Raw genomic sequence first — 288,358 nt, forward strand, 5'->3', positions numbered from 1 at the left:
CAAAAATTAAGAAAAGCTACAATTCAACACTGTCATGTTTCACACAGATTCTCTGCCTCAGTATCCTTTTGTATTGTGATAAATTGGGAGGGGAGGGGGATGCAAATAAACAGGGGATGAACACCATAGTCCAGTGACAGAGCCCATGCTCTGTACGCACAAGATCTCAGGTCGATTCCCTGCTGTCACCTGTTAGGGGTGTCAAACAGTAGGACCGGGCCTGGCCCAAGACATTTTGCCCGAGGCAAAGGACAAAATGGCCGCTTCTTTCATTCCACAATACTTCAACTCTGCATCAAACCTGTGGGCTGAGGGTCAACTTAGGGGGGGCACAGGGCAGCTCATGTGGCACACCAGCTCTATCCTCCTAAGAACACAATAAGTGCCCACTGTTCAGTTGCGTTAATGGCCTCAACCCACCTGCCAGTTACCACCATGTTGAAGCGCACCCCTGGCCTCCCCAGACCTAGTGAAGCTCTCTAACCACCACATCATGGTTAGTCTCCAGTGGCCATCTAGGAACATGGATGTAAAATCACATCTGAGATATTCTCAACTGTTCCACAGTTTTCTGCAGACCACCTGAACACAGCTTGAGGACTGCTAGTGGTCTGTGGGTAGACCACAGTTTGAGGATCTCTGCCCTAAGGCACAGTGTGTGCCTGCAAAACTCTGAACTTAACAATGTAAACAAGCAAAATGGTTGGCAGCTTAACCCAATGAAGGAGATGAAAACACACACTGAACAAAGCTGCTGAGCTGTAATCCATTTAAACAAGCAAGCAAGCTTTAAAAACCAAGGGGGATTTACTAGAAACGGGTTTATTTGTTTTTTAATAATGACGCTTTTCAGCTCTGCAACAACCTGAATCTGAGGATCCAATCCTCCTTTTCAAAAACCGATTTACCTCCCCACTTAAATACCCAGAAGACAAGTTAACCCAGAGGAATGAGAAGTGATTTGCTGAGTCTTCACAGCATAGCAATAATCCCTCCCCAACCATTTAAGAAGAACAAGGCAGAATTGCTTAGCTAAAATGTTGTTATATTTGCATCTTACCACTTTCATGGGAAGATCTGAAACCTGACTCTAGAGAAATCACTCTGAGAAAGTTCAAAGGTATATGTAACCGGAACACACATCCTAAGTTCACACATATGTTTTGATGTGTTTTAAATAAAGTATCGCTTCCTAGAAACTGGGGGTGGGGAGGGAAGCACCCTTGAGCATAACAGAAAACTTACTGGAAAAATAAGCTAAATGTGTAGGGCACATGTGTGTGTGTCAAATTCAGTGGGCTAGATTCAACTACCCCATTCTGCTAGACCAGGCATAGGCAACCTTCGGCTCTCCAGATGTTTTGGACTACATTTCCCATCATCCATGACCACTGGTCCTGTTAGCTAGGGATCATGGGAGTTGTAGGTCAAAACATCTGGAGAGCCGAAGGTTGCCTATGCCTGTGCTAGACGAAGCCAGTCCTAGCACAATAGAGCTTCCCCCAACCTTTCCTCCCTCTGCTCCCTCCATGCACCCCGAAACCCACCCTGGAGGGTCTGGAGAAACCCCCAGTGCAGTGGGTGGAAAGGGGAGATTGTTTTGTCTGGCAAGCAAAAATGCTTGCAGTGATGGAATGCTCTCCTTAGCGCTACGTTGAATTCCTCCCAGTGTTAAGAATTATAAGTGGAACGTGCTAGAAAATGTTTCAGGGCTCCTGGTTAGGCTTCCAGCCAACCGGTCATGCCCTGTTCCAGGATACTCCATTCCATCCCCCTCCCACCTGGCTCTTCTGTCCTATTCCTGCCAAACAGTCAGCCATCATTCCATACTCACTTCGTATCCTCTGTTTCATGTTTTTGGATTCCCTGCCCACTTGGGGTTTTTCCACCTAGATGTTTTTTGTACCTCTACAACTCTCAGGGTTCCCTGAGCCTACTTATACTTGCCACTTGTGAATGTGTGGTAGCTACATAAGGATACACACACAAGAGAATGGTTTTATGACGAGTCTATATAGAGTTAGGAGAGTTATAAAACAACATATTACAATGCTGTGAAAATGCTTTTTAAAAAAACGTTTTGAAAAATACATTGAATTTTGCATAGCTTGCTGTCACCATCTAGTGCCACATTTGTATGCACTTTACCACACATTTAAAATGTTTTATTTGCAGCTGTGTAGCTGAGCCCGTCTGTCTGTCTGTCTGTCTGTCTGTCTGTCTGTCTGTCTGTCTCAAATCAACTATCATCAAGGATCACCAACAAGTTATTCTGTACTTTGGATCTAGCATAATCTCATGTGTTGTGAGAAAAAGTTGCATGTCGGGGGAACCTCGTGTCCGGTTCATTACACCTGCCTCTAGAGTCCTTGCACATTGTCTCCTTCTGCCAATTCAAGGATAGCCAAATGATTTGTGTCACTCTCGTGTGCTGCCAGAGATTGCCTCATGTTGGGATGTCATATTCTGCGCACAATCTCCGCCTATCAAAATACGATAGCTGCTTCCATCCCCACCCCAGCCCCCTGCCACCATATTTACACAAAACAGGTATTACGGACTCACTGTAAAGACTGTTCATGGAAGACAACCATACTCGGCTACGAGTGATCGCCAAAGAAGAAAGAAGCTATGTGAGCGCATAAAAGAATTTTGCCCTCGAGTTATTCGTTGAAAATCTAGACTCTGGCCAGTTTGGCTGATTTCCCCCTCTGTCACAATGTATGTCCAGAGACAGCTGTTTTCATGGTCTTTGAAACTTGAGGCCTCTCGGTCCCAAATCTGATGTGGGGCCCAACTTCTTTGCCTTATATAGTCAGAGAAGTGGGTCTCCAGGAGGTCACGTTCAAAATGACAGTGAAAAAACGCAGTTGGGTGGGAAAACAAACAAGCTGTGGCTTATTGCCAGTGGCTTTATGAGTTTCCCTTTTGTTCTTCTCTGATGAGAACCATACTGCCTTGCGTGGAGAGGTGGACCTGTATATGGTGAGAGCCCTGATATATAAAGAGAAAGAGATAGGCTTGTGGAGGTTTCAAGCATGCCGAGAGGCCCACAGCACATGCCCTAGAACCCCCAGCTCCTCAAGTCCTGTATCCCTTCCTGCTCCAGTCTGATGGGACAGCTGCCACCAGATATTCACCAATGCTTCTAACCCACATCTCCCTTCTACACTTTGTGATGGCCTGTGGCCATACAGTAACCTGATTCTGTGATCTGCTTTGCATGCAGAAGATTCCCAAATTGAAATTCCTGGCATCTCCAGGTAGGCCTGGGAGAGACACACCTGTCTGGAAGCCACTGCCAGTCAAGGCAAGCAACCAGTGGCCTGACTTGGTAAATGCCAGCTTCCTGCACACAAAATAATATGGCCAAGTATACAAGCCATTCCCACCATGTTCACCTTTGCCCTTCCTCCAATTTAGAAACTCCCATGGATGCTATTCATTACAAAAAAAACTGGGACAAGAAAGTAAATAGGCAGCTGTGTGTACTGTTTGTGGTCAGGCCCTTCAATAAAAATTCTGTGGTGGCGGGAGAGGGAGGAGGGGTAAGCAAATTTGTGTCTCAACCCAAAAGGAACCCAGAAGCAAAACCCAGCCTGCAATTTTGAGGGCTCGGACCAGCCCAAGCTGTTTATGGACAGGGGCAGATTCAGGATTGAAGATCACAAAGAAGTCAAACTGCTTCAGAAATATACACTATTTCCCTCTCTCTCTCTCTCTCTCTCTCTCTCTCTCTCTCTCTCTCTCTCTCTCTCTCTCTTCTAAAGGGGCCTTTTATGTAGCAGGCTGTCAGCTTAGCTTTTTGTCAACCACCTAAGCGCTCCAGGGATTACTGCTTTTTTTAAAAAAGAAAGAAAGAAAGAAGGAAAAAGAATACAGGTAAAACTAGATTCCTGCAGTTTCAAGTGACTTGCATTTTCTAGGCCACATCTTCAAGACAGCTCACACCTGCTCCTTAGGGTATTTAATTAGAAAATAAAAATGTTATCCAGTTTGGTGTGGAAAGAGTGTTTTCTGTTAATTTTAATTTGTCACACCCACTATGTGCTTTTTGGAATTTTTGCACACCACTTAGAAACTGCAGTAATGAAGTGGTATAAATAGCTTAAATTAGTAAGAGACTTGGCTCAGGAGTCCTGGATTCAAATTCCTGCTCAACCATGAATCCCACTGTACAATCTTGGGCTAGCTGCTCTTTCTTTGTTAAGTCTACCTTACAGGATTGTTGTGAAGGCTGAATGGAGCTTAGAAGTGGGGGGGGGCGCTGGTTAGGAAAAAATGTAAACAATAAATAAGAATAAAATAAGAATGGAGATTCAGGTCTGTACAAATTCACTCATACAGGATGTAGGCTCCTTTATTTAAATCTAAGTATCGGAGTCCTAAAAAACATACTAGGAACTGTAATTTGCTGAGAAGGTCCAAATTGGTCAGGACTTTCAAATGGAATGTGGCTTTCAAAAATATTGATGGAGAGTATACATTGTTATAGGATTGGGGAGGGGGTTGGCCTGGATGATATTGTCTGTGGTTCCCTTCCAAGCATATGTTTCTGAATCTCCGAGGTTAGAATCTGTAAGAGCTGCTGTCGAATGAGCCAAACCAGCTTCTTTGTTAAATGGCTTGAGTTGGCCAGTTAAATACTGTGGCTTACCTGTCCCCAAACATTGCCCAAGTGCCATATAAACAAATAGATGGGCCCATTCCCACATCACCTGGCTGGTTGCCAGGCCATCCTAGGAGGGAGAACCATAGGCTAAAGGTGAGCTGTGTGTGAGAGAGTTTTGGTGGATGCTGGAAGCTGGAGACACAGAGGCTTGCCTTGCTCTGTGCTGGAACCAAACCTTAGGCTTCCCTGGAAACTTAATAGGGAAGCAAAATCTATTGTAGTGTTCGTGTCTGTACTGGGGGGGCTGAATTAAAGGGGAAACCACTTACTTGATCTGCTCATGCCTTGCGTAGCTGTCGTTCCTCAGAAGCTCTTCAGTTTTATTGTAGTTTTCTTTAGTGATTATACCCCCCTTTTTTGCTCTGAAACATGTATCTAGCTAGATATACCGTATTTTTCACTCCATAAGACACACCTGAACATAAGACGCACCTAGTTTTTAGAAGAGGAAAGGGGAAAGCCCTGTTTTTTTGAGGATCAGCTCACAGTTGTGCAGCTTCTTTTGCAAAGGGAAAAGCCCTGTTTTTTGAGGATAAGCTCACAGCTGTGCAGCTTCTTTTGCAAAGGGGGAAAAGCCCCGTTTTTATGAGGTTCAACTCACAGTTCTGCAGCTTCTTTAGGAAAGGAAAGGGAGTTTCCAGACAGATAATCTAATCAGCCAGTAACATGTCGCTGGGGAAACAAACAGCCTCCGTCTGCAGAACATTCAACAATGGAGGCCTGGGCAAGGGGCCGGAAAGGGAGCCAGTGATCGACCACACATTCCTTGCAAGTTCACTGTCTTTCCCTCCCCCCTACCAGGCAGCCTCCTTTATTGCTAGCGTCCCTTATCTCTCTTTCCCGATCGCTTGCTGATCACCTGCTCAGCGGCTTCCTTTCAACACCCCCTTCTCTCTCTGTAAAAAATTAAAAAGCACTATCTGCTTTTGGCCCCTGGGCAATTCGGCTCCAGGGACCACGCATTCGCTCCATAAGACGCACAGACATTTCCCCTTACTTTTTAGGAGGAAAAAAGTGCATCTTATGGAGCAAAAAATACGGTAAAATAAATCAACAAACCGCATCAGGGCCACATTTCTCTCCCCTGCTCCTCCAAATATATCATGAGTGGCGAATCTATGGCACAATTATCAAGCCTTGTGACAGTATCATACTACAGCAAAAATAAGTGACGGGCATGCTTAAATGGGCAAAAGTGCCATTTGGATGCTATTCTAAGCGTATGTTCTCTTGCCAGCAAGTCCTGCTGATATCAGTGGGGCTTACTTCTGAATAAATATGGAGAAGATCAGGCTTAGCCCTTCTAACCTCTGCTATTTCGCTTGGTCCCTCAGCCTAAGATGCATTTGGGGTGGGGGGTGGGGTGGGGTGGGGGGGAGAGGTTGGAAAGAGAAGCTTAGAAGACATTTTTGTTTTTTTACTTCACTGGCGTTCCAGCCTGTGTTCAAGTTCCATAATCCTATTTAATCACAGCAAATAGCTTTAAACCTTCATCCTTCTTGAATTGTATGCTCCTAACTCAGGCCCTGCTTCTGTAAGAGCTTAGGGGCAGCTCCGTTGAGCAAAGTGTGCAAAAGGGCCCAACAACATGGTTTTGATTTCTTGCAGACTCTTTTCGTTCAGTACAGTGGCACCTCGGTTTAAGAACAGACCTGTTTACAAACGATTCGGTTTACGAACCCCTCAAAACCGGAAGTAGTGCCCGGGTTTCTGAAATTTACCTCAGTCTAAGAACGGAATCCGAACGGCGGAAGGCCACCGGTGGCAGGAGGCCTCATTAGGGAAAGCGCGCCTCGGTTTAAGAACGGTTTTGGTTTAAGAACGGACTTCCAGAACGGATTAAGTTCGTAAACTGAGGTACCACTGTACTGGCCATCTATTAATCTACTACACAACAACGATGCACTCAGATTTTGTGTGTGTGTGTGTGTCCCTAGAGTGTGTCACCTTTCAAAACCAAGGCTGAACATCCTTGGGGATGGCGGGGTGCTCTTCTGACACCCTGAATCCTGTTGGCCTGACGGCACTGGCTGCCAATTAGCTCCCAGACCCAATTCAAAGTGTTGGTTTTGACCTATAAAGCCTTAAATGGAGGTAGTTGCACCAGAGGAACCAATCTGAGGGTCCTGTTGGTGAGCCCATACTGCTCCAACTTCCCTGCTGCCTTGCATCTCCTCTCTCCTGGAAAAGTGGCAGAGACACAGGTCTGCTGGGATGCTACAGTGCTGCTGCTCCACCCCACGGAGCAAGTTGCTACTGCCAGGTGATAAGCACATCCCTTGGGAGAGTGCACTCTTTGTAAGCCCATGCCTGACTTTGGTCCTGCAGGAAGGGTCTAGGAGTTTGTTTCTAGGAAGGGTCCTCGGAGTGTGCCTGCAATTCCTTGTTTTTCTTGAGCAGGGAGTCAGTGTTGTGGACTGCGAGGGCCATTAACGTGGGCCCAAGCAAATGCTCGGCTTGGCACCTTTTCCGAACAGACAACAAGACGGCAGGTTGCATGGCTGATTTCCCAGCAAAGGGCAGAACACAAGCGCGACAACAGGAAAACCACACAGCGCAGGAGTGTGCAAAGAAGCCTCAAAGGCAGCCAGCCTGAGGATTTTGCAGAGAAGGCCGGCTTCATCAGGACAAACCAGTAGCCCACATAGCCTTGAATTCTTCTCTTTTGTATTTATAAATAGTTTTAATTCTATAAAATGTTTAATTGTTTTTTTAATTGTTGGTTTTTTAAATGTTTTTAGTTGTTCCTGTTTTATCTGTAAACCACCTTGAGTCCCTGTCAGGGAAAAAGGTGGGATATTAACAACAACAACAGCAGCAGCAGCAGCAACAACAACAACAGTTTTTTATAATTTATTTATAATTTTCATTTACAACAATTATTCAACAAACCTTTTAACATTTCAGATTTCTACTTCGTTCCCCCCTTTTCTGTGGTTCTTTACATTCCCCCCCATCATTTCCTGCATACTCCAAATTATCTTAACTTATTCTTTTATTCATCTATTCCCATTTGTATCTCATATACGTTTTTGAAACTGCAGGCTTTTACAATAACCATGCCCATGTCTTCATCTGTTTACAATTTGTTTGTAAAAACTCAAGAAAACATTTGCATTCCTTTCTAAAAAGTTTGTTGATTTCTTAATCTTCTAGTTAAGTTTCGCCACTTCTGCGTACTCCTTTACTTCCTGTATCCATTCTTCCCTCTTCAGAACTTCTTTTTCTTTCCATTTTTGGGCAAATAACATTCTTGCAACCACAATAATAATACTTCTAGACCAGAAAACATGATCAGACAAGCAGGGCCCTTGCGGAACACTGAGTTTGCTTGTATGTGAATATACACCAGATGCGGGTTGGATAAGGATTGGAAGGAGTGTTGCTCAAATAAACAAGGACCGCCCCGAGCTCAGATTCTTGTTTATGAAATCAAGGCAAGCAACACCTACTGTGAGCAGACCCCACCCTCAATTCAGCTCGCCATTCAGGGGTTATGTTACAATTTCCACCTCTACCGCACAAGCAAGTGGCACATCCACCCCCCTCCCCCGGTTCAAACGTTTTCTTACCAAATGAAAAACAGCAGGGAAGGGGAAATGGGAAATGAGAAAAGAAGGGAAGAAAAATTACAAAGAAAGAGAGACGGGAATGTTGGGAATAAATGAGCCAGCAAGGAAGGGTGCCTTGGAAAAAAATGGGAGATGTCATTGGATACTGTCCCTTCTCATATTATTTTGGGGTGAGATTATTATGACTATATATTTAATTTCTATACCAGCCTACATATAAAGATCACAGGGCGGTTACAATTTAAAAGCACAGAAACACAAGTGTGTGTGTGTGTGTGTGTGTGTGTGTGTGTGTGTGTGTGTGTGTATGGGTTTATCCTGCTTTCTTTTAACCCAGTAGCTTCAGTTACTAATCCTTTGTACAGCCTTTCTGCCTAAAATATAATTTTTGCCATTTACAGCTGGGCTCTCATTCATGCCTGCTTGTTGTTGTTTAGTCGTTTAGTCGTATCCGCCTCTTCGGGACCCCATGGATCAGAGCACGCCAGGCACTCCTGTCTTCTACTGCCTCCCGCAGTTTGGTCAGACTCATGTTAGTAGCTTCGAGAACACTGTCCAACCATCTCGTCCTCTGTCGTCCCCTTCTCCTTGTGCCCTCCATCTTTCCCAACATCAGGGTCTTTTCCAGGGAGTCTTCTCTTCTCACGAGGTGGCCAAAATGTTGGAGCCTCAGCTTCAGGATCTGTCCTTCCAGTGAGCACTCAGGCCTGATTTCCTTAAGAATGGATAGGTTTGATCTTCTTGCAGTCCACGGGACTCTCAAGAGTCTCCTCCAGCACCATAATTCAAAAGCATCAATTCTTTGGCGATCAGCCTTCTTGATGGTCCAGTTCTCACTTCCATACATTACTACTGGGAAAACCATAGCTTAACTATACGGACCTTTGTTGGCAAGTTGATGTCTCTGCTTTTTAAGATGCTGTCGGTTTGTCATTGCTTTTCTCCCAAGAAGCAGGCATCTTCTAATTTCGTGTCACCATCTGCAAAACCCAAGAAAGCAAAATCTCTCACTGCCTCCATTTCTTCCCCTTCTATTTGCCAGGAGGTGGTGGGACCAGTGGCCATGATCTTAGTTTTTTTATGTTGAGCTTCAGACCATATTTTGCACTCTCCTCTTTCACCCTCATTAAAAGGTTCTTTAATTCCTCCTCACTTTCTGCCATCAAGGTTGTGTCACCAGCATATCTGAGGTTGTTGATATTTCTTCTGGCAATCTTAATTCCGGTTTGGGATTCATCCAGTCCAGCCTTTCGCATGATGAATTCTGCATATAAGTTAAATAAGCAGCAAGACAATATACAGCCTTGTCGTACTCCTTTCCCAATTTTGAACCAATAATGAACCTCAAGTATCTGCCAAGGAGCATCAAGAGCCTGCTTCTGCTGCTCAACGCTCTCCTATGTGCCTGTCTTCTCCGATAATCAGAAGTCCAGGAAACTCGCCCTTACTGGTGGAGACACTGAAAAACTCTACATCTAATCCAACCATATCTGGTTGGAGTGTCAAGCATTTTACCAGCTTCCAAGGTCATTGAACATGATCTGAAAGATGACTTTGAACAATTTCGTAAGAATAACAGGCACTATGTGAGATGTAATGTTTCAAGCCTCCAGAAACTAAAACTAAAACAACACTGTTTTACAGCTGCTGCTAAAGTGTCCCCCAGCCTAAAAGAATTCTGAACTATTTTACAAAAATGAGGCATTCGTAATGCTGTACATGATCCTATGTCTGCCTTGCAAAATATTTGCAGTACATCTTACCAATGTTTTGCCCTTGCAGATTTTGTAAATGAGAAGTTTTGCAGGGTCTACACCTGGGTTGGGAAGTTCAGTGGGGCTTACTCCAAAGTAAGTGACTTTAGGGTTACACTTCTGATTCTTTGAGATACTATTCTGTGTTTCCGTACCTGTGGGCATTGTATTGGGAACACAACAAGAATTAGACATGGAGAAGGAATTAGACTTGAGGAAGGCCATCTGTCGTGGATGCTTAGCTGAGATTCCTCAGCGTTCCAACTCCACAATTCCATGATTCTAAGGAGGCACCATAACAGTGCAATCCTATACTTCTCTACTCAGAAGTAAGCTCCATTAAGTTCAAGGATACATACTCTCAGTTAAGTGGTTACTAGGATGGTAGCCAACGTCTTATCATCATCTGTTAAGTCGTCTCACTAACCCACCTTTGCCCCTGCACTTCAGCTCCAGCTCTTGCTGTTTACAGCCTGTACCACCCCACCCCCCTTATATTAAAAATTCCATCTCAGTAATTTTCAGACCTTGACAGCAAAAAAATAAATGGGGGGTGGGGGGGGTGGAGAGAGAGAGAGAAGCTGCAGTATGAAAGATGGTTTAAATAAGAGGCTGCTTCAATGACTAACTGTTGTTGAGCTGTAAACATTTAGCCCACTCAAGATGTTCCCAAAAAGACTTGCTCAGCACGATAACAGGGCTGCGAGCCAAGGATGAGGTAATGTCATAATTACTTTAGCAACACGCTGGCTGAGCCAGAAGCGAAGCAAAACCCTCCGCTCTCTGCATGGGAAGCTCTTGCTGGAGTTTGCAGGACTGTGGCTCCATTCCCCTTCTACTTCATTTGCAACCGTGTGACCTACGCTGCAGGCAGTTATCTGAATCTTTTGGGCCAAAGTAGCCGCGACGTTTCTCACAAGTGCTTTGCCGTGGCGTAGATTTTTCTTTGACGAAGCCACAACAGAACCGCGACACCCCCAGAACCAACTAGTTACAATCCAGTTCACTGCCTCCTCATATAGGCAATTTGTTAAAAGCATGGGTGGGAATCCTGTGGCCTTGCAGGTATCACTAGACTCCAACTCCCAAGCATGGCCAGTGGTCAAGGAAGAAGGGCGTTGGAGCCCATAACATCTGTTTTGCTAGCGGTCCCCCAGAAGCAGTCAGCCTTCAAATTACGACTTTTGCTTCACAATGATCAGACAGCTAAGCTGCCTGTCTTTCTTCTCTAATGTTTCTAAATTTTATTTTTAGGTTGTCCATTTCTTTATTATTCCTCTCAGGCAGGGGGTTTATTTTGCTATGATTTTTCTTTGCGATTCCGAGACGATGCCAAAATCAACAGATAAGTTGAGTATTTGCATAGATTCTTCAGAATACGAAGGAAAAAGGCCCTGCATCTTAACGCAACATTACTCCTATTATTTTAAGAAACAACCGTGCACGCGCGCGTTTAAAACGAACAAGTTAAATGCAGTCGATTGGTTGTTTATAACCAGAAGTCGCTGTCAGCAAATAGTCCTGTATACAGTTTGCAAAAACATGAAGTGGGGCCCCGGGTTGGTTGTTTCCTGTTTCTTTTCTTGACATTAATGTAGCACCTCTCCTGAGTCTACCCACGCCCCCAGGCAAAAAAAAGAGAGTTTCAGCAGCATTCAGCATGGAAAGAACCACTTCTCATGCAACTGTTTATTCTAACAGAATTGTGTATCTGGGTGGGTGGGGCTTGCACAGGTCTGGATGGGTGCCAGAACTGGCCTGGCTCCACGCCTGAGATGTTAAGCAGAGGTAACCATGAATTATATTTTCTCCCAGGCCTCAGGACTGGGTCTGTTCTGCTCTGAACAAATTGGCACCGACAAGTATGCATCAAAAAATAAGAAAGAAAAGGGTGTGTGTGTGGAAGCAGCTTGTTACCCGCACCTCTCCCCTAGCCTAGATGAATAATGCAGATTAAGTAAATGCACATATGTACATGTATATTGCATAAGACAAAGGTTAGGACCCTTTTCTTTGTAGAGGGCTACTTTAGGGGGTGGTGGGCGTGGCAGTCAGTGGCATAGGAAGGCGGGGGCGATGGGGGTGGGCCGCCCCATGTTCCAGTCTGGAGGGGGTAACACTCGGTGAGCCCCCCACCCCGCCCCACAACTCCCAAGCTGAGCCCCGCCGCCCAGCACCCCGTCCGTGCGGCGGTGGCTCGTGCATGGCAGCCCGGATGGACTGCACACGCGCAGCAGCCCTGACAGAGTGCACATACGCGGAATTTCGCACATGTGCACTCCGTCCGGGCCGGCGCTGCTGCTCCCGCGGTGACCTTGGGAGCCGCTGAGCGAGTGGAAACTCGCAAGGCTGCCGTGTGCAAAAAGCAGCACGGACAGGGCAGCCCCATGAGCTCGGCAGCTTGCAAGGTCGCCGCGGGAGCAGCAGCGCAGGCCCGGATGGAGTGCGCATGCGGTGCTTTTCCATGCATGTGCATCGTAATGTCACGACGCATGCATCAGGATGCGTGCACGTGCAGAGCGACACCCTGCCCCCAGGGGGTGCCTCTGCGTTTGTCACTGTGGGCAGCCAAGCGGCTTGCTCCGCTGCCGATGGCAATATGGAAAGTAGGTCCACAGTCGAAAGCAGGAAAACACCGGCTTGTTAATACTAACTGTGGTGAATGTCAACCAGTTCCTAGTTTGGACAATGTGGGAAACTGCTGTTAAGGAAAAAGTGGCAGAGACAATTCAGGACTTTCTCAGCCCACAAGAGCCTGGGTTGATGCTAGGGCTCCATCAGCACTATCAATTAAAAGCAGTATTGTGCCAAATTTAAACAGTTATGGCTTCCTCTGAAGAATCATGGGAAGTGTAGTTTGTCAAGAGAGCTGTTAGGAGGTACCTGTTCCCCTCACAGAGCCACCATTCCCAGAGTTCCCTGGAAAGAGGGAACAACTGCGAAACCGTTCCGAGAACTCTGCGAGGGAATCAGGGGGCCTCCTAACGACTCTAAGCGCCCTGAACAAACTACAGTTCCCAGTATTCTTTGAGGGAAGCCCTGATGGTTTAAAGTGGTATGGTTGTATGGTATAGCGGTTAAGAGTGTTGGACCAGGACTTGGGGAGACCAGGGTTCAAATCCCCACTCGGCCATGAAGCTTATTGGGAGACCTCAGGCCACTCGCTGCCTCTCTCAGTCCAACAGGGTTGTTGCTGCAATTAAACAAGGAGCCGGGGGTGGGGGTGGGGCGAACAATGTATGCCACCTTGAGCGCCTTGGAGGAAAAAGTGGGATATAAATTGCAATCAATGAATGAATGAATGAATGAATGAATGATGCTGATTTGACTGTATGGGGCCCTAATGCCTATTGCCCCTGCAAACCATATTGAAGGTTTTGCTTATATTTACTGTTAGGGGTATCATAGAATCGTTAGTTGTCTAGTCGAACCCCCTGCAATGTAAGAATATGGAGCTGTCCCACACGAGGATCGAACCTGCAACCTTGACGTTATCAGCAGCACATGCTAACCGGCCGAGCTAAGCTGCAATGGAGCCATCAGGACTGTTTAAAGTGGTGTCATGATATTTAAATGGATAGCGCAGAAGGGGCCTAAGTTTGTTTACGTGGCACACAGCCGCGGTTTAGTGTGACATCCAGATGTGGCCAAAGGGAGTTGGCGCTCGAGGGTTGGCTGCTGTGGGGGCCTCTCCTCCTCCTCCTCCTCCTAATGACTCCTGGGATTCCAGTGCCATGCAGATGTTTATGAGGCAGGAGCGAAGGCCTGCGCCCGCAACTCAAAGCTATGTGAGCCATTAGCTCCTTTCTGGAAAGGCGTGCCGTCCTCTTAATTGAAGTGCAGCCGTTTTCCAGGGGCTTGGTGTCCATTTAATGACAGCATTTACAGGGCGTGTTTGTTGTCCCTGCAAATATGGGAAGGTGCCTCTGCAAGTTAGGACACTACCAACTCATTGCTCAATGCTTTATCCCGAAAAAACAGCCATGGAAATAATATTCCCCAAGGTCATTTAGCTCCTCCTGGGAGGGAAACAAAACAAAACACAAACCTTTCATATATTTTTTTAATTCAAAAAGGCAAGACCTTTCCCTAAATATCCTTCTGTTAACTTCATCAAAACTGGCAGATTGAGGCTGGGGAGAAGGAGGGGAAGGTTGGTCACCTGCCAGGTAAATGTCTGCAGAGAAACATAATTAGAAAGCCCGCTTTGTGGCTGTTCACGATCAGTCTAAAATAGGCAGCTTCCCGATGGTCTGTCTCTTGGTCACACCCTTGACGTCACACTCTACCCTAGCATGACACGCAAAAGAAAGTGGTAGGAAAGCCTGCACCGCTCCCAAGCTACAGACGGGGGAATCCTGCGGCCAAATGTTCCTTCAACGTTAAATCCAAAGCACAAGAAACTTCCTGCAAATAGAAAGCCGGGAGAGCAAGGGAGGGGGGAAGGTACTAGGCCCCAGAACTCGGCCTGCTCTGTTGGTTTTCTGTTTGCGGGGAGGTATTAACCTCAAGGGAACATTCAAAAGACGTCACGCTCCATCCACATTCTCAAGCGCCGCCAGTCCATTTGGACATCCTATTCTGCTGCATGCCTGTTGCCAGTTCTCGTTTCTTGGGCCGGGGAGCCGACGAATGGGATCACTTGTTTATCAGCGGTGCCCGGGAGCCATTTCGATTTCCCACAATGCTCCAGAGTGCAGAGCGTTGCTCCTAACACTGTGTGGGAAATTAAAATGGCCACCAGACCATTATTTATTTTCCACAGCGCCCCTGAGATAGTGGCGCTCTTAAGAGTCCGTCCTGCCTGAGGTCATGCTTCTTCACCCAGAATGCCTCGCCCTAAGGAAGACCCCCCCCCTTGGAGTGGGAAGGAGGAGACCCCTGCAGAAGCTTCTCCCTACCTGCCTGGGGTTGGCAGTGAGCAGGTGCCCCAGAGACTGCCGCCCCTGTGCCTCTGCCGCCTGAGGCGATTATCTCAGATTGTTGGCTCTGGTTGCTCTGGGCTGCCTTCTGTTGCCCTGAGATTAGCTGCATGTGAAAAAGATGGCGTGGAAAAAAACCATAACATAGGGCAGGGCAAGTTCTAGTTCTTACAAAACTAGCAAACCTGTTTCTAGGACATGGCACAAGATTGGGAGAGATGAAAGGAGTCATCCCCCCCCCCATGCCCACCTTTTTTATTTACTTAATCGTGTCTATATTATTTTAACATGCCAAGGAATAAAAACTGTTCACAGCAGAATCAAAGCTAAGCATAAAAAGCAAACACTATTTAAAAAACCACGCACGTCACAAATGCAGTTAACCCAAGTGTGACACCATTAAAATCCACTTAGGCTGCATTCCTAACCACATTTACGTGGAAGTAAGCCCTATTGAATTCAGCAGGACTTACTTCTGAGCAGACACAGCTAGGATCAAACTGTTAATCTGGGAGTAAATCTAAGTTTGTCACGAATAGGATTGCAGTTAAGAGCTGCTCCTTGGATCCGTGTTGGTGGAATAGAAATGAATGAGTAAAAATAAAACAAACTTCCTTAACTTTAAGGTGGCCTTTTCATTCATTTTGTTTTTCTTATAAAATAGCAGATATATATTTTGGGGACAAGTATTTACACAAGGCCCAGCCTATCTTTTTAAAAAGTAAACTATGAACTCCTTGGGACTGAACATATAAACTCCATTTCCTTTCATTGTCCAGTTCTAGAAACAAACAGACTTTGGAAAAGGTCTCCTGTGAAATTGTTTTCTTTTTGACATTTTCCTCCTGTGTTGGACTCTGATGGGCCTCAATCCAAGCTACCTTCTTCCATACTAGGCTGGGTCGCTGGGTGTCCCCCCCCCCAAGCATTTCAACAAGTAGCTTTCAGTCAAACACCCCCCACAATTAGGGATTCAGGTAGCAGACCCTCCAAGTGTCCCTATTTTCCAGGGACAGTCCCAGATTTACAGAAGCTGTCCCAGTTTCTGATCTGATCCCCGCTTTTCCTTAGGACATCCTTCCAACTCCACTTTCATTTATAACTTGTAGCAGCACCATGAGAAAGACTTGGTGTGCATGGCTCAAGGTTAGTAGATCTGCCCCGCTTTTTGCTTAGTTGTGGTCTTTGTAGACAGAGTCAAGAAGAGGTTATGTACCGTTGACTAAATTAGGCTTTTGGTCCACAACAAGGAAAATGTGTTCTTTTGTTGTTGTAGGACAAGGAGAAAAAAGTAGCAATCTATGTTCACCCAGCTCTAACTATGATTTGCAAAGACTTCCTAAGAGCAACGCTTGTTGTTGTTGTTCAGTCGTTCAGTCGTGTCCGACTCTTCGTGACCCCATGGACCTGAGCACGCCAGGCACACCTATCCTTCACTGCCTCTCGCAGTTTGGCCAAACTCATGTTAGTAGCTTCGAGAACGCTGTCCAACCATCTCATCCTCTGTCGTCCCCTTCTCCTTGTGCCCTCCATCTTTCCCTACATCAGGGTCTTTTTTAATATCAACGCTACTGGTTGATATTAAAAAGGTTTTTCTGTGTTATGTTTTCAGAACTGCTGTGTCCTTTAAAATATTTTTAGGGGCTGTAATATAATTGTGACAGCAGCCAGATTGATTATCTATCTATCTATCTATCCATCTATCTATCTATCTATCTATCTATCTATCTATCTATCTATCTATCTATCTATCTATCTATCTATCTATCTACTTTTTCACCTGTGTAAGAATGTTGAATTGGGAAGCAGCCCTTATGTTTTTATTCATATGGTTTTAAGAAGCAATCCTTGAATGTGAAAGTCCAATCCGATCAAAACAGAATAAGCAGCTGATACAAAATTCTGCATAGAGCATGAGACTCTTAATATCAGGGTCATGGGTTTGAGCCTCCCGGTGTTGGATACAACCCACGATGTCTATCAGTCTCATATGTCTATGTGCATTCGTCCTCTGGTCGCATACAAAGTTCAGTGGAGTAGACGGGAGGTGGGAGGCATTATAGGAATATAGAAAGAGGCAGGCAAATAAATAAATGCTCCCCTCCAGACTGGCCACTTATGCTTTGCCAAAAAGAGAAAAGACCTTCCTCCCTTTCCGCCCCCCATGAAAGGGACAGATTTGCATGAAGTTTGCATATGCTGATTTATATGAAGAGATGCAATTTTATAAATAATTACTAGTTTTAAAGAGAAATGCAATACATCTCACCATTGTAGGGAAGATATGTTCATCAAGCAAGATATTCATACAGCCTGCCCCCAAACGTTCCTGAATCCCAAGAGAAAATAAATAATTCAACCTAATTGTTGTAGCTGCCTCCTTTGGGCTCCTGTTGGCAGTAAATCCAGATTAGCAGACCCTTGCTGCTGCCAGCGGAGGCTTTGAAGAATCCTTCGCTGCTACAAAGCTAATGAGCTTTATGAGCAGAGAACCACCTTCTAAAGTTCAGCAGAAGGTATGTTTGTGTGCTCTGATTAAGCGAGCGCGAGTGGGAGGCAATGCAGATGGCTGAGAATATGCTACTGGCGAAACACAGATGATGCTTTCACCAGAAACGATCTAACATTCTGCCTAATAGTGAATAGGTAGATACTGATGGGCCATGGGCTCAAAGAAAAATTATTCTCATACAGGGCCGGACACCCGCACAACCAAACACCCTTGGGTAGCTGCTGCAGTTCAAACCCCCTGGGACTCCCCACCCTAAAACTTAGCAATTTGGAACTACCATTTGAGTTCTCCACGGTGCACCAGAATGATGCATTGTCAAAGGCATTGTGGGAAATTTAAGATGGCAGTTTGGGTAAGCCTGCTGGAAGTGACCTGTGCAGGACAGGGCTCACCACTCCGCCTCACTCCCTTTGCCCTCGACAATCCTCTTTTGATAGAAACATTTAATTGATTATTCTTCTTTTTTAAATCTTCCAGGCGATGAACTATGCTCCAGATCAGTCCATTCAGGAGACTAAAAGCTCTATGGCTTCCCAAAGCTTGGAAATAATACTGCCGTTGATACGAGTTATAAACTTCTGAATTCTCCCTTTCAAGGCGAGAGGCGCATAATGGCCTTTTTGTGGGCAGAGATGGCGGAGGTTGGAGAGTCTGGTTTCAGTTCCTTTGGCTTGAACTTGGTTTTGTCTTCCACAATTAGGTCAGAAGAGGAGCAAAATTCATTTAAGTGAAGCTGAATCCTGAGCGGGCAGAAACTCCCAATATTAACCGTGTTCTTATTTCAGCTGCAGCTGAGCTGAGGTGGAAGGGGCCACTACTGGGCTGAGGAGAGAAAGGGCTCCCATTTGCAGGCACTGTGTGTGGGGTCTCTCCCCAGCTCGGAAGAGGAGGCCCTTTTCCCATAATGGCAGTCTTCAGTTGGCTCCCTCTGTGAAGCTGAATGATGCTGATTGGAGCTCTGACATGTCAAGCAGGCATATCAACGGGGTGAACCTCCTCCTGTGATACAGGCAGGAATTTGGGGGGGGGGTGGCTTAATGCAGTTTTCAACATTATGGGCTATGAGTGGATGCATGCTGTGGGTCCAAACAGAGCCACTTCGGAACAGCTTCTTGGGTGTGGGTACTTGTGAGATACTAGGGCATGGAAATTGGCAGCAAAATTGCAGAGGACTCCCTTCGGAAGTATGAGTTACAATCAATGAACGCCACAGAATTTTGCATCGTGTACAAGGGATTTGATTATTTGGTAATCTGGAATATTTTTTCTTGCGTGACCTCAGGAAGAGAAGGAAGCCACTGCTCAGATCCCCAAGCAATCAATTCCTATGTCACAATCATACAGAGGAAAAAGAATATTAGGCTGGATACAGACTAAGGGAGTGTAGTTCCAATTAAAATCTAAGGACCATAAGACAAGTCATGACTAACTCTATCCCATTGATTTCAATGGGAACCAGGTTATTAGTCTGTGGGAAGTTGGGTGCCCCCCAAATTTTTTTTATTATGCTGTTATTATTATGTGGCGAACTGCCCTATGGATGAAGGGCAGTATACAAATTTAATGAAGAAAATAATAAAACTAACAGACTGCAATCCTGTATCTGCTTACCTGGGAGTCAGCATGGTTAGGATTGCTACTGTTGCCTGCAGCTGAACCACTGGAATTGCCACCTAACATATTTGTGCTGTGTCTGGTCTGCGGCTATAAATTTAAAAGTAAACCTTGGAGCTGCTCTGCCCCACACCTCAAATGTACAAAACTGACTACCCCACAATTCAAGGCTTGGCACACTGAGCCCCTGGGTGATCATGCTGGGCAAAGCAAACCACTAATTTTTAGTCATCCATTTACAAAGTAGTTGTTCTCGTCCTTCAGGCTTGCTTGGGACTTGTTGGCTAGAACATGGTAATTTTAGAGATTACATCCAAATGATGTTCACTGTGTGTATGTGTGCTTTTCCAAGCACAATACAAGGTGCAGTGTTGAGATTCACAGTGCAATACTAGCTTCGACTCTGTGGCTCCTTTTCTCATGCCATTTCTTTTTTATTGGCGACTGCCCAATGGCAATTTTGAACAGAAATCACTCCCGCGAACTTCCCCCGATTACCAGCTCTCAGTTTCAGAACTGCATTCCCGTCGGAACCCCATCAAAAGTTCAGTCCCAACCCCAAAAGCAAACTCACAAAAAGGGACCAAACTTTAAACAGGAAAAGGCACGTGTGACGCCATCAGTTCACATATGCTTAAATGGCAATGTTTCTGTACAGTACACAGAGGAGCAATAGCAGCAAAGTGACCTCAATTGTTCGTTGTTCATTGCAAGTAAACCTGGACACTTAAAACAGATATGCACCGTTCACAATTAAGCACGAGTGTCACATAAACTCTTGAATAAGTAGCAGCTCACCTGCCTACCACAAGCTGCCACTTGGCACAGAGATCTCCTCATAGTTAAAGCACTACTGGGTTCCTCACCAAGAGGCCACCTATCCACCAATCCTCTAGCTGTTACGATGTGGTACTACCTGAAAATGAAAATGTTTCAAACAGCTGCCCTAGAAACACACACTTTTGGGTCAGAAGACACTTTACATAGGAATGCTTCTAATATTGTACGTGGGACTAAAGCAGCATCTGGTGGCCAACTGGGTAAAGGCAGTTATTTGTAAATAGTTGGTGGTGAATACTAAAAATTAGACATACCGTGTGAAACATCTGTGCCAATTTTTCGTACACCAACATACAGTATGTTCATTCTAGAGTGTGCATAAATTAAGGCCACATAATATTTCCATGTTTTTTTTTCTAATTAAGAATTTCAGAACATTCGAATCCCTGCGACAGGGAGCTCCTGTTGCTCAGTCCCTGCTCCTGTCAACCTAGCAGTTTGAAAGCACCATGTGAAAGTAGATAAATAGGTACCTCTCCGACGGGAAGATAAACGGCGTTTCTGTGCGCTGCTCTGGTTCATCAGAAGCGGCTTAGTCATGCTGGCCACATGACCCGGAAACTGCCTGCGGACAAACGCCGGCTCCCGCTGCCAGTAAAGCGAGATGAGCGTCGCAACCCCAGAGTCATCTGCGACTGGACTTAATGGTCAGGGGTCCCTTTACCTTCGTTTTTGAATTCTGTTGCTCTGTATTTTACTGATAAGTTACTCTATCGTTTTATGTAGAGAAGTTTAAGAGAATGTTTTGGTTAAGTAGTTTACACAATTTCTTACAAGTACCAATGGGGCTTCCCCTTTCGCCTCATTGTAACAACTGACACAACACAGCACACAGCCACTGACATACCTGAAGCCCTGCAACGACTGGAGAACCTCAGACTTAACCCTCCACCAGAATGGCAACCATCACCCACCAAACAACCAAGACGAAAATATAGCAAACGATTGGACGACAGTCAACAAGAGAAAGATCAAACAACAGAAACGACATGACAAAGCAAACACAGTCAAGTCCCACTCACAGAACAGCCCCACAGAACACACAAGACTATGAACCAACCTCAGCTAAACCCACACACCAGAGATTGACAACCTTGCAACAACAACTACTGCCAAATGAAGCACCCAGAAACCACCTCAAATCAATGGACTGGTGAATAATGTTGTTAACAAAACCTCCAGATAAAAACCTGGCAAGCCAAAGGCCTACACTGTCTAAAATACTTCTACAAAAACAACGAACCCATAGCAACACAAGAAATACAAGACAAACTAGGGGACACCCAAATACATTGGGCTAACACACCATCAGCTACATGCCTTCTTAAACAACCCAGCAGTAAAATCAGCAGTCACTAGGCCCATGACCATCTTCAAAAACCTTCTCCAGACAGCAGAGGGACACTGCAAAGCAATGGTATCCACAATATAAAAAATACTGCTCCAAAATCCCACAAACCTGCTTGACGCCATCAAAGAACAATGGGAGCACGACATAGGCTATGAGATTAACCCCACCCAATGGAATAGAATGTGGTCTAAACCTCCCTTTAAGTCCTTATCAGCCAAAAGAAGGGAACTCACTCTGAAACTCAGCTACAGGTGGTACTTAACATCATGGAAACTGGCACTGATACGCCCAGGAACCTCACCAAGATGTTGGAGAGGCTGCACTTCCACAGGCACATACCTCCACATGTGGTGGGAATGCCCTAAAATCCAACCCTTCTCGACAGCAGTCCTACAAGAGATATGCAAAATAACTAAACAGGTATTAGACCTCACCCCAGAACTGGCCCTACTGAACACCATCCAATATCATAATGACCACTCACGTTATACAGAGCTCACAACCCACCTACTCTCAGCAGCCAGAATCCTCCTAGCCAGACATTGGAGAGACCTGTCAGCAGTAAACATGGACCAATGGTATCAAACTGTATGGGAAACGGCCTTACTAGAAAAGCTAACCAATAAACTTGAAACTGACACGGGAACAAATATAAGAGGATGCCAGTATGGCTCCCGTCTCACATACACAGCCCAACAAGAAGAATCCACTGATAGCATACGCATCATTCTGGCTTACCTGATCCAAGGAGGCCTCACCCCCTCACAAATGCAAACAAACCCCACTGCAGCCAACCAACCACACCCTGCCCCACAATACCTCTCACTACCAAGGAAATGTAATAAATTAATAGAAAGAGAACTGACCCAGTTGACGCCCAAACCCCACATGTACACTATATAAACACCCCCACCTCTCCTGTCCCCCAACCTTATACTGTACTCAACACTAATGCCTCACAACAAATCTAACTGATCTGTAAGAGAATGTACAATCTGAAAAAGAGACAAGGCATGTACTTTTGTAAACCAAGAAAATCTTTAATAAAAATAAATAATAATAAAAAATAGCAGAGGTGCATAATGTTTTAACAAGCTTTTATTGTGAAATATTGGATTTAGAAAAAAGTACAAAAATGTCAACTGTCAAATGTGTGCCAGTACAGAATTTCAATAGTATATACACATGTAGCAAGCTGAACAGCTTCACCTCAGAATGGACATACTTTCTAACTAAAAAGAAACTGCAATATTCACAGGCTTAAAATACATAAATAACTGAAGCCCAAGTGAAAGGTTTTGTTCAATGCTAATTAACAATTGGAAAACTGACTTAAATGCACATTATAGTACAATGTATCACCCTCAAAATCTACATTAAAAAGTTCATTGTGAAGATAGCTACAACTCCAGGATTTCCTTTGCTAGTTCCTAGCCTTAAAAACTCTCAAGTGAAGAGAGGGTATGAAACAAAACCAGAGTGATTTCTCTTCAAACACTGTAAAGTCCCTACATGGGTCCATACTAGGATTTGTACAGCTCTGGCAGTTAAAAATTAAAATGCTGGGTCTCTTTTTCTAGAATGTTCCTGTTGCAGCATAAGCAGGTTTCAATGAGAATGATTTGATCAGAAAGTGAATCAGAATCATGGTAAAAGTTCTGGCAGGTTTTTGTATTTAAAAAAACACCACCCAAATCTACCAGTGACAGGTAGATTGACTGGAAAAAGTATCAAAATACTCTGAAATGCAAGTCAGTAATGAAAAAAAAAAACATTCTCAATTATTAAACAGTCCAATAGGATAGCAGCAGTATATTCTACCCTAGCTGTTTTATCATGTTAAGATCATCAAATAGTATTTATAAATTTACAAAGTTTGTCTAGTATACAAAAAATTAAAAATAATCCTCAATATTGTAGAAAGCAGCTTTTTTTTTCTTTCAAATTACATTATTCAGTAGTCTGTTGGGAACAAATCCTCCCAATCTTCAGGTAGCTGGAGGTCCAAAAACAACACATTAACGCTAGCTGAAGCGCAAGTTATTCCTTTAAGTAACTTGATAGTAACTTGAGCACCTTTGAATCAAATAGGATTTCCATTTTATGGAAAAGCAGCTTTATTTTTAAGCTGATGAGACCATGCCTTCTGGAATGAACTTTCGAGTTTCTAATAATTCATATCATAACCCCCAAAGGGAACATTTAAAAAAATGAAGAAATGTAAGACAGGGACCTCAAACTTCCTACCTTTGGGTATTGCTTTCCATGTTCTGCTGAGGGATGTCTGCCTATCTATTACTGAACTCTCATGGTTTATTCAGAATCCTGGGACTTGTTCTAGGGATGCACAGTTGGGTTTGTGCAATGCTGACCAGACTTCGCTATCCCTCGGAACAAATTGGGAGTACATGTAGAGCACATGTAATACACTCCTGCAGCTTCATATTGCAGTTTGAGATCAGTAGTGATGGGCAAGCTGTCCGCCCTTCAGAGAACTTTGTATGCTATTATTTATGTTTCCATGGAATCCTGCAGCTTCCCAGGGGACTTTCTGAATGCCAGCATCTGGCTCTTTATTGAGGAATGAGATACTTGTCTTAAGAGATTTATCCAATTCCTGCTGGGTACATGATGCTTCATCATGTACTGATCCCACCTGACTACATGGCTGGCCCACAGACAGCGAAGACAGTGAGGGTCCATGGGTCTGGCGGTTTTTGTCTTATGTGAGAGCTTCTCCGGGGCCATATTTTTTTTTGGCTCCTGGGTAACCTGTCCTAGAACAGTGTGACTGCACCCTTAGCAATGTGAAGCTTTTGCTGTGGGGATGTTTGTTTCACTCTTTAGAAATAAAAGGGCATATTCTCCTAGCAGTTTAAAAAGGCATAGTATGATGAAATGTTATTAAAAGAAATTGCCAAAGAGTTACATTAGCTCAAATACTGTTCCTGCGTCATTCCATTTAGAAAATGCCACAGGGAATATTATGCAAATTAGCACTGAGATAAAAGGTGAAATATATTTTAGAAGCCCTACAGTTTAGTGTGTGTGGTGGTGGTGGTGGGGAAATTAAGTTAGGCACAACATGAGTTAAGACAAACACCTTCTACACAGACCAATCTGTTACAATTATGTACAGCCAATATTCATTTCCTGCCAGATCTTAACACCTTCTCTAGCACCCTAACAACTCTGGTCTTAACATCTGATTATTCTGTACATACATTTATTTATATACATCCACAAAGGAACATTTAAACATGATTATTATTATTTTTAAAAAGAAAAACTTTATATACAAAATACCAACATTCCTATAAATAATAAACAGGAGAAAAGGCACTTGCAAGAGAAAAAGTCTACAGTAAATTTTCAAAAAACACATTTTGTTCAGATACTTACAATAGGGAATCTCTCTTTAAATTTCTATCACAAGAAATGTAAAACACCAGTTATCACTAAGAATAGAACTGTTAAAATTCTTTTACATATTTATAGGTAATAAGCTTCTTGTCATAAAAGCACCATGATTTTAGACTTTCAACGTACTCTTATTTTGACCAAAAGATAATGCACAATTGTCAGGCATTCAGTGCTCCAGTTTCTGTTTCCAAGCTAGTTGTTGCTGGAATACTGATATGGTTGACTATTTTTTTTCTTGATGTGACTCTGCCCAGCTCCTGGGCAAGTTCTGCTTTTGCCTAGGTGTCCTGCATAAATCCAATTTAGATTAATGATTCTGCACAATAGCCATACTTGATGGATTGCTCCCTCAAACCGCTGCCTTGCATATGTTATTGCATGATGTGGTTAAAAATAAGAGCACTCTTACTGATTACCAGTAACTGTCAAGAAGTCCTCTCCTGTATAAATTCTTTTTAAAAAGCATTCTTCAAGCCAGCTGAAGTATTTTAATCCAAATGGCTTAAACTTAAAAAGAAAAAAAGTTCCACTGCATTATCAGTTACAAAAAGGTGTAGGAAACATGCCAACTACTCTGGGTGCAAAAATATTCCTTTTTTCCACTACACAGGCTTCTAAGGAGTTTCCACAGAGTCATTTACCTTTTGAATATTAACACCCATGCAAACAGCCAGCACTTCATGGAGATGTGAGCATGCTCCCACTCTTGTCAAACTTCTTGCCCTTTGATAAAGCCGCAACTTGTTTGAGCAGCTCTCTGTTTTTTGCCTGCAAAAAAACAAAACACCCCTTATAATTTTGTTGGTTGTATTTTACAAACGTTGCCATGCAATGCTGGAAAATGCTCCACTTCCCTCTTTGCACCATTCCCATGGTAGCTGCAGAAATGTCTAACAAATGTAGGGGAATGCCTGTGCTGCTGAAAAGGGCTCAAAGCCACGGATCCAAAGAGCTATGTAAAGTTCGGCCCAAGGGTTTTGGTACTCCAGTTCCTCCCCTGCCCCAATCCTATTGCAAACTGTTTGGTATGACAAGGTGATGCTTGAGAAATAAATGTCTGGAGTTCTTTTTGGAACCCTGTCAGAGCATTCATTAGATCTTGAAGTAAAAATACTGTATTATTTGATAGCTTTCATTTTGATATTTTTAAAGAAGGGCCTTAAAACACATTTTCAGACAGAAGGATGCTTAAATGGAAAGCTGTCTCAACATGACACTGTCCAAAGCTCCCCCCACAGCCTAGTTTAATAATCTGGCTAATTTGTGATTCTTTGGGCGTTAGCTGGAGCTTTACACTGTGTGAAGAAATTGGAATGTTGATGTCACCTAAAGAAACACATTAAAAAGCAGAGGCTATTTCAATTTCAACACTAGCAGCCTAGGAAGTTATCCAGGCACACATGACCACCATTCATCACAACCAAGTCCCTCTCTATAACACACAGACACAGCTGTGTACAACACTTAAGGTGCAGGTGAAAGAGAGTTGCACCAAAACAGCTCTCCTAGCTAGCTAGCTTTAAGCCAATTTCTTTAGTTGCTATAGCTGAAAACAAAAATGGGGAATAACAACTTTAGTACAACTGCTAAAACATATCAAAATCTCATGATGAATCCTGTTCAAGTTAGACCCCTGTTACTGAAAGTCAATCAATGGGACCTAACTGATGTAAGCCTTGCTAATTATTTCACTGCTGAGTGTTTATGGATAAAAAATTGCAAACATTGTTACGAACATCAATTACAATCTACTCTTCATCAATGCTGGGATGACTAGAGATCCAGCTTGTGAAGTTCAATATCTGCAGAGGCCTACTATGGGTTCCTCTTCTTGGTGTGATGCCAGAATTCAGTATTATATTGGGGTATGATATTGATAGTTCAAGAAGAGTGAACTGGATTCAAAAGGTTGTCTATCTCATGACCATTTGTTCTTATATAAATTATATAACAGAACTATTGCAAGCATAGGAAGCCGACTAAACTGACACCAGCTTAAGTTAAACTTGCATAAATTACCCCAATTCCATGAGCTTGTTTGGAGGTTCTAGCAGGGGAGTGCAGCTATCGTATACCCTTGACCGAAGAACGGTACACTCCTTCTATCTGGGATGGTCGTCCTCTTCCACCGAGCGCGCAGCTTCGGGAGGGACGCACATGGAGCGGTGAGGGAGGAAGGGGACACCCGCCTAGCCAGCCAGATCAGCTGAATCAACCCTGGCGATCAATGGGGTGACAGATGTCACAGCCAGATCGCCCTCACATCCTAAATTACCCCAATTCCAAACTCTGTTCAGCAGTGCTACTACCCACTGAGCCGGCCTAAGCCTCAAAGAGGGAAAAACAAGTCATAAAAAGAGTGTTTGAATTGCACCTCCCTTTTTGCCAGCATAAGCTCTGCCAGGTCATGTGATCAAGCTAAACAGAGTTGGGATCCTTCATGTCTCCCCTGCCTGGCAGCGCCCCCATCACTCCCCATTTTTCAGGGCTTACGCCAGTGTAAAAACCACGTGGCTCAGTCAGCTGAGCCCCAGCTGAGGGAATTATGCCAGCGTGTCTCCAGCTAAGCTTGGATATGGTGCTTACACTGGCATAGTTCAGCTGTGCTGGGAACTGGCCAAGAGGGAGAGCAACTGGATCCTAACTCACTCATCCCAGTAGATCCTGGGTTTTGATTGCTCCCCAGGTCCTTAGCCAAATAATGTTGTCTGTGAACGACTGTGGTGTTTACCTGTAGCTGTTCCACAGTTTCCTTATGAGCTCTCTCCATGCTGTTCATCTTTGTTCTCAAGTTGGATTCTTGGTACTGAAAGTCTGCTTTCAGCTCTGTCAACTAGGAAAAAGAATGGAGATCTTTAAAATACTGTTCCAGGCCTCCTTTAAAGCGATAACTCTCACACCAACCAGATAGATTCCTGGTGTCGTGTCAGATGAACATTTTAAAAGACGAAAAAGCAATTTCTTCCACTGATTTGAAGACTAGTAATGAAAATGATGCATAGCATTAAATATTGTATCTGCTTGGAGCTGGTCTGAGACCCTTTTAATAAATTATTATTATTATATCATATCTGCACAAACAAAATGAGCTGAGTATATCTGTAAGACGCAATGTTGTCTAAACATTTTTACTTGGTATAGTCCAGGAGGTTATTGTCCTTACGTACACAGTTAAGAAAAAATAAACAAACTGCACAGCGGTTATTCCCAGAAGTGCAAGTAAGAGGTCACTTCTTGCTTCCCATATTCTCTTCACCTCCTTCACAACACACTCGTAAGCCAGGCACTACGCTTCTCTCTTGGGAAGAGAGCAAAATACAATGAAGCTGTGTGGGAGTTAAGATGCCCCCAAATGGTGGAAACTATGGATTTGGAATGTAAACTCCAACCTTTACCTCTTAACAAACGCAAGCTCAGTATGGGGAAAGGTTTGAGAGAAGACCTTCCAAAGCATCTAGAGTCACCCATATAAACTACAAATATGTTATAATGTATAATGTACTTGGGAAAATATTATCTCTGGCTAATACCAAAACAACTCACCCTCCCTTTCCCCCAAAAGTAAGAGTTTGATGAGCAGAAATGATGAGGATACAGTATTATGTGTGCGAATTTAGTCAATTATTATTATTATTATTTATTGAATTTATATACCGTCCTATACCTAGACGCCTCCAGCATCAAACCTTAGCCAGGGTAGGTTCTGGCCAGCTAGGGAGAAGGGCTTACTGTGAAGGAAGAAGATAAAATTGGCTCCTCGGAGACAAAAAAGTTCTTCTAAATATAATTATTTTGAGCAACATATGACCAAAAAGCATTCCAAATAAACCCTGGGTTTGGGTTGTTTAATTCATATTTGTAATGCTGATTTCATTTGGAACTAGAACATTTACAAAATAGCTACTTGTGAGTTGAGGCTTTTTACCTTTTTATCTTTTTCCAGAATTGTTTGATCTCTTTGCTGCAAGAGGCGTTTCAGTGACATCACTTCTTCTTTCAGCTGACTAATGAGGACAAAGTTGTCAGTACCTCCGCTGTCTGCTGACTGATTTATAGAACTACTGTAAAACGAAAAGTGTGGGCTGTGATTAAAGGAGGGGGGGAAACTGTATGTATTTGAATCAGTTTCACAAATGTCCTAATGAAAAAAAAAGTACTTGACAGAAATAGATGAAACTGGCAAATTAGCTTACTAATGACACACATTATCAATACCTGCAGAAACATAGTCAAAACAAAATAAAAAATAAAAAAATTCCTTCCAGTAGCACCTTAGAGACCAACTAAGTTTGTTCTTGGTATGAACTTTTGTGTGCATGCACACTTCTTCAGATACACTGAAAAAGAAGTCACCAGACCCTTATATATAGTGAGAGAGTGGGGAGTGGTATTACTCAGAAGGGTGGTGGGAATGGGTGATTGGCTGATAGGTGTTCAGAAAGATGTCGGTCTGCACATGTGCAAGTTTCTTGGTGAGGTTGATGGATTAAGCATTAGCTTCCGACTTTCTAAATGAAGCACATTACACAAATTCCAACTGTTTGTCAGAGACTGTCGTATAGAAACTCTCTCACCTAACAAGATGCATATGGAACAAAGTTTGTCCATAAGAACCAAATCAAAGCAGGTTTATAGCTACAAATAACTGAACTGTTGCTCCTAGGTGCATTGCATGTTGGGATGTTCTCCTTCTGCTATATTTTAGTTGATTACCACCCCCCAACCTCCAGAATAGGACTGTAGAGCCATCATTTTCCACTAAAGTTTACACCAAGGCATATGGCCAAAATATGAAGTCATGTTGACTTTTTCAGAATAAAATGAAAAAGAAAAGAAAAATGAACAATAATTTCAATGGGAAAAACTGTAAGGAAGGCCATATTTTTACCTATCTCCATTAGATGGCTTGGATTCCATTTTGGGCTTTTTCTTTGGAGTTTCATTCTGAATAGCTGCAGAGGATTTATGGCTGAAAAGATGCCAACACAATCTGTATGACTATACATCTACATTTACACAAAACAGCATGTACACAGATTTCTAAATAATTTGACAAAGTAAGGAACAGGCTGGACTTACAAATTAATTATATTTTTAATAGTCAGCATTTACCTCTGTTTCCACAATCCCTGATCTTGCTCTGGACTCAGACTGCTGATTCTGAAATGCAGAATGTGCAATAGGCTTAAGAAGGGCGACCTCAATCATGGTTTGCAAAACGAAAAAAGAAAGAAAAAAGCCCTATTTTATGTACGGCTACCAGTTCTGAATATTCTTCAGAGACAGCCACAAATATAATAGCACACTGCAATCCTATATGGATGCAACCAAAGCATGCCTAACACTGGGCAGACTTGTCTTTTCCAGGGAAGTTCTGCAAGCAGAACTCCAGGCACAGCTATGTAAAAGTACTGCTGGCCACAATCACTTGACCTTTCAAGAGCAGCAGCAGGTCCAGAAGTACTCCCAGACTATGAGTCTGGTCTTTTAGTTACTTCTGTCTTGTCTGGATTAATGATCATACTGTGATGGGCTGAATGTGGATTAACAACCTCCATAAAACAATTCGGGATCTTCACTGACTTTTGAGGAAGCAGAAGGAGAGTTGGGGTGGCACCCATATACTGATGGCCCCATACTTCACTCATCCAGATAACCTTTTCAAGCAATTTCATGCAGCTGAAGAATAGCATGAAGACTCCACAGGCCAAAGGAAGTACACTAATTTCCCAAAAGCCTTTGAACAGGAACATTTTCTGAAACCCTAAATCAGGGAAGGCTAACCCCTGATCTGGTCCCAAAGAGAGCCAGTGTGGTGTAGTGGTTAAGAGCGGTAGACTCGTAATCTGGGGAACCAGGTTCGCGTCTCCACTCCTCCACATGCAGCTGCTGGGTGACCTTGGGCTAGTCACACTTCTTTGAAGTCTCTCAGCCCCACTCACCTCACAGAGTGTTTGTTGTGGGGGAGGAAGGGAAAGGAGAATGTTAGCCGCTTTGAGACTCCTTCGGGTAGTGAAAAGCGGGATATCAAATCCAAACTCTTCTCTTCTTCTTCTTCAAAGAAATCTGTTTGCCACCCCCTCCCCTCTGATGGCGGCAACAAAAATAAAAACACTGACGTAGTCACTGCACTGTGGTGATGCAAATCACCTTCTCCCTGGTCATGAGACTGCTCATCTGACGAGTGGAGAGAGGGTGATTACCTGGAAATGGGGGCTATATGCCTGTGTGCTATGGGTGTGTATTGGGCCCTTGGGAGGGTTGCGGAAGGGTGAGTGCTGCTTTTGGGCCAAAAAGGGTAAGCCACCCCTGCTCTAGAGATTGATTTAGTTTAGCATGTTTATTTCACTTGGGTTTAATAAACAAAGCTAAAAGCTTTGGAATTACCAAGCTTGCCTAATATTGTATTTTCAGTTTGCATCCATTCATTGCTGCTAACTTAAGAAAAGCTTCTGTGGAATATTCTCTGCTTCACATAACTGGGCCAGAAGTTAAAGACCCCTATCCAAAGTAACCCACCAGCACCATGTAGGACCAGCGTGAACTGTGTGCCTCCATCCCAACTTGACCAGGAGGTTCAAAAGGAAGTCCCAGGATATGCCTGAAAACACAAGACCGCCAGCCTGGCTGAAGCCAAGAAGGTCTGAGTCTGGGTCAGTTCCATGATGAGATAAAAGTATAATAAAATAAAAAATAAAATACTGATGGTATTGAAAGCAGCTGATGTACAGCAGAACGAACATGGAAGCCGTTGGGCAACGTCTATTAACACAATTAACTAGCATTTTCATTTTCTCATGACAAGTGCAATCTCCCTTCAACCACAATGTGTCTTATTTGGAATGTGCAGAGATTGGATGGCCATCTGTCATTGATGCTTTAACTGATATTGCTGCACTGCAGGAGGCTGGACTAAGCAAACCTTGGAATCCTTTCCAACTCTACGATTCTGGTGCACATTTATGCATCTCTTCTTCATTCAGAAAGGAGCCATGCCTAGCTATGTGCATTAGCAACAGCATTAGAACTGAGAGTTCAACTTGCATCTCAAATGTTTCTAAACTGTTACTGTTTCATATAGTTTTTGTGTTCTACAAAAACAACACAGACTCCCAGCTATACACATAAACGATCTCTAAAAGTTATGGCAGGATGTTGCGCAATAGGAAATGTGACTTTCTTTGAACAACAGGCCCTGCTATTTTGAAACCTCTCTCAGATTTGCAAAACAATTTGCTATGTGGGAAACTTCTTTTTCAAGAAAACAAACCCAAAGCTTCCTTGGACAATTGGAACCAGTTGGGCAGATCCTTGGATCCTAGCCTATATAAAGAAACATTCTTAGACCCAAGTCCCTATCTGCCATATCACACTTTCAACCTAAGGACATATTAATAGCAGAAATAGGTTTTGAGTGCAATAGATTAAATATACCAATTTAGCAGCAAAATTCTTATTGTATCTTGATTTAGTTTCAGAGAATACAGGTACCACCTCTATTCCACAAGTTTCACACAACTTACTTGTGATGGCCGCTGCTGTGACGGTGGTGGTGATGGCGATGGCGCTGGTGTTTCAAATGATGCTGGTCTTTTTCAGTAAGAGATGCGGAGGAGGAATTAGAATGTGAAGACCCTAAGCTCTTCCTCTGTTCCTTGGTCTTCTGCAGTACTCTCTTGTAGGACAGTGTACAGAGCCAACACAACAGCTTCCCATCAACCTTTTGGGAAATCATTCGCAGCAAGTTATGTTACACGTACTCAGTGCTAAAAAGACATACAACAGCCAAAATAAAATTATCAAATACTTCTGCTGTCATTCTTTGTGCACACATCTTAATACAAACAAGTTAAAAATACATAGTACAGAACAGCAGCATGAAAAATTAAACATACTGGACTTTCTGCTGAAAACTGGGTGAAAAATATTGCAACATATTTCCTTTAGGTGAGCACACCTGTCAAGATATAAAAGGCCTGTTCCATGGACAGAAGGGCTCTTGATCCAGCAGAGGCCCCCAATAAAGGAAGGGAAGAGAATATTTTTGCCAAAACTCCCATAACCTTTATCGAGCAGTGCCATGTCCCACACTATTCTCAAGGTTTCTATTTTCAGAGGCTGGAGGGAAAAGAGGAATCTGTAAAAATTACCTTGCCTCTTCCGTTAAGAGAGTGTCAGGAGTGGAACCCCTCTCAAGGGGTATTAGGATCCAACATACACATTTCGTACTCAAATGGTAGACCCACTGAAATCAATGAACTTTCAGTGGATCTAGACTATAACTAGCATTGGATGTATCTCCCCTGTATCATTTAGTCTTTCACCCAATTTCCAGGATACACCACAGCTCTCCTTAGACTTGGCCAATGATTTATCTAGGATCCACCATCCCAACTGGTTGCTAACTAGCATCTTGGAGGAAAAGGTTCTCAGTAGGCTTTATCCAAGAGTCTACTCTAAACTCTCATATGTAAATACTCATCATACTGTAACAAAATAAATGCAATCTAAGGGACCACTTGGAGCGACAATGGGGCATTGTCCGAATGTGGATGACAAGCAACCATGCTGAACTAGCTAGGTCTGAGACTGGTCAGTGCCTAAGCTAGGACACTGTCTGATAATCTACAAGCTCTATGAAAGAATGGTGAAGTAAAAATGATAATATATTATATTCCATCAATAACAACTGGGCAGACTAGATGCCAGTGTTTTATAGCCTCTGAAAACAACTATCAAAAAGGCATACTTTCAATTATCTTGTTTAACTGTTTTGTGAGTTCGAATTTTTTCATGGGTCAGCAGTAACACAAATCCATAATATAAATTCTATTTCTCCATAATTATTTGGAAGCCTTAAAACTGACTAAAGGTTTCTTCTAGAACACCTCATGCCAGAAGTGCAGGGAGCATCCAGTTACATGACTTAAGTAAACATGGACCCTAGGTAAGTGTGCCTGGAACCCCTGGACTCTCACACCACTCAAATTCTGACACCGACACTGGTGTCAGAAGTGGGATCTGTGTTTCCTGGAGGAAAGGCTCATAAGCAAGGTGTGCCTGAGTTGGGGAACCCCATTCTCCACATGTAGTTTACAGTTTCAAGGATCAGTGAACAGCATTCTGATAGACCATTAGTGAGATTCAAAACACAACAATACGATGTTGTTCATCATTCAGTTACCACTTTGAGACCAAGTATGAGCAGCAGCAAGACAAAGCTATACCTTTCTTCTACCTTCCTCTTTGCGATCAAAAGCACATTGTTGCTTGCATTGTTCACATGTTTGAGGGGGTCCATATTTCTTCTCAGAGTTTGTGCAGCGCTGACATTTTGTGCCAATAAACGCTGCAATGATGTTACAGTATTGACAAGGTTTCGGCTGAAGAAAAAGAACAACAAATTAAGAATGCCATTCCTTGCTTCAATATGTCAACATTTTATGCAAAAATGACCTAGAGTCACTGAAGAAAAGTAAAAGTAAAACTGCTGCTTTTATACAAGCTCATTTAGACAGACTTCACTTAGTAGTTACATGCTTGATGCTGAAACAATGTTATATTTTATCAACTGGTTCAAAGTTTCTTTAAACTTTCCTAACATCAGCTGCAGGAAAAACATTATTTTGCTAACTGAAATTTCTTTTTATTTAGGAAAATGTATAAACTGCTTAATAAAAGAATAAACAGTAACACAAAGCATTTCTGTTGTAACTATGGAACTGCAACTATGGAGTCAATGTATTTTCATGGTGAATTAGGCTATCAATTGCTATTAAGCACAATGACTGTGCTCTGCCTCTATGGTCAGAGGCAGAATGCTTATGAATACTAGTTACTGAACACTGCTAGAGGGGAGAGTGCTACTGCGTTCAATTCCTGCTTGTGGTCTTTCCACAAGCATCTGGTTGGCTTTTGTGAAAACAGGATACTGGAGAAGATGGGTCGTTGTCCTGATCCAACAGGCTCTTCTTGTGTGGACACTTCTACAGTGAAAGTAAGCAATCTCTAGACTATCAAAAAAACTATTACAGCCTGCTACTTAAAGATACAATGGAGACTGCAAAGTGCATCTTCCTGGCTGCCCATACTGCCACATGTTAGGTACAATTACCGGTATATGTCATAACCAGTGTTCAGTCAACCTTAGAACAAGACCTGTGCTCAAGTCTGGTTTGCTTCGCAGCCTGTAGCTCTCCAGAATACCGGGGATCAACTCTTCAGCATGTACATGTTTAAAACTATATGCACAGCCAAAGGCAACTTCAACCAGTGTGGAATAAAATGTCATAGTTGTTCTTATTTTCTTAAATCCAAATTTGAATAAGTCTCTGTAGGCCTGACTATGAATTAAGGTATGATATTCTTATTTCTATTAATATTATTTTGGACTATTTCGACTCTTGTTTATGCTGGTCACTGTCCTTCATACGATTAGTCATATATATATATATATATATATAGAGAGAGAGAGAGAGAGAGAGAGAGAGTTATTCTTTATAGCTATATACTGAAGAAGACCACGTCGAAACAGTGTATTTATCCGGAACGCTGTCTCACCGGATGTATTCAGTTACTCAGATTGTACAGCTATTATTACTTCGCTGCAAATTATAAAGCTATAATTGTGCCCATTATTCATCAGTCTACGTGTTGCCTCTTTCATACTATACCTATGAATTTAGCAGCCCAGTCACAAAAAAGATCCAGAATTTAACTCACCGTTCCAAATTGCTTTACATTTTGGGCACACTTCTTGCATATTGTGTTGGTTTTGCTAAAAGAAAAGGAAATAAAATTCAGTCTTTCAAATATTTAGTAACACAGGAGAAGTACTCATATTCAGGACAGATGGCTGGCCCTTAAAAGGACTCTAGTTCTCCAAAAAGGTGGCACAAGTTGCTCACCAGTGGCTCTTCCTTATTCTGCCTTGCTCTTTTGCCTCCTTCAAGGGACCAGGGTAGGCAGACAACATTTTCCCCAAGACATGAATGACTTTTAGCCATATAATTCAAGGTAAACTGCATATGAAATGTGGCTGACAAGCATTACATTATGGGGCATATAGCAGTTTTCAAGTAATAGCTGATAGTTCACAAGTGTGAAATAACATGAAAAAGACTTACCTCTCTTGTTGAAACTCTGATCGACAGTAAGTACATTTTACCATGGGATGTGCAATGCGACATTCCTAGACAAAAAAAAAGTCAAAATTGTTTTGTTACAGAGAAACTACGGACACTAGAAATTCATCTCATTTTATCTTATTTGCTCTGTGGACATTCCATGGTGCTCCCATGTATAAGTTACAGTTGTTCTAAGTCACTTTGGCTTTCCATGTGTGGCTGCAAACTACAGGGCAAGAGAATTCCTGATCTGACTTACTATACAGTCTATGTCACCATCATAAGATTGCAATATAAACCGGGTTTAAGAGATGGAATTTAAGATAACTAATTAAAAGCCCACTGACTGCTAATGCTGCAAAACCAAGTATCTTTTTGATACTGTGGACTCCTGCAAGTAGAATCTGTCACATAGCTGCTGTAACAAGCAATGGGCTATGATGACTTTGATTGCCTATGAAAGCTTGTGCCACAACAGACTAGCTAGCTGCCAGAGCATTATAGCCTGTTTTAAAAAGAAAACCAAAACAGGTGTTTCTTCATTACTGCAAGCAAGGGATGAAGTAGCATTTAGGTTTTTTTAAAATGTGTGCCAAAGATGCATTGAATCAGTGGTGGAAAACCTGAGACCCTCCAGATGCTGTTAAGTCTCCACGTATCATGGACAAAAACTATGGGAATTACAGCCCAACCATTATTTGGAGGGCTGCAGGTTCTGCCCTGTTTAAAATGAACAAGTCAAAATGTAAGATCAAAATTTTCCAATATGTATAATAAATTAAGGACAGAACTACCCTGAGGGATTGTCACTGAAAATGGTAAATCCACAGCTGTCAACTTTCCCTTTTTTGCGGGAAATTCCCTAATTCCAGCGCCAGTTTCCCATTGCAAAAAAAGAAAAAAAAGAAAGGTTGACAGCTCTGGACCCCATCCCATCACCATGTAGTGATAGCTGCATACTGTCTGACAGTGGGAGGGAAATCCACTATGGTTAAGAATGGGGTTGGAGTAAATGCAAAATATGATGACACGATAGAGGGAAGAATCTCATACAGTGATGACATTCTGGGTGGCACCATCATGCCAGGCATAACAAATGGGCCACAACACCTACGCCACAGGGCAGTTTTGGTGGCAGACTGGCACCTCCCACTGAGTAATCTGAAAAGAACTGATCAACCTGGAATTTGTCACTAAGGCTGCAATCCTATAGGCCCCTGGAGAGCAAGTATTACTGAACTCAAATGAGACTTACTTTTGGGGTTGTCACATATATAACCTCTCATCCCTTTTTCGTTGTGTATAAAACTATCAGTTTGTAACCCTGAAAATGAGGCCTGTTTTGCAACTGATCTAGGTCAGCTTCTCTGAACATCTAAAGAGCCTGCTGGGACAAGCCGGTTGCCCATCCAGGCCAGCATCTTGTTCTCACAGTGGCCAGCCAGGTGTCTGTGGGAAACTAGGCAAGCAGGATCCAAGCGCAAGAGCACCTGACCCATCCTCAACTTGTATTCAGAAGCACTGCTGCTGCTTCCAAGTGTGGAAGCACAGGCGAGCCATTATGGCTAGTAGTCTTCAATAGTGCTCTCCTCTTCTGAAGTCATGCAAGTTGGTGGTCATCACTGTATCCCTGATGGAGAATGCCCCATAATTTTAACTATGCGCTACATGGAAGAGAAGTGCTTCCTGTTATCCGTCCTGAGCTTTCCAAAGTTCAGCTTCACTAGATACTAGCAGGGACGTATCCTTTGCTTTAAAAAGTGCATAATAAATGCTCCAAGTGAAAAAGAAACTGCACAGCAGTAGCGTTGCTTTCCTGAAGCTAAACCCTTCCCTTGCCTTCACTCCTCTGCTTGGTCAGCTCCCTTGTAATTCCAAGGCTGCTGCTTCGTTAACTACAAACCCCAAAATCTGGGGCCCATCCCAAACCTTTCCTAGGGTTTTTGTAGACGTTTTGTAGGGTCAAAATGCAGGGTTTCCCCTTACAATACCCTACGAAAGGTTTAGAGGGCGGTCTCAAATTTAAGGGTTCCTAGTTAGTTGTTGTTGGGAGGGAAAGAACCTACCTAACGCTGGATTTGCACTACTAGGCTCTACAGAACTTTGGAGTGGATGGGACGTTGGTTTTCTCGGTGTTAACCGCGACTCCCCGTTTGATGTATCACTTACTCAGTTTGGGAGCCCCACTAAAAGCTTTAGAGGGGACCCGATATTTCGGGGTTCGTGGTTAACGAAGCTCCAGGCCGCCCCGTCCCTTCAAACTCCCTTCAGCCCCGGAAGCGGGCACGTCCCGCCGAGCAGCCGGATATCCTCTCGCCGCCCGCCCTGCCGCCCCCACCCCACGCAGCTTCCCTCCCTCCTTCGGCGTCCCCTCCCGGCCTACCCCCGCAGCCCCCCGGCCGGCCTTCGGGGAGCGGCACCTTGCAGAGCTGCTGTCCCTGGGAGAGCTCCTCGAACGGGTAGCGCTGGTTGCACTTGGTGCAGGCGTAGAGAGCCGGGGCGGCGGCGGCGACGGACCCACCTCCGACGACGACGGCCGCCGCTGCCGCCGCGACCGCCACCCCGGAGGCCCCGGATGTTGCCGCCATCCACCTTCCCTTCACAGCGCCGAAGGAGCCGGGAAGGAACCAACCACCGGCGGGAGGGCGGGAGGGCAGGAGCGAACGAACGACTGGGAGAGAAAGAGAGAGGAGAGATTCTCCCCTCCCCCGCGCGCCTGTTGGTTTCTTCGGCTCCTTCGCCGCTTCTTCCTCCGCTTAGGCCCGGTTTCCTCCTTGTGTCGGCATCCGCGTCAAGAGGCCCTTCCGTTCCCCCCTCCTCCTCTTCCTTTCTCCTCACGCAAACAGAGGCCGAGCGCGAGCGAGGGAGCAAACCGACGGAGCGCGAACCTCGGCGCCCTCGGCCAATCAGCGCGGCGCGGCAAGGCCGCCTTCAAACCTCGCCGCCCAATGAGGAGGCGGGGGAAGCCGCGCGACGTCTCTCACCCCCCACGCCCGCCGTCATTGCGTCACGTTTCTTATAAGGCCAGACCAATTAGAAAAATAAAATAAAATAAGGCGGAACCCGCTCTCCGCCCCCTTCTCTCATTGGACGGGCGCCGGTTCCCTTTTTTCCATACGGGACGTTCGGGCCAACGAGAGTCGCAGTAATAACCGCCTTCGCGAGGCTGCGCCTGCGCAGAAGGGAGACAAGCGCGGTTCGCTTCCTTCCTCCTTCCACCCACCGAAAGCTCCACAAACAAATCCGGAGCGTAGCTTAGCCGTGGCTTCTGATTCGCTTGCTCTTGAAACCCCAAGGCGGCTGCTGTGGCTGCTTTCCCCCCCTTCTTCTTCCTCAACTTTGGTTGGTTAATCCGGGCGTCCATCACCGCCGCGGCTCTGTGACGCAAACGTGCCGTAAAAGGCAACGCGGGAGGGGCAGGGAAATGTTGCTCTTGGGCGGGGCAAGGCGAGGCTCCGTTGGCTGCTTCACATGCCACTCAACAGAGTGGCCTTGTTGGCGCGGCCGCGGTGTTTGTGGAGCAGCTGGAGGAGGCGGGAGGCGGCAGTAGCCTCCGCTCTCCGGGCCCCGCCGGCCTTAAAGGGACAGGCGCTCTCCGCGGGCGCCCTTTTACGACATGGCGGTGGCGGGGGACCCGGAGAACACGGTGAGCCCGGAGGGGAGCCTGATGGAGCGGCAGGCCCTGAAACCACCTCTGGTTTCCCCTTACGTCTGTGCGGGAGGTTGGGCCGGGCTGCTCAGGGCGGGGGAGGGGGATTCTCGGCGCTGACACAGCAGACCCTGAGCCTTTTCAGCTCTCAACGGTATTCATTTTGTTGCACTTGTACCCCGCCTTTCTCCCCGCGAGCTCAAGGCGGCGGGCGAGTTTCTTTTCTTCCCCGTTTTATGCCTGCAACAACCCCGTGAGGTAGGGTAGGCTGAGAGAGAAAGTGTGACTGGCGCAGTGGCTGGAGTGGGGGATTTAAACCCTGGTCGCAATATTTGCCGGAGGTCAATAGTCGGGGTTCTGCAGGGCATTAAGCACCCACTTCCACTGGCCTGGTATTTGAGATCTCTCCCCCCCCCCCAATATCAGTTTCTGCAGCTTTCTGCAGCTTCTTCCACAGCATCTCACATCGCGTTTTGGATATCTTCCAAGTTCTCTCCATCACTCTCTGCAGTTAGCTTCCTGGCTTGCTCAGAAGCCCGCACTGTTAGTTTAGAATTGTAGAGTTGGGTTATCTGGTCCAACCCCCTGCAATGCAGGACTCCTGCCCACAGCCATCCCTGGGTTTGCTGGAACCACCAACCTTCTGCTTAACAGCATTGACCCCATTTCACCACAGAGGGCCATCCCCTGGTCTTTCAAAATTGCAGGGTCCCCCGTGCTGATGCTGCTTTACTCTCCCATCATCTCTTTGCCAAATGCCCTACAAATGTCCCTAAGAATATAGGAAGAATCTGCTGGGTCAGGCCAGCGGCCCTTATAAATGCAAGGAGCCGCAGAAAGAGGGAGGAGGGAGTTGAAATAGAAAATGTTTAAACTATGGTTACCTCCGGGTAAAAGGTGGTATATAAATTCGATAAATGAATGAAAAATAAAAATTAAAAGAAAAAGGCCAGTGGCTCGTTTAGTCCAGCATCCTCTTATCACAGTCGGCAACCAGATAGATGTCTATGGGAAACCAGTGAGCAGAACATTAGCACAAGAGTGTTTTCATCTCCTTTGGTTTCCAGTAACTAGAATTCAGGGCCATGCCTGTAGACTCCTGGTGTTTAATTTTTGCAGTCAGTGAGAATGACTACAATTCCTATCAGACTTAACCATGGGCCATGCTATGCTGTGTCTGATGGAAACTGGAGTCCAACAACATCTGGAGAGCCACATGATAGCCACTGTAGCTCTTCTAAGTTAAGTGTGCATAGGGTTGGCCCATGGATTCATGCCCAAAATATATTAGCTGGGAGCTATGCTCCCTTTGACTCCTTTCTGGAATCTCTGAGATTGTGCGGTCAGACTACTAAAAATCCTCAGCCTCCTACCTCTTTCTTTGTATTGTCTCCATGCTTTCAGGGGCTCGCTTGAGTGCTTTTGCAGAATGAATAATTCTGATTAGTTTCTCTCATCTACTCCCTGTCTTTTAAGTCTCCAGTTTCGTATTCCAGGAGAGAAGCTTGGTGACAGTGTTGCATAGGGACCAGCTCAGCAGCATATGGAAACTAAGCATTTATCACTTAAATCGGACTCAGGTTATGGGTGTGCACAATAAGCCACAAAAGATTCATGTGCTGCCCTCTGCCATGTGGACTAAGCCATTCACTGAGGGTGTGTAGGAGGCAGGCAAAGGAGTTGAAAAATAGCTACAATGAAAGAGTGATCATGGCAGCTCACTTGTAAAGGTAATGGGACCCCTGACCATTAGGTCCAGTAATTTCTGACTCTGGGGTTGCAGTGCTCATCTCGCGTTACTGGCCGAGGGAGCCAGCGTACAGCTTCCGGGTCATGTGGCCAGCATGACAAAGCCGCTTCTGGCGAACCAGAGCAACGCACAGAAACGCCGTTTACCTTCCCGCCAGAGCGGTACCTGTTTATCTACTTGCACTTGGATGTGGTTTCGAACTACTAGGTTGGCAGGAGCAGGGACTGAGCAACGGGAGCACACCCCCGTCGCGGGGATTTGAACTGCCAACCTTCTGATCAGCAAGCCCTAGGCTCTGTGGTTTAACCCACAGCGCCACCTGCGTCCCCTAGCTCACTTGTAGCCATGCCCAATTTGACATCACAATCCTTTTAATGTTTAATTGCAACCATACTTCCAAATGAGACAAAGAGGGGCTTAGTAGCCTGTTCATCCACATGTACCTCATTGGTAGTCCAAAAGAAAGAACTACCAGCTTTTTGTAACTCTTCTGTGCCTGATCACTTAGACTAGACACTTACTTATCAGAGGCGATCAGATTTGGCTACCTACAAGCTGACTTGGAATCAATCTGAAGTTGTTTGGACACTTCTGAGCAAGCAGGGCTGAGGGACACAGTCATAGCACGGGTCGAGTTTGTTGATTGTATCGGGGAACTCAGGATAATGTTCCTGGCCAGGTCTTATCTCTGATTACCTTTCTATCTTTCCTTTCCTCCAAGGGACACCTGTAGAATCCTGCATTGCAGAGGTTTGACTAGGTGGTCCTCTGGGTCCCTTCCAACTCTATGATGCTAAATATTCTCCATTACCCTAGTCTGCCACTGAAACCACTGTGCCATACTTGTTTGTTGTTTTCTGTCATGCTGCTCCTGTTGGCTATGTGGTGAACTCTTTCTTAGGTTTTCCTAAATACCATCAAGCTTTTTGGACACTCATTCTAATTTCACTCTGAAAACTCAGATTGGTCTTTCTGGACTGGTGAGGCATCTTCTGTGTCTATTAGACAGCTTAACTGATCATTTCCACCTCTTTCCAGGGTGCTGCTTTCCGTACAAGTCACAGGTCCTCATCCTTCACAGATGGGCTTTCAGCAGCATCGTTTACGGAGTACCCTAGGCACAAACCTTTCATTAACTCTGACTTGCGACGACCTCCTGCCAAGCCAGTAATTGCATATCCAGAGAGTAACAGCAGAGGTAATGATTTGACTTGGAGGAATTGGGATAGCGTTGGGAATAAGTTTGCAGAAGAAGAAGTGTGCATGCACACGAAAGCTCATACCAAGAACAAACTTAGTTGGTCTCTAAGGTGCTACTGGAAGGATTTTTTTTTTTTGACTATGGCAGACCAACACGGCTACCTACCTGTAACTTAAAAAAGCATAGAATATACACAGTGTTTCTGAAACTTGGGTCCCCAGCTGTTGTGGGGCTACAATTCCCATCATCCTTGACCACTGGCTTTGCTAGCTAGGGATGATGGGAGTTGTAGTCCCACAACAGCTGGGGACCCAAGTTTCAGAAACACTGCCGTAACAAAACTTCCAGGGAAGGAGAAATAGCAATATAATATCAGGAAGGTCTTGCTCAGGGCAAGCTTTAGTGCCAAAAGTCCAGCGGTCACATTTCAAATGTAAGGCTGTGCCAATATCCATCCAATTTATTGAAAAAATTCTTTCATCTGTGAAAGCAGCTCTCCTTTTTTCTGCCTCGTTTTCAAAGTACTTTATCATTCCTTTAGAATTTGGGTGGGTGGGTGTTGTGTTTTGAGCTTACCTGGTTGCTGGAAGGTGGCCAAGGGGGGTATGTATGCTTTCCTTTCCAGTAACCATTTCTCCAGCACTCCTTAAGCCTCCCTCACTGCCCGCACATCCTGTTTGACAAAAGCGCAACGGGAGGAGCCACCTTGAATTGGAGAGCGGACACCCAGGGAGGCTGCAGAGTACTGGGGAGATGATTTGGAGAATGAAATAAGGGGTATTCATAAGCACCTCACAACCACCACACCAATCAGGTAAGCATAATGAAACACACCACACTCCACCCATGAGAATTTCACTGCGATTTTCTCTTCCCCATCCCACTTTGGATTATTTTTATTGCTTTTTTCTTTTTTAGTGGTGGAAAATGGCTGGGGGAGAGGGAGGGAAGAACATGGGGCAGATTTTCAGCATAGTGCTAATTAAAATATCTAAGATTCACAGAAAACTGGATTTTGTTGTAACTTCATCAGATGTATAGCCTACCCCTCTGTCCAAGGAACTCGAAACAACATATATCACCATATCCCATCTGGGCTTCAACAACCAGCCTTGTGAAATAGCTTGGGACTTGCTCAGGTCCACACATTAAGCTTCACAGCTGAACAGTCTTTGAATGCCGCTTTACGCAGTCTTAAATCCAACCCTGTATCTGCTGCGTCACGCTAGCTCATTAATAGCTGGTTCTAATTGTATTTAGCTTTGTTGTTGTTGTTGTTAGCAATATTCTCAGCTCTGAAGAACCTGCAAGAGAAAATACGGCGGCTGGAGCTGGAACGGATTCAAGCAGAGGAGAGTGTGAAATCTCTGGCCAAGGAAACCTCAGACTATAAGAAAGTGCTGGGCGAACAGCTGATGGAAAAAGAAGCGACAAAGTCTGAGGTGTCCAGGAAAAATGAAGGTGTGCAAATGTCTCCTTTGCTCAACTACAAATTAATAATCCTAAGGGTGTTTGGATGAGCCCCCTTAAGTTATCCAGTGAGGTCACTTCCCATCACCCAGTATGTATGCTGGCCAAAGTGTACACCCGCCCCCCCCCCCAAATCTGTGCATCTGGACAGCATGTGAGCCTATCAGGATCCTCTATAGTTGTGGAGGTACCCTATGGCATGCGTGTAAGAGGGAGAAGCAAGAAGCAAAGGGGTAGAAGAAACAGGTTAATGTCCAAAAATTTACAGTCCAAAGCATTTTGGTGCATTGAAGAGGATTCTGGCAGTGGAAGTGTTTTCCAACAATCCAACGCCCGGTCTATCTGGGGCAGATGTATGCTATGTGATGCCTAAAGCCAAGATGCTCTGAAAGAGGTGGGGGAAACCATTTATTTTTGCACATTGCCTTCTTCAGATCCAAAAAGATCATTATTCTGCAAGTAGCAGCTGTTCACTTAGAATAAGGGTAGGCAGCCAAGTGCCATTGAGACCTTCTGGGTTATAAATTCCCATTGGCCAGCATAACCAGTGGCCAGGGACGAAGAGAGGTGTAGCCCAGGACTTCTGAGGGGCACCAGGATGCCTAACCCAACTCAGCATGCTGAGCTCGTCCTACACAACCACACGGATGTACATTTGAGGGGAGGATCAGTTGTGATGAGCAAGCTGCCTTTCAGGGGAGCTTGCCTGCTGTTTGAGATCTCCTCCTTCAGGAGAAGCTTCCAAGGAACCCTGGATCACCCTGAAATACAGTTTGAAAACCCCTGTGTTGGAGAATCTGTGTCGTTAAGTCAAGGTTGAAGAGATCTATCCAGGAGCCTTTACTGTATTGGTAGCCTGATGGAATTAGAATGCACAGCCTAGTTCCAAAAAAAATAGTCCAGTTACCATGATACCTGATTGTTCTTACTTGTTGTGGAACTGACAGATAGATGTCTTTGTATGGCTCCCATTGTCAGCGTACGGCTGAAGTTGGGAGTATGGCTGCGCTTCAGCTGCTGCTCGTTCTCCGCTCGCCTCTTCTGTGTTGAGGCACATCTGTAGGTGGTTTGAGTATCTCAGCTTTGGGCTCTGCATAGTATATATCTGACGCACGTATGTATGGCATTTTATCTGCCCCATTGGTGTTCAGATGCATGCTTCCTCCACTCCATTTCTTGGGGCATTTAGAATTTTGAAGAGCCCGTCCTTGCTTATTGTAGGGCTGGGCAATATCTGCTTCCCAGCATCATAATATACTGCCGATATGGCGGTATATTATGACGTCAGAAAGGAGGCGCGGAGGAAGAAGGTAGTTGCTGGCCACGGAGACAATTGGCATCACCGTGCGCAGTTTCTGCCTCTTCCTGGCGAGGTCAGATAGGCGGCGCTGCCCTGGGCAGAGCACATCAGCTGTGCTGTTGCATGGTATGACACCGCAGAGCCACCAGCCTCCCGGGAACTTCTAGCCACGGCTCACCCTAATGATAATCTCTCACCGCGCAAGCGATGGCTACTGGAAGCCGCTGTTTGGTTCGGTGCGAGGAAGAACGGAGGAAGGAGGCAGCCTGCCAGCGCTTGTGCAGCCAGAGAAAGAAAACGAAGATGTTGGCTGGCAGGCAGGCAAACCCCACTCCCGAGGTCGGTGGCTAGGCTGTGGAGGGAGGGAGGGAGGGAGTGGGCGAGCATCAGGTGCCTGAGGGAAGTGCGCTGTGCTGGCTGTGAGTACATTGCCTGATCGGAAATTCTGAAATCGCTTTTGTGATTTTAACTTCAAACAGGCTTCAAGCAGCATATCAATACATTGCCTAGGCCTAGTCTACTAGTTGCTTAGGGCTGTAGCCAACTAAATTCTTCATGGAGCAAACCCATTGAAATTAATGGACCTAGGTTGGACTTTTCTGAAATTTTAGTGATTTACTCTGAGCGGTAGGGTTGTATCCATTGTTAGTCCCACTTCGACCCATTGAAATTGATGGACACGACAAACGTAGGCCCACCAATGAGTCTACCCTGAATACAGCTGGCAATGCCCCATAGCTTGTAACCTGTATAGTCCTCACAGGGTCCATTATTAGCATTGGGACTGTAGTGTACACACCTTCATATTCCTAGGTCTGGAAAGGACTGGAAATTTACAGATGTGATAGCCATCTCTCATTGACCTCCCTACAGAGTTGGCAGCTCAGCTGGCAGGTGCAGAGACTCGCTGCAGACTTCTGGAAAAGCAGCTGGAATACATGAAACAAATGATTGCACAGGCGGAACTTGAAAAGACCACTGTCTTGCAGAAGCAGGTACGTTGTCTGCCTTGGTGTCCTCTGGCTGCCTTTTTAAAAAAATCATTTTTATTAATTTCCCAATAAAAACAGCCAATTAACAAATCCATCAAATCATGATCATAATCCAATTAAAAATAAACTAAAAAAAAAAAAACCAAATTAAAATCCTAATTATTAATTTTTCCGGGCTTCCCATAGTCTGGACCTCTGAAGTATATCTCCAATATTTTCGTTCCTGCCTCCTTCTTCTTGTTCTCATATTTTCCACATTCCGATCTTGATGCTTTAAAGTTCTCCGTCCCTGGCTATGCGATTCTCAGTCATGTCAGAAATCATATATCCTTTCATCCACCGGGTACAGCTTTATTTGTGTATATATATTTTTTCAACTGTCTATTTGCCAGCGCAGCTTTTCCTGACTTTCCTGACTTCCAATCTTCCAGTCTGGGCTGTTGTCCAAGTCTATCATTTGAAGTTTAAAGTTTAATGATGCAGCAACTCCCGAGTTGTTAAAATATTCCAGTCCAGGCTGTTGTCCAAGCCTGTCGTTTGAAATTTAATAACACAGTAACTTCCATGTTGTTAAGTTATTACTGTTCATAATGATTTCCTATCGTTAAATTGTTGAGCATACTGTTTGCAATATTTCAGTGTAAATGAACTGTATTCCACAGATATAAGTCATTTGGTGATCAATCAGCTTTCCTGGAGACCACACAAATCCCCCCTCTGGGCCCTAGAAGGGGGGTTGCTAGACATCCATTTAGCCTTCTCTCTTGATCATAATGAAGAAATTCTGAAAACAGATGCACTGTATGTTATCCCAGATTGTTGTCTCAAGTCATTATAAAGTCAGCTAGCAAGTATTTCCCACTTCCCTCAAAAAAGGGAGAAATTCTCATTTTCCCATGCTGTATCATATTAAGTGCCATCTTGTTTCTTCTTTCATCTTTATCAAGTCTTTCAAGTCTAAATAAAGCTGCGCAATTGAATACTTAATTATAAATAGAAGTCCATCTGTACTTTTTTTTTTTAAAGGTTTCTTAATGAGGCTTGGCATAGAAAAACAATTGTTGGTATTGAGAAGAAAAAAAAGAACATGCCAATCACCTCTATAAATCCAAACATCATGATGAGAATTTCTTTGAAGTCTGAGCTTAAACACCAGGGACTGTGCAGTTCTGCAGGTTTTTTACTCAGGGGCGGAGCAAGGGTGTGTGTTGGGGGCGGTCCACCCCGGGTGCCACCCTGGAGGGGGTGACACTTTGGACGCCCCCCCTGCAACGCCCAAGCTGAGCCCCGCCAGCCAGTAAAAAGCCTCGCTCCGCGGCTTGCTCATGGTTTGCTGCTGCTCTGTAGCACACATGTGCTGTGTCGCTACATAGCGGCGCATGCGTTGTATGTAGCAACGCTGCGCATGCGCGCTACGGAGTGACACCCTGCCCCCAGGTGCCCCCAGGTTTGCCGCTCCGCGTGGCCAAGTGGCTTCTTTCGCCACTGCCATGAATAACTTTCCTCCTTCACTTTCCAGGCCACATTAGAAAGAGAGAGAATCCTTGATCAATCGCATGTGACATCTAAATTGGAAAGGTTGGATCTGCTTGAGAAAGAATATGAAAGGCTTACATCAATGCAGTCTCATGCAGAGGTAGGTTGTGTTCATTTGGATGCCCGAGACCAGGTTTGTGCTCATTGTGTATGCTCAGCATTCTTGTAATGTAGCGATGTGACCTTCCAGATGTTTCTGGGCTACAAATCCCATCATCCCTGACCATTGGCCATGCTAGCTGGGGTGGATGGGAGAGTCACAACTTGCTAAATTCCTGTCGTCACCATGCCCCACTAATGGCTGGCCATTATTGGTCTGATATGAAAAGGGCTTCCTTAGTGTTTGAATCCACTCAGTTTCTATACTGGAACTTGGAGCAGAGATACATAAATGAACTCAGTGAGACTTACTCCCAGAAAACCGTGTCTAGGGTTAGCAGTCTGAAAGCTACAGTATTGTGTTTCTGCCATTTTAAAGGTAATAATGGCACGTTTTGAGTTCTAAACACTAGGATACGTTTTATCCTTCCTTTTATTCATATGCAAATGAAATCAATTAAATTCATTTGATGAGTTGATATATTTCTTCAATCAGTTGGCAGCCGTACTAAATAGGGTAATGTTTAGATTTCTTCTGCTGCTGTAGTTTTCTGCATGAGAACCTCTGAATCCCAAATTCTGCTGCAAGAAAACATGAATTCTGCTCACAAGAAATCCAGGATGCTAAGCCCCAAAATGAAGCTATGCCACATTTATTTAGCTTAATATGGTGTGTCTTACACTCGTATTTAGATTCCACTCCCCCCATCATGCCACCTATTTTGATTTTTGTAAATTTAGTTCTATTCTAGATCCCCCTAGTGGTTGAATATAACTGCAGAGATAGCCATGCCTCCTACTTTTGTGAGCTGTGGCTTTTTATTGTGTATTTGTTGCCTTTGTATCCTACTCCGGGAAGGTCAGAGCAGAGCTTACTCCCCAGCAACCCTGAAAGGAGGCTAGATCATTTCTTCCCCTTAAAAGAAAGAGGGTGGGCTTAGAACCAGGCTAACCCCAGACAGAACTTTGCCTACAGGACACCCCACTGGAGGCAGGAGGCGAGACTAAATTGGCTGTTGGGTGATTTTAGGTTTTGCTTTTGTTTAAACTAGAAAAAAATGAAAGAGCTGGAAGAGAAGCTCCTGGAGGAAGAACAAGCGCGGAAACGGGTGCAGGAAAAAGCGGCAGAGGCAAGTCCTTCCAATTTCTGGCCTGAATTTCTCTGCAGAGGAAAGAACTCCTGAGGGCATGTGGGATTTGTAATGCATTTGAGGCCTCCTTGCAGAAACATGGAATGATCAGAAACTTCACTCTGTGCGTAGGCTACAGTCATGGTAGAATTTTTTTCAGAAGATTGCAAGGATATGTCCAGACACAAGGTACTGGGTAGCATAAGGTCTTGTCTGCAGGCCTGCTAGTGGGCCAGTTATTGTGGCCTGCAGATTATTATTATTAATTTTAGGACACTGCAGCCATTTTTAATTGAAAACCTGCATCCAGTTTGTTGGGATAGAACTCCCCATCTCCGGCCTTTAATGTAAATGCCTCCAATTACATGCAAGATATACATATAGATATTTGTGTATCAGTTCCATGCAGGCTTCTCCAGCCTAGTGCCTGAATTTGTGCTACAATTCCCACCATTCCTGACTCTTGCCCATGCTGGCTTGAGTTGCTGGGAGCTGGAGTCCCAACAACATCTGGAGGGCAGCAGGTTGGGAGAAGTTTGATATAGAAGCAGTGGAACAGGAGTTTGGATAGCACATCTGGGTTCCCATATAAGGTTCTGGTACCATTCAAGGGCAGGCTAGACTTTTGATGGGAAAAAACCAGGGCTGGGATGAATATCTAATAATATTGCTTTGCACAGTAAAAACAAGACACACTATATACACCCTATAAACAGTTGCCTTAAGAAGTCCTCTCTCTGAGCCCAGAGAGGGTTTTAGCTTTCAGAATCCTTGCTTGGACAAATTCCACAAAGCAAGAATGAAGTCCGGTTGCCAAAGTCCTGCAACTACAGTTCTTCGTCCAGTTTTCCAACAGTCTTTGGAGCTTCAGATTCTCTCCCAACAGTTTCAATGTGTCTCCGCACATCTCCACGATTTGTCTCCCCTATTCGTCTCCATGCAGGAATGCTGAAAAGTGGGCCTCTTAACATAGGCCGGCTCTGCATGCCAGGTTGCATAGCAGCAGAGATAAGGAATCACAAGCCCTCTGCAGCTGCATTTTAGGAAGGAACATTCTTCCCAGCTTATGGAAGAATTAACACTTTCATCAACAAATTGATGCCTGTGGCTGAATGTTTAGCAGTTCTGGACTGTGTCAGGGATGAGGAGCTTCCAGCCCTTGAAATATTGTTGGACTACGGTTCCTATCCCCCGACCATTGTTATACTGGCTGGGGCTAATGGGACTTGGGAGTCCTGCAACTTTTTTGGGGTGACCTATCTGTGGGCTGTGCCTTAGCTGGCAAACCAACCCCCCCCAACTTCATCTTCTATTATTTTGAATTAAAGAAAATAATAATAATAATCCCCAGGTTTATCTTGGCAGCTTCAGACTGGTTTGGAGAAGAACAGACAGTTGCTGGAAAAACAAACACAGCCTCCTGTGCTGATGGTAGAGCCTTTGAAGCCAAAGAAGATCAAGAAGAAAGCAAAGCAGATGGAAAAGGTACATCACTGGCGCTAAAACAGCTTAGATCGCATCCCTGTTTACTGTGGAACCCTCCAGTGCTGTAGACTCTGCTCTTTATTGGCTGTAGTTTCGCCCATCATCAGTTCTGGCTCCTCCCACCATTTGCTGCCACCCTTGATTGAATTAATTTCTTCTAATGTGAGAGTTTCTCTTCTCTCTTTAGAATGACCCTGGAATGGTTCACTGCCACGCACAGCCTCACTATAGGCTGCGGCTGGGGGATGTGCCTTTTGTCGCTGGAAAGGTAAGGAATCAATGACTTCCCAAGCCCTGATAACTGAATGGAGGGCTCTGTGTTCAGAGACAATACTAGGAAATGGGGTTTCAAGGTACCCTAGAAGCCACCTGGTCCAACCTTCTGCTCGGGGCAGAGAATTTTGCAGCCACGGCATCCCTGAGAGTTGGCTGCTCAACCTGTGCCTCATCTCCAGCAAAGGAGAGCCTGCCACCCCCAGAGGCTGTCTCTTCCATAAGCAAACAGCTGTTTCTCCTAATGTTCAGCTGAAATCGGCTGTCCTTTCCACCCACTGGTTCTTCTCCACTTTCTGGGCAACATGTTGCTGGCATTCATCTGTCTCGGGAGATGGAGGAGGAGTGTGCCTTTGGAGGCGAGGTCAAGCTGTTGGATGGTTGCAGCTCCTGCTGTGGCTGTAGAGGCTGATGTGGGAGAGACATGTTTTGCTGCAGCTGGGGCAGATGAAGGCGCCCAGCTGTGGGTCTCAAACCCTCCGTGAGTTAGGCTCTGCACAAAGGTGTTGGAAGGCTGCTATTGCAGCTCCCTTTAATTTCCTGCCCCAAAGTCCTAACTCCGTATAAGCCAGTGTTGTATGTACTGATGCACATCCGTGGTACATTTTGCTCAGCGTTCAATTCCCCAGGTCGCCTTTATCCTCTTCACCTTTCCCCTCCCTTTACTTTCAGTCCACAAGCCCCAGCCACTCCGTGGGAGCCAACGTTCAGCATGTGCTGCACCTGATGAAGCATCATTCGAAAGCCCTTTGCAATGAGCGCGTGGTCAGCAGTGTCCCCTTGAGCAAGACGATGGGCAGAGGAAGGAGGAATTCCAGCTCTTCCATTTCTTCCACGTCCCAGGGAGACCTCTCCGAGGTGCTGTTGACGTTGCAAGACGAACTCGGGCAGATGAGCTTGTGAGTCAAAACACTTGCGCACCTTGCGGATCTTCTGAGTCTGTTCTGCTGTGTGACTCTCGATTCCGGTAGCCACCCCAAAGACCCCCCTAAGCAGAAGCGCAGGTCATCCTTCACAATTCTATCTGTATGTAGTTGGAAGTAAAGTCTATGTTACTTGCTCTCAGGGAGAGGAGCATTGGATCACAGCCTTGGAGTGTCAAAGGAAAACTGCTAGGGCCATTTTGACAGCTGGGTTGGGCAACCCACCTGCCAATCGCCAGGCATCACAATGATCCCAGATGACCCAAAATAATGTATTTCCTTTGTGAGCAGGCTGGATTGGAAGAGCCTTGCATTGCCGACTTGAAATCAAGCTTGGCAATGCAAAGGAATATTTGTGCACACAGCAAGCCTTGCTTGGGGAACTCCAAAGCATCAGCAGTTCTCCCGGGGCTTGCTGTCGCTGCTGATAGTGAGCCCCACTTGGCAAGGAATAACGGGAGCACACTTCAAGACATCCGGTTGTTTCTTTGCAGATGCGTCCCTACCTGTTACGACATCACAGATGATGTCACATGTAGGGCAAGTGGGCATGGTTTGGGGAAAAGGGCCTCTATATGATGATGAAGAAAAGGCACTCTGCACATACCCAGAGACACTCTTTATTGGGTTCCTGGAACTGGAGAGGGGGCAAAGCAAATAAAGTGACGTCCAGAAGAAGAAAAAGCATGTCCCAAGTGACGTGCTACTGCAAGAAAGTTGACTAAAATCATAGAATAGGACCATCCTGCCCCTGACAAGAACCCGTTAAAATGTAGCATGGTAGCTTTGCTACGGTAAAGCATCAGTTTGGGGTTTTGCCTCCCCACCCCATGCAAATGCACTAAAAGACAGACTTCTTGGCCTCATTGTAGCCACCTCTCTTTCCCTGCCATTCCTAACGATGATGGATAACCCACAATTTAATCCACCAATTCTGTTTTCCTCCAATCTATTGCAAACACCCTTTTTATCTAAACGTTGGTAAATGTGCTTATTCACCTGCCTGGTAACCAGTCGAAAAAATAATATTTTTTTGTCACTGGTTTAACAGCCCTAGATTTTGAAGTTGGATTGTTTCCTCTACTTGCAAAGTGACTCTAATAATGTATATGAAACATGTTCTTAGCAAGCAAAAAACAAGTTTAACCCCTCCCCCCGCCACCCTGAATCTTTCTATTACATGTAAGTGATCACCAGCAGCTAGTAAAACTCATCCATGAGGCTCCAACGATTGCCGTAAGGGAAGACCTGGAGAGGGAGCTGGAAGTGTTGGTGAAGAAGATGGAAGCCAAGGCAGAACAGATCTGTAAAATCCAGAGGCATCGGGCGCGGGTGAGTTGCCCTTCTGCCTGAGTTCAGGCACCTGGAAAGAAGGAATCATTACACACACACACCCAGATGATGCTGGACTACAACTCCCACCATCCCTGACCATTGGGGCTGATGGGAGTTGAGCAGCTCGATTGTTTTGTATAATAGGCGGCAGCACAATGCAGTGCCCTATTGGCCATCCTGGCACGAGAATACAGCAGATAAAGGAGGTGCATCTGAGCTTGTTCTCTCTCCTCCAGGGAAGGAGGAAGCTGTGGCTTTCCAGATATTGGACTGCCAAGAACAGCAGCCAGCAAGGTCTGGGGTGCTGGAAGTTTTACTCCAGCAACATCTGGAGGGCCACAGGTGCCCCAACCCTACTCTGCTCTGACCGGGCAGCAGCTCCAGATGTTTTTGGACTCCCATTGTCTGGCCATGCTGGCTGGGTCCAAGTTCAGCATTGGTGGGCTGCAGGTTCCCCTTTTTCGATTTAATGCACTTATATCCCACCTTTCAAAGTGTGAATTGGTCCATTGATGAGTATTTTCTACTAATATGCACTGCTTAAGAGATTTGTTTTTCCATTAAGCCATATATAATTTTTTGCTAAATAAATAAAAACCTAACAATGAATTTAAAAATTGTCCAGTAGCACCTTAAGAGACCAACTAAGTTTGTTCTGGCTATAAGCTTTTGTGTGCATGCACACTTCTTCAGATATGAATCTACGAGTGGTATCTGAAGAAGTGTGCATGCACACGAAAGCTTATACCCAGAACAAACTTAGTTGGTCTCTAAGGTGCTACTGGACAATTTTTTATTTCGACTGCGTCAGACCAACATGGCTGCCTACCTGAATCTAAAAATGAATGTCAGGGTGGCTTAGAGCCATAACTCAACGGTAGAACATCTGCTTTGCTTGTACAAGGTCCAGTCTCCAGGTAGGACAGCTGGGATAGCTCATTTTGTACAGCATGAGACTCTTAATCTCAGGTTTGTGGGTTTGAGCCCCACATTGGGCAAAAGATTCCTGCATTGCAGGGGATTAGACTAAAAGACTCTTGTGGTCCCTTCCAACTCTACAATTCTATGACCACTGAAATGTTGAAGAGCTGCATGGACCAATGGGTCCAACTCTGTATAAGGCAGCTTCCTATTAAAATAACATCTAGAACAACCTATGGTGGAGGGAGGAACATGTTATGGTAGAATAGCTGTGGAACATAACAGGTGTGTAGAATATAGTTTTCTCAATGAGAAGAAGAAAAATCTCTCTCCCCGCAGAGTTGGTGAAGGGGACTGGAGGGAAGGAAGAATATTCCTGAGGTTAAAAAGCAGGCCATTCTGAAATGCCCTCTCCCCACCTCCTTTTTTGACCTCGCAGCTGGCGAAGCAGAAGAGGGAAGGCAGGCTCTCTTGTCCTCAGCAGCCAAGTAGAGGCTGTGAAGCGAAAACGAAGGTCAACCGGGTGAAAGACGCCGGCCTGAAGAGGAGACCCGGAGAGCAGGGCAAGAAGAGCCTGCAGTTGCTGAGGGAAATGCAAAGCATACAGACCTCCCTTCAGAAAGATGACAACAGTTGGGACTACTGAGAGGCGCCTTGCGTGTGTGATTGTTGTTGTGTTTTTTGCACCTTTTCCGGCTTGCTGGCTCCAATCTCAGCTGCCTTCCTTGCCGGGCAAGACTCCGGCTTTGCTGCACTTTCTAAACAAAAGCCCCTCGTTCCCCACCTGTGGGCCCGATCACATTACACCCCCTAATCCTGATGCAGATTGGGGGGGGGGAAGGGAAGAAATAAGATAACCCTTATTATTCTTGTAGCACGTTACCAATCCTTTTGCTGTGAACCATTGTATTCTCCTTACCCTACAACTCATGCAATGGCGATTTTCTCTCTCTCTCTCTCTCTCTCTCTCTCTCTCTCCCCCCCCCCCCCCGCCACTCCACAGAAGAGGGTATGATGGAGGCATATTTGTCTCTGGTATGCAGTTTTTGCAGGCCTTTGCCCTGCTTCAAAAATGTCCACTGCTGTCTTGACCAGTGGAGTGAAAGACACACAAAGGTGTTACTACATTACCTTTCAACTCTCCTAAAGTGCATTGTTTTGTCTTCAGCCTTGAACTGCTCCCTCCCCTGCATTTCCCCCCAAAATTGTTTTATGTGTGGTGTTGGGTATTTTCCACTTCAGATGTTCAAACGTTCTCAGTAAGACGTTCTCATTTTGAAACATGGAAGTTTTGTAAAGAGCGACCTCTTCAATATTTAGTTGACTACCTAAAAGCTTTTACCTCAGCTTATAATTAAGGACGCTTCCTTCAGAGTTTTTCCATCCATGGAATCTTAATAATGTGGTTTCAGAGAGGAACTGAACAGCTGCTTGTATCTTCTCTCTTGGTTTTTTCCTCCTTGCAAAAGAGTGAAGTCAATGTGTTTCTTTTTAAAAAAAAACACACACACACACACAACAGCACCTCTGATCATGGCTGTTCTGGTATTGGCAGCTGGTTTTTAACTTGGCTTTTAATAATTTTATCCTCCACTGGACTAGGAGATCTGGTGGCTGTCATGGTACTATGGATTTTTATAAACACACATGCGCGCAGAGATATATTATTTATTACATTAATAATGTAAAGTCTTTCCAATGATTGGAATGTAATGACGACTCAAAAATTGTGCCTTTTGAGGTTTGACTGGGATCCAATAAAGGCAACTTGCCAATTGAATAAATTAGGCGGAAAACAGCTTCTCTTGAACGCTTCCACTTTACAAGTACTAGTGCAACGCAGGGGTGCATATGCTCTAAATCAGGGGTCAGCTCACTTTTTCAGCAGGGGGGCGGTCCACTGTCCTTCAAACCTTGTGGGGGGCCAGACTATTTTTTTGGGGGGTGGGGTGGGGGAATGAACGAATTCCTATGCACCACAAATAACCCAGAAGTGCATTTTAAATAAAAGGACACATTCTACTCATGTAAAAACACACTGATTCCCGGACCGTCCGCTGGCCGGATTTAGAAGGCGACTAGGCTGGATCCGGCCCCCAGGCCTTAGTTTGCCTACCCATGCTCTAAACAAATATGGAAAGCCGGTTGCATTCAGAGGTTGATGCTTTTACGTATGTTAAGTATAGCTAGCCTGTGCTTCCTGCAGTGAGACTTGCCACCATGCAACCTGGACAATACGTGTGAAATCCTCATCAGCTGCTAAAGCGAAAACAAGGTAGCAAGGGCTCTCCTGGCTGTTTTTTTCTGTGGACTGGCTACAAGCTCCCCTCCCTTGCCCTCCTTTGTGAGCAGACAGCAAGGCGATGTTGTCTTTGCCATCTCTGCTCAGATGCCCTGAGGAATAGCAGCAGGACCCACGTCCCCCTGAGCAGTTTTCTGCGTCATGGCAGGACTGCCTTTGCATGAACTGGAACGAGGCCACAGCAAATCGAAAGCATTTGAATATGCCCTTCCTTTTGTCAAGAGTTGTGTCCCAATCCCTTCTTGGCCTTAAGCAAGCCAGTCTCTATTTGGCAACGCAAGTGGAATGCAAAATGTTAAACCAGATGTGCCAACTTTGAGATACATTTGCAATTCAGTTGCTTCCACCTTACCTTAGTTTCCCCACCAATTGAGCTCAGGTACAGAAAGTACCTACCTTAAGCAAATTTCCACGTGTCCAGAACAAGTGACAGCTGTACTGTACAGTCATGTCAGTGGTGACATCAAATGGTCACTTGTCCTTGAGCGACTTGGAAGCAGCTGGGCATCGATTGCTCCCTTGGAAAGGAGGCCACAAGCAGCCCCATGGAAGACTGATGCATAAATAAATATAAGGCGCTATTTTAAAGCTAAAGAATAAAAAATCTAAATCATACATCAAAGTCTTAAATGTGCAACTGCTGGTTAGTTCCTTGGGAGAGCTGGAACCCTGCAAATATGCTTGTTCTTGTGCGTTCCAAGTTTGACCATATAAACTGTTGAAACACTACCAAGAAACGGCAAGAAAACATTTTGGTACTTTGTTTATCATAGCTCTTTCCGTTTGAGACAATACATAGTCGATAATCATGTTAAAAATAGTAATACACAGCAAAGCTGCCACCCAGGGCAAGCTAATACAGTCAACGGGCCTGCAGAGTAGGTTTTGGTCTACACAAGGGTTGGAAACCCGTGGCCTCCAGATACTGCTTGGCTACAGCTTCCATCACCCTCGATCAGTGGCCGTGCTGGCAGGGGGATGATGGGAATTGGAGTCCAGGAAGATTTGAACTGGCATAGAGTTCCCCCCCCCCCACTACCACCATTGGTCCGAATAGAGAACAGAATGGTAGATTGTACCACTTCAGACTGCAGGTGAGGCAAATGGCATGTTTTAAATGCCCTGTTGCATGGAAAAGCAACCAGAGTTTAAAAACAAAACCCTAGCACAGCATGGGCTGAGCTAGGCCCATTCCCCCCACATTTTGCTAGTTTGTTGGGAGCTTTTTATAGGGAAGAAAATATACTCCATTCCACCCCCCCCCACCCTGCGGTCTGAAGTGGGACAATCCACTCTCCTCCTTCAGCTGCAGGTATGCACCAACCCTAGGTAAACTGCAGTGCCCCGAGTTGTCATAATCAGTTCACAAAGAAATAATTGCACCCTTTTGCTTCCAAATAACAAAAACCGATGCTGGCAGGTAACAAAAAGGAACAGGATTACGTTACACTGTAAAGTCGGAGCGATGCCATCCTTTGCTGAAGGAAAGATCCTGAAAACATGTTTGGGTTACAGGCGGGGTTTGTTTTTCGGCATGTAAACTGTGCACTTGGGAACAGTCTTCTTGCCTCAAATGAGATGCTGCAATCCAGGAAAAGTAGAGGCACGATGGCCAAGAAAGTCTAGAATGGGGACCTGGGGACCTTGAGATGTTGAGCTCCCAGTTCCCATCAGCTTCAGCCAGCAGGGAGGAGGGGCATTAAAGTCCAGCAATAGCTAGAAGGCTAGAGGTTGGACACCTGGGGCCTAAAGAGAAAAGAAAGAGCCTTGCTTTCAGCAGATCCAGGTTGGGCCTAGTCTCATAACATGGGGGTTACATCAGTTTGGCCTACCATCCCTGCTCCCCCTTCTCCTGAGCCTTTTAATCCCAGGCAAACACTTCTACCACTTACAGGTAGGTAGCCGTGTTGGTCTGCCATAGTCAAAACAAAATAAAAAATTCCTTCCAGTAGCACCTTAGAGACCAACTAAGTTTGTTCTTGGTATGAGCTTTCATGTGCATGCACACTTCTTCAGTATCTGAAGAACTTAGTTGGTCTCTAAGGTGCTACTGGAAGGATTTATTTTTTATTTTGCTTCTACCACTGATGATGAAGACACTGCCAGAAATATAAATGTGGTTTCCCCTCCATAATTTCTGCCATATCCATCCTGGGAAAGGCAGAACGCTGGTTTAGAACATGAAATAACAACCAGCTAGTCACAGGTACAGTGGTACCTCGGTTTACGAACTTAATCCACTCCGGAAGTCCGTTCATAAACTGAAACTGTTCTTAAACCGAGGCGCGCTTTCTTTAACGAGGCCTCCCACCGCCGGTGCCCTCTTTCACCGTTCGGCTTCCGTTCTTAGACCGAGGTAAAAGTTCTCAAACCAGGACGCTACCGGTTTTGCGGAGTTCGTAAACCGAATAGTTTGTAAACAGGGCTGTTCTTAAACCGAGGTGCCCCTGCACTTGGAAACACACCACAGTCTTGCTTGAACCTGAAGATGTGGACATGCCCAACTCCTGCTGTTGCTTAGGGGTGGGGAACCCATGGCTCCCCAAATGTTGCTGGACTACAACGCCCACCATCCCTGCCCATTGGCCATGCTGGCTGGGGAGGATGTGGGGCCCAAGCTTGGTGAAACTTGATTTATGGCAAGCCAGGGGCATCGGCAAAGATGGGGGAACCTGCGGCCGATGATTGAGCTGTCAGACCAACATCGGAAAGGCTGTGGGCTCCTCACCCTGGCACAACAGCAAGAGTTGGACACACCAGCTTCTTCAATTGCATGCAGGATAAAAAAAAAAAGCTAACTGGCTTGGCAGAACTCACCTGTTTATAAGGCATTAGACAGGTGAGAGGAAAAGTAAGGAAACAAAATGGGTCCAAGATGGGTTGGGGGTTTAGGCAGCAAGCATCCGCCCATCACAATGCAATCATTTGTTTTCTTGCTCACAGCACCATTGGCGGAGAGGCATATGGTGACCCTTTAGTGCTTTTAGCAGAATGTCCAGCATTATGCGCAGTCAAGGGGGCAGAGGGAGCAGGTTTGTACGCTGCACCGACCCGGGGGAGCCGCAATGGGTCTTTGTGTAGGCCGAGAAAGACACCCTGCATGCATACATGGAATTCTTAAGAGAGCAAGACTCCAATCCCCACCGTCTTGAACCTTTGGTTGGGACAGCTGGGGCTGAAGATCACAGCAACTGGAGGACCACACATTCCCCATCCTTGTTTTAAAGGCCAAGGTGTCCAGAGTTGGGGAGTGCACACTGCCATGGCGTCTCTAAGTGAAGCACTTAAGTTTTGCCCCCAACCCCCAAATTAGTAAAGATGAGGCTCAGCTTTCACAGAGTTGAGTTTGGGGATTGGGTACCAAGACACTGGCACAATAACGGCAAGCGGCGTCTCTCTCACACAGCAGAGAAACCACGCTGGAAATCTGTGGCTACTTTGGTGCAGGAGGTGGGACTTCACGATCCTCCGGTCTGTCGTCCTGAAACGCCCGTGTTTGCACGCACACCACTGAACACGAGGAGGCTACTGCAGTACGACTGGGATGTGCCAGCACATACACACACACACAAATACACACCAATCCCTTTTCAAGTCACTGGAACAACGCAACAGAACCCAAGCAACAGAGACCACCATCAGAAAGCAACGTCACATCACCCACAGGCTAACACTTCACAATGCGATTCCCACTACGTTTCCCCCGCAACTCAACCCATGCAGAAAGGAGACCTTATCCAACACCACTGCCGTAGTTCCAGTTACAGGTAGGTAGCCGTGTTGGTCTGCCATAGTCAAAACAAAATAAAAAATAAGAAATTTCCTCCCAGTAGCACCTTAGAGACCAACTAAGTTTGTTCTTGGTATGAGCTTTCGTGTGCATGCACACTTCTTCAGATACACTGAATCAGAAGTCACCAGACCCTTATATATAGTGAGAGAGTGGGGAGGGGTATTACTCAGAAGGGTGGTGGGAATGGGTGATTGGCTGATGGGTGTGGAAAACCTGTTGACGACTGTTAACGACTGCAATTAGTCCTAAAGGAAAAAGCAAGGGGTGAGATGGCTAAAGATAGCTTTAGTTACAGGTAGGTAGCCGTGTTGGTCTGCCATAGTCAAAACAAAATAAAAAAAATAAAAAATCCCTCCAGCAGCACCCCAGAGACCAACCAAGCTCACTCCCGGCACAAGCCCCCGTGTGCACGCACCCCCCCCCCCAGACACACCGAAATAGAAGTCACCAGACCCCCATACACAGTGAGAGAGTGAGGAGGGGCACCACCCAGAAGGGTGGTGGGAATGGGTGATGGGCTGATCAACAGGTTTTCCACACCCATCAGCCCATCACCCATTCCCACCACCCCTCCGAGCAACACCCCTCCCCATTCTCTCACCACACGTAAGGGTCTGGTGACCTCTACCCCAGTACACCCGAAGAAGTGTGCACGCACATGAAAGCTCACACCAAGAACAAACCCAGCTGGTCTCCAAGATGCTACTGGAAGGATTCCTCCATTTTAAATTTTGTTTTAAAGATAGCTTTGTCATGTATAATGAGATAAGAATCCAATGTCTTTGTTCAGACCAGGTCTCTCCGTGGTTTTGAGTTTGGTAATGAGTTGCAATTCAGCAACTTCTCTTTCCAGTCTATTTCTGAAATTCCATTGTATTGCCATAGTGTGCGTGTCAGTGTGTGGGTGCAATTCTTTCCCCAAAGTATATGATTTATTCTCTTTTGTCAGGAAAGACAAAACACGTACTCTTGGCAAGCTTCATAGCTCCCCATGTCCCCTTTGCCAATAGCAATGGAAACCAGAGGAGAACTGGAAGACTCTGGGTCGTTGGCACCCCTTACTTCAAGAATGGGGCACCCGTAGCCCTCCAGATGTCGTTGGACTCCCATCAGCCCCAGCTGGCATGGCCAGTGCTCAGACCATGAGAATTGTGGTCCAACAACATCTGAACGCCACAGGTTCCCCCATCCCTGCCTTAGGACAGTGTTGACATTTGTGTGGTAGGGAATGATGGTTTTCTTGCTGCTGCAACTTATGGGGCTGGAGAATGTCCCATCTAAAAGAGAGAGGGACATTGGGTGCAACATAGAAACGCTTTTCAAAGGAACTTTCAAATAACATGACATTTCTACTCCAAGTAAGGCATTGCTTTAGCACTGGAACATGATTAACTATATTTAACAGCAAATTGCTAGCAAGTAGTACCCAGATATTAACGAATGTAAAGCTCTAAAGCCTCGTGACGATGCTCCCTTGTTTTGTTTTGTTTTAACCCAAATGGTGAGAATTAAACTGTTTATAGCGAGCCATTCTTCGTTTTTCCAAATCTAGAGAGAGTTTAATTTTCAGGTGACAACCCCCAACGGATAAATTTTGCTAGCTGTTGATGTTGCCTCTTGAAGCGGGGGCAAGCAAACTGTTGTTCATGGTCCACCCGTGCCTGCAGTGTTGTTTTTTGTGGGCTACAAAATCCCTCAGCAAATATGGTGGCCGTGCAGGAGCAGAACCTGCCATAAAAAGCTGGCACAGAAACTGAGTTCTGCTTCATGCCTATACAAAGATGGCACTCCGTGAGTCAGATGGATTGCTGTCACCTTTGCTTGGGGAATCCACTGGCAGCACAAAAAGGTTGCAAAGGATGCAAAGAACTGCCTTAAGAACACGATGAGATTGGGATTTCCTCCCAAATAATGGGACAAGCTCCTTTGTTGACAGTGTCCAGAAACCAAATGAGCACAACTGCTTCTTTGCACAGACCAAGATTTCCTAATTGTTCCCTTTTCTGGAATGAAGTTCTTTGTCGCTGCCATTTGCTTAGGTTCCTCTGAGTTTTGGGGAGCAGCTCATCAGGTGGCCAAGGAGGGGGCAGGATGGTGCAAGCTGCACTGTGCTCATACCACTGTTTGAAGTCTGCAGCTTCCAGCGTGAGAGCAACGTTCTCCGGCTCAAAGCAACAAAACCGCTTCCACAACTTGAGCTCAATGAACAAGTGTCCTGGTTTCGTCTCGGGAGGCTGTGCCAGCAAGCTTCCTTGTAACTAGTGTCCCGAGTAAGATAATTATATATGACGCCTTTAAACGACAATAAGCAGAACAAAAAAGAAAGAAAGAAAGGCTTTCTCTTCCTGTAGCGTTACATCCTTAAAAATAATAATAATAATAAACCCTGGTGCAGGGACGTAGCAAAATAAATAGTGTGTCTGACCTGCTTTCTAAGTTCGCAAAGTTTTCTCTTTTTGAAGTTTCCATTTCCGGACAAGCTGCCATGATCGCGTGATTCTGGAGAGATGACGAATCGAAGAGTCTTGCAAGCTGCGTCATACCACAGTCTGGACTGGGGTGGCACACTGGGCAGGAGAGCTGCCTCTCTCAGAGGAGGAAGTGGAACGGTTGGTGATCTCTCGCTGGAGCTCTTCCACCTTCTTCTGGAGCTCGGCTCGTTTGGCCAGGAGTTCCTTGTAGCGGTTGTGCAACGGCTCCTACAGCAAGACAGAAGCATCACACTCAAGTCTTGGGAGATGGAAGATAACCACAAGTAGGAGCTTCATTTGGACCAGAGATCAGCTATTTTTTTTAGCCCCGAAGCTATTTTTAACGCCAGAACTAAGGCCCAGAACCCAGCAAAGTACATAGCTTGAAAGTTTTAAACAATAGTATTTTGCTTTTTTTAATGTAAACAGCGAATGGAAAATTTTCTACTCGTTCATCTTTTTAATTTTGTTTCCCTCATTCTCTCTTCTCCCTTTCTTTTTTTTTTTTTTTAAAAAACCTCTTTCCATCCCTCTATTATTTCTATCTTTCTGTTATTTTTGCTTCTTCTTCTTTTTACTTTGCTCTTGCTTTTATAAGCCAGTCTGGGTTAGCAAGGAGACTACACACAGATGAAGCAGAGCAGTCAACCTTCCTTTTTTTTTTTTGCATTGGGAAACGGCCATAGCTGTCAACTTTCCCTTTTTTGGCAATGGGAAACGGCGCTGGAATAAGGGAATTTCCCGCAAAAAAAGGGAAAGTTGACAGCTATGAGATGGTTGGATGGTTGGCAAACGACCCTGTGTGAGAGACAGGGAAGGTAAGACCTCCCAGGGTAAGAGACTGGGATAAGAAAGGAAAGCTCCCTCTTTCTCTGTGGGATAAGAGTTTAGATTTACCTGGGAGAGAAGACTTTGTGTTTTTAAGATTTTCTTTTTGCTTAGGTTTTTTTTTATTGCAATGCAGTATGAAAAGTCTCAATAAAACTTTTCAACACAAAGAAAAGAAGAAGAAAAAAGAGAGAACACAGCAAAGCAATAACATGTAAAACAGTTAAAAAAAAAAAGATAAGGACCTCTGGACGGTTAAGTCCAGTCAAAGGCGACTATGGGGTTGTGGCGCTCATCTCGCTTTCAGGCAGAGGGAGCCAGCGTTTGTCCACAGACAGCTTTCCGGGTCATGTGTCCAGCATGACTAAACCGCTTGTGGCGCAACAGGACACCGTGATGGAAACCAGAGTGCACGGAAACCCCGTCTACCTTCCCGCCACAGCAGTATCATAGAATCATATGAATCCTATTTATCATAGAATCATAGAATCCTATTTATCTACTTGCACTGGTGTGCTTTTGAACTGCTAGGTTGGCAGGAGCTGGGACTGAGCAACAGGAGCTCACCCCGTCATGGGGATTCGAACCACCAACCTTCTGATTGGGAAGCCCAAGAGGCTCAGTGGTTTAGAGCACAGCGCCACCCACCCACGTCCCATAGTTAATCATGTCTGGCAAGGGTGCGAGCCTTTGGATTAAGCCAGATTCTTTTCCAGCGGCTCTCAGCCCGAGCATGGGCTCAGGCTCCGAGGAGCATGCAATGCAGAGAAACTTTGACCTCCCCGGTTTTCACCCCTTTCCTCCTCCCAGTCACCTTACCTGTGGCTTCATCCGCGGGTTCCACCTGATGTAGTAGCCTACCCAGAGTTCCAGGTGGCGCATGCTGGCCACGGGATACAAAACGTGGTTGGTGTAGCTGGCATAGAGGGGATTGGTGAAGTCTTCGAGCTGGCTGTTTATATAAGACCACAGCGAAACCGTCTTTTTGGGAAGGCCCTGAAAAACAGGAGGGAAGAGGGATACTTTACTGTATTTGTGGAACGTTAGGAGAATACCTTAGCACAGTTCTGGGGAGCTTGAGCAACCTGCAGAGTTAGGACTACTACTTCCATTATTCTTGACCAGGAGTCGCTGGAGGGCACCATATACCGGTAGTCTACTGCCTGCTTTGTAGAAGAGGCGTGGATCTTCTATTTATTTCTCCCCCCCCCCTTAAGATTTTATTACAGCCTTTACCCATGGATTCACATGTGGTGGAAGTGTAAAAAGATCAGACAGTTTTGGGAAATGATTTATAATTAAGTTAAGAACATGTTTAAATGCTCTTTTCCCCTAAAAAGCCTGAAGCCTTCCTGCTAGGAATTATGGGTAATGAAATTTCAGAAAGGTTCAGGAGTGTCTTTACGTATGCTATAAGTAGCTGCCAGAATTCTAATCGCAAAAGGTTGGAAGGGAGAGGCTACCCCATCCAAATCAGACTGGCAAAAAGTACGCTCAACCAGCGAGACTATAAGCAAGGTTACGAGAAGTTACAGATGAAAAATTTACCAGAGAGTGGGGACATCTGCAGAGTTTATGTAAAGGAATACTGTCAAAATATCAATCCGTTGGCAGGTTTCGATTGAGTTTCTGCCTGTAATTATTTTGTGCGCTGATTATTTCTGTTATACGGTTTTAAAACCAATAAGGCATTAATACAAAAATAAAAAATAAAGAAGATTTCCATGATACAATAAGATAAAAGGAAACAATCTAAATAAAATCCAAAGCAGGGAAAGAAAGAGAAAAGAAAACGCAGAGTCCTCTCTCAAAAGGAGCTCTCAAATCTTGTCTCACCCAGAAGGTGGTGGAACCTCCCAGATCTCAGCTGGGAGCATCCCTTTCCTCCCTCTGTTTCTTACCTTGGGAGGACTTCCCTGCCTCTCACTCGGGGTCCTTTCACCCACCCTCATGTGTGTGTAATCCTTGGACCCCAACAACGGTAGGTAGGAAAGCAAAATGTTTTTTTGTTTTTCTTTTCAAGCAGCCCATGGGGTTTGGGGGTGGTTTTTTGTTGTGTTTTACCTCTTTGACTCTCTGTTGCTCGCTGTTACACAGGAATGTCCCAAACAAGCAGCTGTACAGGTGGTCCAGGACGGTGATCAAGAAGCACTCGTTGAATTCAAACGCGGTGGGAAACTTCAAAAGATAAGCAGTTGCGATTTTGTTTTCACCGGGCACTTCCCCAACGGAACATGAAAACATTATCCCTGCAAAATGTTTATACTGGAGAGAATATGGGGCTGGGGGTGGGGTATCGATGAGAGGAGAGGGGTGGGAGGGAAGGGAGAAATGGACCACCCCTATTTTGACACCCAGTTAAGAATTAATTTTATTTACAGGATTTATTGACCGGTTTCCACCGGAAGATCTCAAATCTATTTTATTTAAAAAAGCTATTTATACATCTTTATGATCTCTCTCTCTCTCTCTTACCTATATGGAATGGTCATTATCACATCTTGTGGTAGTGAGTTCCACAAGTTAAATTACACATGCGTACTTTGTGCTTTAAAAAGCAATAATCCCCAAACACCACCCTTGTACCTAAGTAACTTGAATCCTCTCCCAATAAAATCCCCTTATTTAAAAAACCCCAATAGAAAAACCCCAACAAAAGCCCCGTATGTACCCCTAGAAATCTACCTGTCTTGTCATCTGCCAGACACAGTCAACAAACTGGAGGAAAACAGGAGATCGGTCTGCATCTGCATGGTTCCTGTCTCCGTGACCGACTCTCTAAAACAAAACGAGGGGTCACAGGAAGCACATCTGAAAACCAGTATTGTTTATAGAAATAGGAGTCGTACAGATTAAATCGGGCAAATTGCCAGTGTGCCGAGTCTACTCTGAGGATGACTTACCTGGATCAAGCCCTAAATGTGAGCGGAGAGAGTAAACAGACCCACTGAACACAAAATGACGCACAAACTCATTTGACAGGCATGTATGTACACTTTCCTACCATTTCTGTTCCATAATGTATTTTTATTCTCTCTTTGTTATAATGTTAAATGTACTGGACTTTTCCGTGTATGAGACAAGGTTTTTTTTTTAATTCAAAAATCATGTTAAAAATTGGGGGTTGTCTTACACATGGATAGTGCATTGTGGGAACGTGGGATTGGTTGCTGCCGCGAGTTGGAGATTGTTATTGGTGGCTGCGGCAAGGGCTGGCATTGATTGGCTGTCAATTGAGTGGGTGATTTGTTGCTTTTGTCAGTGAGGGGACAGAGGTGAATTTTCTGATGCGTGCAAGCGGCACTGTCTGTCTGGCAGGTGAGCGATTTTCGGCAGTGCCCCCTTAAAGAAGGTCAACAACTCTGGGCAATTCTCCCCCCCCCCCCAGCTCAACAATCTCTCCCCCCCTTTTCTTAATTCTGAGTCCCCCAAAATAGGAGGCGTCTTATACATGTATATAAAAATATGGCAAGTTGTTTGGAGAATAAATTGTTGTTGTTGTTTTCTCCAGTCCTTGAGAAAAGTGGGCATATAGTATTAAGCTCATAACCCAAACTTCCTTGCCTTGTTTCCCTTTCTTAGACATTTTTGGAACTCCACCAATTCCTTGCCAACAGCCCTGGAGCAGGTCCCACTTGTCTGCCCTCCTAAACCACCTCTTAAATCATTTAAGACAGTGGTTTCCCAATGGGTGGTCTGTGGATCTCAGGGGGTCCGCATAACCCACCCAGGGGGTCTGTGGCACAATTCACACAACAAAAACTACCATAAAGATACCAAAAGTTTCAAAAGTAGGGGGGGGGTCCATGGCTTGGCTTTTGAAAAACAGGGGGCCTGAATTATTTAGCTAATTGGGAACCATTGATTTAAGATATGGCAGAGAGGCATGTAATTTCAGGGGGTGAAACTTAATTTTTGCACATGTCTTCAATGAGGGGGCCTTAAAAATATGTTTTTGGGTGTGAGGAATTCAAATCTGCTACTATTTTTGTGTCTGGGGAACATTTAGCTTGGCAAGTCTTTGTCTGATGAAGAAGCACGTAAACTTCTTTTGGGAAACCAAAGAATTTTAGTTTTACCTTCTGAAAGTGTCAGATAATGTTAAACACTACCACCACCACCACCACTACTACTACTACTACTACTGATAGTTGCCGTTACACCATTAGTATTATTAGTATTTGGCAATCATTTTTAATTATTTCCATGCAATTTTTACACACGTTCCATTTACCAAGCAAAACAAAATTACAGTGGTGCCCCGCTAGACGAAAATAATTCATTCTGCGAGTATTTTCGTCTAGCGGGCTTTTCGTCTAGCGAAGCGGCAATGCAAACCGCGGTTTTCGCTAGACGAAAAAAAAATTCGTCTTGTGAGGCAGCCCCATAGACAAATTCGTCTTGCGGGGCAGCCTTCCGCTAGACGAATGCCTTCATCTAGCGAGTTTTTCGTCTAGCGAGGCATTCGTCTAGCGGGGCACCACTGTATATTAATTTAACCAAAATATCTTTTGGATTCCCTGGTCACGTTACAACTTTTTTTAGCGCCCATCATTCCTGGGATGCGAACGCTGAAAAATCCCACACACACCCTAAATTACAGCAGTCGGTTTGTTAACTCCAGGGGTTGGCAACTCACCAGCTGGAATCTGTGCCCGAAACTCAGCCATTCCTTCTCCACCAGCACTTGAAAGCCCTGGATTGTCCGGTAGTAGCCGTCTAGCATAAGCATGGCAAGAGAGGTGAGCTGCGCCGTCCGGTCCCAACCGTCGCTGCAATGCACGACCACGGAAGTCTTCCCCGATTCCACTTTGTCGGCAATACGAAGAGCGCCGGCGAGAATCAACTGGGGAGAAAAGGGGGGCTTGCAGCTGCGATATCCATTATAAACAGAGAATTGCGTGACATAAGACAACATGAAACCTCCCCCCCCACACACACATGACAATTAAAATTGAGAATGGGAACAAAGTCTTGGGTTTTGATCTTCATAGCCAGGTTGCAGAGAAGGCGAGGAGCAAACAAACGACAAAGGGTGCTCCAGAAGGAGCGATCAAACGGTTTTTTGTTTTGTTTTACAATTTTGCAACCTGCACAATGATGCATGTTGTGTTAGAAACTCAGGTACATAAGCTAGGCACCCAGTGTTAGGATTTTTGTGTATCCTCTGCTGCAACCAAAATGGTCAAAGGCCTGGAAACGATGCCTTATGAGGAACGGCTTAGGGAGCTGGGTATATTTAGCCTGGAGAAGAAAAGGTTAAGGGGTGATATGATAGCCATGTTCAAATATATCAAAGGATGTCATATAGAGGAGGGAGAAAGGTTGTTTTCTGCTGCTCCAGAGAAGCGGACACGGGGCAATGGATTCAAACGACAAGAAAGAAGATTCCACCTAAACATTAGGAAGAACTTCCTGACAGTAAGAGCTGTTAGACAGTGGAATTTGTTGCCAAGGAGTGTGGTGGAGTCTCCTTCTTTGGAGGTCTTTAAGCGGAGGCTTGACAGCCATCTGTCAGGAATGCTTTGATGGTGTTTCCTGCTTGGCAGGGGGTTAGACTGGGTGGCCCTTGTGGTCTCTTCCAACTCTATGATTCTATGATTCAGCAGGACTATTATGGTTAGTATAAATCACATGAGTGTCTGAGAGAATGTGGGAACGGAAGACCGTCTTATCTCTTCTGTAGTAAGAGTGCTATTGTAATTTAGTTTCACTTTTGTCAGTGTCGCAGTTCGTTTTCTTGTTCTGCCAGAGTTCGGAGAACACAGACGTAGAAATGGAGTCTCTGTACATAGACTGTAAATAAACGTAGTTTAGAGCTACGGATGTCTCTTTCTTCTTGCTGTGTGATGTTAGAAGACTTGTGTGCTCTTCTCCTATGAGGAGGGTCGCATATTATCGGCACTCTGGACTGAAGGGGCATGCCAGCCAGAGAAGGCCACCTGGGAGCTTGGAGTTTGCCAGTCCAAGTGAGCGTCACTTCCAACACCCAGTGGCTCCTTAAACCATGGTTACAGTTGCCAAAGCAGAATGCCTGGTTCCATTTCTGGGACCGGATAATACGTCTTTTGGGTTCCTGAAATTCCTTCTGATTGTGAAGATGGAATATAATGGATAGAATTCTATAGAATGTGCTGCATCCAGGGACGCACCTGCAGACGGCTGGAGGCATCAGGTGTCATGCTGGTGCAGGGACATCTTCACTTGGTCACAAGTGGACAGTAGCAAGGTGCAAAATGCGCCTGGCACCTGGCGGATTTCGAATGCTGGATGTGTGCATTCAGCAGTATATAAAAGCATACAGATGGCCCCGCTATATTCAGGCCATCGGCCCATCTGGCCCAGCTCTCTGTGCTCACAGTGGTCAACCGGAAGCCCACAAGCACAACCTGAGGGCAATAGCACTCTCCCTCACCTGCAGTTCCCTCCAACAGGTACTCAGAGACACACTGCCTCCGAAAATGGAGGTAGAACACAGCCACTGATAGCCTGATCTTGCATGAATTTCTCTAGTTCTTTCCGAAAGCTGTTGGCCATTGCGACCTCTTGTGGGAGCGGGTTCCACAGTTCCAGCTAGGGGCAGCTGCTTTCTACGTCTCAAAAGGGACAACTTGTGAGCATTTCAAGACTTCCTGCTCCTAAGGCTCATCAACTACACACTCCTTTAACAAACCACACATTTTGCAGTTTTGCCTTCTCCCCTCCCTCTTTCAAAAAGCAATGAGGGGGGGGGGCTGGGGGAGAGAATTATTTTGAAGAGGCAGCCAGGTTCCTACACGAAACACTCAGACGAATTAAGCTTCTGCTTTCGATGGTCTCTTAGCTGCAACGTTGCAGCAGCTTCAGCAAGGTAAGTCACAGAACATCTAGGCTTCTGCATCTCGGACGCTGCAATCTGCAGCCACGCTGGTGCTGCAACCTGCCAAGGATGGGGGGAAGTTGCCGAAACCACACCGATAGGAGGACCCACACAGAGTCACACACACACACACACACACACACACACAAATGTACCTTGATGTGTTCCAGCCAATGGGTGGATTCCAAATTAGACAGCCAGTGTGTCTCTTCTATGTTGGGATATACAATCTCTTTCAGCTTCCTCAACGACTCTCTCATAACGTGGATATTATGGATGTCCAGGAAAACCAACTCTGCATTCTGATAGGCATCCTCACTTTCATATCCTCCTCCTTTGGCCTGAAGAAGAAAACGAAGGTTGGATCGCCTTTGTCCCAAGTAAGACCCTAAGCCTGCAGGTTGAACTTTTGCCAAGTGTGTTGCCCTAGGCCAGGGACAGGGAATCTGTGGTGCTCAACAGACACGGCTTATGGGATGGGACTCCAATGCCCACCACCCTTTATCCAACTTTTTAGAATGCCTTTTGGGGATTGAGTGCTGCATTTTCTTTAGGAAACACTGCTTTAATTTACGGTTACAGGTAGGTAGCCGTGTTGGTCTGCCATAGTCAAAACAAAATAAAAAATAAAAAAAATCCTTCCAGTAGCACCTCAGAGACCAACTAAGTTTGTTCTTGGTATGGTTTCGTAAGGTGCTACTTAGTTGGTCTCGTAAGGTGCTACTGGAAGGATTTTTTTTTTTTTTTTGCTTTAATTTACCTCTCTCTTAATTCCGTTGCCCCTTTCTAATTGCATTTTTAATCAAGTGTTCTGTAGGACTGGATCCAAGCCTGCCCTTCTTGGCTCAAGACCCTGGCTGCATACACACAGAGCACATGGCTTCTCCCCAAATAATCCTGGTAACTGTAGTTTGTTAAGGGTACTAGGAATTGCGGCACGGTGAGGGGTAAACTACAGCTCCCAGGATTCTTTGCAGCCCCAGCGAAGGCACCTGCTAGAGGAAGGACAATTATCGATTAATTCCTCCTCCTTTCCTTTCTTCAAGTTCTAGAACCATCTCCCACACATTTCCGGAGCCTCCTCCAGAGAACATTTTTGGGAGGAAACAGGCAAGGGCTTCTATTCCCTTTTTGGCACAACATTTCAAGGGCCACATACCAGTGGCAGGCAGGGCCAGTGCCAAAAGAGGGTGGAGAAACCAAGGAAAACCTTACTTCTGTGCACCAGGTGAGTTTTTGCACACACTTATGGACCCTGGCATTATCAGAGTTCAGGCAAACCAAAACAGGGCCAGTGAGTGGGTTGGGAAGAGTACCGAGGGCCAGACAGAGGGGCTCTGAGGGCCACATTTGGCATGAGGCTCCTGACTCCTGCTGTTGGGAAAGGCACGATTATCCAACCTTGTTGGCTACAGCGTTCACACTTGGCCTGGCATCGAAGATGAATATCTTGTGGGACTGAGCGTTGGAGTCCATGATGGACTGCAAATACTTCTCATCCTCTTTGCTTCGTTTCCCACTCACGCCAACCATCGGCTGGCTGCAGCGCGTGACCGTGGCTTGGCTTTCCGGGTGAATCCAGGACAAAACCTTTTGAGAAGAAGAAAAAGAAGAAGAGTTTGGATTTTATATCCCGCTTTATCACTACCCGAAGGAGTCTCAAAGCGGCTAACAATCTCCTTTCCCTTCCTCCCCCACAACAAACACTCTGTGAGGTGAGTGGGGCTGAGAGACTTCAGAGAAGTGTGACTAGCCCAAGGTCACCCAGCAGCTGCATGTGGAGGAGCGGAGACGCGAACCCGGTTCCCCAGATTACAAGTCTACCACTCTTAACCACTACACCACACTGGCTCTCCTTTTGAGGAGAAGGAGGGCTTTATTTATTCCAAAAGAAAAATAAACACAAGGCCGAAGAAACAGACCACATCTGCACCATACATTTAAAGCACTATGACGCCGCTTTAAACAGCCATGGCTTCCCCCAGAGAGATCTGGGAGCTGTAGGTTAAGGATGCTGAGAGTTGTTAGGAGGCCCCAGAGAATTTTTCAAGGGTTTTTTAAGGATACCCCTAGTCCCCTTCCTCAGAGTTACAATCCCCCAGAATGGTTCAGCAATCAATCTCTCTTCACAGGGAACTCTGGGTACTGAAGCTCCAGGAGGGGAATACGGGCCTTTAACTACAACTCCCAGAATTCTTTGGAGGAAGCTGTTTAAAGCGGTACCGCGGTGCTTTAAAGGCACTGGTGTGGCTGTGGCTACAGTAAGAGACAACGTTAAGCTTACAGGTATGCGTCCCCTGGATCGGAATGCAGCCACCCGCTTCAGCTCCTCGTCCGAGATGTTGGCAGGAACCACCAGGAGGGCAGGGTAGGTGTCGCACAGTTCGTACTGCTCGTTCACCTTGGTCATTCTCCAGCTTTCGTTAGGAATCCCCTGTTTTGGAAAGAGATAGAGCTGTTTGGGCTTCCCATTCCCATCATTCAAATGGAAGCGCTTACATCAATAGGCTACCTGCCTAAAATGTAACAGGAGACAAAGGGAGTCAACTATACTAGAAGAATGCCGGTTGTTGGGGAACAACAGCAAAAGAAGGTTTAGTGCTTATGTTCCAGCTGATCCAATAGGGCTCTGATAGTAGTACTAATAATCTTTATATGCTGCCTATCCGATTAGTTTGCCCCAGCCACTCTGAATGGCTCCCAAGAATATATTTAAAAAAAACCACAATAAAACATCAAACATTAAAAACTTTCCTATACAGGGCTGCCTCCAGATGCCTACAGAAAGTTGTGTAGTTATTTATCTCCTTGACATCCGGTGGGAGGGTGTTCCACAGGTTGGGTGCCACTACTGAGAAGGCCCTCTGCCTGGTTCCCTGCAACCTTCGCTTCTTGCAGTGAGGGAACTGCCAGAAGACCCTCGGAACTGGATCTCAGTGTCCGGGCTGAACGATGGGGATGGAGAAGCTCCTTCAGGGTATACTGGGCCAAGGCCATTTAGGGCTTAAAAAGTTCAATGAAGTTATTTAGTATTTCTACCACCACCTGTCTCTCCCCCCCAAAAAACCGGCAATCCAAAAATTGTTCCAGAGCTGGGGACATGGGAAGCTGCCTTACACAGAGTCAAACCATTGTTTCATCCAGCCTATTACTGCTTACACTGACTGGCAGCAGTGCTCCAGGGTTTCAGACAGGGGTCTCTGCCTGGAAATACCAGGGACTGAACTTTCCACATGCAATGCAGATGTTCTGCCACTGAGCTATGGCCCTTCCTGAAGGCATATGCTGTTGCTCCTTGCTTCTGTGATAAGAGCACAGCCATCAAATACGAACTGTAGCACAATTCAGGCATCAAGATGCTCACATGCTTGGTATCTAATAGGCACACACACACACGATAGCTGGTGTCTCCTGATAAAGGTCCTCATGTAGCCACAAAGACCTTGAACTGAGACCTCGTGCAGCTGATGTACACCAAGACACTAGCTTAAATGGACCAATATAAACTCCATATAAATCCCTTTATGAATAACCTATCAGCAAGATTGTCATAGGTCGCAGTACAGAATGCAAGAAGAGAGCTTTCTCCTGGCGAGACAGAGCCCATTTGGGTGTTTTTGGTTCCCTGAGCCTGGGAGATCATAGGTTAAAAAAAAAGGTAAAGGAACCCTGAATGGTTAAGTCCAGTCAAAGGCGACTATGGGGTTGCGGCGCTCATCTAGCTTTCAGGCTGAGGGAGCAAGCGTTTGTCCACAGACAGCTTTCTGGGTCATGTGGCCAGTATGACTAAATCACTTCTGGTGCAACGGAATACCATGACGGAAACCAGAATGCACGGAAACGCTGTTTACCTTCCTGCCGCAGCAGTACCTATTTATCTACTTATACTGGCGTGCTTTCGAACTGCTAGGTTGGCAGGAGCTGGGACAGAGCAACGGGAGATCACCCCATAGCGAACCGCCGACCTTCTGATCGGCAAGTCCAAGAGGCTCAGTGGTTTATACCACAGCACCACCTGCGTCCCTGTTAGAAATGATCATATAGACAATACCACAGGTTTGTTGCTTTTTTTAATTATTCGCCATTGGCCTGCCTTCCACAATCTGTTGCTCTTCAAATGTTTTGGACTACAACTGGCCGTGCTGACTGGAGATGATAAGGAGTTGGAACCCCAAACATCTGGAGGGCCCAGTTGGGGAAGGCTGCAGTCCAGGAGTGCCAGAATTCCTCCTTTCTCCTGCCACTCATAGTGACTCCAGAGCCAGAATTTGACCAACTAAGTTAAAAATTATTTAGCGCAATGCTTGATCTGGGCCCAGCTTGGACTTGGGTTAAGTTCGCCTACAGATCAGAGGCTCCACCACCTTAAATCAATAATATACAATTGTATAGGATGCATTTTGACATACAGGAAGGAGTGTAAATCAGAGGTAGAATGGAGGTGCCTACCTGCCTCCTATACTCCACAACAGGATCATAAACCTTCCAGCCATTTTCTGGGAAAACCTCTTTGTATTCAAATGCAAAGAGAGACTTAAAAAACGAGAGAGAGAGAGAGAGAGAGAGAGAGAGAGAGAGAGAATCAGTTCTTTTCAGCTCATTTTCCATTTTATTTGGCATCTCAAATAACAATTTCTGGTCAGCTTTTTTGTTTCTATAACACTGAGGCATAAACGAAAAGAAACTGTCTTTGTACGTTTAAATTAACACATCAGCGCACACTTCTTCATATTCCTTTGTATTATGATCTATTACCTACAAAATCTCCAAGGGAGTGAAAAAGGGGGCAGCGGAGAAATGGGACTTTGTGTGAAAAGAATTATTTTTTCTGGCAGTGTAAATACAGAGCAGTCTTTCAAGGCAACATCCTATGGCTGACACCTATTCCTTTTTTGTGTGATGGTTGCTTATGGCAGCCATTTTGTGCCAGCACCCAAAGCACAATTATAATTATAGAATGATAGAATTACAGAGTTGTAGAATTGGGAGGGACACCGAGGGTCATCTAGTCCAACCCCCTTCAATGCAGGAATCTCAGCTAAAGCATCCGTGACAGATGGCCATCCAAACTCTGCTTAAAAATCTCCAAGGAAGGAGAGTCCACAACCTCCCAAGGGAAACCATTCCACTGTTGAACAGCTCTTACTGTCAGAAAGTTCTTCCTGATGTGTAATAATAATAATAATAATAATAATAATAATAATTTATTTATACCCTGCCCATCTGGCTGGGTTTCCCCCAGCCACTCTGGGCGGCTTCCAACTGAATATTAAAAACACAATACAGCATCAAAATCTCCTTTCTTTTAATTTGAAGCCATTGGTTTGAGTCCTAAAAACTTTAATTATCATTAAAGTTATAACCTGCCCTTCACCAGCCAGTCTCAGGGCAGTTTACAACAATTTAAAACTCAAAATTAATTCACCTCACGAGCATCCTGGCTTTTTAAAACCAAAAACAGCCATGGGATGTTCATGTTTTGTGGTGCGCTATGAGGAGGTTACAATCAGTGGTGGTACCAATATTTTTCACCACAGGAATGGCGAGGGTGTCAGGATCTCAACTGCCTCAATTTGGATTACAGTGTGAAGTTATAGGGTAAGCTAAACCAGCGATGATTTGGAGGGTTTCTGCCCGAGTCTAAGGCTGCAAGCACCAGTAGATTTCCCCCAAAATGCTCCAAATTGCTGCTGGGAAGCTTGGGGAATAAAAGTTCCCAGATTATAAAAGCTCAAGATTAAGCAGGAGTCACTAGGAATTCTTTTTAGGTGTACCAGATTTAACATATAGCCTAAGAGAGCAAGAAGAATATATGTTTAAAGATGACTGGAAAATGTTTATTGAGTATGTGGAAAATAACGGTGTGCATCTGAAAACGCTGGCAGCATTAAGTTAATTCAACAGGGTAAATAATTCTTGATGGATGTAGAAGTAGAAACCCAGTTGGAATGGTTATTGTAAAATATGCAGGGATGCAAGATATGCAAAATGAACCAAGGAAAGAGAATAAGGGAAGTTGCTGGATATTTTAAAGTTTGTAAAGGTTTATTTGAAATTGTAAAACAGAAAGTATAATAAAAATTATATATTATTATTATTATTATTTTTTACTTATGTAAGATTGTCACCCACCACGACCCGAGGTAATTTATCTCTTAAGAATGGTTAAATTCATGTCAATTCTACCATGTGCGCTGCAAGAGCAACAGAAAAGCACTTACCAAATGATTTGACACGGGAAACGCGTATTTTGTCAAGTTCTCAAATATGGACCTTCTCGTGCGGCCCTCGGGGCGATGCGCAAACCGGAGGTTCCGGACATCCTGAAAAATGTTAGGCCAAACTCAGCAGACCAGCCTTCTGCAATCGGGTGCCCTCCAAATGTCATTGGACTACAAATCCCATCATCCCTGACCACTAGCTACGCTGGTGGGGGCTCTTTCTTAGCCCCAAGTAGAACTGCAATATCTTGATGGGGGCAGGAGTAGCAGAAGGGGAAAGTTAGGACACAGCAAGAAGAGCCCCTACATGACTGCAAGGATCACACATCTCACACTTGACTTTGCGGTGCAGAGTAGAGGCATATTTGGAATCCCAAGGACCTCATGTTTCAGTTCAAAGAAGAACGGCATGCCAACTACAGAAACAGACGAGCCGTTCCCATGATGGGCTGAAGGTTTAAAAGGGTTGGGATTGGTTTCTGTGCATCTTCTGAAACCTCAGCACTGTTGTTGTTGGCCTCTATCTGCCTCGAGAGACAATGGAGTGTGCCTCCATGGGTGAAGGCAAACCAATGTGTTAGCACAGGGGTAGGCTACCTAAGGCCTGCGGGCCGGATGCGGCCCAATCGCCTTCTCAATCCGGCCCGCGGACGGTCCAGGAATCAGCATGTTTTTACATGAGTAGAATATGTCCTTTTATTTAAAATGCATCTCTGGGTTATTTGTGGGGCATAGGAATTCGTTCATCCCCCCCCCCAAAAAAATATAGTCCGGCCTACCACATGGTCTGAGAGACGGTGGAATGGCCCACGGCTGAAAAAGGTTGCTGACCCCTGTGTTAGCAGCACTGAAGTGACCTCCCAAAGGCACAAGCCTGGGCAGTGCGTATGGAGGTCCTGGGCTGCCCAGATGACAGGACTCCCCCTCTCGGGGGGGAAATATACCATGTTTTTCCGTGTATAAGACGCCCCCATGTATAAGACGACCTCTATTTTTTTTTGAGCCCAAAATTAAGAAATAAATAATTGCAGCATTCCTTGTATAAGACGACTCCCAATTTTAAACTTTAATTTTTTTGGGGGGAAATATACAGTCATACCTCGGGTTACGGCTGCTTCAGGTTGCGCACCGCACCAAACCCAGAAGTACCAGAACGGGTTACTTCTGGGTTTTGGTGCTTTGCACATAAGCACCGAGTCGTGACCTGCGGGTTGCGAACACTGCGGGTTGCGAACTTGCCTCCCGCACGGATCACATTCGCAACCCGAGCGTCCACTGTAGTCTTATACACGTAAAAATACAGTATTTTCTTCTTGGTTTAGCCAACTCAGCTTCAAGTCCTACATGGCAACTTTCTGCAGGGCTGCTGTATTTAAAGTCAGCGAAGAGGAATTTAAAAACATGTGATTTTTAGGAAAAATAACAGACCCCTGCTGTTGGGCAAGAACCCACCCATAATTCACCAACCATAGATGGATCCGCTTTACCTTACACACAATCTCCAGGCCATATGAATTTTCGCCGCGGCTAGAAGCGCCTCCAATTTTCTCCACTCTGTTGATCACGCCCAGAGGACCGTCAAGAACAAACGGAGGGTCCTGGGGAGGAAACGAAGCGTGTCAGTGAAAAGTCTAAAACCTCCTAAAACAAAGTACAATCGTAACTTGGAAGTCTGTTCAACTTCCAAAACTTTCGGAAACCAAAGCGTGGCTCCTGATTGGCTGCAGAAAGCTCCAATCGAAAGCCACGGAAGCCCCATCAGATGTTCGGCTTCCAAAAATAGTTCGCAAACAGGAACAGTCACTTCCGGGTTTGCGGTGTTCGGGAGCCAAAACGTTCGAGAACTCAGCTGTTTGAAAACCAAGGGGCGACTGTATTACTGTTAGACAGAACTTGGAGCACCCAAAAGCTGAATGTCTTGGTGATGAGGCTACAGATCCACTGATACATTCATTTATTTTCTTACAGTCACATCCCACTTTTCTTTCCCCATGGAACATGGGACTCCCAGGTGGTTGCCCATCCAGGCACAGACCAGACTACTTGGTTACAGCACAGCGGTGGTATCAGTGCCTTGAGACAATTCCACAGGACCAATAAACTCACAAGCGTGTAAAAGTAACTCGTACCAAGTCAGAAACTGGTCCACCTAAGCCAGTATTGTCTGCTATGACAGTATATCCTAGGCTCGGCAGCCACATACAAATTGCCAAAGAAAGAAAGAAAGAAAGAAAAGCAAATGCATACTCAAGAAAAGACTCTGATTTGCCTAGAAATGCATATGATAATTCATAAAGATAGATGCAAATTTAGAAATCGCGTGTGGTACCCAACTGAATAGATCTCCTAGAGCAAGGGCTTCGGGCTTCGCAAAGGGACTTGCCCTCTCCTTATGCTCCTCATGGAGCTCTCCATTAGAGCTGGGAGACATGTGGTTTTCAACATGGCAATAAATGACCAGCTAAACATTGAGACATACTGATATGACACGAGGCATCGGGTGGCTTCACGTCCCCACCCATCCCACATTGTGATTTTTGCATAGCGTGTACACACACACATACACACACACACATCATGATCTGCAATATATGGCCAGTTCAAAAATTATGAAACCAGTATCACAATATGGACTTGAAACCAGTTTTGGGCAACACACCTATCGCCCAGCCCCAACACACATAATGATTCGTGATATATTGCCAGGTCAAAAACTATGAAACCGATTATCACGATATGGACATTGAACTGGTTTTGGGTGATATATTGTCCAACCCTACTCTCAATCTATTTTGGGGGGTGGGGGAGGTGTTCCCCCTAACTCTTCAGAGCAAGGCCATGCATGGGGAGAAGGGGGGAGAAGTTCAATGGAGCAAGTGGAAATCCTTGCACTAGGGCAGGCATGTCCAACACCTCAAGAGACTGCGATCTACTCCCATTATAAAAAAACTGGCAGTGATTTACCCATTGTCATTGGAGGGAGGAGGGGTGGGTGGATTGCCCAGAGTTGTTGAGCTTTTTTTGAGGAGGATTGCACTGAGTTTTTCAGCTTCCTCCCCATAACTTTTTGTACACGATAAGGACCCTGCGATCTACCAGGATCAGCCAGGGATCTACCGGTAGATCGTGATCTACTGGTTGGACACCCCTGCACTGCGGGATATATTTAGTTGGATACTGCTCAATGACTACGGTTGGACTTCACTCCAAAGGCACACTCCTCAATTTTCTCCCAAGGCAAATGGATGCATGCATGCATGCCAACCAACCAACCAACCAACAAGACTCCACACAAACATTGGGGAATACTATGGCCAGGGCACTTACTTAGTGTCCTGTCTAGGTGGCTAAGTGCTGATGAGCCCCTCCTCTTCTCCCTTCTTAGGGTTCTTTCTCTTTAAACCAGACTTGGATGAGACAGCAGCACAAAGAACGGGATGCTTCCAAAAGAGGACCATCCTCTGTAAAGCAGGACGCAGAGGTTGTTCCCCAACACCGGCTACCCAATCCTTTCAAAGCACGCACTCTCTACCACTGAGCTCTGCTCCTTCTCAGCTTGCGCTTGAAATAAATAAGGTAACCCCCCCAAAAAAAAAACCCAGTGAAAAGTTGCTCAATTTGAGCCTTACCCTTTCCATGCTTTTAAAATATAGCCTGTAATTTGTAACTGTCAGAGTTCCTCTAATGGCGCCGGTGAATGGGCAGATGTGCGTAACATCTTTTGCTAGGAGAAAGAAAGAAATAGGTTATATATACATATGATACGTATTTCCACATGGAGGTGCTGCAACGAGGCTTGGAACCCCTTTCCATGTCTCTCAAAGCAGTTTTTTGGGGGGCTTTCAAGAGATGGTGCTGAACAAACAGCCTCTGTCCCAGTGGTTCTCAAAGGCAGGAGAGGATGGTTAAGTGTTGTGGGAAGATTCAAGGGCAACCAAATAAGCATTTAAACATTTCAGCGTAGTATAGTATCATTTACTTTTTAAAAATCTGCAGAATACGGAAAGATACATTTTCAAAATCAAACACAGCTAGGAGTTGCTTCTTTTTGCTTTCCAGAGTTATTTCTTATATATATATATAAAATTTCAGTGTGGTGCAAGCAAATTTTTATTCCGAAAATGTGGCCCAGAGAAAAAAGTTTGAGAACCACTGCTATCCTTTTAAATGTGTTGTGGGATGGGTGTGGGTGGGAAGGTTCTTGTTTTGTTCTTGTTTTCATTAAGTATAATAATAATAATAATTTATTATTTATACCCCGCCCATCTGGCCGGGTCTCCGGCCAGATGGGCGGGGTATAAATAATATTTTGTATTTTTATCTTGTAGTTTAATGCCATGAACTGCCTTGAGATCTTCGGAGGAAAGGCAACATACAAATTTAATAAATGGAACAACAACAACAAGAAGAAGAACAACAATAACAACAACGACTGAAAGTCCCACAATTCCTGGCCGTTGGTCCTGTTTGCTGGGCCTGATGGGATTTGTAGTCCAGCAACACCTGGAGGGCCAAAGGGTTCCCTGCTCTAAGGTGAAATCAGCTCAACTTGTGCTTTTTCTTCCCACTGAAAAAAAAACTTTTAAAGCCTCTTCTCAGTGGCTCTCCTTCAGTTTCACCAAGAGAAGTGGATGCGGTAATGTAAATCCTGACTGAAGAATGGGAATTTCACACTTTATACCCACGCTCAGGCATATGGGAGTAGCATCACAGAACACTGTTCACATCTATCCAGCCTAAGAGTACTGTTTTATGGATAGATAAGGAAAATGCCGGCCCTTTCTGGCTTTCCTTGAACATCTTGGCCAAATGTGCTTTGCGCTTGTCCCTTCCACCCAGAAAAAAACCCCTCTGAAGTTATTTAACAACTAACCCATCCACAGTCACAGATACACGAGGGTTTTACATAACTATTTACAGGTGAAACTGGAAAAATTAGAATATCGTGGAAAGGTTCATTTCTTTCAGTAATTCAACTTAAAAGGTGAAACTAATATATGAGATAGACTCATGACATGCAAAGCGAGATATGTCAAGCCTTTATTTGTTATAATTGCGATGATTATGGCATACAGCTGATGAGAACCCCAAATTAACCATTTCAACTTTGGGGTTTTCATCAGCTGTACGCCGTAATCATCACAATTATAACAAATAAAGGCTTGACATATCTCGCTTTGCATGTCATGAGTCTATCTCATACATTAAACTCCAGTAGCGAATGAAAACAATTGCTTACATAAATGGACTTTTCCACGATATTCTAATTTTATGAGTTTCACCTGTACTAGCTGGTATCGTTCCTGAACACAGAAGGAATTTCAACAAAGATGCTTTCTGTTCGATCTTAATAAAAGAAACAGTGCGTTACGTTCCGAGAAATGACTTCACGTTTTCTTTCTCTCTCTTTAAAAGGGGAAAAAAATGGTATCATCCCATTTCTTCTATTCCTTTTGAATAAATAAATGGTTTTTATTATTATTGATTTTTCAACAAAAGCAACAGATAAACGGAGTACAATTAAGGTTGGGGTACGGAGGCCAGTTGAAGTACAAACGATAGGAGCTCAGTCTTGATTTAACATACAGTATGTTGAAAAATAAAGGAATATCTGATATTAAACCATTGTGTCTGCTTGTCACACATATGTATGTATGTATGTGCAACCCAGTGCTATCTACCCAGGAAACAAACGTCAAAGAGAAATATCTGCACATACCCATGTCTTTAATGGTTTCTCCTGGTAGCAACGGGGGCTCCTCCATTTCAGCCAATTTATTAGATTCCCTGAGAACCTAAGACAGAAATCAGCTACATCAATGTTAAATACTTTTTAAAAAGAAGAAGATTATTTTATTTTTTTCCAGGTAATGGCAAGATGAACAAGTCTCTGCTCAAAAAAGTACAGCACTGATTTTCATAATAAAACAGTACAAACGATATTGCCCATCACACAGAAGTATCTTTATATAAGTCTGCACGTGAATCGGGAGTTCTACATTCATGTTCTTTTTCAAAAACAGTATATAAAATAAAACTAAGTCAAGCTGAATCATATACTGTAAGTTATTGGCCTTCTGGTTGCTCCTTTGTTTGTGCAGTTCGTTAGTTCTTAGTGGGGGTAGGAATGACTAAATCCCACAGTTGCAAAATCCCAGGCTTGTTCATAAACCAACCATCTTCAGTTTTACTCTTTGCCTTAGTGAAAAAATAATAATAATTATCCACTGATAACTGGATGCACGATAAATGAAATCATGGACAGTCTGCTGCCATCCTATCAACATGCCCAAAATCAGTCACACAAGGCAGCTGCTTCGCTCCAATTGCCACACGATTCCTGTCTGAAAGTTGCTTCTCTGTAGGACATGCATAGCAAATTGCACATGTAGATTGCAATCTGTGACAAACCTGTCTCCATAAGGGCAAAGGTGCGGAGCCTATGACCCTCCAAATGTTGTTCCAGATTGCCCAGCCAGCATTGACAATGCCCTGGGTTAAAGTGTGTGTGTGTGTGTGTGTGTGTGTGTGTGTGTGTTTTAAAAACAAGATACCAACAACAAGGACATCTTGCACCAATTGCTGGAGTTACTCCTTTTGCACTTTTTCATTTACCTACGTGTAAACTGCTGCGTATTTGGACCTGCACAGAATTATCACACTGCACCACTGCAGGATTCTCACAACTTTCTGCACAATAGATCCGCTGCAGGGAAGAAGAAAAAAACCACACACACAACCACAACAACAACAACAACAGAACAAAAAGCCAACCGCCTTGCTTTATTATGGTGGCGAAGGGGCTTTTTCTGGGGATTAAATAAACAGATGTGGGGTGGGGAGAATAACTCAAGTCAGAACGATCAAAGCAGCCAGCAAAATCACTAATCCCATGGAAAAGCCTTGTCTCTTAATCTTTTGGCTTTTTACAAGGGCGGGGGGAGAAGGGGGGAAATAAAATTAATGCAGAAACACCGTATGCAGATGGGTTGTTTTATGACGATGCACACGGAAGAATTCTGGAGGCATGCCGTGCACCAGGCAGCCAATCAAGCAGCAGGCCGTAGGCTTGCCAGCCAATCCGATTCTGCAGATCATCTCACAGCATCCCATTTTGCTTACAAACGGGACACAAAGAATTAAGTTGGCACCTTGCTTTGAAGTAGCAGAAATACAGAAAGTCGTCACTCATAGAATCTTGCGTTGTTGCTGCTTTTTTTTTTGCAAAGTGCTGCAACGTGGACTGAAAAATAAATAAATAGTGCAAGCGCCTAATAGGGTGGACACAGTATTTCTTACTTGAATGTTTTCAAAGTTTCCTAAGATCATCTGCAGACAGCTAGGGGTGTGTGTGTGTGTGTGTGTGTGTACGTACAGCCATCATTACCCAGCACACAAATGACCGGCATCTTCGTGCAATTGCGCCATTCATTTTACTAAAACCCCAAACTCCAGTTTGGCATAAACACAAGAGTAAAGGGGGGGGGGAATTACGCACCTCAGTTCACCACATTTCATGGATACAGGAACCCCAACATTCCTGCAGTGACTTAGGGTGCTTAGCCTACAGACTACAGTAGCGTACCAGCAAATTTGTGTGGCATCATTAAAACTGATGCAGTGCTCTTGCACAACAAGCCCGCTTATAAAAATGACAACAACAATTGACTTTTTGCAGCAAGGAAAGTGGTGGGGAATTGCAGGCAAAAGTATGGGATAACAGTTGGTCCACAACATCGCACGAACGAATCGGCATGAATGCTCAGCGAATAGCATTTAATTTTCCCCATAAATTTTGCGCAAGCAAATCTGGCCAAATGCTCAATAAACAGGTTGCCTAGAAGCATCCTTAGTTTTATCTGTTTTGGTTGCTTTGCCAAAGCTACCTCCGCCATATTTTCTCAGACTCCACCTTCCCCTGGGCAACACCTAGACCTTTCTTTGAAGGTGAGAAGAGATGTGACTTAAAAGTTACATTTCTTCAAGTTACAGCTGATGTCAATGGCAATTCTGTCTGCCTTTGAGCAGCTTCTCCCTTGCAGCATTTCCTCCTAAATCAGATCCAGGAACATAGTGGCAACGTCTAGCCCAGGAGGACGGAAAAGCTCACGTCACCTGCAGTTCTTCCCTCAGATAGGTGACTTTTGCCCCGGTACAGATCTTCGCCCATTTCCCATTCATTCTAACATTATCCTCATAGAACGGCATACATTTTCTTCCTCCGAAAACATCCCCAAAATTGTCCAATCTGCACCCAAATACCCACCTCTCCTGCCACTGTTAAATTAACTTCAGCGTGCCAATAAGTGGGAATGAAAATCCTTGTTTTCAGCTGTCAGTTAAAGCAGAAGGGAAGTGCCAAGGGTGCAATAGCATTAATTCATCAGAACCAACCCCCCCAACCACAAAAAAAGGAAGTGGAGTGGAAGGAAAGTAAAGTGTCTTTGCCATTGTGTCGAATGATGGAGCATTGGGCTTCATCACCCAGGGATGAATTTCACGCGGGGATTTTGTTCGCTGACACAAACCTGGAGCCGCAAATGTGAAAGGTAGCAGTAGCATCAATTTTAAAAATTCAAAGATAAAAACCGGGCTTCCACCAGAGGCTGCCTTACACCTAGTCACTTGGTCCGAGGATTGTCAGAACTAGCTAGCAGTAGCTCTCCAGTGTTTCAGAAGGGGAGTCTAACCCCAACCAGTTTGGAGGTGCCAGGAATTCAGTCTTTGCGTGCAAAATGTGCACTCCAACAGAGAGCCGCAAACCTCCTCTACAAGAAGAACGATAAACTTTCTTGATCAAAAAGGCACACAAAACCCACATATATTTGGCAATAATAATAATAATAATAATAATAAACCTATAATAAACAATAAATCTACTTTTGTTCAGATGCTCGGCAGGGCTACCTAAGCTAAAGCACAGCCCAGACTGCTTCCCTTTCGAACTCGGAACGTTAAAGAGAGAAGAAGAAAATCCCTTACCCCGTTGTACATTGCAAAAAAGGAAAGGAAAGAAGTCCGCAGAAGGGTTCGCGGTGGGAAGGAAGGCAGACGCCTCAGAGGAAACAACGGATCACATCCCAAGAGGACATCCCAAGGCCATGGGTGAACTCCCTTAAGCGCTCAGCTCCTCGCGAATGACAATCATAAATAGTTTCAGGGCGGCTTCCGCACGGCACATTTAGTGCCTATGCAAACATCTAGGGGACCTTGAACATTATTAAGATCACCTTCTTTTTGGCTGTCTCTTGAAACATGAACATGCTCCGGAGACACTTCCTTTCCCCCTTGCCTCAGAGACAGAAGATTGACCGAGTCTGGCTCTCCCTGATCTCATTTGCACTAAATCAATATACTGTAACCTGGGCCTTGACAGGTCTATGACGAGAGAGCTATAAATAGAGGGCAGGGGGGGAAAGGACACTTGGTATTAAAAAGCGAATCCTGCTCAAATAAGCAGAATTCCTCCATGTCAGGAGACAATTGGGGTGGGGGGTGGGGTTTCCAGACGGGTGGAGAAACGGCAATGCTGAGCTGTCTTTGGAAAAGAAAGTGCACAGAAAGAAGGCAGAATCAGTGGGTGAGCTATGCTTGCCAAGCTCCAAGAAAAGAAGGATGAGTTAAAAAGAAATTGCTTCACGACCTTCCTTCCTGTCAGGGACATTTCAGACAATGCAGAAAAGAGAAGCTCTTGCATTGCCAACACAGGTTCCTGCGGTTCCTGAAGGGCATTTCCATGTTTGGAAATATGACGCAGCACACACGTGTGTACACATGCACCCACGCCAGTATTGTAAAACCCCACCCCACCCCACCCCAACCCGTTCCTTGGCCTTCAGAAACTGAGGTGAGACAAAAACACGAACGACAGGGCCTTGTTAGCTGTGGCATCAACAGCCATGGAATGCCCTTTCAAGAAGGGAGGTATGCAGTGAAAATAATGGTGGGTGCTTTTTTGTTTTAGGTTTTTGCAGGTGTATTCTGCAACATGCCTTTGGCATAATAACAGTGTGTTAGCGATGGATTTGTTCTACTTTGCTAGTTGTTCCGCGATGTTTTCCCAATGACATTATTACTGTCTGGAGGGGGCTATAGTGCAACAAAAGTGAGACAAAAAAGACCATTTGCAGCATGAAAAGTTACTGGATTTCAGCGGGAAAATTACAGGACACGAACCAATTGGAAATGAGCAGTATATCATCACCCAAAGAGTCCTGGGAACCATAGTATGCTAAGGGAGCTGAGAGTTGCTCCCCCCTCCCAGAACCTACAGTTCCCAAAGTAATTCAACCATCAGCCCCTCTTCCCAAGGAGCTCTGGTATGTGTGAGGAGAATAGAGAGTCCCCCTAACAACTGCCAGCACACTTAATGAACTACAGCTCCCAGAATTCTTTGGGGGAAGCCATGTCCGTTTCAAGCGCTTTCAGTGTATGGAGTGAGTGTGGCCAGAGTCTCAGCCCGTTTCAGATGCCATTGGGAGGAACATCGCTGCCACTAGAAAGCTGAAGCACGGCTGGTCTGAAGTGAAGCCCACATTTTGGGGGACAGCACCATCGTTGGATTGTGTGGGGCTGGGAAGGGTGTCGGTGAGGTCAGAGCTGCGTGGGAGCACCTATGGGTGCAGCCGTGATCTTGCCGCTGCCCTGCCCCAGTAAGTGGCAGTGACCCTATTCCTCCACACCTGCCGCTCCTGCGACGTTATCAGGACAGATCCAAGAAAGCACTTCTTGCGCAGCGCCTAGTTAAACTGTGGAACTCCCTCCCACAGGAGCAAGTAACAGCCACCAACCTGGATGGCCTTTCAAAGAGGATTGAAGCCTGCCAGCAATCTAGAATGCAGATCAATCTCCTGAGCGCATTTTGCGGAAGCACTCAGGAACACAGGAATCTCCATTATGCAGAGTCAGACCATCGATCTGCCTAGCTCAATATTGTCTACACTGACTGGCAGCAGCTCTCCAAGGTTTCAAGCAGGCATCTCTTGCAGAGATATCTTGAGATGGCAATACTAGATGAACAGCCATTCTACACATGCAGCAAATCCAGTTGCTTCTCCTCTCCCACTTCCAGACTATGGCATTCAGAACTTGTCTGGGGAAATATATAGGGCTGTCATACATCTGGATTTTGCCGAACACAGCCAGGAAACGAGCTTGAAAATGGCGTCCGGGCGGATTTTTGCTGAATTGCCAAATTGTCCGGGAAAACATAGACATATGGCAAGTAGGGTGTTGTTTTTTTAAATAAACAAACAGATAGATAGATAGATAGATAGATAGATAGATAGATAATGCATTGTTTTAGAATCCCAGAAAAGCCCTGAAATAGGTTTTTTGGGGGGAGGGGGGAGAGATGTTCTCAACAACTGAGACAACCCCCCCCCCAAAAAAAACTCCTCAATAACTTTTCTCTGGAATTTCACTTTTGGGAATATGGCAATCCTATCACATGCTTGAATGCCTTCTCATTTATTAATCAACAAACACCAGGAAAGAAGTAATCTAATTGTAGCCTCCTCTTCAGTGGTGGAGGAAGCCGCTCGGGCACCCGGAGCGGCAAACACGAGGTGCACCCGGGGGCGGGGCGTCGCTATGCAGCGTGCATGCGCAGCGTCGCTACGCACGATGCATGCGGCGCTACGTAGCGACGCTAAGCATGCGTGCTACATAGCGGGTTGCTGGTTCCGCCACCAGCAAACCGCGAGCAAACAGCAAGGGGTGGGCCAGGGAGGGGCGTCAGTGACCCAAGAGAAGCGTGCCCTCCTGCCCCTCCCCTCTGCCCACAGCTCAAGCGGGAAGGAAGCAAAGTGCTGAGCAGGTGAGCGAGCAAGCCGCGGAGAGAGGCTTTTTATGGGGCGGTGGGGCAACAGCACCCCCCGCCTCCCAAGCCTACAGTGAGCTTTGCCGGCAGCCCGGACGGGCCGTCATGGCCGTCGCTCGCTGTAGGCTTGGGGGTCACGCCGAGTGTCACCCCCGGGTGGTACCTGGGGCAGGCCGCCCCCATCGCACCCCCCTTGCTGCACCCCTGCTCCTCTTCGCACTACTTGTTTTCTACGTATAGAAAGTTTTTCTTCAAGGAGGAGCCCTGAAACTCACGGCTCTCTTGTCTAAAGTTTAACATAACAGCACTACAAATTCAATAAAAAAGAAAGAATGAATGACCACGTGACTCTGTCGCTGCACATGCAGACTGTCTTACCCTTAGATCCGGAGAAAAATTTTCTGTGGAAGTGGAGACGGAATCCGATGAGACGACGGAAGCAGATTTTGTTCGCGCCGAATGATCTGAATGAGAGGTGGAGGCACTAAAGGAGGAGGAATAAGGGGGAGAAGGATGGGAAAAGACAGTGGTTTGGTGTTGCAGTATTGTACATTCTGGAGAAATTTCTTCACAGGCTCGCTGTGATGAAGAGGTCCGAGGTGCTTAGTCTTTAACTATTCTGAGGTGGAGAAAGTAACAAAGATCAGCAGGCCGTAACATGAGGGTATGGTTAAGGAGCAAACATTACGATTCATTTGGACGTCACAATAAACCATAGGCTATCAGAACTGGAATTAGCCTACCCTCCAACCAGGCTTGTGGATATCTCCTCTGGTGCAGTCTAGAGGAAATTAATCACATTTTAGTACTACATCCGAGCTATGTAAACAATGAAATAAGCCAGCTTCGCAAACCGCAGTTTGAAGTTGGCTCGTTTCAAACAAACCACAGTTAAGAGATCAATCAGTTTGTTGGGGGTCATACGACACAACAAGCTGCGGCTAATCGAAAATGGAGGCAAAAGTTTCTAGGAGGTAAAGTGGGTAGGAAGGAGCCTGTCAGGATAAACCATGGTTTGTTATAATGACACCTGAATGCAGGCAGGGTAGTGGAACTCTAGAGCAGCCTTTCTCAACTCTAGGTCCCCATACATCATTGGACTACAACTCCCATCATCCATGACCTGCTAGCTATGGATGATGGGAGTTGTAGTCCAACAACTTGAGAAAGGCTGCTCTAGAGGTAGAAATCAATCCTTTTGTTCGGAATCAGCAATGCCACTCCTGGGGTCGGGGGGGGGGCAGAGGAGTGCCTTCCCTCCGTGCCAGCCAGCCTTCCATACCAGCCCCTCCTGTTTGGGGTTACTTAGTTTAGAATAAAGGTGGGTAACAGCAGACGGGGTGTGTGTGTGTGTGTGTACAAAATTATATACGCTGCAGAGAACATGGATAGGGAGGCATTTTTCTCCCTCTCTCATATTAGAACCATCGGATGAAGCTGGACGGGCGGCGAATGAGGAGAACAGACAAAAGAAAGCACTTCTTTCTTACCCATGCTGATGGTTAGCCTATATGTTGCATCCATCGAAATCATCATCTCACACAACTGCGATTCCTGACCGTGTGGGGAATGCCTACACAGGAAGCCTTTTAAACGGCTGCTTTTCAAACATCCTGTCGAATGTCGAAATTAGAGGGAGGGCCAGAGGGGCATGACGACACCGGGGGTGGGTGGGAGAAGGCCAATATTTGCAGAGCCCCTCCCCACATTTAGCCTCTGAGTGGAGGGGACAGCAGAGGGGCTGCGGATATGAATCCACGGTTTACAGCTACATCTTAGCACGGATACCTGCCAATGGAAGGTATTTTTATATTGTAAACCACCCTGTGGTCCTTGGAGAACTGAACATGCGGCAGAGACTGTGGTAGCCTTAAGAAATATGATTTATTCACCTATTGACACCTTCAGTTTGCATGGAGGGAGTTCAGATCTTCCAGCATGCCTCTATCTTAGGTGAGGCCCTGCCTTGGAAAGGAAGCTTAAACCTGTATTTTGCCACTGGCCTGCAATATTCTCTTCACAAATCCTACCATTTTATTAATTTCACAAATCCTACCATTTTATTGAGGATGAGATGGTTGGACAGTGTTCTTGAAGCAACTAGCATGAGTTTGGGCAAACTGCGGGAGGCAGTGGAGGATAGGGGTGCCTGGCGTGCTCTGGTCCATGGGGTCACGAAGAGTCGGACACGACTGAATGACTGAACAACAACAACCATTTTATTAATTTCACAAATCCTACCATTTTATTAATTTCTAGGGTTTAGGGGGACCTGCCCCCCAAAATCTATAACAATAATAGAATCACAGTTGGAGGGGCTCCTGACGGTCATCTAGACCGACCCCCTGCAATGCAGGAATATGCAGTTGTCCCTTGCAGGGATAGAAACTGTAACCTTGTCACTATGGGCATCACGGTGTAACCAGCTGAGCTATAACAATATACGAAGCTTCCCTTTACCGAGTCAGACTATTGGCCCATCTAGTTCCATATTGTCTATACCACCTGGCAGCAGCTCTCCATGTTCCCAGTCCTACCTGAAGAGGCTGGGGGTTGGGCCTTTTGCAAAACAGATGTCCCAACCCAGTAACAACTCCCAGGTTCAGATGAAGTGGTCTTCAGTCCACAAAAGCTTCGTGTTAAGCTACCACAATGCTCTTTCCTCGCGCTTGCTCTAGCCGCGTATGAACACTCTTCCCCTGGCGGAATTAGTCCTAAAGGAACATAAACCGCTGGGCTCTGAAATATTTTAACTTCTCCCACGCAACTGGCCTGAATGAGGTTTGCTGCCACTTTGAATATTTGAATCTGGTTTCAGCACTCAAAGGCTAGAAAATGTTGATTTCTGAAGGAGGCCACACCAACATCTCCACCCAAAGTGCATTTATTTATCTGTAGGATAAATGTTCTGCCCGGACACTGAGCTCCAGCGCCGAGGGCCTTCTGGTGGTCTCCTCACTGTGAGAAATGAAGTTACAGGGAACCAGGCAGAGGGCCTTCTCAGTAGTGGCGCCCGCCCTGTGGAACACCCTCCCTTCAGATGTCAAAGAGATAAACAACTACCTGACATTTAGAAGACATCTGAAGGCAGCCCTGTTTAGGGAAGTTCTTAATGTGTGACACTTTAATGTATTTTTAATCTCTGTTGGAAGCTGCCCAGAGTGGCTGGGGAAATCCAGCCTGATGGACGGGGTACAAATAAATAATAATAATAATAATAATAATAATAATAATAATAATAATAATAATATATTTTCCCAGAAGCAAACTGAGAAAGGTACCCTATACTCTGACCATGGGTGAGCTTCTTTCTGGCTGCATCCATTTGATGATCACACAATAGCCTACACTATTAGACTTTTAAAAATACTGGATTTTGTTGGGTGGGGTGGGGAAGCTAAATTACAGAATTCCTGCAGCCTGTGTAAGGCGCTTGGTAAACAAAGCCTGAATTGTTTGGTCCTTTTTTGCTGCACTCCAAGAACAGAAAGCCAATCATGCATTGAAATGCAATACAGTGTTCCTATGGAACAATCCTCAGGCTCGAGTGAATCAGGCCATTCATGAGCCAAAAGGCCTCTAGGAGTGCAATCCTTTGGTTCTGGCTACAGAACCCAGCTTCCTGAGGATCTTTTGTTCACCCTTTCTTTTTCTTTTTTAAAATAGCATGTTTCTAGACCTTGAAAAGCAGAGACATCACCTTGCCGACAAAAGTCCGTATAGTTAAAGCCATGGTTTTCCCACTAGTGATGTATGGAAGTGAGAGCTGGACCACAAAGAAGGCTAATCGCCGAAGAATCGATGCTTTTGAATTATGGTGCTGGAGGAGACTCTTGAGAGTCCCATGGACTGCAAGAATATCAGACCTATCTATTCTGAAGGAAATCAGCCCTGAGTGCTCACTGGAAGGACTGATCCTGAAGCAGAGATTCCAATACTTTGGCCACCTCATGAGAAGAGAAGACTCCCTGGAAAAGACCCTGATGCTGGGAAATATTGAGGGCACAAGGAGAAAGAGACGACAGAAGACGAGATGGTTGGACGGTGTTCTCGAAGCTACCAACATGAGTCTGACCAAACTGCGGGAGACAGTGGCGTGTTCTGGTCCATGGGGTCACGAAGAGTCGGACACGACTGTACGACTGAACAACAACAAGACCTTAAGACTATGGAAGGCAACCTTGAAAGTCGATGAAGGGGGTAGAACCTCAAGACTAAACTACACACTATGTAGTGACGTGATTTAAGCCGCTTGCAACGGCTTTGTATTCAAAAACGGGGGAAAGTCAGGAAAAACAGGTGGAGTTTAGCATTTTCCAAGATAGCAGTGTGCACTCAGAATCGCCTCCCACACCACCTGCTTTCCCAGCCATTGGGGGAAAAGATACTGGAGGTTCAGCGTCCCACCCCTCTTGAGAGAAAAGCAGCTAGCTAGAAGCATTTTGAACAAACATCTGAAGTCAGAGTAAATAAAACCTGCCTCCTTTCTCCCTTTCCCCATTCCCAGCCATCATGTGGCACAACTTTTAAACTGCTTGTCAAGCTTATGGAGGTAATTAAGAACACATTTTTCCGTTAACGGTTAGCCAATTTCTGATTCTAACATTTTCACATGGGTTCTATTGTACTGTTTTTTTTTTTTTTTTAAAAAAAACAACTTTATTTTTTTTAATTAGATTTATATACTGCTCTTTTCATCAAAAGATCTCAGGGTGGTTTGCAGAATAATTTTATGTATACTTGATGTACACCGCGCTTATATTTTTTAAAATGAATAGCAGAATATAAATACATTGTTTGTTTATCTATTTATAAAGAAAAATGAAGTCACCTCCCATGCGCGCGCGCACACACACGCGCGCACACACACACACAATAATTGAGGGGGAAATGGGAAAACCATTTCGTTGTCCGGCATCAGTCTGTCTCAGGGGAGGCAATGGAGGACTGTGCCTTTGCGGGGTTATGCGACCAACATTGAGCACACTGGTCCGCGGCTATGTGCACATTTGTGGCTTAAAAGGCAGTGAAGCTGCTCACACACTGTGTTTCAAGTCACATTTTAATGTTGCTGTACAGCAGGTCCACAATGTATACAGGAGTTACGTTCTGGGGATCTCGCCTAAAGCCAAAATCGCATGTAGTCAAAAGCCATTGGCTGGGTAGGATTGGCAAAGTCATTTCCCCCGGAACTCCACCCCCTTTATTTTCCTTCTTCTCCCCCCACCCCAAATAAAGCTGACGTCTTCGCCAAATAAGCATTATTTATCTGTTTTGTCATGTTGAACTCCTATCAGTGAAATTGCCAGTCAGTGCTGGATTTACGTATAAGCTAAACAAGCTATAGCTTAGGGCCCCACTCTCTTGGGGGGGCCCAAATTTTTTTTAAAGGAAAAACAACAACTGGATGTACATTTCCAAAATATAAGATAAAAAACAAATAAAATAAAGCCTACATAGAGCAACAGTGACAAGTGGCATTAGATACCTATTAGGTCCATAAATTGTTGTTCAGTCGTTCAGTCGTGTCCGACTCTTCGTGACCCCATGGACCAGAGCACGCCAGGCACGCCTATCCTTCACTGCCTCCCGCAGTTTGGCCAAACTCATGCCAGTCGCTTTGAGAACACTGTCCAACCATCTCATCCTCTGTCGTCCCCTTCTCCTTGTGCCCTCCATCTTTCCCAACATCAGGGTCTTTTCCAGGGAGCCATAAATTACCATATAGCATATATTCAACACAAAAAGTGACAATTTGTTGTTGACAAAGAAAGGGCCCCATTACTTCCAATAGCATATATATATAATCAAACCTAAATCCGGCCCTGCTGCCAGTGAAACTCTGTGTGCACTGCCACCCAGGCACGTGCTGCTGTGGTCTTAGATGTACACACCTCAGGTTAGAAGCTGGTTTGAGGTAAAATGCATCAAACAGCAGCATTTCTCAAGAAGCTGTAGAACACATAGGGATTGTGGCTAACATCATTCGTACTCAGCTTCAAACACCTGTGGTGGGAGAACACGGGAGCGAGAGTATACCGTAATGTGTACACAGCCTCAGAGTCAGGTAGGAGTACCCTGCAGAACTATTTGCCTTTCTACACCACTATGCCGAATCTGTTCAATTTGGTTGTATTTTTTTTAATGCTTTATTTATCGTTGATGACGACTTTTGCCTTGTTACAATTATGGGCTTTTGTCATGTTGCGAGCTGCCTGAGCATGGTTTGAACAATGGCATAAAAAATAAAATTACGTATGCATGGAAATAAGGACATAAACCATCAATTTAAAGCACATTGACACCCCTTTAACGGACATCGTTTCCTCCCCAAATCAACTGGACTGAATCATCCATGGGTCCTTTACCTTTCTTACCATGGAAACTGTAGTTTACCCCCCACATAGCTACAATTCCCAGCACCCTTAACAAACCAGAGTCCCCAAGATTTTGGGGGAGAAAGGGGACACTGCGTTTACAATGTTTGGTGTGTTTGCAACCAAGGTTTATGGGGAAAGGATCGTGACTCGGTGGTGGAGGACCCAATCTGCACGCAAAGGGTCAAAGCTTCAATTCCTGGCATCTCCAGGTTTTGAAAAAGTAGGTAATAGATCCTCTGCCTGGAGTCCCTGTCAGGTTACCCAAGTACCTGAAGGAGCATCTCTGCTCCTCTTCCAAGAGATTTTGTTGAGGCCCTTCTCCAGGTGTCTTTTTAAATCAGTTCCCAGAAATCCCTGGGAAGAGACACTGGTAAGCCACTCTAGAAATTGCAGCTGGGGTGGGTGGGTCGGAATAGGGGTCTGCTAACAACACTCTGCGGGTGGCACTGTGGGTGGGACGCGGGTGGTGCTGTGGGTTAAACCACAGAGCCTAGGGCTTGCTGATCAGAAGGTCGGTGGTTCGAATCCCCGCAGCAGGGTGAGCTCCCATTGCTCGGTCCCAGCGGGAAGGTAAATGGCGTTTCCATGTGCTGCTCTGGTTCGCCAGAAGTGGCTTAGTCACACGACTGGACCTAAGGGTCAGGGATCCCTTTACCTTTTTAACAACAAACTACAGTTCCCAGGATTCTTTGGGGAAGCCACAACTGCTTAAAGTGGTACGATGCTGCTTTAAATGTCTGGTGCAGATGGGGCGACAATCAAGAAGGATCGCCAGTTCACCCACAACCCTGCCTTAAAATCTGATAGGTGGAAATCAAGGATGTGGTCCACCTTGCAAGGTAGTCGGTTCAGAAAAAAACGAGGCAATATAAAGTGAGAAATAAAATAAACAAAACAAAACAAGAAAATGTCCTCTGATGGAATAAATTAAAAGAAATAAAGAAAAATAAAGATATACAAACACTTCCATTAAGAGTGAAATAAAAATAAAGCAAACACACAGATAGAAGAAAAAAAAAACCACACACATACAATCCTACAAGCATTGTCCTCTATTTTCCACCAAGAGCACAGCGCAGCACGGTGAATGGCCCAAGTATCCAAAACCTCACAGCGCGCAACCCTCTCCGCATTTACTCGGAAACAAGCCCCACTGTGTTCAGTGGCACTTACTCCCAGGTAAATACTCATGGGACTGCAGCATTAAAATGTATGGAAGCCGCCCCACGCCCTGTTCCATTAAGCGCTCGATCCTCTGCGTGTTTACTCAGAAGCCAGCCTCGCCGAGGGAGGGGTGGGGAAACAGGGCGCGCTCCTGAGCGCAGGACCTAAGCCGGCGCTTCCTCCGCGGGATGGGCTCCTGTGCAAAGCGCGCTGAGGATCCGGTGCCCTGGAACCACCCGGAACGCCCGTGCGGGCGGGGGGGGGGATGCGAGAGGCGCTTACCAAGAAGAGTGCCTCTGAGCATGTGCAGTTCTCTGATCACACCCAGCCCTGCCCTTCCCTTCCCTTCCCCTGGTTTTAACTACACAGGCCACCCAGGTGCAACGGGCGCAGCGTGTGCGGAATTAGGGCACCTCCCCCCCCCCCGCAGTGACCTGAGCCAGTTAGACGCGCAGGTTATGAAAAGGGGAGGGATGGAATACGGGCGGTCCCCTTACTCCCCCGCAGAACAAACAAACAAAACAAAACCCAGAGATACGAAAGCGCCAAACAACAACTCCCCCCCCCCAACTCCTCCAGGGCTTTCCCAAGGTGGAGGGTGAAGGGCGGTTTTACCTGGAGAGGGAATCCGGGCTGGGCTGGCCGGTGGCGGGCGGAGCCTCCTTAGAGGCTATGCTCTCGCAGCTGGAGCTCCTCTCCATGCTGGATCCCGTTAAGGGTGTGCAGAGATTGTGGTCTGTGTGTGTGTGTGTTGCCGGGGGGGGGCGGCGGCGGCGGGAAAGCAATCCCCTCCCCGGGAAATCAAAGGGCAGAGCGGATTGTCAAAGGAGTGGGAAGCCGAGAGTGGCGAAGGAAGCTGCCATGTTAGCCCACAGTGCTGTGCGCACGGCCGGGGTTGGATGATGCTCCGTCCCTCCACCCCCTAAGGGAGGAGGAAGCTGCATCTCTCCTGCGCCCGGGAGGAGAAGCGGGAGGGAGGGCGGGGAAAGGAGGAGGCGGAGAGGCTCGCAGGACCCGCTTCTCATCATCATCATCTTCTTCATTTTGGTCCCAAACGGCTGCCTCTGGTTTTTGTGTGTCTTGGAATTAAGGAATTAAGCTCTGTTCGGCGTGGGCTGCCCCCCTCCGCCCCCCACAAATCAAGTAAATAAATAAAAAATACTCGTAGAAATATTTTGACACACCGTTCTGAGCACTTGGGGGCATAGAATCAAATAATTGGAAGGGATCTTGAGGATTATTTTAAGTCCAAACCCCTTGTTAGGCAGGAATATTCAGCTGATCGCACCTGCAGCCTTGGCGTTATCAGCACCACGCTCCAACCAACTGAGCTGTGTCCGGGGTCAAAAGAAATTAATTGAAGACAACTGTCTTTGAGACTACTGTATTTCGTTCCGAATCTGCTAGACAGAGCCAGACAGAGGATGAGGACAACAGTTGGGTGTCCTGCCCCCACCCAGAATAAATCCTGGCTATGCCCATGCCCACAGGGGCACCATTTGGTTGCTAGTTACAGGTAGGTAGCCATGTTGGTCTGCCATAGTCGAAACAAAAATAATAATAATTAAAAAATTCTTCCAGTAGCACCTTAGAGACCAACTAAGTTTGCTATTGGTATGAGCTTTCGTGTGCATGCACACTTCTTCAGAAAGCTCATACCGATAACGTTTGGTTGCTGTTGGTGCTTGAAGAACTGGGAGTCCAAAATCCTCACTGATCTATGGTAAATGGCGCAGTGTTAAACTATGGAACTCATCGCCACAAGATGCGGTGATGGCCACCAATTTGGACAGCTTTAATGGGTTCTGGAAAGCTTTGTGGAGGATAAGGCTGCCAATGGCTGTGTCCTGGCTTGTGTCAGTGGTGATAAGACTCCGAGTACCAGTTGTTGGGAATCACAAGGAAGAGGAGCTGGTGTGGCGGCGCTGGCCTCCTGGCAGCAGGATTGCTTCAGCTTACTTGGCTGACTAGAGGGCAGGGCGGGGTGGGCATGCCAGTGGAACCAGTCTAATGTGCCTATGGTGCCCAGACCTACCCATCACTGCCACCTCCAAGCAGGTCTCTATCTTGCTAGCTGCTTCTGAGCAAAAACTGGGGAAAGCAGGCATGATGTGCTTCTGATTGGTTGCTATGAGAACAGGATGCCGGCCTAGAATGGGCCTTTGGATAAAGGGAGGGAGTTTAGTATGGAAGCTGATGGGACAAGAGGGTTTAAATGCACAGTTCAGGGTCCCAAACCCGGCAGCGAGTTTTCTAGGAGCTCCTGTGTCCCTAGGGCATTTTAGTGCCAACAGATTAACAACAACAACAACAACAACAACAACAACAACAACAACAACAATAAATAATTTATACCCGCCTATCTGGCTTGGTTCCCCCAGCCATTCTGGGCGACTCCCAACAGAATATTAATAATAAAAATAAAAATGATAAAACATCAAACATTAAAGATGTCCCTAAACAGGGCTGCCTTCAGATGTCTTCTAAAAGTCAGGTAGTTGTTTATTTCCTTGACATCTGATGGGAGGGCGTTCTTCAGGGCGGGCGCCACTACTGAGAAGGCCCTCTGCCTGGTTCCCTGTAACTTCACTTCTCACAGTGAGGGAACTGCCAGAAGGTCCTCGGAGCTGGACCTCAGTGTCCAGGCTGAACGATGAGGGTGGAGACGCTCCTTCAGGTATGCTGGGTATAAAGAGCCTGAACTCTGGAGAGCCATGGCATAGGAAGGAAGCTTCCTTCTGTGGTGTTCTGGCCAATTGGCACTGAGAAAGTGGGTTAAATCGTAAGGACTAGGAACTTGCGTACAAACTGATTCTTTAAAATGTTTCGTATGGTTCAATCGCTTTGATGGATATTAGCTTTCCCCCCTCCCCATGCTCCACAATTCTGTGTACGCCTGGAAAATCTCACTGCCACACAGCTGGCCCTCTTCAGAATGCTGATGGCTGTGGAATAGCGGGATGAGACCTGCCGTTGTAACATTTGAACAATTCCCTTCCATGGAGAATTGTCAGGAAACGAAAGGGAGAAGTGGAAAGGAGGAGGGAAACCGGGCATTGTGAATAAAGGATGCAGGCATTGAAGGGGAAGCCGCTGTTTGCCTGTCAATACCAGTTTCTGGGTGGGAACTGCAAGCAGGGAGAGAGCTGTTGAACTCAGACCCTCCTTGCAGGTGGCTACTCAGAGGCACCTGTTTGGCCGCTGTGAGAATAGGATGCTGGAGTTAGATGCCCTTTGTTCTTAGGCACCTGTTGGTCATCTCTGCCCCTTGTGAAGTATTTCTGAAGGATGAGGAGAGGTGGGGGGGAAACGAGACAGAATTCGGTTTGTCCCCCGAGGACTTAAAATCACAAGACTTCCTATTGGGTGCTGTGTGCCACGAATGTAATTTACACTATTGATACCTTGAACTCATTCTGGGGAGACCACTCATCGGGGTCACCAGAAAGGAGACACATTTTTGCATCCCATTTGCACGTATGCTAATATAGTCCCCAAAATGCATCACAAATTTGCACATATTAATTTGTATGTGTAGATGCAAATGTAGAAATAGCTGCAATCAGTTAAATGGGACACCCAGTACCTCTTGGGGGACAAGACTTTGACCAGGTGGTTTCTGGGTAGCTTCTCAGCGTGCTGTCCAGGTCCTCAGTGTTGATGGGCGACAGAAAGCCACCTTACCTGGTTTTGCACCCAGCCCCAGCTCAGAATGGTTTGATTTGAACTAGGGATCCAGTACAACTTTATTTTTTTTAATCTGTTCACTGTTGGGTTTTTCAGAGTCTTCCGGTTTTCTGGCAGTTGTGCACACTTTCCTTCTCACCGTCAGATTTCCCAAATATTAATTTCATTATCCTGGTGCCCTAAATTATTAGATGCTCTGAGGATATCTTCATGCATGATGCTAAAAGTAGGGCTGGATTATAACGGTACAATTGGAGCAATTGTACCTGGGGTTGACACCTGCAAAGAGGCCTTATTGCCTGTTGTTTTGCTCCTCGTGCGCCTCAGCCCTTCATCTCCATGTGTTGTAATATACTAATATGCATAATTCATTCATTTATTCAGTTTTAAAATAAAATAAGGTTTATTTAGTTCATGCATTCCTTTAGGGAGAAGGGGGCCCTTTTTATAGGTGGGGGGGGGAAGGTCAATTGCACCAGGCCCTGAACCATCTTGGCTAAAATACATGTCTTTGGAGCCTCTCATGTTTGCGCACCCAAATGAACATTGTTGATTTTATTCCCACAAAAATGTGTGTGTTTAAGTGCAGAAACACTGCCTTAAGAAAAGAGAAAAACCGAAATACTCAAGGCAGCTTTCATCAAAATCAGTCAAACTACAAAGCAACAATATGACAAAGCTTAAGCAGCAGGAGAAAGGACGGATTTTTTTTTTTTTTAAGCATTTCTGATGTGATCAAGGTTTGAAAAAGTCCCGGTTAAATAAATGAAAGGCAGCTTGCAACAAGGGTTTAAAAATATACATAAAATGAGAACCAGAAATAACTGACGATAAGCTGGAAGCTAATCAAGCAGTGTTACAAATGACAGGAAAAACAGTTGCAGCCAGGACAAATTGCTGATAGATTGCAACGGATTTGAATTGCTGTTAAAAGGCTCAGGTGAAAAGGTCGGACTTGGCTGGCATCTAAAAGATGGTAATTTGGCCTTGCAAGCCTGGCACTGCTGCGTGGTACTACCACCCTCAATTTCAGGGGCACAGTGCAGCTGGTATTCGACTGGACTGCAGTACCTCAAGGACCGCCTCTGCTCATATGAACCTACGCAGGCCCTGAGATCATCCTCCGAGGCCCTTTGTGTGCCTCCTCCACAAGAGGTTGAGGGTGGCAACACAAGAACGGGTCTTATCTGTAGCGGCTCCCCATTTGTGGGAAGTTCTCCCCAACGGGGCTCGCCTGGCTCCTTCATTATACACCTTTATGCACCAGGCAAAAACGTTCCTCTTCAAACAGGCCTTTGGCTGATTGACATCAGAGGCCTTTTAAATGTGTCGTGTGTGCTGGGGGCTATTACGAGTCTGTTTTCGTTCCTTGTTTTTATTATGTATACAGTATTGTAATTTTATGTTGTGAACTGCCCTGAGATCTACGGATAAAGGGCGGCATACGACTTTAACGAAGAATAATAAGAAAACGACACATGTATAAACTCCAAGCAGATCTTCAGCTGAACATATTTAGATCCTGCTCAGGTGCATTCATTCAGCACAGCTGTATGCTTGTAGGACTACTAGGACTTTGGCATCCCAGTTGGTGGTAGAATTAAACCAAGGTGTTGGGAGCAGCTGGTACAGGAGTTCTCCACTCGACAGTCAGCTATGGAGACTGACAGACCGCAAGAGACTGGCCAGGTAAAAGTAAAGGTAAAGGACTCCTGGACGGTTAAGTCCAGTCAAAGGCGACTTTGGGGTTGTGGCGCTCATCTCGCTTTCAGGCCGAGGGAGCCGGCGTTTGTCCACAGACAAGCTTTCCAGGTCATGTGGCCCGTATGACTAAACCGCTTCTGGCGCAAGGGAACACCGTGGCGGAAACCAGAGCGCACGGAAATGCTGTTTACCTTCCCACCGCAGTGGTACCTATTTATCTACTTGCACTGGTGTGCTTTCGACCTGCTAGGTTGGCAGTAGCTGGGACAGAGCAACGGAAGCTCACTCTGTTGCAGGGATTCGAACTGCCAACCTTCTGATCTGCAAACCCAAGAGGCTCAGTGGTTTAGACCACAGCACCACCTGCATCCCACTAGCCAGGGCAGCCCCACTAGAGAAGATGCTCAGTTAGCCAGAGGGTAAGGGCATGGTGGGTGGCGCATTTAGAGTGGGGTTCTACATAAGGAGGGAGCAGGAGTAGCGGGAAAAGGGGGGGGAGTGCTAGGCTAGGGTCAATCTTTACCATAGCGGCTTAGAACACAGCATGGGAGGAAGGATATAGCAGCAACTCTGGGCCAAGCCATCCAAGTGGAGAGTCACAGAGGGAAAAGCTTAACATATTTGCACACCTGGTGATTGAGGGATTAATGGGGGAAGATCTGAAGATGAGAAAGGCTCTAAACTTATTTGAGTGAAGAGCTCACTCAAGTGTTTTCTGAACCCCTGGGGCCCCGAAGACCCCTGGAATCCACTGTGGGAGGGTGGAAGCTCTCTCCCCCCCCCCGGTTATTCCAGTGTAACAGTTTGTGCGAAGAGGCCCTAATTCAGCTCCAGGAAAGATGGTCAAGTGCTGCAAAGAGGAAACAGGTCTCGAGGAAGCAGCCTGATGCAAATTTGATCTGGAACACCAAATCAAATTCCCCAGAGATTTCTACAGCGTTATTTGCTTTCTCATAATGAGCTGTGTACTTAAAGGAATTTGCCAAGTGTTCGAGGTGCCATTACAAAGCCGGAGATCAAATCCTCAACTTTTATTTTGAGATTCTCCTCCTGCCTCCTTTTAAGCCATTTCTTAAGTCTCAGAATGAAAATAAAACAATTACCGGAATATCATACAAAAAGAAAAAAATAATAATCCACCAACAACATTGTATATTAAGATACAAAAGGTAACCATTTTTTCCCCTTTTCTGTATAAAATACAAAGTTTGGACAGTACACTTTTATTCCACATGTGTATAAATATAACCCAAAGAATATGATTTCAGTATTCCTACCAAAATATTACATTTTGTTTTGTACAAAAGTTTACAAAAAGTTTCTATATATTTACAACCCAATACTGAGAGAAGAGTTCCTGATTCAATAATGCAAAATATAAGGGTAGTGCATTTTTACCGTAATGATACAAAGAAGATATATAACGGTATAAAAAAACTGCAGGGTTTGCCTTTGTTTTCAATTCATTAAAAAAACAACAACAACCCAGTGTTTCCCTGTTTTGATCACGAAGGTGACATCGGCGGGTAACTTTTCTTGCACGTGTCATTCTGAATAAGTGGAAAGAGGCACAAGCCCGTGGCAGTTCCACAACTCTGGTTACCGGTAATTTCAGAAGCAGATGCTCAGAATCGGTGTCTAGCGTCTTTGAGCTGCTATGGGTCTGCAGCAGGAGCGGCTCATCATTTTGATCACCCACGATACCGCAAAATGATGCTACGTTGGGAGCATTGTCGATAGTCAATATGGTGGGTGGCTCACTGCCGCAGCATCCCAACTGTCTTTTGTTGGATATAGTCTCAAACTATTGTCACAGTCATGGCTTCCCGCCAAAAGGCCGTGGGAAATTTAGTCTGCTAAGAGTGCTGGGAACTGTCTCTCTATGAAGGGTGTCTCAACAACTCTCAGCATCCTGAAGTTCCCAGGATTCTTTGGGGGAAGGAACAAATTGAATTCCCCCCTTTCTCTCAAGATAAGGCATGGGTAGGCAAACTAAAGCCCAGGGGCCGGATCCGACCCAATCGCCACCTAGCCTTTCGGTTGGTTTCAGTTTAACCCTGATGTTTCGTTCTTTTGGGGTGATTGGTGGGCTACTTAAAAATGAGGCTGAAGTTTAGATTTAGTTTTAAATTGTATTTTAATCTGTATTTTAATGAACTGTTTTATGTTTTTGTTGTGATTTTATTGGTGTTAGCCGCCCTGAGCCCGGTTTGGCGGGGAAGGGCGGGGGGTATAAATAAAAATTGATTATTAGTATATTATTAAATCCGGCCTGGGAATCAGCGTGTTTTTACATGAGCAGAATGTGTTCTTTTACTTAAAACGCATCTCTGGGTTATTTGTGGGGCCTGCCTGGTGTTTTTAGATGAGTAGAATGTGTGCTTTTATTTAAAATGCATGTCTGGGTTATTTGTGGGGCATAGGAATTTGTTCAACCCCCCCCCCCAATATAGTCCGACCCCCCCCCCACAAGGTCTGAGGGACAATGGACCGGGGCCGCCTGCTGAAAAAAATTGCTGACCCCTGATATAAGGGCACTGACATTTTGTGTGTGTGTTTGTAAAGAGACACCGGGATTCCCTTATGCAGAGGACACCCACTGGAAAATCCTAGCGGCATTTGGATTACCCCAAAAGAACAGCCCCACACCTGAGCCCTGATTGGCTGGATAAAGTGGGGAGATATGAGAAAATGGCTCATGGTCTAGGACTGTGAGAGAGGATGCTTTTGGAGGTGGAAGGTAACGTAGCCAGGTGTTTGTGTTGGGATGGAGAGGCCGAATATTACACATTTCCCTGGAGCTAACTAGTTAAATCTTAGGCTCAATTTCTCTAATCCTCAATCAATTTGGTACTCGGTATTCATTCTGCTCTATAAGGAAGAGTCTGGGCAGGCAGCAAAGCCACTTGGTAGACAGCTGCCTTGGATGGAGGCACTAATATTTCAATAATCTGGCACAGGGAGCTGCCTCCTTCCAAGGCCACATCTGCACTATACATCTATGGTGCCACTTTAGCACCAGAGGATCCTGGGAAATGCGGTTTCTTAAGGGTGCTGAGAGTTGTTAGGAGACCCTCTTCTCCCAAAGAGCTGCAATTTCCAGAGTTCCCAGGGAAGAAGGTTTGGTTGTTAAACCAACTGGACAACTGTAGCTCCGGGGTGGTGGTGGTGTCTCCTAATGTTTCCCAGAACCCCCCCCCCTTTAAAAAACCTTAATACTTTTCAAGTTTATACATTTCACTAATATTACAATCGTTTTGACATTTCATAGCTTGACTTCCTTCCTTCTCTTTTTGTGGTTCCTTAAATTTATTTTTAATATCTTCTGCTTATCTCAATTAACTTAATTTGCTCATTTATTCACCTTCTTTAAATATACACTCTTATGACGCTGCAGGTTATTACAACAATCCAGCCAATGTTCTTATCTGTTTACAATTTATCTGTAAATATTCAATAAACCTTTTCCATTCTTTAATATATATATAAAAATGTTATCTTGATTTCTTAATTCTTCCGGCAAGTTTCGTCACGGCGAATCTCCCAGAACCCTTAACAAATTACACTTCCCAAGATTCCTGGGGGCAGGGGGGGAAGCCATGACTGTTAAAGTGGTATCATAGCCCATTCGACTTCCAAAAGGTTCAAAAACCAAAGCGCGGCTTCTGATTGGCTGCAGGAAGCCAATCCTGCAGCTAATCAGAAGCCGCGGAAGCCCCATCCAATGTTTGGCTTCCAAACCGGAACAGTCACTTCCTGATTTGCAACGTTCGGGAGCCAAAACGTTCGGGAACTAAGCTGTTCGAAAACCAAGGTATTGCCTTTGTCTACATAGGCAATCTGTGGCCTTCCAGGGTTTCAGGCAGGTCATTCTGACCTTACCGTGCAGCGCCAGGAATAAAAGCTGTGACCCTCTCTATAAAAAGTATGCACTCGATCAATGCACTTTCCCGATTCCTCACAACTGCTCCTGATAAATTAACTTAACAGTCTCAGGCTGGACGTTATCTGGGGTATACCTTTTCTTCTCTGTTCAAGATTTGTGGTTGCGTGTCCGCATGCCCAAGCGAACACCTACACAAGCTGTAGCCGTCACAGGAGCAGGACAAGCAACCAACGTCTCCTCCTGTGCTCGTGGCTTAGCTCTCTAGGTACGAAGATCGGCCTACACATCTTGAACGGGCGCAGACACTTCTTTTGCTCCTCATTGCCGACCACGAGGAACCCCTTTAACCATTGGGAGAGCAAAGTTTGGTTTTCTTGAAAACACTCCAAAGACACGTTCCCTCTGAAAAACTTTTGTGGAGTGCAATCCTGGCTTTTGGGCCTTAAAAGAACCAAAAACCACAGCTGCCGCCACCCGCTCCGTGAGTTTGCAACCGCCTGCTGCTCCACCTCAGGAGTGGCCACCTAGGATTTCATCAAGGTTGATGTCCTTCATCCAGTCGTCGTTACCCGGCTCTGTTTTTAACAAAGAATCGATGAAGTCTGGATCGCTGTTGAGGGCAGGCCCAATGCTGTCACCTTGCTGGTTCAGAAAATCAAACGCCAGGTCGCTGGCGTGGTCGGTTCCCTGGTAGGCCCTGGCAGAAGCCTGGCTACTACTAGATGGGAAATGGTTTGACGGCAATGAGTTCGGCGCTGCCATGCTCACCCCGGGTGCATTTAAGTGTGGCACTGTCTGAGCCCGTACCTGGCCAGGCCTTGCCCCCAGGGATTTTTGCGCCCCAGCCGCTTGCCCATTTAGAGTTTGGTTCATTTGGCTCGTGGGTGTTCTCATCTGGGGGGCGGCCAGCTGGTTAGGAGCAGGCCCCATGGCGCGCTGGGGAAACTGCTGGTGGGCAGATGTGCGCTGCAGCGGCTGGTTTGTATAGGGGCTGCCCACGGGGAAAGGGGACCCCACGGCCTTGCGTGTTTCCTGCTGCTTCGCTCCTGTTTCTTGTGAGGCCCAGGTCTGAGCTGCCGAATTTGAGTTGACCATGACGTTCGGAGGCCTTGGTGCAGAAGAAGTCCCTTGGTTCAAGCTGAGTTTGCCTTGCTGAGAGCTGATCCCGGGCCCACCATCATATGCCGACAGGTTATTATTACTGCCTTGCCCCGGCGGCCCTTGCCGAGACGCTGCGGAATTGCTTTGCTGGCTGGAGATCATTTGGTTCGGGTTCCTGTGCTGCGACACTTGGTTCGCGCCCGATGCAGCCACGCTGTACGCGCTCGGTTGGCTGCAAGGAATGTTCCCGTAGCAGACCATGTGGCGCGTCGTCGGGAGAGAAGGCATTCTGGCTCCGTGAGTGGTGGTCAAAAGACCGGATGCCTGTGGCGAGAGGCTTGAAGTTGAAATAGAGTTGGAAAAGCAGAGGTTGGAGCCGACGCTCACGGCTGGCGATCCACCTGGGGAAAAGGTGGCGGGAGGAGAAAGAAAAATCTCTTATCGATCATCTAGTTCTAGGTTCTGAACAGGACCCATGGACCAGAGCATCCATGGGAAACCCTCCCACCAGAATCCCATCAAAACCCTACAGGAGGAAAAGGAGCACGACTCTCTGGACTTTTCTCTTAGCCCTGCCAGGTCCTTGGAACATGAGAGAATTATGTGTTGGTCCCTAAGCATCATCATCATCATCATCATCATCATCATCATCATCATCATCATCTTTAAACCCCAGCTACTCTGGGCGGCTCCCAACAGAATATTAAAAACACAATAAAACACCAGACATTAAAAACTTCCCTAAACAGGGCTGCCTTCAGATGTCTTCTAAAAGTCAGTTAGTTGTTTATTTCCTTGATATCTGATACAAGGGCGTTCCACAGGGTGGGCACCACTACCGAGAAGGCCCTCTGCCTGGTTCCCTGTAACCTCACTTCTCGCAGTGAGGGAACCGCCAGAAGGCCCTCGTTGCTGGACCTCAGTGGGGGTGGAGATGCTCCTTCAGGTATACTGGGCCAAGGCAGTTTATGGCTTTAAAGGTTAGCACCAACACTTTGAATTGTGCTCGGAAACACACTGGGAGCCAATGAAGATCCTTTAGAACCGGTGTTATATGGTCCTGGCGGCCACTCCCAGTCACCAGTCTAGCTGCTGCATTCTGGATTAGTTGTAGTTTCCAGTTCACCTTCAAAAGTAGCTCCACGTGGAGCGCATTGCAGTAGTCCAAGCGGGAGATAACCAGGGCATGCACCACTCTGGTGAGACACTCTGCAGGCAGGTAGTGTCTCAGCCTGCTTACCAGACGGAGCTGTTAGACAGCTGCCCTGGACACAGAATTGACAGTCCCATTAGGAAATGAGAGCACTCGTCTTCCGCTGCTGGGTAGGGACCCACTACCAGGTCGTGGCCTGATCTAAGGTGGGCTGCAACTGCACCACCACCACCATATAAATATATGGTAAAAGGTTAAGAAATGGGCCTGCAATATAAGAATGTAGTAAAAGCCTGCTGGGTCAGGTCAATTTCCCATCTAGTCCAGCATCCTGCTCTCACTGTGGCCGACTGGATGCCTGTGGGAAGCTCACAAACAGGACCTGAGCACAAGAGTCCTCTCCCCTCCAGCAGTTTCCAGGGGCCGAGGTCCCTTCGGGGCCCCCAATAAAATATTTGAGGGGGACGGCCTCCCCAAAGCTGATGGGTATTGCCGTTCAAATGGCATGTGTGTGCTACGTCACGTGATCCATTATGTATGATGGGGCTTACCTGGTCCCTCCCCAATATTTTATTCAAGTTGGCACCCTTGGTTTAACTTTTATCTGAGCTGAATCCCTCAAAGTTCAGCTTCGGTGGATGTCCAATGACGGGCACAAGGTCACCCAGTGAGCTTCATGACTTGAGTGGGGACTTGAACCCTGGTCTCCAAACTTCTAGCCTGGCACCCTAACCTTCCAGACATAGCTGCCCGTGACAGTCGGTTGCAAGCAAAAGATGCCGAAGAGTTTTAGAGTCTCTTGAAGACTAGCAAAGCTGGAACATGTTGACTCGCATGCGCTGTCTTCTTTGAGTTGCCTAAAAGGGCACCGCGGTTGGGACACTGTTTTCTATCTCACTCCAAAGACAAAGTTTCCTTTCCCCCCTCTGAACTGCTTGCTATTTTTAGCACCCTCCCCCCCCCTTTTTTGGCCACACTGATTTAGACCAGATGGGAAGAATTTTCATTCCAATTAGCATCGAGCAGAAAATATAACCAGACCTTCGATACCAAGAGGAGTGAGTCAGTGATACTGGGGGATGTGTCGGTTTTTTAATTCACGCCCAGGAATGACAATCGACGCAAGGGGTGAGGCATACAGCCCCTCGGGCCCCCACTCTGAGGTAGGGATGGCAGAGGATTTAGTTCAGTCTGCATGTCCAAGTGCACTGACCTTATTCGCTACTCCCAGACTTACACATGAGAGTGGAACACAGCTAACAATCCGACTGCACGCGTCTGTTGATTTTGCAATACGGTTTCAGTTAAAATAAAAAATGCACATATGCATATTTGGGTGGAAAAGGCGTACAAAACCAAAGCAGAGAGGCCAGGGGGTGGAGCCAGTGCAAACATTCCTGCACATTTTAATAAGGTCTGAGTAGGGTTTACCAGTCCTGGTCTCCAGACAAGCACCCTTAGTTTGCAAATAGATGCACCCTTCGTAACTGGGGCAGGGAAACATCTTCCGCTTGAGGGCTACATGCCCTTCTCAGGGCCAAATGCCAGTGGTGGATGGAGCGAGAGGCAAAAGCAAGCCGAGCAATGGATGTAAATTTTACCTTTGCATGGCAGCATAATTTCTACACATGCATGTACATCCCTCTCTATTCTCTAGCCAGACCATTAAGAGGTGGGGAATACTTCCAGCCTAGGAACCCGTTTTAAATTTCCCCAACACCACCTCCATTTTCAGAGGGGGCATGTTTGTCAAATACACGCCACCCCTGAAACCGCAGGAGGGGAAAGTGTTGTCCCACTCAAGTGCTGCTTGTGGACTTCTTGCGGGAATCTGGTTGGCCACTGTGAGAGCAGGATGCTGGTCTAGACAGGTCACTGGCCTGAACTCGGGGGGGGGGGGGGGTTTGCAAACTGTCGGTGGGGCAGAGGGCTACATTTCCCATACAATGGAACCTCGGAAGCCTTTGAACTCAAACGTTTTGGCTCACGAACAATGACTCTAATGAGTCGAACAGACTCCCGGAACGGATTAAATTTGAAAACCAAGGTATGACTGCAGTCAAAACCGGTCGAATCATTGGCCGCTGTCCTCTCATTTACTGCTGCCATCAAGCGTGTTTACCTGAATACTGATGTGTTTGCTGCATGTTGACCTGGTTCCTTCTTTGGTCTTTATAATCTGGCGGGGGCCTCGTCAAGTGCCGGTTCAGCTGATCTTGCGGAGTCATTTTCTCCTATGAGGATTAGAAAGAAAAGAGAAGGTGAACCCATTCTCTCGGTTAGCCAAAAGGCGAGCGATCTGAACGCGAACGCAACTCAGAACGGGTTTTGTATTCGGGAGGAGACTCCTGCGATGCCGGTTTCAAGACCATGACACAGAAGGAAGCATGGGGAGGTTTTGCAGATTTTCCTGACATGCAGATTCTGCCGCCTTCCCATATGACATCAGGCGGGGTGTCAGGGAACTGGTTGGGTAAGCAAAGAGAGGATGAGGGTTGTGTATAGGGAATCTTTAAATGTTTGGTTGTGCTTTTTATATTTTGCTAGAAGCCACCCAGAGTGGCCGGGGCACCCCAGTCAGATGAGAGGCATTTAACTAATAAAACTACTACTACTACTACTACTACTGGCTGTATGCTTCAAATCTAGGGAAAATGCTAGGGATTGGGAATACAAAACTTGAGACAAAACTAAATGTGATTCTAAGGGCATAGTTAGCAAACACCTCAGGTTTTTAAAGTTTTAATTATAAATGCAGTGGGCCTCCTTATTTTCATCAAGACATAGGGAGAGAGAGGGGTGGGGGAAAGGAAATTTTTAACCCTTCCACCCCCAGTCACAGTTCTAATGAAAACTGCATCCCCAGTGCCATTATTAGCCTTAGAAAAATGCTCCCCTTGCAGCCAAACCTGGACAGAATAATAAACCTATACCTAGCAATTGTGTTCTGAACACTACACACAGTTATTTCAGTAGCCTTTGCAACAGGGATTATGGTAATGTAGAGTTGGAAGGGACCCTTAGGGTCATCTAGTCCAACCCCCTGCAATGAAGGAAACTAAAGCATCCATGACGAGGCATGACCACCCAACCGCTGCTTAAAAACCTCCCACCTCCCAAGGGAGTCCGTTCCACTGTCTAACCCGAGGCTCTCCAAATGGTGTTGAGACTCCATCTCCCGGCCATCATGCCCAATGACAACAACAGCTGGTTCCCTCCCCCATGCTTTACAACAACCTTACAAGGTAGACCAGCCTTATTATCACCATACTGCTCACAGATGGGGTACAAAAAAAGAGAGGGTGCCTTGCAGAAAGCCAGCTGGATCTGGGACTTTGGTCCTCTGGCTGCCAAGATCCATGCCTACATTTGACATACTTGGCAAGGCTTCCCTGCTAATGCCCCCCCCCCAAAAAAAGGGGAGGGGAGAATTCAGCAGCATGAATTGGCTAAAAATTGGTTTTTTCAAATGCTGTAACTCTCCCTCTTTTTCCCCTCTCAGCAGATTGTCAAAAGGAGCTCTCTCTTCCTACAGAAGGAAGGGGTTTTCGGCCCAGCTCTGCAGTCTGCGAGAGGCTTCCAGTAAGCAGAGAAAGTGTCGCCTGAAGGTATGCAGGCACTGAGCATGGGTGGTCCCCGTGCGCTGCCAGCATCTGCTGAGGGAGGAAATGGAACTTGCTGCTGTGCGCCAGCAGCTTGGCTGCCCTGTAACCTGCTTTCCTTGTGGCTGAACGCAAAAAAGCCTTCCCAACCGCCCTGTGTCAGGCTGCTAACTTGCGCTGAGGAATCACTGCAAGGTTGGAAAGGGGGGAAGGGACCAACGCTGGGTGGCAAAAAACAAACAAACACAGGCTCCACGTGCAAAAGGTGTGGCAGGTTTAATTCCTTTGCACCCCCCAGTTCAAAGGACATCAAGGCAACTCCACAAGGCACCAGGAACCAAAGGAGCAATAAAGACTTTCTATTTATGCAGCGACAGGCGCAAGGATGCTACTAGCCCAGAGATGGAAAGAAGACATAGTCCCTACCAGGGAAGAATGGCAAACTAAGATCTTGGATTGTGCCAAAATGGCAAAACTGACCCGAAAGCTCAGGAACCAAGAAGACCAAAACCTCAGTGAAGAATGGGGAAAGTTTATAATTTACTTGAGAGACCACTGTAAGCAGATGAAAAAATTAGCAGGATTGCAATAACACTTGCAGTGTAGACGATATTAAGGATCAACTGGAGAGATATAAAATTTGGATGAGGAAATAATACGCAGTCGAAAAGGTTTATAACAGGACCCATGGAGGGGAAGGTGGGAAGTCGAGAGATTCAGAGAAATCTCCAAATATGGATATGTATTTTGTATTGTTATAACTCTGTACTTGTAAAATCAAATAAAAATTATTTCAAAAATAAGAATAAAAATACAAGACCCCAGGAAGTGTAGAGAGGACAAAGCAGAGGTCTGACTCAGCGTACAACAGCTTTGCATTACACATTAAGTTTAATCTAGACAGCACACTCCAATCTCCACACACTCACTGGCTGTGGTTTTGCACTACTCTAAATCCACCGGAGGGTCTGCTGTGGGAACTGTTCCCATGTGCAATTGGTGCAGGGAATGTATTTGCACTTTAACAGTCTGGATTGGTACCCTAGCATAGGGCATGTGGGGGGTTGGCCTTCAACCCTCTGCCACCCACTGTGTTCCTGATCAAGAAATGGCACCCCACGCTTGCAATCTGCATTGGGGAAAAAAGCTCCCATTGGAGAAAAAGCTCCCATGGGGGGGGGAGCTCTCATTTGCTCCTGTGGGAGCTTCCCACACCCTCCAAATACAAGCAGAGCAGGTGAAATGGGCAGACTAAGAATGACCCAGTAGCTGTTTTCACAATACAGTAGTACCTCTGGATGCGAACGGGATCCATTCTGGAGCCCCGTTTGCATCATGAGCAGTCCGCAACCCGCAGCGCCGCTTCTGTGCACGTACGGGTCACGATTCGGTGCTTCTGCGCATGATGTCATCTGACAGATCTGTGCATGCGCGGACCGCTGAACCCGGAAGTAACTCGTTCCGGTACTTACGGGTTCGGCGCGTTCGCAACCCACAGCGAACGCAACACAAGGTACGACTGTACCAGCTTTTGAATTCTACATGACACCGATTTACATAGAAAATAAAATAGGGAATCTGAAAATTTACTGCTTCAGTTAGTATCTTTTGTTGCTGCTGCTGGTGCTGCAGAAGGAGTTGCTGCTTCAGCTGCTGATTCAGCAGAGCTTGCTGAGGTGAGTTCATGTAGCTGCTCGCAGCATTTGGATTCGTGCAGGCGTTTGACGTTGGATTGGGGCCTGCGCTTTGGCTCAGCACGGAGTGTTGATCCTGCAAAAGAAAGAAGAAGAAGAAAAGAGGAAGATAAACACTCGCAAAGACGCCCATGGGCAAAAATGGAAAACCAGCGCTTCCTCAGGCTTTGGGAGGCTGATTAAAATATGGGGCCTTCTTCGTTCAGCCGTGGGAAGGCTGCAGCAGAAGCTCGGATGAGGAAATTAAGAGAAGCACAGGGAAAATTACAGGACTACTCCTGTGGTTGCAGCAGAAAACCTTGGCTTTCTAACAGGAGCTCAAAGGAGAGCCGCCATAGCTGTTTGTAGAAATAAGTGTGATTATATACCAATGGCTACATCAACAGAAACCATCAACAGTTACTGCAGCATGACCCACTTCTGAAACTTTCTTCGGGGTGGAGAACTTATTTGTCTATTTGCTATCCTTTCGCTCTCTCATTATTTGTCTCAAGCCAGTTCCCAATATTCCTCCCAGCTCTGCCGACACCCCATTACACTCTAGCATGGCCTACAGACAGAGCTCAAAGCTAGGTTGTGCCTGATGGTCACCAACAAGGATGTGAAATTAGGGTGCAATGTGTATCTGTGCCCAGAGACTGTAACACATCCTGAAAGTACTAGAATTATAGAGTCGGAAGGGATTGTGTAAGTCATCCTGTCTAGTTGCCTGATCAATGCAGGATCTACTATGTAAGATGCAACTTTGGTTTCCCCAACAGATAATCCCAGAGCTTCGCTAGGCAACCTGTACCATTGCTTGTTTGTGTTAATTAATTACCCTGCCTTCACCCTAAGATCCCAGGGCAGGTAGCAACAATTTAAAAAACAACAACATTATAAGCCATTTAAAAATCACAAAAATTAAACCACAAATATATATTCTCTCTCTCTCTCTCTCTCTCTCTCTCTCTCTCTCTCAAAAAAAAGTTTCTACAGGTATCTCTGTCACACTCTACCATGACCAAGAAACAGAACCATGGACAGGGCTAGGCTGTTAACAAGGCAGCTCACTCAAGTCAAGGGACTTTTAGTTCTCTGTGGCTTCCACTCAATTCAATGGGACAAACTAAGGGCTCATCCACACTTCCTCGGGTCCTGCTGATCCCCCCCCCTGGAGAAAACTGCTCTTTTGCACTCAGCTGGAACAAATAGCAATTCAGGGTTTTTCCAGATTGACATTTGCTCCAATTTAGCACTAAAGAGTGGGTTTTCCATGGGAAAGGAGCACGGCGGGGGGGGACCGACAGACCTGTGCTTTATAGTTATGGGACAAGCAGAAGTGTGGATGAGCCCTAAATGTCTCACAGTTGGGGAAACCGATGGAACGGGACAAAACTGGCCTCCTGGTCCAAGCAGTGACCGGCAGTGGGCTCCTTTTGCCTCCATCTAATGGTGCCCCTGAATCAGATTTGAAAAGTCCATTTTCAAAGAGGAACCGGTACAGCTGGGTACACAGCAGGGGTGAGAGCAATTGGTTAAATAGACATTTTAAAAAGTGGGTGACTGACCCAAGTTAATCTTAGGTTGCAAGATATTTTAAGGTTGCTGTTTGCTAAGGTCTTGTGCAAACTATTGTCCTCCTTAGAAAATTATGGCTAAACAGATTGGCTTTGCATTCCATTTCCAAGCTATGCTCTTCCTTTAATATTGTTGTCTTTTTATATCCGGTAATGGGATTCATCTGGTTTCACTTTGCACAGACAGTGCAGATATCCCCCACTAACTGCTCTGAAGTTTATGGCAAAACTAAGGAATAAACATTATTTCATTTCTCCAGAAACTACCGCACTTTGCTTTTTTCATATAAGCTGGGCAGCACACACACACACACACACACACACACACACAGGTCTCTGGCCCTGCTCCGCCCCATGGCTCAGATGCTCAGCTCATAACCACCAGAAGCCATATACCATATTCGGTATTGTTGGTCTGACTTGGTGGAGCTCCCTCCCGGCTAAGATTGAACCAGCCCCCAACTCCCTGCTGAATTTTAGGTGTTTGACAAAGAACTTTCTATTCCAGTAGGCATTCAAGGTCCTTTTCTCTCTTTATGATAATTGATCTTATCAGTTGCATATGCTTTTTTGTATTTTTTTTTTTATGTACACCACTTAGAAACTTTGGTGATTAAGACATATATCGAAGGCTGTGGAATAGATGGCAGATAGATAATTGGGACCCCAGAGAGAGTTGTGTCCTTCATAATAATAATAATAATAATAATAATAATAATAATAAATTATTTATACCCCGTCCTTCCCAATTTAAAAACTGGGCTCAAGGCAGCTAACAGCAAATATAAAACACTGATTAAAAGCGACTTAAAAAACAGCTGAAAACAGCATAAAATACAACACAAATGTAGCATCCATGTCAATAAAATTCAAAAAATTCAGGGTCATTTTTTGGGGGGGAAACACAGTTCAGTAAATACCAAGTGATCGCCAGGGCTAACTGGCCAAGTTGGTCCTGCTAGGGTCAGCAAGGAGACCAGGGATGAGTTTAAATGTGGGGTCCCAGAAGGGTTTCTTCATAGAAAAAGGAAAGGGAAAAGGGAATGGAGGATCAGGTTAATTCATATTGAAGGCCAGGCGGAATAGCTCCAGATTTGCTCTTGCGATCACGTAGCAACAGCAAAGCAGCCCTTCGTCACCAGCCTTGTGAAGCCTTGAAAGGCGGACAAAGGTTGGCCGTGATGAATCATGAAGTGGTGTCTTGTTCCCTTCTGCACGTGCTCAGTGCAGCCTCCCGCCGGGGCAGTCTGACATATTTCCTGTCTGGGCTACAGGGTGCCCATGCGCGATCAAACAGTGCTGCATTTATTTTATTTTATAAAATGACCGCAATGCACAACGACACACACTTTTGAATTCCCGTGGACCAACATTTCATCACTTTCTCTGGGTAAAAGTGTCTGAAAGCATGAATCATAGGAATACAGGAAGTTGCCTTGTACCAAGTCAAACCACTGGTCCATCTACCTCAGTATTTCCTACACTGACTGGCAGCAGAGCCAGGGAGTCTCTCCTAGCCCTACTTGGAGGTGCCAGAGATTTAACTTGGGAGCTTCTGTATGCAATGCAGAGGCTCTGCCAGTGAGCTACCACCTGCCCCTAAATCTTAAAAAACAAAACATGTGCTTTGCTTAGTGTCTTCTTCAATACACGGGCTTATAAACTGGCGATGTTCTGTTTTACTTTCTTACCAAACTGGGGTGCAGCGAGGAAGGAGGGTTTTAACTGCTTTGCCAACAAAAATCCCCCATCCCTGACGCTACTACTTCCTGAAAGACAGTGGGTGGAAATGGTGGCATCAGAGAGCAATTTCTGATTGGAAAATTAAAATCTCCCTCCTCACTGAGACATGCACCCTATCTGGGTTGCGGGGTTCGTGGCTGACTTTGAGATACAGAACTACAGTGGAACCTCAGTTCCCAAACGCCTCCGTTGTCGTACGTTTCAGTTCTCGAACGCCAAAAACCCGGAAGTAAATGCTTCCTTTTTCGAACGTTTTTCGGAAGCCGAACGTGCTACGCAGCTTCTGCTGAGGGCAAGAAGCTCTTGCAACCAATCAATTTTTCGAACGTTTTGGAAGCTGAATGGGCTTCCGGAACAGATTTTGTTTGAGAACCGAGATACCACTGTATATATCTTTATCTCAGGGGCAGAGCAAGGGGGGCGGGCTGCCCTGGGTACTGCCCTGGGGGGTGACACTCGGGGCAGCGCCCCACCCCCATGATCGGCGCCGCTGGCGCATGGCAAGTTTTAAGGCTGCAGTGCGTGAACAGCAGCACAGAAGGGGTGCCGGCCACTTGTGCCCGCCATCTTGGGTGGACATGCGCAGTCCACCCAAGATGGCGGGCGCGAGCGGCTGGCACCCCTTCCGACTGTGCGGCGGTGGCGTGGCAAGTTTTAAGGCTGCAGTCCACCCGGGATACTGCATGCGTGCACCGTGACATCACTTTATCTATAAACACATACTTACCTTCTAGGGGCTGATGCCCCTGCAAATTTTGCTTGCCAACCCCTCTCCAACTTCCACCACCCCTCTCCCACCAAAGCCCCCTACCCTTAGTCCCTGCCCAAGCTTTTTCCCTCCCAAACCTCTCCCTTTTCTCACCAAACCTCTGCAGCTCACCTGTGCCACTCCTTGCTCAACCTGTTATACCACTGCAAGCCCAGATACCTCATTGACTCTGCCCGCCTGTGCTGCTCCACCACACCCCTTGCTCGACCTGCCCATCCACTGCAAACCCATCTTGCTTGCTGCCTCCACCTGCATTGCCACACTGTCCCCCTGCTCAGCTCCCACACACTGCCACAATCTCAGCTCCCTTGCCATTCCTCTTGCTCGCCCATGCCATACCCCTGCTATGATTCTACGGGTCTATTGGTCACAGGGTTGCGGCCAATGTCGGTCTTACTCACCACAGGCCCCATGAAAAACAATCGACACAAATAACTTAGATCCTTTACCTTATACGTTGAGTATAACACAGCTGGCCGTGACCCACAGATCTGCATGATATTTGCGTTTGCTGGTGATGCACAATTTAATCGCAAGGTATATAATGGAAACACATTTGTGACTGCTTACCAAGGCAGGATTCTAAGCAGTTTACAAGGATGGAATTCAATGAGCCAAGCATTAAAAAAACAAACATCCCTAATTAAAATATGCAGTAGGAAGAACCCCACTGAAACCGTGCGGTAATTAAAGCAAAAACTCAGGACGAGACTTTGACTGACCTAAATGTCATTTTAGGTAGGATCTGGGGGCTGCGAAACCTCAGACAACGTTCCCAAAAGGTTCCTTGTCTGAGGTTTGGGCAGGCCTCCAAGAGGCGCAGATCCAACCATGATCCCCACAAAGTCACCCCTCCGACTTGGCAGACGCTTCCTCATGGAGGCTGCCAGAGATTGGCTGTGTCGTCTGTTGCAGCCCCTTGCAAATTGAGGTGTGTTCCTTCCACCAACTCAGGAGAAGGAAAGACCCACTGCGCTGGGAGGTGTGGTGGGGGAGAGCCCAGCTTTCTGGGTACCCCTCTCCGTGGGAAGTCAATGTCCCAATTCCACCTTCCTAGAGATTTTTTTTTTTTTGCAAGATGCCTTTTCTTTATCTATCTCAAATATTTTAAAGCTGCCCCTCACCAGAGAGTGATATCAGGACAGGGTACCATAAGATGAGTTAAAACCAAGGGGTCTCATGGGAATATGGAAAGCTGAGTCGGAACACTGGTCCTTTGCTGAGCCAGGCCAAAGGTCCTTCTTGTTCCACAGTTTGCACCAGCGATGGAGAATCACAAGCCCAGGAGCCAAAAGAAACCCTGTAAGTATTTTGATCTGGACCTTGCTACCTCTCAGGCCACACTTTCCCCAGCCTTGCTTCAAAATCCCCGAGAGTATATTTGCCTGGCTGGAATGTGTCCTTGATAATGATTCTAATATCCCAAGGGCTGTCCCACGGAGGATGGAGCAAGCTTGTTTTCTCCTGCTCTGGAGGGAAGGACTTGAACCAATGGCTTCAGCTTCAAGTTACAGGAAAGGAGATTCCGACTAAACACTTTCTGATGGTAAGAGCAGTTCGACAGTGCTTCCCTCGCGAGGTTGTGGACTCTCCTTCCTTGGAGGTTTTAAAGCAGAGGCTGGATGGCCATCTGTCTTGGATGCTTTAGCTGGGATACCTGCAGTGCAAGGGGGTCAGACTAGATGACCCCCAGGTCCCTTCCAAACTTTGCCATTCTATGGTTCTGTTTTCGGTTGTTAGTTTGTTAATGTCGCTAATATTGTTTTGTGGATTATGAGTGCTGTAGTGCTCTGTGAACCTTAAAGGTAAAGGGACCCCTGACCGTTAGGTCCAGTCGCGAACGACTCTGGTTGCGGCGCTCATCTCACTTTACTGGCCGAGGGAGCCAGCGTACAGCTTCCGGCTCATGTGGCCAGCATATCTAAGCCACTTCTGGTGAACCAGAGCAGCACACGGAAACGCCGTTTACCTTCCCGCCGGAGCGGTACCTATTTATCTACTTGCACTTTGATGTGCTTTCAAACTGCTAGGTTGGCAGGAGCAGGGACCGAGCAACGGGAGCTCACCCCGTCGCGAGGATTTGAACTGCTGACCTTCTGATCGGCAAGCCCTAGGCTCAGTGGTTTACACCATAGCGCCACCTGCGTCCTTTGTGAACCTTACAGCATTACTTTTGTTGTGGTTGTGCTGCTTAGCTTATTTTTTTTTAGTTGTTTTGTTAATAGTGTTTTATAGAAGGGGGTTGTTTTGCTGACGACTTGTAATTACTACCGATGGTTAGTTGATTATTCTATATGATTCATGTTGCAACTGTGGTGTTCTCATTATTGTTATTGCATGTGAGCAGCTTTGTGATTTGTGTCAGTGAAAAGCAGCACAGAAATGTAATGAAATGATACTGTGTGTGTGTGTGTGTGTGTGTGTGTGTAGGTGAACAAGAAAGGAGCTGAGAGAGAAAGAAAATATTCTGACACTGTCATGTTCTTAAGAGATTAAAGTAATCTTTTATACGGCACGGAGGAACTGAGATAGAGAAGGAAAGATTACTCGAGCCAAGAGTAATGTGTATTTGCATGACTCAGTTGCTTCATTTACGGTGCCTCTTTGCCATAATCATGCACAATTTCTTCCAGGGAAGGGAGAAAATGTGGCTTGAAGGAATTGTCTTTTAAAAAGCGGTGGGGGGGGGGGGTGGAGGAGAAAAGCGGGACGTAAAATTATCTTTCCCACCTTACAGTAAATAAAAAGATATTTGAGGCCTGATATAATACATGCCTGACTGGTGATTGTCTTCTTTTGCAGAGTTTGGAAATTAACAACAGAAAAAGTTGTTCGCTTCCCTCTCTCCTTTCAGTCACCCCAACCACAGGTATGCGTGCCAGCGTTTCATTACACATTCTTCTCATGCTCAAGGCCTGACAGTGAGATCATATCTACATTTTGTCCTGCTGAGGCCATCCCCGGTTTGTTCCAGCAATCCAAAAAGAGGGGTGGGTGGGAGGGAGGAAAAAAAAGACAACACGGGGCAACAGTTATTCTTAGGAACTGTGTAACTGTCGGGCACCCAGAGGTTTTACGTTGTGCCATCTTTCCCCTCACATTGTGAGGGAAGAGCAATCATTCAGTGGGAGAGTACAGTGGCAGTACCTCGGTCTCAGAACAGCCCTGTTTACGAACTATTCGGTTTACGAGCTCCGCAAAACCGGAAGTAGTGTCCCGGTTTGTGAACTTTACCTTGGTTTAAGAACGGTAGTCGAACGGCGGAAGGGCACTGGCAGCGGGAGGCCTCATTAGGGAAAGCGTGCCTCAGTTTAAGAACAGACTTCTGGAACGGATTAAGTTCGTAAACCGAGGTACCACTGCACATGCTTTCAAACGCAGAAGATACCAGGTTCAATACTTGGGCTTTCCGCGTAGGACTCTGGATCTGAATCGTCAGAAGCCCAGTGGTAGGGAATCTCAGGATCTGGGTCAGGGCCAGCCCTACGATGAGGCAGAGTGAGGCAGCTGCCTCAGGCGGCAGTTGCTGAGGAGCGGGGAGTGGACAGAGCTATGAGAGCCCCATACCACCTGCAATAGCCTGCTGCCCTTAAGTGCAGTGGAAGACATTGTCCTTTCACTAGTATTGCAGTAAGGTTCAACTACCAGTCCAATTGGCTTCTGTGTGTGCCTTGGGGAAGGGCGCCATCTTGTCCATTGCCTCAGGCAGCGAAATGCCTTGGGCCGGCCCTAATCAGGGGGCTAATGTAGCCCTCCAGGCTTCTCTGCCTGGTTCTTGGGACTCTCCTGTCAAAGAGCCTAAATCACACCGTTCAAAGTTGGAGTTAACTCTTTATTAGCAAAAAACATGATCTTCCCTTGGCTGTGTGTCAGGCAAGCTCATCTCCGCTAGGTCTTACAACATGAATCAGTTGCCGAGAATGAAAGTCCCCTCCTCCCCAGGGCTTTCCCCTAGCAATCAGGAGACTGAGTCTACATGCAGACTTCTGCGTTGCTGAACTATAGCTCAGTTGGTAGAGCATTTGCAGGGGGTTGGACTAGGTCGGGGGTCAGCAACCCGCGGCTCCGGAGCCGCATGCGGCTCTTTGACAGCTTTAGCTGCTGGCCCGCCTGCGCCCACCCACTTGCCGCGCTGCTGGCCCGCCTGCGCTGCAGGAGAAAGCGGTGCCAGCAAAGCCCACTGCCGGGAATCAGCTGAGCAGCAGCCGCTGAATCAGCTGTGAGGCGGCTCCACGTGGCGCGGGGGGAGGTAAAAGCTCCCGGCACGTCGCTGGAGCCTCTCCCCTGAATGCGGCAGCAACTCCCTGTAATGCAGCAGCACTGGAAACAAGAAAAAGGGGAAAGGTTTTTTGGCGTTTAAAAACGCCGTTCGTGATTCAGCCTTAGTCGAAAACAGCCCCAGAGGCAGCGCGGATGAAACCGGATGTAAGGCAGCAGCCCTCGCAGCGGGAGGAACAGCTGAGCGGCGGCTTGCCGATTAGCTGGAAAGCGGAATAGCGTGCACGGGGAGCCTTGAGGTGGCCAGTGGATCTGCTCCCGTGATCCTGGGTCCAGGAAGCGCCCCAGCAAGCAGGAGTTGTGGTGTTTAAAAACGCCGTTAGTGATTCAGCAAGGTAAGCAAGGCAGGAGAGTAGCGCCGGCCGATGCTGGAAGCCAAAGAGCCTCCCAAAGCCTTTTGTCCCGCAGTGCTCGATCCGAAGCGCTTCTTCCAGAGCAGAGCTTGATCTGCAGGCGGGTCTTTATCCGAGGATGATCCGACGAGTCCAAAACGCGTCGAAGGGAGCAGGAAGGGCAAGAGGCCGAGCCCTGGAAGCGTCCTGCTGCATTCATAATCATTGGGGAGAAGTGCGAGTGGAGCAGGCCCCAGGTGTAGCGATGAAACAAGCCTGCGCTCCTCTGAATTTGGGAGTCGGTTCCATTTAATTCAGCGGCTCTTACTCCTGAGTAGATGCGCCTAGCATTTTTCACTTCCGAGGGTGTTGCATCTTGAAGTGGCACCTTCACAGCGCAGCCCCGTGTTTGTCTACTCAGAAGTAAGTCCCATTGCGCTCCATGGGACTTCCGGGTAAGTTTGCAGCCTTTCAAAGACTTTAACCAGCGCACTTAGCAAATCCCCGCTGAGGTCCACCGGGATTTAGGTCCTGGTAAAACGAGCCTAGACAGGACTGCAGCATAACCAATTATGCAACCTGCAAAGGACTAAAGGTGTGTAATAGAATAAATCTTCATTGTCATTGTCCCCTTGCGTGAAACAACGAAATTGCTGTATTAAGCACCATAGTGGGATTTGATGGTGTGTTGTTGTTGTTGTTTTTAAGGGGGCATGCACTGGCCTTGAGTGAAGCACTCACCCTTTTGCTTATATTGTTAGAATCATAGAACTGTGGAGTTGGAAGGGACACCCAAGGGTCCTCTAGCCCAACCCCCGGCAATACAAGTATCTCAACACGTGCTCTCCCATCCAGTTTGAAACCATACCGAGCCCTGCTTAGTTGTTTTAAATGTCGCAATGGTTTTGCGGCTCCCAGGTTCCCCCCCCCTTCGGAAACGGGTCCAAGTGGCTCTTTTTGTCTTAAAGGTTGCAGACCCCTGGACTAGGTTGACCCTCGTGGTCCCTTCCAATTCTACAACCTAGTAGACAAAGGTAGGAGTCGTATCTGTTGCTCCATCCACATTTTCATCTGTCCGTGCCCACCACTGGAACTTGGCCCCTGGAAAGCTGCCTATGACAAAATGCGCCCCTTGGGCTGGAAATTTTCCTCATCAAACAGGGGCTTGGACTACAAGGTCTTCAATATCCCAATCCACACTGCAGTTCTATAGGTAGTTTAAAACCCATTTATCTCAATGAGTTTTATCAAAGGACAGATCCTGAAGTTGAGGCTCCAGTACTTTGGCCACCTCATGAGAAGAGAAGACTCCCTGGAAAAGACCCTGGTGTTGGGAAAGATGGAGGGCACAAGGAGAAGGGGACGACAGAGGATGAGATGGTTGGACAGTGTTCTCGAAGCGGCCAACATGAGTCTGACCAAACTGTGGGAGGCAGTGGAAGACAGGAGTGCCTGGCGTGCTCTGGTCCATGGGGTCACGAAGAGACGGACACGACTGAACAACTGAACAACAACAACAACAAAATCATGGCTAAGCCTGTATACAACCAGTGCTTTTCAACAACATGCCTGGGATCCCTGGACAGTTAACAGCTCCCCGACTTGTGCTTTCGGGGCCCTTCCCCATGCAAAACATATGTTCTGCACCACATGACCCCCTTCCCAGCTTGTACAACAACTCAACAGAAAAGATAGCATCAGTATGCAGCTAAAAGCAACAAATGACTCTAGTAGCCTTCAGGTGACAAAGCATTAAGTCCAAAAGATCTCAGCAATGAGTTTAACCTTCTCCCCGCTCTCTAATCTCTGTTTCTGCAATTCATGATGCCTAACATAGTCTAGATATAAGGGAAGAAGACTCCTGCTTTAAGGGGCTCCTTGCAAGAAGCAACTGAAAAAGGACGGCTGCCTCCGCCCCCCTCCCCCCCAAGCAATCAAGGAAAGATTCCTAATCTCCTCCAACTGAAAGCTTTCGCCCTTGAGCTCTGCTTGGCAGTTTCCTCAAAGTATCTCTTGGATATCGCTGTTGGAATCGTGGTGCTTCTTGACTGGGTGGATCTCAATTCTGATCCAGCAGGTATCTTCCTATGTCAGGCTGCATTTGGAATACTGTGTCCAGGTCTGATGTGTACGTGTCACATTTTAAGAAGGGCATTGATAAACGAAGGGGAAGGGGCTTTGCATTCAGGAGGTCCCAAGTCTAATCCCTGGCATCTGCAGGTAGGGCTGGAAAACTGTCCTGCCTGAAACCTTGTATTTTCTAGCTGAAAATACAGCTAGAAGGACTAAAGTGGAAAGCACCCAGACCCTCCAAGTGCCCCTATTTTCCAGGGCTGTCCCTGATTTAGAGAAGCTGTCCCAGTTTCTGATTTGATCCTGGAATGTCCCACTTTTCCTTAGGATGTCCCTATTTTCATTGAAGAAATGTCGGAGGGTATGGCAGGATGTCCCAGTTTTCATCAGAGAAATGTTGGAGGGTGTAGTGTTATCTCACCCCCGAGCTGTCTGAAGGCAATCCTGTATAGGGAAGTTTTTTATTTTTAAAAAAGTAACGTTTAATGTTTTATTATGGTTTTATATATGTTGGAAGCTGCCCAGAGTGGCTGGGGCAACCCAGTAAGATGTGTGGGGTATAAATAGTAAAATTATGATCATGGAATGGGACGTCCCTATTTCCATCAGAGAAATGTTGGAGGGTATGGCTTCCTATGTTCTGCAGCGCAGCATTTGGGCTGCATAAACACGACACATTAATAGAATCATAGAAACATAGAGTTGGAAGAGACCACAAGGGCCATCCAGTCCAACCCCCTGCCAAGCAGGAAACACCATCAAAGCATTCCTGACAGATGGCTGTCAAGCCTCCGCTTAAAGACCTCCAAAGAAGGAGACTCCACCACACTCCTTGGTAGCAAATTCCACTGCCGAACAGCTCTCACTGTCAGGAAGTTCTTCCTAATGTTTAGGTGGAATCTTCTTTCTTGTAGTTTGAATCTATTGCCCCGTGTCCGCTTCTCTGGAGCAGCAGAAAACAACCTTTCACCCTCCTCTATATGACATCCTTTTATATATTTGAACATGGCTATCGTATCACTCCTTAACCTTCTCTTCTCCAGGCTAAACATACCCAGCTCCCTAAGCCGTTCCTCATAAGGCATCGTTTCCAGGCCTTCGACCATTTTGGTTGCCCTCCTCTGGACACGTTCCAGATTGTCAGTATCCTTCTTGAACTGTGGTGCCCAGAACTGGACACAGTATTCCAGGTGAGGTCTGACCAGAGCGGAATACAGTGGTACTATTACCTCCCTTGATCTAGATGCTATGCTCCTATTGATGCAGCCCAGAATTGCATTCAAAGCACATTTCCACACTTGCAAAGAACCCTGGGAACGGTATAGTTCATTAAGGGCTGCTGGGAACTGTAGCTCTGTGAGGAGTAAACTGCATGTCCCAGGATTCCTTGGGGAGCATGTGCACTTTAAATGCACAGCATCTGCCCAGCTCAAACACTGGTTGTCCAACTTTCCTTTCAATTCTGTTCCTGATGTTTTCCGAAAATGCCCCTCACGACCGGCAGGTGGCGTCTGCCTCCAACATCTAGCAGAGCTCTTACTTTGTGCCAGAGGCAATTAAGACATCTCTTACTATAATTGTTCCGTGTTCATTTTTCTCCTGCCGTCTTGTTTATTTTTTTCCTCCCACTTAATCTATGGGAAAAAGACTCTCTCTTTCTCTCCCTCCTCTCTCTCTCTCTCTCTCTCTCTCTGTGCGCGCGGAAACAATAATACGCCGGTTGCCATCCCTCTTCTTCGCTGCCTGCTAACAAACAGTTTTCTCTCCCTGGGCCTAAGCTGACATCATAGGCACGCAGGTATTCAGGAAGGCCAACCGCAAGTTTAAAAATAGCTGGGAGCTGACTTAACCGTTCGGATCAGGGCACTTCACCTTTTCACTCTATTTGTTGAAGCAAATTGCTGAGTTTCCCTGGAAGCGGGTTATGTAACCGGATCGTAGTAGAAGAAGGAAACACAAAGCAGAATTGGAATAAGCAGCCCCTGCTCCCCAAAACACCCACCACGAAAGCAGGCGGTACAGACAGCAAGAAAAGGGGCAGCTTTGAAGAGAGCCACCTTTCTCCACGCCTAGTTGTACGGAGACTCTCCCTCTCCCCTTTTTTTCTTCAGTCAATGAAGACATGGGTGTGATTGAATGACTTCTAATGTTTAATGACACGTTTGCTCCCGTGCCTTGCAAACTTTACACATGGCTGCACTGATCTCTTCCCAGCCAATCCCAGAGGCCAAATTCTTTTGTGCCGACACAAAGGAAACAGGGAGGAGATGGGGTGTGTGAGCACCATGAGGTCCTTCTTGGGTGGGGTGGAGAAAGCTTCTCAAAAGTGGATTCAGTATTATTTTTTTAATGGACTTGGGGAGTGAATCCGGTTTGGAATAGATTTCAGCCACTCCAGTCTGGTCTGAAAGAATCTGAATCAGGCATCTTGGATGCCCCAAGGACCTGATTTTATTTAGTGCTTTTTCCCACGCCAGGGTGGTTGCCTACTACACCACGCTCCCCCGAAAAGAGGACACCGGCTGGCATGCAATTTGCAAATGTGCCTGCGTATAAGCACAGATGTTTACACAGAGATGTGCATTCAAACGGGAGTGGGCTGCGGACTGAGCGCTGTCTCCCCACTCCTGCAAAGTTGCTGCTTTGTGTGTTGTCAAAAATAAAACTGCATGGACTATATTGAGCCTGTTGGTTTCAGCGGGTCTCCTCTAAGCACGATGCAAATTGGAAGCAGACCAACAGAGATGCAACACTACTACATCTGATTGAGGTTATGGCTTCCAGCCATGACAACTATGTTCTACCACCGCTGGTAGAAGCATCATGCCTCTGAATGCCACTTGCCAGCAGACATAAGTGGGGAGACTGCTACATTTGGGAGAGGTGCTGAAGCCTGCATTGTCACCTCCACACCATCGATGTTGTGTCTAATAGGCAAAGGTCTCCTGGATGGTTAAGTCCAGGGGAATTCGACTTTGGGGTGCAGCGCTCATCTCCGATTTCAGGCAGAGGGAGCCAGCGTTTGTTTGCAGACAGCCTTTCCTGGTCAAGTGTCCAGCATGACTAAACCGCTTCTGGCGCAACGGGACACAGTGACAAGTGCCAGAGCTCACAGAAACACCGTTTACCTTCCTGTAACAGTGGTACCTATTTATCTACTCGTGCTGGTATGCTAACAAACTGCTAGGTTGGCAGGAGCTGGGACAGAGCAATGGGAGCTCACTCCGTCGTGGGGATTCGAACCTCCAACCTTATGATCAGCAAGCCCAAGAAGCTCGATGGTTTTAGACCATGGGTAGGAAAACTAAAACCCGGGGTCCAGATCCGGCCCAATCGCCTTCTAAATCCAGCCCGCGGACGGTCCAGGACATCAGCGTGTTTTTACATGAGTAGAATGTGTTATTTAAAATGCATCTCTGGGTTATTTGTGGGGGATAGGAATTCATTCATTATTATTATTTTTCAAAATATAGTCCAGCCTCCCACAAAGGCTGAGGGACAGTGGACCGCCCCCCTGCTGTAAAAGTTTGCTGACCCCTGGTTTAGACCACAGCGCCACCTGCATCTCTATGGGGGAATACTTCACCCCCTTTTCTCAAATGAGAGGGCAGACCAATTTTTTGTTGAAACCAACACACTCCTTGGATGTCAGATGCAAAGTCTGAACGACTGTTAAAAAAAGATGTCTTGGTTTCGGCAGGCCAGCAAGTCTATTATGTTAGCAACCGTCTCGCCACAATCACTGTGAACACAAAAGCTATCACATAATCCCCTTGCTCTGTGTGAGATAAGTACGGTTGCGATAAATGAAGTACTTCTTTTTCTCGAGGATTAAATCTCTTTTTAGAGGTAGCTTTTGTTTCTGTTTCTGATCATCCTTTTTAATCAGCACAGATTGGGAATCAAAACAGACCCATAAAAGGCTTTAAACACACATACACGCGCACAAACATTTTACACACATTTCTCTTAAGATATCAATAGATACCTTCTCCTGTTGGCCACACAGAGCTTTTGCCAAACCATATAAAACATGTCATGGTTTTGTGCCACAGGTTTTGAAACAGAGTCTTTAAGCACCTGTTGGCATTTGTATAATAAACGAAACAATTCTTCCTTCCCCCGTTTCCTACTTTAGGGTGGTGATGGGAATTAGCAGAATCAACAGGAGACGGATGACTTCAAATCATTACTGAACAAGGGGCGATTCCTGTCACCCTGCCATTTTTTGAGGAGAGTGGCCAAGAGACAGGGTTTCCCTTCAGACTGCAGAACACGGAGGAAGACGACATGATCTTCCAGATGTTGTTGGACTAACAACCTCCGTCAGCTCTAGGCCACCAGCCACCATGGCCAATGGTCAAGGAGCTGTAGTCCAGAAACTTCTCTGTCTATGGTGTGGAATGAAATGGATTCGAAGTTACAAGAAAGGCAATTCTGACTCAACCTCAGGAAGAACTTTCTGACGGTAAGAGCTGTTCCGATGGTGGAATGGACTCCCTCTTGGGAGACGGTGGACTCTCCTTCACAGGATGTTTTTAAGCAGAGGTTGGGTGGCCATTATGTCATGGTTGCTTGAGTTGAGTTGAGATTTCTGTGTTGCAAGAGGTTGGACTAGGTTGGGTCCCTTCCAACTCTACAATTCTACGATTCTAAATAGAGTGGGCTTGATACAGTGATCCCATGTGGTAAGGTTGCATTAAAAGTCTGCTCACGCATACCCTTCAACATTCCTCTGGTGAAAATAGGGACGTCCCAAGGAAAAGCAGGACATTCTGGGATCAAATCAGACACTGGAATTCTGGCTTCTGGAAATCTGAGACTGTTCCTGGAAAATAGGGACACTGGGAAAGTTTGCTTATGTTCTCCAGGACTATTTATTGATTTCATTACATCACCAATCAATCCTATGGTCCATCAGGCCATAGGAAGATACACAGGAAGATGCTGAATCAGAGCCCCTTGATGAATCTAGCTCAGAAGAAGAAGAAGAAGAGTTTGGATTTGATATCCCGCTTTATCACTACCCGAAGGAGTCTCAAGGCGGCTAACATTCTCCTTTCCCTTCCTCCCCCACCACAAACGGTCTGTGAGGTGTGGGGCTGAGAGACTTCAGAGAAGCGTGACTAGCCCAAGGTCACCCAGCAGCTGCATGTGGAGGAGCGGGGACGCGAACCCAGTTCATCAGATTACGAGTCTACTGCTCTTAACCACTACACCACACAGGCTTGTCTACATTGACTGGCAGCTGGTCTCCAGGATCTTGGGTAAGGAATCCTGCCCAGCTCTTCCTGAAGATGTTGGGATTTGATCCCGGGGCCTTCTGCATGCTTCTGAGATACGCCCCTTCCCCTAAGAGGGTGGGGCGGGGGAGAAACAGACAGACATGGAAGAAAGCTGCATTCCAGTTACAGCAGTCTTGCCATGTGAGACATATCTTCCCTGTAGGGTTCCAGCTTAGGATGTGGTCTTGGCAGCGTTTATCAATGCTGGGGGGGGGGGGTGTGTGAGACAGGAGAGGGTTCATTCTCCGATTTAGTGGCAAGCCTGGACTTCAGCAGCCTTGGCCAGAAGCCAAGGTGGAGGAGTGAAGCGAACGTTGCTTCGTCGACCTTCCTTTGTCCCAGAAAGAAAACGATTTCAGGCAACTTTTCAGACCCAAGTACGCTCACTTCATGCGAAGTAAAAGCAAGAAAAGGAAAGGAACGGCGGGGGGTGGGGGGTGGGAAAAGAAAAGGTGGAGGCAGAAATTGCCAGGCAAACCAGTGATTCAGGTTTACAAGAAGTAGTGTTGCTCACGAATGAGTAAGTGATATTCTGAGTCGGAATGATTTATAGCTAAAGACATTTCTCAAGGTGAAGTTCAATATGGATGGGCCACGTTTGATTGCCTCTATAGTAGACAAGAGGTTGGGAACCTCCGCCCCCCCCCCCCAAATCAGGAACCACAGAGCAATATTATCCTCGCTCCAGCAGAGCCACTTGTTCCATGGGTCGCACTGGGAAATCTGGCAAACGAGATGTTTGGAAGCGTGCACCTTTCACTCTAGAAAGCAGCTGAAAAAATTCTGAGTCAGCCCTGGTTCCCATTACGATGGTGGCAATGCCAACTCTTGGAATAAATAAGTCTGCTACTCGGGTGGAGTGCAGGCGTCTCCCAGCATTAGAGGCACCCAAGTCTCATTTCTGATATTAATTTTTTTGGCAAATACAGGAATTGCGACTCATTGCTGCTTCCAGGATATACACACGTCATTAATGCCGGTAACCTCATGCCCATCTTTAACCAAGAGCAGCTGTTAATTCTTAAGAGTGACCGCTTATCCCCACAAAAAGGCAACGAAAGAGGTCACAGTTCTGCATAGAATTTGCATTTGCTGATTTATAGGCAGAGAAGCAATTTTTGTTCGTAATTACAGTCATTTAAATAGCAATGCAGGGCCTCTCACCACTGAGAGCCGGTCATAGCAGGCCCATTCTGCTGTCCGGGTGCTAAGTATCTGAGGGCAATTCCAAGGCCTCTCCTCTCTCTTCTTAGGGCTGTTTTATCTTTAAAGCAGACTTGGACTGGACAGCCCTTCAAATAGAGGACACTGCAGAGGAGTCAGGGCTTAGCTTCTTCCCTTTCCTGTAGGAGATTAGGTCTTCAAACTTTCTTCCAGATTTTATTACTATTTTCCAGCTGGGATTCAATCACACGCTGGCAAATTCAGGTTGCGCGTTTACGGTCGATTCTGAGGTTTTGCGCAACAAACTTGTTACGATGGGAATAGCACTTAGCTGCTTCATCTACCCTCCCCTCAAACTAATCAGAACGAATGCTCAATAAATAGCACCCACATCCTCATCATACAATTAAGGTACAGTTGTACCACTTACGGCGTTTCCGTGCGCTGCTCTGGTTCGCCAGAAGCGGCTTTGTCATGCTGGCCACATGACCTGGAAGCTGTCTGCGGACAAACGCCGGCTCCCTAGGCCTATAGAGCGAGATGAGCGCCGCAACCCCAGAGTCGGACACGACTGGAGCTGATGGTCAGGGGTCCCTTTACCTTTATACCACTTACAGAATCCTAGGAGAATTGCTCAATAAACAGGCTGCCTGGAAGCAACCCAAGACATAGCGTTATCCTAAACCTCATCCCCAAATTTAACCATGTGTAACTGTTACCCTTGGCCCTCTGAGCTGCTATAGTGATGGTTTAGAAGCATCTTCTTGAGCAGTAAAAGCATTTTCAGTCTACGATTGGTCCTGTCAACCCAGGATGGCTCCCCAGAGAGGAAGGCTAGAAAAAAATTCCCTGAATGAGCTGGGAATTTGTCTGGGCAACACCAACTTTCCTGGTTCTCCTGTATTTCTGTTTTGGGTACCATTTGCACCTTGACAACAAGAGACCCAGTGTGGGGCCGTGGTTAGGTGCAGTGAGTTTCTATGGACACGGCAGAGTGCAAAAATAGAGCCTAGGAGATCAGGGTTCAAATCTCCCCTTAGCCGAGGAGTTCACTGGGCAATCTTGGCCCAGTCTCAGTCTCTCAGCCTCTTCTACCTCACAGGGCTGCTGTGAGGAAGAAAACCATGAACCCCATACTGAGCTCCTTGGAGGAAAGTGGGGATTCTAAATGTAATCATGAATAAAAGAATAACAATCCATTGGAAATAGAACATGTGTTTATACCAAGCAATGACCAGATATGCCTTTCATCTCAAGTGCGCGCACACGCACACACACACACACAAAATAGTTAATGAGTTTCTACTTTTCGGCTGTGAGAGAAATTCCACGGTTACACCTCCCAAGGGATTTGTGAAAGTGTTACCTCAAAACATCAAACATACATATCTGAAGGATCGCTTTTTTTAGTTTGTTATTAAGTCTTCTAAAACTGCCGTGTTAATGAGCCTTTTTTCTCTGATGAAGGAAAATGATACTTTCTCCCTCAAGGCTTGAAGCAACATTCAGAGAATGGAAAGACAATAGCTGTGCAATGGCTAAGAGCCTGTGCTTTATGAAAGTGTAACACCCCAGATTTTATTTTTCTATTCTTTAGTTGGAGGAGAAGAACTACAAAAGGCCTTTGTCACACACCTTGGACTTGGAGGAAACCCGCCAATCAGAGTATGGCCCTTTCTCTTCCTCTGTGATACCAATCTGGTGCCTCCAGACCAGGGATTTGGTACATTTTTGATCCAGTTTTCCTTTCAAAGCAGATCGATCAAATTCACACACACACCCCAAAAATAGGAGAAGCAAAACATAGGGGCCCCCCCATGCACATTTATCCAAATGCTGGGATTCAGTTCGTCAACCAACCACTGTTGTTTTTTTTAAATGCATATATTAGGTAAAAGTGTGTAAATGTATGACAATATTAGTGAAAAAACATACAAAGATACTGAGAGAAACTGCTTGCAGAAATGCGTACGTTAGTCAAAATTGCACGCAACAAGGTGTTTGCTAGAAATTGAGAAGAATTTTCATGAGTGTTAAATAAAAAATCATAGAATTGTAGAGTGAGAAGAGGAGCTTAAGTGGTGGAAATTTGGGGATGATGAGGAACGATTAATTACCATTTTTAATCAGTGATCAAGCCATTCAGTAATGGATATTACCAATTATGATTTTTTAAAAAATATATATAAAAAGTGGATTTAGAACTCTGTCTATCCTTGGACTTGCTAGGCTGTCTTAGGCAAATTCCCATCCTTAAAATGATACTCAGACCTCCTAGAGCTGTCATGGAAGTGAGAAAAATACCAAAACATGTTAGAAGTATAATTCATTCAGCCAAGGAACAAACAGCTCGATCCTGTAAGCTGGTTGCTGAAACAACAGCTCACAATGAAGTGCAGCGTAGTAGCTTGAAGACCGGATGATGAATCAGAAAATCCCTGGGTCAAGTATCACCTCAGCAATGAGCTCACTATGAGGCCTTTGGCAATCCTCTCCGAACGTCAGTGACCCTCTCCATTTCAAAACAACTCCCTCCAATACCAAACTCTGGGGATGAGTGCCAACAGCGCTGGAGCAAAAATAGGGTGACTGTGTTTGTGGGGGGGGGGGGAAATCAGCATGTTCGGGGTATGTGTGCATGTGGATGCTGAAGGCCTGCAGAAGCACAGTACCCAAAGTACCGGTAGTTTTAATAGTCAGTCCCTCTTTTCCTGAGGGACTCTGGGAATTGTAACTCTGTGGAGGGGAACTTGGGGGGGGGTCTACTAACAACACCCAGGACCCTCTAACAAACAAGACTTCCCAGAATTATTTGGGGGAAGCCATGAGCGTTGAAAGTCGTGTCGCAGTGCTTTAAACGCAGCCACAATCAAACCAGTGGTAAGCCTTGCAAGAGCAAACCAGGTTGAATGCTGAACATTATCAGGTTTTCATGAGGAGTCCTTCGTTCGGCACGTCCTCTTCTCGGCCGCTTTTGAGTGTTTTCAAAGCAGAAAAAGGAACGAAATCCCATAGCATACCTCCTACCATGCAGGACTATTGTGGTTTAACCACAACGGCTGAAAAAGATTGCGAGGTTAACAGGGAAACGTGTCTGGGTTTATGTTTTGTTTTGCAGATGCTAGCTCCTGGATCCGGGCCTTGGGTATATAAACACTCTTCTCCTCCCTCTCCGTACTGAATCTCAGCGAGATGCATGTTAGAAGGGGCTGCCCTCCTGTTTCACATACTGACACAGATCCACATCTTTCCTAGCCGCCTGCTCGGACTTCTCACAGTCGTCTCGACCAATCAGGGTCGGGATCCGGTCCCTAGGGACGGCTCAGGCATCCCACTTTGGCAGGGGCTCTCATTCCCATGGAGGGAAGCGCAGTTTTTACACCCTCCGCAGCATTCGACATTAGATGGCCACATTCTCATACTTCTTGCTCATTTCCTCACAAACGTTCCTCCTCAGCAAGAGGAGGCAAACCATCCTGCGCAGAGCAAAGGAATGTCCATGGCGGTCCACCCCCCACCCCACCCCATTTCGCTGAAAAGTAAATCAATGACAAGAGAGCATTAAAGCTGCCTTCAGCTACATTGTACTGCACTGGAAAAACCTGGGCTTGCATAGCCTTTTCACATTTTTCACTCGCCAGAGTGTGGTGAGGTTACCTAGTCCCAGCCCCCTGACGATGCAGGAAAACCCGCGATTACAACATCCCTGACAGATAGCCCATCCAAGCTCTGCTTACAGACCTTGAGCGAAGGAGCTCTTGCCATCTCCTGTGGTAGGTCTGCCTCAAAAGACCATCCAGCTCCGAAGTGTCCTAATATTTGGCAAATGTGCCCTTTGTTATCATTTGAACTCGTTGGCCCTACCCTCCGGAACAACCGTAAAACAAATCATTTTTGAGGCAACCCTCCGAATAAAGGATGAAGTAAATGTGGCTCCAGGAGAGGGGACCCATACTAGTCGCTTCAGATTTTTTTTTTCAATTTTCACCATCAGCTTGGGCTGATCTTCGTACTCTCCAAGGGGCTCTGCTTATGAGGGACCCCCACCTCCTTTCCTGCTTCTCAGCCCTCTTAAAACTGCTCAGATGGGCATTCGCTTTGTTGCAATTTCGCGGCATCCCATTATTTAAGTCAAATAAACATTTAAGGCAGGAATGAGCACAAAGGCTACACAAAGCAGTGAGGGGGGGGCAGGCTGCCCTGAAAGTGGGCAGCGTCAGAGGCAGCACCCCTCCCTCATCCACACAGACATACAACTTCCCCCACACCCTCTGATTCACACCCAAGAGATCACGACTTTTCCTGCTCTCTCTCTCTGTGACACACAACCTTTCCTTCCTCGTCTGTCTCCCCCATTCTCTCCTCCCCCTCCCACACTATAAACCTCCCTCCCTAACTGCATCAACGGGGAGTGAACTCCTGAGGAATAAGTCCCTCAATGCTTGAGCAGAGATCTTGGAAGAACATGTTGAAGTCCCCAATGATCTATTCCCGGGGCAGTTAAAATTTTCGTCCCCGGTGTTCTCCCCCACCATACGGAGTTGTTGTTGCAACAACTACAAATCCCATCATCCCTGGCCACTGGACCTGCTAGCTAAGGATGATGGGAGTCGCAGTCCAATGTCTGGGGGCGCAAGGCTGATGCAGAGGATGGGTGATGAGCTAGGTAGCTGGGGGAAGTGGGCCACACTGAGAGTGACTGCAGGTTGCATGATGACCAGACCATGTGAAATCTAATTCTACTCCAGCCTGGCCAACGGCAAGGGATGATAGGAGCTGGAGTTGAATTGCACCCTGAGAGCTACAGGTTTTGGTTGTTTATTTATTTATTTATTTTTAAAAAGGAATTCACGTGGAACGTCATTTACAGCACAGTGGAGTTCTCTCAAGGGATGGTACCTATCAGCTTCAGCTGAATCGCCAGCTGTGTCCTTATCTGGAGAAAGCGGACCTTGCCATAGGCACTCATGACCTGGTTACAGCCAGGCTAGACTACTGAAACGCATTGTTTCCGGGGCTGCCTTTGAAGATAGCTTGGAGGCTACAGAAGACCATCTTCTTTCAAGCCTTTTCAATAAATTTAATTTAATTTTAATAAAATAAAATAAAAAGTGGAGATCTTTATCCACCAATTTATCTGTATTGAAACTACGTTTAATTGCTTGCATACATACGTTTGTTTTTTTAAAAAAAGTTTGCATTGTTTTAAATACATGGAATCGTTTTCACTTTTCTTTTACACATGTTTTATGGGTATATCTGCTTTATTTCTTTTTGTGATTGCGTATTTCATTGTTGTAAGCCACCCTGGGACTTTGGGGTGAAGGGCAGGTGAGAATCTAAACAAGCAAACAAACTTCACCTGGCGCAGAATACAGCTTCTAGGTTGCTTGTGGCGGCTGGGCAATCTGAGAATACAGCACTGATTCTGTACTAGGTGTGCTGATGGGCCCAATTTATGGTGGTGGTGATTATCTTTCAAGAGGTAAACAATTTGGGACAATGCTGTTTGAAGGATCAACTGCTTCAACTTGCCTGAGCCCGCAGACTTGCCACAGTAGTCCTGCTCACTGGTCAGGGCACAACAAACAGGGTCTTTTCTGTGCTGGCCCCATACTTATAAACTGTGCCCCCCAAGGGAAGGTACACTTGGCTCCCTTCCTGTCTATTTGCAAATGGGCCTTTAACACCTGGATGTTTCAGCTTCGCTTACAATTTGATGTTAGTTTCACATTGTTTTAATGGTTATTATTTCTCACAAACCACTTAGATGTTTCGCTACAATCAAGAGGTATTATCAGACCCTCCTAGTGTCCCTATTTTCCATGGACAGTCCTGGATTTACAGAAGCTGGGCCAGTTTCTGAACTGATCCCAGAATGTCCCACTTTTCCTTAGGATGTCCCTATTTTCATTGGAGAAATGTTGGAGGTTGTGGAGTTATGCGACCCCTGAGCCAAGGAGATAAATAACTATACAACCTTTAAAAGACACCTGAAGTCAGCCCTTTACAGGGAAGTTTTTAAATGTTTAATTATGTTTTTAATATGTTGGAAGCCGCCCAAAGTGGCTGGGGTAACCCAGTAAGACGGGTGGAGTATAAACAATAAAATTATTCTCATTATTATGGAATAGGACGTCCCTATTTTCACCATAGAAATATTGGAGGGTATGGTATATAAATGTTATTAAAATAAATATTTTGATTTTGATTTGGGAAGATTATTTGAATGCTGTGTGACTTATCTGGACTATTATTTCACGTTGTTGTTTTTTTAAAAATAATAATGTAAAAAGCCGTCAAGGTCCCTTTAAGGACAGTATAATATCTATATATAAAATAAATGCTCCTCTTGAACACCCTTAGGTGACATAGACTCCAGACTCCTGTGGCTTCATCATCAGCTCTCGCTGTCCTCCAGCGTCAATAGTTCGTAGTCCCTTTCGCTCATGCGGTATTTGAGATGAACAAATTTATAATTTACGGGCCTTTTTACGGACTTGCTATTTCCACACAGAGGGCCTATTCATCAATCTCTCAGGAAGTCTCAACAAAGAAAGTGATTGATGGATATATATGGTTTCTTTAGTGCTCCTGTTCTTGATGCAGTAAATGATTCTGGGCTCGCCCTCCCCTCTCCGTGGCCCACTCACACACACACACACCCGCTTCAATGCACACAGCATAATTTCCATGAACAACATGACCCATTTACTCTGATGTGGCAGAAGACAGAGGCCTTAAAGTGGGCCTGCAGGTCTCGAGGCTGCAACACGGACATGCCTTCTGAAGCCCTTGTTGCACAACTAGCATTTTTGATTCCAGGGGAAGCTCTGCTGTAGTAGAGACACGTCCTTGTGAACTAGAGAATTGGCGAATACGTCAATTCTGGCTTCTCTCGGTTTCTCGTTCCATTCCTCCCCCCAACTTAAATTCAGTTCTAAGAACCTAAGAAGAGTCTGCTGGATCAGGCCAATGGCCCTTTGGCCAAGGGTGGACTTTGGTCTTTCAGATTTCAGCAGCAAGGCCAAAATTCTGCTCAATGGAAGGGCACTGCCGCTTACCCTAAAGAGGCCAGGATTGTGACCCACCTGCATGGGGGAGGCCCGTAGCTCAGGGGCAGAACATTTGCTTTGTATGCGGAAGGTTCCAAGCAACAGAGGCTGGTCCATTTAGGCAGATGGGGAACTGCACCACCAGGCTCAGGCTGCGCTCAGCCAGGCAGCCCTTGGGTGCCTCTCTTGTTACTTACAATCAGTCAGATCTGCCTGTCACTGGCTCTGAATCTGCCCTCTATTGACCACCCTGCCGTGCCCAGTGGATCCCAGCTGCCGCTGGTTCCAAGTTCAATCCCTGGCATCTCTAGGTAGGGGTGGGAGAGGTCTCTGTCTGAAACCTTGGAAGGCTGCTGCCAGCCAGTGTAGAGAAACAATGAACTAGATGGACTGATGGGGGGGTCCGACTCAGCATAAATCATCTTCCTGCTTTCCTCTGAGCACCATCCCGGAGAAGCCATGTGCGAAGAAACCTGCCGTGTGTTTGACCCCGTATGCTTAATTTCACTTTTCCCGAGAACAGAAGGGCCATGTTATTATTGTTCAGGCTCAGTGCACTGCATTGCTGGTGGGTTCACTAATTGGGAGATGGATACAGACCTGGCCATGGTTTGCTTTGTTTTCCTTTAAAGAGAGGTCCCCGCCCCAATGGACGAGGCACAGCGCACTGGAGACGAATGAAGTGACTTATTAGCTCCAGTCTTATTTTGATCAAAGCACTGCAAGCGCTGAGGACTGCTGCCCTCCCTGGAATCTATGGGTCCTCAGAGCAAACATTCCAGCCTCCCTAATCCCCCCCCCCCCGCCTTCCTTTCACATATGACTTTAATGAACTATTAATGTGCAAATCCATTGGTTAATGGGTCACTAATAGCTTCTAACTTGTTTTGAGCTCCTTTGAGGAGGGGAGAGAACCATCTGGGGATAATGAGAACATGAGAATGACTAAAGGGTGTGTTCACAGGTGACGCTAATAATAGGGTTCGTCTCCAAAGCTGTGTTCTGTTTTGTTTTTGAACTTGCCAATATGGTAAGTGCATCGCGCAGCGTAGAGAAAACGACCATTTTGCAAAACAGAAATCATACGACGTTTTAACTACGGCTGTTTTAATTCAGATTGAGCATATCCCTTCCTGAGATCGGGGTGGGGGATCCAGATGTCGTTGAACAACACCTAACAGCCAGCTTCGCCAGTGAAGGGAGTTGTAATCCACAAACATGTGGAAGGCGACAGGTTCTTAAAAGCTGGGACACTAGACTGCCACAATTGATTATACCTTTGGGATATAGAGCTCATAGAGCCCTGGATGTTCTGCAGGAAAAACATGCACTCTGGATAAAAATCGACAGCAGAGCAAAACCTGCACCAAAAATCAATTGTTCTGCACATGTGCAAGTCTCCCTCTCTGCAAGGAATTCTATGCAGGCAACTGCACTTTTCACAATGCATATTTTTAAAGGATGACCGCTATGCTGCTTCCTTCCCATAATAAACATTTGATAAAGCCAATGTGTTTTGGGTTACTCTCCCATAGCTCACTGCAACATCAGAGAAGCTCAGTCAATAGCATAGGGTAGGGTGTGTTTGTTTGTCTCAGAGGTCAAGAACGACCCCACAAGCAAGTTTCCAAAGGTGCTTGAACACGTGATTTATATGTTATTGTAAGATACCACACAGATTTTTTAATATGTGGTCTTAATCTCTCTCCCTTTCCCACCCCGACTTCAGTCACTTTGGAAAGGGGAGCAGGGATAAGATGACTGAAATTTCATGTGCATGTATGAATGTGTGTGTGCGCACACAGCTGCACATTCATGCACGTACAACACTACCAAATCTCACCTAAATTGATATTCAAGGGAAATGTGGAAGATCACAGAGAATATAGAAATTTGAGAAAGGAAGAACAAACTTCTGGAAAGTCTCTCCTGCAAAGCAACACAGGAGAAGCGGGGTGGGTAAGTGGGTGGGAACCCTGCACGGTGGCACAAACTACTGCGTTCATTTCCCCATTTCTCGGGAAACCAAGCAGTTCTCTTTCAATCATATGCTCAGTCCCTAAAGGCAGAAAATCCCCTCCTCCCCCACCCGTGGCCTGACACAAAGCGCCAGTGACAGGCAGAGAAATAAGCCTTGTGCTTTCACTTAGCAAGCTTTAGCTTGATAAAGACATGTCTCAAAGTGCTTTTTCGAGACTTTAGAGCCAGAAAACTACAGAGGGTTATCAGCTGTGGATAAAAACAATGTATACATTTAGGAAGAGTTCCAATTGCAGCACCCTTCTTTGACAGGAGAGCTACAACTGTTTTTCAAGACCTGCATGCTTACGTTTTCCTGCTTTTTAAATAACGGTGGCCTCAATTCAGCCTCTGTAGCAATGCTTATTAAGAAAGCGCTCTGCTCAGTAAGCACTGGTGGCTGAGAAATAATCGTCTGCCACAACGTTTCAGATGCCTGTTAGCGAACAAGTTTGTCACGAACAACCTCCTTCTGCTGAATGGATACAGACTTGGCTCAGATGTAATAGCAAACCATGGTTATGTATTTGCTTCTATGTGTACAAGCAAAGATGAGCATCGAACCTGCATGCTGGCTCATACCGTGCCATCCTCCTTTACAACTGAGGGGGTGGAGATTTAAAATATCTTCTCGTGGTTTGTGGCAAACTGCAATTTCCTGCTTTTTTCTGAATATAGGAAACTGTGGTTTGTACAAAAGACAGTTAACAAACCAGGAAATGAACCAAGATTAGACTGTGGTTTGGTATCCTAGTTTGTTAGTAAAATATGGTTTGTACAAACCACAGTTTCCTCTATTCGGATTAAACAGGAAACTGTGGTTTGATACAAACCATGAACATATGAGAACAAGGGAGGGAGGGAGGAGCAGCATATAAACTTGAGGCTTATTCATATAATGTCAGACAATGGTTTGTTATTATGACTGAGTGGGAACTCCTGAGTGTTTTATGTGCTCTGTTTTTTTCCTACCTACTCTACTGGTTATTGACTGAAATAAATATAAATACATTACAACCCTGTCAGAAAGCTGAGATTGACAGGAAGATTTCAGACTGAGTTTGTGCAGACATTTCACACATCCCACCAAGTGCAACATCACCCTCAGAGTACAGAGGAACATTTCTGAATGCACAGTTAAAAGCCATTGAGGCACCAGCAGCCAGGAGACAGTCCTTGCCTTGTGCCACCTCTCTGTTTACATGTCTGAAAATTCTGAGCTCGAGGGGGGGGGGAAACCCTGACACAAACCCACAGGCGTCTGATTGGTGGGAAATAAAGTACTGGACTATATAGGCCCTTGGTCAGTTCCATCTGGACTCATATGTTCTTATGTTTGTGCAGCTATCATTTTGCTATCGGCCTCGCCATATTTAGGAACCTAAGGAAGTGCCTTATACTGAGTCATACTGCTGGTGCGTCTAACTTAAGGCTGTCAACACTGACTGGCAGTGTCAAACACGTCAGATTCCCAGCCCTACAGATGTCAGAGATTGAATCTGGGACCTTTTGCATGCAAAACAGATTCTCAACCACTGAGTGGCGAATCTGCCCACCTTGGTTTCTCTCAGTATCTCATTTTTTCAACCCTTTGTTCATTTCTCCACGTAAGTTTGAGGCTGGGTTTTTTAAAAAGCCATAATAATAATAATAATAATAATAATAATAATAATAGATTATTTATAGCCCGCCCATCTAGCTGGGTTTCCCCAGCCACTCTGGGCAGCTCCCAACAGAGTATTAAAAACATAATAAAACATCAAACATTAAGAACTTTCTTAAACAGGGCTGCCTTCAGATGTCTTATAAAAGTCAGTTAGTTGCTTATTTCCTTGACATCTGATGGGAGGGTGCCACTACCAAGAAGGCCCTCTGCCTGGTTCCCTGTAACCTCACTTCTCGCAGGGAGGGAACTTCCAGCAGGCCCTTGGAGCTGGACCTCAGTGTCTGGGCTGAATGATGGGGCTGGAGATGCTCTTTCATGTATACTGGGCCGAGGCCGTTTAGGGCTTTAAATGTCACCACCAACACTTTGAATTGTGCTCGGAAATGTACTAGGAGCCACCAGCAATTTCTCCTAATTTTGTCTGCTACAGATGCATTCAAGCTCCCAGCAAAATCTCAGTGCAGGCCTGGCGCCAGGATGCAGGATCCTCAGGCAAATTCTAGGGCCCTTTGGTCCCAGCAGGGCACCATTGGTGCAGCTGCTACCATCTCTGCAGCTGATGTGTGACTCAAAATTTGAGTGGTGATGAAGCCTTAGGGAATGGCCCCGCCTGAGCAAAACACCTGTACTCGCTGGCGCCACCATCTGGATTACACCGGCCTTGGCCCTGGCGCGCGCGCACACACACACTGGGAACAATACAATTCAGATGGCAACCCAATGTGGGTGCTTTCTGTTGAATGGTAGGAGAAATATCTTGCTGGCCAGAGCGGTCCAACAGTGGAACTGATTACCTTGAAGGGTAGTGGGCTCTCCCTTGCTGAATATCTTCAAGAAGATGGCTTAAAGGCCCTCTTAACTCTGGATTTCCTGCGTTGAGCAGGAGGGGAGGGGTTGGGCTACATCCAGGGTGGGGACCCTCTGGCCCTCCAACTCCTATCACCCCTGTTCATTGGGCACGTTTTCTGGGGCTTGTTAAGTTGACAACTTCCATAGGGCCCCCTATCCTGAACCAGGTGGCCTGCTACACGGCCCCTACATCTCCTCCCTGCTTCTAGGATTGTAGAAAGCCCTTCCCCTCCCAACCCTACTAATTTTCACAAATCACTGAACTATCCTGTTGAAAGAAGCAAGCTTACCAGCTGGTGCTGAGGCGGGACGGGGTACTGAAGCCCCGAAACCGGCTGGCCTTGCAGCATTTTCTGCAGCAGGATCTTCTGCTGCAAAGCTAAGGGTATGTTTGGTGGCCTCTGCAGAGGCTGGCTTTGGAGAGGCTGGGGTGGCCGTGTCTGCTGCTGCTGCTGCTGCTGGTTCTGCTGTTGCACCGTGGCAGAGTTAGGCTGCTGCTGCTGCTGTGCATAGTGCAGAATGGAAGGCTTGTTTTGGGAACCCAAAACGGAAGGCATCTGCTGGCTGGCTTGCTCCGAGTTGAAATGAAACAAAGGCTTAATGTTGTTCTGAGGCTCCTCCAGAGACATCTGGCCACTGCTTATATAACCCCTGTTGAGGTCCTGAGGCTTTCGCTGCATCATCATGTTCATGGGATTCCCCTGGGGCATGGAGCTTGGCCGGTAAAGGTAGCTATTTATCCCTTTCGGCTGGTTCCCATTCCCAGGCATTCCGGAGCTTTGAGGGCTGAACTGCTGCTGGTGGAAAGGAGGGCTGGAGATCTTCTCCTGGACGAAGGACCCTGGAGAAGGTTCGGCGGACGTCAAAGCGGGCCAGGGGGACGGCGGCTGGCTTTGCTGGCACTGCTGAATAAGGGCATGTTGCTGCCGGTTGGCCGCGATCTGCTTCAACTGCTGGGCGTGGGAGACCTCCTGCCAGCTGGCCAAGGGCCGGCTGGGAACTGAAGACCCTTGAGATGGAGGAGTCTGAGTCTGAGGTGCTGAAGGAATCGGCGATGAGGCGGACATAGTGGCCCCGGACATAGTGTAAGCTGGGCCTGTGGAAGAAGGCCTCATCTGGGGAGACCCCACAGAAGCTTGGTTCAGACCTGGCGAGTACTCTTGCTTGATCACCATCTTGTCCATCTGCAAGGAGGAAGACCTGGCCGAGGGCGCTCTCTGGACCTGCTGCCCGAGGTCAATGCTAAAGGGCTCGTCTTTACTGATGGTGGCGTTGATCATGTTTTCCAGCTCAAGGTCGCTCATGGGCGGCACCGAAATATTTGTCAGCTCATTGAACAGCTCCTGAAGTTCCGGGTCCATCAACTGTTCCCCTGCGTCTTCTCCGTATCGAATGGGGAAAGGATTGCCCTGGGAGCCCTGCCCATCCAAGTGCTTACTGCAAGAGCTGGTTTCACCGGGCTCTTTCTTGACCTCCTTCAGAGTCATGTTGAACATCCCGTTTGCGTTCGAGTGGGTGTTGCCGGTTGGGCTGCTGACTTTCCTCTGAGCGCCTTGTTCAGCCGTCAAAGTTCCCAACACCGGCTGGTTTGGGCAATTGTTGCCACAGTGTCCACCTTGCCCCACAGAAAGGTTATTCTCGCCCACTCGGATCCTCTTAATATCAAGGAAGCTGCAGTCGGCAATGCCATTGGACCTCTTGTTAATGGCCGGCGACAGATTCACCACCAGTTTTCTCTTCAAGGAACCTTGGAGCTGGAAAGAACAAGGAGACTCTTTATTAGGCATTCAAAAACATCACTATAATTAATGAAACCAACATGTTGGCTTCTAACATGGTGCTTACAACATCAGTGGCGAAGTTTAATTCATGAATGTCTGCCCACTTTGGACATAACAGCAGTATCTTGTGTTAGAAATACTCAACAGTGAAATATTATCTTGTCTGCAGTCTTACTATCAAGGCACCTGTAAGGATCTTATATTGCACTGTTTTTCTCACATGTCTGGAAATCCAGTGGAGGCCCATGCAGTCAGGTTTCTAAATACCTGGTCTGTTATGCACCCACAAGCCCATCTAAATGCATCTCCTAAGCCATATATTCATCCTACCAGCTGATCATGACTTCCATGTTTCTTCCCACCAACAGCTCGCTACCCCTTCTGTCCCTTTTATGTTCGACAGTTCAACTCCTGATCAGTTAAGATGTCCATCAGCATGCCACAACGCCACTGGACTACAACTCCCATCATCCCTGACCATTCTGGCCAGGACTATAGGAGCTGGGAGTCTAGCAACGACAGGAAGTCTGCAGGTTTCCTGGTCCTGCTCATTGAAACCAATAGGCCCAGGAGTGCCTGACTGTGACTAGATCGTACCATTTTATACCACTTCAGCATTGCCAAACCTATATTTATTTCTTCTGCTTACAATGCTGTGAGAATGACTCTCATTTTTGTCAACTTTCCAGTGTGATGTGAATTATAAGGCTTCTTCAGGATTAAATGGATGAGACCACAGCTGAGCTAGATTTTTAAGTCACCTTCAGTCCGTAGGTCCGGCTCTGAACAAAATCCATCTATAATTTGGGGAGGGGGAACTGGGGACCCTACCGATTTGCTGGACTACAACTTGTATCATCCCTGACCATGGATTATGCTGGCTGGGGCTGATGGGAGTTGGAGTCCAATAATATCTGGAGGGCCTCAGGTTGCCCAGACTTGCTGTAATGGATTTCAGGTGCACTAAATTCAACCAAAGATAACAGTATGGTGAGATCAGTGACCAGAGACTCTTGGTTACCTAACTTGGTAAAATTTGAATAGTAAGGAGAATGAGGTAATTCACAGGCTTTGTTGATTCCTTCCATTGCATGCTTTCTTTCCAGTAAACCCGGTAAACTACATTTGCTTCTTTTCCCGGTTATCTTTGCACTCCCTTCTGCTAAGCTGAAATCACTCTCCAAGTCCCACATTCTTCTTGTGAAGCAAGGAAGTCTCCAAGCAACAAAAGCCATATCCTGGCAGCACATTTTGCTCTTCTCAGTCTTTATTTCATTAATTTACTTTAAAAAATAAATAAACCAGCAGCTCTTCAAAATCCCAGGAGCTCTTGGAGTTAAGTGAAAATAAATGCCTAAATCGACCACAATTCCCAAGACTGAAATCTTGCCACTTCTCTTTTCACTACTGTATCTCCTAGACCCAAGCTGTTTTTTTTAAGTTATCTAGGGTATGCAAAGCAATTCGATGGTTTGGCACCGGGAGAGAGTATAGTGATAATGAAGATTAATATCATCCCTCCCCCACGTGCACACACCACTTTGTACTTGGAGCTGGCTCCATCCCTCCTTGTGATCTTCTATCTTTCATCTGCACCACCCAAATGCCTTTTATCAACTTATCATATGAAACGGCCTTGCACTAAGTTAGCTCAATGGTCCAACCAGCCCTGACTTCGTCTATATTGGTTGGCAGTGGCTCTCTAGGGGAGGTACCATAGCTTTCCAATCCTTGATCTAGGCCAGGGGTAGGCAACCTAAGGCTCGTGGGCTGGATGCGGCCCAATCGCCTTCCCAATCCAGCCCGCGGACAGTCCGGGAATCAACATGTTTTTACATGAGTAGAATGTGTCCTTTTATTTAAAATGCACCTCTGGGTTATTTGTGGGGCATAGGAATTCGTTCAACCCCCCCCCCCCATGTAGTATGGTGGACCAGCCCACGGCTGAAAAAGGTTGCTGACCCCTGATCTAGGCTCTACTCTGACATAATTTCCCAACTCTTCTATACTCCATTTCCTCCTAAAATATGAGTGCAAGCACTCATACCCAAGCACTGACCGCCAGCTGATTGTTGGTGTTTGGGAAGCTTTGTCCACAGTGCTTCCTAAACTGGCAATCAGCTGATAGCAGGGGCGGCGGCTCCTGTTTTGCCGCCGGAAGATAAATGGGAAGTGCCACCCACCCCACCACTTCCACTGCCAGCATCCGTGCCAGTTTCAGGCAAGATCTCACCCGTTCAGGGTGAGAGCTTACAGATTTGGGGCAAAGCATCGCACACTCTGCAAGACCTCGCCTGAAATCGGCACTGGTGTTAGTGTCCCTTCTCTGCCAGTGGTGGAGCCGTTAGGGCAGGTGGGACGTCTACAGGGGCGCCAGCTTGGGGGCTTGTGCCACCCCTGTCTAATGGCTGTGCCGGCCTTGGCTGATGGACAGAGCTTGGGAAGCACTGGGCAAAAAGGGTCTTGCAGAAACCACTGGCCAGCTGATTAGTGGTGCGTGCAAAGCCCCTTTGGTTCAGGCTCTGCCTTTACCTGTCCAAACCTAACATCATACATGGCTTCAGGTGCATGGAACACACCTGACCTGTGACTTAGCTGAAACAGTCTCATGGGGATTATTATCATTAATGAGAATTACAGCTCCTGTCCTCCCTTACTATTGGCTATGCTAGCTGGGGAAGATGGCACTTGGGGCCCCCCAACAACATCTGGAAGGCCGCAGGTCCCCCACCCCTTCAAACTAGATATTCCCTTTGTCTCGAGCAGAAATATAATTTTGCTTTAAAGTAAAATTAAATGTCCCATGGACTGCAAGAAGATCAAACATATCCACCCTTAAAAAAATCAGCCCTGAGTGCTCACTGGAAGGGCAGATCCTGAAGTTGAGGCTCCAATACTTTGGCCATCTCGTGAGAAGAGAAGACTCCCTGGAAAAGACCCTGATGTTGGGGAAGATGGAGGGCACAAGGAGAAGGGGATGACAGAGGATGAGATGGTTGGACAGTGTTCTCGAAGCTACTAACATGAGTTTGGCCAAACTGCGAGAGGCAGTGAAGGATAGGGGTGCCTGGCGTGCTCTGGTCCATGGGGTCACGAAGAGTCGGACACGACTGAACGACTGAACAACAACAACAACAAAATTAAATGGGTACCTGGTTATTCCTTAGCATGGGAATCAATGTCTGGGAGCTCCTGCAAGAAGTGTTTGTGTAGGGCAGGGATGGGGAACCTGTGCCTTTGAGATGTTGGGCTCTAATTCCCATCAGGGCTAGTCAGTGGAGCCAATAATCAAGGATGATGGGAGTTGTAGTCCAATGACATTGGGAGGGCTCAAGGTTCCCACTCCCATGTGTAGGGGACGCATATATTGAATCCATTGTAGCGCCAGCACACTGAACCAGCTTGCTAGCATGTTAATTAATATATATTATTTAAACACTTGCGTCCAAAACAAAACCTGCTGCCAAGAAAGGAATAAGGACGTTGGTTTGATTTGATCAATTAAGGGCCTGCGCTGGAACCACAGAGGCGTTCCCTTGTTGTATTAGATTAAATTAACACGGCGCGCACCCCCAAATTTAAATGGCAGACACAAAAGATTCATTTCCGTAACCTCTGCCTAAGAAATCTCTCATTGTGGCTTCTATTCCAGTTGCTGGCACGCGATAATGATATCGGTTAGACAAATACTGCAGCTGACGAACCCATAAAATGTAATGTGTGGCTCACATTGTCCGAGAAGCAACGTAAGATGGTGGGGGCGGGGGCGGCGGCGACGACACAGTGCAGCTTTAAATAGGTCAAAATTGTTAATCAGGAATGGAGCATTCATTACTCTGTGCAAAACAAATGGGCACGGACGATCGGTGCTCCGTGCCGTACGAGATGTTTCTTTCCACCACCTCTTTCGTCCTGGAGAACTCTCCTTCCCCTCCCTTCCCAGACCTCCTCACAACCATGAATAAATTAACCACCTCTCACGGCTAAGATCTACAGAAATTAATGTCGATTTATATAACCAGGGGATGGGAAAGCCAGGAAGAGGAGGAAGGCAAGCTGAGCGCGGGCGAAACGCGACTGCTTAACTGATCCCGTCCCGACGAGAGAGAAATATCAAAGGCATTATAAATGTTGACAGGATAATCAGGCATGTAAAAGAGGTCACTCAGCACCACCCACCACTGGAAGCAGCGCAATTGTTTACCGGTTTTAGAAGTCAGCTTAAAATATTAACACATACACAGCCGCGCGCAGGAAAGCTCCTAATCCTAAAAAAAAATGTTGCTGCTCCCATTTGGGTTTTTGCCTTTTCGACATCCTGCGTGGCAGATTTAAAACTAAGGGGGATTACCCGGCGCAGCTAAATTGTTTGTAATCTGGGCTTCCTGCAGAACCCGGCACCACTGCGGGATTCCGCTTTGATTCTCAGATGTGTAGAATTGCTCGCGCAGCCGTGCCCTCTTCTTACGAGGTCCACGCAAGATGGGATTCCCTGGCATCAGTGGCTTTCAGGTGACTGGGAAGCTACTTGGTCACAGAGGAGTGTCAGGTGTTTTCTAGGGTGCATTCCCAATTCATACTGGCCTGATATATGGGCAACTCCCCACTTGTGCATGATCGACTCACCACAAGGTGATGTGAAACAATTAAACAATTCGATTCAAACAGAAAAGTGGAGCGAAAAGGGCAAAAACAGCCCGAAAAGAGTGTGGAAACGGCAAAAAAGGTGTGAACGCAGGAGCCTTTGCACCGACCTTTGAGGCCTGTGGAGAGTTGGAGTTTGGGAAAGGAGGTTTGGAGGGTGTTTACAGGCTTTTTAGATGGTGTTCCCAATATGCACAACTTCACTCACACATGCGGTACCTGGGAACATAACCCCTGTGTAAGTGGGGTCTCGCCTGTAGCTCAGTGGAAGGGTACCGTCTTCCTCCCTCCCATCCCCTTCACGCAGCCCCGGCCACTGGCAACCCACGCTACGCCACCGGCTTCCTGTTCTGCTTCAATACATGTCCCCTAACCTGGAGGCAGGTGTGGAAGGGAACAAGTAGGCACAGCTTCTCCTTATTCACTTAGCGCATTAGCCCTGCCTCAGATGTTGCCGCATATATGTGTACGGACTGAATGTCTGAATACCGCCTGTCATGCCAGAGGCTCAGCTGATTTCATACTGTAGAAATAAGACATATTTTCACTTATGAGTGCTGGAATTCTATGCCCGTGGGTGGAATTGCGGGCACTCCACCTCTGAGCCATTCTGTCTCTTCCTTTACTGTGCAGTTAAGAAGCTCTCCATTCCTTGCATGGGTATGTTTTGTTACTTGAAAATTAAAACATACGGAATCATAGAATCGTAGAGTTGGAAGGGACCTCAGGGGTCATCTAGTCCAACCCCCTTGCAATGCAGGAATCTCAGCTACAGCATCCATGACAGGTGGCAATCAAACCTCTGCTTAAAAACTTCCAAGGAAGGAGGGCCCACCACCTCCCGAGGGAGTCCCTTCCATTGTTGAACTGCTTTTAGATTTCTTCCTGGTGTTTGGTCAGAAGAAGAAGAAGAAGAAGAGGAAGAAGAAGAGGAAGAAGAAGAAGAAGAAGAAGAAGAAGAAGAAGAAGAGGAAGGAGGAGGAGGGACAGTTCCTTGCAAAAAAAATTGCCACCACATACTGGCTAGACAGAACACCTGAGCAGGCTGCATTACTGAACACCCGAGCAGGCTGCATTATTGCTGCATGTATGGGAAGAGCTACGGGTTACACAAGCAGACATGCATTTTCCAAATACATCAGGTAATTCAGATGCGAGGAGGAGTTTGGGGAGAAGGAAGCATGTGCAGGGCAGGTGGGTGGATGCATACTTAACTCTTCCCAACAATTTTGCTCTCCCAAACACCCCATGGTTGTGGAAAGGGGGAAAGCACATCGTGGGGAGGGGAATGGGTGGTGCGTAAGAGTTTCTTGCCACATGCAGTGGCTGCAAAAGAAAAGAAAAACGAACATCTGCAGTGTCAAGCCCCTGTTCTGCAAGAGTTACTTAGAAGCGTCCTCCTGAAATATGGTGTTCGGTGGGTTTAGGGGTGGGGTGGGGTGGGGTGGGGTTGTGTGCTTTCTACCACCCCCACCTGTCAAGATTTTGGAGAACCTCAAAAAAAAAAAAAAGAGAGAGAGCTTTGGATCACCGCTCTTTGCATTGCAGAGTATATATCTCACATATCTATATAAATCTATGATTGAGCTGGTTCTCAACTGACAAAAGAGGAGGGAAAAGGCAGCCCTTTAAGGACTTAGCAGTGGCGGACGAGAGGCAATCTGGATTAGTGGTGTATGGCTATTCTCTTCCCCCATGTTCTTAGGGGAATTAGTAATGCAATCTGGCAGACCAAAAAACCACAATCTTGTAAGGCAGCGGGAAAATGGCAGAAGGACATTGTTAAAATAATAAACAAATACACCGTCAGTTTGAAAAGGAAAAGATGCTATTTCTTTCCAGTTTGCAGATTTACTCTCCATGGGACAATGCTGTGCAGAACAGCAACAACACTAACAAAAATGCAGTTGTGCATCTCTTTTGAGCCCTCTTGAAAAAGAAAAAGCCAAGAGGTTTGCTTTTGAATGAAAGACAAAACCCTAAAGTCTTTGTTTTGGCCTGGGGGTGCAGCCCAAGGTTTTCAATGGATGAGAGACAGTGGTTAGCGGTTCAAGTGCTGGACTAGAACCCAGAAGACCAGGGTGCGAATCCCCACTTGCTGGGTGAGCACTTGCTGTCTCTCTCCCCACAGCGTTGTGTTGGGGATTAAATGAGGAGGGGGAGAACTATGTGTGGCAAGTTGAGCTCCTTGGAGAAAAAGGTGCAATATACTGTAAGTGCAACAAATACATAATTTTTGCCAGGATGCAGAGCAGGGTTTGGGTGGGTCAAAAGCCCGAGCCTTGTGGAATTTGGTGGGTGAGGGGTGGAGTTTTAAGTGCATCAGTGTGTGGGTTCAAATCCAGCTATGTGCAATTTAAATAGGGACACGGGTGGCGCTGTGGTGTAAACCATTGAGCCTCTTGGGCTTGCTGATCATAAGGTCAGTGGTTCGAATCCACGTGACGGGGTGAGCTCCCGTTGCTCTGTCCCAGCTCCTGCCAACCTAGCAGATCGAAAGCATGCCAGTGCAAGTAGATAAATAGGTACTGCTGTGGTGGGAAGGTAAACAGAGTTCCCATGCGCTCTGGCTTCTGTCACGGTGTCCTGTTGCGCCAGAAGCAGTTTAGTCATGCTGGCCACATGACCCGGAAAGCTGTCTGTAGACAAACGCTGGCTCCCTTGATCTGAAGTGAGATGAGCGCTGCAACCCCATAGTTGCCTTTTGACTGGACTTAACTGTCTAGGGGTCCTTTACCTTTACTTTATGTGTAATGTGAGAAGGCTAAAACAATCATTTAAAATGCTGGTATTACCATTACCACCACCACAAACTCTCCACCTTTGGTCACTTTGTGGATTCGGTCAATGTCTAGTTTGGGTTTTCCAGCTCCCAAAATACCCTCCAACACAACATACACCTCAGGTGACAGAAAGGTCAGTTTCTCTCTCAAAACGCCTCCCGAACAAAATCCAGACCTCAGTTGCACACAGAAGCCTTTTGCTCCATCGATTTGAGTCCTCTGAAAGACTAAAAAAAAAAAAGACAATTTTTTTTCAACCCAAAACTAGGGAAGTTTTGCATTGTGACCACACAATCTGCACAACGGTCCACCTAGATTTGGGGGACTAAGATAGTGCAACTAATTCATTCTAGTAACGCTTTTGCAGGAATGTTCCCAGTATATTACACCCCCCCACGCTAAAATTAGGTTTAAAAGTATCCTGTTTAGGGAAACTTTTAATATCTGATGAATTATTGTATTTTAATATTGTGTTGGAATCCGCCCAGAGTGGCTGGGGAGGCCCAGCCAGATGGGTGGGGTATAAATTATTATAATTATAATTTTTTTTATTATCATCATCATCATCATCCAGTAGAGCAGTGGTGGCAAAACTTGCCCCTCCAGCTCTTTTTGGACTACAATTCCCATCATCCCTAGCTAACAGGACCAGTGGTCAGGGATGATGGGAACTGTAGTCCCAAAACAGCTGGAGGGGCAAGTTTGGCTGCCACTGCAGTAGAATAAGTTGTGTTGTGTGCTTCATGCCCACAGCAGCTTCTCCATTTTTCAAATGTTTCTACAGGTCCCAAAAGGTTGGTGGCCCCCATATTACAACTGTGATTTATATCGGCCATACCCAACCTGGTGCCTTCCAAATGTTATGGATTATAACTCCTATAATTATTGACCCCTGGCCGTGCTACGCTGGGGCTGATGGGAGTTGTAGTACAAAACACTGAGTTTAGGAAGGCTGGTTTGTATCAGTGTGACCTCTTCTGGGGCAGTGTTTGAATATCACACACATCTCAGTGACCTCTGTTTTAATTTGGAGTTTTCCACTTTCCCAAAAAGAGAGTTGCCAGGGATTTAAAAATAAAATAAAATTGGAGTTGGAACCTTATCTGGGATAGAGGTGTATAAATGGCTTTGTGCTAATGAGAACACAGACCTGCTAACTTGAGAAAAAGTTTCGGGTTTCTATTAAATTACAAACCCAAGGTTTGTCCTAACTACAGAAAACAGATTTCTACATCAGAATGGAGCTGTGGTGGGCAAGCCACTACGAGAAATAAAATTTAGAAGTGTGATGGCCTGAAAGGAGCTGGGTTTTTTTTGGGGGGGGGAGGCTAAATATTCAGTGTGGCCTGGCTATTAAAATGCCTTCAGATCTGCAACCACCCCAATATTAAAAGTTTGCTTTTCAATAAAACCTATGCAGCTGGAGGTCTGCAGACCTCTTGACTCCGCTGTTTTAAAGTTGCGAGAGTTTGTCTTGGAATAGCAGAAGCTAAGGAAAAGCGAAAGCTACCAAGAATGAACAAGGATCTAAAGCAGGGGTCGGCAAAGATTACATTGCCTGGGCCGGTTCACTCCAGCGGGGATCCCTCCATGGGCTGGATCCCTGCCATTACTGGCATCTGCGCAGATGCGATTTCCGGCAATGTGGAAGTGAGTCCCTGCGCCACGCCGTGACGGTTTAGTGCAGCGCGGGGGGACTCGCCGAGTGGGTGGCTTGGTTTGGGGGCGGCTCGTGGGCTGGTTAAATGACCCCCCGTGGGCTGCTTGTGGCCCATGGGCCTTAGGTTGCCGACCCCTGATCTAAAGCTATAGGTGGTGTTTGGGAGGGAGGTGTTTGCAGCAGAAACTCTTAAGGTTGTTTTACCTTGCTTTTGGCAGAGGAACTACCGGTAACTAGTTATAAGGCCAAATCAGGCACACGAGAGAAACTGTAATAAGTTTGCGTTTAAAGGCACACCTACCTAATCTGCCCTTTCTGAAGCAATATGCAAACCAGCACAACAGCCACCCCTCGAATTTCGCTCTTCTCTCAATTTTGCAATGTTGTTCAATCCAGGCAAGCAACGTGCGCAAAAATACATGCGCTAAAGTGTAATGCGTAGATTTGTGAAAACAGCATGCAAAAATGTGTTATGTGAGGGGGGAACTGCTTCGTAGAAATGGACGTATAGGGCAAAATTGCGTTCAGAACTACGTATGTCGAGATAAATTTGCACTAAAAGGATGGTGAATTTTCATGACTTGAAATGATAATAACAGCAGATTGATGTGGAAATGTGGAGAAGTGAGAAAGCATGGGTGATAGATTCACCCATCCCTAATACAAATGAAGGAAATTATTTCGAGTTTCCCATTTTCCTGCCATTTTGACCTATTATTTGTTTTACTCAAGCATTCCTTACACTGGAGTACTGCTAACCTCAACCTTCTCCCAATAAAGAAATAAATATTCAAGTAATGTTGATGCACTTCCATAATTAACTACAATGCTTTACACTGATATGCAATATTATAATGAGATTCTTGTCCAGTTCCCAGTTCCAATGCAGAATGTTTTCATGCTCCACTTATCAGTCACATCAGAGTTAAAAACCAACAGTGAAAATGATGTGAGGTTTGTTTGTTTGTCTGTCAAACAGGGTGATCTACATAGTGACGTGAGGTGAAAATATTCTCCGGAGCATATTCTCCACAAACTGTAAATTCTAACGTAAGAACTAGTTTTACAACCCACATTTTAAAAAATCTAGTAAATAATAACTCAAGCTGTGATATTGCCAGTGTAAGTAATGAATAATGATGTTTTTGACCCAGTTACATTACTGGACACTGTGTCATTCACCACTGGCAGTTCTGAAATGTGAGCTACAAAAAACAGTTTTATTTATTTTTTTAAGTTTTAAAAACGCTATTCATTTAATTTGACGAACATTTGGATTTGTATATATTTCAACTATATGTAATAGTCCTTTTTCTATTTTGGTGTGACCTTATTCTTAGCAATTCTATACCCTTGGCCATACAGTGTGATTTTTTTATTTTTTATTTTACAGAAAGTAGCTTTAAAGGCTTTATGCACTTAAAATATCTAGGCCAATACAATTATGTGAGTCGTTCACGTTGAATTTTCAATTTCAAGTTTGGTGTAAAAATAAAATAAAATCAAATAATGTGAATTCACTGCAGTGCCCCATTGAATAAAAATATCTGTACAGTTTTTGGTTGCCATCTGAACAAGTTTACCCATGAATAAAAATGTATATTAACTAATTATATCATTTTCAATGCATTAAAATTATATCATTTTCAGTGCATTAAAATGAATATTCTCCTATTTTAAATGAAAATTCTCTAATATTCTCCAAAAGATTATTCTCGAGAATTTAACATCACTAGATCTACATTTATCTACTGAGTGTTCTCTCTCTTCTCTCTAAAGTGGAGACTTGGGAAGACAGTGACAGAGGTGATTCCAGATTCCCACAAAGCAACTAAGTGAGGGGGGCAAGGGGGAAACGTTGGGTGAGAGGAGGGCCACAGGTCAGTGGCAGCAGCATCTGTTGCGCTGTTTGGAACATTGGTATACAGCATTACGTAGTCTTGCATCCTGGTCACATCCACGCCATCTATTTACAGGTAAAAGCACATGGCTCCTAACTAAGAATCCTGGGAAGTGTAGTTCTGTGAGGCGGAAACTACAGTTCCCAGGATTTTTTTGGGGGGGGGGAACCATGTGGCTTAAATGTGCGCTTTAAAAGTATGGTTTGGATGTGGCACCTATTTCCTACAATGCCCAAACAGATGCGCCAAGGAAGTTCCAGTTACCCCCTGGAACTGACATGTGCATGAAAACCACTGAGCCACAACCCTTCCCAAAACGTTTGCAAATAGCTGTATTAAGCAGATACACCCCCCCTCCTCCTGGGTCTGTGACTGGCCGCAGCTCACTCACTGGCGAAAGTCTGGTTTGCCTCTGTGCAGCCTGCGAATGTTCCAAATCGGAATTTTCCAAATGGTCTCCCAGGTTTCTGCTGTTACATTTTAATGAACCCTCGCTATGGCCTGTTTTAAAGGACGTTAACATCGCGCCAGGTCCATAATCTCTTTTATGAAACATCAATGGCTGGTAGCTGGGAAGTTGTTTTCATGTCGGGCTTGTACAAATTGTCCGGAACATGGAAAAGGGGGGAGTTGCTATAGTTACCCGTATAAAACGGCTTGGCGAGGAAAAGGAGCACTTCACAGGTAATCCCCCCCAAAAAAATCACACTAAAGAAGTCAAAGTGGCTCTTGTTTTTTTGTGTGTTTTTTTCAATCAGCAAAATGAGATTCTAGATTACAGATGAACTTTGTTTTTCAAGAGGGTATATTCCCCCATCCTCAAACAGTGGGTATGGAAAGTCCCTTAAACTGAAAATATTAGATGTCAATCCACTGGGAGCCAAGAAGCTCTTCAGTGAATTATTGTGATAATATATTTATTTGCAAACAATTTCCAGTATGTATGCTGGCCTATGTCCACCACACTCAACTATCCATTTGCAAATAAACTGATCACTTGGCAAAAGGAAAATAAAAAACACCTTAATTTCTTTTTATAGACTGATGAAGGTTATCATAGCTCAAAATGTATCATATTTTGATATTTCCCATTAAGGATACCTGATAGTTATCCTTTCTTTTCTTTTCTTTTTAAAGTGTTTGCTATACTTGATAATGTGGGTTCAACCTTCTGGCTTGTTTTTCAAAACGTTTAAACTGCTGCAAAAAAGGAGAAAACTGGTGCAAAGAGGGAAATAATAATAATAATAATAATAATAATAATAATAATAATAATAATAATAATAATTGTCAGGGATTTGCCTTCTCCTCGCGAGGAGAGCCCGGGCGGAGGTCCTACTCATGAGGAGAGCCAGGGCGGGAGTACTCCTCATGAGGAGAGAGGGGAAAGAGATCCTCTGAGGGGGGAGGATCAGGGCAGGGAACTTCCTCGAGAGCAGGTCTTGCTCTGGTACAGGGATCCCCAGCCACTGCTGTCATCTGACTCATCTCACAGCCCGTCTCCAGAGCTCTCTCCCACGGAAGAGGAGGAGGAGCTGACAGTCAGGGATGTGAGGGAGAGACCCAGCACCACCAGCCAGAAGCGATCGGAGGGAGAGTTACAGCTTCCGGCACAGACGCAGTGTCGGGGGGCTAGGAGACCCAGAAGACATCGTTTCAGGGTGCCGAGGCTTTGGTGCTGGGCGGGAAACCGGAGAGGAGCACTTCCGGATTCTGCAAGTGACTGAGCAGTCATGTTTTTAGCTAGCTCTGCACTGTAAATAAGTATGCACAATAAAGTAGTCTTTAGAGTAAGAGGACTCTGTCGTTATTTGTGAGCAGACCCCTGGGGTATCCTGACAGCAATAATAATTTGCATTGCTCATTCCCATGTTCCTTTGGGGCTCACATCAGCTGGATCTGCCACTGTGAAGCTGGACAGCTGAGAGAGGAGGTCAGAATAAAAACACATTTCAAACTTGGCAGGGATTTCTGACTTCCAGGCCAGCCCTTCATTAACAGCTTCTGTACATTATTGTTCTTCCTCTAAGGGCTGTAAAAATGAACCAAACCTTTGTCCAGCCTACACTTCCTTCCCTAGCTCTTCTGTTCCTTCAGGCTTTCCAGCCTTTGTTTCTCCTTTGTTCAGTTTGGAGACTGGCAGAGCTGAAATCTATTTTATAAGGGGGAATTGCTAGGACCAAACAGCAAGAATCAGGTGGTGTAGCCTGTCCACGACTGTACCACTTTGGCAGGGGGTGCCACCAGGATTTTCTGGGCCTGGTACACTGCATGTGGATTGGGCCCTCCAACCCACTCGCAACAGAGGACACGGATTTGCATAAAATGTGCATACGTGATGGGCAACATGCAAATCTTGTCTTCTTCTGAACTCACAAAACCAAACATGGGCTACAACCAGTGGGAACATGGCTTCTCACCAGTTGACTTTCTCTCCGTGAGTGGATAGACACCTCTGCTTCAGCCAGAGCATTTGAGGTTTAGGATTGAGGTGCCCACTTATTAGTGTAGCCTGAAAACATACAGGATATTAAAAATGTGGAGAAATCCAACGTATCTGGTTTAGAACATGCTGTCGGCATGACTAACCGAACAGATGAAATAATTTTGCATGGAAAACGATTCCTTTCTGGTGCCAGTCACGCAAATAAAATGCAACATGTCAGGGTTGATTTCTGCAAGCAAGCTTAAAAAATTGGGTTCATTGCCTATAAATTAAATTAGTAAAAGTGAAATTCAAAACATGGGACGCAATAACCTAGCTTGATTCAGCCTGTAGGGATTGACCAGGAGGAATTTATGTTCGCTGCTTTCTTGTATGCTCACATTCATATGTTTATAGGCCAGAAAGTACCTACAAACGTCTAGCAGACCTGCCAAGTCTCCAACAGCAACGACTTTGAAAGCTCTCTCATCTCTCTCCCGACTTTGCCCATATCCCGGTAAACACCGTAGTCATTGAGGGTTTCTAAATAATTTTATTGTAAATGAAAGCTAGCTTTTCCTTGGGGACACGAGGAAGGAGAGACATATTAATGCACAGATCCTCCAAAATTCACAAATGTAGCTGTTCGACGGTTTAAATCAATGGGATCTGTTTCACCACAGCAGAGTTTCTAAGAGCTAGGCTCCTCACTCAGTCAAGCAATGTGGTAGTTCTGCTCATCTGTATCCCTTTCGTCTATAGGTGGCATATTGTTGTTGTGTTTTTTTAACACTCTCCCATTTCAAAATACATTTGTACCTTGAATCCTGAACGCCCTGGAACTCGGACATTTTGGCTCCCGGAAGTGATTGTTCTAGTTTGCGAACGTTCTTTTGGAACTCAAACGTCTGACGGGGCTTCCGAGGCTTCTGATTGGCTGCAGGAGCTTCCTGCAGCCAATAAGAAGCCACAGTTTGGTTTTTAAACATTTTGGAAGTGGAACGGACTTCCAGAACGGATTCCGTTCGACTTCCAAGGTATGACTATTCAGAAGCTCCTGCGTGTGGAAAATACCACAGCAGGGAGAAAGGATCCAGCAAGCTCTGCACTTGAGATGGCACAGGGCTTTAAAACACACCAACTAAACAGAACAGGATATGGAATAACTGATTGGTTCAAAATTGGGAAAGGAGTACGACAAGGCTGTATATTGTCTCCCTGCTTATTTAACTTATATGCAGAATTCATCATGCGAAAGGCTGGGCTGGATGAATCCCAAACCAGAATTAAGATTGCCGGAAAAAATATCAACAACCTCAGATATGCTGATGATACAACCTTGATGGCAGAAAGTGAGGAGAAATTGAAGAACCTTTTAATGAGGGTGAAAGAGGAAAGCGCAAAATATGGTCTGAAGCTCAACATCAAAAAAACTAAGATCATGGCCACTGGTCCCATCACCTCCTGGCAAATAGAAGGGGAAGAAATGGAGGCAGTGAGAGATTTCACTTTCTTGGGTTCCACGATCACTGCGGATGGTGACAGCAGTCACGAAATTAGAAGACGCCTGCTTCTTGGGAGGAAAGCAATGACAAACCTAGACAGCATCTTAAAAAGCAAAGACATCACCTTGCCGACAAAGGTCCGTATAGTTAAAGCTATGGTTTTCCCAGTAGTAATGTACGGAAGTGAGAGCTGGACCATCAAGAATGCTGATCGCCGAAGAATTGATGCTTTTGAATTATGGTGCTGGAGGAGACTCTTGAGAGTCCCATGGACTGCAAGAAGATCAAACCTATCCATTCTCAAGGAAATCGGCCCTGAGTGCTCACTAGAAGGACAGATCCTGAAGTTGAGGCTCCAGTACTTTGGCCACCTCATGAGAAGAGAAGACTCCCTGGAAAAGACCCTGATGTTGGGAAAGATGGAGGGCACAAGGAGAAGGGGACGACAGAGGATGAGATGGTTGGACAGTGTTCTCGAAGCGACTGGCATGAGTTTGGCCAAACTGCGGGAGGCAGTGAAGGATAGGCGTGCCTGGCGTGCTCTGGTCCATGGGGTCACGAAGGGTCGGACACGACTGAACGACTGAACAACAACAACAACAAACAGAACAAGGGGAAGCATTTAAAAAAGCAATTATCAAACCTGAGTAGAACAGTCCCACTTATGAGTTGGTGGAACATAAAGGTCAGTCTTCAATATGTCGGAATATGATTTCAGACCCTCCAAGTGTCCCTATTTTCCAGGGACAGTACTGGATTTATAAAGTCATCTCGGTTTCTGATTTGATCCTGGAAAGTCCCACTTTTCCTTAGGATGTCCATATTTTCATAGGAAATTGTATGGAGTTATCTGACCCCTGTGCTATCTGAAGACAGCCCTGTATCAGAAAGCTTTTTAACTTTTAATGTTTTGTTATGTTTTTATATGTTGGAAGCCACCCAGAATGGATGGGGCATCCTAGTCAGATGGGCTGGGTATATTATTATTATTATTATTATTATTATTATTATTATTAGAATAATAATAATAATAGAATAGGACGGAGAAATGTAGTAGGGTATGTGATTTGATAAGGTCCGAGGTTTTTAGCTTCAGCAATGCAGCCATTTTGTGCTGGTACTTTTAGTAAATTATTTAAGTAATTTTATTTACTTAATTTTATTTAGCAAATTAGTTGGTTTTAGTAAACCAACACCTCGCGGTAGATAGGTATAGATATGGTGATCTTTCTATGGTTCTCTGAGAATTGGCCTGGCGACAACACCAACCAAAACCATGGGACTTTGGTTCTGACGATGCTTTCCCTGAGACTGAATGCTACAGCAACCCATAAACCTTAAGAGGACGAAGGGCCAGTGATGCAGTGAGATAAACCCCCCTCTACAGAAACTTTACATTTGTGTTCCCTCCATTTCAGTTTCTCTGACATATGGCAAAATGTGTCAACTTCCTGCAGTTTCTCTCTTTGAGAAGAATAAACAGGGAGGTGCTAATCCCTCTTGGTTGGGTCAGGCCATTTGCAAACCACATCTGTTAAAACACAAGCAGCCCAAAGATCACACACACACAGCTTACGAGGAGTCCAACTCTTGAGGCTTGAAACCTGCCTCTTTCAAGTTTTCGCTTGCTCAGAAAATGGAACCCGCAGGGATTAATGAGCCTAACAGCCAAGACTCAGGCGGCAGTAGTTAAGAACCAATTCATTTATCACATTTGTATCGGCGAGGTACCTTTTTGTGTGTGTGTGTGTGTGGTGTGTGTGTGTATTTTATTCTCACAATAAACATGAGGTAAATTAGGTTAGGTGAAAGGCATTTTGCTGACAGAGGCAGAGCAGCAAAACACTGTGCTCTACCCTCCATCCCAAATCAAAGCATACGATAATCCAAGGCGGAAAATCCCACAAGTGCCTCTTCCAAACCCATGACAGTAACACACACGGTAATGAATTAAATGGCTATTGTTGGCCCTCTCGTGGTCTCCCAACATTTGCTGCAGGAGGTGGCTACCTTAATTTGCCAACAACAAAAAATGATGGTGAGCAGGAGTATGCTTTGCATTTCCCCTTCTACTTGCAAGAAAGTTTCCTAATTTCTCACCACACTGTAGCTTGCATGCCCTCCAATGAAAACAGACATCCTATTTAACAACAACAACATTATTTATACAACAACAACTTTATTATTTATACCCTTCCAACAACAACTACTACTACTACTACTACTACTACTACTTTATTATTTATACCCTTCCCATTTGACTGGTACTACTACTACTACTACTACTTTATTATTTATACCCTTCCCATTTGACTGGGTTGTCCCAGCTACTCTGGGCAGCTTCCAACATTATATAAAACATAAAAAACATTTTTAAAAAACCCTCCCCTAAAGGTTGTATAGTTACTTATATCCTCAGCTTCTGGGTTGCATAACTCCATACCTGCCAACAGTTATCCAATGAAAATAGAAATGCCCTCCCATACCCTCCAACATTTCTCTGATGAAAATCCTAAAGAAAAACTAAACATTCCGGAAACAAATCAGAAACCAGGACGGCTTCTGTAAATCTGGGACTGTCCTCGGAAAATAGAGAAACTTGGGAGGATCTGAGTTTGCCGCTACTTGTGAATACACAAACACACCACAAAGACGTAACAGGCTGTATCAAAATAATATTCATGCAATGTATTTCTCTCTGTATCAAAGGTTCTGCACAGACATAGTCTACATATAGATAACAACAAAGTTCAGTAAAGAAACGTAATAGCAGAATGAGTAAAATTCCCAATGAACGATATTGATAACAAAGTCCCAGATATGAACTTATCCACATATGTCTCTGGGTTTGTGTAGTCCAAACAAAAGCTTGCACAATTCACAAGAAGAGCTTGCACAGGACAAGGTTTTCCGGAATAGTAACCCTGTTTCGCCCTCCTGGGCTTCACCAGAGGTGAATGCTTCATATAATGTGTTTCAAAAAGTACGACTCTCATGACATAGTGGTTTTTTGCAAGAAAGATTCCCCTCTAACCTAGCTGCAAATATGCCTTTGTTAACAAGCACCCTGCACAGCTGGAAACAATATAGAGATCAAATTGCTGAGTTAGGTTGCTGGGTGCACAATTAACTCCCCCCCCCCAGCAAAAGAACAATAATGCAGCATGAGTTAAAAGGCAGGAGCAGAAGAGATACCAGGAGGAAGGGACCATAACCTGTTTGTCAAAATAGCAAGTTATCACATTAAGGATTATTAGGGTATAAAACTGTTATGCCAGGTTTTATGAAACGTTACCACTAAAATTGTGCGCGCACCATGTGATCCTCTACTGGACTGCAGGTCTGAGTTTGTGTGCTTACAGGATGATATAAGTAAAAAAACAAAACAAAACAAAAAAACACAAAACTGCTCCTTTTCCCTTATGTGGTACCCAAGAGCCCATATAGAGTCCTTTTGTAGGTTCTCTGTCGGTAGGAGAAAATAACAGAGACCAACCAGAGACTATTGAGAAGCAAAGCAGCTAGTAAGCCTGATCTTTATTAACTGTTGCAACAGGGTGCTTCCCCACATGCAGGAGAAAGGAGGAGGACCTTGAACAATGGCACACAAGGCCTTATATATCCATTTTTAATATTTCCTGCCCTGGAGCTCCAGACCACCCCTCCATACATCATACATACATCACAGAAGGGGTGTAGCCCAAGACCACCCCCCACAAACATCATACCTACATCACAGAAAAGGCGGTCTACAACAGAAATCTGAGTGCATTGTTTATCTCCTGTCTGGCAAGTTACCTGATTGCATTATCTGGGTTTTGGCCACTCTTTTGTTATTATAACTACTTAATTCCTGAATCTAGGTCACAGGTCACAGGCTCACACCCTGTTCATATCTTGAATGTGCCTTTAAAACAGGATTTGTGAGGACAGGATTTGTGAGGAAAGAGACAATGGACACACACACACACACACACACACCCGACCCCGGTGCGCCAATTTTATGTTTGTGGGGAACTTTCTTTATCTTATTTAATGTGGGCATGCAACTCAAACATGCAATTCCCCACCTACAGCAGTCTGAAGTGATGGGATCAGTACAGGTGGTCACCAAAACAGGGGTAGCTAACCTGTGGTCCTACTGACATTGTTAGACCCTGGCTCCCATCAGCAGCAGCCAGTATGGCCAGTGGCCAAGGATGATGGAAGTTGTAGCCCAATAACACCTGGAGGCTACAAGGTTTAGATCAGGGTTCCATAACCTTGTTTTAGCACATCTGAACATCTAACAAATTGTCGTGAGCACCACAAAATATCCATTTCACAGAAGAAAAACTGGTGATGTCCTGACCCTGCCCACCCAAACAAACAAAACCTTTGCACACATCCGAAAACAAGTAAAACACAGACGATAAAGAGAACCTTCAACCAATAAACAAATTACCTTTTTTTTTTAAATGTAGGGGCAAAAGACTTAGTTGAGTGCTAAGGAGGGTTTACAAGGGTGCTGTGGCGCCCATGGGTGCCACATTGGGGACCACAGTTTTAGGTGACTGGAAACAAACTGTGGTGAGCCTTAGGTTCATGCCCTCCCTGTCTATTTTGTTCTTTGTGTGAGCATGGAGAGTGAAAGTTTCTGCTTTCACTTCAAAACAAACCACAGTTTTCTATTACATATTCCTGTTTGCACAGAACTGTGGTTTGCTCCAAACCAAGGTCAACCCATCATTTCAGAGATGAATTTCTTTCAACTAACTTTAGAAAAAGCCACAGTTTCCTGAGTATGGCTACAACAAGGAACTCTGGTTAATTCTAAAGCCCTTGTCACCTGGGAAGGAGAAAGAGGAGAAAAGGAGTTGCGTGAGTCCAAAGCTCATTGCAGCTTTTCCCCAGTCACCTAGGTTGATCACCTGAAACAGGCCACGTAGTCCCAGCTGAGTTGTACCAGGAGAATATTCTGAATGTATAGATCAGTCCCCCATAAGAAAATAACTATAAGTGTCCTTGGATCATCGCCCTAACACTCCCTATATTGCATATCCTACACATAACACACATCCTTCTAAAAGAGAGAAAGATCCCTTCTGAGTACCAGTAATACCCTTCCCAACTCTCTCACTATATATAAGGGTCTGGTGACTTCTTTTTCAGTGTATCTGAAGAAGTGTGCATGCACACGAAAGCTCATACCAAGAACAAACTTAGTTGGCCTCTAAGGTGCTACTGGAAGGAATTTTTTTTATTTTTTATTTTGTTTTGAAAGATAAGAAAGTTATCCAATGACACCTTTAGTCAACCATCTGATACTGCCTGGTGGATTCTGGGGCAAGACAATTCAAGTAGGAGATCTTGTCTAAATAAGATTCATGAATCAGCCAAGCTAAGTTGCGGGGAAGGGAGGGAATTAGCAATACCCCTTTCAAACATTAATTTGGGCTTTTTATCGGGACACAAAGCACCTCTAATATCTGAAAGCAGGCATTGTCTTCCCCTTTCGCCTGAGCCACGGCTTTGGTCCGACACAGCAGGGTCTGTTCGCTCTTTCTTTCTAAAGTTGGGCCGTTATCAAAGAGTTGAATGGAGTTTGCCAATAAGCCTTTATTTAGCCATGCTGAAAAAGTGCTGACAAATGAGATTCTTCCTGCAGCAGTAAAACAAGGCAAAACTAAAAATACCTAATTACAAAAACACACAGAGGTCCTGTTGGGAAATGCACACGTCTGGGAAGATTTAAGCGAACTTGTTTTAATAGGAAAGCTAAGGAAGATGGCTAATATTATAACAACAACAACAACAACAACAATAACATGGCTAATATTACAACAACAACAACAACAACAACAACAACAACAATGTTCCAGCTCAAGTGTGTCAAAGCAAAGTGAAACGCAGAAGACAATTGGATTGTTTAGCTTGGAGAAGACTGCGGGTGACTTCATAATCGCTTTTATATACTGTGGGTTGGATCCAGAGAACTGTGCGCCGTGTTCTGCTCGCAGAATGGAGTTTTCCTGAACCCTTTCCCCTGCTGAAGTTCCACCCCACTGCCCCCCACAAAGCCAATCCTCAAGACTGAGGGACCTTTGGCAATAGTTTATGGCAGGGGTCCCCAAACTTTAGGATTGAGGTTGTTGAGCTCAACCCCCAGAGTTGTTGAGCTTTTTTTTTTTTAGTAACAAAATAGAAGTAGCACCTTAGAGACCAACTAAGTTTGTTATTGGTATGAGATTTCATTTGCATGCACACTTCTTTTTTTAGGGTTGAAGTTGCTGAGTTTTTGGGGGGGATTTAAGCCCAGGACATATACTGCCACGGGGAAAAGATTAAATCGACCGGCGGACCAAATTAGGCCCCCGAAACGGACTTTGGACATGGCATGGCAGCCTGTCCGGGGTGTGTGTGTGTGTGTGTGCAAGTCGCACTCCCTGCTTGTGCGAGCAAGAGCGCCTTCCCATTCATGGAAGGAACCTCTTAATATAACCCACCAAGGGCACATTTATCCATCGAACACGTGTCGGCTTTGTGCCAGTTTTACTGTTGCGGCTTTGCCCAAATAACTCTGGGAAGTGTAGTTTGGAGAAGGTGCGCTGAGAATTCTGTCAGGAATCACTTGTTCCCTTCTCATAAAACTATGGTTCCCAGAGTTCCCTGGGGAGATGGTTGAACCAGTTAAAGCAGGAATGGGGCACCTAAGGACTGGAGGCCAAATACAGCCCTCCCCACATCCCTCTTCCCAAGCCACACCCCTCACTGGCTCTGCTTTGCACTGCGTTTTCCTGCCTGGCTGGACTCCGATGATGCTCCTTGGTTGTGTTCATGGAAGTTGGGAAGGAGGAGCACGCGAGTGCTTGTAGGAACCAGCATTCTGCTCTGCCCACTTTTGCCTTCGGCCTGCCCACCTCTGCCACGTGACATTTGGAAGCTCATCCATTAAGGGAACGCAGCTGAAAATGTCCCTTCCGCAATCCCGGGTTTAAGTCTAAGCTGCAGATATGACGAAGGAGCTTCCGTAAGCGTAACACGCAGTACGTTGTCGCTGACATCTGATGGCGTGTGAGGGTGTGGGTTTGTGCAGAGGAGCTGACGTCAACAAGGCTCAAACGACTGGCAAGGGCATGGCTCCATCGCAAGAAAACAAGTAAGTGGGTCCTGCAACAAAATATTCAGGGTGCCAGCCATGTTGTCTTCTTCTTGCCATGCTGTGGTTTATTGTTCTGAGTTTTGCTTGTTAACCACAGCATGTTTGTTCATGGTTGGTGTCAGGGATTTACCTTCTCCTTGCGAAGAGAGCCCGGTGAAAGGTCCTACTCGTGAGGAGAAGGCAAATACCTGACAGTTGGTGTGCAAATACTGAAAGCAACAAGATAGTAGTAGTAGTAGTGATAATGATTAACAACAATAATTTTATTTATATGCCACCCATCAGACTGGGTTGCCCCAGCCACTCTGGGTGGCTTCCAATAATTTTTTTTTTAAAGGTCAAGGTCAAGGACCCCCTGGGCGGTTAAGTCCAGTCAAAGGCGACTGGGGTGCGGCACTCATCTTGCTTTCAGGCCCAGGGAGCCGGTGTTTGTCCACAGATAGTTTTCTGGGTCATGTGGCCAGCAGGACTAAACTGCTTCTGACGCAATGGAACACCATGACGGAAACCAGAACACACATAAACGCCGTTTACCTTCCCGCCACAGCGGTACCTATTTATCTACTTGCATTGGTGTGCTTTCGAACTGCTAGGTTGGCAGGAGCTGGGACAGAGCAATGGGAGGTCACCCCGCTGTGGGGATTCGAACCGCCGACTTTCTGATTGGCAAGTCCAAGGGGCTCAGTGGTTTAGACCACAGTGCCACCTGCATCCAAACAAAGTATTAAAACACAAATGAAAGAAGAACTCTGTTGAATCAGACCAAAAACCCATCTAATCTAGCATCCTAGGCTCACAGCAGCCTATAGGAAGCTCAGAGGCAGGATCCGAACACAATGACACTCCCTCTACTTGTGCTTACTTGCAACTGGTATATTGCCTTTGACTGGACAGTATCTATCTGACAATGGCTGGTATCCAATGGTAGTTGGTCCTCCATAAATTAGTCCAACCCTCTTTTCAAAGCCACTAGCCCTCTAGCGGTCTTCCCATAGGCATCTGTTTGGCCTCTCCCATTAGGGCAATTCTGTGTTCCTCATTGCAGCTCCTTCACTCTGTTGGTCAGGAAGCAGGAGACAGTGATCCTGAATTTTGGAGTTTTGATCCTGCACTCTGCTGAAGGAATCTGTGGACGCGAAGCAATAATTCCTCTGCATATTCAACCCCAGATTTGAAGGGGTGGGGGTGGGAGGAAACACACACACACACACACACACACACACACACACATTTCTATAAATATAAACTGGGGAGAGTGTGCAGTGGACTATCATTTGCCTTTCAATTTGCAGCGCTTTTCAGTAGAGCTGTATGGATGGAGAAAAAGGTCAGGCCGCGAATTAATTAATTAAATAAATAAAATCTGACCCGAATTCACAATCAATTTCATGCCTCTGATTTCAGAAGGTATGAAATGTTACATTCCTCTCGTTTCCTGTTTTCAGCTAGAAGTGAAAACTCCAAAATGCTCTGAGCAAATTTGTTCTCACAGAAATATCCAGCTGTGGCCAGATGAGGCATGAGTGCCAGAACTCTCATGAGAAAGAACGGCTATTTCTCAGGAAATTGTCAGCCTCGTTCTGCCAACTTGGGCGATTCAGAGGAGCATCTGAGCTCCTCTCACATTACACGCAGGGAGTCCAAACTCCATGTTTTATAATGAGTGTTACACTGCCCCCCCCCAAGTCTGCTAAGTTCGGTATCTCTCGGTTTCTCATTTTTCCAATCTTAAATTCGGTTCTCCACACAAGCATCTGGCAGGCCTCTGTGAGAACGGGATGCTGAACCAGATGAACTAAAAGCAAATATCAGTTTGCATTGAAAGAAAAAAGTCCATGTGAAAATTCATCAACATTTTAGTGAGTATTTTTCCGAATACACACATTTTTGCAAAGCTATTTTGCCTACCAGAATGCATTTTTGTATGCTATTTTACACACTAAATACCTGCATTTTTATGCCCACTACAATATATGTATTTTTGTACACATTACTTGGTTGGAGAACAGCAAAATGAATTTTGAAGGATGCCTGTGTTTTGGGCTTGGAGTCAGACAAGCTGGCCAGGGCATTCTCTGTGGTGGCCCCTAAGTTGTGGAGTTCCCTCTCCATTGACGTGCGCCTGACACCTTCCTTATGTAGTTTTATTAATCAAATGCTGAAGATTCACCTCTTTACCTTGGCCTTGGACACCTGAGACATAGATTTTAGGATTCATCATATTCTCTTGATTGTAATTTTTAAAAACTGTTTTTAATACTGCATTTTTCAATTGCTGCAAGCTGCTTTGGGAGCTCACAGCGAAGGTGGGTAAGAAATCTAAATAATAATAATAATAATAATAATAATAATAATAATAATAGTAAATGACATTAAATATTACTTAATGTCTAATCATCACCATCATCATCATCAAAGACATTTTCTTTTCCACACAAATACACAATCTAGGGGTTGAAAAACTCCAAATGAGCCAGTAAGTATGGTCAGTGTTGGTCAAAGAGAGGTCTGGCTGAGTTTTGTTTTCACAGGAAATCTTGAAGTTGTGTATGTATATATGGATTTCTGAAACTCCATGCACCTGGAAGCCCTCGCTAACATTTCCCCTCAGTGGCCAAACCTGATGGACATACCTTGAGAATCTCAGCACATAACGTTAAGCCTTTCCTCTGAGGAGAGAAATAAGGAGCCAGGAATAGGAGAGGAAGTTAACTGTGCTGACTTTGGCTTAGCGCTCGGCACAAACACAAACACTCACACGGAGCAAGACTGTTAAGCCCCTGTTTAGACTAAACAGGAAAAAAATATGTACGCTACTACAGCCATTTGAGGCACCAACGTCTGTTCTATGGAGCTAAACAATTTAATGGCCATTCCCATGCTCTTTCTCACAGCTAGAATCTATTATTATGGGTGTCAGGGGTGGGGAAACTTAGGCCCCGGGGGCCAAATATGGCCCTCCGAGCTCTCCTCAAGCTTTTAGTACTGCTCAGCCATGCCCTCTCTCCTCAGGCTGCCTGGATGGTTTGCATCCTTGATAAATTCTTTGCTTGCCCGGATGTAGGGTAAAACTATTCCACTGTGCAAAGGTAAAAGTCACACCGTTGCACACTATTTCATAAAGCAGTACGATACCACTGTAAACTGTCATGGCTTCCCCCCAAAGGATCCTGGGAACAGTTAATAACAATAATTTTATTATTTGTATCCCATCCATCTGACTGGGTTGCCACTCTGGGCGGCTTCCAGCATATACAAAAACATAATAAAACGTTAAACATTAAAAAAAAAACTTCCCTATACAGAGTTGCCTTCAGGTGTCTTCTAAAGGTTGGGAGGACATTCCACAGGGTGGGCACCACTACTGAGAAGGCCCTCTGCCCGGTTCTGTGTAACTTCACCTCACTAGTTTTTTAAGGGTGCTGAGAATTGTTGGGTGGCCCCTATTCCCTTCACAGAGCTACAACTCCCAGATTTCTCTGTGAAGAGGGGCTGATTGTTAAGCCACTCAGGGAACTGTAGTTCTGTGAGGGGAACAGGGGTCTCCTCACAATTTTTAACACCCATAACATTTCAAGGGAGTGGGGAAGCCATGACTGTCTAGAGGTATGCATCATGGTGCTTTAAATGTAGGCTGCAAATGTGGCCTTGGTGTAAGGTAGGCTCCAGTATATTTCCCAAATATTTTTTTAGAGGAAAGACTGTAGCTCCGTGTGGGAGCACATGCTTTCCTCAGCATCCCCAGTTAATGGCATCAAGTAGCAGAGGATGGAAAATATCTCTGCCCGAGACCCTGGTAAAATGTCAACAGCTGAGTAGACCAGTCTTAGCCAACCTGGTACCCTTCAGATGTTTTGGAATCGAGCTCCCATCAGTCATTTTCATCATGGCCAATGGTCGGGAATGAAGAGCTCTGTAGTCCAAAAATGTCTGAAAAGCACCAGGATAAGGAATGCTGGGGTAAACATTTGGCTCAAAGAACCAAGAGAGCAAAACTTCATTTATTCACACGGGTGTTTCTTAACATATATGCATTGCACATTCTGAAGAATTTCAGCGCTCTTGTAATTTCCACGATATTCCTCTTGTGCTCTGCCTCACAGCGATGTCACACAGTCAATCACAATAAACGTTTTTGTTTTTTTAAAAGTGGTACGTGAATGACAACAATAAGCAACAGTGGAAACTGTTTCTGATTTGATCTGGGCCTTTCTAAACAAATGTAAATGGTGAAACCAAGCTGGGGTAAAAGTTCCCCTTCAAAGATGCGTGAGGCTGAGACGCCAAAGAAGTTTCCCTGAAGCCAAATGTAACCTTGGCAGATAAGGATCAGTTCAGCCAAATGCAATCTAGCAATTTGAAAAGTCCAAGCTATGCAATTCTCCACCAGAGCTGTTCGATGGCAAAAAAGGTCAGAGTCACTAAACAATAAATAACCCCCCATAAACCCTCGGGATTTAAGAGGGCTGGCTTCTCCCCCCCCCCCCGAAGGTTATGAAATCAAAGTTTATTAATCAAAGCTTGACAATGGCCTGTAGTGGAAAGAGAAGGCTTCCCTTCTCCAAATGTTCATTGTTCTACGATTCCAGAAGTCACAAAAAAGAACAGTAATGGCAAATATCCTCTCATGTCACCGGGAAGGACAGGGCACCTGCTTTGCATGCAGGAGGTCCCAAGTTCAATACTTGGTGTCTCCAGGTACAGCTGGAAACCTTGAAGAGCCACTGCCAGTCAGAGTGGGCAATACTGATCTAGATAGACCCATCGAGAATCCTGCATTGCAGGGGGTTGGACTAGATGACCACTGAGGTCCCTTGCAACTCTACAGTTCTACGAGCCTTTTAAGCCTCTGCTCCCTGTTTGCCACCTCCAGGCAACTTACTGCAATCAAGCTGGTGCCAAACGTCTTGCTCTGCTTCCCTTTGGACCATATCAGTAAAACAACAAGGGAGGCAGCAGTTACGAGTTACCGGTCTCTGCAGCTACAGCAGGCGCTGTGATTATCCAGCAGTCTGACTTAGTCCCTGGCAGTGTTAGAAATTCAGATATGGCACCTTAAGCTCCAAGGTTATGGTAGCCACAAAGGAATCCCTATTGCCAGGGGGTTGGACTAGATGACCCCGGGGGGTCCCTTTTCAAAGCTACAATTCTATGATCTCAACTACATTGCTTGACTGCAGCTTGCGCTTACAATTCATTTGACCCAGTATGCAAGAAAGAGACGCACACACAATGGAAATGGAATTAACTATGGACTAATGCAGAAGTTTTCTTTAACTGTGGTTGCTCCGGAAATCTCCATGTAGTTGTGACTGGACCTGTGCCAGTTGTGAAATGCGCCTGGTGCCTGGGGAATTTCAAACACTGGCCCCCGGATGTGCACTCCATTGACTTTCGAGACAGTCAGATGCCAACAACAATAACGACCCCCTCCACTAGATCCAAAGAACTGAAACCTCCATGTTCAGGAGCAGTCTACCACCTGGAAACCCCGTGCATGCCACCTTGAGTTCCGTGATAGAAGGAATGCAGGCAGTCATTAAACAACATGTGAGGATAACATTGCCCTTCCTTGCAGAGCTGTTGTGAGAAGTACTGAGTGCACACTTGAAAGACACTATGTGGATTCAAAGTATAATTTAGCTTTTTTTAAACAAAACCCAAAAACCAAAATACAACAAAGATAGCTTTTCTTAATGGCTATTTTGGTTGCCCTCTGACTGCTAAAAAGAAATAGGCTTTAACCATTTCTGACTGCATAACAAGCTGAGAAGCGAACGGTTTTCATACTGAAAATAGCGGGTGGATTGCAGCAGTGTGGCTGGAATAAAGCTGGATATCAAATAACATCACATCATTTGCCGGTGGTGGACAGTGACCCTGTCTCATAGGATAAAAGTCCACTTGCGCCTGAGACAAAAGGCTTGAGAAATGGTCAGCAGAAAGGCTGAGGGGGTAGACTGGAAAGATATTTTCTCTCTTAACACCCCAAAATCCAAACCCCAATTTTTTTGGGGGGGGGGGAGGGGAGGCATCAAAACACACACAAAAATGAAGCTTCAAGCTCCAGCTTCAAGCTCTCTTTCGTGACCCGATGGCCAAACAGCTGCAGGAACTACCAGCACAGCAAACAGGATTCACGGATTGCTGCTGTCTCTGCAAAATTAAGAGCATCTTGGTATGAAATGCATCGTACCATACACAACTGCACAGTGGAGCTGGCGCAAATCACCTAGATTTTAAAAGCAGGATGCCCAGAAGGTGATCTCAGTACAAATATGTTTGTTGTTGTTTTAAATCACAAAGAGGGGGGAGTGTAAAACATTTCTCCCCCCCCTTGCATGTATCTCAAAGGCACTGCAGTTATGTATTATATGCCAGATGTTGCTTAAAGTCACAGTTTCCCATGTTTCCGTAGGAACGCCAGCTTTTTGAAAAAACTGACACATATCCCAATCTCTGCCTGTAGTTATTCTTAATTCCTCAAACTAATTATTTTGACAACAATGTAATAAAGCTCTGCCCTGAGCCAAAGCTTGTTATGTGTATCTACTGTGGAAACAAAGAGCTCTTGCACGCAAGGCCGGCCCACGCATGAGGCAAGGTGAGGCGACTGCTTCAGGCAGCAGAATCCACAGGGGCAGGAGATCCAGTCACCAAGGAATGCATCGCCCGCTGCTGCGGTGGCAACAACAGCCATGGTTCTTCGTAGAAAGTTGGATCTGTCTCCTCCTCAGCAGTCCCAATGCCCAAGTGCCACCTCTACAGAGGCCTCTTGGTCAGTAAGAGGTGCTGCTGTTCCTGTGGGATGCCCATGTATTTTGCTCGTTCCAGATAACTGAACTATTAAAAATGTGAGTGCATTCCTGGCTCAGTTTCTGAATTTTGGTTCCCCAAAGCAAAAACGGGAACTACCGGTAATTCCTGACAAAAACAACATTAAGAACCAATATGAAAAGTCAGGTACAACAACGTATATTACAAAATAACACACAAAGTGTTCTATTTCTGGATTTTAGCTCAGCTTTTAATACTATTGTACCATCTAAATTGTTTTCTAAATTAATTAATCTCAATTTACCTGCCCCTGTTTGCCGATGGATATACAGCTTTTTAACGGACAGGAGGCAGCAGGTGAGGTTGGGGAAAATTATATCGAGCAACAATACCATCAATACCGGTGCTCCCCAGGGGTGTGCTTTCCCCACTGCTTTTCTCTCTCTACACAAATGAATGTACCTCAACTGATCCATCGGTTAAGATCTTGAAATTTGCTGATGACACAACAGTTATTGGGCTTATCCAGGAGGACGATGAATCTGTGTATAGGAGGGAAGTAGACCATCTTGTTTCGTGGTGCACCGAAAATAATTTGGTACTAAATACCCAAAAGACAGTAGAAATGGTAATTGATTTCAGAAGGCACTCTTCCGTTCTGCCACCACTTTCCATTCTTGGTAACATGGTTGTAGTAGTAGAGTCCTTTAAGTTCCTGGGCTCTATAATTTCTTATAACTTAAATTGGTCAAGCAACATCAATAGTATTATTAAAAAGGTCCACCAGAGGCTGTATTTCCTGCGTCAACTAAGGAAATTTAAATTGTCCCAGGAAGTGTTGTTCCAATTCTACAGAGGCATCATTGAAACTGTTCTCTGTAATTCTATAACAGCTTGGTACGGTACAGCCTCCAAGAGAGACAAGAAAAGGCTCCAACGAGCTGTAAGAATTGCAGAAAGGGTAATTGGTGTTAGCTTGCCTTCAATAGAGACAATTTATGCTACCCGAGTTAGGAAGAGAGCAGAGAGAATTGTAGCAGATCCTTTACATCCCGGTCATCATCTGCTTGATTTACTTCCATCTGGACATCGCTACAGGAGTTCATATACAAAATCGGCCAGGCACAAGAATAGTTTTTTCCCTTGTGCCATTAAATTGTTAAATTCATAGTTGTATAGCTGAAGGGGGGGGGGTAAATTATGGGTGGGGTTTCCTTGCTTCTTTGTATTGTGAGAGGAACAGTGTCTGTATGTTTACATTGCAATGTAGCTGAAACAAATTCCAAGTATGTTGAAAAATGTACTTGGCCAATAATAAATTATTCCTATTCCTATTCCTATTCCTAAATGTTCGATTTTGAGTTAAATTGTCACATATACTTAAAACGTTTAAAAACAAAATGGGTTAGATGTTTAGGATAACAAGATTTTAAAACATGATGAGTACCAATTCCAATAGCCAGATGCGTTTCAACCTAGCAGTCTTTGTGTTTACGAATCTGCACCTGACCATCAGCAACTGCAAAGAGATTAACCTTTCAGTAGCTTCAATTGGATTAGCTTTTTGTCCAGATTTATGGAGACTTGGGAGCGAAGAATTTTTCTTAAGATGGTTTATTTAAAGAAATATATGACGAGTTACTATGTGCAGCTCAACGCATAGTATTTTTAAACAGAGAGATATGACAAGTAAGATTTGTACTCAAGATAACAGAAATGCCAGCCACTCTGGGTGGCTTCCAACATATACAAAAACATAACAAAACATTTAAAAACTCCCCTATTCAGGGCTGCCTTCAGATGGCTTTTTGAGGGAGGGGGGTCGCATGACTCCATACCCTCCAATATTTCTCCTGTGAAAATAGGGACGTCCTAAGGAAAAGTAGGACATTCTGGGATCAAATCAGAAACCAGAACGGCTTCTGTAAATTCAAGACTGCCCCTGGAAAATAGGAACGCTTGGGGAGTCTGCCGTGCGGGGGAACCAAGTGAGAATCGGAGCCTGTCACGTGTCATAATTCTCCTTCCCCTCCTGCTCGACTAATGTTTGTGCTCTATCTTTGCTCAATCGCTTCATCTCTGGGAAGGAAAGGAAGTCTGCTGCCACATGCACGCATAAATATTGGCCGGGTAGTTAATCTTTGCAAAGTTTTAAGCGTAGCCTCTTCCAAGGCCTCAGTGACACACACATCTGAGCCGTATTTCAATGTCGGACCCTGCATTCCAGAGTTGTTTATCGCTCAGTCAGCGATAACCTTGAGAGTCCCTGTTTATGATATCTCAACTATGGCTTAGTGGGGGGTTTTGTGTCTGTCTGTCTGCCTCTCCCCCCTCTCTCTGTGCTCCATGAAGCTGCAGATCACCTCTCTACACATTTTAGATTCTGCTTCTCCCAGATTGCCCATGACAGAGCCAAAACAAAAATTAGGACAATGGGGAAAACAAGCCATCTCAGATTTTTAAATGCAATCGTTCATCTCATCCTCAAGTATCATAAACATGAAAGAAAATGGCTTTTAATGGAACAGGAATGAGGAACCTGTAGTCCTTTGACTGTTGCCGGATTACATATCCCACCAGTCATGCTGGCTGAGGCTGTCAGGAGCCGAGGTCAGCAATTTCTGGAGGGCCACAGATTCTCTAGATCTGTGACAGATAGATTGGATGAAAGGCTAATAATTTGTCAGGGCCCGACCAAGACATTTTGCTGCCTCAAGTCAAGTTGCAGAGCACCCAAGGCCAGGTAAATTATTTCGACAGAAGCAGAAAATCTCAGAACCATATTTCCCCCTTTGATGTCCATAAAAATGGAATAAATTAAATAAGTAAAAAATATGTTGCTCTTTCATGACACCCAAAATTAGCCGCCTGAGGCAATGCCCAACATTAGGGCCAGCCTGATGACATTTTGCCACTGCTGAAGCAAAATAAGTAACTTCTTCTGATAATCTCTGCTAGTTGTTTGCACACGAGTAACTGAGGTCAAAAATTATGCCGCACATCTTTTGAAATAAAGTTGGCAGATCGTTTTATTGGTACAATCTGCTTGTGTTTTTAACCTGCTGTGAACTTCCTAGAGAACATAGCAGGAAAGACAATATGAAAGTACAGCAATGTTCTTCTCCAAAGAAACAGTGTTTGCTCATTGATAGGTATACTGCAGTAGCACCCATCTAGACAGAATATAGGTGACAATATGTGGCTTAATAGCCTGGCCTCAATTGTCCACGCTTTGGTGACCATGTCTGGACTACTGTAGTGCGCCGTATGTGGCGCTGCCCTTGAAAACGGTCTGCAGCTAGAGTAGACTGTGGCAGCTAGGCTGGTAAGAGGGGACGCCTGATGGGACCATGTCCTGAAAGTGTTGCCAATGTGCTACCCAGCCCAATTCAACGAGCAGGTAGTAGCACATGAAGCCATAAATAGCTTTGTACCCAAGCACCTAAAAGAGAACCTCCCCCAGTATCAGCCATCTTGGACCTTACGATTCACAGGTGAGGCCTTGCTGGTGATGCTACCCCTGAGGGCTGCCCAGCTGGCAGTCCCCCCAATTGTGGAATGCCTTCTCTGTCGGCCGCTATCTTTACTGACTTTTCAAGAGAAATCTGAAAATTTTCCTGCTTATCCACGCATCCAAAGTCTGAAGGGGACTTCCTGGCAACCCTGAGGTCATTGGATGGGAGAATTTCTTAACTGTGGCCCCATCTGCAGTATACATTTGAAGCAGTGTCATAGAGCTTTGAACAGCCATGGCCTCTCCCCAAAGGAATCCTGGGAACTATAGTCCACATTGATTGCAGACATGGCTCATAAGGCGGGTAGGTGGGCTATTCCACAACAGGAACAAGAGCAGACAACTGGAAGTAATGGCACTGCCAGCTAAGATCTGCTGGGCCTACCAAGATGCTCCATGCATCCAGTGTTTGTCTGGAGACATCACTTGCCAGCGCCAGACCTGTATCCTGGCTCGGCATTCTTTTTGCTCAAAAACCTCAGGATAACAGAAAAAACCCCTATACAAATGGGTCAAATTGGGCCAATGGAAGGGGCTTTGCTGTCTCTTCCTAGCTATTCATAGGTTCTAGAAAAAAAACACAACTCTTGTATGTGAAATCTGGTCCCGCAGGGAACCTCAAAGCTGCTAAAGAAACGACGATAAAAAAGGAAAGAAAGAAAGGCACATTAAATAGTTTGCAGAATGGTACTGGCGTGTAAAGGGAGAGCTGTATTAAGTGCCGCTAATTATATGACAAAAACATCCCGCAGGTGTCTGTGACACTCACACAACTGCATTCCACAAAGGAATCGCGGCAGGAACGAATGGTCCACCTGGGGGAAATAGTGGGCTTTCCCTGGCGCAAAATATCGCTCAGAAAAATGTGATAATATCCCTATCACAAAAGCACAGCTTTCAGCAAAGCACACCAGGATTCAGCACAAGAAAGGAGAAACAGACGTCTGTACATTGCTGGAACATAAATTGAGGGCAAATCTGCCCTACAACCTATAATTGGGGGCATATTTGCCCTGCAACCTATAATGTTTCTAGTTTACTGCAGAGGCTTCCTCCAAACAATTATGGGAATTGCTTAGGATCCTGTGCTCAAGATCCCAAGGCCCCTTTTCAGAATTACAGTTCCCAAGGCTCCCCAAGAAGAGGAAATGACAAGACCCGTTAGGGAGTTCCTGGGAACTAGTTTAGAAGCAGAATCGAGAGAACTCAAAAGTGACTTCAGAGCAGCTTTCATAATTAGTTTTAAACAGGCCAAGTGGGATGTGCAACAAAATGCCACTGCGTGGAATGCTCCGGTTCAGGTTTCCGGCCGGCCATACCCTTTTCTGGAATGTGCCGTTCCATTCCCCTGCCCTCGGTTTTCCAATCCACCCTCCCAATAGTCAAGACGGCATTCTGGAACCACTGAGCATGATCAATACACCTCCGTTTGTTTTGTTTGTTTTGGAAGTTTCCCATTCTGAACCCCCCCCCCCCGGATTTCCTACATTTGCAAACTTCTATTTCTTGAAAGCTCAGTGGTGGTGGAGCACATCCTTTGCACACAGAAGGTGTCAGGTTAAATCCTTAGCATCTCCTTGTAGGACTAGGAAAAACTAAGGCCCAGGGGCCGGATGCGGCCCAATCGCCTTCTAAATCCGGCCAGCGGACGGTCCAGGAATCAGTGTGTTTTTACATGAGTAGAATGTGTCCTTTTACTTAAAATGCATCTCTGGGTTATTTGTGGGGCATAGGAATTCATACATATTCCCCCCCCCCCAAAAATATATATACCCACAACATGGTCTGAGGGACGGTGGACCGGCCCACGGCTGAAAAAGGTTGCTGACCCCCGGACTAGGAGATACCTGAAGAGCTGAAACCAGTCAGATGGAACAATGGTCTTACTCTGTACAGTGGTACCTTGGTTCTCGAATGGCTTGGCTCCCGAAAAAATTGGCTCCCAAATGCCTCAAACCTGGAAGTTATGTGTTCTAGTTTGCGAACGTTTTTTGGAAGCTGAACATCCGATGTGGCTTCCGATTGAGTGCAGGAAGCTCCTGCAGCCAATCTGAAGCCGTGCCTTGGTTTTCGAACGGTTTGACTGCCAGAACGGATTAAGTTTGAGAACCAAGGTACCACTGTATAAGGCAGCTTCCTATATTCCTATACAGTGGCACCTCAGGTTACAGACGCTTCAGGTTACAGACTCCGCTAACCCAGAAATATCGCTTCAGGTTAAGAACTTTGCTTCAGGATAAGAACAGAAATCATGCTCCGGCGGCGCAGCGGCAGAGGGAGGTCCCATTAGCTAAAATGGTGCTTCAGGTTAAGAACAGTTTCAGGTTAAGAATGGCCCTCCAGAGCCAATTAAGTTCTTAACCCGCTACAAACTCTGGCACTCAGATAAATGAGTCTGCTACTCATGTACTGAACATGATAAGTGGCGTAGAATGGCAAAACGTTTATCTCTCCGTTGTTCCAAACCTGAAGTCACAAAACGTATTTGTTGCTTCATTTTTGAAAGAGAATTTCTTGCGGACTCGAATGCGGGAGAAAAATAGGACCTAACAGTGCATTCTGGAAGCGCTTCTCATGTGAAATAGCGTGCTTTAAATATATTTGTGTTTCCTTAGGAACGAGAGTATACATTTCACTTGTCCCAGTACAACTTCCTACAGATTCGTTCAGCTGGTTTCAATATTTTTTTTTTTTAAGCCGTTTCTGTGGGAGCCTTTCTGCGTGTATATATTCTCAAGACAGCTAATGTCTACAAATGCCAGCTGAACACATGGGCCTAGGCGGGAGGAAAGGACGAATATCATTTACTCCTTAGTAACCCCACTAAATCCAGTAAGTGGTTCTGAGGATTTCTGCCGGAGCTAAAATGGAATTTGAGCAGATACAAAAACTTCAAATATTAGCCATGGCGGGATTTGCCTTGGCAGCTTCCAAAAGTTCAAACCTATTTTCTATCTATTCAGCGACACAATCAGGAAGTTGGATATGGGTTGTGTACCCAACATGCACTTGAAGTGCATTTAAAAGCACATGGAAGCCTGGGAACTGTAGTTTGCCGCACACTGTGCTACAACTCCCAGCACCTTTAACAAACTACGTAATTGCCCCTTTCATTTCTGGGTTGACATCTTCATTAAGCACTTGCCTGCTGCTTCCTCCTTGTAGGCACACAGAGAGGAAGTTGCCTTCCTGTTTTCTGCATAACAGCAGCTTGGAAGTTTTTTCTTTTTTTAAAAAAAAAAAGTTTCACAGCTCTGTGCCCTCCTCTCCACATGGAAAATATTCCCCTTAAACATCTGGCTCCTTTTTTTTAATAGCACTGATGAAACAGATACATTTTCCATAGACCACAGGAAGTACTACTTGCTTGGTGAATGAGCTACTCTAGCTTCTACAAATTTTTTAAAATAAAAGATATGCAGTGATATCTATACATTAATGTTCTGTTGTTTCAGCACTGTCCAAATATATCCTTGCCCTAAAAGAATGATCGGCATTATATCTGCTTCCTTGTTATCATGTAATATCCTGGCATGTTAATTATTAGACATGCATTCAAAGTGTGTGATGTGAAAGTCAGATATCGGACGATGATTAAGCTGCCCTTCATCTTAAGTGTGCAAGATGCATAATACACAAATTGCCATTTTCAGTGCTTTTTTCCTGGGGGTATGCGGGGGGGGAAGCCTACCCCCTAAACATTTTGTGAATCTAAGTTTGGCCTCACTGAGGGACAGTATTTCAATATGAGTAGAAAAAAGCACTGGCCATTTACATAAAGGTAAAGGGACCCCTGACCGTTAGGTCCAGTCATGTCCAACTCTGGGGTTGTGGCGCTCATCTCACTTTATTGGCTGAGGGAGCTGGCATACAGCTTCTGGGTCACGAGGCCAGCATGACAAAGCCGCTTCTGGCGAACCAGAGCAGCGCATGGAAACGCCGTTTACCTTCCCGCCGGAGCGGTACCTATTTATCTACTTGCACTTTGACGTGCTTTCAAACTGCTAGATGGGCAGGAGCAGGGTCCAAGCAACGGGAGTTCTCCCCGTCGCGGGGAGTCGAACCGGCGACCTTCTGATCAGCAAGCCCTAGGCTCAGTGGTTTAGACCACAGCGCTACCCGCGTCATTTACATATACCGGTATCAACTAAAAATAATGATACTCCCAACTTATGCGCATCGCGGCTTCACGTGATTGGCCTAGAAGTAAAAATGATTTAAAGGGGGAAGGAGAGCTGGGGGGAAAACGCTGGCAATCCCACTCACAATTGCGCTCACCCTGGGAAAGTGTTCAGAGGTGCAGGTAGACTCTGTGGCGGCCTTGGGAATGTGTGGCAAGTACAGTCCTACCGGTATGCCTTTTAAAGGGTTCCTTCGACTATACAGTACACGATTTGGGCCCTTGTTTGTGCAATTTGAGTGTCGAATGTACCTCTCCTCGTTCCCTACAGATCTTCTGGGGTTCTAAGCTCAGCAGAGGGGGACCTCTTGGTTATTCCACTTCCCTCAAAAGCGCAGCTTCCCCACCCCTCCAAAATGACAGGCAATATTTTAATTGCTAAAAACCGACAAGAAGAACAACCCCAGGATACAGAAGCCAGGAAAAGCAGGAACGGGAATCTTAATGCTTCTGAATGAATTAATTGTTCTTCAGAGGAAAACAGCTTCCTCTTACTTGGACGCAGAACATAGCCATTGTGGCTAGTAGCTGCTGGTAGCTAGACCCTCCACAAATGTGTCTAAGCATTTTTTTTAATGCCAACCAACCTGGTGGCGATCACTACATCCTGCGTGAGTCAATTCTGGCATGTGCTGAGCGAAGAATACCTTCCTGGTTTAGCAGCCTGGCTAGCTCAGTTGGTTAGAGCGTGGTGCTGATAACCCCAAGGTTGCAGGTTCAATCCCTGTTTGGGACAGCTGCGTAGTCCTGCATTGCAGGGGGTTGGACTACAAGATCCTCAGGATCCCATCCAACTCTATAGTTCTATGATTCCCTCGCCATTGGCTGCCACTCCCTCTGATTCAGGAAGGCCATTTTTGGTGTGGGGGGGGGAGGGGGGAGGGAGAATAGTGCCAAAAAACAGGAACAAAAATACGGAGGAGGGCACGCTTGAATAAAATTTGTACATTTGTGTGTGTGTTTAGATATTCTGCAAACTAGCAGGATATTTTATTAGCTAATCTTCCTGGGGAAAGAGCTTATATTTACATGTCCCTTGAGAGAACAGAATTGTCAGGAAGCCAAAACAATATACTAAAGGGAAAGGTTTGAGATTGTCTGCTATTAGTCATCTAATGGAAGTAAATTCTGCAGCTCCTCTCAGGCTGCAGGAGGCTATTTTCAGTGCTAGTTTCAAATCCACAACAACAACAACAACAACAGCCCTACACTGAATAATACCCTTCTCCAGCTGATGTTTGTGTTTGCTCTTTAGCTACTATTCAGCTACTATTATGAATAATAGTGTATATATAGTGAGAGAGATCTTCCTCCTTCTTAAGCCTGAATGGCACTGCCATTGACCTATACTTTTGCACCCTAACAGATGGCACTGCCTTATATGGGGTCATGTGATTGGCCCATCGAGTGCTGGCTGCTGTGATTGGCAGAGGCTTTCTGAGATCACAAGCAAAGGTATTCCTCAAATTCACCATCTAAGATCTTTTAAGTAGCCTGACTGAGGTCTTTGACATGACATTGGAATTATATCTTCCAGTAGAACCTTAGAGACCAACTAAGTTTGTTCTTGGTATGAGCTTTCGTGTGCATGCACACTTATCTGAAGAAGTGTGCATGCACACGAAAGCTCATACCAAGAACAAACTTAGTTGGTCTCTAAGGTGCTACTGGAAGGAATTTTTTTATTTTGTTTTGACTATGGCAGACCAACACGGCTACCTACCTGTAATTGTATATGTTATGTACAATATGGGGAAACTGTCAAAAACGGAACTCCTGTCTGAAGTCCCCCCCCCCTTCCCGGCTCCTTACTGTTATGATGTCATCATGCGCATGATGATGTCACAACAGCCCAAAGTGGAAGTCCTGCCTGGAGTTTCCCCTTCTCCCCCTTGCTGTTGTGATGCCACTGTGTTGTGCATGATGATGTCACAACAGCCCATAACATCGATTTAGGGCTACACCTGCACTGGGCCACGATAACATTGGCAGCCTTTTGTCTATTTGCAAATAACTTGTGCCTTTTCTGCTCCACGACTGCAGTGTGCCAAAGCAGCATTTGTGAGAGGCTGCTGTTGACCAGGTAACTGAAGCTTCCGAAGGAAGCAAACAAAAGCCATATGTGTGGATGTGTTTGGGAAGGCAAGTGGTCAAAAGGAACACTTTCTGAGTGGAAAAACACACCATGCTGGTGTCAGATCAGGAAGCTGCGCTGCTATTCAAAAGCAGTAACTCATATAGCACGGAACAAATTTTGAGAGGGGAGGGATTTATGCAGCCTCTCAGATCATACTTTTAGAGGTTACTACCTGGGCGTATGTAATTCACTGGAATTGGGGCTGCTTTTATACCTATGGGTTATTTAAGTAAGTTTGGGATTTTTTTTTTTTATAAAGATTTTATTCTTTTTCCATGTATAAACAAAAGAAAATACAGAAATACATAATAAACAGCAAACAATAAACAATAACAATAACAATAACAATAGACATAGGAAAAAACACAAATACATAACTAAACATACACCTATCTCAATGTTCTTCTTGATTCTATCTTCTTTACATACTTTCAGACTTCCCCCGTTCCCCCTCCTGCATTCAAAACTAGTATAAAATTTGGGTAGCTTTGTATCTTTTTCCATAAATCTTAACCTTATCTCTCAATAAACTTTAAGTTAATTAAACAAATATAATTTCTGACTTGAACTCAGTAACTTAAACCACTCTTAAGCATTCGTGACATTTACATCTAAACTTCTTCTGCATTATTTTACCTAACATGTGTATGCTAAAGCCAGTTCTGCTAGCTAATTCTGCTCAAATATTCAATTTTGCATATTTAACTAAATAGTCCTTAAATTTCTTCCAATCCTGCGACACCTTCTCCTCCCTCTGGTCTCGGATTCTCGCGGTCAGTTTGGCGAGTTCCATAAAGTCCATTAGCTTCATCTGCCATTCTTCCACTGTCGGAATCTCTTCACCTTTCCAGTTTCTTGCCAATAAGATTCTAGCCGCTGTTGTGGCATACATAAAAAATACTCTATCCTGACTGGGTATCTCTTCATTGGTCATGCTCAAAAGGAATGCCTCTGGTTTCTTACTAAAGGTAATTTTCATTACCTTCTTTAGTTCGTTATAAATCTTGTCCCAGAAGGCATTTACCCCTGGGCATGACCACCAGTAAGTTTGGGATTTTAACTCCTTTCAAAGAATTCCATTCTGACCCTTTTGAACACCAGTTCCAAAATTGCAGAGGTATGGGCACCAGCAAAGGAGAAACATGTCTTGTAGTCCACGAGGGTTCCTCCAAAGGACCTATTTATTTAGTATTCATCCCGATTTGCTTGCACAAAGCTTACGGAGAGGTTAGACTATGACGGGTCTTTGTTGCACATTGGTTCCGATTTGTTTGTAGGGTGGTTATATGGCAAATGAGCTGTTATGTATTGGGTTTAACACGTTATGATTCTAACCAATCGCAGAGCGTAGGTGGATGAAAGTTCTAATGGCAAGCTCTGTCAACTGTCAACTGCCAACTGGTAGTTCTTCTTGTTGGGCTTTTCAGAGTGTGTTCTTGTTTTAATATGGAAGTGAGCTGTTGAATAAACGAAGTTATATTGGGCTTCTGACTGTTCCTGAATATTTAATACTGGCGACGAGGATGGGATGCTGGCCCTCCCGGTTTTGAGGCCTGCCACTCACAGTGAGCTTGAGTTGGAGGCCTGGATTTGAGGCCTGAGTTGGCACTGCAGCACCGCCCTGCCACTCATAGTGAGTGCGACATCAAGTCACGCTGGACTCTGCGGAGAACTCCGGTAGTGAGGAAGGGCCAGCAGCGCCTTCGCAATCAACCAGCACAACACAAGCGACAGCTCAAGGTACGAAAATGGCCACTGGGCAGACTAGGCCACCACCAGACTTCGACTTGAGCCACCCCGAGCAATGGCCACAATGGCTCCGCCGAATAAAGAGCTATGTTCGGCTTCAAGGGTTTACTAGGGAAATTGATAAAGTAGATGTACTTCTCACTGTGCTGGGAAGTTCCGCCATCACTCTACTGGAAGGTCTGATGGCACCCAGGGACATAGAGGCCTGCACTTTCGATGAGCTGACACAGGCTATGACAAGACACCTCGCGCCTCAGCCAACTAAGAACCACTGCCGCTACGACTTGGCGCACAGAGTGCAACAAGCGCAAGAGTCAGCGAGTGAATACATCACCGCGCTCCGGGCAATTGCGATGTATTGCCAATTCACGGACATCGAGGAACGACTTCTCGAAAGATTCATCACTGGCGTGCAAGACAGCCGTCTCCGCCGCAAGCTGCTGGCAAAAGATGACATCACAATGATGGAAGCAATTAATATGGCCACAGCCTTTGAGAAGGATAACGCCCATGAGGCGGCCTACAGCCTACATGCCGAAGTGAGAACTCACCGCATACAGCGAGACCGGTCACCTTCAGTAGATTCCCACAATGGGGATGTCCACCGAGCTTCGGACAGATCCGACCGACACCACAGCTCTCAAGCTACGAGCACATTGTCGAACCAGCGATCATCTGACGCACCTCAAGGGACCTGCGCCAGCTGTGGAGAAAACCACGAGCGGCGGACATGCAGGTTTCGGAATGCCACATGTCGCCGCTGTGGGAAAACTGGGCACATTGGTCGAGTCTGCCCCTCCAAGACCTTCGGAGCACGACCCAAGCAACGTGTCCATGAGGCCTACATAGAGGAAGAGTTACAGTCCACCTCTTCAGCCAGGGTACTGCAACTTCCGTCCCCGGGGCCCAATAAGCTTAGGGTGCGACTCAAGATAGAGGGATCCCCGTGTACTATGGAGTTGGATACCGGCTCATCCTACTCCATAATATCTGCTAAGACTCTGAAAGAGCTTTGTCCTGACGGCGGTCCTCCTCTCCGCCCGGCCCCCATAGTTCTGCGGGACTTCCAGAGGAAAAGAATACAGCTAAAGGGTATGGGCACCTTCAAGGTCCAGTTTAAGAAGTACACCAAGAATTTGAACCTCCTGGGTCACCCATTCGGGCACAGGAACCACGACGGTCCCAGCGGGAGCGGAAAAGGCCAGCACACTTTGATGACTATATTTGTTCCTTTTGTTAGGAAGTTGGGGGGAGGAGTGTTATGTATTGGGTTTAACACGTTATGATTCTAACCAATCGCAGAGCGTAGGTGGATGAAAGTTCTAATGGCAAGCTCTGTCAACTGTCAACTGCCAACTGGTAGTTCTTCTTGTTGGGCTTTTCAGAGTGTGTTCTTGTTTTAATATGGAAGTGAGCTGTTGAATAAACGAAGTTATATTGGGCTTCTGACTGTTCCTGAATATTTAATATGAGCATTCGTCCCAAATTCATCCTGATTTGTTTGCCTCGATGTTTACTGCATATATCTTCCCGTTAGTCATCTGTTCACCCCACACTTTTCAATGTATTTCCCCAACACTTTCCTAGCTTTCAAATGCCCCTTTCTTTCTAAAAGTGGGGATTTGATGCACTATGGTTACTGAGGGCTTTAATCCACTTCAATTTGCCAGTATGTGATTGAATCCTGTCTGAAAATAAGTCTGGAAACGCCCCCATGAGACTGTTCTGGCAAAGTCTGACATCTAGGAGGAATGCAGCTTACAAAAAGGACCTGCTCAAAGAGCTCGGGAACCAGGAGAAACTGCTGAGTCACTTCTTAGGGTTTGGTATGAATGGGCTGAACACTGTGAGTTTGCCGATTTTTTAAAAAAGTGTGTATGTTGGATGGGTGGGTGAGGGTAACACCTCAGAGACAGATCAGTTCTTGGAACTGCAAGACAAAGGGCTTTCTGAAAGACTGCAGCTAAGGGGAGAAGCCATTTCTATCCTGCTAGCTCCCTCCCCCAGCGCTCCTGGGAACAGGACATAGCATCATTCCCAGGAGGCATTCTGCCCTGAATTAGGAAGAGATGCTACTGATTTGATGTGGGCAGTCTAGGCTGCCGCTTGAAGCAGTTGCACTAAGTTTCTAAGAACAGGCAAAACTGAAACTTTGCATAGCTTGCTTTTAAAAGGAAAAATCTACCCCCTAACTGAAAGTTCTGATTACAACAGGTAGGTAGCCGTGTTGGTCTGCCGTAGTCGAAACAAAATAAAAAAATTCCTTCCAGTAGCACCTTAGAGACCAACTAAGTTTGTTCTTGGTATGAGCTTTCTTTCCTGTGCATGCACACTTCTTCAGATACACTGAAACAGAAGTCACCAGACCCTTATATATAGTGAGAGGGTGGGGAGGGGTATTACTCAGAAGGGTGGTGGGAATGGGTGAAAGGCTGATAGGTGTGGTAAACCTGTTGACGACTGTTAATGACCGCAATTGGTCTTACAGGAAAAAGCAAGGGGTGAGATGGCTAAAAATAGCTTTATCATGTATAATGAGATAAGAATCCAATGTCTCTATTCAGACCAGGTCTCTCCATGGTTTTAAGTTTGGTAATAAGTTGCAGTTCAGCAACTTCTCTTTCCAGTCTATTTCTGAAATTCATTTGTAATAAGACAGCTACTTTGAGATCTTGTACAGAATGATGATGACACAACCTTGATGGCAGAAAGTGAGGAGGAATTAAAGAACCTTTTAATGAGGGTGAAAGAGGAGAGTGCAAAATATGGTCTGAAGCTCAACATCAAAAAAACTAAGATCATGGCCACTGGTCCCATCACCTCCTGGCAAACAGAAGGGGAAGAAATGGAGGCAGTGAGGGAGAATTCACCTTTTAAAGACTAGAGCGGAGTCTAGGAGACCTAGCCTGGATGCAGATGCTTCAAAAGCAGGGCAGTCTTAAGCATATCCGGCGCCGTGGTGCAAAGATCCCTCCAGCGCCACTACCATAGCTATCAAGTTCTTCATTTTTTAAAGGGAAATTCCCTTATTCCGAATAGGATTCCTCGCGAGAAAAGGGAAAACTTGACAGCTATGGCACCACCCTTTCCCACAGTTGACCTTTCTTTAGGGCTGGAGGAGGCGGGCAGCGGCTGGAGGGCGGCTCCTCCGGCGGGGCAGAGGCGGAGGCTGGACACGGCGGCTCCTGGCTCAGCTGGCCGCTTCGTGCCGCGGTGGCCATGGCAGGCAGCACACTGAGCGAGGGGGCCTGTGCTGAGTGAGGGCGTGTGCGCCGCTACCGCCAAACATCGGCTCGGTTTTTTCCCTTTTAGCCTTCTGGCGCCCTGCAGAGTTCGGTGCCTGCAGGCTAAAAGGGAAAAAACGGAGCCAACCCTCAGCGGGAGCGGCCCTCACACCCTCGCTCACTCAGCGCGCTAGTTTGGTGTTCCCCGGACTCTCGCATGGCACCCTCCAGAACTTGGCGCCCCGCGCCACTAGCCTCAATGGGTAAGACGGGCCTGTTCAAAAGGCCTCCATCCACCTCCACTTTTGTAGAAACAAGCTGCTCACTCTGCACTGCTACAACACCTGCCCTGCCCGCCTCTGCAAAACGGGAGCAGAACCCCAGATCTAGTCAAATGCTTCTGCAGGTGAGAATCCCAAACACTTGACATGGGCATGAGGGAAAGTGGAAACTATCTGCAAAAATAAAGGGATAGGATTTGCACACCCCCTAGACTGAGCTAAAATAAGAGTCGCTGACCTTAAATCGAAAAGGCGCGCCACGGAGTGAAAAATTCAGAACTTTTAGCAACAAACTGCCAACCCACTGCCCCCAACCATTTCATTTTATTGAACAAAATAGATTTCATTTTATCCATTTCTGTCCCACTGTTCCTCCGAGGAGCTCAAGGTGGCATGCATGACTCTCCAGCTCTCCATATCACACACACACCCCAACAACCCTGCGAGGTAGGCAGGCTGAGAGGTCCAATGTCACCCAGTGAGCTTCAAGGGCCCGGTAGGGATTCGAACCCTCCTCTCCCAGGTCCTAGTGCGACGCACTAACCATTACACCGCACTGACTGTCTTGGAAACTTGGATGCCTGCCAGATTGGAAGCTGTAAATGAGGCATGGGAGACAAGGGTGTGCATGTGGGGCTGGAGGCAGACAATGGGATTTTAAGGGAAGCTGAAACTGTGACATCATTTCCCTTTTGGCGTTGGCAGCTTATCCTCAATGAATTAGCCTGACCCCCACCCCCCCTTTTAAAACAATCTCAGCCAACTACGCCTCACACACGATTGCACAGTGTATAAAAACATCCCTGACGGGTCTTCTCACTTCTGTACAGAACAGCAGTTTCAGGAGGCGCGGTTTTCTGTGTGGAAACGGAAGCAGTGAAAAAAAAGGAATGTGCATTATTAACTCCTTGCTTGCTTGCAGTTTTCTGCTGCAGCTTCTGCCCCGCCCCGCAGAATTGTCAAATATGAGAGTTGGAGAGAAGCAACTGCAGTCTCGGCTTAACTCTAGCGAGGGAGAACGGAAAATTTCTATCTCAACGTTTCCAAAATGCAATACATAAAATGCAATTAAAATACAAAAACATGTTGTTGTCGTTTTGTTTCTGTGTAAATAATAGTTGCCACTTCCATTATATCGGTTATATTTTACCTGCCACTTTTAGTTCTTAAAAAAGGGTGTGAGTTCATCTACTGTTATTATTCGTGCAACCTGCTTCCTCACATTTCAGTTTTGAGGAAGTTTCCGTGCGTTGCTCTGGTTCGCCAGAAGCAGCTTAATCAGGCTGGCCACATGACCCTCAAGTTGTACGCCGGCTCCCTCGACCGATAAAGTGAGATGAGCGCCGCAACCCCAGACTTGTCCGCGACTGAACCTAATGGTCAGTCAGGGGTCCCTTTATCTTTACCTTATTCCCTTCCAGTACTTGGAACAAATAATCCTTGCAACCACTACCATAATAAATGGGGTGGGGGTGGGACTGTTATTACAATGACTAACTCATTATTTGCCTGTCTGTCAGTATGCTTTTTTATTATGTTTTTTTATCACTGATGTTCCGTAATGTGCTTTTAATGTTGTATACCCCCCTGGGATCCTTTGATAAAGTGCAGGATATATAAATTGAATTAACAGCAACACGTACGGAAGTGAAATCTGCTTCCTTGCTGCTCCATCTTCTGCAAGGAAGGCAAGCTGTTTGAAGACCACGACTGTGTTTCCTTTTAACTTCCAACCATTTCTTAAAGGGCTTGGTTCCATTGCCCTGGACACACTTGTTTGTCAGTGTCCTTCTTAAACCCAGCACCTGTTGTGGGCTTGCATATTCAAGACTGATTTCTAGAGAATCCTGGATCAGGAGATACCCCCCAACATCTCCTGCTAATAAAGTATCATCTGAATAGGCCTACAAGCAAGGATGAGGAACATTTGCATCCCTCCAGATGCTGCTGAGAACTGCAGCTCCTATCATCACTGGCTGTGCTTGCTAGGGATGATGGGAGTTGTAGTTCAGCAACATCTGGAGGACCAGAGGTTCCCCACCCCCGGATTGAAGGGGCTAGTACAAGGGAAAAACCCAGTGAGTTTCCTGACTGGCAGGGGTTTCTGAACTTGCGTCTCCACAAACTGAGCCCAACCCTCTTATCAAACATCCCGCACTGCTGGAATGAGAAGTGTTTTTTTTTTTTTTTAATAAAACAACCACACCCACCCAATGAAAAGCTGTCAGCCCTGGAACTGAATATATAGCAGAGTCAAAGGTTATCTCTGCCTACTCAGATATTTTACATGTAAACGGTCCCCCTGCGCGAAACAATATGGATTGAATAAAGATACCCAGATTCTGCCATGAGAAAACCAGAGGTTTCTGCATCCCAAGCCGTTCGCTGACAAAATGAAATATGGAAACCCAAAGGAAGTGAGGTAGAGACAGGCTTAAAATGAAGACTAAAGGCTAAGGGAGCCTGGAAAGAACTTTGGCGGAAATTTATTAAGAGGCGGGTTCATATGCTGCTCTGATAGTGCCAGCTCTTGTTTCCTCATGAAGTTATGTGGCAAATGCATTGATGAACAGTTTTACAAACGTCTGAGATGGAGAATTCCGTCAATATCATGGATACTGGTGGTGCAATCTCCAGCATCACAGGCAACCTGCCTCTCGCCACCAGCTCCTGAGTGATCATGGCCTTCAGGCCCCGCTTATGAGCTCTCCAAGAGACATTGGGTGGCAGAAGATGACCCTCTGGGAATTGGGAATAAAAGGCAGCTGTCTTATACCAAGCTAGACCATTGGCCCACCCAGCTCATTATGTCTACAATGATTGGCACTAGGCTCTCCCTTGGAGATGATGAGGCAGCTTGGTCCTCCCTTTCAACAGCACGGAGCATCGCCAGATTGCGATGTTTGGCCGGTGATGCATCGCAATGTCAGAAACCTAACTCACAACATTAGCTCATGTGCTTCCAGCTTCGCACACTTGGCAAAAAAATAAATCAGAAAAAGGGGTGGGAGTCTGGGGGAAAAAGACTTTATCAATCCCACCCGCCTGCATTGACTATATGAGATGTTGGCGTCACGCGATATCCCCGAAATGTAACCCCAACCTCTATTGCCACATGGACTCAAGCCTTATGTTGAACCACAGCATTTATCTACCTTGCCTTATAATGTCCGTTTTGACTAGCAGCAGTTCTGGGAAGTCTCAAGCAGATGCCTGCCTTCCCCATCACCTTATAATTTTTTAAACTGGAAATGTCTGGGGCTGAGCCTCGAGAGCAGGGATGGTGAACCTCCAGTTGCAGTTGCAACTCCAGCTCCACATCTGCCCCAACCAGCGTGGCCAGAGGTTCAGGGCCGAGTCCAGGAACATCTGGAGGGTCAAAGTTTCCCCATCCTTGCTCAAGAGGGACACTTGTGAAATGATTGCCAATTTCAGCTTAACTCCACAGGCGGAGGCTATTTCCACACTGAAGCACACCAGTTTAGGGGGGAAAGCATCACATATGAAGCACCTTTTAATCTAAGAAATAGAATCATAGAGTTCGAGAGTTATCTAGTCCAACCCCCTGCAATGCAGGAATCTTTTGCTCAATTCTCGAACTCATAACCCTGAGATTAAGAGTCTCATGCTCTACTGTCTGAGGTATCCCTTTGATTTTTGGTGTAACACAAAAGCAAGCTTCTGACTTTGTAAAAGGCTTTTAGTAAAAAACTAGCAACTATTTCTAAATGTTGTTGTTGTTGTTGTTGTTCTGCAACTCCAAGTGACCCTGGCAAGTTGGCAGGTGTTCTGTCTCTCCCCCCCCCTCACTCTCCCTCTCCTCCCAAAAAATCTGGCCTTAGTTTTGAGTTGGATTTACTGTTCAGGAAAATTAGCCTGCAAACCAGATGGTGGAAATAGAGATCTGTGCAGTTCGGGGTTGATTTGTGGCAAGGTTTAACATTCCCTTTCGAGTGGGAGTCGACCACTGGCCTCTAAGCAGAATAAATGGAGACCTTTCCCCAGCTGCCTTCCATCATGGACACTGCTGCAAACAGATCCTGAGCAGGCAGGTCTTTATCTGGTGTGGATGCCGGAACTCCTGCGGATAATCCCCATGCAGAAATAAGGGGCAAAGAGGGGGGTGGGGTGGGGTGGGGATCCTTAGCCATTCAGGGACAAAGGAACCACGTGGCTGAAAGTTCCAGCATGACCCAATAATTTTAGGTGCAATAATTGCGTCTGAGCAAATATAAAGAGGATAGGGGGGAGCCACAAAAAAAGCAAAGTGGTGTTTTGAAGGGACCGTTTCAAAACTCACAGGGCCTTTCTGAAATCACAGTTCCCATAGATTACTTACCCAGTACATCTGCGAAGCTCAGATACCAAGGAACCAAGGAGATTGCTCTAATATTCCCGGGGACGCACACAATCACCACCAAAGGAAATATTAAACGACACTGGCTGTTAGCACAAGGGGGTGGGGGGATTGTGGATTTCAGGGAAGTTCCTTAAATGCATAGATTAACATCTGCAAGAGTTACTAAGCAAGGACCGGAAACGAAGCATTCATTTATCTCACGGTGTACTCTGGTACCGAGCATTTAAAACTGGACCAGGCCACTTCTCCATTGCAAGTTCCTAACTGCAGCTTCATTCCAAGCGACCACTTTGAGCGCTTGCATCTTGTCCAATATTTGGACTGATGGAAATAAATAAACAACAATAATAATATCACCATATGCAAGGGTACAGAGATGGGGATACTTAGCTGGTCAAAAACAGGTGTAAAATGAAGCTGAAAAGGAGTCAGCGGCATGATAGGCTGCAGAAACAAAACAGAACAGAACAGAACAGAACAAAACAGGCTATTGCAACTTTAAAGGTAAAGGGAAAGGACCCCTGACAGTTAAGTCCAGTCGCAGACAACTCTAGGGTTGCGGCGCTCATCTTGCTTTACAGGCCAAGGGAGCCGGCGTTTGTCTGCAGACAGTTTTCTGGGTCATGTGGCCAGCATGACTAAGCCGCTTCTGGCGCAACGGAACACCAAAACCAGAGCAGTGCATGGAAACGCTGTTTACTGGTACCTTCCCGCCAGAGCAGTACCTATTTATTTACCTGCACTTTTTTCGGCATGCTTTTGAACTGATAGGTTGGCAGGAGCTAGGACCGAGCAACGGGAGCTCACCCTGTCACAGGGATTCGAAACGCTGACCTGATCAGCAAGCCCAAGAGGCTCAGTGGTTTAGACCGCAGCGCCACTCGTGTCCCTATTGCAACTTTAGGTTTGTGCTATAAACTCTCGCTCTTGCGGACCGAAACCACCTTGTACATAGAGGCATGGAATCGAACAGCAACATTTAATTATCATTGCTGTTGGCATCTAAACGGTCTTCTTTCATTTGGAACCACAGCGATTCCAGCAGAGAGAAGCTTCCTTCTGGCTTTTGTTGCAGATGAAAGAATGCGCTGAACCCAAACAGCTGGTGTTTGGTAATGACTGCAAAGTGGGAACACATGGCGGCTGGTAGGCCGCAGAACCCAACAGCCTCATGCAGGCAGCGGGATCCTGCCAGAATTCTCCGGCAAACCTCATCCAGGAGGCAGCTTCCTTGCATGCCCTGCAATGCTCTCAACATGGACTGTGGGGAACGTCCCAGCGAAGGGGGCAGGGAATATCTTGGCACATAGGATGGAACAAGCAGACAAGATATTGTGGGATCTTCCATGGGATTTCCAGCATGGAAAACTGTCGCTGCGAATTTGGATCGGGACTGAGGCAATGGTGGTGGCTGTGGGCTAATACTTTCCTCCACGGCTGTGGCTGCATCTGCACGATGCATTTATAGCCGCCATTGTACCACTTTAAAAACAGTCGTGGCTTCCCCCAAGGAATCCTGGGAACCAGTTTGTTAAGGGTGGGGGGGGAGAGGTTAGGAGACCCCAAATCCCTTCACAGAGCTATACTTTTCGGGGTTCCCTGGGAAGAGGGATTGGTGGTTAAACCACTGTAGCTCTGTGAGGGAAATGGAAGCCTCCTAACAACTCTTGGCACCCTTTACAATACCGGGATTATTTGTGAGAAGCAACGACACTGCTATAAACACATAATTCTAGTCAGAATTGCCCCCCTGTCCAATACAGGCCCTGTGTATGTTTCAGCCCAGAGGACACATTTTTTTGGGGGGGGGGATTTCGACCAGGAACAAGGCACAGGCAGAAATGGCTGGCCTTGATCTTACACAAACCCCACAAAGCAGGCCTCTGCTGTATAAATGAAGTACTGTTCCTAATTGATCTCTTGATGGCAGCCGTTTGATTATGGCAGCCAAGATGTGATGTTTTCTACTGTAAACCAGAAACTGGAGGGTGCATGAAAGGAGAGCGTTGTGTAGTGGTTAGAATGTCGGAAAAGGACCTGGGAGAGTCCAGGGTTCAAATCCCCCGCTCCACTTCAAATCCACCATGAGGCTCACTGGGTGACCCTGGGCGAGTCACCGCCTCTCAGCCTAACCTACCTCACAGGGTTGTTGTTGGGGGTTAAATGAGGAGGGGAACCGCGTACCCCACCTTGAGCTCCTCGGAGAAAAAGGCGGGATATGAAGGCAGTAAAAGCAACAAAACTTTCCCCAAGCTGTGCAACTCTTTGTAAAGATGATGCAAAATGGTTCCCTCGCTTGGTGTGTCCCCAAACGGCTTCCCTACACACAGCCACTTGTGGAAACGGGCTCCTACTTTTGAGTCACAACGGTTACAGTGTTATATTTGTGGGGGCGCCACAAAGCGGTATAACAGCAATGGTCTGTGAATCGTGGCTGTAGCGACGGCAGCTGTGTGTGCATGTGCGCCTGTATGCCTTTTTGCCTGATCCGACATGGCCCGTCTTCTGTGCGGCTGGATGGGCGGGAGACAAATTAAGCTGCTTGAAAAGGGGACAAAATTAACTTCTCTGTTATCTTCACACTTCATTAGTGCAAATATTAGCGCTTCAGTTCTCCATTCCGCAGAAAGCCCCATGCAATATCCCCCTTTTTTTTAATTGCCGGCCCTCAAAGCCGGCAAATTCTTAATACTCATTAGGAGGCCGGCTGATGCTCAGGCCCTCAACGCTCCCTTAAACTGCTCTTGACCACTTAGATACCAATTTGGAGGTGTCTGAATGCGCTTAGAGGAAGCGAGTTGACAATGGGAGGCGTGCTGGGCCTCTAATGGTGTGTAAGGCGTTTTTAATTCCTTGTTTATGCAGGGGCTTCAACTGCTGGTTCGAACATTTCCTTCCCATCAGGGGCTTCATGCAGGGACAGGCAACTTGGAGCCGCATCAGAAATAACTTGTGTGTGTGTGTGTGTTTGTGTGTGTGACTAATCTGCAACTTTTGCCGTTGCCTGGGAGGAATAACCTTTGCATTAGCATTTCCATTAGTGTGGCGCGTTCTATCATATTCCCGTTCTGATAGCGTAACCTCAAAATTTGGGGGGGGGGGGAAACGTGGCTGGAGCTTTGCACAGTGGAATGAGCTGCGAATGACGGGGTAGAGCGAGGAGTTTCTCTGTCAGAATGGTGAGAGGGTGTCGAAAATCGGAATCATCTTCGACACATATAAACTCCCTCGGAATAAATCCTATTCTCCTCATTGTGCTAGTTAAACTAGAATCTTTCTCCCTGGGGCGCTACTTTTTTTTCTGGCGGGGAGATCCCCATTCCCCTGGCGCAGCAACTGGGGAACATTAAAAACAGCATCCTGACCTCCTATGATACGGACCATTCTGCACACTCCTCTACTAAAAGTACCCAGTGCATCATATATCTAGCTCCTTGGGACTCTTACTAAGCTCATACTGCTAGATGCGAAGGTAATAATAATAATAATAATAATAATAATAATAATAATAATAATACCATTATTATTATACCTCTCCTCGCTTGCCTGTCCCACGCCTTCAAATCTACTCTGGAAGGTTGGAGGAACCCCCAGAAACAGAATTAGAGGAAGAGGAGAGGGAGCAATTGTTCCGTTGCACACGGAGAAACCCTTGCGCTGACCGAATGATCTTCCTAATGCTATGTTGAATGCAACCGAAAATTATCATCAGCATTGCCAGATGAGTGTCTGACTGTCTTTCGCACTTTCATGTTAGCACCAAAATGCCACTGAACCGTTGGAAGCGCAAGTTTAGCACCAACCAATATGTAATCACCACCACCATTGTTCTAGGCGCATTTTGCGACAGGGAATTTCATTGCAGCAAGCAAAAAAAAAAATTCCTTCCAGTAGCACCTTAGAGACCAACTAAGTTTGTTCTTGGTATGAGCTTTCGGTGGCGCTGTGGGTTAAACCACAGAGTCTAGGGCTTGCTGATCAGAAGGTCGGCGGTTCGAATCCCTGCCACGGGGTGAGCTCCCGTTGCTCGGTCCCAGCTCCTGCCCACCTAGCAGTTTGAAAGCACGTCAAAGTGCTAGTAGATAAATAGGGACCGCTCCTGCGGGAAGGTAAACGGCGTTTCCGTGCGCTGCTCTGGTTCGCCAGAAGCAGCTTTGTCATGCTGGCCACATAACCCGGAAGCTTTCTGCAGACAAACGCCGGCTCCCTCGGCCTATAGAGCGAGATGAGCGCCGCAACCCCAGAGTCGGACACGACTGGACCTGATGGTCAGGGGTCCCTTTACCTTTACCTTTAAGGTGCTACTGGAAGGAATTTTTAATTTTATTTTGTTTTGACTATGCAGACCAACACGGCTACCTACCTGTAATTACAGCAAGCAGTTTCTGAGCTCTGGGCGCAGTACTGCGCCTAAGATTTCAGATTAAAACCGCGTAGTGGAAGGAAAGGAGGAGCTTTTTCTGCCTCCCCACTTCCAGCTGCTCTCTGAAGACTGGAGAAGAGACCCTCTTAAGAATATTACAGGGGGCGGGGCAGGGCAAGGTAAGGACTAGACCATGTGAAAAATGAACACAATATTTTTGCTGTGGTTCATTCATTTTCAGCTTTGTATTCTTGTTATTTAAAAAGCACGCCTAGACACTCCGTTGTTGTGCCCATAACCTAGGCTCAAGGTGCCATTTAGCTCATAGCTTTCGTATCTCTGCTTCTAACCCTGGTAAAGACCACAGCTTAAGAATCAAAAAAAGCCTAGGGAAATAAAAATCTAAAGTCTTCAGCTAGCGTCAGAAAGTGGGAAGTCAGCGTCAGGCATGCCTCCCCGGGGTTTGCGACTTAGGGTGTGAAGTAGCTCTCTCCATGAGGTCCCTTCCTAAAACCTAGCAGTTTCTCAATCTCCAGAGGCCCATGAACCTTGTCTCCAATACAGGTATGCCTTTGTAGCACTCTGAGTGCCTCAACCATTGCAAAAGACTCTTCTCCAAAACATAATTCGGTCCAGGTGTTAAAACTTAACCTGTTTCATAAAGCTGTCCTACGTGATGATCATCACATGAATGTCCTCGCTGGCAGATCGACAAGACAAGCCATAAACACCTAGACTGGTTTTTCACCTTTGGACGTTTATCGAATGGGTATTCCATTCACAGCATGAGCCTACAAATCACTGCTTTGCTTCTGGAGCCCCAAAGAACCAGGTCCCTGGGGTTTTTCCTGCCCAAGATTGGCGTAAGTCACTTTGCTCTGCTTGCGAGGTGAACAAAACGACACACTCCGGAAATGCTTAGCGATTGCAGAAGTCTAGACTTGACTTGCTTTAAGTCCATCACCTCTTTCAGAAGTTTTTGCCTTCAGAAGTTAGGCAGGAAGCAACTGGGGAAAGGGCTTTTCAGTGGTGGAATGGCTTCTCCTTGCAGGTTTGGAGGGTACCAACATTTTATCATTTAGGTAACAGGTTAAGATTTTTTTTCTCCCACGAGAAGAAGTAGTGATGGCCGCCATCTTGGGTGGCTTAAAAGGAGGAATAGAGAAAGTCACGGAGGATAAGGCTCCCTTGGGCTGCTAGTCATGACAGCTAAGTTCTACCTCCACTCTTGAAGGCAGCTGTTGGCATCTGTCCATCTCAAGAGACAATGGAGTGCACCTCTGGGGGTGAAGCCAAACGTCTGGAGAATCACAGGGCCTGCTGTGGCTGCAGAGACAGGCAACTCACAACTGCTGCTTCCCATGTTGCATTAGCAGCACCCAAGTGACTTCTCTGGGGCGCAAGCCTGGGCATTTGTGTGTGAAGGTCCTGGGCTGCCCAGACGACAAGACCTCCCTCTCGGCATCACTGATGTGGTCCAAAGGAAAGCAGAGCAATACGTTTGGCCACAGCTTGGCTGCAGGAGTTGCTGGAAGGAGGCGTACAAGGAACCACCCAACCCTCTTAGGGACTTCTCTCCAAGTTTGTGTAGGGTTGACCCCTTAGCTTTTTCTTCTCCCGAAGATGTCCTCCTTTGAATACTAGCTGCTGTGAGCTGCAGGTGGGGAGAGTGATGTTGTGCTCAAGTTCTCCTTGCAGCTTTCGCATAGGCATCTGGTTGGCCACAGTGAGAACAGGATGCTGGACTAAATAGACCTTTGATCTGATCCAGTAGGTTCATCTTACGTTCTATCATCCCAATGGGTGGTTGGTGGCTACTACAATCTGATGCACTCATTTCTCGCTTTTAGATGATTCCAGACTGCCTTTCGATGCTTTCAGAACTATTTCACTCTGTTTCTTCTTCATAATAATACCGAAGAAGAAACTAAGACCATTTTTAATTGCTACTGTTCTATTTTTGGTATTTCAACAGAAAAGCGGTATAAAAACATTTCAAATGATTAATTGCAACAACCCTCTAAAACACACGAGTACCGACTTCCGGCGAGGTCGCCATCACGGGCGGTCGTGGGTTGCCTCGGCAGCGAGGCGACCCAGTCCAGCCCGGGGGTTGGAGCCCCGCTACCGCTAAGCGGGGCTCCGGTGAGGCGCGGGAAGAGCGTCCTGCGCCTCGGGCTCCCCGGCGGGCCCGCTAGGCTCCGTACCCTTCCCTCGTTCCCCCTGTAAAGGGGGAGTGGGGGTGAAGGGAGCGCGGAGCTGGGCCATTAGGGGAAATGCCCCAACCGGGCGGAAAAGCGGCGAGTACTGGCCGTGACGAGCGACGACGTTCTCCCTGTAAAGATGAAAGGAAACGAAGCCCGGTGGTCGTGAGTACTTGATTGGATTAATTTGTGAACTTAACGACTTAACGATCCGGGAGGTTTTAGAGAAAGGAAGTCTGCCTCCCTCCCTTCGGCGGCAAGAAAATAACGGTCTATGATACTGTTGCTACTGAGATGGTTACAATGTCAAGATTTTTTTCACAAGTGAGACTTTATAGATCTCCCTTTGGGGAGGAAGAGGATGGAGAATATTCCTTTTGAAAGCTATGGTCTTTGCGCCCCGGTTTCAGGGAAAATCACTGCGAAAAGTCTGAGCCGAAGTGGAAAATTACTGTTATAAGATGGAAAACATTGAAATAGAAACTGAAATTTGATACCTATGCCCGTCCTCACCATGTTGGGCTTTGTTTTTGAAATTGTTTTGAACTCTGGACTAACTGATGAACAAAGGATTGTTATTTTGAAACTGGAACTGCTTAATCAGAAATTGAAGGTTTTGAGTGGGGATATGAAGAAAAATTTACTTCCCACAGGAGACCTTTCAGGTATTCGACACTATGGAAGAGAGCCTTGGCAAAGAGCTGAAGGGGATGATTGAAGAACTGAGAGAGATGGCTTGGCGACTCCCGGAAAAAGAAACGTCCTTCGGTGGTGGCAGCCCTGGGACGGCGAAGAATGTTATATCCAGCCCCCGAGGTGAGAGCTCGGGAGCGAAGGGCAAGAAATTAAGATATTTACAAATAGAAGAAGAATGCAGCATTGAATGGGAGAAGCCGAAAGAAGATGAACAGTGTACCCTGATGTTCGATGCAAGGACTGTTGGGGACTGTGTCTGGTTCTGTGGACGTACAAGAAAAGAGGACAATTTGAGGAGTGGTTCCGGTGTAAGATGGAGAAGGACATTGGATAGAGGGGGGATAGGGTGAAGTGTGTTAAGTGCAGAATATAAATGGTTTGTTATGGTAATCTGAAATCGGAGGGTTAAGACATTAAGTTTTATTTTATTTTTTAACAAGAAAAGGGATATTTTGAATTTTTTTTGTTATTAGCAGCAGTTTAAGGGAAAGAAGAATAGTTTAGATCTGATATAAGAATAATTTGTTAAGATATAAAGTTATGTTATTAATTATTATGGATTAAGATGATTGTTTAGATTTGAATTTCTTTTTAAATGAATTCAATTTTTTGAGAGATGAAGTTATTAAAGTAGAATCTGGATTTGGAACCGAAGGAGAGAAGGCAGGGGAAGTCAACTGTAAAGATTCGAAACTAGAAATTTTTTTCTTTATGTGTGTAAAAAAGAAGAAGAATCGTGGTTATGTTTGTTTTTGTTTTGTATATATGTGGGTGGGTGACGGTATTCTTTGTTATGGAAAATACTAATAAATTCTTTATTAAAAAAAAAAAAAAAAACGAGTACCATGATCTCCCTGTTACAAATGAGATGCTTTAGGTCACTATATTCAGGCCCCTGTTTAGGACACTACATTCAGGTAAAGTAATTTCCTAGCCTACTGTTTGCATAGGATAGCTGGAAGAATACATACGTTGGCAAGGTTTCACATGCTGTCCTTGCTGCTAAACAAGTTGTCCAATCTGGCTTTCACAATGTTTGCTTGGATTATCATCACTTGGGACAGCTTATCCACAATTCTTATTGTGCCACTGCTTTCTGCCAGGGAAAAACGGATACAAGTTTGGATTACAACTTCCATCCCCTCTGCTCCCCGGCCAGCATAGCTATGCCAGCCATGGCTGATGTGAGTTTCAGTCCAAAACATCTGGGCAGCACCAGGTTAGCAACATTTGCTTTATAGAACAACAAACTGAAGGGGTACCTTACAGCCTTCCAAGGCAATTTCATCCCATTCAACTCCTTTTCCCCGAAACCTGCTTTTTGTGCACTATCAGAAAACAAGAGGTCCAAGTGGTTTTATTTCAAATCGGTTCAGATCCAAGATAATGCTCTTTTTTTTGCCCTCACAAAGTGTACTGTGGCAGGAAAAGAAAAAGGGAAAGCTGCAGTTGCTCAATGGGCAGAGGAAAAGCTTGATATTTCTTACACTTCCCAGTTAAAAAGGCAGCTTGATGTGAAATGAAGCCCTTGGCATATATGACATTGCATGACAAGGAAATATCGTCCAGAACTTACGGAAAGGAGGCTCATCCGCTCCCTGGGAAAGAAACATCAAGGCTTTTTACGACTCCGTATCTCCTAAACACTTGGTCAAACATGCAAGTTATGTCTACATGGCCTTAGCCGAGTCCGGATGGAATTTCCAAAAGTCGGTAAAAATGTCCAGGAAAACCTGGGCGTATGGCAACCCATGTCGAAAGTGTTGGGTGTTTTTTTTTTTTGACAGATTTCCTTAAAAATAGCTCAAAAACTTCCTTTTAAAAAGATATTTTTTGGGGGTGGGGACGCGCTCAACAACTTTTGTGTCCGGATTTTCACTTTTTGAAATATAGCAACCCCAGAATTCTTGGTTTGATTACAAAATGTGTGAGAGAAAAAACTGAGGGGAAACCCAGAGATTGCTAGACTACAACTCCCATCATTCCTGACCATTGCCCATGCTGCCTTGGGCTGATGTGAATTGGAGGTCAACGACGTCTGAAATCACACAGGTTCCCTATCCCCGGCTTAGATCTAACAGCACAGCTTTTTGCAAAGGTATCTGGCATAAGAACAATGCATATTATTCTTACACAGACTTACAAAGAGTATTTCCTATGAATGCTTTCTAGTCGCTGCTCTCCCGTTTTTATGCCTTTGGCTTCTGGGCCAATCTGTTTCGTTTCCATGTTGGGGACCGAGCTCATTAATGTGTACTTAATATTAGATGGCATCTGTCTTCCTTGAAACATCACACTGATAACATGCCCCTTGCTGGAACGAGGAGGGGTTTTTTTTTTTCTTTCACCCACAGGAGAAGTTGACTGTTGAATTTTAATGACCGTGTCTGGTTATAATTACCAAGTCTCAATATTTATAGAAATCCACTTTCCTTTACTGTGTTAGATGCTAGGAAAATTTCCACTCGTACAAAATGCCGGTTGACTACAAATTCAGGATAAAGTTTAAGAGCAGATTTTTGTGTGTGTGTGTGGGGGGGGGGGTTTAAAGGCTGCAATCCTGTGCACACTTAGCTGGGAATAATAAGCCCCACTGGGCTTGGCTAATAAAGGAGTGTGCAGAGGATCCACTGCTGAATATTCTCCAGGCAACTGCATGAGAAGAAAGGCTAGCATGAATCGTACAGCATTCATCAAGGCTGGAAAATTCGGCACAGACAAAAGGAGGTGCATTGGTTCCTGGGAAACAGTGACAAGTGGGGTGCTGCAGGGTTCTGGCCTGGGCCAGTTGTCGTTCACTGTCTGCTAACCTCCCTCCATGCCTACTCCAAAATGACAAGGGGCAGAGAAGCCAAGCCAAGCTTTTCTCTCCACTGCTCCTTTCCTAGCACGGCGGCATCAATTTCCAGCCTTTCAGGACCTGGTTCCAAAATATCAGCCGTCCCCAATACTTATGGGGGGGGGGCAAGGATCACATTCCTTCGCTGACACATTTGGTAACTATTTGCTTAACCAAACTGCGAGGGCAGGAAGAACACGGAGCTCCCCTGAGAGCCCACTCTGCGAGCCTCAGCCCTCTAGTAGCCGCCTTGTTTACTCCTGCTGCAATCCTTCGGAAGTTGAGAAATCCTCATGCTTAGAAGTCTGCAAGGGAATGTTCGGCGACAACCATTCCTTGGCATTGCAAGCAAACAGAAATCAATAAGGAGCAAGTCAGAGAAGCAACACCCCACCCCACCCTAATTAATTTTTCGAGAGACAACCTAAATCAGGACCCAGTAAAGTGCTTTTTTGTGGGGGGCGGGGCTAGTAGTCAACCCTCCAACCCTCCAAGTGTTCCTATTTTTTTTAATTGGAAGATTTTCTTGATTTACAAAAGTGTGTGCAATGTCTCTCTCGTATTTTTCCAAGTGTTCCTATTTTCCAGGGACAGTCCCAGATTTACAGAAGCCGTTCTGGTTTCTCATTTGATCCTGGAATGCTCCACTTTTCCTTAGGATGTCCCTATTTTCATCAGTGAAATGTTGGGAGGGTGTGGAGTTATGTGACACCCCCCCCCCCCGAGCCAGATAGACAAGTAACCATACAACCTTTGGAAGACACCTGACATCAGCCCTGTGCAGGGAAGTTGTTTATAATGTTTTTATATATGTTGGAAGCTGTCCAGAGTGACTGGACATTAACCAGAATTTTAGTGTGAATTTCTTTTCCATCCACAGCATGCAGTTTCCTCCAATATAATACATTTGCATCTGTTGCCTTCATGAATGCATGCATTATGCACACCTACGGAATTCTGTACGCATTACTCAGCTGGGGAACTGCGTTGTGAAATGCAGAGAAGTGAGAACACCAATGGTTGGCTGCTGTTTCCAGTTCTCATATTGTTTTGGCAGCTGCCAATTTGGCAGACCCGCCTTTAAATGTGAACTGCACTGAATTGCTTTCCCCTCCCTGAGAGACCCACGGTGGTGGAGAAATGGCAGGATGGGGCACAGAAGGGGAAAAGGGAATTCCCAGAAAACAGGTTGACAAGAACACACTGAGTTGAAATCATACCCAATAATGCATTTCCGAGCCCCTCTTGGGTAAACGAAAACGCAAGTGACCCTCAGATCTGTAGGGAACATCTAGATAACCCCAAATACAACATTTGGCGGGAGTTCTGTTTCCATCCCGGAAGAAGTCACACACGTTTACAAACAGAAAAGCTTGCTGGTTTGCATTACCGGAAGTACAGCGCCGGTTGAAATTTGTACTCCTGGCTCTCCAAATATGGATGTGGAAAAGGTTGGTCATTAAGTTGTAATATTACGCTGCTTTTTCTTTTTCTTTTTTCTTTTTTAAGGTGGCCTGCAGTTGAAGAAATCACAGGCAGGAAGTACAGCTCATGAATCCAATCAAAAACCCTTTCATTTGTCACAGCCGCTTCCTGCCCGCTTTTTAAACATCTGCTTCTCCTGTTCGCGACAAAAAAGCCTTTGTTGGGAGCAACAAGCCTTCATCAATACTTCCCTTGAAAAAAACGGCAAGCGGGTTTGCTCCTCGTCCCGTGCCCCCCTGCCCCCACCCCCTGCACCTTTCAAAGTTTATTTTATCTCCCTCTAATAGCTTCCTTGTAGTCTTCTGCTTCTTTCCGCTTCTAAATTCTGGAAAGCCTCAAGCTGACAGAGGAAGACATTTTTAAAAACGCGAACACGTTCACTGGCTTAAGCTTCTTGGCCAATTGGGAGCGCAAGGCTGCAGAGGATTTCGCCTTCCTCCTCACCTTGCTTTAAATGGGAAGGCCTTCCTGTCAGAAAGAGGCCCACATTGGCTAGCCATAATTCCGGTTTCTCAAGGGGGCGTCAGGAAACAAGAGATGTTTCTCTGGGTTTTCTGATTCTCTGCGCGTGCGAATTTAGCGCTGGCCCGAACAATCGTTTGCGAGAAGCGCCGTCAAGCTTTGCGCATCAGCTTACAACTGGTGCGGGACTCTCTTTCGGACTCACCGAGGGGGGGGGGAGGGATGCAGATGTACAGAATGAATAAGAACCCCCAAAGCAAGCTTTCTAAATATTCCGTTTGCCGTTTGGGAAGTGCTTCAGCTGGAGGCAGACCGAGGGCGAACCATCCGTACAGAAGACGGTCTTCTATTTGGAGGAATGTATCTGGTTTCATGCAGGGACCCAGGTGGCGCTGTGGGTTAAACCACAAAGTCTAGGGCTTGCCGATCAGAAGGTCGGCGGTTCGAATCCCTGCCACGGGGTGAACTCCCGTTGCTCGGTCCCAGCTCCTGCCCACCTAGCACTTCAAAAGGTCATCAAAGTGCAAGTAGATAAATAGGTACCACTCCGGCGGGAAGGTAAACAGCGTTTCCGTGCGCTGCTCTGGTTCGCCAGAAGCGGCTTTGTCGTGCTGGCCACATGACCCGGAAGCTGTCTGCAGACAAACGCCGGCTCCCTTGGCCTATAGAGCGAGATGAGCACCGCAACCCCAGAGTCGGACACGACTGGACCTAATGGTCAGGGGTCCCTTTACCTTTACCTATCTGGTTTCATAGAATCATAAGGAAAAGGTCAAAGGACCCCTGGACGGTTAAGTCCAGTCGAAATCCACTATGGGGTGCGGCGCTCATCTCACTTTCAGGCTGAGGGAGCCAGCGTTTGTCCACAGACAGCTTTCCGGGTCAAGTGGCCAGCAGGACTAAACCGCTTGTGGCACAACGGGACACCGTGATGGAAGCCAGAGGGCACACAAATGCCGTTTACCTTCCTGCTGGAGTGGTACCTATTTATGAAGAGACCCCAAGGGCCACCCAGTCCAACCACCTGCTATGCGGGAATGCCAGCTAGAGCATCCATGACAGATGGCCATCCAACCTCTGCTTTAAAACCTCCAAGGAAGGAGAGTCCACCACCTCCCGTGGGAGACCGTTCCACTGCCCAACAGCTCTTAACTTCAGAAAGTTCTTCCTGATGTTGACTCGGAATCTCCTTTCTTGGAACTTGAAGCCATTGGTTCAGGACCTACCCTACAGAGCAGGAGAAAACAAGCTTGTTCCCTCTTCCACGTGTTGGCCCCTGAGATACCCGTTGTGCAACAAATAATTCTACCTGTGTACAGGTGCCTCTTGTTTGCACATACTCTCACACACCTCTATATTCTGCAACCGGACATGCAAGAGGCGTTATCAGAGTTCAATGGCACATTTTCAGCCAGGCACGAAAACTCTGGGTGCAAAGCAGAGCCGGGGTGTGTGTAAGCTTGAGGAGAGGTGGTGTTGCCTGGGGAGGGCTCCAAAGGCCAAACAGAGAGGCTCAGGTGGCTGCATTAATATGGTCAGATGGAAATCAATACTTAACGTTTGATGTATTTGTTGGGGGCCACAGAGAGTAGCTGGCGCAACTCAGTCAGATGGGCAGCACATAAGTAATAAAAAATTACTGTATTAGTAGTATTGCGGCAGGGTTGTGGGTTCGAGTTGCATGTTGGGCAGAAGATTGCTGCACTGCAAGGGGTTGGACTAGATGACCCTCATGGCCCCTTCCAACTACAATTTCATGATTATTAGTTGCAGGTCTGCCCGTCGGCCGCCCATTTTCCTTCGTCAGAAGTTGGCAAACGGAGGCCGTACCTCATTCAAAGAGAAGCACGCCTCTTTCACACGGGAGATCTTCTTTCAAATCATCGTTTTTGAGACCGCACTTCCCCGAACCGTCTGCTTGTTCTTAGAGCAACACTGTTTGGTGTTGGCGTGTTGTTGTTGTTTTTTAAGCACAAGGAAATAGCAAGGGGGAGAAGGACGGCCCATCCTCAAGGCGGCGAAGTTCTCACTGCCTCCCCTTCCCTTCTCGCCCTGACGATTAAGGCCCGACTGAAACAAGGCCACAGGTCGCACACAAGCCTGCTGCCTCTGCTTCTTCTTTTTTTTCCAGATCTAGCACAATCAAAGGAATAATTATACAGATTGGAATTTCGGCAAAGACTTAAACGTGCGTGTGATCCTCCCCCAGTATAAAGAACTCCCTGTCCTCTGCAAACCCTCCCTTCCATTCTGCAGACAGGCAGCCTCAAGTCACACCAAAAGAACGTCAGTATTTCGCTCTGTATACAATCCTGGTCACACAGCGACACAACCTCCCACAAACGGAGGAGTTCATATTCCATCTTTTCTAACACACTTACACAGCTTCAGGCAGCAGCTTTTGAGAAACTCCCCCATGATATTCTTGTGGAGATGATGGTAAAAATGTGGCCTGGATGAGGCAACGGTTAGGTGGATTTGTAGCTGGTCGACTGACCGAACCCAAAGAGTACTCATTAATGATTCCTCGTCATCCTGGGGGGGAAAGTGACAAGTGTGGTGCCACAGGGTTCTGCCCTGGGCCCGTTGTTGTTGTTCAACGCCTTTATAAATGACTTGGATGAAGGAACTGAGGGATGCTCATCAAATTTGCAGATGACACCAAACCGGGAGGGGTAGCTAAAGCCACAGAAGACAGAATCAAGAGTAAAGAGGACCGTATCAGATTGGAGAACTGGGCCCAAACCAGTAAACTGCAGCCACAGTACTCCCTTCCCCAGTTTATATTCACAACAATCCTGTAAGGCAGCCTAGGTGGCGAGAAAGAATGGCTGACCCAAGGTCAGTAAGCTTTATGATTGCTGAGGTGGGGAGAATTCAAATCAGGGTTTCAGACCCAGCCCAGTAGTTTAACCATTGCATTCACACTGAGGCTGAAAGCTTGGAGGCTGCGCCTGAACAGTGACGTATGGAAGGTGTCCTGCCATACATCACTTTCCCTCTGGCTATATTTCCTTCCCATTATGCTGTCTTTTTCGTCCCTTCATTAAGCCAGCCACTGTGTCAGAGCTGCTATCTCCCGGGCGACTCCCAGCGCAATTGGTACGGAGGTCTCGGAGGCTGTTATGGCCTACTGCTAATTTCTCATATTCTTCTCTGCACGCCGCTTTAGATGAGGGAAGTTGCTTCTATTAATAAGGCACAGGTGGAGGTGGATATTAAGTTCCGATTCCAAGCTCAGTAGCCTTAGTAGGGGAGCCGCAAAGTCAACGAAATTAGCTCCCGCCACTTCCCCGCCAGTGAAGAACTGAGCAGAACCAGGAAAGAGCCAAGCTGCCTTCAGAACAGCCAAATACCACAAAACCAGACTTCATTATAAACCTAGTTCAGCCTTCCTCAGCCTGGTGCCATCCAGATGTTTCGGACTACAACTAGCGGTAGTTCAGAACCTCTGAAGGACAGCAGGTTGGGAAAATGAGCTCCAATGGCTTCCTAAGGATGTGGTAGCAAGTTTCCGACATGACCAAGCATTCTTGCTGAGGGCTGCAGCTTGGCAGCAGAGCATCTTCAGAAGGTCCCAGGTTCCCATCCCTGTCATGAAGACCAGCAGCGGGGAACCACTGACCAGTTAGTCTGATTAGGGTGTGGCAGGAATGGGTGGGGCTACAAAATGAGAATAAAGGGAACTCTTGGTTGTTCCTGGGCTGCTGAGCTTTCCGTTCAGCTGAGCGGTACTTCGACTTCTGTCGAGTTGCCACCTTGGGCGGCAAACCACCAGGGCCAGTTTCCTAGCCAGAAAAGCATCCCCGGGCCCTCTCACAGCCCCAGAGACCCATGCCACCTCCATTAGGGCAAAGTTCTGTTAACCAACTGGCCATTAGCTCTTGTGAAGAGCTCTGTGCATGATCCAACAATTGGTCAGCTGTTGAGTCTTACAAAACGCTCTCCATGAGCTCAGATAACCAACTGAGTTACCGGTATTTCTTTCCAGTAGCACCTTAGAGACCAGCTGAGTTTGTTCTTGGTATGAGCTTTCGTGTGCATGCACACTTCTTCAGATACCAATTTTCTATTTTGTTTCGACTATGGCAGACCAGCACGGCTACCCACCTGTAACTGCAACTGAGTTATGACATCAGGTGTAGGGTAGGGGGCATGGCTGGGGTGAAATTAGGCCCATGATATGTGGAGGTTCCCCCATTGCTGATTTACCGGTACTGTGTCTTCCTTCTGATCTGTGATCCTTGTCTCTCCTTCCACAGCTGCCCATGGCTCAGCACTGACCGTTTAGGTGATTTTTGCACATGCGGAAGTTTGAGCCTATCACCACCATCTTAAGGACTAAAAACTTTCAAGAGAGAGAGAGAGAATTGAACTTGGTATTTGCAAATGAAAATGAAGTAGCTGATCCATAACGAGAAGCGCTTACAGGAGAAGGAAAAAAAACAGCAACAAAATTTTTAAAGCTCAGACAACAAAAGCAAACCCCAAGCTCTCTTGCATTTGATCTTTCTCGAGGTTTGACATCGTTTCAGCTCTCCCACGTAAACCAAAACTACACTTTTAAGTGCGATAGTTGTGGGTTGTATACACATCCACAGCAGCAGAAGCACAAAACGTCTTTTTATTGCCGGATGTGAGAAAAACACACATGATTCTATAAAAAGCCACAGGAAGGAAGTGGACGAACCTCAGAGGCGAGTGGGAGTGTGAAAGGAATGTTGCTGATTTTTGTAAAAAAAAAAAAAATTATGCATTTCCCTTTTGCATTTTGCTCTGGGAGTTCACTGCAGAAACTGAATAACAACAACCGACCGACAACTTGAGAGTGGGTGGCATGGATTTCACTTGGGCTTTCCAAATGCAGGAGTGGTTTTCTACAAACCCACCCTCCTTTTCCCGGGGAGTAGTTTACGCTGAACTTCTACTGAACTGTGCAAAAGGTCATAGATGCTGGCGATTGTTACTACACTGACGCCAGGTCTGTACAAGAGGCGGAATGAGCTGGCCGGATCCTGAGATGGCAGAATGGGCGGCATCACTTCAGACTGGGAGCTTGGGGCCGGGATGTGATTTTTAAAGATGCCCCCTTTACTGTAAAAAAAACAAAAAAACAAACCAAAACCCGCTTTGCTAAAAGAATCAAAAGAGAGGAGGACTCTGGGATGGCCACTTATGCATTGCCAACTAAGAGGAAATGAATCACCCAAAGGGAAGAGCATCTATATTCGCCCACCCCCCATAAATGCAGACAACCCCCCCCCAAAAAACCAGATAATCCACCTCAACAGGAAAAGAGGTGATTCTCTCAATTAAAATAAAGAATTGAGGGACAGGAGACCTTGGAGTGCACCAGGAAGAGTATATTGAGGTGCCTTGGAGCCCACAGCTACCATGGTGGTGACCCCAGGTTTATACCCTCCCATTGCTTTTAAATAAGCGCAGTGGAAGCTGTTAGAAAGGAAATCCATGCTGCAGAGGCTCTGTGTTGTATGTAGAGTTTGCAATGCAACCAATCATTGCATTGCATTCCGGCATGTTTGAAAAAAAAAAACCAAAAACAAAAACCAACAAGAACAACAACTGAGGCATGACAAAAATGGCAAAACAGGACACGCAGAGGAAGTAACATAGGCAGGGTGCTGTAAGAAGTCTGCAAGAACATTTGTGAAATGTAAAGGCAGCAGGAAGAGTTGCCGGGGAATAATACTGTGAGCAAACTGGGCTTTGTTTATTATTATTATTATTATTATTATTATTATTATTATTATCATCATCATCATCATCATCATTATTAAAAATGCATTTCCCAAATTAGCACAACTAAAAATGCACCAGGCAGAGGGACAGGAGGGCCATGTTCAGAAGCGCCTTAGAAGATCTTCACATATAAGCAGAGATCACATCAATGCAGTGGGTTCTGCCTGCAGAGAACTGCTGCCTTTGCCCTCCCTTGCCCCCCCCCCCCCATGCTAAGCTGTAGCCAAGCAGCCCAAAATAATTAACTACCTGCTGCGGCCCAATTATCCCTGGAAGTACAAAATAGCTTCCTGAAGGTGCTCATTTGCGGCTAAGCACTGCTACAGAATCGGCTTTAGAGGGGGAGGGGGGGAATTATGGGAGGATGCTGAGTTTTATGATCAAAACCGGCTCCCAAGAGGTAAGGCTAATTTGTCAAGGTCTCATGGCTACAGGAACTGCGCTTTGGACTTGACAGCATTTAAGAATCCTGTTTTGGAGATCTAAGTACCGTTGGAAGGGAGAATCATGGCCGGGGTGTGTGTGTGTGTACATGCACGTTAAAAGGAATCACCAAGAGAGAATTTGGGTGTGGAGATTGAGCAGATTATATAAAGCAAAGCCAACATAGGTGCCTTTACATCTGTAGGTTTCCTCCGGATAAAAGAGGAGCTGGAGATGATTTCTCAGGAAATTGGAAACATTTTGAAAACAGGATTTCCGCTTTTTTTTTTTTTTGGAGCATGCGCTCATTTGATGATCGTCCACAGCCAAACAGACTGTGCAGGTTTTATGTGCTTTCAAAAACCCACAAAACCTGTTTGACTCTATAGGACGGAGACCAAAAAGCCTGTGCGTATTGCCTGCGAGAGATAAGCAATGCAGAAGCTGGTTCCCCACTTCCGCATGCTTCCTGCGCCTCAACCCAGTTCCATCTTATTTATTCAGTCACTGATTTTGAAAACAACCAATAAAACAATTAAGGAGGTGAAGGCAAAATAGTTACGGAGACGGGTGGATGGATAGAACTGACAGCCAATCAAAAATACCAAAATCCACAAATGTCATTATATTGCCACAGACCAAATAACACCCTCCCAAGGTGAATCCCAGAAGTGGGATGAAAAAGCAAGGTTTAGTGCCTTCCGAAAGTCAAGTTAAGTTTTTATGACCACAGTCATTACCCCTTTAACAGTAACAGACATGCCCTTTTAATTTCCTAAGATAAGGGCAGCTGTTCTCAAAGACGTTCTGTTGACTGTCTGATTCATATTATTTATTAGATCTTTCTTTCTTACATGTACATTTCTAGGCACCTGTTTTCTCATTTTGCCCAGTGGGAAGCAGGGCTCGTCCACACTATTTTTTTGCTTTGAGCATCTCGGAACGGAAACCCTGTTTTACCGTTGAATCGGATCAAAGAGCGACGTGCAGAAAACCCGACTGCTGTTTGCTCCGATTCAGCAGCACAAAAACCCCCCCAACAACACTCAGAGCTGGACCTGAAAAGGCCAGATCTGTGCCTAGAAACATGGCACAAAACCAAGAGTGGACAAGCCCCGCAGTCTTCGCCAAAACGGGTCTGTGAGAAATGCGCCTGTCACACTTCATCCCGATTGTAAAATCTCCATTGACCGTTTTATTCCTACGATTATCAGATGTTCCTCTCCGGGAAGGACGTCTTCTGTTCAGTGGTTCGGAATGTAAACAGGGCCTCCCTTTTAGAAGAGCAAAAAAGGTTGCCAGAAATGCCCCCATCTGGAAACATTTACGGGCCTAAGCCATTTCGGGCTTTTTGCTGCGCTTCTATGAAATCGCACTCAACAGCAGGCAAATCACTCCCGTCCTAACTAAACAAGCAGGGAACGGGCGAGGGGGGAAAAGAGAGAGGTTAAATTGCAGTGGCGTGGATCAAACTGGGCAGTTAACATGGCCTTGCGCGGTGCCAACATTGGGTTTCTAACTGTTTAGCTGGAGCTGATTTTGCACGATATACAAAAAACTGGCCGCTGTGTCACCTTGCGCTTTTCTGCTCCTCTTGTCGGAGTAGCTGTGGTGTTGCAGAATGTTCACAAACACTCTAAACTCTGAGAGGGAAGGCTTGCTTGCCGGAATTATTGATAAAGGATGCGGCCTCTTTAGGAGCTATAAACTGAAGATATTATTATTATTATTATTATTATTATTATTATTATTATTATTAATAACAGAACCCATGCCATCAAATAAAACTGACTGGCGGGAGATTTGTTTCTTATATGACAAGGCAAGACCCAATGAAATATAACTTTATTTGGTATTTGTAACATTTGTTTTTTAATTTACTCTTCTGCATCAGGTCAGGGTTTGTTGTTAACATCTAAATCACTGTGTAGTCTCTTGAGAATGTACTTTATTTTATGAGGTAATGGCTGTGAACCCTGGTTTTGTTTTGTACTGCCCCCCCCATTCTTTTTTGCTTGTTTTATTTCATTTTTCTTAATGGATTGTTATTTTAACCTCATAATAAAGTCTTGGAAATGCATGCATACACATGTGGGTGGGTGTATATATCGGTGTACCCAAATATTTATGTACAGATATATCTATATATGGTGCAGTGAGAGCTGGACCATAAAGAAGACTGATCGCCGAAGAATGGATGCTTTTGAATTATGGTGCTGGAGGACTCTCTTGAGAGTCCCATGGACTGCAAAAAGATCAAACTTATCCATCCTTAAAGAAATCTGCCCTGAGTGCTCACTAGAAGGACAGACCCTGAAGTTGAGGCTCCAGTACTTTGGCCACCTCATGAGAAGAGAAGACTCCCTGGAAAAGACCCTGATGTTGGGAAAGATGGAGGGCACAAGGAGAAGGGGACGACAGAGGATGAGATGGCTGGACAGTGTTCTCGAAGCGACTAGCATGAGTTTGGCCAAACTGCGGGAGGCAGTGGAGAATAAGGCTGCCTGGCGTGCTATGGTCCATGGGGTTACAAATAGTCGGACATGACTGAACGACTGAACAACAACAACAACAACAATCTACATGTGTGTGTGTGTGTGTGTGTGAATGAAAATGCAAGATGGGCATGGACTGTGGCTTATGTAGTGTGTACACAGCTTCAAAAACAATGTACAAATGTGACTTGGCACGTAGCTTGGTAGGTGATGTGGGGAGAGAATGACCTCACTGTGTTTTAAGCCACTAATATGTACACAGCCACAAAGATGGGCTAGACAGGTCTTTGGTCTAATCCCGTCAGGCTCTTATAATAAATAATAATAGTAAATGATGATGATGATGAAACAGCATTCAAAAATTCAAATGAAGAGCAAGAGGCCTTGCTCTGCTCCCCAAGATCCATTGCCTTCCAGGCTCGTGGTACATTCTTCCCGCCCTCCTAGCCAGAGTTTGAATCCCGGTGCTCTTTCTGACTTGCAGGACTAGAACTTTTATCTCACGCTCCTTGCAGTGGTGCTACCAATAAATTATTTCTGCCGTGGTGAAACCCGAGCCTTTTATATGCACTTACGTCCAGGATGCCAAGAAGTGTTTTGAAACATTGTTCGCAGATTTCCTAGAGAATTAATGGAGATCAGATGTGGCACATTCAAACTGCAGGCTCCCTTTTTATACAGGAGGGGAAAAGTCCGAGGTTCCTGGGTCCTTTGCCGGAGCAACAAATCTCCTACCCTTACTTCATCTAGTTCAGGGGTCAGCAAACTTTTTCAGCCATGGGCCGGTCCACTGTCCCTCAGACCTTGTGGGGGGCCGGACTATATTTGGGGGGGGGGGAATGAACGAATTCCTATGCCCTACAAATAACCCTGAGATGCATTTTAAATAAAAGCACAAACTCTACTCATGTAAAAACATGCTGATTCCCGGACCATCCTCATGCTGCATTTAGAAGGTGATTGGGCCGCATCTGGCCCCCGGGCCTTAGTTTGGGGAGCCCTAATCTAGTTTCTTCCTCTTGCATTTTCTCCATGTTCCAGCATCCCTGTGCAAAACAGTTTAATTTTCTCTCCACCAGCCATGACTCAAGACTGCTTCAAACAGGGTGGGTAGCCTTGCTGTTCTCTTGTTAAAGAAACACCCCAGAGAAGGAGTCCTGTGGCACCTTAAAGATTAGGAGTTGCATCAAATCGGGTGTGTTGAAGGCTGTACTCCTGGATTACAGTGTGCGTAACTGTTCTGTTGTGGCCGATCAGAATCCGCCGTGCATGCACTGTGCTCTTTGTGGTTTCGTTCCTTGTGCTCAAACCCCCGCCCCTGCTTGGGGTTTTGTGCACTGATCTGTAGCCGTGTTGTCTAAGTGTGAACTTTCACTCCCTTCGTTCGCTCGCCTGTTGAAAATCTCTTGCATGCGGCGCTGGTTTCGATTTGCAGAAGGGTCTGCTTTGCTTTGGGACACGGGTGGCGCTGTGGTCTAAACCACTGAGCCTAGGGCTTGCCGATCAGAAGGTCGGCAGTTGAAATCCCCACGACGGGGTGAGCTCCCGTTGCTCAGTCCCAGCTCCTGTCAACCTAGCAGCTCAAAAGCATGTCAAAGTGCAAGTAAAATAGGTACCCACTGTGGCAGGAAGGTAAATGGCGTTTCTGTGCGCTGCTCTGGTTTCGCCAGAAGCAGCCTAGTTATGCTGGCCACATGACCTGGAAGCTGTCTGCGGACAAATGTCGGCTCCCTTGGCCAGTAAAGCGAGATGAGCGCTGCAACCCCAGAGTGGTTTGTGACTGGACTTAACTGTCAGGCGTCCTTTACCTTTACCTGCTTTGCTTATACCAATTCTCACGGCCAAGCAGGTTCTGCCACTGTATGGTGCTGAGGTTTGAAATTTAGGTTGCAGTGAAACTTTTAAGTTGCATTTTGGCTGTAGTCTTTAACACACTGAATAGGGCAAGGGTGGGCAATGGGGCGCCCCACGGGTGCATGTGTGTCCACTGAAGCCTTCCCTGACACCTAGAAGCTTCCCTCAATTCCCCTCCTGCAGAAATGAGGCTTGAATGAATCGGTCTACTGTAAGCGCACCGAATAGGTGGTCCTGTGTTTGTGTGTGGTGCCCACAACCATTTATCTGGTTTGTGCAGACCATAAACGTTGCCAACCCCTAGAGACTTAGTTCTATCGAGCTGAAAGTCAGGTCATATCGACACCATACCAGACACTTTGCGAGTCATGGCTTCTTCCCCCAAAGAATCCTGGCAGCTGTAGTTCCTTAAGAGTGCTGGGAGTTGTTCAGAGGCCCTTAAGCAAACAACCGTTCCCAGGGTTCATTTGGGGGAAGCCATGACTCTTACAGTGTCATGAGAGCTCTTTAAAAGGTCTGGTGTGGGTGTGACAGGACTTGCTTCCGATTTTAGGATTGTGCTGCTCCCCCACTTTACCTGCTTTCAAATCTCCAGCCCTTGCAAGACTTGAGCATAATGCCCAACAAAGCCAGAGAAACAGGATTTCCATCACATGGCAACTAATGTCAATCACAAGGCAATTGATGGCCCTAGAACTGGACATCTTTCCATAAATTTCACACCTCCATATTAAACTCCTGTTCTTTCGGAATTCTCTTCCTGCCTTCCTTGTTTGGAGAACAGGTTGATTTCAAGAACAAAGAAAATATCATTTGTTCCTTTCTGTTTTCTTGGTCTTGACTTATCCCAAGTTCCATTCATCTTTCTTTCTTTCTTTCTTTTCTGTAGTTGCAGCTTTCAATTCAAGTAAGCAAAGCTCAGCTCATTCCTCGCTTCCATAACCTTCCAGAGTAATTCCTTGCATATGTTTGCAAAACACATCCTTTCTCCCCTCAAAAACATACCCTACGACTTCAGCCAGGCTCAGTGGGTCGTATCTTTTATTCTTCCCAGGACATTCTTCCAGGATAAAAACATTAAAATTTTCACCCATCCTTGGGAGGTCTCCCAAAAGCAAACGAGTGTCCATTGTAGGAGTCAGTTCTGTGCACAGAAAACACCCATTTGTTGCAAGCAACTTTTTGGGACATTCCTTGTTGCTTCTCTGGGCTTCTTGCAGATTGCTAGCTGGTGATTGTTGCTGTTTAATGGCCTTTGATGGTTGGTGGCTCCTAGCTGCAGAAGAGTATCCCACCTGCTTTGGTGAAGGGGCTGAAAGAAACTCTTTTGGTGCTTTTGAATGTAGCCTGGGCTTTTGCAAATGGTGTGCATTATGGCGTCGTTCCATTTCTGGGGCTGATGCCGACTTGCCACATCTAACTCTTCCCCTTACTCGTCCAGTGTGTACATTTGTAAATAAATAGATCTTACAGAAAAAAACACATCTGTCTACAGTACTTCCTCTTCTTCCTAATGAAACCGACAGTGCAAAAGGCTGCCCACAGAAAACATCCAACTATTGAAGACATTGTGAAGCAAATTCTTTTCTAAGCCACTCAGCAAAGCCCAAAATGGCCAGTTTTGAAGGAAGCCTAGAAGTTTGCAGTGCAACCCTATACATGTGTACTTAAAATGTGTATCTAATTCTTTTCAATGAAAATTGCTGTCAGGTATTTATTAAAAGTACTTCGGCCTTAAGTCAGCGATACAGTTCTCCTTGGGTGCAATGCTGAACACAGTAAAGGCTACTTAAATTTGAGATGAGTCACAATTTCTGAAAACAGATTCCCCCCGAAGAGGTGTTTGTCAGCGATGCACAACATAGCTACTAGCCAGTAGGCACCTGCAACACATGGGTGATTGTAATAAAACATGCACATCCCTGACACGTTTCCCTACTTTTCCTGGAGCCATTTTGTGTGTGTGTGTGTGTGTGTGTGTGTGTGTGTGTGCGCGCGCGCGCGCGCGCTTCCATGAAACTCTTTGCTTGCTTCACCCAAGCCTTGTAGCAAGATTGCAAATCGGTAGCATGGAGATGGGTCTCCAAGATCACACAACTCTTCCACCTTAGAAGGATTCTGTATGTATTTCCTGGATTGAGGTGCCTGTAGTTCCCTCCTCCAACCAGCAGGGATCAAGTTATCAGTGTCAGGCTCCTCTGGGTCTTGAACCCATGTCCTTCCAGTAATCCTGAGCCCTTGCTGGCTTCCATCCCCTGTCAACCTCAGCCAGCATGGCCAATGTAGCACATGTAGGCCAAGAGCATCTGCAGTGCCAAAGTTTCGCCACACCTGAGTTCTGTTTAGTTAAGATGCTAGTACATCCCAAAAATTCCTTGTTTTCAACTAAACTACTTAGGCTTTTCCGTACCTTTCCATCCTTGGAAGAGTGGTTTTGTTTTCTCTTACCATCCTTCTCTGGGAAATTCATGCAAAAGAATGTCATCGCGAAGAACAAATTATGGAAATGTTTATTTCATCCATAGGATGTTGCCAGAGGATTCCGTGTATCTTGGGATCTAGGCTTACTTAAAATGCTTCGTTTCTGTAAATACTGCCATTTATGAGATGTGCAAAAAAAAATAAAACGCGCAAGGGTTCTTGCGAGACACACACTGCGTGCACCCTTTCCGCCCATTTAAATGACACAATGAAGTGGCAGATTGACAAAAGGCAGGAGATCTTTGGAATCGGCATCTCAGTTCAGTCAAATTAATTATGTGCCTCTGTTAAGTGCACAGTTGAAAAAAGGTCAGATCCCATTATGGCTCTCACAAGCAAAAGTAAAGAGGCATGCATGCAGACTATGATATTCTGAACCAGAACAGGTAACATTTTTAGATTCCAACAGGGGTAGAGATGAAAGCAGTAGTGGTTTCAAGGGTGTTTCACATGTTACATTCAATGAATATACAATCTGCGTACCTGGGTATACTAACGGTTGAGTTATCACATGTAGCGTTCAATGAGTGTCTGCTCTGTGTACCCATGAACGCAACAGCTGACAGACTACAATTCCCATCATCCCTGAATGCTGGCTGGCACTGATGGGAGTCCAGCAACTTCTGAGGAGGCCTTAGGTTCTAATTCCTATCTGTGGGCTCAGAAGATGTATTGGCGTCTGATCTAGCAGGACTTTTGTTATGTAATAATAATAATAATAATAATAATAAAATTTTTATTATTTATGCCCCACCCATCTGCCTAGGTTTCCCCAGCCACTCTTGATTTCTGCACAAAAAACTCATAATATACCTGCAACTCTATAAAAAATAGTTTTGAGGGGACTCTGTGCGTTTACCGGTATGTGTACATGGCATAACTGGATCATTTGCTCTGTGTACAGTGGTACCTCAGGTTAAAGACGCTTCAGGTTACATACGCTTCAGGTTACAGACTCCACTAACCCAGAAATAACGCTTCAGGTTAAGAACTTTGCTTCAGGATAAGAACAGAAATCGTGCTCTGGCGGCATAGTGGCAGCGGGAGGCCCCATTAGCTAAAGCGGTGCTTCAGGTTAAGAACAGTTTCAGGTTAAGAACGGACCTCCGGAACGAATTAAGTTCTTAACCCGAGGTACCACTGTACTGCTAAGCTCCAGTAGAATCTTCCAGAAGGCTCTCTCTTTCGGAGTTGTGGATTCCCGGGAAAGGCCAATACGACTTTTAGCTTGCTAGTGGCTCTCTGGGATGCAGTGTAAAAATAACAGATGTGCCAGGCTTTCTGGGAAAGGGGAAAAAACGCACACACAAGCATCTGACTCTCACATCTGCCAGCTGTTGATGCTATGAGTACAGTCAGAGTTCAAGAGTGTGCAGAGGAGAGAAGGTGGAGGCAGGGTCTTTGCTTCCTGCACTGGAAGCTATCGAGCTGCAGCTTTTGCGCTGATCCCTCCGATTTCTCCCTGGTTTGCAAACCCCAGTGCTATCCTGCTCCATTGCTCAATCTCTGGCACCACCCCACCCCAGTTCCCCACCTGCAATATACACTTCAAGTAGTGTTATACCAAATTAAACAGTCACAGCTTCCCCCAAAGAATCCTGGGTTTTGTCAAGGGTGCCAAGAGCTGTTGGGAGACCCCTCACAGTGCAACAATTCCCAGAGTTCCCTGGGAAGAGGGGACAGATTGTGGAACCTGTAGCTCGGGGAGGAGAATGGGGTCTCCGAACAACTGCCAGCACCCTTCACAAACGGCAGCTCCCAGGATCTCAAGGGCTGTGCCATGGAGGATGGAGGAAGCTTGTGTTCTCCTGCTCCAGAGAGAACAATTCAAAGGGTTGGTGCTGCTCACCTTTAAAGCCCTAAATGGTCTCGGCCCAGTATACCTGAAGGAGTGTCTCCACCCCCATCGTTCAGCCCGGACACTGAGGTCCAGCTCCGAGGGCCTTCTGGCAAGGGTGGGATGCAGGGAAATTGGAAAAACTCAGTATTGAGTTGGCTGCAAGCAAGCAAGCAGCCCTTCCCCTTGCTGCGGTGATGTCGTCTTGTAACCTATATAACCACCACATAGTTTTCACCAAAAACCACATTAAATGGAAGGGTCCTACATCTAAATGCACCGTTAGCTTTTTTTCTTTTTCTTTTTAATGCTTGTTCCATTTGCAGACGGGTAGTGGGGGGACGACGACGACAGGCTTCTTCCCAAGCTGAAAACAAGGCACATTTTGTTCAACTGCCCTGTGATTTATGATCGATTTTGCTAGATCATCTTTATTTATTTAAAGAAAGGCATTCTTGTCTTTTAAAACTAACAGTGCCAGGTTTTACATTTCTGTCCTGTTGCAGTCTTGGGTCCGCTACGGATTCCATTTCCCCCGAGCAGAACGATTCCCAAGCCAAGGAACGACAACGGTAGCTGTAAATCTGAATGGTGCTCCTTGTGTAAGAAACGAGTCCTGTTGGAGGAGGCTAAAGTCCCAGCTGGTCCAGCAGCCTGTTCTCACAGAGGCCAAGAAGATGCCCATGAGAAGCCTGAAAGCAGGATCTGAATGCAACAAACATTCTCTGGAACTGGCATTCAGGGGGAAGCTACCCCTACAACAGAGACAGGACATAGCCATTGGGGCCCATCATCACTGACAGTCTTATCCCTCGCCAGTCTGTCCAATTCTCTTTTTAAAGCTGCCCAACTTGTGCCATCACTACATGGAATCGTAGAATTACAGTGCTGGGAGGGACCCCGAGGGTCATCTAGTCCAACCCCCTGCAGTGCAGGAATCTCAGCTAAAGCATCCATGACAGATGGCCATCCAACCTCTGGTTAAAAACCTCCAAGGAAGGAGAGTCCACAACCTCATGAGGGAGTCCGTTCCACCGTCAAACAGCTACATGAGAGCCAGTGTGGTGTAGTGGTTAAGAGCGGTAGTCTCGTAATCTGGGGAACCGGGTTCGTGTCTCCGCTCTTCCACATGCAGCTGCTGGGTGACCTTGGGCTAGTCACACTTCTTTGAAGTCTCTCAGCCCCACTCACCCCACAGAGTGTTTGTTGTGGGGGAGGAAGGGAAAGGAGAATGTTAGCCGCTTTGAGACTCCTTAGGGTAGTGATAAAGCGGGATATCAAATCCAAACTCTTCTTCTTCTTTCAAGAGCGAGTTCCTTGGTTGAACTATGTGCTGTCTGGGGAAGTCCTTCTTCTCTCACTACTTATTTAATTATTACACTTATATATCTTGCCTTCAGGGTGGCATATAACAAGCAATAAAGGAATAAAAGCACCTTTAAGAAGAATCCCATCCTATTACATGTGCAAGCTCTGTTGCGGAGACCAGTTAACGGCCCCCTGCAACAAACGGTCTTGTTATTATGGCTCATATTGTGGGCACTGCTCCTGCGGGACGCATTCCGAAACCTGATAGGATTACGAAACTACCAGAGCTTTATTTACCTTTGTTGCAAAAGATGCCTTACGACATGATTTACATTGATAAGACAATAAACCCGATGCAGTTATTTGCTCTGGGAACTTCATTGGCGGCCAAGAAGAGGGGCTATAAAGTTCACACCGAATTACTCCCCCTTCCTCAAGGGCTTCACCATTTACTCTGGCAGAGTGGGTCCATTTTGCGTGCACACCCTTTTGCTTGCATGTATGCACACACATTCACAGACCCTCCAAGTGTCCCTATTTTCTGGAGATGGTCCTGGGTTTACAGCAGCTGCCCTGGTTTCTGATTTGATCCCAGAACACCCTGCTTTTCCTTAAGGTAAAGGTTAAGGGACCCCTGACCCTTAGGTCCAGTCACGGACGACTCTGGGGTTGCGGCGCTCATCTCGCTTTACTGGCCAAGGGAGCCGGCATACAGCTTCCGGGTCATGTGCCAGCATGACTAAGCCACTTCTGGCGAACCAGAGCAGCGCACGGAAACGCTGTTTACCTTCCCGCTGGAGTGGTACCTATTTATCTACTTGCACTTTGACGTGCTTTCAAACTGCTAGGTGGGCAGGAGCTGGGACCGAGCAACGGGAGCTCACCCCGTGGCGGGGATTCGAACTGCTGACCTTCTGATCGGCAAACCCTAGGCTCTGTGGTTTAGACTACAGCGCCACCCGCTGTGTACGGGGCACAGATAAGTGGTGGAGCCTAAATCAGACTTTGCTTCATCTTGTTATATGGAAGAAAACTTTGACCTACGCTTCCTCAAAGGGTGCTATGCAAAGTTCTCTTCCCCCAGGATAAACTAGCAGCAGTCTTGTGATCTTTGGATGGAGGGTGATCTATAAATTTAATAATACTGATACCCTACTCCCTGGCTAGAGGAGGAAACCATGCGAAGGTCCAGCAAACAAGTCTTTTAAGCAGAATCAGGCAAAGCTTGTCAAGTCATGCTCCTATAAACTTTCCCCACCAGGTGGGCAAGGGGTTTTTGTGCTTGCATATTCCCAACATTTCTCCAATGAAAATAGGGACATCCTATTCCATAACAACAACAACAACAACAACAACAACAACAACAACAATTTATTATTTATTCCCCGTCCATCTGACTGGGTTGCCCTAGTCACTCTGGGTGGCTTCCAACATATATAAAAACATAATTAAACATTAGAAAAAAAAAACTTCCCTGCCTTCAGATGTCTTCTAAAGGTTGTAAATATGGCAACCCTACCCACTGGACATATCTCTGAGCAAGCATGCTTGCACAGGCCTGGGCTATGGTTCATGCAAACGGCTCTACTTGTCCTCCACTGTTTCCAAATCGCCACTATGCTTTTAAAAACACATGACTGTATTGTAGGCCAGGGATGGGGAACATTCTTTAGCCCAAGGCTGGCATTTCCTTGTGGGCAGCGTGCCAGCGGTTGGTGGGGCCAGAGACAAAAGTTGGCAGAGCCTTTGCTGCAGCCGTGCAAAAAAGGAGAGCTTCTAGGTTCGGCACGCATCTCTGCGTCCAGGCAGGCAAGGTGTGTGACCTTTCGGTCAAATTCTGTCGTTTCTTCAACTTGCAAACAGGCTCGTGTATACAGTAGTTATATAGAAAAGCGGTATACAAATTAAAAGCGAAAAATAAAATGAAAATGAAGAGGCGCTGCCACATTCTGGTGGCCACGTCCTAGCCAGTCGCAAGCACATGAGGAACGAGGCTGGGGAAGCCTTAAGGGCCGAAAAGAGAAGCTTTGGGGGCCGAATTTGGCCCATAGGCCTGAAGTCTCCTACTTCAGGGCCAGGGTTCATTTTATACTTGCCTGAATTTATACGGATAATTCAATCTTACAGCATATGAACAGACACCTTTCCTCAATTTCCTGTCTCCTGCGGGAGAAGTTCTGCCCCTCTCTCATGTAAATCCAAACTGGGGAGGGGGGGACACTCCTCAGGCCCCTCTATGTGGCCCTCAAGAACAGGGGTCCCCAAACTAAGACCGGGGGGCCAGATGTGGCCCAATCGCCTTCTAAATGCGTTCCGCAGACGGTCCGGGAATCAGTATGTTTTTACATGAGTAGAATGTGTACTTTTATTTCAAATGCATCTCTGGGTTATTTTGGGGGCATAGGAATTCATTCATTTTTTTCCCTTCAAAATATAGTCCGGCCCCCCACAAGGTCTCAGGGACAGTGGACCGGCCCCCTGCTGAAAAAGTTTGCTGACCCCTGCTCAAGACCCTCTCCGTATCCCATGAGTGCTTTCACCTGCCTTGAATATGCCTCTGAAAACACACATCTGGATGGAGAATACAGTGGTGCCTCGCTAGATGAAAATAATTCGTTCTGCGAGTATCTTCGTCTAGCGATTTTTTTGTCTAGCGAAGCACCAATACAAATAGCGGTTTTCGCGCGACGAATTTCCCCCCCCCCCGTCTTGTGGGGCACCACTGTAATGAGAAAAGGGGGGCGAGTGGGTGCAGACATCAGCCTACCATGTGAAGGTAAAACCTGCACTCCTTTGTACCGCTTGTTTTTGCTCATCGTCAGCATGCGGCCCCCGAGAGGTTGCAAAGAAGAGAATGCGGCCCTTGAGTTGCGTGGTGGGGGGAAAAAAGAGTTTCCCCATCCCTGATCCGGCTCTGCAAACATTTGTAGGGTGCTGCAGATGAAAGAGGTCTTAATGCATTCGCAAGTGAGCAAATGTCCCCCCTTTCTTTCTTTCTTTCTTTCTTTCCCTTTCTTTCTTTCTTTCTTTCTTTCTTTCTTTCTTTCTTTCTCTCTCTCCCCCCCCCCAGCTCCTATCTCTATTGAAATGCAGACTTAGTAATGTGGAGTCGCCCGCCCAGATTAAAGCCAAGCCTCTCTCTCTCCGCCCCCCCCCCAAACTACCCAGGCAGCTTTATTCTGAGCGGCCCTCGGTCGCTTCGCTTGGATACAGTTCTGCGCGGCTCCTTACGGCTTGTAATAAGTCAGAGCGGCTTGGCTGGGGGCCCAGCAAAACACAAACTCCCCTTGAAGTCTCCAGCGTTTTTCCATGGCAACATGGCAGTCATTTGCACAGCAAACAATTGCTCCCTTCCATTCTTACGGCCGCCGCCCCCTCCCCAACTTTCTTTTCTTTTTCTTTTTTTTTGCACTGGGGGTGGGTGGGTGGGTGGCGGTGGAGAAAGGATATCATTGAACCCGGGGCCCTGGGCTTGTACTATAAGATTGTCTGTGAAAAGAGAGACAGCGACGACAGGGATTAAGTTACCGACAGGGATTAAGTTACCGTCAGCTCCAGGCTTTCCAAAAGAGATCAAAGGAAAAGGAAAAGAGATAGAAACACTGAATAGTTCAATGTCCCCCCCCCCCTCTTTTTGGCCTTAAAAATAAATAAATAAACACTTTCGCTTTAAGGAGGAGGAGGAGGAGGAGGAGGGAGTAAATGCACAGCCCAGGCCTGATTTATGGATTAGCGCAAGTAAAGCCCAACAAGGTGGAATTCTTTCAAAGCAATTCAAAAGATTGTTACAGAGCAACAACTATAAACCCTCGACTTATTTCCTTACGGGACTGTTCTGTGCGGTGTTCCAGAATAGCCTTCCCCTAGTCTGCATTATTGGCTCATTTTTATGCATTTGTTGGGTTATTCTTCCTTCCAAAATAAAAATGAAATTCCCCCCTATATGTGTAACAGAGTTGGAATTGGAATGCAGGAACCTTCCACCCAAAGTAGGGCTCGAACCCACAACCCTGAGATTAAGAGCCTGGTGCTCTACCAACTGAGCTATCCCTCCTGGACAAAACTGATGTTCTACTTAACTACATGCTGCTTTGATCACTTCGATCTGCGCTTATGCCAGTGTCACACAATGCTCATTTGGCACTGGTTGTATATCATAAAGCCAAAAAGGAACCGAGAGGAAGTTTTCACAGAGGATTTGCTAGTATTTCTCACCCACTTTGCAAATCACAGGTGGGCTTAGGGAGAGATCCGCAGGGTTTCAAAGCGGATTCACCCTGATTCTGCTTCAGAGCCTGCAAGATCCCTTTACAAGGTGCCTGGGAACTGCAGTGCTGCCTCTGTCTGGTATTATTATTATTTGGGGTCTTTTTAAAAAGCTCCAAAACCAACCAAGCCCCGCCTCCCAGGTCTGGTACATAAGGCTCCTTCAGACGGCACACTTTGAAATTGGGGAGACAGGACTTGATGACGTCCTGTTGTTACAAAAGCCATTTTGCGCTGTACATCCTACAGAGTTCTGAGGCCGACGCCGAGACTAAGGAGGAGGCGATGACAGACAGGATCAACCCCTTGGACCAGCTAAAAGTTAAAAGGCAGGCAGTTGAGGATTTCCTGAGGGAAGACCTACGTTTATGGGGTGGCGCCCCATTAGAAGAAGAAGAGTTTGGATTCCATATCCTGCTTTATCACTACCCGAAGGAGTCTCAAAGCGGCTAACATTCTCCTTTCCCTTCCTCCCGCACAACAAACACTCTGTGAGGTGAGTGGGGCTGAGAGACTTCAGAGAAGTGTGACTAGCCCAAGGTCACCCAGCAGCTGCATGTGGAGGAGCGGAGACGCGAACCCGGTTCACCAGTTTACGAGTCTACCACTCTTAACCACTACACCACACTGGCTCCTTTAGCGCCAATGGACCAGCCTCTTCCTGGAGTAACCTCCATTGAACGTAGCTTTCCAACTTGTAGAGTTGGCCTTTAACAACCGGCTTCCGTGAAATGCAACCTGCAGTTTTTAATTACTTGGGAAGCAGGAGCCTCCACAAAGGAAAGAAACCCCCCAAGCTCTGCTTTATTATCTCCCTCGTTCTCTCGCTTCCCCTGTGCTTATCTGTCGCAAGAAATAATAAAACTTGAAAGCCTCGCTATCGCCGCAATCGCTTGCCAGCCACAAGGGGGGCCCCTCAGTTACACCCTGTTGCGGGTGACGTCATTGCTCCTGTCCTGAAGAAAAGTCCCTGAGCTGTGCTTTCCCTTCCTATTCCTGCTCTGCTCTAATTACTGTATAGGGAAGTGGGGTTTTTTTTTTAATGTTTGATGTTTCAATGCGGTTTTATAATTTGTTGGAAGCCGCTGAGAGTGGCTGGGGTTAACCCAGTCAGATGGGCAGCATAGAAATAAATAACTAAATAAATAAAAGAATAAAACTCCATGATTCAAGTTAGTGCTAGGTGCAGCACAGACTTCTCCTTGGATTGGGAAGACCTAATAATAATAGTAAGTAATAATAATTTATTATGTATACCCCGCCCATCTGGCTGGTGTTTCCCAGCCATTCTGGGCGGCTTCCAACAAAATATTAAAAATACAATAAAACGTCAAACATTAAAAACTTCCCTAAACAGGGCTGCCTTCAGATGTCTTCTAAAAGTCAGATAGTTATTTATTTCCTTGACATCTGACGGGAGGGCGTTCCACAGGGCGGGCGCCACTACCGAGAAGGCCCTCTGCCTGGTTCCCTGTAACCTCACTTCTCGCAGTGAGGGAACCAACAGAAGACCCTCGGAGGAGGACCTCAGTGTCCGAGCTGGATGATGGGGGTGGAGATGCTCCTTCAGGTATACTGGGCCGAGGCCTAAATCAGTTCTGCTCAGCCTTGAAGCTTGCTGAATGTCTTCTGTCTACTTGTTATCAGCCTGACCTACTCTGAAGCAAGGGCCGGTCCTACCATTAGGTAGAGTGAAGCAACCTCTTCAAACGGTTCTTTCTCCTGACTCTTCTGGTCATACTCTATTGTTGCGGGGGGGACGGGGGGGACAGAGCTGTGTGGGTCACGCAGCTTGTCCAGCACCTCCATAACAAACCCACTTCCTTCGGGTGCAATGGAAGAAACAATCCCCTTGTCAGAATTGGGGGGGGGGGAATCAACTGCCAATCCAGTCTGTCCATGGGATGGGGAGGCACTATCTTGCCCTCTGCCTTGGGCAGCAAAATGTATTGAACTGGCCGTGACTATAAGAATGTTGTGAGGATAAAATGGGATAGGCACTTCCCTAAGCAACTTGGAGGCGAGCACAATGTCCGAAAGGCCTCACTTGAGATGTGGGGAGACAATGAGTGCTGCTATTTCTCTCACCTCCTTAAACAAATAAAAGGGAGAGTCAGTGAGTTAACTGAGTTGCTGCCTGGACTTTAAACAGGGAAATACATTGCAAGAGGGATTTATACTGGTTAAGGCAAAATGCTACATTCATTTTCATCCCTTCTGCTCTCGGAAGCAATGCTTCAGTTCAGTTTGCTTCTTAAGATAATTTCTCCTCCTTGGAAAACAGAGGCAGGGGCTGAGCTGGTGTTTGAACTTGAGGCATACAAACTGGGCCTTGGAAAACCTCACCAAATTACATTCCAGCATCTGAATGATCAAGAAAAGGAACTGTGCCCTGTGCAAAAGAAAAACCAAACAGAATGACAACAGAGGTGAACTATGGCTCCCTTCTTGCTCAAACCGAGATAGTGGTCTCATCTGCACCATACATTTAAACCAGTATCATACTGCTTTTAAAGAATCATGGCTCCCCCCACCCCAAGAATCCTGGGAACTGTAGTTTGTTAAAGGTGCTGAGAGTTGTTCGCAGACCCCTTTTCCCTTCGCAGAGCTACAGTTCCCAGAGCGGTTTCATAGCCGAATGCCTCTTTTCCCAGGGAACTCTGGGAATTCCCAGGATTCTTTGGGCATGGAAGCCATCATTGTTTAAAGAGGTACAATAGCGCTTTGAATGTATGGTGTGGACAGCATCCCAGAAACCTCTGCAACTTTCCATGACATTCTGGACTTCTTCCTAAAGCGAGAAAAAAACACAAGAGCCAGTTGTTAAGTTACATGTATTGAGATTTTGAGAGGGAGAGTCTGTCAGGGGCTGAAGTAAAAAGGTGTTTATGCCCCCCCCTTTTTTTACTTATCTCCCTATCTCACCCAACCACTTTACTGCTGTCAGTGGGTCTATTTACATGCTTGTTAAGTATACGCTAAGGTACACAGTCGAGATCACAAAACCTGATTTTCAGGAATTGGGGCCCTGTTCAGATAATCTCACATCAGACGCTCCTTTGAATTGTGGCTTCACCATGGCCAATCAATCACAACCTTGTCTGTCCCGATCACTAATTTCCCAGCTCTTTATGATGCTGGTGATTTAGTAGCAGTAAAGCTATTTGCCCCACCCTTTCTGGTGGGAAAATTGCCCCTGTAAAACAGTGCCGGGTAAACACAAGAGAGAGACAAAGTAGACTTTCAGCAGAAGGAAAGAGGGGATAGAGAGAGAGAGAGGAGGGAAAGAGAGACAACCAGCAGGACTAAATAAATTGGAGCCCCCCACAGACCCACCAAAAAAAGTCGAATGACAAGAAGGTCAGCATAGAAACACAAGGGGTTAAAAAAGAAGAAGTCAGAAAGCCATTTGGGAAGAAAGCTGTGGCGAACATGTGGAGGCCATGTGTCCCAACAGGTCAGTGTCAGCCTCACATTTCCCCAGAAGACAAAAAAACAACAACCCATTACTGAGGCTGTGTGACACAAGCCGAAAGGAAGGGGAAAGCGAGGAATCAACTCCGCGGTGTGTGTGTGTGTGCAGGATCGGGAAATGGGATTCCAGAGAGAGGGTCAGGCAGCTACTGAAGAAGTAGACTTGAGGGTGATCCTCTTTGTTATGGCTGAGGAAGCAGATAAACAGGAGCCAAGCGCAAATTTGCTACCCTGCATGTGGGTTTTTGTTTTTCGCATGGATTCATCCGCAGAGGATGCTTGCAGACAACCGGTTTGATGATGTTACTCCAAAGCAAGAACTGCTCCACGGTTTCCAGTCACTTCCCTTACAGCAAACAGCCCACTCCCTGGAGGAAGCAGGTTTGTTGCAGCGGAGCACCCAACCAACTGGAATTGTGCCGCCTAAATAGGCCAGTATGCAGCTGAAACCCGTCCAAAAACAGCAGCAGTCCGGAAGCACCCTGAGGAGGCCTTGTCCACGCACCACAGAATCCCTGCGGGACATTTTGCTGCCTGGGGTGGAGCAGCAAATGCCTCCTTTCCCTCCCTCCGCAGTCAAGTTGTATACTATAGTATTCCCCTCAACATGCACAGAAACTGGCTTTAAAAGGAGCATCTTCTCTCAGATACGGAGCAAAGAGATTCCACAGCTATTCCACCTGCCTGCTCTTCCAATAGAAGATATGGGGGGGGGGCAAACCCAAAGGAGTCCCCCTTTAGACCTAGGAGACCCAGTCCTAAAGTCCCAAAATGTGCTCACAGACGATCACAAAACAACAGTTTTGGCTCATTTTCACGGTTTCTACATTTTCAAATCTTTCCTAAGCAGGAAAGTATACGAAGCTTTTGATTTCCCTCCTTGCTTTGATGTAAAAAGCCCATTTCGGAGATCGCCGAAGAGAAGCGGATCTGTCCACGTCTGAGGTCCTGGAAACTACAGCTTTATTAAATACTCTTCTTGAATTGCCTGTTGTCGGCTTCTTTCAGCCGTTCTCCCTGGCGGGAAGACTAGGCAAACGAGCGCGTCAAAATGTTTTGTGTATGTGTTATGTTTGCGTGTGTCTGTGCGTTACCTATTCCAGAAACCTTTCGCCGCGCATAATATTTACCTAGCAGACTCGTTCAATTTGCCCGGAGCTATTTTGGTCTGCCCCGCAAATATGTGTGTTAAGCGTCGTTATGAAAAGTAGCCAGTGTTCGTTGCTGTGTGTGCGAGAGAGAGAGAGAGAGAGGTGTTTCGGAGCTCAGGAACCATCGCTTGCAATTTAGAAAGGATAAAAATCACCAGAGGTTCCCCAGACTGGTTGCTGGGGCTGGTAAGCAGAGTAAATGAATACTGAATATAATTATACTTCATAAGTCACAGCCTAAATAAAGTGGTGCTGGTGGGAAGACCTCAGGCGTGGGGGCAAAATGTGACCCTGGCCAGCCTTTCCACCTGGCCTTTGACGTCTCTCCAGGCCACACCCATCACTTGTCCTATTTCCCCCCACCCCAAGGTTTTTGCCTAGTTGCATGTGTCCTTGAATGTGTCTGATCATGCCTCTGGCTGGCCTGAATGGAGGACAGAGAGGGGAGATGAAAATGGACTCCCCAAAAAGAGGGCACAGAGATTTGCAGATTTTTTTTTCAAGCGTTGATTTATGTGCGCAGATGCAAATCACTGCACATTTGGAAAAGCTGTTTTTTTCTCTCCTGGGCATCTGGATGCTTCTCGAGGTATCACAACCAAACTCTTGCATGATGGTTCCTGAAACTGACAGGCAAGCTTTTGTCTCTGTTTGGATACAACTGGACATCGTTTCGACTGGACCTTTTGAAACTGCACTGATTTAATAGAATCTCAGAATTGGAGAGTTGGGACCACGAGGGTCATGAGGTCCAACCCCCTGCAATGCAGGGAACTTTTGCTCAACATGGGGCTCGAACCTACAACCCTGAGATTAAGAGTTGTTGGGTGAAAGTTTCCTGCATTGCAGGGGGGTTGGACCGGGAGACCCTCGTGGTCCTTTCCAATTCTATGCTCTACCACCTGAGCTATCCCAGGGATTTAAACCGCTGATTTCCAAAAAAAGCTGATTTTTCAGTTCTTCATAATTCATGAGCAAGGCTAGATTTAGGTTTGATGAGGCCCTAAGCTACTGAAGGTAATGGGGCCCTTTATATGTCCAGCTGTCCTTTGTCAACAACAAATGGTCACTGTTTTTTGGGCTGCATATATGCTATATGGTAATTTATGGCCCTAATAGGTATCTGAAGCCATTTGCACATGCAGAATGTAGGCACCCTGTATATAGAAATGAGCAAACCGGTGATATTTTAGCGAGCAGGCTAGTAGGCAGGGCCCATTATTAACATCATAGGAGCCTATCCAACACAAAACACTGTTGCTGTATGTAGGTTTTATTTTATTGGCTTTTTATCTTATATTTTGGAAATGTAGATCCAGTTTTTCTCCCCCTTTAATTTTTTGGGGAGCCCCCAAGAGAGTGGAGCCCTAAGCTATAGCTTGTTTAGCTTATACGTAAATTCGGCACTGTTCATGAGTAATGCCGGGTAAAGGTAAAGGGACCCCTGACCATCAGGTCCAGCCGCGGACGACTCTGGGGTTGCGGCGCTCATCTTGCTTTACTGGCCGAGGGAGCCGGCATACAGCTTCTGGGTCATGTGGCCAGCATGACTAAGCCACTTCTGGCGAAGCAGAGCAGCGAACCGAAACGCTGCTTACCTTCCCACCGGAGCGGTACCTATTTATCTACTTGCACTTTGACGTGCTTTCGAACTGCTAGGTTGGCAGGAGCAGGGACCGAGCAACGGGAGCTCACCCCGTCGCGGGGATTTGAACTGCCAACCTTCTGATCGACAAGCCCTAGGCTCTGTGGTTTAACCCACAGCGCCACCCGCATCCCGGGTATGAGGCAGCATGATGGGTACGAGGCAGCTATTTCAGAAATAATGGGTATAATTTAAACAGATATACAGTACGTCTCACCATTTTGGGGGAAGGCTGTGACCAGGCAACCTGTCTGCTTACTCAAGTCTGCTGTCCAGACACTGATGGGCAACTTCAAGAGCCTCACTCTCCTCTTTAAATCAGACTTAGACCAGACAGCCCTTCAGATACAGGGCTGTTCTCTGTAAAGTTGGACACAAGGCCCTGGAGAGCCAGGCAAAAATAGAAGGGGAAATGGAAGTCAGCCTGCACGGTGTATTCACGATGGCTGTTATCAGGCTCCTGAGAAAAGCCGCTTCATGCCACTTTATAAGGCTTGCCCCCCTACTGATCTTCCAGACACCTGTTGATGCTCCCTCCTGCCCCAACCCCGCGAGCTCATTCAATATATTGGAGAGCAGCTTGGGGCAGGCTGGTCCCAAACCACTCATCAATTCAACACAAACACCTGTTGCAGAAGTTGATGGACCAGAACATGAAAACGGAAGGTCTGCAAGACTTTGAAAGTTGAGCGATGCAAAAGAGAGACCCAGCAGATGGAATGGTCCGTGGCTGGGAGCAAGAGAGGGGAACGCGTGCAAGTTCAGTGCCCAAGAGGATACGAGGCTATGGCAACTCCATCAAAAACGTGAACTAAAGGAACAGGCTGTGTAAACACTTCTACCTGGGTAGGGCTTGCTCAAGGCCTCTTGAGGGAGCCCGGGCAACAGCAAAAGATCATCTGCAAAACTCTTTCAGGTCATCGGGTGGTTAATACATTACAGGAAGGTAAGCCAGGTCTCTCTAAGAACCTAAGGCTGCGCACAAATGTATATGGAAACAGGGTTGTTTTTTGGCGGGTTGCTGTTCTGCTAACCCCACTTTCAGTTTTGTATATATGGCCTTCATCAGGCTTCCTCAACCTTGGCCCTCCAGATGTTTTGAGACTACAATTCCCATCATCCCTGACCACTGGTCCTGCTAGCTAGGGATCATGGGAGTTGTAGGCCAAAAAAACATCTGGAAGGCCGAGGTTGAGGAAGCCTGGCCTTCAGTTTAAAACCTGCCTCCCTGTTCTTCAGATGGGTTTCCCCACTCCCACCCCAGCTAGCATGGTTATCTTGCTTTAAATGTTTGTTCAGCACTTCTTCGACCTCTTTGTTTAATTGCTTCAGAAAAGGATGGAGGTTGGCCTTCTGGGATAGCATTAAGGGCTAGCCAATTGACAATGTGCACAGTCCTTACCGCTTTGCAAATGACACAAGAGATGGCCAATCAGAACTGCATGCAGATCCATATTGTACCCAACCTGGAAGCAACAACCACAACCTCTTATCTGGGGGGGGGGGGAGAAGGTGGTATGTTTGTTCAAATTGCAGTGTCGAGGCGTGCCATGTGTGCAATCGGCTGTGGTTTTGCCGAGTGTGCAGGTGGGCTTTTGGCTTTGAGAGTGCAGATGATTGGTGGCTGCGGCGATGCTTCCAATTTGCAGTTGCAGGCAGGCCGTAGAGCAATTGGCGGCGGCGACCCCACCCCCCCAAAAAGCTCAACAACAACTCTGGGCAATTTCCCCCTCAAAAATGTTTGTTGCGGTCCCCAAAAATAGGGGCCGTCTTATATATGGGGGCGTGTTATACACGAAAAAATACGGTAGTTAGTTGTCCCCAAGACATTCCTCCTTTCAAAAAATAAATAAATCTCCATACAGAATGCAAGGCCACAAAGAGTGAGCTCTAGCTTATCATTCCCTTTGAATTTGTATTGTTCACATGGAAAAGCATTGTCCTGCATGTTCCCACTTGCAGGCCCAGACTCTGGTTTACGAATTACTATCTCAGTATGACCTTGGCCCGAGATCTGCTCCAGAGAGTGCTGAATTCCTTTTCCTAGGAGAGATGGTTGTGCTTTTCATGTACCGGTAGCTGCGTACAGCCGACGTCTCCCTGAAGACCCAACCTCTGTTGCGACTCTCCACAGGAGAAAATCCTTCTGCTAACAGCAATTACGCATGCATGTAGAAGTTTATGGTTTGCATAAAGAAATGTTGCAGCTTAACCACGTCCACACTCTGCAAAAACTACAAGGTAGAGCCCTCCTGTGACTGTACCACTCTGGAAAACAGGTGAGGGGATTGTGTTTTTTAACAGGAACATAGGAAGTTGCCTTATACGGAAGACTTTCTCCTAAACCTACCCGGAGATTGTAGGGATTGAACCTGGGACCATCTGCATGAAAAACAGATGCTCTTCCACTGAACCATAGCCCTTAAAAAAAAAAGGTAAAGGACCCCTGACAGCTAAGTCCAGTTGCAGACGACTCTGGGGTTTGCAGTGCTCATCTCACTTTACAGGCCAAGGGAGCCGGCGTTAGTCTGCAGACAGTTTTTCCGGGTCATGTGGCCAGCATGACTAAGCCGCTTCTGGCGCAACGGAACACCGAGACCAAAGCAGTGCATGGAAACACCGTTTACCTTCCCACCGGAGTGGTACCTATTTATCTACTTGCACTTTTGGGCGTGCTTTTGAACTGCTAGGTTGGCAGGAGCTGGGACTGAGCAACGGGAGCTCACTCTGTCGTGGGGATTCGAACCACCGACCTTCTGATCGGCAAGCCCAAGAGGCTCAGTGGTTTAGACCACAGCAACACCCACGTCCCTATAGCCTTATAGCCACAGCACTACCATGTTTTAAAACAAAAGCTTCACTGCGTGTAAAAAGTTTGTTAATTTTTTTAAAAAAAATTTTTTGCTTGTGGACCACTATGGAACATGCACAGACTTCTTGGAGAACTTCTTAAAGGTGTCCTTTCACCAACAGTTTTAAGCGGTACAAACCGGTAAGGACCCCGGCATTTGCTGCTGCCAGATACTTCCCTCTTGTGCATGGATGCGTCTACATAAGAACATAAGCCTAAGCACGGTAGTGCAACAGTTCGGCAGTGATCTCTTGTCGCTTTCTCCAAAATTAACACTAGTGTAGATGCAACCCTGATCAGATATCGTTTGCTTGACGCCTGCCCAAACAATCCCAAGAGTTGCCAGCAGGCCTGAAGCCACCCTTCTGAGGCCAAATTTCACACTGAACGTCTAAATCCGAAAATTATCATTCAGGCTTTGAGTAGCAGCCACTGGAAGATCCGCATACATCCGGAGATTTGTGAACATTCGTTGTAGCTCGGTTGCCTTGTCTGGATGGCGCACAGCAGAGATTCGTGTCTCAAGTCGCTGAGTCTTACTAACAAAAAGACACTCAAAATAAAGATATGAGGAGAGGCCATCACTCTAGGGCACAGGTTTTGAATGTAAAAGGTCCCTAGAATCCTCAGTTAAAAGGAACCCAGAAGACAGGTGAGGAGGAAAAGGTCACTCTGCCTGAGAGAGATGTTGTCCATAGGGCTGACTCAATATATTTCACTGCCCAAGGCAAAGGTCTGGTGGTTCCCTCTTTCCAAATACAGAAGCCACTTGGACTAGCAATCCACTCTTACTTCAAAGTAATATCCTCCATTTCAAATGAGGAAAACAGGCTAGCTCAGGAGGTATTGGGAAGGCCATACAAAACACATACTTCTATCCTGCATGTGACAAGTTGCCTCACTCTTGTCTAATGGTAGGGCCTGGTTGGTGTGAAGACATCTTCCTAGGAAGTTTTTGGGACTGCTTGGCCATTTCGCTCCGTACCATCTACAGAAGTGGTAGAAAACAGTACTACGGCTCCCATCATCACTGGCCAGGCTGGCTGGAGCAGATGGGAGCTATAGTCGCCATGTTGGCTTGGTCTGATACTGGCTGGTGTTGCCTCTCCAGGGTATTCAGAGCTGAGGAATCGGCAAGAGAGACCTTGATCATGGGTGCTCCTGCATTTGGAGTGAGCACTGCAGGCGATATTGCAACGGAAACCTCCCCGCCGTCGAATTATGCGTTTCTTGGACCCTGTCCACGTGGAGGATTCTGGCACTTCTGCGGAGCCATTTGCATGTGCTGGCACGAAAGCAAACCCCCGAGAGCAGGAATGTTGCACCTGTGTAAACTGTTGGGAGGATATCAGAGGCTTCAAATTATGAAATTTGTGGTGTGAGAGAGTATGTTTATTCCTGCCTTTGATGCCCAAACAGCCAGCCTCTCTCTATCCCCCACTCCCAATTCTCTTTGGTTAGAAGAGTCCTGCAGTAATGGAATGGCCGACGATCACAGAATTGTAGAGTTGGAACGGACCACAAGCATCATCAAGTCCACCCCCCCTTGCAAGGCAGGGGATCATGTCTGTATGGATACTGAGTTGACTTCACTTAAAGAACCAGGTTCTTGTATAGAACTGCTTCAAATGTATGTTGGAAGTGTAAGGAGAAGAAAGGCGTGTTCTACCACATGTGGTTGACGTGCAAGATAACAAAAGCATCCTGGGAAATGATATATAATGAGTTGAAAAAAAATGTTTAAAATAACGTTTGTGAAAAAACCAGAGGCGTTTTTACTACGAATTTTAGGTACAAAGATACCAAAGGAGCAGAAACGATTATTTATACATGTGACAACAGCAGCACAGAGATGGAAAGAAGATAAAGTCCCGACCAGAGACGAATGGTTGATGAAGATGATGGACGATTCCGAAATGGCAAAAATGACCAGGAAAATCAGAAACCAGGAAGAGAGGAACTTTAATAAGGAATGGGGAAAATTTGCATTGTATTTAAGAGAACACTGTAAGCAACTAAAAACTTTGGCAGGATTTGAGTAACGCTTGTAATGTACTAAAAACTAAGGGAAAATGGATTATCTAAGAAAAATACAGTAGAGAAAATATGTGAGGCAGTTGAAAAAGATTGAAAATGGTAACCATGGAAGGGTGGAGGGCCGTTTTTGCCCCTTTTGTGCCACTTCCAGGTTCATGGCGATGTGCACAGTCATGTGTGCCTTGAACAAACGCATAAATGAGGAGTTGCATGTATCTGCCTTTGGCCCTGTGAGTGATGCCAGCCCCCTGCCTTATGATGGAGCCGACAGCCATTTTGACCAGAGCCAGATTACGGAAAAGGATACGGCAGCCATTTGGACCAGAGCCTCTTACGATTTTCATAGGGTGGCATTCAACTAGTCATAACTTGGGTTACGGCTGTTTTGGGTTGCGCACCGCGCCGAACCCGGAAGTAACGGATTACTTCCGGGTTTCGGTGCTAAATCGCGCTTTGCGCATAAGCGCCAAATTGCATCACGCCCATGTGCAGACGCAGCAGCGCGGGTTGCGAATGCTGCGGGTTGCAAACACGCCTCCCGCACAGATTGCATTTGCAACCCGAGTGTCCACTGCAAGTCTTACTCAGAGCAGACCCACTGAAATTAATGAACTAAGTTAGAGCCATTAATGGATGTACTCTGTCTGAGTAAAATGTACAATACAACCCCACAATATAGCGCTGGTTTGGCCTACTAATTTTTGTCTAAACCAGTTTCTCAAACTTGGGTCTCCAGCTGCTTTTGGACTACAACTCCCATCATCCCTAGCTAGGAGGACCAGCAGTCAGGGATGATGGGAAATGTAGTCCAAAAAAACCCAACCAGCTGGAGACTCAAGTTTGGGAGACACTGTTCTAAACCTTTTTAACTGATAGAGGCCCTTCTCAGACGTTATGGTTTTCTTAATGTGGCACCGATTTGGGTGTAGACACACACCAGCACTGAAGAAAACAATGCTCTTTAAAATGCAAATTCTAAACAAAAACAATGTTTATTAAGTGGGGTCGGGCCTAGACCCTCAGCGATTTTCAAGTAGAACAAAAAGCTTGAGAACTGCTATTCCAGAGAATGATATTATTTTTGCCCCATTTTGTTACTGTCGCTGTTGCCTGGCTACCCTTTTTGTTTATTTTTGGTTTTAAAGACGAATCTAGACGTCTTCCCAGCTGCCACTCATCTGTGAGTGTCACCATTCAAAAAGTTCTTCAGAGTTCATGCAACACATTGTGATAGGAGAACATATTTAAGGTCAGTTTCAGAAACTGGAAGCCTCAGACATCCCTCCGCCCTCCTTCTAGGAAACATCTGTTCCGCTCAGCCACATGAAGAAACACCACTAATTTGCTGCACTTGTTTAGTGAGCTGAAAACATCTTTCTCCTTCTCCCTCCCAATTGCATAAAGCTACACACACTTACTTGGGAGTAGGGATGGGGGAGAAATTTGATTCAGTACGCATTTAAAGCAGACTATCACACTTCCTGAAACAACGTGAGAACCGGAAACACAGCTATCCTTGGGAATTCTCATTTCCCCAAATTTTGTGATGCAGTTCTCCAACCAAGGATTACAGAAATGCATTCTGTTAGGGAAAGTGTGTGTAAAAATGAAGGGATTGGTGAGAATAGCATACAAAAAATGCATCCTATTAGGGGTGAAGGTAAAGGTAAAGGTACCACTGACCATTAGGTCGTTGCGGACGACTCTAGGGTTGCGGTGCTCATCTCGCTTTATAGGCTGAGGGAGCCGGTGTTTGTCTAACGAGCTTCCGAGCTTCCGGTTCATGTGGCCAGCATGACTAAGCCGCTTCTGGCAAACCAGAGCAGCGCACGGAAACGCCGTTTACCTTCCCGCAGGAGCGGTACCTATTTATCTACTTGCACTTTGACTTGCTTTCGAACTGCTAGGTGGGCAGGAACTGGGACCGAGCAACGGGACCTCACCCTGTTGCGGGGATTCGAACCGCCGACCTTCTGATCGGCAAGCCCTAGGCTCAGTGGTTTAGACCACAGCGCCACCCGCGTCCCCCTATTAGGGGTAATTGCTTGCAAATTCAGGTGTCCCTGAGAGCCACATTTCAGATGAAGCAATTCCTCTAGGTATAGTTTTGCCTGCAAAATTACAGTGTTCCAGACTCCGGTATTTAGAGAGGAAACTTTGTCCTCAGAAAAAAAAGAGCACATTCTTCTTCTTCTGTACTAAGGAAGGGAGTAGAAGGATTATTTTGAAGGTCAATGCTAGATAACTTTTTATATATATATAAAAACCCAAACCCAAACAAACCAAGAGCGCAGAAATGTTTTCAGCTACTACTGTAGGTCCTAGTGACCTCGGAGTTCTGCTTGGCAAAACATCTGTGCATAGGCTTTTAAGCCCTGAAAACTTTAATTAGTTGGGTTATCACATTACCCTCTTTCCTTTTCTGCACCTTTGTTAAAAATGCGGACCAGCCGGCCTCTATTGCTAAACGCATTTAACTCGTATGTTGCCGCCATAGCAGAGGAAGAAACACAGCATAAACATAGGTTAAAGCTCTGTGCTTTAATCTGACACGGCTGGTACTACTATCCCAAGGCCTGGTGCAACCCACCCCACAACAAATGGCTGAGACCAGCTAGCAACACATGCATGCAGCTGGCAGATAGCACAAGATCAATCACTCCCTGCCTGCAAAGGAATCCAAATCAAGGTTGTCTTTATTATGTCTTTGGTGTCTTGTGACTCCACCACCCTAATATATGGCCGGGGAGGGAGGAATTAACAGGTGTGGCCCCGTAGGGGTTTTGTTTTTTTTGTCTCCCTAGTATTCTGAAAGGCACAGCAACTTCTCCAAGTTCAGATGCTGGAAATTTCGGTCACAGCTTGGGTGGTATAAGTTAACTGGTTCACACAACGCTTTGCATCTGCAGCAGACGAGCCTCCAGTTAAGACAGATAGAATCTTTATTTTCACCAGCCACCAACCATAGCAATAAAATAAAATGCACAGAGGACAGAGCTAGATGCTTAAAGGACCCCTGACCATTAGGTGCAGTCGTGTCCGACTCTGAGGTTGTGGCGCTCATCTTGCTTTACTGGCCGAGGGAGCCGGCATACAGCTTCCGGGTCATGTGGCCAGCATGACAAAGCCGCTTCTGGCGAACCAGAGCAGCGCACGGAAACGCTGTTTACCTTCCCGCCAGAGCGGTACCTATTTATCTACTTGCACTTTGACGTGCTTTCGAACTGCTAGGTGGGCAGGAGCTGGGACCGAGCAACGGGAGCTCACCCTGTGGCGGGGATTTGAACCGCCGAACTTCTGATCAACAAACAAGCCCTAGGCTCTGTGGTTTAACCCACAGCGCTTACGTCCATACAAATGGCAGAATTAATACATAGTCCTTGTGCCACAGGTAAAACAGGTGAACCAATAGGCCTTCTTTTGATTAAAAAACTGAGCAGTGTTAGGAAGTTAATCGAATAACAGATCTTATTCTAATTGCCCCTGCTAATTTTTTTTATTTTTATTTTTGCTGTTATCTTGATGTGCTAGAGGAAAAGACGCAATGGTTGAGTGACCTGGTATGGATAGTAGCAGAAGGGTAATAACCTCACTCATCAAATATTTATAAAAGAGTGCAAGCTAGCAGCACATGGGCTACTGACATTCAGTTAAGTCGCTCATGCTCCACACATGGCAAAAGCAACTGAATGCTACTTTTGGCCATGACATCTATGGTGCTGCACCAGTGGCACTGCCTAAACCACAGCCCTGCATTATTATGCATTACTTAAAACACTTACGTATACATTGCTAACTATTTAAGAATATCAAAGTGGTGTGCAAAACATAAAAATCGTACAACAAATGATTTAAAAGCAAAGCAATGTAATAAAACATCAGTTTATAGCCTGCACAGCGACCCAACAAGCGCACCCACCGATGTCAGTAATCAGGGGGTGCTTGGGTCAACAAGAAGGTCTTTAGCAGATGCTGAGAACCAAAAGCAGATAGGGGATGCTAGAATTCTCAAATAAGGCTCTTCGGTGTAGGGGGTCACCACGCTGAAGACCCTGCTCATAGCGGTCACAAGATGGATGGAAAACATGGCCTGTGCCATTACGAGTAGCCAGGAAGCAGAACAAAAACATCCAGCAATGTTGGTGCAGGAAGGCAAGGAAGAATATATGAAGAGATCTGCTGGATCAGGCCAAAGGTCCAATTGGTCCAACATTCTGTTCTCACAGCGACTGATGAGATGCTTAAGGGAAACTCCAAAGCACACCAGAACCCTCCCTGTTTGCCACTCTAAGCAACTAGAATGCAGAAACATACTTCCTTGGCAGCCAAGGTAGAACACAGCCATTGTAAGCCACAATATTGCCATACGCACATTCATGGAGTGAAACAAAATAATCAGAGGGTTAATAATAATAATAATAATAATAATAATGGGGCATGTATTAGGGCAGTTCCAAGAAGTGTCAAGAAGTAGTGAGGAAGGATGTTTGCAACCCCCAACGTGCGTTTTGCACGCATCAGATAACTCGCTGCAGCACGAGATGCTCGTTTATACCCAGCACACAGCCCACAAAACTGAGTCTTGTATGGCTACAATCTTCCACTCATGCCACGGCTAGAAACTTGTTGAAATCAATGGGACCATCTTATACCTAGGCTGCAGACGGGAGCAGTGACATCTTGAGTATCTTTCCAGAAAAGCTATGTCTAATTCTACAAACCTTACACGTCGCTGTTATGGTATGGACCCTACTGTACTTGTTCTGCATTAAAACACGATGGGCGTTTAATTTATCCCTCTGGGTCTCTTGAAGCTTTATTTTGAGAGCTATTAATTGTGCGTATTTAAAATGGAACAAAACTGCAAACTTTGCTATTCTATACCCCTGGCTTTGGCATTTGCTTCTGGATTTCTCAAGGTGAAACTCCCTTCTCCCGTAATGTGGTTTGCTTATCAACAAAAAACACTTCTCAAAAAGAGTGCTCCTCACACCCCAAAGTTAAGTTGGACTTTAGGGAATAAAATATATCAAATACTACGTTTTAAAATGAAGCTGTGTATCTGAAGAAGTGTGCATGCACACGAAAGCTCATACCAGGAACAAACTCAGTTGGTCTCTAAGGTGCTACTAGAAAGAATTTTCGATTTTGTTGTAAAATGAAGCTGCGTTGGGAAGGGTTTGTTTGTGAACTTCGGAAGCCAAAATAATTTTTGATGCAAGTAAGCAGCAGTGAAACAAGCAATAAAGGATAAAATCATAGAATTGTAGATTTGCAAAGGGACCACAAGGGTCATCTAGTCCAACCCTCTACAATGCTGGAATCCTTTGCCCAATGTGGGGCTTGAACCCACAACCCTGAGATGAAGAGTCTCGTGCTCTACCAACTGAGCTATCCCAGAGCTGGGTGAGTCCTGCTGGATCCTACCAATGACCCACAAGCAGGGCATCAGGGGAATAGCACTAAAGGAGGCTGCACTTAACCAGAGTCCTGCTGGATCTCAACAAAGGAATATTTATTCCAGTATCCTGTTCTTACAAGCGTCAACCAGAGGCATATAGGAGATCAGCAAGACAGAAGTAACACTTCTCTTTTTAGCAGACAAACCACACCAGCTCACCCATTATTTACCCACCACAATGTTTACTTAGACCCTAGGTCAACAGCACTCTTCCATCAGTTATCCAGTTTCCCCCTTGTTTCCAGATCTCCAGCGGAACTCATCCAACACGGGGGTCCCAACTGCTGAATTAACCTTTATAGCTTCTCATCCTTTTCTCTGGGGTTCTTGAATCTCACCACCACCACGACCAAAGAAACAGATACACTGCAGGCAGAAAGTAAACAGGTGTAGCTCCTTCTCTCCCAATCGCAGGAAGCAAGGCTATGAGAAAAACCCTGCTAGACCAGATGGAGGGTCTATTCCATGGGTAGGCAAACTAAGGCCTGGGGGCTGGATCCGGCCCAATCGCCTTCTTAATCCGGCCCGCGGACGGTGTAGGAATCAGCGTGTTTTTACATGAGTAGTATGCATCCTTTTATTTAAAATGCATCTCTGGGTTATTTGTGGGGCATAAAAATTCGTTCTCTCCCCCCCCCCCAAATAGTCTGGCCCCCCACAAGGTCTGAGGGACAGTGGACCAGCCCCCTGCTGACAAATTTGCTGACCCCTGGTCTATTCAGTTCAGCATCCTGTTCCAAACAGCATCCAGCCAGATCCCTCTGGAAAAAAATTGCATGAAGCCAACAGCCATTCCCCCGCTGTTATCCCCAGCGTCTGGTACTCATAGATACAGTGCTACTGAATGTGGAGGCTCCATTCAGTTGTGGCACAGCAATAGACATGGATAAACCGATCACCCACCATTAAAGTGTCCAAAATCCAAATTCTAAAAAGCCAACTAAGTTTAGTGGGCATCACCGTAATAATATAAGCTTACAAAGTGTGGTTGAAGTGAGCCACCATTCTCTCTGTCTCAGCTTCTCACCTGCAAAATGGGGGTAATGTCTTGCCTGCGCTTACAGGCTACTAAGGATCACTGTCCCAGCTTGCACCCCCCCCACACACCTTCCCCTGCTGTCTCCCCTCCTATGTCATTTCAGATTGCAAGCTCCTCAAGGGAGACCCTGCGCTCTTGCTGACGGCATGGACATGGCACAGAAACGAGAGGACACAGCGAGATGTGCTTGTGCGCAAAACCAAATAGCCTATCTAATGGCACGCCTCATTAACAACCATTAGCATTTCTACACGGCAGGCTGCTGTTTTAAGTGCAGAGATACGGCTTGTAAAAATAGGGGGGGGGGCGGAAGCTGGTGATGCAAAATGAGATTTTGAAATTTTAAAAACTCATACATATGAGAGACCATTGGTCCACCCTTCCAAAACTTAGCCCTTGCAACTCCCCTGGAGTTACTTTTAAAATGGATCTTCTCGAGTAGGTTACCCGAATAAATATAGGTTTTAAAAAATATTGTTATTTTGTGCCCCCTCAGCTTGGAGCCCTGTGCAGGGGAACCACTCTAAATCTGGAGCATGTTAGGAGGGAAGCTGAAGCAACCAGGAAACGAACGTGACTCACCGCAATGAGCGCGGGGTTCCTCTGTTCCCCTCCAGAGGCCGAGCCGGGCTGCTCTCCGTTGATCCCACTGCTGACACCAGTCGTTCCGTTGCTGATCAGCTGCTGGCGATAGTAGTCCGCCGGAGGGGGCGCTGCAGCGTTCGCAGAAGGAGCCGAAGCCGCGATGCTGCCGCCTCCGCCGTGACCATTGGCCGCCGCTGCCGCCGCCGCCGCCTTGCTGTGCTTGCCTCCTTTCCTGGCCGCCTGGCCGTGTTGCACCAGGTTGAGGAGTTGCAAGGTGCTCTCCCGCTCGCGGCCCGAGCTCTCCGCCCGGCCCCGCTCGTAGCGCCCCTCGCAGCTCAGGTGGTGCTGGCGGCAGATGGCGATGCGCGCCCGCAGCCGCTCCACGATCGCGCTGTGCACCCGCGGCGCCGCCACGGAGCCGCCGCCGCCGCCGCCACCTCCTCCCAGGAGACCCGGGGCTTGAGGGGGAGCCGTGTCCCCCATCCCCGCAGCCTCAGACCCCCGCTCACTCCCTCTGCTCTTTTGCAAAGGGGTGGTTGATCCACCCTCACTCTCACTCGAACCAGAAACCGGCTCCTCTCTCCGGAATTGCTGCGAATCTTGCGCTCCTCTCAGGCAAACCGGGACAGATCGCTTGCCCGATTTAGTCCAGCGGGCTCTTTACAAAGTAGCCGCCACCGCCATCCTTTTTACAGGTCCCCGAGCAAAGCAACAGACTTAAGCAGCGGGGGGCGAAGCTGGCCAGCAGGGGCGGCTGCAGACTTGCAAGCAACAGCCATTTAAATCACGGTGCAAACAACTGATAGGGGTTATTTCCACCCCCTTTCCTTTAAAAAAAAAAAAAAAAATCCACCACCACCACCACGAGGTCAGATTAAGGCTTGCTTAAAATCATCGTAGCAAAGTTTGTATAGCAACGCATTTTAGGGAGAATTTGTAATAATAAATAAGCGGATATCCAAAGTTGGGTGGCGTGCTTTTTTCGGGGGGGGGGGGGAGAAGCCAATTGGCAAAAAGGTATGGAAACACACACGCCCTTCTCTTCTTGAGCGCAAAAAAAGGACGCGTGAAAGTGAGCGCGAGCGTGGAGGAAGGGCCGTGTGGACGGGTGACACGAGGATCGTCGGGCTCTCCCCCCCCCCTTTCCCTGAAGTTGCTCGCGAGAGCAGCGATCGGAATGCGCTGCTCCAGGGAGGCGCGTTGGCTGGGTGCCGCAGGGATGGGAGAAGCGATTCCGAAGAGTTTTTAATATTTGTTGCTTTCTCTTTCGCCTACCTCGGTCTTTAAAACCCGGTTGTTGTTGTTGTTGTTTTCGCACAGGCTCAAAGTGTATTTCCTTTTAAGTAAAAAGAAAAGCAAGACGGCTTACTGGTTCCCGGTGTCATTAAGTTCAGACGCGGTTCTCCAATGAATCCAACCCATGCTTGGGGAGACGCGGACGGGTAGATTGTTTCTCTGGAGGGTGGGCGATCCTTAAGTGTCCCTCCCTCTCGTGCCACAGAAAAAAGCCAGCTCCGATCTCGATGCAAAAAGCCCTCCTCGCATCCTCGTGCTCCTTTTTGTCTACTTCCAGAAAAGCTGAGCAAAGCACCCAGGAACGCGGCGGGGGAGAGAAGAGGAGGCGGGTGGGGGAAGAGTTGGTGGGAGCAAAGCAGAAATCACGACTCCCAACGATCAGCTAATTCACAAACCAGCTCGAAACTTACAAACTTCCAGCTCTCCGCCTCCAGACGCGTCCGATGCAGCGAGCTTCCTCGGTGAATTTGTATATTCCATCCCTTCCCAGACTTGGGATCTGGTGAGTTTTTGTTGCTGTTGCAATGTCTCTCCAAAGCGCGCTTGACGGTGGTGGTCGCCGCTGCTGCTGCTGCTGCCGCCCTGCCCTCTGCACTTGCCGGTTTAAGGAGGGAGCAGAAAGCTTGCAGTGTCCCCCCCCTCCCCCTTTTCCTTCGCTTGTCTCGAGCTTTAAGCCGCCAGGCTGCTACGACTGCACGGCGCGGGGGTTGCAGATACACAGGATTTCATTGTGCTCGCATAGAATCTGAACAGCGGCGGCGGCAGCAGCAGCAAACATGGGACTGACGGGGAGCCCTGGCGGAAGACTGGCACCGTTGCGCGGAAAAAGTCGCCGTTCCCCGAAATGAAGGGCAAGGAGACGCCTACCGGCCAAATCCTCTCGTTGCAGGGAGCTTCCATTTAATTAAAAAGCCCGCTTTCCCACGTTATGCTCTGGTACTCGCGATCAAATCAGGGGGCGCTAATATTTGTACATTTCAGAACGCCGACGCTGCGCCCACGGAAGTAAAACCTGATACAAGCCCACGCGCCACCAGGAAGCAGGCATAGCCTTTCGAAAGCAGGCTGCTCCTCTGCATGTGAATCGGACTTTGCCAGGTGCTTTGGAGGCATAGTAATACTGGTGTAGTGCACAAATGGCTTCCCTGTGCAAAATTTCCACCAAGCTCTTGGAAGATGGCAGTGGAGACTGGGTAAAAAGGTGCAGGCAACTTCACATTAACTTTCCTGCCATGCCCGTTAATTCCCAACCCACAAACCTTCAGCAAACAAGATAACTGTGCTTAAACATGCGAAGCCATTATTTTATAAATTACATAAACTATAGGGCTTATGATATTATGTGGGCATATGTATGTGTACACACAAGCTGTTTGCATAGTGATAGTGTTTTCTAACATTACGTTTCAGCAAGCTTGTTTACTCACATTCCTTTTTAAATCCATTATTGGAGATTGCTGAAAATGATAATATGCTTCCTGAAAAAGACGCTGGAGCATTTAATGTTTTTCAGCTGTTTGGCACAAATCACAAGACACTTTTGAAAAGGCATTTGATCTCCAAAACTTTTCATGCACCCATATATCATATTGCTGATGACCGAGCCAGTTTAAGAGATGGAGGAAACACTCATTCGAAGCAGCAGCAAGCCTTCCACCTGCAAGGTAGAAGGGCTTCCTAAAGCAGGCCTGTAGTTTTTAATTCACTGAGCCAACCACAGCTTCTAAGCTGTTTGAGAAACCAATTTTGCTGCCCGTAAATGCAAAAGCACAGTACATGACTGTACTCCGTTTCGGTGGTGGTGAAGACGTAACCTGCAAGGGACACTTGTGAAGGAGAGTATGCTTGTTTTTTTCCTTTCCCAGACCAAATTGGGTACAACCAGCCTCAAAAGTGCCTGTAGGTGAACTGTCAAGCCTCTTCCAATCAGTGTTAAGCCTCTGTCCTCCTCCCGTTAATTGACCAGCTACGCTTGCAGGCTGGTAGGTCAACCCCAAATGCATGAAGCAGTTTGGGGAACAAATAATAGACAGGCAAGAGACTGATGGGACATAGCGAAAGAATAGTTTATTTTACAGCTTTATGTAGAGTGCAAGCCTAAGTTATGGTTGATTTTGAAAAGGAACTAAGGGGAGAAGCTTTCCTCTGTAATTCAAAAGCTAGGAGAAACTTGATCGTATCACAGGATGGCTTGCTCTCTTAAGGTGCGAAAACTCCCACGTTTATGCAAAGAGAACTTGATTCATATCTTTTCCGTTTCCTTACACTTAATATGATTCTATTTACCAAGTGCAAACATGGTTGGGGCTTATGAACACCTTTGTCAAACACAGCAGGCACAGCCAAGCTGTTAAAAGCGAACCAGAGCCTTAACAATGTTAACACTGCACCCAAACTTCAGACTTTTACTCATCGCAATAAACCTGAACGCATTAAGGAGTTGCACACGGAGAGTCTGTCTTTCCCACTGTCCCTTAGCCTCGCCTTTCATACCCCCCTTAACTGCTGCTGCCCTTGATAAGAGCTGTGGTGGCACTGGGTGACTTGGGGCTTACCTGGCGAGTAGATGATGAACATAATATAGGAATCACCTTATAGGCTCAGATTAAAGATCCAGCCAGTCCAATGTTCTGTTTCCAGACAGATGCCACTAGGAAGCCCACAAGGAAAAGGAAGGTTTGTTCTCGGATTATCACTGCTTCCCAACGTGGAGGTTTCCATTCACATCTGAAGCCCAAAATTATAATAGATGCAGGAAGTTGACTCAAATCAAGTCATGCCATTGGTCCATCTAGCTCAGTACTGTACACAGCAGCTCCCAAAGGTTTCAGACAGAGGCCTCCTAGTCCTACCTGGAGATGCTGGGGGTTGATCCTGGGACCTTTTGCACAGAAAAGATTACCACTGAGCTATAGCCATTCAGTCCTTACCTAAGGTGACACATATAGCCACAGTGGAAATGAACAGATTGGAAACAGCATCTATTCAACTTATTGGAGAGGAAGAAAGCACACCTGTCCGTTAAAGACCCCAGCTTACTGTATGTCTGATTTAGAGGTCAGAGGCTCCCTACTCTTCATATTGCCTACAATCAAAAACTGGATGTGTCTCTGATCTGTAGTTCATATATATCAAGGCTGCCCAACTCACCTATCCAAGTTAATATACAGGAAGGTTGCTCTGAGTGAACTCTGAACTCCTCTGAAGTATGCACCGCGCCATCATCTCATATACACTTAAGAGCAAATGCATTTTCCAAGTGTGGATCCTTGTGCAGCAGGCTTGGGAAAGGTCGACGGTTTTCAGAAGGAGAAAAAAATGAACAGGGCAATGGGGAAGACACTAAAGTGAGTAAAACTAACCTGAAACAGCTCAATGAGGACTAAGCATGCTCAGTAGCTATAGAATACTAGTTGACTATTGGAGTGGGGGACCCCAGAAAATAGTATATGCATATGAATCCTGGAAAAGGGTGTTGCTGGAACCCTGAGCATGATCACTGCACACTTTAAGACTGTTTTGCAAGACCCCACTTGCCAATAGTCTAACTGAAGCTGCTACCGAACAGTCAGTGTCAAGCTGATGAACTGAGCATTCATCAAATTCCCCAACTCACAGGCCAAAATGGAAACAGACCCAACTGGGTATCACATACAGAATGAGCAGAAGCCTCTGCATATCAGTCTTGTAAAGCATCTTCCCTTCCAAATGCTACAGAAATGGAAAACTGATATTGCTAGCAGTGTAAAGATATTTATTTCTTTTACTGCTCAGCCGGCTAAATTCAAGCCCATGAATTCTGGGTCTCCAGGATGCATAAACAATGATGGCCTGTTGGTTTTAGAGAGCTAATTTGTTACTGCCCTGTGTCATGGGGGTCTGGTGGGTGGGAATGTACCTGGTTTACAGCTGGTTTTAAACACTGTGCTGGGAAAACAGTATGCATATTACAGCCTTTGGACTTCTCACCATGTAGACCTTTCCTCTTTCAAAAAGAATGGAAGCCAAGCATTTTTCATACACTGGCACAATTCACCTGGGCATCACTGCGCATAAAATTTCATTTCCTGAATGAACACCCGGTTTATTCGGAGACTGTTTTTCATTTCAGATCATTAAGTTGAGCTGCCTGGTGTTCAAGAACACAGAAGAGATGACTTCCACTATAAAATGTCCTTAGATGATTATTTTGATAATTAAAATGAACTATGAAAAAGAAATACACATTAACTTATTAGTATCCATAACAACATGCAGGCACATTGATTGTCTTGCAGTAAAAAGAAAAACAGCTGGAACGCAGTCGCAGCATGATCTTCAAACACTATCACCAGTCAAGGGAAAGCACGTTTGTAAGTAGGTGCCTTCTTTTTTAAAAAATGATGACACACTCAGTCTATTTTTTCATCTTGAAAGTTTTCGGCATCTTCCATGTAGCTCTGAAGTTCAGAATATTGCTTCAAATAAAAGAAAACAAAGTATCATTTTAGCAGACCTAAATTAAAGGTGGAACTTTTTATGTCCCTTTTAAATTTCATTTGCACACTTATAAACCAATTAAAAATAAAAAAGTTACTGAAGCAATGTACAATAATAAAAAAGATTAGTAAGCTAAAAGCAATAAAACCATTTATACAGTAGTAGAATTATTATTCCACAAAATGATTGGACCACACTTCAAGGAAAGCCTTCTTAGAACAAAAGAATCTGAAGTGTGCATGCACACGAAAGCTCATAGTTGGTCTCTAAGGTGCTACTGGAAGGATTTTGTTTGTTTGTTTGTTTCGACTTAGAACAAAAATGTATTTCAAAAGCCACCAAAATGTCAAAATGCTAGGTACTTCTCCCTTAGTAATGCCCCATCTGAGGAGCACAGTTTCTGGATGTGGCAAGGTGTTCCCTTAGCTAATGTGCTCCCAAAATGTTTAAATACTAAAAGCAAATCCTTGACTCGGCCCTCCAGATGTTTTGGGACTACAACTCCCATCATCCCTAACCACTGGTCCTGTTAGCTAGGGATGATGGGAGTTGTACTCCCAAAACATATGGAGGGCCGAGTTTGCCTATGTCTGTGGTAGCCTATTGACAGCCAGTGCAGCTCCCTCAGCAGCAGCCTTATACTGCCTGTTGGCAGTGGGATGTCCCAGTCAACAACCCAGCTTCTATACTGGTTTCAGTATATTGGTTTCAGATCACTAATGAATTCCTCACTTTAACAGTAGCACAGTGCACAATTTTGATAGTGACATCTTCTTTCCATCACACAAGATTGCACCTGTCAAAATTATTCCTTTCATACAAGTGTGAAAGGGATGTAAGTCCTGCACTATTGGAAACTTTATTGATGAGCCTCATGCAAGACAAATCCCACACCTGCCTATATTGTTCTAAATATACCTTTTGCAATACCTGCTACAGCTGGTCTTAAAATTCTCCCAGAAAGGCGCAATCTTGACCCCTAGGAATTTATTTCTTTTAATAATATAAAGCTGCCTGCTATAGAAAGCTTTTTAAAAAGCAAACTGCTGTACTCTAGTCTTTAAATTTGCTGAAGTAGTGAAAGTAGCAGGGTGGCACACTTTTAGCAGGTTAAATAAAGCCTAGCGAAGAGTCTGAACAAAGTGGCACAGTTGCCAGGATCAGAGAGGATGCAGCAACTTCTATGCAAGGCTCCCTCTCTAATTTTATCCTTTTGTTCACTGCCTAATCACAAAAGGACACACTAACAATATTGGAAACAAGTCCAGAATCTTCTGTAGTCTTTTAAACAAAATCTCATTGGTTTAAAAACAGGGCTTGCTTTCTAGGATCATGGCATTGGGTAATTATTATGTTGGTAAATGTATTCCCAGCAGAAATATGATCCCATTAATCATTAAAGGAGGTACAGCTGGACTAATTTCAAAGCAGGAGCTACTTTCAGTCAACTTTTCCTGAAGCTGCACTTTATGAGCACTGAAATTTACCCTCTTACTTTCTTCACCCTCCACACCTGAACGGCCTACAGTTGCGTCCACAAAATACTAAGTGCTGTACTGATTATTAATTTCCCCTGCTTTCAAAGCAACAGCATTTGTGTACAATCAATTCTACTGTACCTCTTCAATCCAGCCTTCATTATACCGCTGTGTGAAAACTCTGCACACTGTATCTTTGACTGGTGCGTCCTGAAATCCGTTGCTTGTCATTACAGAGCAGCAATTCTGATAAAGCTTGTATTTAAAATGTTTCAGGTTGTGATAAACTTGAGTACGGTTTCCACACACATTGCCAACCTTCAATGCCTGTTATTATTAAAAGGAAAGCTCTTTTACTGGATAGGTGTTGGGCAATAATGGGCAATGCAATTGTCTCATCAATTAAACAAGTAAGATATGACAAAACTTGAGCAGGACATTTATCAATATCTAACTGAATCTAACTTTCACACTTGCCACTTTTCCAAAGGCATCACTGGCATCAATGAAAACCGACCCTTTTTTCCCACTGCTACCCTAAGAATGTCAATTCAGGAAGGCACAGAGGTGATCACTTGCTTTAATCAGTTCTAATACCGGTGCCACCGGGACTACGAAATGTTTGAAATAATAAATTAAAAGGATTAAATCTTTGTTGCTATGCACTTATTACCTGTAATTCACAAAGCATACCCTGTTCAACACTAGCTGAATTGCAAGGATTTTTTTTTTAAACCCCTGGTTATAGAACATAAACACTGCAAAGCCTAGGTTTATACAGTAGAACAGTCACACCAGTGTAAATCTAAAGACTCACTCCGCTTGAGAAAGTTAGGGAATATGAAATTAGGAGCCCCACAGGTACACTAGCCCAGTTAAAACTGCACATATGTACAACAGATGTTGTCAACACACCACTGGAGTTTGACAAAATACTCTTAGAAGTATATAATTCTCACATTGCAAAATCAAAGCCTCTGGAGTGCACCAATTCAGTTTCCATGCTTAACTTATTTGTGCAACTATCTAAGGCTATCTATCTACTTGGTTTATATATGAAGTCAGATAAACCATTGATCGGTTTACACATATAGTCAAACCAACCCAAGCATTGTCAATTTACAGGGAATTCTGATGATCAAGGTTTTAGGGATAATTTTTCACAGATAAATAATATGCCAAGTATACAAGTTACTGTTATACCATAAGCCTTGGTCTCTCTAACAGATAGAATTGTAGAGTTGGAAGGGAGCCTGAGAATCATCTCATCCAACCCCCTGCAATGCAGGAATATGGAGGTACCCCATATGGGGATCAAACCTGCAACCTTGGCATTATCAGCGCTATGATCTAACCAACTGAACTATATTGTTGACACTATATATCTAGATCTAGATATACACACAGAGAAGATAAATCTAATTTTTAAAAAATTACACAAAATTTTATGTTAGGATTATTATTTGCAAGTATATAGACATCAATTCATAGTAAAGCTTGCTATATACTTCTTGATAGAATGTAGTTTTAAGGATATCATTATGATCAGCTTGTTTATAAACAAGCACTATAGAGGAAATTTCTCATAGCTATCTGGGATTTTCAAGTATTATATACAAGCACAGAAATCTTTGAAACCACTGCCAAAAACCTATTACTCCAAAGTAGACTAAAACGAAGCACGAGGCTAAAAAATATTAACATCAACATCATACAAAAAAATTATGCAATGCATTTTAACTTTTTGGTTCTTAGCAGTTTTGTACCCTGGGAACAAAATTTACCTGCTTGTCATGTGACATGAAGTCGTCTACCTGCATTGTCTTACTATCGTACAATTTCCCTGACAGAATCACTGTGAACCTACAGTACCTCTGCAGTTCACAGGCCTGACAGGAACGTTGCACTGCATTTCCCACAACTATGCGGACGTCAGGATAACTATCTACCCGTTCCTGGAAAAAAAGATATCAGGTTGGAAATTTTGCTGGTCACTTGTTCCACAGAATCAACTATTGCAATTAAATAATACTAAACATTTATATATTTATCTGTTTAATTTCAACTGCTTGGGCTAAGGACCACAGAGCTCTTAATTTCTAGGGTAGGCTCAGTTAGGTCTTTGCCCCCTCACCGCCTGCGAGGAAGGGATGTGTTCCTTCTCTTCCTTTCCTCATTTGCTTCCTTCACAATGTGAACCATGGAAGGAGGACGTGCCTTGTAATAGCAACATTGTTCTATTTCTACCCAATAATATTTATGTCTGCAATTTCTATTGTTGCCACATAGTACAATGCATAACTGATACCTTAAATCTGTAAGTAAAACATTAAAAAACTTATTTCAGTGTGTCGTCTATTAATTGCACCGGCGGGTGGAAGGAAGTCTGCTGCTGCACACAGCTGACACAGGATAAAGAAAGGTGTAAAGGTAAAGGTAAAGGTACCCCTGACCATTAGGTCCAGTCGCGGACGACTCTGGGGTTGCGCACTCATCTCGCTTTACTGGCCGAGGGAGCCGGCATTTGTCCGCAGACAGCTTCTGGGTCATGTGGCCAGCATGACTAAGCTGTTTCTGGCGGACCAGAGCAGCGCATGGAAATGCCGTTTACCTTCTTGCTGGAGTGGTACCTATTTATCTACTTGCACTTGATGTGCTTTTGAACTGCTAGGTGGGCAGGAGCTGGGACCGAGCAACGGGAGCTCACCCTGTCGTGGGGATTCAAACTGCCAACCTTCTGATTGGCAAGCCCTAGGCTCCCTGTAGGTTTAATCACCTGTATTCTTACACTTCACTAAAATGCCTAACAATGAGAATTAAATTCTGCCTGGAGCTTTTTCCCATCGGAGAGTCTGCTAAGCCCTGCACTTTGAATACAGGTTTGCAGTCATATTCCTTTGTTCGTTATCCCACACACATGAGTCTATAGAGGAGTAGATATAATTAATACACCCTCTTCCAATTCCCATCAGTTTTCAGTCCAGTGTTCCAGCCTGTCAGTATCACTCTGATGCTATCTTCTATAACATGGTGTTAGCTATCCCTATCAGCTTCAACTCATCTGCACATCTGAAAGGCATCTCCTCAGAGTCATTTATAAGAACATTGAGCAATACCCCAATACCTTATAACGTTCTTTCCAGCGACTTCTTGCCATTAAATTGTCAAGACGAGGTTGAACAAAATCACTGTCGAAGTAATGAAGGGAAGTCAGCATTTCTTTTGCATACTTCTTTTGTCTTCTCCCCTCTGTTGGAAAGAGGAAATCAAGTTATCATATGCTTGGTTAGCGTCACACTAACCAAGTATAGTACCACACTTATTTGCTTCAATAATAATTTTTTAAGAGGATTAAAAAGCCTTTTGATTAAGAAAATCCACATTTGCTTACCATATAATGACATCAAAAAGTTATTGTCGACTGCATTGATGAGAAACGCCTTTACAACTCTTTGGAAATGGACAAAATGATCAACATGGGCCACTGTAAGAAATATAAATATCAGTATGGTTGTCAGACAGATGGTTTACATGAGTTACCTTAATGGAAAAAATAATGTTTGGTGGGGCTCTAATAAATGTTGTATTGTGACACTACATAAATGATGTTTGCAGGATTTTTATTTTAACCTTACAGAATGGAATGCACTTCTGCAGCAATGTGCCTGACATAGCTTGCTTTTTCTTTTGTGATTGGCTCTTGTCTTCCTCAGAGTTTTCTTGTTCCAACTCTTCCTCCTCCTCCTCAACTATGAAATCTTTCATGCTGTCAACCTCAGATGCATCACTGATTTCAGCCGGTGTAAGAGATGAATGGCAAGAATCATCTTCTATTATCAGATCCTCTTCAGAATCCTAGTGACATTAAGAAGCAGAGGCTTATTTGAATCCTTTATTTAAATTCATTTGTGTTACCATAACATATTATTATTAATAATTAACTTTCCATGTTGCCCATCATTCAAGGATCACAGGGCAGTTTAGAATATAAACACACAAAATTATATAACACAATAACAAACAAAAAAATACCCCCAACCCCAGTTTAAAAGGCCATAGATTGTTTAATCAGCCAAAGGCTTGCGAGAAAAGGAACGTTTTCATCCAGCACCTCAAGATATGTAATGAAGGAGTGAGGCAAGCCTCCCTGGTGAGAGCATTCCACAAACGGTAAGTCACTGCAAAAAGGGTTGGTTCTCATGTTGCCACCTTCCCGTTCTCTAGCAGAGGCACACGAAGAAGGGCGTCAGAGGATGAGTGCAGGGTGCAGATCAGTTCATATAGTTGCCGTCGAAATTATTCAACCCTCATTTCAAATCAGGTTTATTAACAAAATTTACAGACTTTCAGCTTTTTGCAATGAGCAGATTAAACAAAAGTAATTGAAATAGCTCAACACAACACATACTTCAAGTGGTTTGAAGCATATTTTATACACACACACTTTTAAAAGCACTTGAAAACCACTCCCAATCACCCATTACCACCCAAGGTAGGGTAATAGACCATGGCTACTTTCAACAATTGAATTGGCATCACTGCCTTGATGTAAAAAGGTGCCTGTATAATTTCAGATAACTTGTCCTAGCTTGGGAAGTAGAGAGAAGCCAAAATGCAAGTCAGTCAACTTCCTGTTTTCAGTAAAGTTGTTGTCATAACAATACCAGAGCCAAGTCAAGATTATTATTTCTGGTTCAGGGACTGGGTCTAGTAGTATACTGTATGAGTTCCTGCAATAAGCAGCAGCAGTTCCTTTTTACTTTTAGCATTTCCCAACAAAAGTTCTCACGAGCACCAAATCTGCATGAGAACAGCAAGCACAATGATACATTCTGCAAATGAATAAAAAATGTACCTCATGACATTCACTGAGGCCAGAAGCTCGAGTAGATCGCCTTCGGGACAGTTCCCGCAGTTTCATTAGCCTGTCTTGCTTTCTCTCTGCTTCTTTTTCTGCAGGTGATGTGTGTTCAGCGGACAAGTCTTTCTCGTCGATTATGCAACTGCGTTTGGCAAATACTTTCCTAACAATGTCGCTATCGTCACTATTGTCGCTGTCATACATTACGGTGGTCCGAGACCTCTTGCGTTTCCCAAGGTTGATGCTTTCATCTATGTCCTCTCCTGCTGCACAATCACCACCTGTCTCAACATCTGGAAGGCCACCTGCGTTAACTGAAGTTTCATCTTTATCTTCATTGTGTATGGGTTCACCTTTCTCTCTCTCATCTGAATCATCATCTGAACTGGTTTCAAGTTCTTTTTCTGATGCTGATGTAATTTTGTCACTCTCTTCCTCGCTATCCATCAATAATCTTCTCTTAGTTCGCTGCCAGTCAATCCGAGATTTGGCTACTGGTTCTTTTGCTCTTGCATTTTTCCTCGTTTCATATCTTCTGCTTTCGGAATTTGGTTCCATAAGGACTTACTAAGAAATCAAATCAAAATGTAGTTGTGAATTCAGGGAACTGCAGGCTTGGATAATAAACACCCCCCCAAAAAAGTGGGATTCCCCATACCTGATATTTAAATTTAAAAAGTTAAATTGTGGGGAAGTTGAAAAATCTCTTCTGTTTTATCTTGCAGAGCCAGTGGAACCTTATAAGCAATGTTTTAAAATAATACCGTCACAGCTGATCTATACTATTGTAAATCTCTTTAATAGCAACGGACAATTCAGTCCAGCGTTCCCTCGCAAAGAGCAGTTGCTTGTGTCAGAGCAACTTCTTATAGAATGAGCGAAGATGGGCTAGCTCGATAATTTTGCAGTGCCTCTGTCCCTGTAATATGAAAGAGATAGAGGACCTTTTACATTTCTTTTTTCAGTGTCCCCTATACGATTCAATAAGACCCAAACTTATTTTCCTGATCCCACCCTCCATTATATCTAAGGATGACTGCCTGAAATTTTTACTAGTAGACACAAACGCCCAAGTCTCACGCGCAGTGGCCGTTTTTATTCTGCAGGCATTGAAACTCAGGGTTCCCTTGACAGGGTGTGCAACCTAGATCAGGACTATCATCAGTGTTCTCATTTTGTTTTAGTTCAACCTTTTGAGCCTACCCCAGGTTTCTATTTGCTTGGTGTCTATTAGTAATTTTAGATAATCGGCCTCAGGTGTTTTAGATATTAGCTCTATCTGTTTTATTGTAATTTAAGTTTTATTATGCCTTGCTATGTCTGCAGCTCAGTGCGACTTATGTATTCTGATGTTCGTATTCAGTACTGTTTGTTTTTGTCTGTTGGGTTTATGCTATGGCTAAACGCTAATGCAATAAAGAATTTGACTTTGTAAATCTCTTAGATCCAAGATTCAAAAGAAGTTAAAGGAAGCAATGATGGTGTTGTGACCACTTTTGACTGAATTACTAAAAAGGCATCATTCTTAAGAAGTGGTGTTGCAAAAGTAAGACTGCAGAATACAAAACATCTTTATTTACCAGCACCAGCCTGCGATCTGACAAGCATGTTGCTCTGAGTCCAGCAACACTCTGGCAATACTTTTAGTGAGCGCACTTGCATCAGATTCCTCTTTCTCCACATCAAGTGAAACAAACTAGCAAATATTTGAAAACACACCCACGACCACAAAATTAAGGAAGAGATAAGGTTGAAAGTGCTGAGAAGCCTGTTTCAGTTAATGCAAATCTTCTATTTTAAGAAGTCCACATAGCTCAAAGTGAAAGCTCAGAATCAGCTGCTGTGGTGGCATTTCCTGCCAGGAACGGACAATGATTAGAGAAATTAATTAATTACAAATTAAATTAATTACAAAACAGAAAATGGACGATACCTCCCCAAATCTCATTGTCGCCCTCCCACTTTGTACCTCTCCATGCTTCATTGGGCTAAGTAATGATTAAGTGTGAGCTCCTAAATATCAAAATAAATACATTAAAAAAACAACAACAGCCCTGCTCTTTTGAAGTAAGCTGAATGTTGGAAGATTCAGGAAAGACAGAAGAAAATCCTTCTCCTAGTAGCGCATAAACTATGGAACTTGACCCTACCTACAGGAGGCAGTGATGGCCACCAACTTGGATGACTTTGAAAGAAGATTGGGAAAAAATAATGAGAGGATAAGGCTATCAGTGGCTACTAGCCACAATGTCCATGTTCTGCCTCTGTTGTCAGAGGCACTATGTCTCTGATTGCCAGTTGCTGGAAATCACAGGAGGGGAGAGTGCTGTTTCACTCAGCTCCTGCTTCCAGGTTTCCCACAAGCATCTGGTTGGCCACTGTGAGAACAGGATGCTGGGAAAGATGGGCCATTGGCCTGATCCAGCAGCTCTCCTTATGTTTTTATGCCCTACAACCACCATTCAGCTGATCCAACATCCAATGTGTTTTCTTTTAAAGTTCAGCTCAATTCTTCCTTCAAACTCGCAAGATAAAACAGGGGCAATAGCCATTCTGCAACAAATGACACGAGGAATAAAATAAACAGGGGCATAAGTTTTAAATTAATTAATTAAAGCACAGTCTTTTTTCCCCAAGTACCAAGACCCCAAACCTTTCCAGAAGGCCTTCACTCAACTTAGAGGCCTTGTATACAATTGCATGCCACATGACCTGGAAGCTGTACGCCGGCTCCCTCGGCCGGTAACGCGAGATGAGCGCCGCAACCCCAGAGTCAGACACGACTGGACCTAATGGTCAGGGGTCCCTTTACCTTTTTATACAATTGCAAAAATGTGAAGCAACATTTATGGATTCTCAGCAGTGACAGAGAACTCTGCACACGTTCGGAGGCAACCTTTCTCTGTTACGATAGCTTGTGTCCTGGCACCAATAGCCCACTCCAGGGAGTTCAAATTAAGGCCTGCAGTCAGGCCATCTGAACCCTTACAACCATTATTCCAGCTCAACCTTCATTACTAGAGTTGGAGAGAGTTGGAAAGTTGGAAAGGTCCCAAAGGGTCACTCAGTCCTACCCCCTGCAATGCAGGAACCCCAGCTGAAAGGCCATAGCTCCTTGCTAGAGCCTGGCCTGCAGAAAGGTCCCGCATTCAATCTCTAGCACCTCCAGGCGGGGACGGGGACGGGACGCCTGTCTGGAAGTGAGGAGAGTCTTTGCCAACAGGGAACTTTGCTACAGGGAACCAGGCAGATGGCCTTCTCGGTAGTGGCACCCACCCTGTGGAACGCCCTCCCATCAGAGGTCAAGGGAATAAACAACTACGTGACATTCAGCAAATACCTGAAGGCAGCCCTGTTTAGGGAAGTTTTTAATCTGTGATATTTTAAATGTATTTTAATATTTGATGGAAGCCGTCCAGAGTGGCTGGGGAGACCCAGCCAGATGGGTGGGGTACAAATAATAAATTATTATTATTATTATTATTATTATTACTACTACTACTACCCTATCTAGAACCCAGCCAGAATCCCACTTCTTTAAATAAATGACCTTGCTTTCAAAACAATTATTTTCCCATTTTGTTTGTTTGATTTATACCCAACTTCTCAAAACAGATGATTTATTTTTATACATGTATTAATGCAAACTGCTTTGTGAGACTCGCTTGGTAAGTCCTAACGGGTCGTGGTCAGGTTTTTAGCTTGGCCTGGCCGTGCCTTTTGCATTTTTCAAAAGAGCATTAATATACTGTACTCTTGCCTTTCCCACCATTTTCAGTTCCCCAGGGCAGCTCACAACCAAAATGCAAAGCAACAGTAACAAGCAAAAAATAAAATTACGTCATCCCACTGGAAGCAAAAAAGAAGTCCTCCCTCCCTGCCCTTCATCCTAGATTCATCCTAGATGCCTGCACTTTTAAAGCAGAGGTTAGATGTCATGGGTGGTTTAGTTGAGAATCCTGCACTGCCAGGGGTTGGACTAGAAGATCCTCAGGGGTCCCTTCCAACTCTACAATTCTAAAATTTCTGTTGACAAGCCTTCCTAGATTGCTTAGAAAGCTGAGCGGATTGTAATCTGCTTTAGCATTTTAGTTGTGTGTTTGTGTGTATTTTTAAACAATTATATTTAATTAAAAAAAAAATTCTGTAAGATCACAGGGCGGTTTACGACACAAGGGGCTGTAAAATGTAAGCCTGTGAATTTTTGCAGGTTTCACTTTAGTCTTTTGTAAACGTTTTGGTGGGTGGCGCTGTGGTCTAAACCACAGAGCCTAGGGCTTGCTGATCAGGTTGGCGGTTCGAATCTAGCAGTTCAAAGGCACGTCAAAGTGCAAGTAGATAAATAGGTACCGCTCCGGCGGGAAGGTAAATGGCGTTTCCGTGCGCTGCTCTGGTCCGTGACTGGACCTAATGGTCAGGGGTCCCATTACCATTAAACCTCTTTTGAGGTTTTAAAAATACGAACAAGCGGGGAACTAAATATATAAACTAACAACAATAAGGGCATCCATGGGGAGTGTGAGTAAGGAAGCACCAGCCCTTGCAGCTTTCCTCAGTCAGGGCAGAGCATGGTGCTGATAATGCCAAGGTAGCAGGTTTGATCCCCATATGGGACAGCTGCATATTCCTGCATTGCAGAGGGTTGGACTAGATGACCCTCAGGGTTCCTTCCAACTCTTATGATTCTATTCCAAAAGGTTTAATATTCCAAAAGGAAAGGCTTTCACCACATGCTCAGAGGCCGTGGCTGCGTTTAAAGTTACAGGCGCCACCTCGAAGGGCTATGTGTGGTATTTATTATTCATTTCTGTGTGTGGTTTCTGTTCTATTCAAAGCCAATGGCCACTGGACTGCGCTTCCCCTTTCCCCGCCTCAGGGTCTGCAACCGTCCAGCGCCCTCAGCCAGAGAGTTCCCTCCAGAGTCCGCCCTCGAATTCCCGCGCTCTGGAGCAACAGACAGGCGCGCGCCACCCCAGCCCCCTCCCCGCTCTCCTTTTTTCCCCGCGCGCGCCCTTTTCCTCTCCCTCTTACCTGAGGCGCCAAAGCTGTGCGCACATACGAACAGGAGAAGAGGCGGGGCTCTAAAAAGCCACGCCCACCGCCACAAACTGGAGGGACTGCGGAGGTGCGTACTATTGTTTTTCTTTATATTTTTGGTCCCGCCTCCTACGCTGCGGCTTGCGATTGGTCGCACTTCCCCGCTGGGGTCGGCCGCTCCCTGCCCCACCTCCCCACGGGTTTTTTTTTGCGCGCTGACGCGCAGCCCTTGGGCGCCGCGTGACGGCCTCCTAGGCTTTCGCCCCTCCCGCCCGCGTTCCTTTTCCCGCTCTCCTCCATAGAGTTGATAATGGTAGAGAGGCGCACATACACGCAGTGGTTATGCTTTCGGGTTCACATTGGAAACCATTCCCCCCTTCGGTTGCTTTTTTGGGGGTGGGTGGGTGTGACGGTAACTTTGCAAACAATCATTGCAAACAATGGGAAACATGTACGGGTGTGCCCTCTCCCCTTTGAAGAAGAAAGAGATAAAAGGTAGCACTCAAACCAGGAAAGGGGGATACTATTTCAGATTTTATTTAATGTTATTATCGATTATTGATTAAATTTGTATACCGCCCTTCATCTGTAGATCTCAGGGCGGTTCAAAACATAACATTACAAATAAAAAAACACAAAATAGATAATAACATGGAGCAATAATAATAATAATAATAGTAATATGCTTTCAAAGCATAAAATTATCTGAGGCAGGAATTTTAGCCGTTCGTTCCTAAATTTGCACGGTACCTGAACTATAGCTAGAAAACTGAGGGCGCAAGTGCCATGCAAATCAATGTCCTATTGGGGGATTATGTATGCTTCTCCTTTCTTGTTTTGGCAATGCACAAGAGATCGCCTTGAATTTGGCACTCCCTGGCGGTGCACTTTTTTCATTTAAAGAAATAAAACCAAAATAAAAATAAGCGGTGTGGACAATTGCAGAGCAGTTATAATAAAAGTTTGAAATACTCCAGTGTTTGCATCGGGCATTCGGGCAGCTCTTTCCAGCTCCGGAGAGAAAACCACACACAGAGAGGTATTTGAAGTTATTTGGAGTTTTCTCTTTTCAGCCGCGCGGTGACGCTGCTGCCCTGCTATTTCCTTTCGATTGCAGCACCCTTTCCCAGGCTGCTTCTTTAATAAGTGGCAACTACTGTAGCTCCTTTCTCACTTGGGTTAGCGGGCTGGAGCTATTAGTGGATGGATTTGCGGGTGAAATAGGGAGCAAAACATTCAAGCCGCTGGAACAGCTGCAAGAAAGGAGGAGGGAGGAAATAAAGCAAGGAAAAGGAAACAGTAGGCAAAAATATAATTTGTTAGTTACTTTTCCAAGCTGCTCATGGCCAAAGTCCTCAAGGTGGTTTGCAAACTATTAAAAACATGAAATACAACCAGAAGCATTTAAAAATAGGATAAGAGACAACTACATAAAAATCAGCTACAGTTCACCACGCACTTCTCCCTTCTCTTAGAATGGCATCCAGAGGTGCTGGAGCTGAGCTCTAGTGAGCTGCAGCTGAAAAAAGCTCTGCTTCCTAAGGATGATATATAATGAGACTGGGGTTAACCTAAACAGGTTTTTTGGGGGTCTGCTTCAATCCTGGGATCTTAAGCCGTAAGAGGGGATTCCGCAGCAGAAAGAGAGTGCTAAAATGGTCACAACCAGATTCTTTGATTTGCAAATACAAACACATATAAAAGGGTATCAGATGTTAATAATCCAAAGGTTGAAGAGGCAAGTATTTGCCTGGCACCTAAATGTTTATAATGAAGATGCCAGGACATGTTTTACTTGTCCCCTCCCCTAGCTGGAGGTGAGCAAAGTCTCTGTGGGTGAGAGGGAACTAATGGGCCTGGCAGTGTTGAAACTGGCCTGGCAAAGTGACACAAAGACCTAATTTAGGGCTCATCCACACTGCCACTCATTATGTGCCTGGAAAACATGACTCTGAGCGGCTTCCCTTGTGTCTTGTGCTTTCTAGGCAAAGGTCCGAACCGTTTTGCCCTTGCCCTTCTGCTTTCTCCCGGAGAACCCACTCTTTAGCACTAAATTGGAACAAACAGCAATCGGTGGAAAACCTGATTACTGTTTGTTCAGCACCAAAGCATGGGGTTTCCTGTCGGGAGGCGGCGAAGCAAACAGAGGTCTGAGTAAGTGCTTCATCTCCAAGATAACCCAAAGCTATTGCTTAGGTGCCTCTGCTCTTGAAATCTGATGGGGTCTAATGGGGTATTAGTGCTGTGACCTTTCGTATCCTGCTCTTGTCTGTATACATGCGTAAATAAACCTGATATCACAGAAATCGACAACAGTAATACTAAGGGCGACGGGGTGTTAAGAATTAAAATTAAGATTTGTACTGTTGGGAACAATATACTGTGATTTGCCCAGAAGGTGGCATATGAAACCTACATACTGGGGGTGGGGGAAACATAGAAAACAGCAACTCTACACAACTTTTCTCGCCTGCTCATTGCTGGTGTGATTATTAATTAACACGTCCCACTTACGTTTTCATCGGGTGGTGGCAAAATTAGGTCGTTGTGACCTTGATGAATTAAAAACGTGTAGAAGCATTAAGGAAATGCCAGAAGCCACAACATTGCCTTAGAACTGTTGCTCCTTTCACACCTTTCTCCTCCTGGGGATTGCTATGATCAATAAGATTTATTTTTCAAGAAGTAAATTGCAAATTGCATAGGTTGCGATGCAACTTATACCTACCTCTTCTCTGGTAGCAGCTTGGTGAGTGGGAGATAATTTATGCTTTACAGGTGTCAGGGTTAGAGAGAGAGCATGCCACATGGCAAACCGGTGGTTTTGCAGTACTTTTCCAAAGGGGTTAACCCGTGTGCATTTTTCAAAGGCAATAGCTGGTAGCAAAATGTGGCATTTATCAAATAGATCAGGGGTGGCCAACTCCCAAGAGACTGCGATCTACTCACAGTTTTAAAAACTGGCAGTGATCTACCCCCTTTTGGGGGGGGTTCAACTTTATTTTCAGGGGGTTCAGTTTTTTTTAGGAACGAGGCAGCCCCATTTTGCGGGGGTTCAGGTCAAAGTTGTTGAGTTTTTTCAGGGGGGAGGTAAAATGTCGAGCTTTTTTAAGGGGAGCCACAGTTGTTCAGCTTCTTTGGGGGGAGCCAATGATCTACCAGTGATCTACCACAGACGTCCAAGGATCTACCAGTAGATAACGATCTACCTGTTGGACATGCCTGAAATAGATGACAGGAGCAATCCTGGTCCCTTAGAAGTGGCCTAAGTGCATGGTGATCTGTTTGACCTCCTGATCATTATCTCAAATCTATCAGAAAAAAATAAAAACAAAGTGGGTCCCAGACACCAAAAGTATAATAGCTTGAACTGGCCTTCCGAAGACATTGTTTTCCATAATCAGCTTGTGACCTGACCTTGTGATGTGTGCATATTTATTCTAAAGTAAGCCTTAGAGAACTGAATGCAACTTCCCTCTGTCTCCCGCTGCAATATGTATTCATAGGGCTGTGGGTTCGGCCTCTGCTAATACTATGGAACAGGTGCATTGCTTAAAAAGTGGCATTGCATTACCCAAAATTAGGACAAAGGAGGGCATAGATGTGCATAATTTTCACATATGCTATATGTACCTGCCATTGCCACCCAATTGCCCCTTTTTAGACTCGTCTGCCTATGTACTATCTGCAGTGGCGAATGAAGCCACTTGGCCGCCCGGAGCGGCAAATCCGGGGGCACCCCCTGGAGATGGGGTGTCGCTCCAAAGCGTGCGTGCGCCGTACGGAGCGGCGCATGCGCGCTCCGCAGTGATGCTGCAGCAAACCCCGCGAGCAAGCCGCGGAGCGAGATAGCCTCGCTCCGCAACTTGCTCGCTGGGTTTGCCGCGCCGCCGCTTTGTAGCGCGCACGCGCACTACGGTGCGAGCAGAGGCGAGGGGCGGGCCAGTGAGGGGCGTCGGTGGCTGACGCCCCTCCCTGGCTCGCCCCTCGCCTCCGCCCCAGCCGGAAAAAGGAAAGCGCACACCGAGCAGGTTTGCAAGCAAACCGTTGGCGCACGCTTTTTACCAGGCAGCAGGGCTCGTCTTGGGCATCGCGGGGGTGTGTGTGTGTGTGTGTGCACCAAGTGTCACCCCCACTCCAGGGTGGCACCCAGGGCGGACCACACCCAACGCACCCACCTTGCTCCACCTCTGACTGTCTGAAACCAAAGGGTACATTGGTTGCCCAATGTGAACTTTTTCCAGCTCTCCTGCCCCACTATAATGTCCAAATAGCTGCCTTAGACTGAGTCAGTGCATGGGCCCACCTAGCTCAATATTGACAGCACTGGCTGGCAGCGGCTCTCTATCTCCCAGCCCTGGCTGGGGTTGCTGGGGATTGAACCAGGGAACTTTTCTACCACTGAGCTACGGTCCTTTCCCGTTGTGGAGCTTGCAGACTAAGCTCCTCATACAGAGCAGTGAACCTCACAGTGTTGGGTGCCATTATCAACCCTGCTTTCCACGTTGTCTGTCTAGGAGCCTCTGTTTATTGCAAATGGTTCTGGATCTAAGCTCACAAAACTCACGCAGGGCATTGGCCAGACTTTTTGAGCCATACTCAATAGAAGATTGGGAACAGTAGACACATTTCCTTCCTGGGAAGCTTTTTGTGTGTGTTCTTCTCCCTAGAAGCCCAGATAAGCTTTCAATAATCCCAGGGTTCCTGGAACAAAATGCGAAAACTGCTGCAATAGAGAAGGTCCTGTGCCTCTAATTCTGGTGTAGAACAAGCGTGCTCTGGCGCGTTCAACTTGGGTTGCTACCGTTTTTGGTCCTTCACCTGAAATAGCAATACAAAATTCTTCCCAATCTTCTGAACCTCTTATAAAACCATTAAAGGAGTCCTCTCCACCTTTGCATCTCATCACTCTAGCCAGGGTTACCAAACTCTTTTCCACAGACAAACTTTAACTTCAATAACTTGCCAAATAGACAGAAAGCACCAGGTTAAAGCATTTCCATCGCTACCCCTCGGTTTCTAGGAAAACTTTGCCTGCGTATTAGAAACGGCTTTAATGGGCACAGAGAACTCTGCTCACTGGAAAAGTGGCAACCTTCCAGGAAAAGCGAAAGCCCATTATTAGGTAAAGGGACCCCTGACCATTAGGTCCAGTTACGGCCGACTCTGGGGTTGCAGCACTCATCTTGCTTTACTGGCCAAGGGAGCTGACATTTGTCCGCAGACAGTTTTTCCAATTCATGTGGCCAGCATGACAAAGCTGCTTCTGGCAAACCAGAGCAGCGCACGGAAACGCCGTTTACCTTCCCGCTGGAGCGGTACCTATTTATCTACTTGAACTTTGACATGCTTTCAAACTGCTAGGTGGGCAGGAGCTGGGACCAAGCAACGGGAGCTCACCCCGTCGCGGGGATTCAAACCGCCGACCTTCTGATCAGCAAGCCCTAGGCTCTGTGGTTTAACCCACAGCGCCACCCGCATTATTGCTTACAAAGCAGCAGATTATGATCTGCGTTACTGTGTCACCTTTGCACAAGGAGAACGTTCTGAGAAGATGTTAGATGACAGGCGAACGGTGACTTCTGTGATGCTTCCATTTGTATCAGAAGACGGCTTAGAGAAAGCTTTAACAGTGTGGCTACTAAGATATGCAAGCTTCTGCCAAAGCACATTTTATTCCGGCTGCCGTCAAATCAGAGTAGAGGACCCCTTTTGAGACTGAGGGGCCACATTCCCTTATGAGAAAGCTTCTCAGGACACATGTTAGTGGTGATGGGGGGTCAGAGGCAAAATTGGTTGTGAATATTATTTTAGCACAGTAAGCCAGGTGTGGACAGAAGGTAGATTGTAATCTCCTGGCAGATCTCTGGGTGATTTGTGGGTGTGGGTGTTTTGAATTCCCAGTTGTTCGGATGATAGGAGAAACAAGATGAATGAACAAGCATGAATCAAACCCTCCAGCTTTTAGTGAAGTTTTATGCTTCTAGCTCCATTGTTTTAAATGTTTTTTAAGGTTTTTAAACGCTTTACAGCTTAGGCTTATTGCTGCACTATTCTTCCCAACCAGTTGTTTAACAACGGCATCTATTTCCTTTAATCAATTAATTAAGAGGCTGTATACCTTGCCCTTCCAGTGTACAGACAACTCTTATAAGAAGCGTTAAGAAACAAGAATATGCCTTTAAAAAAAAATAAAAATTGGCTACCAGAATCCTTGATCTGTAGTAACTCTGAGGTAGATTTGGTGTAGGCCCTTCTTCATGTGCCTCTTCCACAAGTGGTCCAGAGGGTGGCAACACGAGAACGGGCCTTTTCTGCAGTGACTCCCCGTTTGTGGAATACTCTTCACAGGGAGGTTTGGCCAGTGTGGTGTAGTGGTTAAGAGCGGTAGACTCGTAATCTGGGGAACCGGGTTTGATTCCCCGCTCCTCCACATGCAGCTGCTGGGTGACCTTGGGCTAGTCACACTTCTTTGAAGTCTCTCAGCCCCACTCACCTCACAGAGTGTTTGTTGTGGGGGAGGAAGGGAAAATGAGAATGTTAGCCGCTTTGAGACTCCTTTGGGTAGTGATAAAGCAGGATATCAAATCCAAACTCTTCTTGGCTGGTGCATTCATTATACGCCTTTAGGTGCCAGGAGAAAAATGTTCCTCTTTAACCAGCCTTTGGCTGATTGACATTTGACGCCCTTTTAAAATGTGTTGTGTAAGGGGGAATTATTGAGTTGTCTTTGTTTTTATTATGTATTTTGTCTTTTTGATATTGTGGTTTTATGTTGTGAACCACCTTGAGATCAATGGGAATAGGGCAGTATACAAATGCTTCTTCTTTTTTGGTGATCACTCGTAGCCAAGTAATATTGTCTTCCATGAAACACGGTCTTAACAGTGAGTCCACAAGTGACTGTGGAGGCCAATTCTGGATCCACACATCCTTCCACAGTGGGGACATAGGTTCCTAGACAGGAGTTGATCATGGTGAGGGTTTGCCAAACATTTTTGTTGGTGTTCTAGAAAAAGAGGTGCTGGGACTCACCATGAACACCTCCCTCATTCTCTTGGAATGGCAGTGGCACCCACCTGAGAGATGCCGGGACTGAGTTCCTGTGAGTTCCCTTTGAATAAAAGCCATGATGATGAAGAAGAAGCTATTTGTGTTTGTATGGGAAGGCAGCATGTGGGGGAGGGCTTATCTCTTCTCTCCCCCCAGCATAATTATAGCATGCTTCCCCTCCACCCACACAGCTATGAAGCCTTACGAGAAAAAAGGTCCAATTAAATGATAAAAAACTATATATGTCACTGCTTGCTACATATACAGCAAACATCTAGCTTGGCCCGTATCCTGTCATCTCCTGCAACCAGTCTGTGTGTATACACACACACACACACACACAATGTTGTTCAAAAAGCAAAATCTCACCATTTTTTTCTTCTTTCCCATTTTCTTGTCCATTCCACTTTCAAACTCCCCAAGCAATAAAGTTTCCGTCAAATCTCTTGGGGATGGAAGTGGGAGAGACTATTGCATAATTTAATAGTTCTCACTGTTTTTCAAAAGACTTTTCACACCATCTTTGGCAACACATTAGTTCCACATCTAGCGCAATTGGCGGCTGCTTCAGGATGAAATGGCGAGAAGACAGAGATAAAATAGACAGAGTGAGAAGAGCAAATGGCTCCTCAGATTTGCTGCAGGCAATCTCCAGATTCGCTAGATCCTGCTCTGAAAGGTGAGGAAAACCAGAAAGAAAAAGAAAAAAAAAATCTGCCTCCCTCTTTCTTCTTTATAAGATGAACTTTGGCAGTAATGAATCTTTGGCCTTGTATACTTAATGCAACCAGGAGGGTTGGAGAATGTGCACATATTAATAGGGAACTGTGCACAACTTATTTGTTCAATGGGTGATAGCCAACTAAGCCAACCAAGTCATACTCAGAGTAGACCTATTGAAATCAATAGACTTCTGTTACTTACACCAACTGACTTAAGTCAGTTTCAATGCGTTTTTTTCCATGTATGATTAGTGTTGGATCATTCAATATGTAACCAGTTGTTTTGGAAGAGGAAAATATCTTTCATTCATTGCACAGCGTCCAAGTAGAGAATATGCACTTTGACTGGGCAATAGGGAAAGCCACCTGCTTATCTTGAGACTGACGTCTGAGTAAGATCACTTAGTCAATGGAACTTACATGGGTAGGATTGCACTGAACGCACAACAAACGGAAATGTACAGTTCTAGGTTTCGCTAATCCCCCCCCCCCCCCGATACTGCATTTCATTTAAGCGCTCGTGTGCAGGCATAAATCTTACAGATTTTGGACAATGGAACACTGTATAAAGCCAGCCAATTGTGCATGAACAGGATTGCACTGCTGGATCATGGCCAGTGAGTGGAATGATAGCAACTGGCAGGTCTGGACCAAGACATTTTACTGCCTGAGGCAAAGGACGACATGGCACACACACACACACACACACACACACACATTCCCTACAGAAGCCAACTGGACTAGCTAGCAGTTGAGTCTCGTTGGTGTTGGGTGACTGTCAACCACTACACTTGAGGCTACAGGGAGAAGCTGTCAGGCAACAGAAGAGAATGTCTGGGGAGCTCATTTGAAGCAGCCAGAAACCGCTTCACTTTACCTGTTGGTATGGCAGGCCCTGATAATTGCTAATGGGCCAGTGACTTGCTCCATTCTTCACAGAATCAGAATCAGAGAGTTGGAAGTGGACCCCAAGGCTCATCTCGTCCAACCCCTTGCAACGCGGGAATTTGCAGTTGTCCCATATGGGGATCAAACCTGCGGCCTTGGAGTTATCAGCACCACACTCCAACCAACTGAACTAATAGGTTCAGACGAATGTACTGGGTCTCCATTTGTATCTCTACCTTGAATGTATTCCCCCATCCCAGCTTCCTCCCCAAAACACTTAGAATTTGTTGCTTGTTTCGACTCGAGGCCCCTCTTTTTCCTTTCCTTTTAATAAATAAATAAACGTGAAGTAAATATAAAAAGGGTACTTCAGATGTAAAGCCAACATTATAAATTTAATTCATGCTTATTCCTGATAGGAACACATTTATATTTCATGGTTTCTAAATTCAAAGGACTATAATATCCAGATCTGGATGGCTGCTTCCAGGGCAAAATGATAAACAACACTGTCCCTCACAGTTAGATAGCAATACTGGAGAACACTCTGTTCAGCAACAAATCAAAAGATTTATATTAAGTAGGAAAGTCATATTAATCTTGCCTAGGTAGCACCGATGTCAGGAGCTTATTTGAAATAGAAGGTGGAAACTTTAAGGTCGGAAAGAAAGGAGTTGATTACATTTCAGCCTGGGAAAGCAATAATAGCACAATGATATCAAAAGGGAAGTAAACTGTGTGCGTGGATGAGGGTGATTTAGGGTATTTTTCCGCTACTGGGTAGAAAACTCTACAGCTACAGCAAGTGGCAGAAAATAACGAATGGGAGTTTTGTTGCTGTTGTTTTAAAAGAAGGTGCCCTATTTTATCATCCAGAGCCGTGTTTCCCAAACTTGGGTCTCCAGCTGTTTTCGGACTACAATTCTCATCATCCCTGACTACTGGGAATGATGGGAGTTGTAGTCCAAAAACAGCTGGAGACCCAAGTTTGAAAAACACCGGCAGTTTAAAGCGCTGTAAATTTAACAACGTTATATCACACATACAACTCAGATAAATAACTTTTTCTTTACCAGTCTAGCTGAGTCCAGGGATGGCAAATCTGTGGCCCTCTAGATCTTCCATCTTCCCAGATTCTTGTGCTGATTTGAAAGCCCCCTCCCTTCCAGAGCTTGAGCTCCCTTCCCCGAGCCTCTGGGCGGTTGAAGGGCTCTGCAGCATCCCTGAGCCCTTCCTCCTCCTGGCTAATCTCTGCCCTCTCTTCCGCTTCCTCTGTCTCTAGGCGGATGAAGGGCTCCATGGCATCCCTGAGTCCCTGCTCCGCCTCTTCTGTCATTTGCTCCTCCCGATGGTCGATGAACGGGATTTCCCTAGAGCAGGTTAACTGCTTTAAATATCTGGGACAAATAATTTGATCTAACAGATCTTTTCTGGCCCACAGAGACTATATAACTGCTAATGCATCTAAAGCCGCTACACAGATCAGATCTCTATGTGCTAAGAACCAGGCTCAATCAGTGAAAGTTGCTCTGAGACTTTTCCAAATGAAAGTCCTCCCTCTTCTTTTGGTGGGCAGGGGCATCGCTAGGGGGGGCGGTAGGGGCAGTACGCCCCGCGTGACAGGGGAGGGTGGGGGTGGCAAGTGGTAGATGGGGGTGACAAGCGACGGCCCCTCCCGCCACTCCCACACGCCGCCGCTCCCTCCGTCACCCCGTCCGTGCAGCGCTGCTGCTCCTGGGGTGACTGGTGGTGTGTGGGGAGTGGCAGGAGGGGCCGCCGCTTGTCACCCCCACGCGCCGCCGCTCGCTCCGTCGCCCTGGGAGCAGCAGCGCATGGTGTGTGCGGTGTTGCTGCTCCCAGGGCGATGGAATGAACGGCGGCACGTGGGGATGACAAGCAGCGGCCCCTCCCACCACTCCCACGCGCCGCCACTCCCTCCGTCACCCCGGGAGCAGCAGCGCACGGCCCGATGACGGAGTCGTCAGACTGCTGCTTCCGCGGCTCTTTTGAGCCGCAGAGGGGAAAGGGGGCTGGTGGGGCTACCGTGTGTGATCGGCGGGGAGCCACCGATAGCGCTCAGCAGCCCCACGAGCCACCTTTTCACCCTGAGGCTTAAAAGGGGGCTGCGGAAGTGGTGGCGGCCCGGCGATCGTGACGTCACAATGTGACGTCACAACGGCCCCCCCTGGGGCGTGTTTTTTTTACCACCCCGGGTAGCGCGGAGCCTTACTCCACCACTGTTGGTGGGCATCTCCTTAGGCTCCCGTAGGGATTTCCTGAAATTGGATTCTGTCCAAACGCACTTTCTTAGAGCCATCCTTAGGATTCCCCCCCTCAGTGGCGGGCGCGGTTATGAGACTTGAGGTCGGCTGGCAAGCTCTACGATATGTGGCCTTGAAGACGAAGCTTTGGCTATGGCTCAAGCTTTGTTTTAAGTCAGTGGGCATTGCCCCCTTGACACTGAGGGATGATTTCCAGTTACAGGTGGGTAGCCGTGCTGGTCTGCCATAGTCGAAACAAAATAAAAAATTATTTCCAGTAGCACCTTAGAGACCAACTGAGTTTGTTCTTGGTATGAGCTTTCGTGTGCATGCACACTTCTTCAGATACCAAGTCATCGTGTGAAAGTGAGGCCAAAAAAGATGTTCAGTCCTGTGGATTGTCACACCTCTACCTGGAGTCTATGATGTACAATCAAGCTAGAACTGCAATCTCCTGGAGATTGAGCGATATTGCCAGACAAGAGGACATAGCCCAAGTGAAACCAGGATTGTTCCTAGGGGACCAGATATATCAAATGACACCAGCCCCTTATCTTGCGGAAATCCACTACGTGGAATACCGCAGACTCCTTACAGCGGCTAGACTAAACACCCTTGATTCCGCGGTATTGTGGGGAAAGATTACCACAATTAAGGACAAAAGTGGGAAGGACCTAACAGAAGCAGAAGACATCAAGAAGAGGTGGCAAGAATACACAGAGGAATTATACCAGAAAGATATGGAGGTCTCATACATCCCAGGTAATGTGGTTGCTGACCTTGAGCCAGACATCCTGGAGAGTGAAGTCAAATGGGCCTTAGAAAGCCTTGCTAACAACAAGGCCAGTGGAAGTGATGATATTCCAGCTGAACTATTTAAAATTTTAAAAGATGATGCTGTTAAGGTGCTACACTCAATATGCCAGCAAGTTTGGAAAACTCAGCAGTGGCCAGAGGATTGGAGAAGATCAGTCTACATCCCAATCCAAAAGAAGGACAGTGCCAAAGAATGCTCCAACTACCGCACAATTGCACTCATTTCACACGCTAGCAAGGTTATGCTCAAAATTCTACAAGGCAGGCTTAAGCAGTATGTGGACCGAGAACTCCCAGAAGTACAAGCTGGATTTCGAAGGGGCAGAGGAACCAGAGACCAAATCGCAAACATGCGCTGGATTATGGAGAAAGCTAGAGAGTTCCAGAAAAACATCTACTTCTGCTTCATTGACTACGCAAAAGCATTTGACTGTGTCGACCACAGCAAACTATGGCAAGTTCTTAAAGAAATGGGAGTGCCGGATCACCTCATTTGTCTCCTGAGAAATCTCTATGTGGGACAAGAAGCTACAGTTAGAACTGGATATGGAACAACTGATTGGTTCAAAATTGGGAAAGGAGTACGACAAGGCTGTATATTGTCTCCCTGCTTATTTAACTTATATGCAGAATTCATCATGCGAAAGGCTGGACTGGATGAATCCCCAACCGGAATTAAGATTGCCGGAAAAAATATCAACAACCTCAGATATGCTGATGATACTACCTTGATGGCAGAAAGTGAGGAGGAATTAAAAAACCTTTTAATGAGGGTGAAAGAGGAGAGCGCAAAATATGGTCTGAAGCTCAACATCAAAAAAACTAAGATCATGGCCACTGGTCCCATCACATCCTGGCAAATAGGAGGGGAAGAAATGGAGGCAGTGAGAGATTTCACTTTCTTGGGTTCCATGATCACTGCAGATGGTGACAGCAGTCACGAAATTAGAAGACGCCTGCTTCTTGGGAGAAAAGCAATGACAAACCTAGATAGCATCTTAAAAAGCAAAGACATCACCTTGCCGACAAAGGTCCGTATAGTTAAAGATATGGTTTTCCCAGTAGTAATGTACGGAAGTGAGAGCTGGACCATAAAGAAGGCTGATCGCCGAAGAATTGATGCTTTTGAATTATGGTGCTGGAGGAGACTCTTGAGAGTCCCATGGACTGCAAGAAGATCAAACATATCCATTCTCAAAGAAATCAGCCCTGAGTGCTCACTAGAAGGACAGATCCTGAAGTTGAGGCTCCAGTACTTTGGCCACCTCATGAGAAGAGAAGAATCCCTAGAAAAGACCCTGATGCTGGGAAAGATGGAGGGCACAAGGAGAAGGGGACGACAGAGGATGAGATGGTTGGACAGTGTTCTCGAAGCTACTAACATGAGTTTGGCCAAACTGCGAGAGGCAGTGAAGGATAGGCGTGCCTGGCGTGCTCTGGTCCATGGGGTCACGAAGAGTCGGACACGACTGAACGACTGAACAACAACAGCTTTCTATCCAGAGAAAGACAGGTTTTATCCTTACAGAACAATGTCGCTAGAAATACAGCCTCCCAGGTGGCTAAATTTCTTTTTTTTAGCTTCTAAGCGCCGTAAGATTTTAATTGATTTTATCGATATGGGGCTATCTGTTTAGTTCCATTCCATTGTGGGTTATGTTTTCCTTTTTTCCTTCAAAGTTCCTTCAGAGGTTTTTTAATTCTTTACAAATGTATTTTTTCTGACTGATGGTCGAATAAAAGAATGTATGTATGCTCCTCTGAATTCTCCCTGACAGATTGCACGGGGCTGGACTCAATGACCTTTGGGGTTCCTCGAAATTCTACGATTCTATGACGGTTAAACCACACTGGGAATTCTAGCTCTGGGAACAGTGCTTTAAATGTACATTGCAGATGTGCCCTTTCTTATCAAAGAGTCATTCGTATGGCCAATATAAGCTTTTTATATTTATTGCTCTGCTCCTGGTGTTTTATTGCACACTTCTAAGATATAAATATTTACAGGTGGCACTAAATATACAAAGTCATTAGCGATAGATCGTGCTTCCACAATAAACGTGCACTTTCCAAGAAAAAAAATTGCACAGGTTTGCACTAATTGGACTTGCAAATCTGAATTCTGCACACTTTCTAATATAAGAAAGTATTGTCAGACCTTCAAATGCACAGATAAATGAACCTGGCTGCTGGTAATTATGGGCAGAGTGTGCCCAAATTGTTTGTGAAGGGAGAGTTTTGTGTCTGCTTGAGCTTTAATCAAGCCTGCCTTCCACTTCAGAAATGGCTGTCTTGAGGGGGGAAAGTGGGCTTCTGGGGCTGGTGAAGAGCAATGGAAAATATACTTCAGAAAAAGAATAAGGGCAATTTTTTTAAAAAAACAGATATCGTTTTGCACTCACTCCGCACTTCCTGAGCAGCAAGATGTTCCTGGGAGATCAGTGGAGGCTTAGAGTACTTCTGCAGTATTAAATTTATTTACCAACGTGCAAGTAGAAAATCGGTGGAGACAATGGCTTCTGCTAGGCTTGAGGGGGCTCTGGGCATGATACCCTCTGAGCAGGGAGAGATGGGTCTGCCACTTGCGATTCTCTCAGTGTTATGTAGTTTCTCATTTTCCCAACCTTAAATTCAGCTCTCCCTATTTCTGCAGCAATTAAGCCAGAGCTGTCTTTCCCATTGGGCTTGCTGGCACATTGTGCCAGGGGGCTGGCCTCTCAGGGGCACCCCAGCAAGTGGGGGAGCTGCGTGACTTTGCTGGCAGCCTCCCCTTTCCCTGCACGCCCACCAGCTGTGCCCTGTCAACAATATGGCTGGCAGGCATGCAGCTTCCTTCCCAAGCCTCCACAGTAGGAGAGCAATCTCTGCAGAGGCTTGGGAAAGGTTGACAACTCTGGGAAAGGGGGGGGGGCACGCGCCAGAGGGATCTTTGCACCATGGCACCGGATATGCTTAAGACGGCCCTGAATTATGCCCTCCCACCAGCTCAAGCGGAGGGCCACAAGATTGGAAACAGCAATGGAGAAGGTGGAGCCAGGGAGCAGATCACTTGGCTCTTGCCGGGAAAACTGCCTGAAGAGAGCTCCTGCCCATTCCCAAAACACTCCTATTACGAGTATTTCTTTGACAGTGGAATGGTCTCCCTCGGAAGGTGGTGGACTCACTGGAGTTTTTAAAGCAGAGGTTGGATGGCCATTTGTCATGGATGCTTTAGCCGAGATTCCTGCGTTGCAGGGGGTTGGACTAGATGACCCGCAGAACTCTCACAGCTATTCAATTCTATGAGTCTATGATTCACAAGCCTAGATGCCTGGAAACACACCTAGTCAGAACATCCCAGAGCACCAATTTCCTGCCATTCCTTTGCTCCATTAAGGAACCATCAACCAGATGCGTGCTGGTGTTCATCGTACTGTAGCATTATTTTGCTTATCCTGCCTACTCTGAAAATACTCAGATAGGACAATATGAGGCTATGATGACCATTGGGCACTAGTGACCTGCTTTCGCACTCTCCATTTAATAAACAGTCTCTAGGCTGGATTACTGCAACACTGGGCTGCCTCTGAAGGTGGCTCGGAAACTTCAGCTGGTGCAGAATTCGGCAGTCAGGTTGCTCACTGAGGCAAGACAGTTTGGGCATATTACACCGATCCTGGCCCAACTGTTGTAATGTAAATTTCATTGAGATGCCTCTGCGAAAGTGATTGATGCATTGAATGAATGAATGAATGAATGAATGAATGAACAAACAAACAACAATAAGAATGCTTTTCTAGTTTAAAGGATAGCAACCCAACTCTAGATAACCATGAAGGTTGATGGTTAACTGACCTGTCCAAGCAGGTTACATTTTCTTTTCTAACTTTTCAGTTTCATAGAATTCTTGTGCCACTCCGCTCCTAAATTAATTCTTTTTGCTACTTCTGGCACCAACGCACGTTTATCGATCTGGGCAGATCCAAGGGTGGTCTCTTGTGCCAGTCTTCAAAATATAAATTAATTTCATTTTTTTAAAAAATAAAGTATTTTAAGAAGGGCTCTGCTTTCAGAACACTTGCCGACTCTTGAAATTGCCTTCCATAGTAACAGATCTGCAACATGATTGAACGAGGCATTCTCCATTTCTTTCTTTCTTTTCCAGATTTTCTACAAGATGAAGTGGAAACCCAAAAGCTATTTGCAGAGATCCATCTCCATTTTGATAACCTTGACAAATGACAGGACTTTTGCCATAGCTTTACCCCCAGTTGGTGTGGGTCTCAAGAACTGCGATAGCTTCCAGCTTGGAGACTGAACCACAAAAACTGAACCACAAAATCACTGTCTTCAGCTGAAGTATCAGACAGACAGACAGATAAACAGCCAAACTAGTAGAATAGGAGTTTCTTTCAAGTGTGGGGCATACCTGATTTCAAAGTTGACAATGTGACCAACAGTCAGGGATTATAGGAGCTACAGTCCCAACAACATGTGAAAGCCACTATGTTGGCTAATCCTTCAACATACCTTCATTTTGGCCCCATCTTCTTACCACAGGGGCAGTGCCGGATTATCAAATAGGCAGAGTAGGCACGGGCCTATGGGCTCCATGCCTTTTAGGGGCCCCGCAACAATGGATCAAAATAAGAATGATTTGATCTTATTAGTTGGTAAAATAAAAAACGTATTAGGAGATAATTTGCGAGATTTCAACTGCCTGGGGGCCTCCACCGGGTTTAATCCAGCACTCAACAGGGGCAGATGGGGACCCTGAAGTGCAGGACTTGAATTTGACCCTCCAGACCTCTCTGCCAGTGTGGTGTAGTGGTTAAGAGTGTTAGACTCGTAATCTGGTGAACTGGGTTCGCGTCTCCCCTCCTCCACATGCAGCTGCTGGGTGACCTTGGGCTAGTCACACTTCTTTGAAGTCTCTCAGCCCCACTCACCTCACAGAGTGTTTGTTGTGGGGGAGGAAGGGAAAGGAGAATGTTAGCCGCTTTGAGACTCCTTCGGGTAGTGAAAAGCAGGATAGCAAATCCAAACTCTTCTTCTTCTTCTTCTTCTTCTTCTTCTTCTTCTTCTTCTTCTTCTTCTCCTTCTTCTGCTTGGCCCGTGGCCCTCTCTCCAGGCCACAGCTTTCACCAACCCCTCTTTGCCTCGTCCCTGAGTGTTTTTGCCTGGCTGGAATGTGCCCTTCCATTCTGATTGTGCTTCTTGCTTGCTGGATGGAGGGCAGAGAGAGATGTCCTCCGTCCAACTGTACAAAGGTAAAATTGACATCCATTTCCCCTCCCACTTTTGCCTCTGGCACCACCCACCTCTAGAATGTGGCCCCCACAAGGCTGCCAAGAAGAGACTGTGGCCCTCAGCCTGAAAAGCTTCCCCCATCCATGTCCTGCAAGGATTCCTGCTCTGTTGTTTCTGATCTGGATTTAAATCCCTTTACCTGATAGAACAGTTTCTTCAAAGCGCGCTCGAAATGCTAGCAAGAGCTTTGATAAGGCGCTCTTAACCCTGTAACTGAATATCTTCCAAGCTTGCAACTTAAAATTAAGGTTGCTGTGACAACTGGCTCCTCTGAAGTATGACTCTTGAAGGAGCCACAATTAAGGGACAGAAGGGACGTTGCCATAGGAACCTTGAGCCTCTGAATTCTCTGGATCCGACACTTTGTGAAGCCCCCTGCCTCCTATTGTGTTACTCCCTGTTTAATGCTGTTAGTTCAACAGGCCTGTAAAACGGCATCACATTCCTTGAATGCACGGGTAATGGAAGGCAATAGCGTTTTGAAAATTTTGCAACTCTTTGTAAAGCCCAATGCTCTGGTTATGAAATAATAATTAAAACCTTCCTGTTTAAAAAGCTGAGACTGCAGTTCTAACCCCACTAACCCGAGAGGTATGGGTGGATTCATCTTTTCCATTTTGCTTTCCTCCCGTTTCTCATTTTCCAGTCTTAAATGGAAATTTTTCATGTTTCTGCAGGAATGTGCGATTAAAAATAAAAATCCTCAAGAAAATCTGTCAGCATTTTGGGTGCAAATCTCTCCTCCTAAACTTTTATTTGTATGCAGTTTTTGCCATATTCATTTTGTTTATTAAAAGTTTTGAATATAGAATACAGCAAAAACCTAACTGGCCTTCCGAGAAATAATAATACCGTATTTTCCGGCGTATAAGACGACTGGGTGTATAAGACGACCCCCAAATATACAGTTAAAATATACAGTTTGAGATATACTCGACTGCAGATTCTCCACCCTGCGTATAAGATGACCAGGGGCGTAGCAATGGGGGGCGAGGGGGGCGGGCCGCCCCGGGTTCCATAATAAAATGGGTGACAAATTAGCAAGAATTTTTTTTTGATTTTTTTTGAAAATGCCTACTCCGAAGGACTTATCTTACTATGCTAGGGATTATATAGCTATATATGAAATTTCATGCATATTGGTTAATATCTTGACCCTCCTCCACCAAAATAGCTGTTCACTTGGCTGTTTTCCTATGTCATGAAGGCTGAAATTTCAGTTCAGAGAACACTTACTGTTCCCAACCCCAACCCTGTGGAAAGCCATCTAATTAGACTTTGAGAGGTTTTTAGGAGGTAATTTAATTATTGTTTGATTTTATACCAATGTTATTTATCTGGTGTTAGCCACCCTGAGCCCGACTTTGGCCGTGGAGGGCGGGATATAAATAAAAGTTTATTATTATTATTAATCATTTCTGCGGGGGGGGGGGTCCCAATGGGGGGGTTGACAAGAAATTTTCCGCACCGGGTACCACCTGTCCTTGCATGCCTTGTGGGGGGGACAATTTTTTTTTGCCCCCGGGTACCAATTTACCTAGCTACGCCCCTGAAGATGACCCCTGACTTTTGAGAAGATTTTCCTGGATTAAAAAGTAGTCTTATACGCCAGAATATACAGTAATAATAAAAAACAGAAAAAGAAGGAAAAAGAGAAGGAAAGACGGAGAAAAAGAAAGTTTTAACTAACATAAATATATTGCGTGCAACTTTTCCTAATTTAATGCATATTTATGTTATTTTCATTAATGTATACATTTTTATGCACACTTTCCCCAATATATGTATGGGATGGCCTGCCCCTGACAAATAGAAGGGGATAGTGACCACCCTACACAGGAGCAGCCTGCTTTACACTTCATATGTTATCTCCTCAAAATTACAAGGCCAGGCTGCTTACACCACAAGAGACAGCTGCCACTTCCTAAGATGGCCACCTCGGGCTTTGAAGGTTTGGCTTTCTCCCTCCAATTTTTTGAGAAAAAGAGGAAAAGCTTATTTCACCTCAGACTGGGTGCGGATCACCTGCAGCTGTTCACTTGATTTCTCTGGCCCGCGGCTGCCGTGTCGGCCTGTAACTTAGGAGGCTGGGACGTATCCAGAATCACTGTGGTTAAGACGAGCGCACGGCTGTATCCGATCTCCTCGCCTCTCGCACGGTGCAAGAGGGTTCTGGCAACACGCCATTTTATTGTTGCCAGGGGCTGGCTGGATAATGATGTTTCCTGAACTAAATGCGTTTTCCTCACAGAGAAATTGGTTCATTAGCATGAGGAAATGATCAAGTCACGGCGATGAGAAGAGTCGGTTTAGCAGTCATGGGCATAGAAACGATTTCCGATCTGACTGAGGAAGTGGGGTTAAAGTCTCCCAGCGGTGGAGAGAGAAGTTAAAAACGGAAGGGAAAGATCTCCTGCCGTCTCCTTCATGCCTGCGAGGCGTCCCTCCCTCCCCGAAACAAGCCATGTAATGCTATTAAACTGCACGCTGAGGAGAGCTAATAATCTATTGCTACATTAAACATTATTATTTCCTGTATCTCACCAGTGGTTTTTATGAGTGCGCCACTGAGCCCACCTACAAGAACGCCGCTGCTATGTGAATTATGAGCCATTTCACCCACGAGAAAGCTTCTCAGGCTACTCTAACAATGCTGCTTAACTGAAGCTCATGTGGCTGAAACTGGCTGTCAAAGGTTGCCAACGTGGTGCCCTCCAGATGTGGAGAACATAAGAAGAGCCAATGGATCAGGCCAATGGCCCATCTACTCTAGCATCCTGCTCTCACAGTGACCAACCAGATCCCTGTGGGAAACCCACAAGCAAGACCTAAGAGCACGCTCCCCTCCTGAGGTTTCCAGGTATTTAGAAGTAGCCTATTGCTGCCTTGTTTGGACTACAGCTCCCATAAGCTCTGCCCATTGGCCATGTTGGCTGTGGTTGATAAGAGTTAAAGTCCAGCAGCATCTAGAGTCCATCACATGAACTACCCCAGTATTAATTCCTGCTTTCACCTGGGCTTGAAAAATTCTACGACTTGAACACTGTTTGCTGAAGGTCACAAACCACCAGAGTTGTTGAGTCACACCGGGAGTGAAAAGCAATATTTATGAATTCATTTATTAAAACCATTTTTATCGCACCTTTCCATTACAGTACAAGACATTCATGGTAGCTCACAATTAACCTAGATAAGCCAATTAAAAATATATACGCAGGCAGCCAAACAGAGGATAGTCCTTTTTTCGTTTTACTTCAGTGAGGCAAAATGCTGACTTACAACAGGGGTGGGGAATCAGTGGTCCTCCAGATGTGGTCAAGCTACAATTCCTAAACCTGAACAATGTTCAGGCTCACTGGACTGATGCGATTTGGAGACCAACAACATCTGTGAGGGCCACTGGTTCCCCACCTGTGACTTATAGGAAGAGAAAAATGTAACGGCAAGAATTTTTTAATAAACCTCACACCTCTCTGTTTCTGCTTTTGACCTCTGACGCCTTCCTTGGGTCGCATCCACACATTACATTTAAAGCAGCATCACGCCACTTTAAACACCACGAGAATCCTGGGAAATGTAGTTGTTAGGAGACTTTATTCCCTCCACAGAGCTACAATTCTCACAGTGTTTTAACAGTCAACCCCTCTTCCCAGGAAATTATGGGAATTGTAGCTCGGTGAGGGGAGCAGGAGATCCCTACGGACCAGGAGTTAAGGACTGAATCGGAGACTCCAGCTCCCATCAGCACGGTCAGTGGTCAGGAGTGATGGGCGTTGGATTCCAACGTTATGTACCTGGATAGCTCAGTTGGTTAGCGCATGGTGCTGATAACGTCAAGGTTGCAGGTTCGATCCCCGTATGGGACAGCTGCGTATTCCTGCATTGGAGGGGGTTGGACTAGATGATCCTCAGGGTCCCTTCCAACTCTATGATTCTACAATATCTATGATATCTGGACAGCCACAAGTTCACCATCCCTGGACTCAATGTTAAAGAAGTATACAGTCTATCTTAGGCCTGTGTGGCAACTGAAGCCATTTCTCTGTTCTTTTCAAAACACCGCTCGTTCTGAGTTTTAATAGTTGCACTCCTAGCAGCAGAGACACAAAACAGCATGTCTGTCTCCTGGCTGCGATGCAGTCTTTTTTATGCTGCTACATCTGTAAAATTCTATCTCGTCTAAATTTGCCCCGTGAGGCTGAAGTAACCCCTTTCTCCTGGAAAATAATAATAAAACACAGTGGGACGCGGAACCCTGTTATGAAGATCACATAGCTTGCCTTAATAATTCGCCATAAAGAAAGCAAGTTCTTCTGAACATATTAGAACCCGGTGTTCTTGGGGGGGGGGGAATGGAGGAAATTAGCAGGGAACCAACAACTCGTTCTGGAACTCTGCAGCTCCTCATTCAATTATTTTTGTTCCGATTTCTTTGGAGTCTAAAACACGGATTGTGCAAGTAGTATAATAATGCCTAGCTGACTGCAAAAGCTTCCACTGCCCTAAAGTGCCTGTAATTGGCTGAATGTGCTTCGAAAGCCTTGCTCGTGTTCACCGCCGTACATGTAAAAATTAATTACCCCTGCAAGCGGCTGCTGTGCTCCTAACACAAGGGTGTCAACACACTTAAGTCTTTCCGGTACATTCTAGCCTTGCGCTAGATATGTCATAAATGTGATTTGCGAGGCTCATTAATGAAGAGCTAGACCTAATTGACTTCCCTTTGCTTTATGATAGCATTAAAAAGATGATGATGATGATGATGAAGAAGAAGAAGAAGTTTGACAACAGCAATGATCATTCTTCTCAACTTCTTTCGAGATGGGATTGCTGAGGCTGCAGGTCTGGGCTGCAGTGTCCCCGGATTCATTGAAAAAAAAAATCTGGCAACCAGACTGACCATCATTTATTATTTGTTGAAGAGCCAAAAATCTACTACGCAGTTCAGAAGTAGAAAAGGCCCCAGCTGAGAGGCTCACCATCTAAATTAAAAATTGAGAGAAATAGAGCTGGGCAGTGGTGGAGGAGAGAAAGTATTGCACCTCCTGGGCTCGGCCAGAAAAGATATATATAGAAAAGAGCTACAGTCAAAAGAAACCTACACAATAGTTATGCCATCTCAAAATGGGAATGCAAGCTAGAAGTAATTTATTATTATTTCTTGAGAAAAAGCAAGGCAGGCTGACAGAGTACCATGTGTGGCTGGGGAAACTCAGCCACATGGGCGGGGTACAAATAATAAATTATATTAGAATTATTATTATATGTTGGCTCGGGACACGTGTCTTCAATACTTTGCACTTCAAGCTGAATCTATGCAATGTGCACTTTCTGAAATAATATGAAACCCAAAACATAGCTATCCTTAGAATTTCATACTTATTTGAATTTTGCAATAGGCCTACAGTTCTCAAACCAAACCACGTTTACATATATTGGGGAGCGGGGGGGGGGGGGGGTGACACTGTGTATAAAAATGAATGTCTTAGTGAAAATTAGCTCCTCTCCCTCCTCACACAGCACAGCGCCAATCTAGGCTGCTTTACAGCATGGTCAATGTCTCTAAAAGCAAAGCGAACCCAGGCTCATCACATGACAAATGTTTACTCAAGTCTGAAAAAGTAAAGGTAAAGGACCCCTGACAGTTAAGTCCAGTTGTGAACGACTCTGGGGTTGCGGCACTCATCTCGCTTTACTGGCCGAGGGAGCTGACATTTGTCTGCAGACAGTTTTTCTGGGTCATGTGGCCAGCATGACTAAGCCGCTTCTGGCGAAACCAGAGCAGTGCACAGAAATGCCGTTTACCTTCCCGCCGGAGCGGTACCTATTTATCTACTTGCACTTCAACGTGCTTTCGAACTGCTAGGTTGGCAGGAGCTGGGACCGAGCAACGGGAGCTCACCCTGTCGCGGGGATTCGAACCACCGACCTTCTGATCAGCAAGCACTAGGCTCTGTGGTTTGGATCTTACTTTTCCCCTTCCATGTTTAGGCTCAGGAAAGTGGAGGCATCCCTAGGCCTTGTGGTCTAGTCAAAAAGTCTCTGTAAAACCTTGTTGACAAACCAGTTCAAATGATTGTACTTGTGTGGCACTGTACCACTTTTAAGCATGGGTAGCTAGTGCAGTGTAGCAGTTAGAGGGTGACCAGACAGAGTCAAATCCCCACTTGGCTGGGGTGGCCTTGCACCATCCATTCTTTCTCTCAGTCATGCCTACCCCATAAGGTTGTTGTAAAAATAATAAGGGGATAGAAAAACATGTACGCCACCATGAGCTAACACAAGTTCTAAAGGATCTACACTGGCTCCAGGTAAGTTTCTGAGCACAATTCAAAGTGTTGGTGCTGAACTTTAAATGGCCTCGGCCCAGTATACCTGAAGGAACATCTCCACCCCCATCGTTCAGCCCGGACACTGAGGTCCAGCTCTGAGGGCCTCCTGGCAGTTCCCTCACTGCGAGAAATGAAGCTACAGGGAACCAGGCAGAGGGGTAGTGGCACCTGCCCATCAGATGTCAAGGAGATCAATAGCAATACAACTTTTAGAAGACACCTGAAGGCAGCCATACACTGAGATGTTTTTAATGTTTGATTATTTATTATGTTTTTATATGTGTTGGAAGCTGCCAGGAGTGGGCAGATGGGCAGCATATACCGGTAATAATAATAATAATAATAATAATAATAATAATAATAATAATAATAATAATTTAATTTACTATTATTATTATTATTATTATTATTATTATTATTATTATTATTTGGAGGGACAAAATGTAGCAAAGAGTTCTGCAGGAAATAGGGAAGAGTTGCGTTTTCTGGATGTTTCCTTTTTGTTTTATCTTTCTTTGGTTTATTTAAGTCATGCTATTTTATGGATTCCCCCCCCCCCCCAGTTTGTAAATTGCTTTTGAAATTGATATGAAAACACAGGGAAGATCATTACAGTAGTACTGATACAACTACTATTATGTTTGTTGTGTACAACCTTTAACTAAAACCACACAGACACACACCCCTACTATCAGCTCACGTACCCATCTAGTGAAGCATCCTGCACAATGAGTGGCCAATGAGATGCCCATTGGAAACCATATGGTCAAGCGGTTCCCTTCCTCAAAAAAATCCAGCTTCAGGTACTGGCTACTCCCATTCCCGACAAGGCTTAAAAAGAACTATGTAGGGAATTTGCATGAGTGTGTTTCGTAACGGCCAAGCTTTGAGACTCAAGGTGCCTGTCCAAAAGACACGCATTTAGTTCACATTTTCTCTAGGATTCCGATATCTTTACTTAAGGATTAAATTAAGACAATGCAAGTCCTTCAAGTGCATTTGTGCGATAACCTCTCCAGGTAGTTGGTGTTCCATTTTATATTTCGTTGACTGAAAATGGAAGTTTCTGTGCAATGCTTCATTTAAGATTCAGCACAATCGTCCTTGCTTCGGTAATTTTCATATTAAATTACAACTATTAGTGTTCGCTCCTTACCCTAAGGGGATCCAATAAAACCACCCAACTTAATGAAGTTGTTTTCTGCAGCAAAGAGACCTCGTGTTGTTGTTTTTTAGGAGCACATGCAAAACTGTTAAACTGAACTGGAACTGGCTGTCTCTAGGACGGGGTATCCGCAAACCGTAACTACAGAGCCACAGTCTTCCTGATCTATTCATTTGGTCTTTGTAACAGCAACGTAACTTTTGGTCATTTTTCTAAACGGTGTGTAGGCATCCAAAACAGGTACACATATTTTAATGAAACGTGCACAGTGGAATTTTAAGTTAAGCCCATCTCTCGCTCTCCATAAGGAATATAGACGCTAGGGACTGCATCCCTGCTTGCTTCACTCGCCAACCCCCTACCATTGCCCCTATATCAACCTCCTAGAACTTCCCCTTCCCACCCCAGGCAACTACTAAGCTTGCTTTTCACCTCCCCAACCTTACTTCCGAAGCCACTTCTCTCTTCTGTTCTACAGCATCTCTTTGCACCCCCGTTTTCACCTTTACCCTCCTCCTTTCCTGGGCTCTCACTTGCACACAGATAATAATTCCCCTGCTTTATTCCCTCCCCTATTGTGCAGCCTTTTTTTTTGCAATACACATAGCACTGGGTGGATCTACACACGGGGGGGGGGGACCCACAATAAACAAGTATGAAATTATATTGTTATAACAATAGGGGGGGAAACCGCTATGTTAAAACTTTATAGAAAGTTTTGTGCTCTCTGGTGCCATCTGGTGTTGCATGTTTATAACGCATTCACATTGCTGTGTTTTTTTTTTTTACTAATGTAGCTGAGTCCACTATCACATTCACCCCTTCTCCCCACATCTTTCCTCCTTCTTTTTTCACCTCTCCCTTGCACACTGACTACCTCCATTTACATCCCTCCAACTCCCTGTGTGCACAAACCCCATGCTGAAATATCTTTGAGATGAATAAAATCATAAAAAACAAGCCGTTGAGTTAGAGAATGTTAAGTTCAGTTGATGGATGTTGCGCATATATGGGTTTTTGCTCTTTAATAAAATAACTAATCTGAATTACTACGTTGAATCTGGAAATTCATGGTGAAGGCAGTACATGATATTCAGAGCAATTGCATGCACAGAAACAGTTTCAGATAAACTCAGATACAAACTGGGATAATAAAATCTCCACTTAGAAAACTCACTGATAACAGAAGTTCTTCAACAAGCACTGACAAGGCGATAGAGATGGCACCAGTCTGAAATGCAGTGGGAGGGAGTGTGACGGTAACATGAAGGTGCTGGGGGTGAAATAGTTAAACCAGGTTACCAATCAGAACCCAGAGGGGGTGGAGTCAGAGTGACAGTTAGTTGGCAGTTGAGATAGAGCGGGTTAGTTGTGGGAGTGGGTTGGAATTGGGAGGTTGGTTGGAGTGGGAGTGAGTTAGGAAAGAGTGTAGGCAGGTGAAGTTAGTGTAACAGGAAAACTGAGTCAAGACCAGTTAGGAGAATAGAAGACAAGTAAATAGCTGAGAGGTGGTTATATTAAGTGAGGGAGAGCCGGTAGAGGGAGTTATAGGTCTGGGAAGACACCCAGGTTTGACGTTGTTTGCAATCGTTTATGAAACCACATGCTTGTTATTCTGTAATAAACGTAAGTTTGATTTTACAATTTAACCCTGACTGGACTCCATAGATTTACCAGGTAGGGCCTGGTTGGTGGCAGCAAGAGAAGAGAGCGTGGTGGCACAGGGATCAATCGACCGTGAAACGTCCGGGGACCCTGTGTGCGATCGCCAAAGGATACAGATGCTGCCACATGGAAGTTGCGATTCCAACCATATATGGAATGGACTTTGTGATAAGATTCTGTCTGCATGTTGCTCTCTACTGCAGAACCTGGTGATTGATTTGGTATACAGTAGTTCTATCCATCCATCCACCCACCCACCCACCCACCCACCCACCCACCCATCCACCCATCCATCCATCTGTAAAATGATGACTCTAAAGATGCAAGCAAGACCAAAGCCTTTTTTAGGTTTTAATTGTTTTTAAAATAAGGGACAAGGCCCCAATAAATGAAGCTTCTTCTTCTTCCTTTTGACAAAGAAGGTCCATTTTCACACAAGGGAGACGAATTAGAGCAAACCACACAATCTCCAGCAGCCGAGGGGAAGCGGAAGCTCGGTAATAAAAAGCAAAACAACCGTCCGTGATTGCCTTTTCATTTGTCTGCCGCCTTCGGATGATCGGAAACGCTTGTCAGTCATAAATGGAGAGGAAAGGCCCTGCAGTACTAAAGAAAAAAAGAAAAAGAAAAAAAGCATTGCTATGGGATTTGTTATTGTCCTATGAGCAATCTCTCTGATAAAGTCTGTGAGTTACACAGCAAAACCAATTTACGAAAGAAGCATCATCAACCCCCCCCCCTTTTAAAGGCGCTCAGAGGAAGGGAAAAATAAATAAATATCCTCTCCTTCCGGCCCTTCTTTCACCAGCTACTGTCTAGCGTGTAAATGCCACCAAAAATGATGTTTTTCTCCTACAGGCCACAGACAGTTTATCGGGTTTACCTTCGCCTCCTTTACCGCTGACTCCCATCTGAGAAACAGATAGTGCGCGGCAGTTTATGAGATGAAGGCTAATCTGACAGTGATGTGAGAGATGCCACAGATAGTCCCGATAATAGCAAAAAGCAACCCTCTCTACCGGCACTGACAATTTAAGTAAGTGTCTGCAGGACAGCATTCTTCCAGACAAATCCCCGTCAAATGGAGGTAGCCAATTTGATAGAACCGCTGACAGAGTCCCTTGTGTTTTCTGGCAACACACAAACAAAAACCACAACAACTGCCAGGAACGGTCAGGTCCCCAGAAGGCTACTTGTGGAAAATAACAAATACGGTGAACTTTTCTCAGGCTAGTGGCTACTACTAGTTAAAACTACGACAGGATCAATTTTTTGTTCTGCTCTTTATAGCACATCAGAGCCAGCTTGGCGCTATATCACCTCTTTTTAATGTGTGGTCTGTTCTCACATTTTGCCCTGAGTTGCAATGAGATGGTCGGAGGGTATATTGATTCCAAATGAATTATTTAGACTCAGAGAACGAGAGGACTGGGCAGGGCAGTGGAGACAGTGGACTCAAATCTTCCCTTGGAAATGTGGCCGGCTGAGTCACCCTGGATAGCTATTGTCTCTCAGTGGAAGCTACTTTGCAGGGTGTTGCGAGGATCAAACCGGGCAAAAGAAACTTTGAGGATGAGGAGAAGAGAGAAGAGAGTGATGCAGGCAGGGATGATGGGACAGAAATTTAGTTCGCATTTAAAGCCAAACCTATCAGAAACAATTTCCAAAACACAGCCGGCCTTCAAAATTCGCGCTGATCTGAATTTTGCAATGCAGATCTCCAACCAAACCATGTTTACAAAAATGCATATATTGGGGGAAATGTGCATTAGAAGCAAACACCTTGTCATCATCATCATCATTGGCCACTGCCAAAGGAAAAACACCATGCTAAAAATACACAGCAATTCAACATAAGCAACATTCCCATTTCTTTTTCTTTTTTTAATTTTTATTCGCTTGTAGTACATAACAAAAAAAGGAAAAGGAAAAGAAAGTAGAAATAATAATACAAAGAAGAGATTCTTTGCATCAATCGTACACTTCTTCAGGTAAGCTTAAGTTCAATTACATTGCAACAGCATTAGAAAGAAAATACAGATTACACATAAATCCAATTCATTTTAACAGTTTCAATACTCACATAAAGAAGAACTTGATTATATTCGAACATTCCCATTTCACGAAATTAAAGCATTATCCTTCACAGATCTCACTTTGGAGAACAGTGGGAACATCCTTAACCACACCATTTTGTATTTTCTATGGTGCAGACCACACATATGAAAACTGTGCATGTCTGGGTGGATCTGTGTAGACCCTCTTGCAAGTGGGAACCTGACCACACGGAGACTGGGAATGGGCAGCCGTGGGTATGATCCTGATTCCCACTGTCACATAATAAAGCACTGGATGACCTTCCATGCAAAGCAGCTCTCTCAGCGTACAGGATCAGGCCATAAAATGTACAGTAAATAAAGGGTGAGACAATGGTTATTATACCTCTTTTAGTTTGCTTTGTTTTTCAAAGTCGAAGGTGAAGGCTTGCCTTCTTCTTTTCCTTTCAAAGATTTGCAGCAAAGACCTAGCGTGTCATTGCTTTGTCTTCCTGTACTCTGCAGCTATATTTAAAACGCCAGACTGAAAACACCCCGCCCTTTGTGCTTTTAATTTAATTCCCGTTTACATAAGTGCGTTACTGTTTGCAGACATCTTGCCCTTTCTTCACATGCCATGAGTGACGCGGCGCCCAAGGGCTCAGTCCTTCATTGCTTTCTTTTTCTGTAGATGGAGAGCTTTCAGGTCAGACTGCGGCATCTTCGCCTCTGAACAAAAGGCATCGCAGGCTAATGTCCCCCCCCCTTTCGATCCCCTACCCACCTTGAATAATGCTTGTTTATTAGAATCACTGAAATATACTTGGAGTCAAGTGTGAATTTCATGCTCTTTATTCAGCTCATAGTAGCAAGGAATGAGTCTTTCCCCAAAAC

General features: G+C 45.7%; 5 protein-coding genes and 1 non-coding gene across 10 annotated transcripts; 2 read left to right on the top strand and 4 right to left on the bottom strand.

Annotated features, from left to right (window-relative positions):
• Positions 1-24,099: 24,099 nt before the first annotated feature.
• FAM76B (family with sequence similarity 76 member B) lies at positions 24,100-38,683 on the bottom strand. 4 transcript variants are annotated; one of them, XM_033146152.1, is made up of 10 exons: positions 38,207-38,683; positions 35,787-35,851; positions 35,383-35,437; positions 33,888-34,043; positions 32,184-32,380; positions 29,773-29,820; positions 29,549-29,629; positions 28,586-28,742; positions 27,392-27,493; positions 24,100-25,428 (listed from the first exon to the last, which is right to left on the bottom strand). In XM_033146152.1, exons 1-10 carry the CDS (start codon positions 38,372-38,374, stop codon positions 25,339-25,341), a joined length of 1,119 nt encoding a protein of 372 aa, XP_033002043.1. In that variant the 5' UTR covers positions 38,375-38,683; the 3' UTR covers positions 24,100-25,338. The 4 variants fall into 4 exon arrangements, with proteins under 4 accessions (XP_033002043.1, XP_033002044.1, XP_033002046.1 ...); XM_033146153.1 differs by having other exon boundaries at positions 28,586-28,721; positions 38,207-38,676; XM_033146155.1 differs by lacking the exon at positions 38,207-38,683 and adding an exon at positions 37,956-37,978.
• A 555-nt stretch (positions 38,684-39,238) lies between these two features.
• Positions 39,239-54,497, top strand: CEP57 (centrosomal protein 57). The gene is made up of 11 exons (XM_033146156.1): positions 39,239-39,432; positions 42,224-42,383; positions 43,668-43,847; positions 46,030-46,151; positions 47,668-47,784; positions 48,836-48,913; positions 50,279-50,398; positions 50,586-50,666; positions 51,344-51,570; positions 52,782-52,926; positions 54,290-54,497. Exons 1-11 carry the CDS (start codon positions 39,403-39,405, stop codon positions 54,494-54,496), a joined length of 1,467 nt encoding a protein of 488 aa, XP_033002047.1. The 5' UTR covers positions 39,239-39,402; the 3' UTR covers position 54,497.
• Positions 54,498-62,142: 7,645 nt separating this feature from the next.
• Positions 62,143-96,441, bottom strand: MTMR2 (myotubularin related protein 2). The gene is made up of 15 exons (XM_033146158.1): positions 96,305-96,441; positions 88,524-88,629; positions 82,044-82,119; positions 79,954-80,048; positions 77,812-77,922; positions 76,325-76,426; positions 74,553-74,636; positions 72,388-72,537; positions 71,505-71,693; positions 70,259-70,444; positions 67,884-68,090; positions 65,930-66,022; positions 65,309-65,422; positions 64,064-64,240; positions 62,143-62,644 (listed from the first exon to the last, which is right to left on the bottom strand). The coding sequence occupies exons 1-15, from the start codon at positions 96,388-96,390 to the stop codon at positions 62,483-62,485; spliced, it is 1,938 nt and encodes a 645-aa protein (XP_033002049.1). The 5' UTR covers positions 96,391-96,441; the 3' UTR covers positions 62,143-62,482.
• An 8,818-nt stretch (positions 96,442-105,259) lies between these two features.
• On the bottom strand, positions 105,260-242,584 carry MAML2 (mastermind like transcriptional coactivator 2). Its single transcript, XM_033146159.1, has 5 exons — positions 242,084-242,584; positions 141,599-143,062; positions 112,413-112,592; positions 109,343-109,454; positions 105,260-106,468 (listed from the first exon to the last, which is right to left on the bottom strand). The coding sequence occupies exons 1-5, from the start codon at positions 242,567-242,569 to the stop codon at positions 105,477-105,479; spliced, it is 3,234 nt and encodes a 1,077-aa protein (XP_033002050.1). The 5' UTR covers positions 242,570-242,584; the 3' UTR covers positions 105,260-105,476.
• TRNAI-GAU lies at positions 180,282-180,355 on the top strand. The gene has a single exon. It is a non-coding gene; the product is annotated as a tRNA-Ile (tRNA).
• A 2,848-nt stretch (positions 242,585-245,432) lies between the features above and the next one.
• On the bottom strand, positions 245,433-259,309 carry CCDC82 (coiled-coil domain containing 82). 2 transcript variants are annotated; one of them, XM_033146161.1, is made up of 8 exons: positions 259,232-259,309; positions 254,195-254,767; positions 252,975-253,194; positions 252,731-252,823; positions 252,464-252,588; positions 251,124-251,294; positions 249,481-249,666; positions 245,433-247,839 (listed from the first exon to the last, which is right to left on the bottom strand). In XM_033146161.1, the coding sequence occupies exons 2-8, from the start codon at positions 254,756-254,758 to the stop codon at positions 247,774-247,776; spliced, it is 1,425 nt and encodes a 474-aa protein (XP_033002052.1). In that variant the 5' UTR covers positions 254,759-254,767; positions 259,232-259,309; the 3' UTR covers positions 245,433-247,773. The 2 variants fall into 2 exon arrangements, with proteins under 2 accessions (XP_033002052.1, XP_033002051.1); XM_033146160.1 differs by lacking the exon at positions 259,232-259,309 and adding an exon at positions 255,924-256,075.
• Between the last annotated feature and the right edge of the window lie 29,049 nt (positions 259,310-288,358).

The sequence above is a fragment of the Lacerta agilis genome, chromosome 4 (genome assembly GCF_009819535.1).
Source record: "Lacerta agilis isolate rLacAgi1 chromosome 4, rLacAgi1.pri, whole genome shotgun sequence".
NCBI lineage: Eukaryota > Metazoa > Chordata > Lepidosauria > Squamata > Lacertidae > Lacerta > Lacerta agilis.

Excerpts from the sequence above, each read along its gene's own strand:
- CCDC82 (XM_033146161.1), bottom strand. The coding sequence starts at position 254,758 with ATGGAACCAAATTCCGAAAGCAGAAGATATGAAACGAGGAAAAATGCA. Across the intron at positions 253,195-254,194 it reads GCCTCAGTGAATGTCATGAG|GATTCTGAAGAGGATCTGAT; the intron begins GTACATTTTTTA and ends TAATGTCACTAG. Across the intron at positions 251,295-252,463 it reads GCTGGAAAGAACGTTATAAG|GAACGGGTAGATAGTTATCC; the intron begins GTATTGGGGTAT and ends CTTTTTTTCCAG.
- MTMR2 (XM_033146158.1), bottom strand. The coding sequence starts at position 96,390 with ATGGAGAGGAGCTCCAGCTGCGAGAGCATAGCCTCTAAGGAGGCTCCG. Across the intron at positions 88,630-96,304 it reads AGCCCGGATTCCCTCTCCAG|TGCCTCCACCTCTCATTCAG; the intron begins GTAAAACCGCCC and ends CTCCTCCTTTAG. Across the intron at positions 77,923-79,953 it reads ATTTTAAAAGCATGGAAAGG|GACCCTCCGTTTGTTCTTGA; the intron begins GTAAGGCTCAAA and ends TTTCCTCCCCAG.
- CEP57 (XM_033146156.1), top strand. The coding sequence starts at position 39,403 with ATGGCGGTGGCGGGGGACCCGGAGAACACG. Across the intron at positions 39,433-42,223 it reads CGGGGGACCCGGAGAACACG|GGTGCTGCTTTCCGTACAAG; the intron begins GTGAGCCCGGAG and ends ACCTCTTTCCAG. Across the intron at positions 51,571-52,781 it reads GAACTCGGGCAGATGAGCTT|TGATCACCAGCAGCTAGTAA; the intron begins GTGAGTCAAAAC and ends ATTACATGTAAG.
- FAM76B (XM_033146152.1), bottom strand. The coding sequence starts at position 38,374 with ATGGCGGCAACATCCGGGGCCTCCGGGGTGGCGGTCGCGGCGGCAGCG. Across the intron at positions 35,852-38,206 it reads AGGGACAGCAGCTCTGCAAG|GAATGTCGCATTGCACATCC; the intron begins GTGCCGCTCCCC and ends TTTTTTGTCTAG. Across the intron at positions 29,821-32,183 it reads CACAGCAGCGGCCATCACAA|AATCAGCAGTCTGAGTCCAG; the intron begins GTAAGTTGTGTG and ends TCTGCATTTCAG.
- MAML2 (XM_033146159.1), bottom strand. The coding sequence starts at position 242,569 with ATGGGGGACACGGCTCCCCCTCAAGCCCCGGGTCTCCTGGGAGGAGGT. Across the intron at positions 112,593-141,598 it reads TCCCGCCTCAGCACCAGCTG|GATCAACACTCCGTGCTGAG; the intron begins GTAAGCTTGCTT and ends TTTCTTTTGCAG. Across the intron at positions 109,455-112,412 it reads AAAAGATACTAACTGAAGCA|GAGAAAATGACTCCGCAAGA; the intron begins GTAAATTTTCAG and ends TAATCCTCATAG.